Source organism: Mchenga conophoros, linkage group LG18 (genome assembly GCF_057382185.1).
Source record: "Mchenga conophoros isolate Kocher_MC1m ecotype Shallow Benthic linkage group LG18, M_conophoros_male_GT1.1, whole genome shotgun sequence".
Lineage (NCBI taxonomy): Eukaryota > Metazoa > Chordata > Actinopteri > Cichliformes > Cichlidae > Mchenga > Mchenga conophoros.
In genome coordinates this window covers 3,143,812-3,387,604 of record NC_140543.1, presented here as the reverse complement: position 1 = coordinate 3,387,604, position 243,793 = coordinate 3,143,812, and the positions used below count along the sequence as shown (strand labels likewise).

The 243,793-nt window shown below is 43.2% G+C and overlaps 6 protein-coding genes across 12 annotated transcripts in view; 2 read left to right on the top strand and 4 right to left on the bottom strand.

Moving 5' to 3' along the window:
* Nucleotides 1-15,013: 15,013 nt before the first annotated feature.
* On the bottom strand, nt 15,014-26,547 carry cavin4a (caveolae associated protein 4a). The gene is made up of 2 exons (XM_085254375.1): nt 25,901-26,547; nt 15,014-17,498 (listed from the first exon to the last, which is right to left on the bottom strand). The coding sequence occupies exons 1-2, from the start codon at nt 26,306-26,308 to the stop codon at nt 16,902-16,904; spliced, it is 1,005 nt and encodes a 334-aa protein (XP_085110501.1). The 5' UTR covers nt 26,309-26,547; the 3' UTR covers nt 15,014-16,901.
* Nucleotides 26,548-31,580: 5,033 nt separating this feature from the next.
* Nucleotides 31,581-139,761, bottom strand: tmeff1a (transmembrane protein with EGF-like and two follistatin-like domains 1a). The gene is made up of 10 exons (XM_085254353.1): nt 138,873-139,761; nt 93,461-93,570; nt 83,063-83,192; nt 64,464-64,493; nt 52,102-52,198; nt 51,110-51,258; nt 39,883-39,942; nt 36,201-36,327; nt 35,824-35,985; nt 31,581-34,663 (listed from the first exon to the last, which is right to left on the bottom strand). The coding sequence occupies exons 1-10, from the start codon at nt 139,018-139,020 to the stop codon at nt 34,579-34,581; spliced, it is 1,098 nt and encodes a 365-aa protein (XP_085110479.1). The 5' UTR covers nt 139,021-139,761; the 3' UTR covers nt 31,581-34,578.
* A 34,133-nt stretch (nt 139,762-173,894) lies between these two features.
* slc39a6 (solute carrier family 39 member 6) lies at nt 173,895-187,595 on the top strand. 2 transcript variants are annotated; one of them, XM_085254200.1, is made up of 13 exons: nt 173,895-174,061; nt 174,433-174,572; nt 176,529-176,722; nt 176,879-177,398; nt 177,544-177,700; nt 178,931-179,038; nt 180,073-180,242; nt 181,005-181,217; nt 182,206-182,290; nt 182,548-182,952; nt 184,007-184,087; nt 184,790-184,980; nt 185,486-187,595. In XM_085254200.1, the coding sequence occupies exons 3-13, from the start codon at nt 176,541-176,543 to the stop codon at nt 185,636-185,638; spliced, it is 2,265 nt and encodes a 754-aa protein (XP_085110326.1). In that variant the 5' UTR covers nt 173,895-174,061; nt 174,433-174,572; nt 176,529-176,540; the 3' UTR covers nt 185,639-187,595. The 2 variants fall into 2 exon arrangements, with proteins under 2 accessions (XP_085110326.1, XP_085110327.1); XM_085254201.1 differs by lacking the exons at nt 173,895-174,061; nt 174,433-174,572 and adding an exon at nt 174,706-175,002.
* Nucleotides 187,596-189,161: 1,566 nt separating this feature from the next.
* On the bottom strand, nt 189,162-211,785 carry LOC146552899 (uncharacterized). 5 transcript variants are annotated; one of them, XM_085254129.1, is made up of 4 exons: nt 211,632-211,785; nt 210,105-211,009; nt 208,034-208,146; nt 189,162-193,507 (listed from the first exon to the last, which is right to left on the bottom strand). In XM_085254129.1, the coding sequence occupies exons 3-4, from the start codon at nt 208,131-208,133 to the stop codon at nt 189,798-189,800; spliced, it is 3,810 nt and encodes a 1,269-aa protein (XP_085110255.1). In that variant the 5' UTR covers nt 208,134-208,146; nt 210,105-211,009; nt 211,632-211,785; the 3' UTR covers nt 189,162-189,797. The 5 variants fall into 5 exon arrangements, with proteins under 5 accessions (XP_085110255.1, XP_085110256.1, XP_085110258.1 ...); XM_085254130.1 differs by having other exon boundaries at nt 210,925-211,009; XM_085254132.1 differs by lacking the exon at nt 208,034-208,146 and having other exon boundaries at nt 210,925-211,009.
* Nucleotides 211,786-215,790: 4,005 nt separating this feature from the next.
* Nucleotides 215,791-222,494, top strand: LOC146552898 (uncharacterized). 2 transcript variants are annotated; one of them, XM_085254245.1, is made up of 5 exons: nt 215,791-216,118; nt 217,760-217,892; nt 218,513-218,597; nt 219,621-219,702; nt 220,070-222,494. In XM_085254245.1, exon 5 carries the CDS (start codon nt 220,201-220,203, stop codon nt 221,824-221,826), a length of 1,626 nt encoding a protein of 541 aa, XP_085110371.1. In that variant the 5' UTR covers nt 215,791-216,118; nt 217,760-217,892; nt 218,513-218,597; nt 219,621-219,702; nt 220,070-220,200; the 3' UTR covers nt 221,827-222,494. The 2 variants fall into 2 exon arrangements, with proteins under 2 accessions (XP_085110371.1, XP_085110372.1); XM_085254246.1 differs by having other exon boundaries at nt 218,513-219,702.
* Nucleotides 222,495-240,865: 18,371 nt separating this feature from the next.
* Nucleotides 240,866-243,793, bottom strand: part of LOC146552897 (uncharacterized) — an 11,881-nt gene continuing 8,953 nt past the window's right edge. The window contains exon 3 of the mRNA XM_085254134.1: nt 240,866-243,793. This exon is cut by the window's right edge and continues 1,523 nt beyond it. Within this exon, the coding sequence (XP_085110260.1) occupies nt 241,607-243,793 (2,187 nt within the window). The 3' untranslated portion in view covers nt 240,866-241,606.

Below are 243,793 nucleotides of genomic sequence, written 5' to 3'. Positions count from 1 at the left end.
TGCAACGATGGATAATTCCATCATTTCTGACACGATCTCCAACACCACTGACTCAAATGCAGCCCCACATCATGACTGTTGTGGCTCTCCTACTGTACTCACAGTGATTTCAACCAAAAATGTCAAATTTGTTTTTATTATTCTATTGCTGCAGATTTTCAGTCCGATTCTTGTGTAATTTGGCATCACTCAGACTGTTTTTCCTGTTTCCCTTCCTGAAGAATGGACCCTGAGAGTGTTTCTGATGAGGCTTCAGTGAACAGTAGATGGATCAGCTGAAGGGTCTTTGCTGGATTTATCACCGGTTTCTTCACAACATGACTTTCAAATAGTTGTCACCTGTTGTAGGTGCTTTGTAGGCCCGTCAGTTGAAGACACACTGCACACCTCGCTGAGATATGCAGGTTTTCAGCTAAAAGCTCTTTGAGTATCGCTTTGTCGGTAGGAAATACTATTTTATGTCTGTCAAACGGTGTATTCCATAAAATTTGTCATTGATTCAACTAAAGAAATGGGAACAAATGTGTTTTTATGACAGGCTGCTAGTAACAAAGTGTCTAAAGATACAACTTAAAATTGGTTCTTTGCCAGTTTGTCTGTTATAAGCGAAACAACACCAGTTCATCTTTGAGTTTGGAGCCGTTTTAATGCTCAAATGAAACATTCCTCTGAAAACGGTCAGGTGATAAATGAGTAAAGGGTTAAAGTGGCTCTGAATGATGTTTTGGCTCTTTCACTTAAAGAGAAATTAAATGTGAAAGTTCGCCTGTCCTTCCAGCTCAGAGCACACCTGCACATCCTTCCCCTCCTCATCCCTGACGTGCGTTCACGTGGGAGGACAACAATAAAGTTTTGGTTGTGGTACTTCAGCGTCTAGCTAACTCTGCTGAGAGCATAAATGAAGTAACTTTGCACACAATCAGTCTGCTAGCTGGAGCTACAGCTGCTGTTTAACAGAGAGAGAAAAGTTTGTGTGTGATAAGCTCACAGCAAGAGATAAAGAAATGAGAGGACAGGCGAGGACGACGGGAGATTTCTTTCAGAGATAAGCACTGATCTGCGAGCGGCCTCTGATAAACTGGAAGCTTGAAGATTACATGTAATGTCCTAATGCTCATTTCCTATTAAGAAATGTCTTTGATACCAAATTAAAATAAAATACCTTCGTGTCATTCAAGGTAATAGTGGACAGTTAGAGCGGGTTAAACTGAGCAGCTCACAGTGATGGACCTGTGCAGGGCAGCAGAGACATTATTACAGACAGAGATACTGAAATAAATCTAAACGGAGGATTTTACAGCAGCAAAGGTGGTGGGAGTCAAACCTCCAGAGAAAAAAGCTTTTAAAAGTTTATTTGTGGGCAAAGAGTCAAGAGATTTTTATCAGAGCTGACTGGATCGTCTGGACGTGTCGTTTTTATGCCCGTTGACCAATGAAATGAAAGTTAATTTAGATAAGGATTAAAAATAACAGCCAGTGTGTTTCAGGGTTGCTGCTGAACAACTGAAGGAAGAAATGTGCTGCTTGTAGAAGGACTTTGAATCTAACGATGTTCTTGGGGCTGCATGCACCCAGGGAAAGTCAACACCAACAACACAGCACGCAGTGTGACCGATGCCTTTGTGAACAACACAAATCTCTGCTGTCTGAAGAAGAAGTGTCACAAACAGCAGCTCGTGTGGAGGGCGAGAGCACCCAAAGTGCAGGACGCTGGAGGAAGCTTTGTCCAAAAATATAAAGTGCAAGAAATCTGAACGTTCAAAACAGCAACAGAAATAACGAACCGCAATCAAACACACAGAGACAAACGGTAACGACACACACAACAAAGGGAAAACTAGACATTTATACACAGTGAGACTAATCAGAGGGAGTGGAGCCACCTGCGTGCTGTAACAACTGTTATCATGGCACAGTAGGGGAGTGTCGTTCCACTATTGTGGGAGTGAGCATGCGCATAGCCATTACAGATGAGCATGCTGCTCTCTTCTCACCTGCTTATCAGAGAGACCTTACCCTTGTAACAGGCTGGCGTGGGCATCTACCTGCCCCCGACACATATGTGGGCAGATTGTGTAGAGCCGTGGAGACCTGGATTGTGTGGTCTTGTTACTGGTGATGCCAAATAAAGGCCTGCTGTCCTACCTACCCGACTAGCCTCCGAGTTGTCTGGTTGACTTCCACGCTGCGCTCCTGCTGGACCAAACTGCTGTTTGGTAGGAATAATGGAATCATGGGGACAAAGAACTACCAAAATAAAACAGGAAGTAACTAAAAATAGAGAATCCACCACTCTATAACCATGTTGACATGACAGCGTCACACAGCTGCTGCACACCTATGATGAGACACTCATCAGTTTGAGCAGCTGGAACCAGCCTGTGGTGTTTAACCGTGTGCTCCTCACCTTCATACCACCAGCAGCTGGAACCATCGATACAAGGCAGGATGGATCCATGCTTTCATGCTGTTCGCACCAAATTCTGACTCCACCATCTGAATGCAGCAGCAGAAATCGAGACTCATCAGAGCATGTTGCAGTATGCTGCTGGGTGGCTTAGGATCACTCACTATGTAAAATCCTGATCTGAGGGCTTAGATGTCCTGTGGAAGTGTTTGGATATTTGGTGTCTGGGAGACGGTGGGCTGTATTCACACTGTCAGTGTTTAAAACCTAAAGACATGATACACGTTAACAGTGCTGATAAAAAGCCGGAGAGGCTGAATAGTTTTTGTGTCACTGTAGCACATTAAAAAGACAAAAACATTGTTATATACTTGAACTGGAAGTCAGTACTTTAGCGTTTTACAAGCTTAGGTACTGACTTAAATCAAACAAGCACCAGGCTGCACGTTCATGTGATACCAATTTATACCACAAGATGGCGCAGTGAGCAAATGTAACATTTAGGAGATTCGTTAAGAACACGCTCTGACTGACAATGAAAGGCTGCAAAAGGAAAAACCCAAACAAATATAAAAATAAAAGGTCTTATGAGGATATAAATGTGGTTGGGCCAAGAAGAAGAATGCAAAAAAAAAAAAAAAAGGAGCAGAAACAAAAGTCTGAAAACATCTGCCCCCTGGTGGTGGTAAAGTTATTTTAAAGGAGGCAATCAATTAACTATCTTTAACACTACAGAGTTCAGCTGAGGATAACATGACTGATTTTGATCAATAAAAACATGACTTTATGTGTTACTAGTTCTTGTGACTAAAAGACATAAAAGTCACATGATTTTTGTCCAAAAAGCGGAAATAATCCTAAAAGAACTGAAAATGAATCTTGATTAAATGTGAAGGTAAACAAGTGAATGATTGTGCCATTGTACCAACATTTTAATATTTTAACTTTCACCTAAAAGTGCCATCTCAACCATCTCGTCAAGCAGAACGTGTCAGAATTCAACAGATAAGTAATAATAAATAATAGTAAAGCTTTTATCGGACCTTTCAAAAGTAAAAAAAAACACACAATAAAATGCAAACAAAATAAATGTAAAGAATGTCAAAATATTAAGAATATTAAAAATGAATTAGTTCACATAGTTTAAAAAAATGTAGACTTAAAATAAAATAGAACAGGATCAAATACAGTGTGTTTAACACTTAAAATTAAATAAAAATCATCTATAAATGCAGTTTAAAGAATAAAGTGAAGGTAAACTAATACATTTATAATAAGTGTATAATAATGACCTGCTAAATATGAGTGATTTATAAGATAAAGAATAAGCACAGATGTATAGTTTTTATTAACATGAAACAGCTGGAGGAGCTGCTGCATGCTGTAAAACTGATTGGTGGTTATGAGCTGTAGTTCAGACTGCTGGCTGACAGAGGTCAGCAAAGGTCAGAGATAACGGGGAAGCAGCAGGAGGCGGTGTGATGCTGGTAATTGCCTCTGCTGTGTGAGCAGATGTGAGGCTGACTCACAGCTATCCTCCGCCATCGAGGCGCCGCTCATTTGCCTAACGGGAGGTGTCACATCTGAAAAACGACAGATTCGTAAAGAAAACGCCGTCTTTCTCACAGCTGATGAGCCATCATGTTGACTGACAGGTAGAGCTGTTAGCTCACACACACACACACACACACACACACACACACACACACACACACACACACACACACACACACACACACACACACAGAGAGATCAAAACACTGACAGAATCCATGGATGGCAGGCTTTTGAGTGTCCTTGCAAAGAAAGGTGGCTATATTGGTCGCTGATTTGTTTTTGTTTTGTTTTTGAATGTCAGAAATGTATATTTGTGAATGTGGAGATGTTATATTGGTTTCACTGGTAAAAATAAATAATTGAAATGGGTATATATTTGTTTTTTGTTAAGTTGCCTAATAATTATGCACAGTAATAGTCACCTGCACACACAGATATCCCCCTAAAATAGCTGAAACTAAAAACAAACTAAAAACTACTTCCAAAAACATTCAGCTTTGATATTAATGAGTTTTTTGGGTTCATTGAGAACATGGTTGTTGTTCAATAATAAAATTATTCCTCAAAAATACAACTTGCCTAATAATTCTGCACTCCCTGTATGGAAGCCAAGTGATGCCAATATTAACCTGAGAAAGCTACAAATCTGATACATTACTGAATGTAACATAAATATAAAACTGAACAACAGAAATAGTCTGGTTATAATAATGATAAAAAAAATCTGTATGTATATATATTATTTTAAGTATGTCAACAAAAAGCATGTCCCCCCTGTTTTTTACGTTTTCTATTTTTAATATTTTATTAAATGTAAGGTTTTTCCAATTGATTATTTTTACTGATATTTAAACTGGTTTTAAAAAAGTAATATTTGATTTTGTTTTATGTATTAAACACTTTTTAATGCTTTTATAACTTAACTTGAAAAATGACACCCAGGAGGTTATCTTACTGTTTGCTTTTTTAAGAATGCTTAGGAGCATTTAACTAAATATTAGTGTGTTTATGCATATTTGATCCTGTATGTGACCTCGTGTGGATTAGAGAAAATCCAAAATAAGTTCAAACTTCATGTCTCATCACTGTCTTGGCCAACGCTAACTCCAACACTCAGGCCTCAGGCACAGAGGCACAGACACCTTCACTGAAATCTGGGAAATGGGTTCAGGAGGATCGTGTCAGTCGCTAGCAAGGTTATTATAGCCACCTTTATTATAGCAACTTTATTTGTAATGTCTCAAATCAATACTACAGTTGTCTCAAAGTGCTTTATATTGTAAGGTAAAGAATATAATAATAGAACTATAACTATAAATAATACGAAACTAAAACCTAAAACCTAAATGTGAAAAAAAACCTTTTAGTTAAATAAAATGAAAATAAAAAATAGACTTTTAAAAACAATGAAAACTGCCTGAAATAATCTGGAAAACAAACTAAAATAACATTAAAAATATAAAGGAAATGAATGTAGTTTTATTATCTGTTAGCTTAATAAGAATCACTCTGATGTTGACAAAACTGTGAGTCAGCTGTTTCCAAAAAGTTACTTGTTTCCCAAATCTTGCCTTTGATGTTTGCTCTCCATTTAAAACTAGTTAAAAAGACTAAAACTAATATTGGAACTAAGAAAAAGTCAAACTAACCACCCTCAGGCTCCTAGTATAAATCTAATAATGCAAGGGGACTTTCAAAGACTGACCTGATTCAAACTTTACTAGATGCAGCTGTGGTACGAATTTTAAAATCGTACGTCACCTAGTTCACGAGTTAGCGCGTTCACAAACTTGGCGGTTGCCATCCTGTCAGCCTTTCACAGCCGAGAGGTAAAAACTAAAGTGAAACGCTCTGGAGACAAACTGAAACTAAACCGAATCAAAAACAAAAAGTCAAACAAAAAAAAAATCAAACCTAATTAGAAAATACAAAACTGTAATAACTGGGGTGCAGCGTGACATCGAGCGCTCTCAGGCCGGTGTGACTGCGGCTTAAACAACCACAGGCTTCATTAATAACACCGGTTCTCTGAGGGAACTCGGAGCTCCGTTAACTCCAAACAGTCAAAGTGAAAAAGTAAACGTCAGCTCTGACATTTACTTTAATTTACTGAAGTTGTTTTAGATTTTCTTGTGCACTGAGGGATCGTCAGTGACATTTCGGATGCTCACCTTCGCACCATAAATGTATTTAAACAGTGTGGAAAAGCCGCCGGTGTGGACATAAGCACTCTGCAGTCATAATGCGACACTTTATAATTTCTCAGATATGGATCCAGACAGATTAAACACCTGCTGCTTCTGCGACGAGGCCAAATCGATGCTGTGAAAACAGAGCAGTTAATGTGGTTTTATCATCACTCTGAGGCTTAAATACTTCTCTCTTCCTCCTGTTCTGTCTCTATACGAGCTTTCTGTTGCAGACTTTCAGTGTATACTCGTAATTTATTAAAGACAGAACTGTTTTTTTCTGGCGCTGGTGTTTGCTGAAGGTGCAGAAAGTTTCCTTTCTTCACTGCCTTCGTCAGTCGGTTGCTCTTCATCTGTGGCCTTGTAGCTGTCACGGCGAACAAAGGGGAAACGTTAGCGACTGAACATTTCAAGTAAGACTTTACATCGTAGCCTGAGAGCTTTTCACCTGAAACATGAAGCGAAATAAAAGAGAGAAGGGAGCCTTAAATCCGGCGCAGCTCTTCAACTTCACCCCCGTCGTACAAAATGTAAATCCTACCTGTGAACGCATGTTACGGCGCCAAAAGAACACATTTGACAAGTCAATCTCAGAGAGTCCTCAGGAAAAACCAGTGCAGCCTATTCAAGAGTTTCTGGCTCAGAGGAGGAAGAAGAAGTGTTCGCACTCTGAAGGAGAAAATGAAAACATGTTAATGGAACTCCTCTTTTCCTTCCCTGCACTCCACCCGAGGCCGTTTCTCTTCAACAGATTGCTTGAAGAGCTCAATTGTGCTCAGCTAATGCATAACAAACAGATGGAGCCGAGCGCAATCGCTCCAGAGTGGCGTCTCCGTCTCTTTCTCTCCGAAGCGCTGAAATAAATCAAAATTATGGTTTTTGGCATCGGTGAAGCTGCGCGGGAGGAGAGACGGTGCAGAGAAACACACAGTCACACATCACTCGGATGACGAGCGTTTTAATTACCGCCGTTTTTGCTCCACTTCTCTCAAAACTTTGATGGGTACGGTTGCTGTGACAACCTGGTAGCAGGTGAAGCGTGGCCGAAGCGCGGGTTTCCGCAGGTGTGGGCTGATTTCTACGTGGAGGAGTCATCGCTTGCCAAGTTTGCCAAGGTTATGAAAAGCAGCAGCGCTGAAATTAGACAGAGCCGCTGCAGCTCATTTACACTGAGACTCACCCACTCAACACTGTAACGCAGCACTGGCAGCTAATCAAAGCTCCACCAGCTGTTACAACTCCAAACCATCACAGGTTAGATTTACAGTGTTTTGGTGACCTCTGTGTCGTTTCCTTGACGACAGATGTGATCATAGAAAAGGAACAAACGCAACAAATATAAACGGAAAGGTTGTGAAAGGGTGACTTGGCTAACAAAGTGATGATAAACAATGGGACTTAATTGTGGTTAATGACAGTAACAGAGCATTTATGATGAGTGAAATTTCATCGAGCCAGCTTTTTGATGGATGCAGGATATACGGGGTGTTCCTGATGTCCTTCTTCCCAGATGCATTCTTCCAGTTCTTCCTCGGGCATTTATAGGAGCTCCCAGTTCAGACGAGAGGCTGAGGCTTTGCAGAAACGTAACCACTAACTGTGTTACATTAACTTGGACGTGTGACAATACTGGTGCAGGATATGGTGAAAAAGGCCCCACACAGACCACTCAGCAGCCACTGGTGATGATGGAAACCAGGATTCCCCAACCAGCTGTGAGTCACTGCTGAACTTAGGCCTGCAGACTGGTCGGCTAATAGTTAGCAAGTATTAGCAGACAAACATGAGAAACCAAAAGTAACCGTGACAACCAAAGCAGTTAATCTTAAAATCTGATTTCACCCAATGAGAGAAGCCTCCAGGAACTACTGCCAACCAGCGGGAGAATACATGTGTTTCCATAGCAACCAGCGGTTGTTTCAACTTGCGAGCATGTGTGCATGACGTCACGTGAGAAACCTGAGTATCCGGTCGTTAAGTCTGACGTCACTAGCCGTGTCTGGGCCTAAACTCCGCTGCAGGTCCATATATCAAACGATCACTGTGGCATTACTGAGAGTTGAAAAACTGTCTAAAGTCTTTCATCTTTAATAAAATGATCAGCGTTCTGCTCTACCAGGTGTAACAATTGAGTTTAACATCCAGGCATCCATGAAAACGGAATTTATGACATTTAACGGAGTTAGAAGTTAGCAGGGAGTTAGCTCGCTAGCTTCTATCTAAATACAATATAGCATGTCCTGACTGCGGGGTTTTGGAAACAAATTCAAACGTACAGCTCTGCTATCACTTCCAGCATAAATGAAGACAGAAAACTAAACAGCAGTGACGTTTGTAGGGCTACTGAAGTTTGGCTAGCTGGTATATAATGATGTGCTACGTGACCGCTAGCGACACAGCTATGTTAGCATAATATAAACAAGCTAACTTTTTTTCCACTCGATAAAAGTTAACGTGAGTGTTGTCGGTGGTCAGGAACAAATGTAATCGCATGGCAGGATGCTGTAAAAGGACCAAACTTCAGCCAGGAGAACAACTGAGATAATCCATCCATAATACGAGGTTAGTCATTCATATACTGCTGCATGGGCTGGGCTGTAGTTACATCCTAAGGTTTTAAAAACTGAGCTTAAATAAATGATTAGTGGTAATAAAAGCCGAGGGAGGTCAACAGTGATCGCTGACTGTTTTAGGAGCTTTTTGAGATTAAATAGAAGAAAATACATAACATTAAACATGTTAACAACACAAAAGCCATATTAAACGCAGACTACTTTAGGCCCGGGGCCCTGTGCTTCGTACGTCGCTTACTACATCCAAGATCAAATGAAACATCCAAGACCAAACCATCGCGCTAACCGTGAGCGCGCTAATCCGGTTCCCCGAACACACCTGCTGTTGACGATTAGTACAGCTGGACGCAGTAATGTGACATCACTGGGTGTCGTAAAAGGGGCTACGCATCGATAGTAGAAACATTGATCGGCAACCCTCTGATTGGTCGGCGAAAATGTCGACGGAGCGCGCTCGGCTCGGTATTTTTCGGCAGCAGAGCAAGAACTCTTGAGTGAGGGATTTCAGGAGTTTCAGAGTTTAATCAGAACGCAAGGGAACACTGCAAAGGCTGCAAAAGCAAGGAGCGAGGGCTGGCAGGAAGTTGCTGACAAATTAAACTCGTAAGTAATTTAATAATAACAATAATAATGGAGTGGATTTATATAGCGCTTTTCAAGGCACCCAAAGCGCTTTACAATGCCACTATTCAGTCACTCTCACATTCACACACTGGTGGAGGCAGCTACAGTTGTAGCCACAGCTGCCCTGGGGCAGACTGACAGAAGCCAGGCTGCCATATCGCGCCATCGGCCCCTCTGGCCAACACCAGTAGGCGGTAGGGTAGATTTATTATATTACACTATATTATCCAATATTATATTACATTATATTATAATATGTTATATTTTATCCTCTTTCACATTAGAGCCACGACAGGACCCACTAGAACATGGGAACAGGTAAAAGTGAAATATAAGAATATTCTACAGAATGGTAATATTTATCACTTATATTGCTTTTAGTCTCTTGGAAAGAGACCCTGGAATAATCTGTTTGTTTAAAACAGCAACCAAGAAAAGGGCAGAGCAACAAAAGACAGGTGGTGGTCCTGCACCCCCTCGTCAACAAGTTGGTTAAGTAAATAATACCCTCACGGGAAAATCGATATCTCTCTATGAGCACACTGTCGCGCTGAGCTAAAGGATCCTGTCTGTCCCGCAATATACGCTGAATTCTGAAAACTCTCCTTATCAATCTTGCACCTTCCGCAATGGGTGGCTCGCGTATACGGACAGGACATGGCTGCGACAGGCTTCCCAAATCCACCTTCGCTTTTATAGCCGTGGTCTCCCATCTTGATTACACGAAGTAATTTACAATTACTACTCTGAAATATGAATTAAATCTGTAATAATCACATACATGTAATAGAATGTTAATAGTACATTTCCCTTTTTTAGGAAATGACCTGTGTATCTGTGTGAAATCAATAAATGGATCAGGTGCTGCATTGTCTTTAGTTACATTGATGTTATTTATTTATGGTGAAACAGTGGTAAAATATCGCTGTTGCTTTCGTATGAATGACGCGGGCATACCTGCGTGGCCGCGATCTAATCCTGTTTACATAAAGTAAACCTGCTCCCCAGCAGGTTTACGCTTACGGCTCTGTTGCTATGACAGCAAGTCCCGGATGGGCTTCGGGGAACCGAACGATCCAAGATCACGCGAAATCGTCAACAATCTCATCCAGCTAACTCACTTAGCGCGGTACGAAGAACAGGCCCCTGAAGTAGGATTCACTCACGTCATCACTTAACGACCGGATAATCTCTCCAGCAGGTAGTTGGACGTAGGTAGGAGGCGCACAGGAGAAATCCCAATAATGTGCCCGAACTGCCTCAGCTGACTCGGGGATTTGCCTCCGTGCTCCCTCCGGATGTCCGAGCTCATCGCTCTCTCTGAGGCGGAGCTGAGAAGACTCCTTTCGTCTGTTTGCATTTGTGACTGCCGGCGAGGGTCTCTGTGTAACTTCTAAAACTTCACCACTTATATCAGACTTTTTTGTTATGAAGATTTAAATCAGCAAAACTTTTTTGTATCAGGTTGTAAACGTTTTTCTTCGTGCTGTCGGACTGTGGGGACTGACCGGCTTTGCAAACGTTCTCCCTGATCCTGGAGTTTTCAGGTATCAGCTGCTGCCTGCAGGCTCACCGTTTGCCTCGGCCTCTAATTTTGTCTTTGTTCACAAATTGGTTTGTTCCAAGAGCCTCGAAGTTCCTCAGCTGAACAAAACATATTTCAGTCGGCGTGTGACAGATGAAATAACAATGTTTTCCTTTCAAAATAAAGCTCTGACCGGGATGCACTCTACAGATAATTGTATTATCCAGAGCCTCTTTGATCGTCCTTCATCTTTACAGGGTTTGTGTTGCAGCCGGTCAGTTTGATTGGACTCTTTTAGGAAATAAGAGCCCCGGGGTTTGTAATAAATGTAATAAATTCATACTTGACAAACTGCAGCGGTCTCTGGCCATGCAGAGACGAGTCGCACTGTAAATCCCCTCTGGAGCGAAGCGTGGTGATTGGCGTTTCATTTGGAGGCCGGCGGCGGCAGCCGAGGGGTGACTCGGCGGGACTCTGCTGACTCGGTTGAGCAATCTTGTTTTACCGGTGCTGACGTCCCGGCAGTAATTTAATTTGAGCCACAGACAGTTGCGATCAGAGAGGAGGGATGATCAGAGCTTCTGTTAAACAGATGTTACTGACAAAATCATACATCTGTAAAAATATGAGCGTCAAAGAGTGAAACCTGATGAAAGTCAGAAATCTAATTACAGCAATATGAATTGTAATCTGCCCACAGGGACCGATGGAGCTCAGCAGTGATTTTATCCATCTGAGCTGTCCTGCATTAACCTGATGAGTTAATGGAGTTCTGAATTGAGTTAACTGAATTGAGTTTAAGGGCGATCGTGGCTCAAGAGTTGGGAGTTCGCCTTGTAATCGGAAGGTTGCCGGTTCGAGCCCCGGCTTGGACAGTCTCGGTCGTTGTGTCCTTGGGCAAGACACTTCACCCGTTGCCTACTGGTGGTGGTCAGAGGGCCCGGTGGCGCCAGTGTCCGGCAGCCTCGCCTCTGTCAGTGCGCCCCAGGGCAGCTGTGGCTACAATGTAGCTGCCATCACCAGTGTGTGAATGTGTGTGTGAATGGGTGGATGACTGGATATGTAAAGCGCTTTGGGGTCCTTAGGGACTAGTAAAGCGCTATATAAATACAGGCCATTTACCATTTTTAATTAAAGAAAAATATCTCAAGCTTTCACATGAATACAAACAAGGAAGAGCCGGAGAAGTGTAAGGGCTCAAAATGTGGTCATAAATATTTTGTACTTGTAAAAAAGATTTGTATGTGTAAAAAAGATTTGTATGTGTAAAAAAGATTTGTGTGTGCGTAAAAAAGATTTGTATGTGTAAAAAGAATTTGTGTGTGCGTAAAAAAGATTTGTGTGTGGACTTAGAAAAAAAAAAAACCCAAGTTACAAGTACGGATTTTGACCCTATTTTTCTTCCTTTCATCTGATTGGTCAATGTCATGTCAATCACAAATGTAACAATCCAATCAGAGAACAGATGGGTTTAGCTGTCGGAGGGGCGCTTTTTTTGAACTGCAGGTCCTTGAAGGGTGATACAGTTTGAAGCTGGAGGATCGCTATATAAATATCCGATAGCAGCTAGGTCCCCTAACTTTCAGCAGCTGTTGAAAGGAAAAAGTTGTGGTATATCAGTGGTTAGAAATACCATTATTACTTTAGGATTAGTTTAACACAAAGTCAGGGCTGACCCGGGACCATTGCTGTGAGTCACAGTGCGCAGCATAAAAGTCCTTTCACATCGGACGCAGGATGTGCTGCTAATGCTAACTGCTAACTAAAAGCAAAGGATCCAGAATTTGTTACGCTGGCTGCTGGGCTCTGTGGGTTTTTGCAGCAGCTCTACCTGTACTAGATGCACCTGCTCCTTGTCGTTTCTATCTCTGACTTTATGTCCTCTACAAGAGGTTTTTTTGCTGGTTCTTCAAATGTTCAATAAAAACATGTATGCTAATTCATGACGAAGAAAGCTTTGTAATTAAGATTGTCATTTCCAAAACACTGCCCGCCCCCACCCCGCGGTCCGCAGCGCTGTTGAAAAGGCTGTGGAAGTCCCTGTATTAAACATGTAGACCTGTGACACAAAAATCACCAAACTCGGACGACCACAGACTGTTTTCCTTCGTGGTGATGAAGGAAAACGCTGGGTTGGCATGTAAAAGGGCATTTATTCCCTTCAAAGACCTGCAGTTCAAAAAAAGCGCCCCTCCGACAGCCAAACCCATCTGTTCTCTGATTGGATTGTTACATTTGTGATTGACATGACATTGACCAATCAGATGAAAGGAAGAAAAATAGGGTCAAAATACGTAAGTGTAACTTGCAGGGTTTTTTTTTCTAAGTCCACACACAAATCTTTTTTACACATACAAATCTTTTTTACGCACACACAAATCTTTTTTACACACACACAAATCTTTTTTACACATACAAATCTTTTTTACGCACACACAAATCTTTTTTACGCACACACAAATCTTTTTTACACATACAAATCTTTTTTACACACACAAATCTTTTTTACGCACACACAAATCTTTTTTACACATACAAATCTTTTTTACGCACACACAAATCTTTTTTACGCATACAAATCTTTTTTACACATACAAATCTTTTTTACAAGTACAAAATATTTATGACCACATTTTGAGCCCATAGAAGTGGACCCACCACATCGGGCTGAAAAATGAATCAACACTGCAGTTCCTCTAACGTCCACTAGAGGCTGCTTTTAAAGGTGAGTCACTGCCCATAGACTTCTATTTAAAAATGAGCAACTTTACAGCAGAAATTAACAATTAACAATGAACAAAATTAACATTCAACCCGATGCAAACAATATTTTTGGTCTTCTCTCCTCATATCAACAGTACAGAGGCCGTATTTGTTTACAACTCACCTACCTTTTAAGCTAGCGGAGGTGTAGCATCTCGGCTAAACAGAGTGGCTGAAGTGGACGTGTGCGCCATGTCTGTGCTGGAGGTGCAACAGAACTTTATCTCTTGATGTTCATTGCTGAACAGTGAACCCTGAATACGTCTGTGTGGCAGCTGATAAAAGTGAAAGTTCAGTTTATCAGGATCTCCATTAGCTATAGCGGTGCAGCAGCTGGTCTTCCCGGGATCCACGGAACAATCTATTGTCTCGCTGGCTCATACTGCTGGGAAATGATTAATGTTTATGTAAGGTTTTGTGTCTAAAATGCGCGCAGTTCTAACTGTAGAAATGAAAACTTTGATAAAACCCTGGCAGCACTAGTATGGAAGCCAGGAGAAACCTGATGGCTAAACTAACTAAACTTGAGCTGTGAGGTCTAGCACCATCATTCTGAAGCCAAAAATGTCGTAATGATTGTTGACACTGGTCGTCTTTTGTCTGTGACAGCCCAAAGTCACACAGCATTCCCAGTTTATGGATTTTAACACCGTAGAGGACGACCTGTTCTCCTGCTGGCCTGCATCTGTTTTATATGACTGTATTTAATCTGCTTAGAAGACTCGGGCAGACTAGAGTCCTTTATGCCCCCCCCCCCCCCCCAGTGGAGTTCATAAAACTTTATTATTGTTTCCTGACACTTTTTTCTTTTTTCACTCACTGATGTGTCCTTGTTGAGTTAATTACAAACTGTTTGCCTGATTATAAATGCTTTATGCTTCTCAGGGCGCTCTTGAAAAGATGTCTTCAGTCTCAACGAGATGACCTGATTAATAGATTGTTGAGAAGGAAGGGACCCAAAGTGGAGACAGAACAAATCACTCTGTTCAATCATTCTGTTACAGTGTCACATATTTAAATGTAGTGTTTTACCGTACAGCTGGCTGAATAGGGTACAGAGACATTGTAGAAACCCTGTAAATAAAAAAAGTGCAAAGTATCAGTCCTGACTTTAAGCCAAAATAAAAGCTAATTGGGTGAGTTAGACCTGTGCAGGTGTAAACAAACGTTTTCTGTATCAGGTTGGGAGTCAATGGGCCCGAGTCATTGCTGGAGACAGCTTCTAGTGGACATTAGAGGAACTGCAGCTGTAGTCAGGTTTCATTATTCAGCCCTGGATGTTGGTCTCTCGGTCATAATTAGAGCTCTGACTTGATCAAACTGTGTGTGGACGCTGTATGAATAAAGGTTTAATAACAAAGGAAAGAAAAAGCAACAAGGTTTCACAAGAACTTTATTTATAGAAAAATGAAATAAAGTGAACAAAGGCAGCTGTTTTTCATCGTGTGGCTGATTATTGTAAAAATGGAAGCTGAGCTGTAATCAAACGTGAAAAAAGAAAAGCAAGAAGTGAATCCAAATATAATCTACTGCATTAAACTCTCTCAGCAAGCATAAGTAGTAAGATACACAGGAAGTGTATTTTCAAAATAAGGCACAGCACTAATGTATCACGGCAGCCCTATGAAAGCAAAGCCTCTAAAGAGTATCTGATGACTGAAACGTGGAAAACTTTAAATCCTGTGATCCTGATGGAGGCGGCGACCTCAGTAATCACTGCAGGAGAATAAACTCAGCGTGCTCACTGAACTTCAAAAGAACCTATGAATATCAAGCAGCAAAAAATAAAACATTCATACGCCAAAATCTCTCACAAACCTTTGAAGCCACCAACACCAGAGCTCAGACCGCCTCAAATCCACCACATTCAATTTCAGACAGTAATTACAGTCTGGCTAATGTCACTGCTAGAAGGGGCTGCGCCGCTCTCGACTCCATGCAAACTTTTTATTAGTTTTAGCACCAGATCCTGCATCTGCTCCTCTATTAAACCTAAAGCTGCACCTAGAAAATATTTAATGAAACGCGTTTGACGGCTTTAATCAAACTTTATTTAAATTCTCTTGGACATCCCAAAGTTGTTTCAGGAGAAAAACAACCATAAAGATGTCCGTTTGGGGAGTTTGGGGGGGTTTCGTGGAATGATGCAGCCAAAGAAAACACGGGTTACTCGGTTTAAATATTTAACCTGCTGTAAACAAAGATGTAAAACAACATGTATCTTTAACCGGTTCACGCTGAGCAGCCTGGCGCAGATTTAACGGTATTTTCTGTAAAATATTTAATGAAAACTTTAACCACAAGGTGGCAGTGTTCCAGCTCTAAATACTGCGCCGATGTTACAGTTTCTCTCCATGTTTGACATTCTTAACACTTCCTGTGTTCTTCTGCATGTTAAGTTGACACTTTTACTAAATTTTAAACGGTTTTAAACCATCTTTAAATGATTTAAGCTCCTTTCTGAAAAATGTTTTATTAAATATGACTTCAAACAGAGCCCATAAAGTAATCTGGAAGTTTAGTGAGGTCACAAACCCCTGAAACTGAGGGCTTACTTATAGAGGAGGCGCCCCCTGCTGGTCAGAGAATCCAGGTTTATTCTGCATTGGCTTCAGGACAGCGTTGTCCATCCTTTATGTACAGTCTCTAGACAAATAGTTCCTAAAATTGGATATGTCACTTCCTGCTTGGCACCACGTCTCATAAACACTTTCAAAAACCTTCTCAGTGGCTTCTGTGAGGTCATTGGTTTATTTAAAGTTAAAGCGCTGGCTGATGTCGCCTCCAACTCTACAGGGTTACCTTTGCACACTGAAACCAGCCTGACATCGACTCTGTGTTGGTGTCTTTTCCCAACAGGCTTCTCAGAGACCAGCTGAGGCCAGTTTTACCTCTCCTGTGTAAATATATATATATGTATACTGTATATGAGCATCCTGATAAAAAAATCTCAAACTTTTGTTGTATTTCTCTAAGTTCTCATCAACATCTGACGTCTTTCGTTTCCGTTGTGCAATCAAACCTCGACCTCATCTGCACCTTTCACACTTTATGGACCTTTGATTTAAAGAAACCTGAATTTGTCTCCGTGCATCAGCTGATTTAAATATCTAGCGAACCTTTTAAATAACCAGTTGATATTCTGATGAATTTTCTGGTGTCAGTACCAACTTCTTCCTTTAAACAGTCAGACAAATAAAATGTCCTCCAATGATGTCGACCAATCACAGACCTTCTCTTTGATGTGTCCTACTTTGGGCCTTCTACTTCCTGTGATCTTCCTCTGCTATCCGGGTGGCACCAGCTTCCTCCACAGGCCCCTCCCTCTTGCTCTCCAGTGCGACCTTGGTGTAGGTGACCCCCTCTTCCGGCTTGCTCTCCTTCCCTTGGAGCTCGGCCTCGGCGCCCTCCTGGCCCTCGGCGCCCTCCTGGCCCTCGGCGACAACTCTCTCCTTCTTCAGCTTGATGCGGAAGGCCTCCTTGCTTGGAGCTTTCTTGGCGATGTTCTCTTTGAGCCGCTCGCCAGACTGCTTCAGCCGCTCGCCAGCCTGGTGCATCTTCTCCCTCCGCTCGGGTGGCATCACCTTCTCGCCCAGGTGGTGGAACTTGGTGCCCAGGTTATCTTTGGTTTTGCTCATATTCTCCTTTGAGAAGGCGGCCTTCAGTGTTTCCGTGCTCTTCATGACCGACTTCTTGAGTCGAGCAGCTCGCGAGGGGTCGGCTTCTTCCAGACTCAGGTACTCCTCGTCAGAGGAGAGGTCGGCGGGGACGTCGTAAGAGTCCGGCTCCATATCCAGCCCCTCCAGGCCGGGTCCTTTAGGGGACTTGGTGACGGCCACTGACGGGACCTCTGTCTCACCCTGCAGATTAAATGAAAGTTAATTAAATATTAGAGATTTATTATCGAATGTTTTTATTATTCCTGTTTTTAATGATTCTGTGTTACTGTCCCATCTGCTGAGTGTAAAAGAGATTTTAATCTCAATTAGAGATGCACAGAGTTCATTTCTTTTGTTTCCGCTTCCATGTTACAGACAGAAAACTTAGATTTTGGCTTCAGATTGAGACACGTTGGTGGTTACAGTTTTTAACAGAGCTTAAATGTGTTTGTTCAGCCCTGAAAACATCACATGGAAATAACTTATTTTCTTGAGACTGATTTTATGAGAAACAACCCAACAGGACCCGTAATGTTGATTTTCTGCTTTTGTTTCTAGTTTAGTTGAAGTCAGGCTAAAACACTTCTTATTTCTGTCCTGGATGAATAGAGGTGAAACACATATCCAGTTAAAGCATCTGAGTCTGTGGAGGACAGACATCCATCTCAAATGTGCTTTAAAGATCTGGAGTTTGATTTTTATCCGTCTAAAGTGCTCATTAATCTTAAATATGCTTGACTCCTTACACTTTTGCAGCAGAAGTCATCATTCATTAGCAAAGCGCCTCGTCTATCTCGGGATAAACACACGCAGTTGAAACTGATATCCATCTGTCTCTTCTATCCACTGAGGATAAATTACTCTGCTGCTCGTAAAGCTGAAGGGAGCTCGCACAGAAAACTCGATATTCCTCTGAGATACTCTGTGAGACTCAACCTACAAGCTCTGAAAACACCGGCAGCGTCATAAGATCCAGTTTTTCTATTTTTGCACATGGCGAGTAACCAAGGAAGCGGCTGGCAGGAACGACACCTGGAACACAGAAATACTAACTGCACCACCCGGTGAAGTCGGAATTCTGGTCCCTGTTGGACTGAACTGTTATCACAGCTGATTCGAACAACTTCTCATCTCATTCTGTCAGATTAGCATCTCGCATGTGAAACAGTGGCCGCAGTATACCGTCCACCAAGAGACAGTCGTGTTTTACAGCTCGTCCACGTCAGGAGACGAGGGGCGGTGGTGGCATACGCCCACGAGACACCGATCCCAGTCTGGACCTTTGAGTATTACGCTCTCTGTTCAACTTGATGATCACGGCAAAATGTGTAGCAGACATGTGGACATGCACGCAGAAGATGCACTACCAGCAGGGGGCGATAGTGTATTTAAAGCCCAGAAGTTGGTAGCAAAAAAAACTCATATGAAGTACACTGCAGGGTCCTTAATCGCCAAAGATTAAGCTAAGTGGCTAACATGTACATATAAGTTAATATGTTAATAATATGTGTTTAAACACTTTCCTGTGATTATTTTCATGGTGGCTTGAAATAAAATGTCCCTCTGCTGTTACTGCAGCGTCTGCATGATGCACCGACGTGTTCGTGTCACGCTTTGCCATCATATCAGGCTGATCTGTTACTTTAGCTTTCACTCACTGAAAGATTTGCTAAAAACTTCTCGCCTCAATTCAGGCGCTAAAAATATCTCAGCTAGTTTTAGGTGCCAAAAACTGCTTGGCTAGCTCTGGGCACAAAAACAGATTGTTTAAATTCAGGTGCTAAAAACCGTAAAGAGGCTTGATTTGTTACTAGTTTGCTAATGCTAACTAACTTATTGTATTTTCGGACAGTAGAAGGAGAATTTGGTGAGTAAAATAAATGAGAAAAGGAGGAATTAAATGTCTCACATTCAAAGTTTAGTGCCCTCCTTAGTGCATGATGGAAACCTGTGTCCATGTGCTCGGGTTTTACAGCGACCAAGAGTTTTAATTGTTTTCGCGTCTTTACTCTTTCGAATGGCCGACACAACGGAGCAGCCGCTGGAGGAAGCTCGTCGCAGGCCTGCTCCACCTGCTGCGCCCTACAGGTGACTTTGGATGTGAAAGCCAATTAATCCTAATTAAGCCGTGGCCACCTGAGACGATGACACTCATTAATCAGGGCGGAGTCGTCAGAGCGTATCCACACGCTGTGAATGACACAATAATTACACCGGCAGGGAATGTGGGTCGAAGTATGTATTAATAACCTCGCCAGTAAAGGAGGAAGAAGAAACGGAGAGAAACCATCAGAGCTTTTAATTATGTTAACACACTCAGCCACACTCGAATCCCAACCTTTATGCGTTTAAATCATGAACGGGGTCTACTGCGTGCAGCAGCAGGGGCCAGGGGTCAGCCTCTAGTGAGCGTTAAAAAGAAACACAAAGCCACTTCCAAGAATCACGCGAACAAATTAAAGAACGACAAGAAAATCTCAGCAGAGAGACGCAAAGGACAACAGAAACACGCAAAACAGGTAAAAAGAAACACGGAGAAGCACGAAGAGTCCAAAAGTGTCTGCAGAGAGGCACAAGGTGATTACAAGTGACCACAAAGAAACACAAAACAACCAAAAAGACACAAAAAACCCTCAAGGAGAAGCACAAAACAACTATAGACACATAATAAAAGAACACAATGACACCAACACAAACAAAGTAAAAGCACAAAATTACACAAAAACGTCTTAAAAGTCAAATTAAATTACTTCAACATGACGACTGGATGGAAAATAAACACAAAGAAACAAATAAATAAAATAAACAAAGTATTGATGATCACTATGAGGCCCGTCGTGGTTAACAAAGCTGCACAGTGAAGCTGTGAGTACGTGTTCAAATCTCAGCCGTATTTGTGGCGTTTGAAGAGCTTCCTGCTGCGGCGCCTCCTGTTAGCAGGGTGACCTCCTTTAATCGTGTTTGTTCACTCCTCATCGTCTCCCTGCAGAAACATCACAAACTAAAAGCCATCAGCTCCTCTAAAATTACACATTGTCCTCTGATGTCCGCCGCGCGCACCACAGCGGCCCTGAGAGTAAACCGGCGGCCATTTATCTTTTTCTTATTACTGCCCACCGTCCGCCCGTCATCATTCAGCCGCCGGCAGGCGACGAGCGTCTCTAACAAAGCGCTCGCTGCTTCCTGGTTAAACGGCCGCAGCCGAAGCTCTATATTAGGAGACGAAGGGAGGCCTCAGAATAATGACAGCACATCGGTCATGTGGAAACTCAACACTGCAACTGTCTGCAGAGGCACCGCCCGGGACCAGGCTGAGCTACAGCTGGGCTCGCTGTGAAGAAGGACAGCAGTATCTCATGTACTGTAGCTGGGAACACGCACAACACAGCAGATATGAATCATCGTCCATATGCGCACACGGCCTGGGGCGCGGTCATCGAGTGAAGAACTGCTGTATGATGTCATGTTGTTTTTTGGAGCCAGAAATGTAGTTAAGTGCTAAGTTAGCCGCTAATGTTAGCCAGCTTGGTTCAGTCTACATTCATAGACTGTATAAGTTCATCACACAGACACAGATAACTGCTAATTAACGCAAAGTAACAACATCAACACAGTTTTTACTGCAAAGCGCCCGCATTACCCCATATGGAAAAGAAATAGAAAAACTTATAAAAGACTTGTATGAGCTTTAGCTTGCTTCATATAGTGAATCATATCAGGCTTACATGATTTACTCATGAAAGTGGCCACTTTCTCATTACTTTCATATATTGTTTTTAGGAAGTGTCCAAAACATACAAGTTTAATTTATACAACTTTTCAAGGGATCTTATATGTGTTTTCACTCTTGTATGCTTTTCATACAAGTTTCACACAAGACAGATACAAACTTTATAAGATTTATATATATCTTTTCCATATGGGTCTGGTCAGAACACTGCATTAAAAATGCTCCAACAGCAAACCAGAGATTGAATAGAAAGTGAAAACAAGCAGACAGCTAGCAGCTACAGCAACCTGTAACTGCGTCTACTGACACAGTCGGTGGGAAAAGGTCAGTCAAAAAGACACCACCCCAAATAATCCATCCATTCACTTCTGCTTATCCTTTTTCAGGGTCGACCCCAAATAATGCAAATGTTAAGTCTCAATACAACTTAAATAGGTGTGGTACAAACTAAAAAACTAAAAACTAAAATCAGCCCCTCTGTAGTTTTTATAACAGAGGAAAAAAGCAAAAGAAATATATGCAAAAGGATACAAAATTAATTTTTAAAAATTACGGAAAAAATTACAAAATTAAAGCACATGACCGCAAAGACACGCAAAACAGTTATACATGCAAAACATACAAGACAAACTACTTTTAAAAAACCCACAAAACACACCAAAGTCATGCAAAGCTGCTTGAAAACATTAAAAAAACATAAAAGTATCTAAAAAGAAAGAGTTTAAATGATCACAGAAACATGCAAAATGTCCACCTATGTCACAAAAAGACCACAAAACTGCACAAAAATGTTAACAAAGATACAAAAAACTACATGAAAACGACTTCAAGCAGAGGTTAAACGAACAACTACAGACACAAACTGTTTTTTTTGTTATTTCCAGAGTAAAAGTTCTTCTGAAACGACCTCAAAGAGATAAAAAGGTCCAAATGTTTCCACAGATTAATCGTGCACAGCATTTTCTTAAATACTGTAACCATGGCAACCCAATGCTGCTCAGATTTGCAGCAGCGCAGAGATGTGACCTGGACACCTGGAGGACTCTGACTTTCTCGCTCTGCAAGACCGTAAACTGTGTCTGCTCACAAACTCCCGTCAAACACAAGCAGGCCGAAGACGCGTTCAGCGGTTCGAACTGTGAAATGTGACGGCGCAGGCGAGAAGAACAAAACCCACCAAACAAAGTTAAGTGGAGCCCATAACCCTCCGCCCTCCCGTCTCTTTTTTAATGCAGACTCATCTCACAGGATTTTTTATCTGCTGTTATCCTTCATCTCTTTGGCTGCTTTTTAGCAGCCGGTCAGGTTGATTGACGTCTCGTTTCTCGCCACATCCTGACCGCTGTGATAAGCTGACATATCAGAGCCTGACTCTGGCTGACAGCAGTTTATGGCCTGTCCCTGCCGGCAAAGAGGGAGAACGCTGTGATCCCAGAATAGGCCCCTCTGTCACGGATCCACAGCAGCTGTTAGCAGCACACACAGAGCTCCGGTTACTATTCTGAAGTCTGAAGACATTATTGAGGACAGCAGGACCTGCAACTCACTGCTCAACTTATCTCTGCAGAGCTGCATGGAAAAGAGAGCAGGGCAGCTCCCACAGCTTCCCACTGGAAATGTGTGAAGGCTGCTTTTTGATTACAGGCCCAAAATATTTTCTTTATCAGCGCTGTAATGGACTCATTTCACTGTGATCTGATGTCAGTCACGTCTATAACTCTGCAAAACTCATACAGTGAATCTGACAAGAAAATTAATCTAATAAAAATCTGTAGCACAGGCATAAAACACTAAAAAAGCACAAACACTCCAGTTTCAACCAGTGAGAACGAGCTCTGCAGCCAACTGTCTTTGAAGTCAACCCAGTTTAAGACTTTAACTGTCTTCAACAGTTAAATGCAGACTTTGGCTTTTAGTTGTCTTTGTACAGAAATAACCAGGCTAAAGGTTTCAAGTCTCTGTGCTAACCCAGGATAAACACGCCGTCACTACAGGCCGAATAAATAGGTCCAACTCTGAATGATCGATGACGCGCTGCGCTCTGACTGAAGTACTCTTAAAACAAACTAGAACATAGAAATACCAGCAGCGTTTGGAGGATCAGTGAGCCGGTTAGTTGACACACAGTGATGTGCTACCTGGAGCTATAGCTAGGCCAACGTGAACACAGTCAGTGGCTACATCCATGTTTGACACTATCTGTGTTTGGCACTTTAAATCTTATAGCTTATGATCCTGTTAAATGGACAGATGAGAGTAAATAGCACAAACTAAAGCTTTAAAATACACGACACGTACATTTGCATCCCAAATATAGTGGAGTAGAAGAAGAAAGCATCATGACACAGAAACACAATATTGTAAGATTAAAAGTACTGCAGTCTAATGTTATACATCTCAAGTTTTCAGGCCCCTCTTCAGGAGACAGACACTATCTCTATTTTAAGGCCTGCTGAGGCCTCAGTTTTAGGCTTCAAACTTTCCTTTTTGCTAAAGCATAGAGTTAGGGCTGGATCAGGTGACCCTGAATCCTCCCTTAGTTATGCTGCAACAGGCTGCTGGGGGATTCCCATGATGCACTGGGTGTTTCTTCTTCACCCACTATGTATTAACAAACCTCTGCATTGAATCATATCTGTTATTAATCTCTGTCTCTCTTCCACAGCATGTCTTTATCCTGTCTTCCTTCTCTCACCACAACCAGTCACAGCAGATGGCCCCGCCCCTCCCTGAGCCTGGTTCTGTTGGAGGTTTCTTCCTGTTAAAAGGGAGTTTTTCCTTCCCACTGTCGCCAAAGTGCTTGCTCATAGGGGGTCATATGATTGTTGGGTTTTTCTCTGTATGTATTATTGTAGGGTCTAGCTCACAATATAAAGCACCTTGAGGCGACTGTATAAATAAAGCTGAATCATCAGTAGGTGACGTGTACGAGTCTGTGATCTACATCTGTGATCCTTTTAACGAGGACTAAACACAAGACTGTAAGTTCATGCTGCTGATTGTTAGCACCATCACTAAACAAACAGTCGAGCACTCCAGTCTAAATGTTCCTGATTGAGATTTAAAATCCGACACAGCTGTCATCTGACAAAAGCTGAACTTATAAGGCCCGCAGCTACGAACACCGAGTCTTTGATCACCGTTATAAATCTTTCAGTTCACAGAAATGTTTTTTTATTTTCTGTCCATCATCCGACCAGCTCCTTCAGCAGAAAATCCCACCGCACTGCGGCTCCCAGCTGCCGTCTCTTCACGACTGTTTCACAGCATTCGGACTCACTCTGTGCCCTTAGAATATCATGTCTCCTTGGAAGTGACGCTCATAGTTTAGCTTTAATTTTCCAGCCGTTCAGGGAAGACTCGACAGGAGCTTTTATTCTTGTAAATGTTGCTGTGCTTTCTAAATTAAAGAGTTCAGTCGAGTGTTTCTTATTAAAACTTTGAAGTGAATCCACCTGATCTGATTAAGGTCGCCCACACTTTGGCTGAAAGTGCGCCCTCTCAACATAACGAGGATGCTTTTCTATTAATTGCCAATGTTTTGGAGTCGAGGGTTCTTATGAGTTTGAACTTAATCCGCCCTTCATTTCCTCACATCGACGCTTGCGCCTCTCACTGCGTCCACCGCTTAATGAACCGAGTCAGAGTTCATCCAGTTAAGATCTCGCTGCTTGGCACAGACTTGGTCTACTTCATTTCTGATGCTTAATCATTCTCTAGTTGCTCGTAAACAAAAATTTGGATGTAGCTCAGAGATCTTCTCTGGGGACTAAATTCAGATTTTATCTGCTTTTTTAACTCATTCCACTGTTTAACTAATGTTCTTTAGCAGCTCCGCAGCACCGAAGGACAAAAGAGTCATTTTACACCAAATTTAAGGGTTGAGCTTTGGCCTCTTTTTTCCACGTGGAATAATGAGATGCCGTCCTAATAAAGCACATTAGGTCTCAGTCATGCAGGTCTAGAGACCGTCAGCGAGTCCACTGTCAATCACTTGACACTGGAAAAGAAAAGGGGAATTCCCAGTTCCAGAGTTGTTGCTGTGGTGGTTATTCTGGTCTCTTTTGCTTTTTGTTGCTTAACTATCCTCTTAAAGTCTGATAAACCCTGAAATTACTCAATTCAGCAATTAGCCAGCCCGTGCCAGTTATTTGCTGGTCATTTGATTAAGCTTGCTCTAATAAGAAGAGAGTTAGTGGCTCCCAAACGTTCAAGATTTCTCTGCTTATTGCCTCTCAAGACGTGACATCATTCAGAAAATTCAACAACTTTTGTGAGAAATTCTAGAAAATAGACTCTTCTGATTTCCCGCGCTGAAAATTTATTTATTTTCCTTGATTAACTAAATCTGTTTAAGTCCTGATGAGGTCATCGTCAGAGAGACTTTGTGCTTCTGCACAACTATCTAACTGGTACTGGTACCAGTTAGATAGTTTTAGTACCAACATCTTCCAATCAGACGTTGTCAGGCTGAAATGTGACACTTAAAACTCCAAACATGATTGTTTCTACTTTTCTATTCAGCTTCTAATGTGAAAATTTAAAAATATTCTGATTGGCTGGGTCATGAATCCTCTTCTATAAATTAGTTTATTGGATTACTGAGTGAAGACTGTTGACTTTGCTGTTATTTAGCTGCAGTTGTTCAGCTTCCCTTTAATATATTTTTGGTTTCTTTTGGTTTTCATTGATTAATTGTGTCCATTTAAGTCTTCAAAGATGTCAGTGTGGCACAATAATAAGTCTTTCTAAGAGAGAATCTATCTAAACCCTGCAGTTAAGCCATTAACCCACAGGCTCACTGTGGTGTGTTCAATGGGAAGAATTCATAAAGTCAACGTTTAAACATCCGACCCTGAGAAACTCTGCTGACCTGGTAGATGACGACTCTGAACTTGTTGCGGGTGAGCAGCTCATCCTGCGTGGACTCCACCTTCTTGACTCGGACGTTTTGCTTCTCCACGCGTGTCCGGACCTCCTTGACGTTGGCGCTGACTTTGCGGGTTTTCTGCAGGAGCTTCTCCACAGTGCCGCTGGTGTCGGTGTGGTCCTTTGCCAGCTTCAGGACGTCCCCCTGGATGGTCTTGATGTTGTTCTCCAGATCCTGCTGACGCTCCTCCATGCGCTGCTGGGAGGACTGGACGTTATCGATGATGCTGGCCACGCGCTCCAGCAAAGACAGGATGGTCAGGGCGCTGATGGGGTTCCCGGCCTCATCCTCCATCCCGGCGATCTCCAGCTTCTCCTGGATGCCTGCGCTGTGGTACTTGAGCTGATCCATTATCAGGACTCCTGAGATTCAAACTTAAGTTGTAAGAAAAGTTGTGGTTGTGCAGAACAGAACCAGGATCGTTGGGGTTACCGTCAGGGAGACCAGGGCAGCAGCACCGAGCACTTTGACCCAAACTCCGGTCTGGGGACGGGAGAGAGGAGCAAACTCCACCTACTCCTTTTTAAAAAGGCTTCGGATCCAAAGGGAGCCTGATTCAGTCCTCATCGGGATGTGGGCCAGGTGATAAACTTAGAGGGGAGCAGCAGTGCTCACACGAAACCCCCCTGCAGCTAAAAATAAAAACTCTTTGTAAGGCGACACGCTGACATTTTGGGAAATGCAAAGCAGGAGATGATGGAAATTCCCATTCAAGTCCCACTTTTCGATGCCAGCCCCACACAAGACTGATTCATAATTTTCCGTCAGTTTCACACGTTACACGCCAGCAGCTGTGAAACATGTACATCAGCAGCAGCTTAGGAGTCACTCTGCAGGCCTGCAGGGGCAGATGCAGCGAAGTCCCAGTTGTCTGGTGTGATTACACAGCGCGGGAATGTTTAGGGGATTAAACACTGCAGCTCTGCCCTTTTTGCTTTCCCAGGACGACAGAGTCCAAACATTGACTGAGATTCAGATCTGAGGCTCTTTATAGAGATGACTGACAGTTCCAGAGCGTGAGGAGGAGTATCAGAGCGACACTATTTTAATACCTGGTCCTCTGAAGCGGCACCGCACAGAGGGGTTTATTTAGTCTGCACTGTTCAGTGTGCAGCACACGTGTGTTAATATGTTGTATTTAGTGCTCGTTGCTTCACAGTCTGACACCATGAAACCAAACGCGCAGGCTACACTTCATCCTTCAATGACGTGCTGAAAAATGGGTGTTATAAATTAATACACCTGCGCTTAAAGCTCCTTCATCATGTACCAGCAAACTGAAAACAGTCTCACAGCAGTCTGTGAAATACTCACAAAATGTAATCTATTGATTTGTGTTCCTGAACACCAATTTTACATTTTGTAGAAAAAAAACATGTTTGTTTGTTTGTTTTTTTTACAGTCCAGACTTTCTATTGATTCACATGTCAGAACAGGAAGTGGAATTTTTCCAGACGTAACCTCTGAGGTCTAACTCATTGTAGGTAATAACCCTCACCTAATACTATACTTTGGACAAAAGCAAAACTGACCTTTCGGAAATGAAATTTTTATATCAGGTAGAATTAATGTTATCCTCATTCCCAGATTGTCAAAATTTGGACAAATGAGGGCTTAACATTAAAAAAATCTGTATGTAGGAGCGTGATGTGACACTCATGCTTCTGCATAAAGTAGTAGGCATGTCCCCGCTCTGAAACTCTATACTGTAAGTTGACGGGCACCTCCCTAGAAATGTGACCGATGCAGCCCACAAAGACCACGATTGGCCCCTTCAGTACTAACAGTATTAACCCCCTGTGCATTTCCTGCTATCTCTTATTTTGCTGTTAGTTTTTTAAATGGAACGAAAGAGAATTTACGAACTCATGCTTTCATGTCAAGCTTGCACTTGACTCCTTTTATGAACCAAAACTACTTACTACAGACGTACACAGACATTAGCTAAATGCAGCCTGTCTGTGGGAAGGAAAAAACCAGCATGAGTAAAGACTGGACGTCTTATGAGTCGCTGTTAATTATGAATAGCTTTTCTCAGTCATTAGCACAAATTTAAAGAGGACATAAAAGGATTTTATAAATAATTACTATTGTTGGAATTTATTCTGTGAAAAACTGGGATTTAAATTGAGTACTTGTTAAATTATAATTGATTTTCGTGTAATAGAAACTTTCTGGCTCAGTGACCACATCACAGGCTTGGTTAGTTGGACAGCATTACCAGAAGAAGACGAGGCTGGCAGGCATTTCAACAACATACCGAGACTCCTTATATATACTTTCCAGTCGAGCAGGAGGAGAGAAAGAGTTAGCTCGGAGGAACTGGGTATTCAGAGGGGTTGGGCAGCATCACCTGGTGCAGGTGTGGACAGTGCACGGAAATGCCGATCAGCTGTCAGGGTACTGGTGTGGATCACATGCTTGTTTCCCCCATGACCGACATTTACCAGATGTTCTGCTGCTGATGTTGGAAATGGACATGCATCAGCAGCAGGTACGCTAACAATAACTAATGATAGCTTGTTAGCATCTAAAATGTGACAAAATGATGTCTGAAACATGAAACTTTATAATTTAAGTATGTCACTAATTCTGAGTTGCCACATACACTATCACTGTTTGGTTAATAAAACGTTCTTTGACCTGCTAGTTTGCTAACTAGCAGTAGTTCTGAGGTATGGCTGAGATATGGCACAAAAAGCATAAAATTATAGATGTTCTACAAAAACTAGCCTTGACTTATTTATGGCTTGTTTGACCCTGTGGTTAAACGAGGCTAACTGCACAGACAGTCTAACCTAAAGTGCTCCTACAAACCCTAGCATTGTGGCTAGCTATCACTTTTGTGCAGCTAGACAATAATGAGGAATCACTCGCTGCTTAAGTGGTAAAGAGAGCAGATGGACTGTGTCTCCTTGGTTTTTACCTCTATTAAATTAATTGCTGCAGCGATGACTATGGCCAAGTCCTGGAATATCGACATCTATATAGTTATCTGGATATTTGCTGAGATCTCTGCCCTGTAGCCTGCCACATCTGTCCCAGATGTGAAGTATACTTTAGCTTCAAATCAAAACTTTGTGTTATTTCCATTCAGTCACTGCTTTAAGTGATGTATACATCAAATGAAACCAGTAGAATTTGATCAGCACAGAATACCATATTATTACCTTTGTTGTCATCCTTGTGTCTGATTGGTACACAGTGTTAACCAGCAGTGTTTGACAAATTTTGCAGCAAATCTAATCTGATCATTTATCTGAAGCCCTGTCATAGCTGGCGAATGACTTCAGTGCTGCATTTGTCCTGAACTCACTGTTATACTGTACACAGGGTAAAGTAGGTTCATTTAATATTTATATGGATTTTGGTTTGTTTAGAAACAGCTCTCATATAAATCAGTTTAATTACACAACAACAAACATTTATAAAGTTACTGTTTTCTTTCTTCTAATTCGCTGTAAGTCCAGTTCAATAAAGACCAAACATATTAAATCAGCAGTTGCTCGCTCTGCCTTTATTTAAGCATTTCCTATGTTACATAACTACAGTCCATCCTTGTTTATGGAGAATAAACTACCTCTGGAGGCTGTTGAATGAGTGAAGGTTTGATCCTGGTAGGTTTTCTTTTCACTGGCTGATAGTTTGGAGCTGACTGACTGCTGAGTCTGGTCGACTGAAATCAGCAGCTGCTGCTGTCCCTGAATACCCCCCAACCCACCCAGCTCTGCTTCTGCACCCACCACCTCCAGTCTGCATCTCTATATTTACCCGGGGTGGCGTGCCTGAGGCCCCGCCACTGACAGAAATGTATGACACCTATAATGTGGCGGGTTTATTTTCATATGGCGAGCAGTGACCTCTGACATCTGCACACCAGGAGAATTCGGTTGGACAGTCGACGCTCCTGTGAGGGGGGGGTGCAGCGATAGTGGGAGCTGAAAGTACGACTTTCATATCCAACATCTGTGTTTGTTTTCAAACCACAAACTCCCACATCAGGGCTGATGCACGTAAACACTGTAACCACGCTCTGTCATTTGAACACTATTATACTGAGATACGCACGACTCTGGCAGCTCCACTTAATGACTAATTAAATCTGATAGGTGAGTACAAAATACCGTGAGCCAAGTTCATTTTCATGTGCTGCAGCCTGGTGGTTGTGCCAGATGATGCTGCACAGATATTAGAAAGTAAAGTCATCCCACAGTCCAGCTTTTACCGCCATTACTGTCTTTGTATCAGGAGAATATGAGGAAGATCCTGAAAAACTTTTTTGTAGACTCAGCTTCTTCACACCTGGCTCATGCCTTCATCTGTCTCCTGACCCTAATCATTTTGACATTTATCAAATTATGAATTTATTCTAAGGGCAGAGTTACCTATTTTTTCAAAGTATTAAAATACCCGTGTGTGTGTGTGTGTGGATAGGGCCAGAGAGTCTAATTATTAGTGAAAATAACATCAGCCTGTTACGGCAGATGGCCCCACCCCTCCCTGAGCCTGGTTCAATATACAGTACAATATATAGTACCTTGAGGCGACTGTTGCTGTGACTTGGCGCTGTATAATAGATGGATGGTGTTTCCAGGTCTTAAAGTTAAGTGCCTTAAACCTGCATTCTTTTTATGTGCCAGCAGGGGGCGACTCTTTTCATCCCTAAAAACAGGTGGTTGAACACAAGTCTGTAGGTACGGAACCCCGCAGGGGACATGGGAGAAAAAAAATTAAGACGGACTTCGAGTTTGTTTTAAACGCGTGCTGCGTTTAAAGCATGGAAGTACTGACCTTACTTTGAGTTTGATTCCATAAAAAGTCACAAAAACATTAGCGTCCGCTGTGCGTGGGAAGAAAACTTCTTTTTACAGTGAAAAAAAACCCTAAACTTCCAAGCAAGCACAGAGTGCGCTACGAAGTAATGTAAAATTCACAGAGAAACTCGCGGATTCTTCAACTGACAGCTGCGCACACCTGCACCAGGGTAAACCTCCGCCTACCGCAGTCCTGCTTTACAGGTGAAAATAGAGCAACAGGACTGCTAGTCTTTGATTTTATTTATTTTCTGCTGTGTTTTACTTGCATCTATTTGAAAGACTGAGTGTAAAAACAAAAAATATTTTATTTTATGTGCTGGAATGTGCAGAAAATAGGTTTAAATATTAAACTAATTTCTTCCAGTCAGAGAATGTTGCATATAATTTAATGTTTGCTTGATGCATAAAGTTAAAAGATTAAAACTAATAAGACAAGTTTTAAAAAGAGACTTTTCCATTTGATTACATTTTGTATGATGGATTATGTAGAAAAAGTAGAATTGAGCTTTATCACCTCTTCAGGTTGTAAATCGTGCTGATGAAGGGGCAGAGATGGTGTATAATGTGTAATTTTAGTGTTCAGTATGAAATGAGGACATCGTGTCTGTACAGGAAAAACAAAACTGTCTCTGGTCTCCAGCGACTGATGATGAAGGTCATCTCAACACTCAGTTTAAAAAACATCATTAATTCATCACAGGGCGTCGAGTGTGCCGTAACACGAGAGCATCAGTCACGAGAAGACGCAGAAATCGAAGAGAAAGCTCACAGGACACTCAATCAAATGACGCCACAGCACTCCGGTGTACATTAAAAAAACATTTTTTCTTTTTTTTATTTCGTCAGAGACCAAAAATAGCCTCGCCGAGTCTACATGCAGAATATAACATGTCAAACACATTCTAGTCACATTTAGAGAAGTCACGGCTGCGATGGTCGACAACAAGTAGAAACACGTTGCTCAGCAGAGGGGTGGGGGGAGGGGCTGACCTACAACCTGTAAATGTAGACTAAGACGGTACAGAAAACGTCAAATCAGAAACATACAGAGAAGAAAACAAACCTCCCTGGACCTGGGCACAGCCTCGGGGGCGTGGTCGTGAAATCTGGCGGCATCACCTGCTCATGTCTCACCTTTACCAGCAAATACAGTAAATTATTTACAGTTATTCAGTCGTTTTTGTGTATTAGCTGAACCAAAGGACTGTTTGGTCTCAGTGGATGATGTGAGTTCGCTGCTGGTGGATGGTTTCTGAATTAAATTTTAGAAGTAAATCAGCTGACACTTGTGTTTGCATTAAATACATGAGGATATTTTTCTTGTGTTGTATTCCCACAGACAAACTCTCTGACCAACTTCAACTTTAAATACAGCGTAAATGAGTCAGACCTTAAGAAAGTTGGCAACTTGGTGAAAAACAGATTTAAGGATTTTCTGACCTCTTGAATTATTACAACACGACTTAAAATGAGTGCTGTCGGCGTTAATCTCGTTAAAATGACGCTAACGCCATAAGGTGGCAAATCTCCATTTGCCACCTTAACGCGGGTCGCCCCGTGCGAGCGGGTCGCCCCGTGCGAGCAGGTCGCCCCGTGCGAGCGGGTCGCCCCGTGCGAGCGGCTGCACAGCGTCGATGCACAAGTTAGCTTGTTAATGCGTTAGCGCCGTGCAGCCCCTCGAATGGGGCGATCCGCGTTAACTCTCTAATGGAGATTTGCCACCTTATGGCGTTAACGTCATTTTAACGAGATTAACACTGACAGCACTACTTAAAATGAAATGTTGCACCTTCAGAAATGTGTTAAAGTTCACTTTCACTGAAGAATGACATCCTTCAAATTTAACACAATTTGAAATGAAATTTGGATGTTGTGACAAACAAAAACACAAAGCTGGACTCAGAGTCGCACAGGCTCGTGACGGTCAGGGACACGAGGAACGACACAGAACTCATTCACCAGATGACACAAAGATCCCACGGAAACGTCGGTGTGATTGCTGTCGGAGCAAACCTCAAATGTGTTTTCTTGTCGTACGTTGCATTCACACAAAAAATAACACCAAATTAGCTCCAACTGCTCTTTTCATGGTATCACCTCTTAAGCCTTGATTACAGTCTGTTGTGGACTCGGACAGCCGGAGACGGCACGGCCGACTCGTCAGTCCAGTCAGTTTTCTGCATTTCCACCAACTGGGGTGCAAACGTAGTTGGTGCATCGGAAACTCTCACAGAAACTTGCAGGCACGTCCACGAGATGACGTTTACGTCACTCAGACTCTAGCAGACGGGCAAAGCTTTAACATTAGCCGGCGTGCTGGCGACCTGCTCGGGGCTGTGGTTTTAGCCACGAGCACACTCTCAGAATCTAGACGATGCTGCCGCATGGAAGTCAAACAGGTGAAACGTCCATTACAAAAATAATCAAAACTTTACATCGAAACAGAACAAAAAGAGGAGGCTTGGATTATTTATTAGGATTACTAAATTACTCAGGATACTGATCAGATTTTTCCTCCTCCTCGCCGAAAGTACTTGACTGTGTTTGTGTGAATAACGTAAGGCCAAATGACGCTATGATTTCATCTAAAACCATGAGACACACATGTTCATACCAGAGAACAGAACGCTGCTATATTCTGTATTATTACTGTGTTATTTTTTCTCGTGGGATCGTCTGTGCTTGGAATGTTTTGCTGAGGGGAAAACACAAAACAGAAAACAAAATTATTCCCTCACATTCAGAGAAAATCCTTGATCGAAGCAACCAAGACTTCCGTGAAAATTACCGTCAGGACGTTGACGTCGATTTGAAGTCCAGCTCTTCCTTTACAATCTTGCATACAGCATTCCTGCCTTTGTGTTCATGGCTTTACTGGTTTTACTTTCCTTTCATCAACGACGGGCAGAAATGCTCGTTGTGTGTTTCCTTGTCTTGATAAAGCCAACATTTGATTTCCAGACAATGCACATTCCTTTTCAGGGAAAAACCCCCAAACCACCCCCCGACTAACGCCTTCGTCCTCCATTCGTCAGTCCAACTTTTAACCGTACCATCGAAGGAGGGGCGGAGGAGGCATCGAGGCCGACAACTTTTCCTTTTAAAAAGTTAAAACTACACCACAGTACACAGTTATCACAAGTCATGCTAATATACATAAACTACAATTTCGAAGAAAAGTTAACATAAAAACTTCCAGTAAAAGCTACTTTCAAGAAAAGAATTCTTCATGGTAAGAATAAATTATTAGCTTGTTTGAACACAGTGAAGTCTTTACATGGACCAAAGGATGAGTGTAAACATATCTATGGTACCAGCTGGCCCCTCTCACCTCTACAAAAAAGGACGGAAACAAAAAACACTGCATTTGGTAATCAGCTGCACGTTATTAGTAAAAAGCAGAAAAGAAAGGGGCAAAGAAATCAACTTTTCAATAAATAGCACATTCCAGAGGGGCAGATGTGACTCTGTTAGCCAGCTCGACAAAGATACCGCAAAGCATTCAACAAAACCTCGTAGCAGGAAAACTGAGACGGCGGACATGGCGGCGATGCAAAGTGACAGCGGGTTGTGTTGAATCGGCTCCTTGAACTATTTGCGGCATTGGAGGAAAAAACTAAAAAATAAATGCGCAAAGATGCCATCCAAAATTAAAAGGAGGGAAAATAAGGCCCCTGAAATAAATATTCTTCTTTTAACAGTTTCCTAGGAGAAAAAGAAAACTCACTACACCTACTGTTAAAAAATGGTATATTCCCGCGCCGTAAGAAAACAATTATCAAAAAAGACCTCCGGCAGACACGGCTATACCATCCTGTTGTTAGTGTCCGAGGAAAAGTGTCCGAGATTTTGTTTTTGCCGGCGACCCCTGTTGTTCTTCGGGCATTTCCTGAAGACAAAGAGAGCGAGAAAGTCGGTGTTACAATTTGTGTCCGTTACTAAAATCAGATTTATATGCTGTGATTGAGTCAATCTCCCAATTTGGTGCCTTTTCTTTTTTAGATTTTAGATCGGCCATTGTACAGTATTGTGCAAAAGTCTTTTTCTTTATATTTTCTTTCCAAGGAGTCAGACTCGTTAGTTAAAGTGGTCTTGGCCAAAACTTCTCCAGGTTTTCTCTGCCTGACCATTTTCAGACAGAGGACGTGTTTTTCTTTCTTTTTGTTTGTCGAGCATAAAAAGGGCACAGATCTCAAGCACTGAACCAGCGTTGTGTCTACAAATAACGGGCAATTTTGCAAAAAAACATTTTTAAATTGTATCTTCGAGGCAGCGTGTCACAAAACCTCATAATGTGTTCCAGTTTATTTAGTTCAGTCCACAAAAATGTCACTGGCAACACATTTTGACAGATATAAAAGAGTATTTTTACACCAACAATGTGATTCCCAGAGAGCTATTTGCTGAACACATATCTTGGCGTGGTGTGTTCTTAAGTGGAGGAATAAAAAGTGACCAGTGAAAAGGAATTATTATTATTATTATTATTCAAGACCTGGACTGAAAATCAGTGACCACAGGTCTCATGACGGGACGAATGTTCAGTTCAGGTTCGGTGAGGGGAGCCATCTGTAAAACATGGCGGAGGCTCTGTTGTGTTTGGAGCTGTACTTCATGCAGTCGTGTTGGAGATCGTCACAACTGATGGTGTATTAATGCAGAAAGTTACCACCAGGCTTTTCATTAGCATGTAATGATCCCAATGATCCACACTGCCACTGCAGGAAAACCAACCAGCTCAACATTGTACAAACTCTGTTTTTGCCTTATTTACTGTGACTTCATGTTTCAGTCAACTCGCTGCATCTATTTTTCTAGTAAAGTATAAAATAATTAACACAATACTACTGCTGTTACAGTGTTGAGGCTCCTGTGAAAGAAATGTCGCTCTTTTGATAAATACTGTAAGGACACAAAAGCTTTGTATCAAGCAGAAATGCTAAAGACTAAAATCAGTTAACACTTTGTAAGTATTTTAATGAGACGTAAAGACATAAATATTTGACAACTAAAACTTTAAACACTATTTTTTTCTTTGCACTTGAGTACCTTGTGATGCACATCACTACGGCAACAATGATGGCGATCTGCACGGCTCCGATGATGGCGGCGATCAGGACGTAGTGCAGCTTCTGTCCACTGGGGACCACGTAGAGGATGTTGAAGTCCTGAGGCTCGTCACACTGAGGACCTTTGTATCCTGCGTCACATCTGAGTCGGACACACAACAAGACTGTGTGATGTCACATGTTACATACTTTAGGATGGTGTAATAGTTTTGTGTTTGTTTCATGATTTAAACTTTGACATTTCACACTTTTACCACCACACTTCTGATGAGATCCATTAACTTGGACTCTAGTAAAAACAAACGCTTCATTTTTATGTATTTATTTGAAACATTTACAGCGGAGGCCGTTACAAACCTGCAGGTGGCCATGTTGTACTTGTTGATCTCACATTTCCCGTGAACGCAGAAGCCGGAGAAGCTGTCGGCACACGGGATGGACATTCCCGGGTAGAAACCTTCTCCGTGATCCACAATCCTGGTGTCTGAAAGGACGAAACGAGAAATCAGAGACACAAGGTGAGAACAATAAAGGGATTTTTATTATTGATTTACATTTTATTACATATTGATTTATAGTTTCTGTATCAAACACAAATCTTTACCACAATGCTGATGATGATTTGTTAGATTTTCCTTTGTAAGCTTTTCATTTTCGTTAGTTTCTTCCCTTTTTTCTATATTTAACGGAACAAATCTTCTTCCATAGTTTGTTTTGTGATGTTTATTTGATTGAACTAGGCTGTTTTTCACATTTGGCCTAATCTGATCTCACAGCAGTTTGTGAAACAGTCACAACCTGTAATCTGTTGATGTGTGTTTCTGGACAGCGACCTTGAACACGGCGTTTAATCTTACAGGTCTACAAGTGTGAATGATTTTCCATTTTAAAAGGTAAAAGCAGTTTGTAGTAGGAGCTCGGAGGGATGGTGGTAGAGACCCACGATCAGATTTTCACACATCATTTAAACACAACATAAAGAGGCTCATAACCAGCAGCCTGTCACCTGGTTTGGCTCAAGTGTTAAACGGTAATTGTTTGGGGTTTGAAAAAGTCACGTTTATTTTAAAGCTTCGTTTGAGCCTCCCCACGGTCTCAACCCCAGATTTGTGCGTCTGACATAAAACATATTTCATGCCAGCGAGGACAAATTTGTGATAAAGTGTTTCAATAGGAAATAAGTCCATTTGTGTGAAATAAAGAGGAGACAATAGATTCACTACATGATGATTTAAAGACCTGAGACTGGGCTGTAACAGTGATTTCCCATCTTTGGGATAAATAAAGCACATCTTACTTTATTTGATCTTATATCATAATTTTGTAAAGATATATTTGGTAATTTGAACACACAGACACGTTTCATTGAGTTTGACTGTGACGTCGCTCATCTTACATTCAATTAACGAACATTATTAATATAATAACAATATACTGTTGTTTTTTAATGTTAAAGCTAAATTTGGTAAAAGCAGATCTACATTTTATGCTCCTAATAATAATAATAAATGAAGTGCTGTGCCACAAACGGAGTCATCTGCTGTGCGCTGCAGCGCTGTGCGAGGGCATAAATCCTAATAAGTCACACAGATCTGTCTCTCCGTGCTATGATTCACTGCAGTCTTAGAGGAAAAGCTGACAAAGCAAACTGTGCTGCTCATTAAAGTGACTGAAACGTTATATACCAAATCCACATTAACATGAAGGAAGCTGTTAACAAGAAGCCGCCTGTGTGTGCGTGTCACCAATTTTAAATTCTGCTGTTCGCCATGTTTACGATGGCCGCGATGACATCTCAGAGATTCGCGAGCTTAAGACTGTCTGAGTGCTGCTGGATGAAATGTTTGAACGAGATTATAGGACAACCTGACTGACAGTGAGAGCAGCGCCCCCTGCTGGCTATGAGAAAGGACGCGTGACTTAAATCCGCGTTTTACATCCAGACTGAAGTAAAATCACATAAAGTAGAACAAATGTGCATTCTTTTTAGTGGCAAGCAGGGGGCGCTCTGTGTAGCAGCGAACCCTTCTGTTCCTGTTGGAAAAGGATCCTCTGCTCTGATCCTAGTGAACACTTTCCCGATGAGATAATGAACTTCTCTGCTTTGGCTCATTTTGGAAAAAACATCAAGCCCATCTTATAAATTTTATTCCCTCTCAGAGTCAGAAAAATCGATCTTTTAAGCCGCCTGTGGTAAAACGTTGTTTTAAAAGTTTTTTTTGTGAGTGAACTTCTTCACTCCCTTTTTGAGTTGAGCCTTTTTAACCTTTCACTGTCTTTGGGAGCCGTGAGTGATGAAAGCTTGTAGTGAAGGGCAAGTAGGGACACGCCGCGGTTTGATTCATTCGTCACTGAATGATTTACTTATTTGAAGGACAGGCGCCGATGTGGTGAAGGTCACCTGAACGCGGCACAGAAGGAGAAGCTCAGCCTTTCTCAGCTCTTTATCGGAGGCAGAAATGTGTTGCTGTGTCGTTCCCTGTTTGCGATGTAGACAATGCTGCAGTTTAATCCCGCGCTTCTTTTGTCCGAGTTAAAACTCGGAGCGAAGGAGCTGCGGAGGAATCGCTCCCCCTGAGACGTTGTAAATGCACGGCGAGCTCTGCAGATAATAAAACGCTTTCGATTTTGTTTCATCTCCTCTTTGATCTCCAGACTCAACACTTGCGTCGTGCAGCTGATGGTTAAGGCGCTGAAATGCCCTCATTCTGCTCCTCTAATCTGCATGTTGACTTATGAGAAATCACACAGTCGCACCGGGATCAGGCTTAAAAAACTGTGTACTTTCTTTCTTTCAGAGCTGTGCCTTTTGATTTCCTGCACTTTTTTTCTTGCCCCCCTCTGAGGACCTTATTGTGTATTAAGGAGATTTTCATTAGGTTTTATCCTGCTGCTGTTGCTCCTCAGCAGGTTCAGACGCAGGTTAACAGGCTGCCGAAAGGCCGCAGGAAGTTTTACCGCATTAGAGGTAGGAAAAGTGGATTTACAGTGTGGTTATATAATATGAGCAAATACAAACAGAGTCCCAGAGGTTGTTAATGCGCAGACTGCTAGCCATGCTAGCGGCTCAGCTCTGTGCATATCCATCACATAGTGACACAGACTGAATAACAAGTAGAAGCTCGTGTCTGGATGGACGGCGTCCTGTAATTCTTCATTTAATGCCATCGTTAGGTCAACACACCTGTGGTATGAATGCACCTGAGCTGCAAATCTGCACTGACAGGAAACTCTGTCGCTGCCAACAGTAATCTGATTCCTGAAAGTATCTTTTCAAGATTCAGTTTGACTTGTCTCTGTGTTCTCATATATGCATGATGCTAATGATGCTCAGGTTTGAACATAGGGAACAAAGACACTGACGTACAGGTAAAAGCTGTGCTGACACACTGCACAACATCTTCCTAATGGGGTCATTCTTGGCCACTGGAGGCTCCATCCCCACAGACTCTCGGGGGATGTGGGGATGGAGCCTCATGTTAAAATGTCCATAAAGAGTTCATCTTTTAAGGCTTTTCTAACAGCTGGCTGTAGCTGTTAGCGCTCTGCTAGCTGAACTGGACCTCTCATGCATGTTTGTGGTGTTGGAAGGAGTCTGCTCCACTTTTGAGGAGTCAAATTAAACGCTACATTTTTATGTGAATCAGTGCTAATTATCAGGTGCAGTTTACAGACGTATCTTGCAGTGTTAGCTGATAACTTGCTACACTATCCTCTCCTCTAAATCATTTTTTGCTTTGTGATCCATGCTGGAAGTCACACACAGTCAGAGCAGTTTACAGTACATTATTTTTCTTTTTCATTTTATTGACTATAAATACAAAATCAAGTGTTTGGAAAGCTGCATGGAGCTTTGAGGGTGTTGTGCTATTTTGTGTCTGAACCTCTACAACACAGCTGGAGAGGGCAGTGTTCGTATGACTCACAGGGGCAAAATAATAGGGAAAAAATCAGGTGGAAATAATCTACATTTTCCGTTAACTTGCAGAGTGCAGCAACCTGGCAAAAAAGGAACATGAGGCGTGTTGAGCTTCCTTACCCAGGACGTTTCCTTTGAAAGGGCTGCCGTCGTCTTTCTTGCCCTGTTTTTCTTTGTCAGCTGCAGAAGAAACAGAAGGATGGAGTCGGTTACATTCAGAAATCCTCTCTAAATAAGCTCCAACAGTTTATTTTTTCCCAACGTGATGGAAAACAAAGATTTCAGCGTTTCCATCCAGGCGACGGCTTGAGATCATTTCTATTTCCTCGGGTGAAACAGACACTGCCTGACCGCTTGACTTCCTCTTCGCTGTCTTGCATCGTGTCTTTTGTGATCTGTTTATTGACTCTGTGTGTGTGTCTGTGTGTTTACTCTTCAGGACAGACTAAAGGAAGTGAAAGATGTCGGGGGATGTTTACTCGCCATCTGAGTTTCGCTCTGTTAGAGTCGAGGTGGGTCAGTCTGATGGTCTGTGTGTGCTTTGTGTGGCCAACAGTGGTGGGTGCCAATAAACAAAGAAGCAGCAGGGTTTGGGTTCTTGTGTTGTTGTGGTTATTTTCCTGTTGACAGGCTTCATGTCTTCGTGCCGTCTGCAGGAGGATCTGCTGCGAATGTTAAACAGGGCATACACTCCGGTTTGTACGTCTATCATTGTGGGGACCCTGGTATACATATAGCCCTTATCCACTGGTACCTACTTAGCTCGGCTTGACTCGGTTTGTAGACTTTTCCTATAAGGTGGTAGAACCCGTTTGCTCAGCCCGCGTTAAAAATGGATCCAAAAATGTGGCGTCACCAGTGGCCAGCCAATGGCGTCACTCGACGAGTCATGAGACTGACTCCTTAACAAAAATTAAAATGCCATTTTTGAAACCTGGCAACGAAGGAAATGTGTCGCATACAAATGATGTTACGAGACTTTTGGCCGCATTGCTACAACAACCCCATGCGCACAGGAGGTACAAACAAACCAAACTGAGTAGAGTCGAGTAGATACTGGTGGAAGCGAGGCTGTGGTGGACTCCCAGGACAATGTTTAATCATAACCTTTCGAATCCAGATGTCAGGATCAGAGGTATAGTTTAGTGAGAAACCAAGAACACCGTCTACTCATTAGCTTAATTATGAACTATGTAACTCATTTCAAAGTCTTTACTGAGGTCAGAGAACAAGTTAACCCAGGGCTGTTCTCACAGGGCTTATTTTTTCATACTGTCAATTCATTATTTGATACTTTGGCCATGTTTGATATGATTCTCCACAAGTGGAACAGTGTACACATATAAATGAAAAAAAAAATCCAAGAAAGATTTTATTTCACAGGGAATAAATTATAACAGCACAGCTTTCGTTTGCCTTTACCGACTGATGAAACTTAAAATCTCTGTGTAAGTGATAACAGCGATTATCAGTGATCTCTTCTAAGTTGGGCTTTGTGCTTCAGGCTCTGTGCGTGCTCACATGTGGCAGTGTTTCCTGGGATATATGACTCTTCCACACAAAATGATCCCTATGAGTGTCACCTCCTCCACTCAGGAACATAGAGTGGACACAAAAAGTATAACAGTGAAATGCAACACTGTGCCAGTAGCATGAGAACTGGATACATTTAACCATGAACAGTTACTGTTCCACGGTTTAATACAGACGATGCTTTAGTTTGTCAGCAGATCAAAATGAAATCAGGTGTTCTCGATGCACGGTTCAGCAGTGTGAATAAACTCAGCAGCAGATTAGAATCAAGTATAAAAACATTTACACCGTAACCATGGTGATTTAGCCAGTTAAGATGGGAGACACTTTGAATTTTCTGTTTTATAAGGTCAATACAGTTCACTAAGACATCAGCCTGACTTTTAAGGTCAGGTCCTTATTTTGTCTGTTGATATTTGAAATCACACCCAAAGTGAGGATGTAAAAAACCCACATTCTACAAAGTTGTCCTCATAATGCACCAAAATGCACTTGGTCTCCACATAGACATGTGTACACGCACACGCACGCACACTCATCCATTTTTAATGCTCCATCATTCCTGAGGAAATATTGACAGAAATCTCTTTGTCTCCATCTTACCCTCCCCCTCCCTCCCTCCATCAGCATCTCCCCAAAGCCTCATTGTTTCCCATCTTTGCTCTTGCTCCGCTTTTTCTGTATTTGCAACCAAAAAATAAAAATCATAAAACAGTCTGCTGATGCAAGAAAAATATGAATGACAAACTGTTATAATAATTTTATGTGGTATAAGCATTAATATATGGACACCCTAGACCAGGGGTGTCCAACTCCAGTCCTCGTCTTCTTCACTTGTTCAGAGTCTTTAGTTATTTCTGGGTCCAAATGAGTCACAGATTATTATGTCAGGGTGATTTCATGCTGCAAGCTTGTAGCTTGTAGCTAGCTTGTAGAATCTCCTGGTCTCGACTCTGTGAGCTTTCTTGTGTAATTGAGTGTAAATATCATCGAATGGCTGAAAGGATCCATCCACATCGTCAGGTTAGTTATTAACATGTTAATGTGTGGTTTGCATCTCTCACTATGAAAAACTCGATTCTAACAAATCATGACTGGTGTTAATAAAAAGCTGGAGCTGTAGAGAATTACAGCTTTTGTAATCAGTTAACAAGCTTACATGAACCACAGGTCCACATTCGACCAATATTTGGCTCCGCCGCTGTGGAATAACAGGATCAATGTGTTCAAATCCTTTGAATTTGGTTTCTTGGCTGTGGTGCACTGAGTCACTGGCCTGCTGCCCTGAGGAAATAACAGATCAGAGAAGGTGGCAGGTGCTCTTCACCTCAGGGTGCAATACCACCCTCACCACCCACTCACCCTCACCTGCCACCTCACTGAGCCAATCAGATCACTGGCCACCTAAAAGCAATAACCACTGACAAGAAATCCATAACTCTTCCCAGGTTAGGGTCTCCTTAAAGTTCTATCTTATCTTATCTTATCTTACATTGTGATTCAAGGTGAGTCCATCAACATAAATCAGACCTGAGGCTCAGAGCTGTGCCGAGGCTGGAGGAGCTCTGGGTGTTGGCACAGACTGAAAAACATCACGCAGCAAACTGTGACTGCAAATGAGGTTTGCATCTAACACTTGCACCTCACCCTCGGCTCCTCTGAGAGGAAGAAACCTTCAGTGATGGTTCAGAGGAGCTGTGACTCATCGCAACGGTGTTTTCATCTCTGCCATAAAAAGATGCTCTGCATATTTGAGAATCAAACATGGGAATAAATTTATAAAACTGCGAGAAATCACTCAGAAAAAGAACTAACAGGCAGCCCAAAGCTGGAGGATGCTGATGAACCTTTGGACTCCTTTTTCATGTTTTTTGGCTGTAATTTACTCTCTTTTAAAGCTTCTGAGACAAGAAACCTACAACACTTTAAAGAAGAAAACCTTTAGTTACAAATGTCATTTAGAAGTGTGGAGCAGGGAAATTATTTTACTGCTATTGTTAAATAATTGTCATCATTACCATTGCATTAATAATATAATCTGGAGTTTATATTGCATTCAGGGGTTGAACAGTGTGTGTCTTTCAGAAAGGCTAAAAGTAACAGGACAGGAAACAGGCTTGGAGAGTTTTGCAGAAGTGGAAGTTATTTTGAGCAGCAGGCTAAGACGAGGCTTTAACAATGTAACAGATAGCTTTAAGAAGGCCTTAAGCAGTTATGACTATTTTATACACAATGCATATCTGTGCTTATTAAAGAGTTGGAGCTCGGTCAATTAATTGGGGGTCGGAAGCTTTGTTCGGCGCGATGTTCGGACAATCTATTGCGCAAGTGACTTGGAGCCATAGAAGGAATTGCAATACATGCTTACAAAACACTTATATATCAGATCATTTTATATTAAGCTTTTAAGTAGAAGTTCTTGGTTAAAACATTTATTTAGTAGAAGACATACACATAGTCTCAGTGAGCCTCTGGTCTGGTGAAAGGTCAGAAGTGCAACAGGTGAATTGAGAAAGAGCATGTGAGGTCGTGACACACACACATGAGTTAAATTTATTTAGAGGAGAGATTAGTCATGTCTGGTTGTAACTACAAAAGTGTCTCGGTAAAAGAGGAACCGTCCTTGTTGTCTCGGCAAGAAAGAGGAACAATTTACTTTAAGACAAGAACGGAAAGTACCAGCCATGAAAATAGAAGATGATCTTCTGGGTTAAAAGCCATTGTGGTGTTGATCTGATCTATGTATAAAATGTATCTGTGACGCATGAAGGGGCGTCAGTAAATCAAACCCTGATGCTATAAAATATCTGTTTATGCTTTGATTAAGTCGGAGATCACTTGCTGTCGGCGTACAGAGTGTTCTTCCCACACGTGTGTTCATTAAAATCATTGTTTGACCAAGACCTTCTGGACCATGGGTGGTTTGTATTCTCCTTCCTCAATTTTGAACCTTAACAGAAGCTAATCAACTTTAAGCTTGAAGTCCAAGTCAGAGTTTTGCAGTCACAAAATGACCAGCAGCTTAAAAAGGTTCAAAGTAGTCTCACTTTCACCAACAGTATTACTATTATGATGCACCACAGTGTTCCCCTTTAATGTACTTAAAGTAATGTCATTTTATTCAAGTTTTCCTCCATTTTATTCAAGAAGAAAGGAAAACCATGAATCCATGACTGTGCATGTGGACATGAACCTCCTTATGCTCAGTAGGGGGCGACTCCTCTTCTTTAAATGCACAGAAATCTGACAGACGAAGGTGACGTCAGCGCACATGTTCTTGGTGAGTTTATGCTGTCAGTCACTAATCTGACTGAATATAACAGGATGGTCCCTCAGTTTGTTCTATGAACTCTTAAGGTTAGGGTTACTAATAAGCAAGATTACAATAACAATGTCCATATATGGTAATGTTAGGGAGGAGTTTGGGGTCAGCGGATGGGTCATTTTGATGACTCATATTTCCTATAATGCTGATCATTCCAGTTCTTAAGAGAACTGCTGTTCATGTTAATCTTCTGTTACAATGAGTCATGCTGCATTTGCGCTCTTTATCTGCAGAGATTCGTGGAAACACTTTGACTGAAGCATCATCGAAACTTTACTAACCAAACGGTGATGTCACAGGGGCAGAATTCATCATAGCATGTTTGACATACCATGTCAGCACCCACCAGTTTGTAAAGCCCTGCTGTGACTCCCTTGAGATTAAATTTTTCCCACCCTGGTGTCTGAAACCAGATGTAATGAGTGAGTCATTACCCAGCGAGCATATCTGGATAATAAGCTTTTTTGACAAGTACAATTACCATAATTTATCAAAAGAACTCAGGGTTTTATTGACCTGAAAGTAGAGACTGAGACCCAAAACTCATCAACAGGAAAGTATTTACAGAGGTTCTTCTACAGGACGTGAAGCCTTTTGGCAACCGGAGGTAGTTTCACTGGTAGCTACCAGAAATAATTCAGGTTTCACTTTTCAGACCCACAAGTCACATCCATCTTTTATACTGTCTGTCTGGACTATGGGTATGCAGCTTACCCAGACATGCTTGTGCACAGTCCTCTAAAAGAGCAGTATGATGATGCTAGGCATCAGCTAAATACAAATGAAAAATTAATAATAAAAGATTAAAACAGCAGTATGAAAAGAACAAAGAAGAAACGGTCGAGTTTTCACTGTTTTCAAAATGAATTCAAATCAGGAGTTGATGATAATTAAGGCAGGCCTACAGATTAGCTAGAGGCCACATGGAACCACTGTTTGGAAGAAAAGTGAGTATCCCCGACCACTTCCTGTATGGCTGACGCTTGCTTATGAAATTGGTCACAAAGAGGTGTTGCACTGGAAAATTGGGATTTTTTTGGGTCTCTGGTAGGCTGCCGCAGTTGCCTTCAGTTTGTATGGAAGATGCCAACGTATCTGCAAACACAAACTACTCACTAAGTAGTTGAAAAGTCTGAATCAAGTACAAGTTTGCAAGTTGTTGTTTAATTAAGGCAGAATTTTTGTTTGGAAGGCAACGTCCTACATTTTCAGGTTTCACTACCTCTCAGTAGTTTGTGTTTGCAGACGAGTTGGTGGCTTCCATGCAAACTACAGGCGACCACAGCAACCTGCTAGTGACCGAGGCAGTTGTAAGGAGGGTTTTGGTTGCAGCACCATGTACCTCTTCTTTCTAATGTGATTTATTTCCCTCTCATTTAAACGACTTTTAAAATATTTGGCATGAACATCCCTACGGGTTATGCGATTCATATAAAGTCTATTATTTTGGTGGTGTTGTTGCAGACTTCCTGTTTGATTTTGCTGGAAGAAGCTGCAGGCAGCTGGGAACTCTTTCTCATAGTTTTCCGAGTTTTCTGGTAGCTTTGAAGTCTCCCTGCATTTCTGTTGTTTTGATTGTCTTATAGCTTTACCTGATAGTTTTACCCGAGTACTTCAAGGCAGAATGAATTCTGTTGGTTAAGCTAGGCTATAACAAACTATGGCCTTTTGAAATTTGAGAGTTGTTCTTTTAGCGATTGATAAAATGAAAATACTGCACTGGATTTAAATTCATAGGTTATGGCTCATATTACTCTGTAGGTGAAACTGATCTGAACTTGAAGTCTCTGCGTCTGTTCACTGTACTTAAAGTTGCAGTACAACAAACTAACTCTGTATTTCTGACTGATGTTATTTAAACCTGCTGTTGGTGCCAAGCAGGCCCTGCGTGTCAGATTATTTCAGGATGTTAACAAGGTGTGGATTAATTTCTTGCGGATTAAAACTGCGGCTCCTGCTCACTTGATTTGTTTCTTAATTGAAAACACCGGTGATTAGATGCATTAATTTGTCTGACACGGTTTCAATAACGAGGCTGATTTATGAAACGGTCACAGTCGTGCAGTCAGCAGTACTCAGCGAGCCCTGAACGCCATCAGTCCTGCATTTTACTACATCAGCAAGTCAATGTGAAGTAATGACCCACGTCTGCAGCCAGAGGAATAACGCTCAAGCTGGAAGATTTAAACAGCAGCAGTGACGGTCTTCAACTTAAACAAGTTTTTGAAAGTGAGCTGGAAAAACAAAGGAACGAAGAACAAGGTTTCAGTCAAATGAAGCAATAAGGACTAAACAGAAACAGAAGTGGACTCATATAAGAACGTAGAAGGAAAAAGTAAAGAAAGTAAAAAAAGATGGAAAAAGAAAGGAGTTAAAACTGAGGAAGAGAAATAAAAAGAGGAAAGCTTACATTTCTGAGAGAAAGATCAAAGACATCAGGAAAGAAGGAGAGAAAGGGCCGAAGACAAAAGAAGAACATGAAAGTGTGATTAATGGAAGGACGAAAAAACGAATCTGGGAAGAAAAGAAAAGTTCAGTGAGGAAAATAAAGAAGAGTCAAATACAAAGAAGTGAAATGAGTACTAAACTTCTTCGTTTCATCCATTTAGAGTGTTTTTCCTTTCAGGGCGGGTTATTGTTGAAGAACGAGCTTATTTCATAATCCACACAGCTGATGGCGACCGTTTTCTGAGATTCGGTGAGATTTTCCAATCTGGATCGGATCAAACAGCCGCGGAGGCGTCAGTGGGCGGATTTCTGTCTGAACACAGAGCGGCGAAGCCGAGAGCTGCTCTCGACTTGCTGCAGTCGAGGTCAAAGGTCGTCGGAGCGGCTCAGACTGTTTACAGATCATCATGGAAGCATCAGCAGAAGCTTCGCTGAGCCACGGGGGACGAGCAGCGAGGGTTTACTACAGGCTTCAGCTCCTCATCGAGACTTCATCTCACAACGTCTTTTGTACCAAAGCCACAAATGTTTGGTCCACGGAGTCACGAGGACGAGAGGCCAGCTGTTGACTAGAAGTTATTTAAACATGCTTTAAATGATGTGATTGTCTCATGTGTGCACCATGAATAAGATCACTTTATCAGGTTTTAGCTTTTCTTCACAGTAACCTGTGATAGTTATCCTTCTGACAGCTGCATTTAATGCACATTTATACTGTCAGACTTAATTATTGTAAGCAGATCAGTTGATCTCAGAACTCAGCTGAGAGAATTCAGACTCAGAAATGAAAATTGGCGTCAACAAGCTAACTTTATGTTCATCAAATGGTTCTGAGTAACAGGAAAAACCAACACAGCATTAAAATGTCTCTTCAAAGAAACCGAAACATGAGGAATCAATCAGTCTGTAAAGTCGGTGATGGTGCCTGATGAGGTTAATCCAGCTTTGCAAAGTGAACGATTCGTTTCCTGTGAATTTGTGACTTCAGACTCGGTAAACTGCAAATCTGTTTCTCTGACTATTTAAGCCTCCTCAGGTTTATTATGAAAAATGGATTCAACTTCCTCCTGTTTCTTATTCGATGCTTAAACAAGCCTCTGGGTATCGTCGAAACGCCTTCACATTCAACTTGAGTGTCTTTAAAAGGTCAGTCGGTGTTTGTTTTCTGAACATTGATCAGCTCTGTGGACACGTGGAGCACAAACCAGCGCTGTGTTTGCTGCAGGTCAGGTTATTAGGAAAAAAAAGGAAACTGAACCATAATTACTGCTTTGTGTGACACTGAATGCCTCATTTCTGTCACACAGGAGGGACGTCTGTTTATCAAAACCCTCCATTTTCTGTCACGATCGTCTCCAGAGATCCGCTCTCCTCACTGGCTGAAAAAGGTGTTGGCGTCACTTATTCACACAGCGCTTCCTGCCGGCCGCCACAAAGCTGCACGTGGAGCTTTGAATCCAGTCGCTCATGCACGTCAGGAAACAGCGTGATGACAGAGAGCTCAGAGAGCTGAACAGACTGTGGGTGGAGGCGTACGCCATCATGATGGAGGTAAATCAAAAGCTTAAAAAACAGACGCTCGGAGATGTTTTACATTTTCACGTGCAAACAAAACCAAAATCACAGCTTGGTATCTCATCGCTCTGTGTCACAGGGCACCACCACTGTCAGAAACAGCTGAAAACACGAGGCATTGACGGAGTCTTATCATGGAAACACACACACACTTAAATAACTCTCTCCTCATGCAGATAATCACACCAATTATTCAGGATTGTTTATGCAACTGAAAAAACCCAAGAAACTCAATATTTCTTCCTCATCTTAGGAGTCAGCAACCATTTTGCTTTTAGTCAGAACAAAACAGCTCTGCTGCAGCTTCTAACTCACCGTGCACCTGCACCAGTGGAATGACCAAAGTATGAGGCGCCATTTAAAAGTTCAAACACCTCACTGGATTCAAATTTGCATGCAAAACAGGAACACAGCCAAAGTGACGTCACCCACCCACATTTTTTAAACAAAATCTTCAGCTAGCACACTGAGAATATCGCTCTAATACCAGAATCTTTATTGTCAGTGTAGCATCGAAACACTGAACAATAAACTGAGGCCCAATTCTCAGTATGGACACTGGTGTAATCACGGCTCAAATAAGTGGATCGTATATCAGTAACAAGCCGCTCGGTTCAGTTCAGTGCTCTGTTTGCTGGTGGGAGAGCTTACGTAGCGTGACAGAAACTGAGAGCAGCTTTTATTTCGTCTTTCTCTGTCAGCTCCACATGTGCCAGAAGGTAAGTAGCAGCCAGGTGCTCCTAATCAATGCACCTGATTAACTGATCACGAGCAGGTTTGAGCGCCTCTATAAAAGTGACAGATTTGCTGGTCTGGAGATTCAGGTGTGTGTTAACAAAACACAATCTTCTCAGGAGTTCAAGATCACGCCATGCTGTTCTCAAAGAACGCGCACAAAATCCAAAGAGCTTCATTTTACCCTCTACAGGTCTCAGCATGTTAAAGGCAAAGTTCATGACAAGACAATTAGAAGATTGAACAAGAATCAGTTGTTTGGAAGCGTTTCCAGGAGGAAGGTGCGTCTAAAAAACATGGAACAAAAACATCTGGAGCGATGTTCTTTGGACGGAGGAAATAAAACACTAACACAGCCAAACAAGAACATTTTTAAGTTATCTAAGTGACTTATATATCATGCTTAACCTGAGTAGAGAAAGACTGCAGGGGTCTAAAAATGATGTGCCAGGAGTCCGCTGTTCTCGCCGGCTCTAGTGAGGCTTGAATCCCCGGCTAGCTCTTGAGCTGGTGGGTAACACACGAAAACGTCGGAGCACTTTTGCAAATACGTGATGTCCTGACAAACTGAGCAGATATTTGGAGTTTACACAGCTACATTCTAAAAGTTTATTTTGTGACCCAGAAAGATTAATAAGAGTAATATTTAAACTAATTAGCTGCCGCCATTGTTGGAAACTGGAACTGGCTGTCCTATGAATTCTGGGATAGTTTGGGCCATGAAGGATACACCCGACCCATCCTTTAAATCTGGGGAAATGAAGGAGGCATTTGTCTGCCACGTTTGGAGCAGCCTTCGTCGCCTGGCTGTGACGTAATTGGCTGACAAATGCGGTCTCCGAAAGATGCGGCCAAGGAATTGGGACATACCTATTGAGACTGCCAGCATGGTTGGGGAGGGGTGATGATTTGAGCAGTGAACCCCTCTGTACACCAAAGTATTGTAGAGTCAGGAGGCCGTGTGGCTGACAGCTAAACGCTGGCTAAAAGTAAGTCATGCAACGGTCCAATGATCCCAAGCTGAGCTGCAAATCTCCAAGAAAATGGCTGAAAAAGAAAATGCACCAAAGTCCTGACCTCAGCCTGATTGTAATGTGACACCTCAGGAGAGCTGTGCATAAACAAATGCTGCAAATACCAGTGAAGTGAAGTGACGCCGTAAAGAAGAGCGTGAAAGACTGATAACATCATGCAGAAGTTACTGCTGCTGAAGGAGGATCTACAAAGCACTGCATCGCGGGTGTAGTTCTTCACAGGACTGCAGACAGTCTGGGTTGGACGACGGGGTTCTCTGCAGTCTTAAACAGGCCTTAGAGGGGCTGAACTCTAAGCTGCAACAAGCCTGATAAAACTGCATCGTGTTACTGTATCACCACCTCTGCTTCAGCATGCAGTCATTTATAAACGAGTTACAGTTACAGCCTCATTCTGTGATTTAAGATGAGATTAGCTTCAACGCGTCAACCTGAGCGGCTTTAAACTGCCCACAGAGCTCGTGTAATGCAATCGTGTAATCTCGTTAGGTCTTATGGGGAGGGATAGCTCAGTAGGTAGAGTGGTGGCCCCATGATCGGAAGGTCGGGGGTTCGATTCCCCTGAACAGCTACCCTGAGGTACCCCTGAGCAAGGTACCGTCCCTACACACTGCTCCCCGGGCGCCCAATGGCTGCCCACTGCTTCACTGAGTGAATGGGTTAAATGCAGGACCAATAAAGTACACTTTCTTCTTACCGGGGCACCTGCCCAGGTGTTTGACATCGATCTGCTCCTGCTTCATGCACGAGGCCTCTCTGACCAGGCAGGGGTTGTTGTAGGAGTTTCCGTCAGTGGCGCACACCGGGTTTTCATTGTGACCGCTGCAGTCGATGTTACATATGCACCTGAAGGGAGGAGAGGAGTCGAGTTAGGAGAATAAATGTTGTGTCTTCAGTCTGAACGCGTCTCTGCCACACAATCATTAACTGAAGTGCGTTTAGAGGAACGAAGACGCTGCTCATTAGTCCTCCACAGACCGGCTGCAGATACAAAGAACTAATTTCAATCCCTTTCAAGAACTCCTTCACTCGTGATTAATGGTTTCAAATTTACTCCCAGAGTTCAATGGTGGGACCTAAAAAAAGAACTTTTTGACTCTTATTTCAGTCGATTTATAGTCTTGTTTCGCTACGCTTAATAAGTCAAGTCGAGTTCATTTATGTAGCCCAATATGCCTGGAAGGGGATTGCAATCGATACAGTATAAAAAGCCTGTTGTCCTTAATCAGATCAGAATATCTCCCTTAAAAAACAACTTATAGGTAAAAATATGGAGGAACGCTCACAGAGAGAAGCAAATATATTGCTCACATAGAAATCAGGACCTTTATTTACCTCAACTACAAAAGTCAAACGGCCTTGGAGACGGATCTTATTTGTAAATCTCTCTCTGTGTAAGTCTGTAAAAGCCTCACTTCAGTTTATTTAAGTGGATTTTTCCAGTGTCATATATTTTATTCCTAGAGCAGCTTTGCATGATTGACAGCCCCAAATAATCCTTCTTTATCTCATACCGGGCCTCAGTTTATCCTGTCTGAAACAAGCTGTAAGCTAACTCTATATGATTGGCTGCCGCACACAAACAGAACAGGAGACAAAAAGTGAAGCTTTGGTGTTGTTGGTGTCAGTTTGTATTTACACAAACCTCGGGGGTGAGCTTCGTATGAATGTTACGAGTCGAACACTCACCAGACGTCCTCCGAGTCTTCGTCACACTCTGCTCCGTATTTGCATGTGCTGCACTTGGTGAACTTCTTCCCGACGTCTGAGCCCGAGCCCTCGTCGTCTGAAAGACACAAAGAAGAAAAACTTTAAGTATGAGTGTGCCTTTAAACAATAATGATTATTAATCAGTGTCTTTTCACTTTTTGTAAATCGCTTTGGACCAAAAGACGGTGCAGTGAGCAGTGAGATATACCAAAATGTACCAGTATTATTCACGGAGGCATTAGCTCAATTTTCTACAAAAATCACACACTGGTATCATGTAGCTATATGGAGCATTTTTTTAAAGGAACACACACATTAGATTCCTTAGGGGTCATTTTGAGACAGGACCCCCTTTCAATAAACAGTCGCTACGGGAAAATGTTGTTTCCCAACCAGTAGGTGACTATCTGGAAACCACTGGGTGGAACCTACGGGTTGCTGGCAGTCGCTAATGGGAAGCCAACTGTTGCACCAAAAACTTTGTTGTGATTGCAACTTCTCCTTTGACGGAAGTGTGTGTTACCACTGAAAGCACATTTCAAGAAATGCGGCTTTTACTTTGAAGGTGAGCACTCCCCATTTCTGGTCACATTTCTCGAGCGTCGCTGCAGCTCAGAAAGGAAATGAGCAACTGCAGGAATCTGCCAGCAAAAAAGCAATCGCACTCTCAATAGAAACCAATCATCAACTAGTGGGGGAAGACACAATTTTCCCTTGCAACTAGTGATTACCAGATGGTTGCTGACCAGTGTTTTTATGTGGGACCAAACCTTAGGCCAGCAGTGTCCAACTCCAGGCCTCGAGGGCCGGAGTCCTGCAGGTTTTAGGTGTATCCTTGATCCAACACCTGGTGGTGAAAGTTTTCAGTAAAACAAAAGCTCAGGTCACAGTGATTCACTCTGATCCAAAAGTTCAAGGCCTGAACTACGATACATGCAGGGTTTGTTTCTACTCTTAACTCTGTATGAGGTCAAAGAGGGGAGATTTCCCTAATATGGTCATGTCAGGCACAGGAAGTCCCACCACCTTCTGTTTATCTGGTGCCTTAAAGAGAGCTAAAACAGCTTGTTTCATGCTGCAGGTGAAGCAGAATAGGCCCTCTGTGCCACACTGAGTACTGGTGAACCAGACCTTGACCTGTTTGCTCTTCCAACACATGAACCCAGAACCTGTGACTGTTTAAACACAGTTATAACGTCTGAATAAATTCAGCTTCACTTAAAAGTAAAGACGGGTTGTAAAGGAGGAGCCATGGTGTTGTTGTTGTACACTGTTACTGAGGAGCAGAGATGAGAACTTGTACTGTGAAAAGTGTGCCGTTATTCACCTGTGACACTCTGCTTGTTGTTTCTCCAAAAAACTCGTTTTAATTTCAGCGCACCGTCTGTTTTGCTCTGCTGGCTGTGAAACTCTTTATTCATCACTTTCCCCTCATACTTAGCTTTTATTATTATTATTTGTGCACATCTTTCCAGAACAGAAACCTGATTTCATTTCAAAAACAACCTCCAGCTCACATCAGCTTCTGTTCCGGTGAGCGCCGCCGTGCCCTTAACGCCGCAGGCGCCGTTTTCCACCATCAACACGCGACACGGCTCACGCGCTTTTCTATCAGACACAGCTGAACGTGTGAAGAGGCTCCCGAAGCTTATTGGCCAAATGGAAACAGAGACAACGCGTTATCATCTTATGATATTATTATTATTACCATTACAGGGGGATGCGTTTAATACCATCTCGCATGACGGCGTCTATTTTCCAGCAGGGAGCGAGTTCAGAGCAGATGAGGCGGTAACAACCCACAGCATCAAATATCAAAGAGCCGTGGGGATTATCCCAACCCGCCTTTCATCAAGGGAGCAGTTTTCATGATTCATCAAGTGTAATTTTGTCATGTAATAGAGGAAAAGCTCAGAGCCATCAAGGGGACGGAGAATAATCCGCAGGAAATGTAATGAGCATCCTCAAAGCTGCGCCCGGAGCCATTAAAACATCTATTCAACCTTAAAATCCAAAGAAAGGTGAGATCAGAGCTGCAGCTCCACTGCAAACAAGCAGCACCCTCAAAAACACTGGAAATAAAACACGAGTACACGTATAAGCAAGAGAGCCTTTACTCCAAAATCACAGTGTTGGACAAAATCACCAACACTCGTCTTTAAACCTTCAGTCTACTCTGATTAATACACAAGCAGGAGATTTAAATTTACTATGATCCAAAATCAGGATTTAAAATAAAAAAATCAGAAAAGGAAGAATCATGTAAAGATTCCAAGGAAGCTTTAAATTGTAAGTGAAAAAAGTCCTTCAGCACTAGAAGTTGCTTTTGAAACTGACCCCAGAGGATTTTATTTTGAAGGGTTTTCATGTAGGATGACATCAGATGATAATCCGTTTAATCTAATTCTGCACCTGCATCAGATTCATCCTCACTGATAACCTCGTATCCAAGTTTGAAAGATCATATGTTCCTTTCTACTTCTAATTTTAAAATCTTATGAGAATTACTAGATTTTTCTATTGTTGTCAGTGTTTATTGTAATGACTTCATGCAGCCCATTTGCAGTACCTTCATGGGAATCACTGATTTTGTTAATTTGATTTGGTCCAAATGTAGCTCGACGTTTTATTACTTGTTTAAAAAGATGCTGAAAAAGTGACTTCGACTTATCACAGACTTTTAGGTTTGGCTGAAAGGTGAATGATGAAGTCGCCTTTTTAGGATGCGGGAAGATCTCCGTATGCATACAAAGCCTCTGAGCAATTTTCTACTCTGATGGTTCCTGAATGATGTGAAAGGCCAAGCTGTGCTTTAGTGGTCGCGGCTGCTTAGAATGCTGCCCCGCAGAGCCACACCTGATGGATGGTGGGTGGGTCCAACCACATGCTAAATAACTGCATTCAGTTTGGTGCAAAACGCTAACTAGTCAGTCTCAATCAAACACAGCTTTGAACAAAAACACGACTGTAACAGGAGCATAAACACAGCAGTGTCTCGAGCACTCACCAACACTTTTATTGTCTCAACAGACTTTAAAACCACAGCAAACACTGCAGTGGAGACATATACGGTACAGCGCTCATATTGTCATACTGCTTTCCTTTAAATGACTGTTCGCTGATGATACAAGACTAAATTTATCCTTAACCCTTAAATCTAAGCAAATGAGAGGTTGTGAGTGAATCAGTCCAGATCATCATCGTTCAGTTCAACGATGCAAAGACATCTGCTTTGTCTGTCTGTGAAACGTTACACAAAACAGCTCCACTGTTCACTTTCAAGGAAGCGAGCATCTGTCCGCACATGTCGCACATCTGCAACCGTTACTGTGAAATGTTGGTTTCACTTAACGGGAGCTGGTCAGCTGACACGTCCACCATCTTGGCATTATTATGAAGGAGGACTGTGGCAATATCTGAGTTTTAGTAAGCAAGTCTAGTTTATTTATGAAGTGTTTTTCACAGACATGCACAACAAAGTACAAAAAAACTGTAAAAACTATAAAATCAAAACCAAAAGAATAGAAATATTCACAGACTGAAAGGTTTCGTCCTCCGTGTTCTTCAGTCTCTGAAGAGATGAACAAATTCTGAGCCTGCGATTGAAGACTGCGAGCTGCAGTGTGTTTAAGAGAGGCTGGGATTAAAAGATTGTGGCTCAGGAGGCAGCGCAGGAAAGGTTGGTGGTTCAATCCCAGGCTGCTCTAGTCTGCCAAAGTATCTTTAGGCAAGATACTGAACCATCTGAGAGTGATGTTAGATAGAAAGCATGCAGACGTAAGGTATGCTGTACAGAGCATGATATAAGAACCAGTCCGTCCTAAAATCTCTCTTGAACTCACTCAGTAGTCGGTAGTCTGGCTGCGACGCTGGAAACACGATTTCTCTAAACAGGGCGTTCCAGTGTTCGTATCGCTCGTTACAGACACATTTATAGAAGCTTTAAATAAAAAAGTATAATTAAAATTCCTGTTTGTTTAAAAAACAAACAATTACAGTGTTATTTAAAGTATTATCCTCTGTGGTTTATTAACACAGCCAGACGCTGCTGTTTTATTATTAATGTGTGGCAGCCAGATAACAGCTGGCCACTCATTAAAAAAAGGTGATGCCTCTCTGACAGCCTGTAGCATGTTCACATTATTATGTCCACCTCGAGACACACAGAGCTGCATTATGAGTAAGGATGGAGAGGTCGCGCTCTTATTATTTCTCACTTATTGCAAGATTTCGACAGCAAAAGCATGATTAAAATGACTGGTGAAGACAGACGCTGCAGTGTGTGTGTGTGTGTGTGTGTGTGTGTGTGTGTGTGTGTGTGTGTGTGTGGGCCTGCTGGCTGACAGATTGGCCTGCTGTGTGTGGATGTATTGAACACGGAGAGCTCAGCTGGGGCTCGGAGGCTGCCGATCGATTGACGGGGATCTGCAGCAGAGAGGCTCCTTTGTTTCTGTTCAACTCTGCTGACAGCAGGACGCTGCTGCTCCAAGCCGTCTCCACCCACAGCCAGAAACACAGCGACTGCACCAACAGCTAAAGCCTCCTCATATCCACACAGTGTCACATCTGGACTTTCGTGTTTCATCATTGAACGGGTGTAGAAGTGGTGCTCTCTCTGTGTATGAGACTTTGTGTCTGCATGCATGCACATACTTTATGTAAAGACAAATTCATACACGGCGCAGGTACCAGGCTGTGTACAGAACCACTCTTAACAGTGAAGGAACTACACATCCCATAATGCACTGCAAATGCAAGCTTCTAACGCAAATGACTTCCAGTATTCTTATGCAAAGTGATTCAGTATCATAGTGTTTAGTATAGTTTTAGTCTGGTGTGTGTCTGTACCTGTTTATATATCTTTGTGGGGACCAAAAGTTGGAATGTTACTATAGTTGTGGGGACCAACAGTCACAGCCCAAAGTGTCTGTCCTCACGAGTTTGAAGGCATTCTTGAGACTCAAAATGTGGTTTTAGTGTCAAGGTTACAATTAGGTTATTGTTAGGTTTAGGCTGAGGGTTAGGGATTTACTTTTGATATTTAGGGTAAGCGGCTAGGGAAAACATCATGTAAATTACATGTCCTCACTAAGATATCAAAACGAGAATGTGTGTGTGTATACTGAAGTAAAGTACACATGCTCCGATGTGTAAACCGTGTTTTGTTCCCGAGTTCAATCACCGCTCTAATTGTTTCTCAAATTTCATGCTTGCCACTGGGTTTAAACATTGCCATGGTAACAGCCACCTCCATTAATCAGACAAGTCAGTGTTTCAACTTAGAATTGTGGGTAGAGTAGTTCTTTTCCCTGACATCACAAATAAAACGTTGATATCTTCGAGACTTGTGTTTTCTACAGGAGCATCTACAGCCGTTTCACTGTTGTGACTGTAAATAAGTCTAGTTTAGATGGTTACAGCTCATAATTATGACATAGTGGGCGTCTCGCTTTTTTTTTTTTTTAGAATTTTGTCATTCAGATATTATAAAGTTCAGGATACTCTATGTGTCATGTCTCCTTTCATAGAGGATTTCATAGATGTTAGCGAGGTTAGCCACGGTTGAATTACGTCACAGCTAAATCTCACATCTTTTGGATCCATCCTCATGTAGAAATCAGTCCACGTGCTTCATCCTATCCTCTGGCTAATGTTAGCTAACAGTAGCCAAACACACCCGTAACACAGAAAGAAAAAGCTAGCTATCCAACATAGCTAACCATAACTTTGTTGCTAACATCATCAGGATGTTATCAGCTGGTTATTTTTGCCCTCATGAGAAGTTATGTGTGGATGCTGCTCGCTGTTGACAAGAGGTTTTGAGGTAAAACACATGGGAGCAGCTTTAAACATCCCATTGGTTTGGATTTCTGTGGAAAACCCATCTTTGTGGAGTCTTTCATTTAGAAATCAGTCCTCAAGCTTTCCAAGGCAACTGAGAGTCAAGGAAGGCGCCATTTCTTTAAGCTGCGCTACAATCGATTCACACTTTAGCATTAATAAAAATAATTTAACACACGAAAAATATGAAATAGTAAAAGATCCACTGAATCTGATTTTCTGATCATCCAAACCTTAAACCGGTTTTGTGTCCAGAAGTGGACAGAGATCAGGTCTTCATCCTCCCCCTCATCATCACATCGCTGACATCTGTTCAGTTTCAGACCAGGAGGCATCGAGGTTCAACACACACACACACACACACACACACACACACACACACACACACACACACACACTACAGAGGCAGGAGAAGGCTAATTAGACGTCGACAGAAAAGGTTAAAGTATCAAACTGACAGCTCAGGGTGGAGGCCGAAAGCAGCAGGTCGCCACCCGTGAATCATCCACAGCATCATGTGTTTAATCCAGCGTCTGTTATCATGAAACTAATACGTTTAGCATGACTGCAGATCAGGACAGATGTGACAGTCAAAGACAAAGGAAGGAAACAATAAGCTTTAAATGATTAATGTGACACAGAATTAAAAACTATAAATTATATTCCAGCTACTGTGCGATCAGCGCTGACGCTTAGTGCCAAAAATGCCTCTGAGAAGTTAATGGGTTTGTTGAAATGAAACCGTGTGCGTGACTCGAGCGGCGGAGGTATTTCTGTTCTAACGCAGACGTTATTTATTGGATGAATTTTTCACGCCTTGTACAGCTGATTTGTTTGTTGTTGTTTGTGAATGTCAGGCTTCGTTTTATCAGTCCCGAGCAGATGCACTCGCTCCTCCTGTGAAATGGTGTGAAAAACTGCAGTGACCTGCTGTTACGGAGCCTTTTCATTCAGCCGTGTATTTGTGAGCTGAGGTGACTCACAGGTTCTGTATTTTCCAGCTTATTAACTAAAAACTTTCATTAAAACGTTTTTTTAAGGCTGCAAATTAGATGTAGATTACAGGATACAGGTATATTCTTGCTTGTTGCATTTAAGCTGTTTAAAAGCTTAAATAAACATGAAGTTAGTATGGATTTCCTTCCAGTCACTATAGATCGAGTTGGCTTTGTTTTAGTTAAAGATTTGTCTCACTGACCTGTAAATAATGTGACTTTATTAGGTGATTCTCAGCTGTTTATGGTTTATGTTTGTAATGCACGAACCTTATATTTCTTTCCTTATCTAACATTAAATGTTAAAGCTATTTTCTCAAAAGCTCATATATAATAAATGTATATTTAATGACTTAACCAAGAAGCAGAAACTTCTTTGGAAACCCATTTAGCTGCAATTTAGAGCTAAATCACAGCTGCTATTTAGTTGCTATTACAGCTGCAATTTACTGCTAAAAAAGGTCATGCACTGAAATGATAGATTTTTCCTTTCCTTTGCAGATTACCTGGAAAATACTGAAATAAAATTTCAAACTGCTAAGAATGGAGGGGAAAATAAATCTCATCGCGTATGCTCATATATGAACGAACCCACGGCCTGACACAGGGTTAAATCTGGCTTTGCAGATGCAGAAGCGTCGTGTTAAGACTGGTTAGTGGACAGTTTAAGGTTTCTAAGTTATTGGGGCGATCGTGGCTCAAGAGTTGGGAGTTCGTCTTGTAATCGGAAGGTTGCCGGTTCGAGCCCCGGCTCGGACAGTCTCGGTCGTTGTGTCCTTGGGCAAGACACTTCACCCGTTGCCTACTGGTGGTGGTCAGAGGGCCCGGTGGCGCCAGTGTCCGGCAGCCTCGCCTCTGTCAGTGCGCCCCAGGGCAGCTGTGGCTACAATGTAGCTGCCATCACCAGTGTGTGAATGGGTGGATGACTGGATATGCAAAGCGCTTTGGGGTCCTTAGGGACTAGTAAAGCGCTATATAAATACAGGCCATTTACCATCTGGACAGTCATTCCCAGAATGAAGAATGCTGGAGCACAATTTTATGGACGTTTTGGATCTTCTAGTGCAGGAGTGTCCACCTCGAGGGCCGGAGTCCTGCAGGTTTTAGATGTGTCCTTCATTCATCACAGCTGATTTAAATGGTTAAATGACCTCCTCAACATGTCTTGAAGTTCTCCAGAGGCCTGCTAATGAACTAATCACTTGATTCAGGTGTGTTGACCCACAGTGAAATCTAAAACCTGCAGGACACCGGCCATCGAGGCTGCAGTTGGACACCGTTCTAGTGAGTCTTTTGGCGAGTGTGATCTTTCATCAGCAGCTTTCATTTTGTCTCACCACGGCCATCGCTCCATTTAAAACTGTGTGGTGCCACTGCTGTACCCCAAATCATGACCCTCTTGATTGGGAGTCGTCTGAAGGCCGTGTCCTCTGCTGTCATCACCAGTAATCTTGGAGTTGTGTTTGATTAGTCCCTGACACCAATCTAAAGCAGAGCTCTACACGCCTGTTTTTACAATCTCAGAATTTTTAGTTGATTGCGTTTCTAAAGAGGAGCTTGCTCATGCACTAATGTAAATGTATGTAATCCTGTATCCACTTTGGTAATTTGAATCTTTCTCACTCAGTAAATCTGCCCTGGATTTCTCACAGACAACTTCAGCCAGCAGGTCAAACACACGGTGTCGTATCACCGCAGTACTAACGCTCCTGCCACAACTTCACAGCTACTGTCACTGTTTACAATTAGAGTTTCTCACCTACGGAGCATGTCACTGTCAGGATCACAGCTGTGTGGTTTCTCAAGTTCTTCGACTTTAAGACGAATGTTTGTTCCACGGCCCATCGATACGGGGTGATGACGTTTCCAATGGCCCTCAAACACTGCCGGTAAACTTGCTGTCGTCTCCTGACAGTCAGTGGCGGCTGGACGATCCACATTCACCCAGCATGGACTGGAATTGATTTACATTTGTGCAGAGATTTTGCAAATAATCGCACCACGAGAAAACCGCTCTGGCTTGGTCAGACACACAGTAATAATGTCTCTGCTTAAACAATCTGACCCACTCTGGATGAATTTTTACAAACTGCCCATCGTTTATAAGGACAAAGCTTTTCAAGCTGGTTTACAAGAGCAACAATTGCTGCTTTTTCTAACATCTACAGATGGGTTTGTTCTCGTTGAGTCACTCTGTGCTGCACTATTGTCAGTAGGGCAGCACAGCAGTGAAAATACATTTTAACGGCCAATGAACAAAATATTTAAACAGCTGAGTGCAAGTAAAAAATATGTTGAATGGTTAAATTCGAACGCAAGTCTGCTTCTTTGTGTTTGAATCCAAAGCTTTGTGCAGACACATTTGTCAGTCAGCCTTTACCAAAGAGAAAACCAAGCCTTTAAACTTGAGCTGTAACAATTTGACCCTCAAAAAATGAACATGAAAGCAGCAAAGCCCAAAGAAAATTACAAATTACAGTGGAGAAGAAGGACTTGGCATCATCATGTCTCCCAATCAAGTCGAAATTATTCACACGGATGATCTGTGAGGAAGGAAAATCACCACATCTCCACGTAATCATTCAAATCACTCTTCATAAAGAACTTATCAGCCCTGAAGGGAACCTTTCAGATTTTAAAGGACAGACATTACACATGAATAGGGTAAAATCTTTTACCTAACAGATCTCATTAGAAAACTCTGCCAGTTGGTTGACCTACTTTAAGGGCACATTTTCTTACCTACTTTCTCTGATTTATTTAGTAGAGATTGCATCCTTCTGAATTCAGCAAGCATCAGTCTCCAGCTCACACCGGAGCAGTTTTCCATCATGGAAAAAGGTGGACTGCCATCTCAGGATGGAGAGGAGCTGCTGCCTCAAGTTAAGGAGTTCAAGTATCTCAGGGTTCATACGTAGGGGAGGAGTGGAGCAGGATATTGGTGGACAGATTGTCTACTGTGGTAAAGAGAGCTGTGAAGGCAGAGTTGCTGGTTTATTGGTTGATCTATGATCCTATCCTCCTCTGTGCCCACGAGCTTTAGGCACTGACTAAGATAAACAACAGAATAGAATCTGCTTTGGATTTCATTAAAAAGTTCTCCAGACTGTTTCACATCTGTCATATGTGCTCAGGGTGAATCTGCTCTCACTCATTCACAGCACAGGGCGCCAGTGGTGGATCTGCCAGTTCTGGTATTCTATGGCACAACTAGAGGAGTGATTCTCAAACTGTGGTACATGTACCACTTGTGGTACTTGGGCTCTCTCTGGTGGTAGGCGGGAAATCTCCAATGTTTTTAAAGATTAAATAATGTACCATTGTGGAGGTATGCAAAGATGACACAAGAGTTTCCGAAGCTCTTCTGGCAGCCTGAGTCGACCAAAAATGTCTCCCCGAGCGTGAGTCCTCTATGAAGAGCAGCCTTTCCTTATCGCCAAAGGTTGCGGCTGTTACAAAGCGCTGGGTCTTAAAGTTTCCCTGGGTCTTAAAACTGCAAAGGCGGCACAGCGTTGTCACGCTGATGCTTAAAACACTGCCCTTTTCCGCGGTGCCACCGCGCTGCGATCCCAGCCACCATCGATGAGTTGAAGGCCCCCGGGAGAATCGGTGGTGGTGCAGTAGATGCTGTCGGTGAGTCGGGAACTATCGCCTGGATGCCGAAGCACCTGGTTGCCAGGAGAATCTGATCCGCTTCTGCGAGTGAGCGGTAATCCTTCGCGGCCAGCAGCGGGGAGTTGGCAAGGCCAGCTCGCACCGGCACCTGTCAGAGGAAGACGTGAGTGAAGAGGAATCCGCCGTCATCCTAGCAAGGACAGCGTACTCTCCGTGGGCTCGAGAGCGGTACCATCACCCAAGCCCAAGAGAGAGAGGAGTTTCTCAGCCGTTCTGCATCGGAGAGGGAATAGCGCAGCACCAGCAGAGCCTTGAGAGCGGTGTATCATCACACGGCGGGTGGACAGCGGATCCAGCAAGGCCACCGCAGGATGGTATTTCGTGTCATTGGCTGAAACGCCACGAAGACCAAACTGAGCTTCGACATGCACAAACCAGGAAGGCCTGGAAGGCTGCCACAGCAAAAATTAAAACGTGCAGCTCTGCTATCACTTCCAACATAAATGAAGACAGAAAAATAAACAGCAGCGACGCTTGTAGGGTTACTGAAGTCGGGCTAGCTGGTATACAATGAGGTGCTGCGTGGTGGCTAGCTACACAGCTATGGCTAGCATAAACACAGTGAAGCTGGAGGATGAACGCTAACTTTTTTCAATTAAATGACAGTCTTAATAAAGCAGAGTAGTTTGGACAGACAGCGGTCCTGCTGATGGGTTGAGGGCCTTCTACGGTCCTGCCCAGCTCTCCTAGAGTAACTGCCTGTCTCCTGGAGAGACAGATATTGATGTACCATCCTGGAGGAGCAAACTCTGTAGGGCCCAGGTATCACTTCATGATACCATTAGTGACACTGACGGCCAAACTAGTGAAAAAACAGCGAAAAACGATGAGGAGGGAAAACGTGTCAGCGCTCTCTACGTCTAAAAACTGCTCCTGTTTTTGGGGTTGTCTCATTGTTGCCTTTCTTGTGCACCTGTTATAAATTTCATTAACACTAAAGCAGCTGGAAGTGATTAACAACCCCCTGTGATACTTACCTGACCAGATCAATACAACAGACGTTTGATTGAAATGATGAAGTTGAGGTTCCTCAGTCGATGACTTACATAAAGGCTTAGTTTGTAATGTATAAAATTGTATGTTTGAATATAAACGAGGTATTCTCATCATAAATGCACACAGATTTGTGCACATGTACAGTTAACAAAGTGAAATAAAGAACTAAATGTGTGTTTTAGTCAATTTTATTCTGCATGTCACATGCAGCCATGATTTACTGTTAGGAAACAAGTTAACAGGTGTGAACATGTTTAAAGAGCTGCCGTTAGTTTTCCTAACCTTTTCTAATCCTCCATGGATCAGCTCTTCCATCTCCTGCTGCTCAGAGGCCCCGCCCACATGCAGATGGCAGCGGATGGTGGAGGTACTGCCTCTCGAGCAGCCGCCTCCAATTAAAACCCCTCCAGCAGCCAAATTAAACAACAAACACTGTGGTCCGTGCTCACAGATGGTTGCAAAATGTCTCTGTTGCCAAATTTGGCAACAGCGAGGCTTTAAGCTCGACTCCCACAGGACAGACAACACCATTGTGTTCTTCAGGGAGGACTTAATGAAACCTTTATTAGAGGAGTTAACATTCAGGGCTGCAGAGGCACAGAAGGACTCACAGAGGCAGAATAAACGGTTCTGCGTGGAGGGGTTGTTCAGCCACGTTTTGACCTCAGTGATTAGTTTCTTCATATCACAGACGGCTCACAATACAAGCAGTTAATGTTTGTGCAGGGCAGATAACGACTCTGCTGTAATTGATTTGTGTTTGACTTTCACCCGCAGCAGAAGTGAAGCAGGAAATGAAATCTTTAAATAGCCCAGTGAAAGACAGACACTCACCGTCTCCGTCTCCTGAACCAGAACCGGGATCTGCGAAGACACAAGAGACACAAACCATCAGATTTCTGCTTGTTATTAAACCCTTAAACCAACCGTCTCCTGGACGGGAAGCCATGCAGCTTTTTAGTTCCTTTAGTGGTTTATTATATAAAGATCTTTTATTTAAGATATGTGCTTTTACAAACTTCATGTATAAAGTTGTTATTTATTGTAAACCCGACTAGAATTTGCAGCCCTGAACATCCAAGGGAAGATTTCAGATATATGCAAATGCCCTCCATGTTACGGATTCATAAGACTGTATGACTTTTGGGCTTTTTAAAAAGAAATCAATTCCATTACTGACTGATGATGAATTTTCGGTGTGGGCTTGAGCAGGTTTGCAGCATTAAAGCCACTGTTACTGCGATTATCAGGGACTTTGAACATTATTGAAAGAGGTGTGCATGTAAAAATTGTCACTACCATACAGTAAGTGAAAATAAACCTTGGAGATGTTCCAGGGAGTACGCGTACCACTTGTGGTACTTGGGCTCTCTCTGGTGGTAGGCGGGAAATCTCCAATGTTTTTAAAGATTAAATAATATACCATTGTGGAGGTATGCAAAGACGACACAAAAGTTTCCGAAGCTCTTCTGGGAGCCTGAGTCAACCAAAAAATGTCTCCCCGAGCGCGAGTCCTCTATGAAGAGCAGCCTTTCCTTATCGCCAGAGGTCGCGGCTGTTACAAAGCACTGGCGGGCTGGTTTCCCTGGGTCTTAAAACTGCAAAGCCAATTAGTCCAATCCAGTTTCAGTGGATTGGACTAATTGGTACTGGTATAAACAAGAACCAGACCCATTTATATAGCATCAGTACACAGTCACCTACGAGCAAAAACCTGGAGATGGTCGAAAGGAAGAACTCCCGTTCAACAGGAAGTGACCTCCAGCAGAACCGAGCTCATAGACTCTACTTGGATAGACCACCCAAGTGACTAATTTTAGCATTTTTTTTTATATTTTCAGTGATAATCATGCAAATCATGATCTATTGTTTTGTGTGAATAGCCTCAATGGTTCTGCTTTGATTTACTCAAACCAAGTACTAAATCAAACCCCATAGTTAGTAAAAATAACGCTATTTCACTCAGGGGGACTACAAACTTAAATATTGTTCCATCTATGAGATTTATCAATGGGTTGTGCCTAAAGGCATCAGGTGAGCCATCGGGTTAAAAAGAGCTACAAACCAAGAGCTTATAATTTCCAAATTTGAACAGAAATGAACCAAAATATACTTCAAGCATAATTCAAATGTTTAAACCGGCACAAACATATAAAGGCTGACACATGAAGCTGCAAACATTTGTACTGAACCCCAAAATCAGGGCTATTGATCTTGTACTCATTGATCAACTTTCATTCATTCATCCATTAACAGAGCAAATACATGTCAATCATGGTACAGCAGGTACAGGTATGTGGATGTAAGGGTGTATTCCTCTCTGGCAGCAGGTTTAAATAAACAGGATTATGTTTGCGGCGCCTCGTTGGCTCAGACCTGCGGCTCCATCAGGAAATTGACTGACAGCATAAAACTTGGCACATCTGCCTCGAATTAAGAAATGGACGCCGCGTTTGGAGTTTCTGGCACGCAGCTGCTGCTGCATTAAGATATGGACACCGGCTGCTTTGTTCAATTAAATTTCACCTTTAGCTGCTTCACTTCTTTACAAAGTCATGATGAGATTGTTTTTCATGGGAAAGCAGGAAGAAATGGTCCAAGAGTGGGTACAGATATTAATGGTTCTGTCAGTATGGTATTGATTAAACGTTAAGAGTTTGGTTGCAAACTGTAGGTGGGACTCTGCTTCAACCTCTTAAAAGCAAAAAAACAAAAAAAACAAAACATCAGTGGGTGAGGGAGATGTTAATTTAGTAAAGAGAAAATTATTTAATGTTCAAGGTGAAGGGTTTAAATCTTTTTCCAAAATCAGTGAGCAGTGGGGCTTGTTCTTTGATGCACTATTTTATGACCAGTATTCAGTGTTTGTAGTCATGTGACTGCTAATGACATGACATTAAGTGTAAAGAGAGCATAAAGAGACGTTGTAGACCGATCTGCAACCACAGGCCAAAAAGGGAACGTTCCCAGTTTCTGTTTGGTGTCCAAGTTTTTCAGGTCAACTAATAGTTTTTGGCTAGCTAGCCAAATAACATCTCTAATCACATAATATATTTTCATAATAATAACCATAGGTAGCAAAACACAGTTAGTCAGCTAGCTAGAATTAAATTGATAAAGTAACTCACAGTAAAGTATACTCTATTCCAGGAGTTGAATTAGCCAACCACATCTATATTAACATAGTTTGCTAAATAAGAAATCTTAAAGCATGTTTGTGTCAGTTGATAGCCACCTTCATGTGTCCACTTGCTGATATTACAAGGAGAGAATCCAGATAATGAAAAGATCCCGGGTGTGGTGAAGTTGCTTCTTTGTACAGGACTCAGAAAATCATCTTAGGATCAGAAGGTGCTTGATCCCTTACGTAGCACCTAGCTAGCTAACTTTAGCTAAACTTGCTAACATTGTTATTAGCAAAATGCTATCTGAAGCTACAGCAGTGGGTTTTTTTTGTAGTTATGTGGGGTTTGTGAGCTGAGAGACAGCCTTTTATTGACATTTGTTTGACATTTAACCATCTGTAAGCTAATATCATATATTTTAGCATCAAAACTGAACTGAGTTCTTAAAATCAGTCCACAGCCTGTCAGAGAAGTCAAATGTTACAGTTACAATCTGTTCTAACACTGAAAAAAAAAAAGAACTTGTGAAAACAAGTTACCCAACATACATTTTATGAAATAATGCATTTATAACCACACTTCTGTGTCCTTCATGGTTTAGTTTGATTTCCTACAATCTAATCAAAACCTATAAAACAAGAGCTTGAAACAGACGTTTGTTGGAAACGGGTCTATCAGGGATTTAATTAGATAAACGAAACATTACAACGCTGTATTGATTTGCTGGGGGGAAGATTTAGTTATACATGAGCGCAGAGCACACTTTAGAAACTGATAACAAGTAATGATTAGAATTGCACTAGATGAGACAAAGAAAGATAAATCACGGAAATATATGCACCGTGGGTAACGAGAGGAGTCAGTTGGTACAGATTGGAAAATAATAAGGAACACGAGTGAAAGTCATACTTTTTTTTCTAAAATCAATTTGGCCTAACTTGAAATAAGAATATAAAACAGAAGCTAATGATCCCTGCTGGGAAATGCAAGGAAATCAGCTGTCAGTCAGACCCCACTGCGCTCACTGACCTGCCGCCATATTTAGCCTATATATGAAAGAGCGATGGGTAACAAACTAACAAGGAATGAAAGTAATTACAGGTGGGAGAAATATACTGAACTCTAAACCTGTTTTTACTGTTTAATTCATACATGATGTGACAAAAGAACAAATAATCCATAGTCCACTGTCATTCCCACACAGCAAATTCAAAAGTGTTAAATGTTTTGGTGTTAGTAGTCTTCTTGCAAAAGTAGAGTTTATTTTACTCTAAGTAGAGTCACATTCTTTTAATGTAACTCTGAGGTGTAAAATGATAGTAGTTAAAATCGAGTGTTAAAAATGAGTGTTTCTATTTCAAATCTGGAGGTGTTACAATGGAAACATTAACTCTTGAACTCTTGAACTCCAACAGGGGCTATGACACCAATAGAGTAAATTCACAGACTCCGCCCCCAGCACCATAGGCTCCAAACGAAGCTGGAGTGAAGCCGTTTCAGAACATTTTGCTCTACATATTTGAGTTGTTTGCCATGCTTGGTAAATCATTTTTTCAAAGATTGTTTCAATTATTATTATTATCTTTTACTTCTGTGGCTCTTTGGAGTTGAGACAAAGCTGTGTGAAAGGCATTAGCCATGTTGCTCGGTGATAGCATAATATTCTGTTTTAGCTAGCTGAAAGGTATTGTTTGCGGGCAAATACCACAGCCTTGAAAAACAGCTTGCATGTGAATTTTCAGTCAAACTTTTGGTCAAATACACCTAAAACAATGTCTAGATAGTGAAATGTTGGTATAATGGTGCCCACATCAAACATTACTGTGTCTGATGTGGGCTTATCTGATCATTACTGTGTTTTCTTTGAAAGTAAAATCTCAGCCCACACAAATATATCAACAGCAGTGATCACAAAACGGTGTATAACTGAAGACAGTAGTGAGATCTTTAACCAGGTCTTCCCATTAACACCTGACCTGTCCAAAGGTTCAGTCAATGAGCTCGTCAATAGCTTTAATGCAAAAATGTTAAATGTAATGGATACTATTGCCCCCATTAAGGTGAAGGTTATCTCTGGAAGGAAAAAGTCTCCATGGAGAAACTCCACACTAGTGAAAAATGAAAAAAGAGAGTGTAGGAAAGCTGAGCGCAGATGGAGAAAAACAAACCTCCAGGTTCATTATGACATCTATAAAGAGAAACTTCACAATTATAATTTACAACTGAGGAGTGCAAGAAGGTCCTACTTCTCTGACATCATCACTAAAAACAGCCATAATGCTCGGGTCTTATTTTCTACAGTTGACAGGCTAACAAACCCTCCTGTGCCAGTGGCAGCTGAACTTCATTCAACCATGGCCTGCAATGACTTTGCCAAATTCTTCACAGACAAAATCAAAAAGATTAGACAAGCAGTTGGTACATCAACAGCAGATCCAGGATATGTACTGTGTCCACCGAAAAACTGTTTAAACACCATCAAACAGTTTGACCCTATTAACAGCAAAGACCTGGAGGACATCTTAGGTCAACTGAACTCCTCCTCTTGCTGTTTAGATGTCCTGCCAACAAGTTTTTTCAAAAAGGTCTCAAAGACTTTGGAGTCAGACCTGTTACAGATCGTCAACTTTTCCTTAATGTCAGGTGTGTTTCCAGAACCACTAAAAACTGCTGTAATCAAACCTATACTGAAAAAGGACAATCTTGACAAGACACAAATGAAAAACTACAGGCCGATCTCAAATCTCCCATTTTTAAGTAAGATCATTGAAAAAGCAGTTTCTCAACAGCTCAATTACTTCTTAAAACAGAATAACTGCTACGATGCCTTCCAGTCAGGTTTTAGACAGAACCACAGCACTGAAACCGCTCTGACCAAAGTGTTCAATGACATATGTCTGAACACAGACAGTGGAAAAATGTCAGTCCTAGTTTTACTGGATCTCAGTGCAGCATTTGATACAGTTGACCACAACATATTACTCAAACGACTGGAGAACTGGGCAGGTCTTTCAGGAACTGTACTAAACTGGTTCAAAACATACTTAGAAAACAGGAAATACTTTGTATCAATAGGTAACTTCACATCTGAGCAGACAAGTATCACATGTGGAGTTCCCCAAGGTTCCATCTTGGGACCCCCTCTGTTTAACATTTACATGCTCCCACTGGCACAGATTATAAAGAACAACAAAATAAACTGTCGTAGCTATGCAGATGACACACAAATATATATCACAATGTCACCAGGAGACCGAGGCCCTGTACAGGCTCTTGGTAAATGCATTGAGGAAATCAATGACCGGTTGTGCCACAATTTTCTCCAGCTAAACAAAAACAAAACTGAAGTAATAGTCTTTGGCGCCAAAGAAAAACGATTACAGGTCACCAGAGAACTTCAATCTATACATCTAAAAACCACAAACCAGGCGAGAAATTTGGGTGTAGTGATGGATGCAGACCTAAACTTAGAAAAACACATTAAGACAATAACAAAATCAGCTTACTATCACCTCAAGAATATTTCAAGGATAAAAGATCTGATGTCTCAACAGGACCTGGAAAAACTAGTCCATGCATTCATTTTTAGTAGGCTTGATTACTGTAACAGCATCTTTACAGGTCTACCTAAAAAATCAGTCACACAACTACAGCTCATTCAGAACTCTGCTGCTCGAGTCCTCACTAAGACCAAAAAAGTGGACCACATCAGTCCAGCTCTGAGGTCTTTACACTGGCTGCCTGTCCGTCAGAGGATAGACTTTAAAGTTCTGATGCTGGTCTATAAAGCTCTGAATGGTTTAGGACCAAAATACATCAGTGACCTCCTGACCCAGTATGAACCTTCCAGATCCCTCAGGTCATCTGGATCCGGTCTTTTATCAGTTCCCAGAGTCAGAACCAGACACGGAGAAGCTGCATTCAGCTTTTATGCTCCTTATATCTGGAACAAACTCCCAGAAAGCCTCAGATCAGCTGAAACACTCAGTTTATTTAAATCCAGGTTGAAGACTCACCTGTTCTCAGCTGCATTTGAATAAAGCACCAAATCCACACTTTTAAGCTTAAATTTCAAAACTTACACTAACTACTGATCTTATCTATTTCTGATTTTATCTGTTTTGATTTTATATACTGTTTTGTTTGTTTGTTAAGCTTAAATTTCAAAACTTACATTAACTACTGATTTTATCTACTGTTCTGATTTTATCTGTTTTGATTTTATATACTGTTTTGTTTGTTTGTTTGTTTGTTTGTTTGTTTGTTTGTTTGTTTGTTTGTTTGTTTGTTTGTTTGTTAAGTGGGTTTAGAGCTCTGGGTAGCTCCCCAGCTGGGTCTAGACTGGGTCTAGAGAGTATTTTAAATTCAGGGAATTTAAAATAGAAAGTAGCTCGTCCACAGAAGGACTGGTAGCTCCCCTTACGATAAGGGTTCAGATCGCGCAAACAGGTGTGAAATGTGTGTGTTTAGTTAGTTAGTTTGTTTGCTTGTTTTAATCAATTTTAAATCATGCTTTTTATTTGTTTTTGTTTCTAATGTCTCTGTAAAGCACTTTGAATCACCTTGTTGTTGAATTGTGCTATACAAATAAATTTGCCTTGCCTTGCCTTGCCTTGCCTACTTGAAGCCTGAAAATGATCTCCCATAAAAAAAAACAAAAACGAGCAAACAGCAGTAGCAGACGTCCTGACTGGATTCTACGTTAGCATAGATCCCTCCAGAGTTTTGTGCACATGGTTTAGGTAAAAATGAAAAAGGTTGAGGTTTTACATTTAGTTCAGTATTACCTGTTGCCTGTGTCTTTGTCTTTTGGGAAAATACTTTATACAAGTAATGGCTCAAAAAGGATTCCTTTTTTTTTTTAACTGTGCTGCAATTGATTACTGGATTATTTGTGTCATTAATTAGTGTCAACTAATTTTTATTCAATCTCCACACAGGATATGCTTGTGAAGATGGAATATGGGGGAGAGCAGAAGTGCGTTGCAGTTCCACAAAGTGATGAATGAAGGACATGCATATTGTATTTTGTATTTATTGAAATAAGTGATGAGAATGCTGTTATTTGCATTTACCAGCTCACCTATGTCAGACCTTTTGATAAACAAAATTCTAATGAAAGTGAGAACATGTATACTGTTACATCTTTCAGAAAATGTTTTGAAATTGTGGTGCACAGTTCAGAATAAATGTTTTTCAAAAACCATTGCATCTTTTTAGTAAATGTTTATTTCCAAAAGAAATTTCTAGAAGTTCAGAACAGTAAAATTCCTGCTTTTTAGAATGAATTAGAAGATAACTCTTACGTAGTTAAACTAAAATACTCTTTGAGAGTTAATATATAAACTCTTAACACCTAGTTAGCATTAGTAAGTGTTAAATTATCAACTCCAGACAGATTTGGTGTTTAACACTAAATCAGAGTTAACGTACCAACTCTCCAAAAAGAGTTAAATTAACACTCTCTGGTGTGGACCCATATAGACACTTTAATAGTGTTGAAATCTTTTTTTTTTTTGTTGAAATCAAATCTGACAGTGTTAATTTGGACATGCTGGATTTGCTGTGCAGGACATCTAATACTTGACTGAGTTTGTCAAAGTCATTGATTTTCACAGACGCAGACACGTGGTGTTCCTGAAACGATTTTGTTGCCTTTTCTGACTTTGGGTAAATTTTATTCCTCAATTAAATTGAAATGGTCGGGTCATATTAAGATTCGCCATGCACTGTTATTAACTTAAGAGACATAAAACTACAGTAAACGTAGTTTCTCTGTAAACTTGAATATTTAAACATTGGACTCTCAGCTTTGAACAAACCTCAAGTGGCCATTGGAGGGACTGCAGTTTATGGTGTTTCACTGCTCGGTTGGCATAGACTGAAGTGAATGTTTATAAATGTGTGAATGTGATATTTTTGTGTCAATAAGACTAGAAAACTGCTAAATAAAAATCAATCCACTTACAATTTACTGTTCTGATGAAATGCAGATATCCAGCTGTTAAAGATGACTGCCGTCAGTATACCGACTCACAGTATTTATAGAAAGCACTTATTTAGATAAGCTGGCATGTGGACAGTATACATAGTTTTAATTTGGCTCTGTCCCATCCTTGGCTTATTTCTCAGCCCAGGAAATTCCTGCTTGGTCCGACCACAGCCTCGGACAGAGGTCTGGGATTTTGAACAGTTTTTTCTTCAGAGTCCTGAGTTTGGATCTTCCTCCTTCGAGATATTCAGAAAACTGAACTAAAGTGCAGTAAAACAAACAGTAAAGCACAAAATGGTCATACTGGACCAGAACCACGGTATCCTTGCTCCAGCACCCTCCCTCCAGCTTGCAGCAGTTTAAAACAGGATTAAATGTCTGTCTGAGCAGTGATGTGTTTGAGACGTGAGATGTCACCAACATCTGAAAATGACTGTTTACCCTGCAGGATGAGAACACACAGGGCAGGATGGAGGCAGTTTTCTGCAAAAAACCTTTGAAACAAGTTGTTTCTTTATCAAAAACTGAAGAAAAGCTCAAATTTGAAGTTTACAGTTGTGATTTGATCAAACCTGAAAAAGCAGGGATGCAGGCAGACAGGAAGACGGAAGAAGATGAAAGAATGCGAGATTGAATCAGACTGAGAAGCTTTAGGTTTTAGATCCAGCTGATAAAAAGAATCTGTAACTGCGTTGGACACTGGATCGCAGACACCAACTCTTTCTGATCAATAAACTTCAAAGAACCTCGGATTTAAAAAAAAACAACTTTCATCCTGAGTAGAGAAAAAAGAGCATCTTTCATTTAATCTGTGAAAACACCTTCAGCTGCGTCGCTGCTTTTCTAACACCTTTGTCAGCCACCTACAGACGGTGGAGGATCATTATAATTATAAGGATACGTAACTGTTCATTAACCGCGTGGACACGTTCACTCCTACAGAGTTAAACTCCTACAGAAGAATCGGACGCTGCAGCCGCACCGAGTCAATAAAATGAAACATGGCTGACCCTGTGGTTAATGAAGCAGGCCGAGGCTTTTACCGCAGCTCGCTGCTTCCTCTGCTGCCGTCCACATCTGTAAATCAATCTGCTTCCGAACGCTAAATATCATTAAAAGGTGTTCCTAATGTGCAAAATAATGAAAAGCAAATGAGGCCTGACAGGACGAATGATGAGCTGAAACCCACCTCCTCAAACATCCTGACAGATGTGGAGAGATGTAGGTGCGATAATTTAATTCACATTAAATTTAAACACAAGCTGCTGTTTTTAACCCAAAGCTACACGAACTTTACTGTTCACGTCATGACCAGCCTGCTGTCATCCTGACAGTAAGTCTGCTGTCCTGTGGCGCCCTGATGCATTCGGTTATGACGCTGCAAACGCATTGTTTATTAATGAGCAGGGTTACTGTCGTTGATGAGCGTCTTATAACCCAAAATTCTTTTTCTAACCAAACCAGTAAGGTTTTAAAGCTAAAACCAAACCGAGAGGACTCTGCTGCCTAATCTAAGCTTCTTTTCAGTGCTGAAACCTTACCGAGTAGTTTCTAGTGTCTAATCGTGACTGAGTGCTTATTTACACTTTAAACCAGTAAAAATATCATTTAAAAAAGAGCTGATACACCAACACCTGCAACCTTAAGACGCTACCATCATTCCATCCTACTAATAAGGACTTTCTTTGCCTCAGACAGTGCAGTTATCTCTCAATTCAGTTCAGTTCAATTCAATTTATATAGCACCAAATCACAACAGCAGTTACCTGAAGGTGGTTATTATTGCAAGTTAAAAACCCGTCTTTGGCCTTTCAGTGGCCACAATTGCTTCACCCATCAGAGCCATGATGCCAAAAATACTCCTTGAATGTCACAAGAGATGCAGAAGGTATCTGATGACAGAGGATTATGTCACCAAACCCAGGTCTGGTCTACACATTTAGAGCCTCGGTCACGTCACGCCGGACCTGTTACTGGACTTCGCTTCAATATTGGTGTCTGCAAAGTCTTTTCCTTTGTCCTTACAGTTGTCGATGTTTGTAGTGTAATGAAATAAGTCAGAGACAGAAATCTGAGACGATTTACAAGTTTATGAAAAAGGAGAAAAATGCAGTTTGCTGGTGTCAAACTAATAAACCTTTGTGTTATTTTAAATTAAGCGCTTTTTCAAATGCATTTTTTTTTCGCTTGAATTTTTTACTTTAAACAAGAAATTTTAATATCACCGCTACAACCATTAGGCTAGTGCATTGATTTATAATGCATGTGGAATATTTTGGGTCTTTGTTTGAGGATGTGTTGTGTAACTGGACCTTCTTAAATATTATTACATTTAAAAATGTCATGTAAAAGAGCAGGAAGTTAACCAAACCCTTCTCGACAGCCTGGCTCCCCGGTGACCTGCTGAGTGTTAAATACACCTGTAATCTGTTCAGTAGGTGTGAAGAGAAGAACCTACAAAATCAAGAGGATCCATCCTCTGGAGACTAACAATCCCGGCAAATATGTTAAGATGAACCACTTAAAGACAGAAAAAGGACCAAAAGCAGGTTGATTTCTTTTTATTAACTATGAAGTCCGTAAAACTACAACCAGCTGAACACTGGACAATTTCTACAAATGATCTGGTACTGTGACAGGTCAGAAATATCTGATGTTGTAACTCAGACCTCAGTGAGTTTTAATAATCACCCAGAAAAAGGGTTTTACGTTAGAACATCCTGCACACTCCAGCTCCTAATTAAAGGGGAAGTATGTTTCATCTGCAGGGCGAGTGCTCTGACACATAATGAAGTGCACAAAGAGCTCGTCTTTGTATTGATCAAACAACTGATTTACAAACTAATTGGGCCAAGAACAGGATCTGAGATTAATAAAGATTCCCACCTCATCCAGAGCGCCTCCACACCTCGAAACGCTCGCTGCCTAAAGGACACAAGTCTCCCTGCATTAGCACTAAATGTTGGCTTCAGATATAGACTGGTGTGGGACTGGGCGTAATTCCTGGGGACGCTGGCCTGGCCATCGATAAGCTCATTCCGGCTCCAGCGGGGCCCTGTTTGTATCTCAGGTTCACATAAACATGAAGGAAAATCGATGACATTGATGTTTGTACCAGAGCTGCTCACTGCATCTGCATACTAAACAGCACATGCTATCGATAGCCAGGTCCAGTTTTGCTTTTAAAGTGGACCTCTTGTGCTCATTTCCACCTCTGTAGTTTTTACTATTGGACTCCACTAGAACAGCTTTGCATGACTCACAGTTCAAAATAATCCTTATTTATCTTACGAACCTCGGTAGAGCCATTCGATTCAACTGAACCAAGCTGCTTTAGCTCATTTTCTTTGAGGCCAACCTCCCTTTAGGCCAATCAGAGCCGATCTAAGAAAGTCATTCTGCTTCCACTTAATCAGACTATAAAGACATCAGGTTCCATCCAGGCAGGGAAATGATTCAACACCCATAACCAGCTGCTTCTGCTACACATGATCTGTTGGAGTTACTGGTTGGAAACAGCAACATCGAGGGTCCTGCTGTAAACTCTGAACAGACCAGTCTGCGTGTATTTGTGTAACAGTCTTTTATGGACAGCGTCCTTGTAAAATAATAATAAATAAAGACAATAACTGATATTTTTTTTCAGATTCTGACTTATTCGTGAGGACAATCTCATGAGTGGCCCCCATGAAACCAAAAGAGCGCAGACAGTGAGAACTGTCTTGATTTTATTACAATTTTAATATTTCATAGAATTTTTCTTATTTGGTCACATTTTGACATATTTGGCTACAGTGGTGCCGTCTTTAAATTACAGTCTTAATGTTTATACCCCTCCACACCTGACTGGTGCTGGAGGCTCATGGGTATTGTTGTTTTTGATTAGTTATTTACATTTTTTTCAATTTAATTCTACTATTTTACACACAGTCAAGTAATAAAAAAGTGTTCAGGCTTTCACTTCTTTAAACTAGAGCAGCTCTGCTTGATTCGGTTACAATTTATCTTCATTTATCTTAGAAACTTATAAACTTTTGCCCTCCCCACACCCCAACTGGCCCCTCCCTGAGCCTGGCTCTGCAGGAGGTTTCTTCCTGTTTAAGGGAGTTTTTCTTTGCCACTGTCACCACGTGCTCGCTCATAGGGTTGGTCTGATTTTTGGAGTTTTCTCTGTATTATTTTAGCATTTTATCTTACAATATAAAGTGCTTTGTTGCGATTTAGAGCCATATAAATAAAACTGAATTGAATTAAAGGATCAATAAGCTCATTCCAGAATTGCTACTCCTACAGTAGTGGTCCAAATTTAATCAAACTAGCACAAACTAATGAGTTTTTACCCAAACTGCAATCAAGGTAAAGGTCAGATATGTTGTTTCACTGGCAACGACCTGAACTGTGATGGATCATGAGCTCGCTGATTATTCAGAGTACTCTGCTTTAGCTGCAGGAGTGCATCAATAATTTAGTCGTTTGTAATTAATGAACATCTTTACTGGTCTTTATCTTACAATATAAAGCGCCTGGGCCTTGGTCCATCCCCTCAGTTAGTTCTCTGTCTGAAACTACACGATTTAGCCCCTCCCCCTTTGAGCCTTCCCTCTGATTGGCTGCACAGCACAAAAAAGGGTTCACTGCTACAGCTGTGTGCCTCAGATGACTTATGAGGGCTATCCCCTCTCTATGACATCATGCAGATCCAAGACTAGAAAAAAACCTCAGGCAGCCATCCGTCAGCCTCCTAGCAGACACACCTGTGCTGCCATAGTTGACAGTGACCTAACGTTGAGGTCGAGGTCACTGAGATTTAAACTTTTAGTAAATCCACTCATGGTAAAACTTTGAGGCTCCTATATCGCCTCAATCACAAGCTTAGTTGTCCACACCGCCCGCCCGGTGACGACGTTACCGCATCAGCCGTTTATGGCTGTGGGGTAAAGACTGTGTGAGTGTTTAGAGCAGGCTGAAGCCTGAGAGAATATCCACATTTGCTGGCATCATTATTTGATACTTTTGGTATAATTTAATATGAACACCCACTGGAGCAGTATATATACGGCAGAAAGCAGAAGAAGTTCCCTTGAAAAGTTTGCTGTCTGAACTTCAAAGGTCTGTAATGTCACATCATCTTCTTCCAGCTGTGAAATCTGCTCTGCTCTCTGCTCTCCTCAGCCAATGGAGCCAGAAAGCCAACAACGAGCGTTTTAAAGAGTAATAAGTCTGACCTGAGGCTAATGTGGAGTCTCAGCCTCTCAGCTGGGCAGCTACACCCACCACTGACCTGTGATCAGATCCCAGCGAGGAGTCTCAGCCGTCCCAGCTCCTGTAACCTCCCACACTGCTCTCTAAGAAAAAAAGGGACCCAAATCGCTGCATTTCCTCCATCTCCTGTCCTGCTCGGGGAAATAAAATCAGCCGAGCTTTCGTGCGGTTGCCTCGGCTCAAAGCCGTCGAACGCTCCAATTACAGGAAGCATAAATCTCAGGGAGAGGAAATTGCAGAAGGCCAGGAGGGAGGCAAGGAAAGTGGAGGGCACAAACTCTCCAGTGTAGTGGGTAATAAGAGCAGAGCACCAGCCGATGCCTCCTGGGAAATCAGGCCACTGCCCCTGCAGATGGAGTTGACCACCACCACCAACGTAGCCACTGTGGCGTTGCTATAAGTTTCCACAACTCATTTCTCAGGAGAGGAGACATAAAATCTGTCTGGCCTGCAGAGACATCCGAGTCCAGGGAATCTGCGGGGTGTTTGATGGGGAAAATGCTAACCTGTTAGTGCTTTAGCGTAGCTCTGATGGATGGCTGGTGAGCATCCAGCTGTGGAAGACCAGCAGCCTTTGGGAAATGAAACCTGATTCATTCCTCACACACGGCTCTGTAGATACGCAGCATATGGCCAAAGGTTTGTGTAAATACAGTCTCATCCTGTTTTTATGGTTTGCTACTTTTAATTATGTAATTAAAGTCAAATATTTTTGCACATTTAAGTGTAACAGTACATCTGCTCACATAGGCAGAACCTCAAAGCAATGGTTTTTCCAGTGAGGCGTTGGAAAGCCAAATCACCAACTGTTAGCACCAGCAGCAGCTCACTAATGGGAGCAGTGGGTTCAGCATCTGGAGGAAAGGCTGACTAAAGGTTACAGCAGCACAGTAATGATCATGGCTTCAGGATGGCTGTGGTGTGACGTGCTAATGTGGTATTAATTGTCCTGATGCAGTAAAACTCCATCTGTTAGATCTTAAGCTTTAAGTGGTCAGGATCTTCGTAAGTAATCAGGATACTGTCGGCCTTGTGCTGTAATCTGACTTCTTAAAGATAATGAGTGGTTTTAATGATCTACACAGGCTTTCAGAGTAAAACAGGCCTGGGAGGGGACAAGATGCCACAAAATATATAACAGAACCAAAGTGTCTGTCAGAACAGAGCCCAACATGGAGCGACCATTAAATGACCCACGCTAAATCAGATGCTATGGCTAAACTTCGGGCATCTTCTTTTTTTAAATGATCCAAAGCTGAGAGGTTTTCAGGTTTGTAAACAGAAATTAATATAATTGACTTACTAGACGACCACGAACACAGAAATCAGACTGAAAACAAGGACCACCGAGGTTTAGAGCAGTTAGACGTTAGCAGGAAGTTAGCTCGCTAGTTTCCTTCTAAAGATGATAAACTGTGTTCTGATTGAAGTAATTCTAAAAAACTAAACTGCACGGCATTATCACAAGCGTGGGAATAAGTGAATACTAAACAGCAGCAGTGTTTGGAGCTGTAACTAATCTAATTTAATATTAAAATAAAGACGTTAGCATAGGGACGATGGAGGATGAGGGTTAAATGTGTGAGGGGCAAACTTCAGCCAAGAGAACATCTCAGACGATTACTCAATAAAAACACCCGGCGCTGAGCTGGACGTCCACACTGAAGTCTTATTTGGACCAAGAGTGACTCTTTAATGAAGGGTTAAAATATCTGGAGTGGCGGCGCCCCTGGGCTGCAGTTTCACTGTGAGGTTTTAAGCAGTTAAAGATGTGCTGCACATGAATAACGCCAATAAAAAGGCAGAGGAGAGCGAGGACTATAGTTTTTGGAGGCTTGTTTCATTTCTCAAAAATAAGAGCCAGAACTGCAGCACATTAAAAAGACGAGAGGCTCGGGCATAGCAGGAAACCCTCGGACTAGAAAGTCAGTCGATACGTCATCAGAGAACAAGAGAAATTCAACAAACAAATAACCAACCTCCGTTTTTAAATGGCTAAGCCACAAATAAGGGGCGAACAGAGCTCAGATCAAAGACACGACGAACAACTGGAAAGATTTTATTTCATGACTCAGGAAGATTATTTGCACTGAACTTCAGACATTCCTAAAAACGATGCGAGAACAGGAACAATAGTCCAGACTGAACTATTCTCCAGTAGTTACTGTTGTGATGTGCTCGGAAATAACTTTGAAGACTATAAGTGATGTCAGCATCTTAACGACCCAACGGTCAGAAAAACAAAGAAAGCGGAGGCTCTGTTGATTTAAATCGATATAACGTCAGAAGCTCTCACCGCCTGCATTCTTCCCGCTCGCTGTGAGCGGTTAAACTGGCTGCCCTTTGTTTTGAACATGCGCGTTGGGCGTTGAAAATCAAGATTCAATCTTCTGTTCCAGGTTGTGTTGTTGCTGTTCGTCTGTGTGGGTGTTGGTTCTGATGCAGGAGGTCCACTTTAATAACTGATCAATGGATGTGACGGTGAGTCGGACTCCAACACATCCCTGAGGTTTACAGAGCTTGTCAAAGGTCATCAGAGCTGCAGCTATTTTATTTGATTTATTCAGCATGAACTGATTTTAACCACACATATAGATCCTTTCAATGTCAACAACATGAAGAGACGTTTCATTTCCCTGAAAATAAGATAACACAGCAGACCTGAGCTGTTAGAAAAGACAAGCTTTTAACTAGAAACTGTATAATATGAAGTATTTCAGGTGTTTCTCTGCACAAACATAGAACTCATCATATTTCAAACTCTGGCTTTTATAATGTGAATAAGTGCCTCACTTATACTTTTAATTACGCTCCAGCAGTCGGCCTTGCTGCCGTGTTTTCATGCCTTCCGAGTTCACTGTCATTATGTTTTTAATTGACTGAACATCAAACGCTGAGAGCTCGTCCTCGGCTTTTCCTCTGAACTCTGCACAACATCATCAGTCACATTGATTTCAGAGAACGAGCCAGTTAATCAGCCGCAGATCAATTTTAATTACGAGTCGCTGAACGAGTCAGTAAAATCCTCCCAAACCTGGAGGGTTATGAAAGTCCAGGGTCAGAGACCGAGCAGTTACACTCAGCAGAGGCTCAAATGTGATCTATCAAATCTGTCAGCAACAAAGGTGATTTTTCCGCTGGGGTTACTTGTGTAGTAGCATTCCAACAGCGCCCTGTTTTCACCCACCGTCTAGTTCCAGTAGCCCAGCTCTCATCAGGGTGTCCTGGTTGCTCAACACCTGATGCGGTCCTTGTTAATCTGGGCAGCGCACGTGTCTGAGGTAGGCTTGGTTAGCGGGGGGGGGGGGGGGGGCAGCTTAGGACCTTTACTGGATACTGACGCTCTGGTCGGGAAACGAGAATTGTGTGTATATATATATAAAAAAAAACGTATAATTATCTGCTGCTAACTGTGGCTGTCAAAAATATTCTAAATAAACAAAGCGGCACTACCAGTGTCTTTGTCTCTCGTAAAAAGCAGTAAAATGTACCTTTAATGGTTTTAGCTTGTATCTAATAAAAAGGTCTATAAAAAATTTGAAAGTTATTCGATACTTTTTAAAAAATCCCTTTGTGTTAGAAAATGTCGGCTTTTTAAAAACTTCCTCTCGTAATGACGGTCACAGCAGACTAATTACAGCTTAAAAGTAGTTTTTCTACAAACTTGAATATAAATATTCTGTTGGAGAGGATGTCACGAGTACGTGACTGCAGCGACATCTCTCTCTATTTAAGCCTCAAAGTTTAGTTTCAAACTGCTCTGGAATCTAAAATCGGGCAGTTTTCTGCTTCTTCTTCTTTCAGCTGCTAAGATCTTCCTCTTTTCCTCCAGCCTGGCAGCTCCATCTTCATCATCTTTCGTCTAATATATCCACCTTTCCTCCTCTGCACACATCCACATCATCTCCACCTCTGTCTCTTGAGTGAATCCAGTCCTTCCTGCTCACTCCCAGTGAAAGTCTTACTCTTAGCTCGGCCGCCTGTCTTTGTCAGTGCTACTGTCTCCAAATCACACATCACAGCAGAATGATGCACACTACCAGCTTTAAACCTTCCCGTCCACTCTGCTGCTGTGCTTCTATCACAAATCACCGCTGACACCTGCCTCCACCCACTCCACCCTGACTGTCCGTTGCTTTGGTGTCCAAATGTTTAAACTCTCTACCTTCATTATGTCGGCTCCTCTCAGCTTCACTGCTGCAGTTTTTTTCTACTCTTGGATTTATATGATGTCACAGAGAGGGGATATCCCTAATATGGTCATTACAGGCACAGAAGCCCCTCCTGCTGTTTAAAATCTTTTGAGCGAGGCAGCCAATCAGAAGATTGTTAGCATAATGGGAGTGGGAGGAGCTAAAACAGAGAGCATCTACTGGTGGACAGCATTAAGGCCCAAGATAAGATAAATAAGGATTATTGTGAACTGTAAATCACACAAAGCTCCTTTAGTAGAGTCCAAGAATAGAACAGGCCCACAACAAATGGAAACTTAGCAAATTTCTCATATTTTTTCTTGAAAAAGAATCTGTGCAAACTGAAATGTGAAATTAGGTTTTAGTGTCAGAGCAGCAGAAGACTTGTTACTTGAACTGCTTTTTGCACTCACCTGCATCACTCGCAGCATTGATTGATTATATCAGGCGCTGAGTATATATATATTTAAAAGTTGGATGCTTTAAGACGGTGTGTATATCATGAGGTTGTATATGAGGTTGTTTCTCGACAGTTTCTCTTCGTAATTCCCTCTGTGCTGTTTTAAAAAAGCCATTACATCATGAGTGATGGAACAGAATGAAGACGAATGAAGGCGATGTTCAAATGAAGACGCCACGACTCTTAATATGAGGCGGCAGCTGAATGATTCCCTCAGATGACGCCTTAAACGGCGGAAGCCCTCATAGCCTGACTGATGTCCTCGCAGCTCGATATCAGTAAATGAGCCGTTATAATTCACTTTTCTGACGAACCCTCACTCTCAATCGGTCAGTCACCCGGACAGCGTTAATTCCCGTTTCCATTGCGTCAACACTGTGTACTTCCTGGCACACACTCACCGGTGGAGCAGGGCCCGTCGGACACCCGGGAGATGAGTCTCTGCTGCTTGCAGGACGCCTGTCGCCTGTAGCACTCGTTCTGGTAGGTGTCTCCGTTTGAGCCGCACACAGGGACGTAGTTTTTGTGACACTGGAAATCAAACACAATCAGATGTTAATTAAGCTTCAGTGTGACAACGGAGACGAACCATGGAGAGAGGGGGTCGCTTCACTCAGGGGGAGGAGTCAAAAACATGTAGATTGACTCTATCACAACTATACAAAACTATTGATTACATCAGCTATATACATTACAGGAATTATTGTTGGTTACAATAATAATGATGATCAATAAGGTCTAGTTTTACATTTTGGTTTTATTTTGCTCGTTTGAGTCAAGCTTTTATTGTTAAAACATGTTTAGATGCTTTAAGTTTCATCAGCGTTTATCAGTTTGAATGTTAGCTTTAGATTTTACTCGTTGTCATATGGACGACATTTCTCAGATTGTAAGTCACAAAGTTTAGAACAGAAATACAATAAAAACACTTAACACATGAGTTTCATAGGAGTCACGTGTGTGAGCACATTATAAGAGCAGAAGCTGTGGAAGTTTGCTGGTGTGGAACATTCAGGTGTGTTAACACAATTTTCCCAGAGAATTCACCCCAATCTCACACCGTCCAATGCTCAGAGAAACTGCAAAACCCCCGAGAGTTTTGTGACAGCATGTTACAAAGCACGGAGGTGGAGAAGTGATGATTCGGGCACCGTACAGTTGACCTTGAACTCCTCTGCATATCGAAAGATTTTTGACTCAAATGTGAGGCCATCTGTCCCACAGCTAAAGCTTGGACCAAACTGGGTCATGCACCATGAAATGACCCAAAGCACAGCAACAAATCTACAACACGAGGGCTGAAACAGAAAAGAAAATGAGATCCTACAAGCAGTTTTTCACAGAAACACACACAGTCCTGAATAAAACCCTTCAGATACAGAGTATTTTATTTATTTGTGTTACATCAGAGTCAGAGAAACGTTACTATGTTATCAAATGTAATTCGCTATATTATTCTGCAACACTGTTGCAATGTGGTTCTAGTTTTCTTCTTAACTGAGCGGCTCTCAGCATGTTTTCTTTGAAGGTCCTGAGCCTGAGCATCACCTCCTTTGGATGTTTGCACAGAAATGAGTTCACGACTTGAAATGAGTCCATGCAGTGCACGTTTAAAGGTAGAGAGGAGAAAGATGGTGTTATCAAGCCTGTGCTGTACATGTGTGATCAATATGGGTCAAATATGATGCAAGCTGTCAGGCACTTACAGAGTTTCATTCGCTCTCCATGGAGGTTATATAAACCCACTCTGCTCACACTGTCAGCTATAAGCTACAGCTGCCAAGGACACATATCAGTGTTCAGCAATCCATATTCTATTAACTCTCACACATCAATCATTTAGCAGGAATCCCCTGCAGGTTTGACCTCCGTGACCTCCAACACACTGCAGAAGCAGTCCAGGTTCATATCCAACAGGAAGAGAGTCCGATGGAGTCGGCAGCTGAAATCCATGAAAGACAAAACAACCGATGAGCAGCATCCAACCTCCAGCTGAGAGGAGAACATTTTTCTGTCCTGTCAGGAGTCTTCCTGGTTTGCTCCGTCAGCATTTTGTGGTTTTGTTCTGCTGAAGTAAATTTGTTGTAACGTGTTTTTTTCTTTCCATCAGACTTTCAGCTAGAGCTCATTATCAGCACTCATCAGCATGTTTGGCTTTCTTTGTTCAGTTTTAGTGACTGAAGCTCTTTTTCTGTTCAGAGAAGCAAACTCAGAAGTTTTAATGATCGGGAATTAGTCGGATCCCTGCTGGTTAGAGGAGAACAGAAGGCTTATTTCGGTGAAAATAGAACAGATTAGTCCTTTAAATGAAGGCACGTGTGATGAGTTTCATTGGAGGTGAATGTTTGATTTTTTTGACTGCATGGCCCTGCCTGCAGGCAGGCGGGTGGAGCAGCTCCTATCAGACAGTGAAATAGCTTTAATGAGGATCTCTGTCATCTCACTAAAGCGTAACACACGTAAAAATGTGTGTCTTGGACTGATTTACATTCACACATACGCAAACCTGCACAGAAACCATAAAGTTTTAATGGTTTCGAGCTATTTCAAGGCTCCACGGGAGATAAATCCGCTGAAAACTGCTGACTCGCAGTGCAGAGTTAGATTTATTTATCTGCATTAAAGGGCCACTTCAGCTCTCAGACACTTTTTACTTTCACAGAGCCGATAATGCTGCGAGGTGAAGCACAGCCATTGTCAGAAACTATATTTGAAAAGGGAAAATTTAAATAGTGCCAGTTCTGCTCATCTCCAGCTCCATATTTTTACTCTTTTAGAGTAGCTTTGCATGACTAACAGCTAAAAATAATCCTTCTTTATCTCACAATGGTCCTCGGTGCAGAGCCTCAGTTCCCCCTCTGTCTGAAACAAGCCCCTCCCCTTTAGGCCAGCTTTGTACTGACTGGCTGACTGTCACAAACAGAAGGTTTGAAGAGCAGGTGGGTGGGGTTTCCAATCTATGACATCACCAAGATCCAAAAGTAGACGCAAAAGTGTTTTGAGCAGTCTGCAGCCTGAGCTTTAGGCACACGAGGAAGTTTAATATGAACATCCACTGCTGGAAGAGGATATGTATGACAGGAAATGACTTGCCTCCAAATAAAACTCACTTTGCAAACATCTGGATCATGCTCCCAGTTGACTTTGGGGAAGTTCTCGTCCATGAATATTCTTTGTGAAGATGCAGACGTAGAGAACTGAACACAGAGACGGGCACCTCCGCCTGCCCACAAATAAAACTCACTGAAGCTTGAACCACTTTTCACATGGTTTGCTTCGGTGCTTTGTTTTCATATAAATTTTCAGATATAGAAATCTGAATCAACTGGGCCTCGATCCCCGCTGTTTGATCCCATTATAAAACCCCCAGAAGCGCCTCTTCCCCTACACTACATCTGCTCTTCCCTGCAGACACGAGAACACAGTGTGATGTTTTTTTGCACCATCAATAAGCAACCTTCAGGCTGTCCTTGAGGCCTTTTGTGGAGACAAAACAGAAGATGACAGTCAGGTCGTTCTCAAAAGGATCCAGCGTGCTTGACCTTTCAAAGCCTTCCAATTACAATTACTGTTCATCTTGTTAGCAAGTCTAGTGGCAGAAAAATGAAAACAGAACGATTTAGCTGTGTGAGGTTTGTGGAGCAGCCAGAAAGGCTCTGCTTCTGCTAATAAGCGATTTTAGTGTTTATTTATTAATAAGCTTGCACTGTTTAATATTAAATGCAGATCCAAAGCTGCAGCAGGAAGTAGTAGACTTCTGCATGTTTGAACTACCTGTAACGGCTCTTTATTCTTCTTTTGTTTTGCCACGATACACATTTGGACACTAGGGGGCAGTCACCTTTTAAATGACTGCATTTATAAAGGAAGGCTTGACATGATGATAACTATTTACAACAAATTAAAGGGTCATTCCATGAAAAATCACCCTGCTTGTACCATAACTTGTTTAACTCTGTTGTTTTGAGCCCTTGGAACTTCATCCATGCAGGAGATTTCCACGTGAAGTTCGCAGGGCTGAAAGACACCAAATAAATGTTACTGCGACTCCATCTGTGTCCTGATCTGAAGACAAAATCAAATCTCTGTTCAGCCTTATTTATACCTCTACTTTGAGCGTCACTATCATGGATACACGTCTGTGATGTGCAGCAACAGAAACAAGCTTCGGTACTCGGATGTTTGATCTTTTTTTCTCATCATTCGCCAGAGAAAAACTTCAAAAAGTGCGTTTTGGATAAACTTTAAAGGATCGGAACGTCGTGTGGGATCAGTTGCTGCTACAGCACATGCAGGATCTTATTGTACCTGTGTTTGCACACCAGGCTCATCTCCTAGTTTTATAATATAATCATATTTTAACACTTGTGAACATGACGAATGGCGGTGAGATGGAGAAACGGCACTGGTGGTCTCACACAGCATCACACTGATCAAATAACTTCAGGTCCTGAAGAAGCGTTCTGGGTGATGTCGGGGCTGCGGTGTGGACTTACACGAGTCTCATTCTGCAAGTTGTACTTGACTGTATTGCGTGCTTCAGGGCATGAACTGCATCATACTTTGCAGGTGGTCAGGGTGGGCGGTGGGTTTACATCATGCAGTCAGTGTGGACTGGAAGGCTTTCAGGCTCTTCCTCCTGTTACAATCAGAGTTATAATTCAGGCTGTCGGTGCTTCTGTGTGCAGCTGAAGACTCCTCAGAGCCGCCGTCTCGCTCGGACAGCTGTGAAACTCCTCTGATCACGTCGAACGGCTGCGCTCGCTTCGCTCTGTCCTCTTTGTGTGCACATGAATGTGGGTTCTGCTTTCAGCTCATGGAGCGTGACGGCCAGCTTCAAACAGCCGCCGTGTGTCTTGTTATTGCGGTGAAGCTGCGGCTCTGTGGTGAATTCTGCTTCCAGGAGCTGCCCTTCACGCTGCCGCTGCTTTTATTTTGCAGCCGTTCGACTAAATATGCAGCGAATACAACAGGCTGACGGGAGAGTAATTATATTTTGTTTCATATCAGAGGAACACGCTGCAGGCGGGTCATGCTTCTTTATGTGTCAGAAAGAACTTCACGGTGTTTTTCCTCATTTTAGCTCCTAAAACTTTTTTTTTTTTTTTTTTTGCCTGTCCCGTTTGGCTCTTTTGCCATCAGAATTGTTGTCTAAAGGCAAAGAAAGATGCCCAACGGATTTACTTTACCAAACTGACCATCCCAGCCTTGCCGTAATGGTCCATTTGATTCACCTTTTATTGTTTATTTTATTTTCACTTACTGAATACGGGACAGACTTGACTGGGGTCACTTACTGAACACGCTGCAGGCGGGTCATGCTTCTTTATGTGTCAGAAAGAACTTCACGGTGTTTTTCCTCATTTTAGCTCCTAAAACTAACAAGAATTAACTGAGAAGAGACCGCAGACAGGCCGGCTGCTCGCAGGATTTTATTATTCACACACTGCTGCTGTGACTGCTCCATTTTCATATTAAAGAGGGAGGTGAACATGACATGCCTGTCTCATTTTCAGAGGTAGGGCGCCTGAGCTGCCAATGAGAGATAGTGCTTCCTTGTGCACTGATCAAAGTTAGCATTCTGGCTACCACCATGTTAGCTTTTTCAGAGCTAGAAGTGACCGGCGTGTGGACAAGAGGGTGGAATTATCAGCTAATGCTACCTAGAATAGAATAGAATAGAATAGAATAGAATTCAACTTTATTGTCATTGCACATGCACAGGTACAGGGCAACGAAATGCAGTTTGCATCCATCCAGAAGTGCTTTAGTGATATAGATATATTACAATATATATTAGCAATAATATAGATATGTGAGTATATTACAGAAATGGGTCTATTATGGTATGTTATAATGTACACGGTATGAAGTATGTTGTAAATATTCTATAACTATAAGTATGTACAGGCTGTAGTGAGTACAAGCTATGTACAGGATATGAATATAAATATGAAAAACTATACAGAATATGAAATAAATAACTTTACAGAATCTGGGATATACAGCTATACAGAAATGGGAACTATGCAAGTTGTAAACAGTTGTAGGATTAAAAATTATCGAATGTACAGAATGATTATTTACACAGAGCTATACAGTAGTGCAGTTAAGATAAGTGAGGGTGTAGATAGTTCCTACAGAGGCTATATAAAGTGCTAGTGGTTGTGAGTGGTGGTTCAGTCCATGTTATTATTGTGTGTTTGAGGGTACAGTTGTCCATTGTGGGTGTGTGTATGTTCAGTCCATGAGTTTAACGTGGGTCAGATGTCAGGAGGCAGAGTTCAGGAGTCTGACAGCTGTGGGGAAGAAGCTGTTCCGGTACCTGGTGGTCTTAGTCCGGAGGCTCCTGTGGCGCCTCCCAGAGGGCAGGAGGGTGAAGAGTCCATGTGATGGGTGACTGGGGTCTTTGATGATTTTCCCAGCCCTTTTCAGACACCGCTTCCTGTAGATGTCTTTTATGGCAGGAAGTGGTGCTCCGGCGATGCGCTGGGCAGTTTTCACGACCCTCTGCAACGCCTTCCGGTCCGAGGCAGAGCAGTTCCCGTACCAGACTGTTATACAGTTGGTCAGGATGCTCTCGATGGTGCAGCGATAGAAGTTCACCAGGATGTCTGAGGACAGGTGGTTCTTCCTCAGAGTCCTCAAGAAGAAGAGGCGCTGGTGAGCCTTCTTGACCAGCTTGGAGCAGTTGGTCGTCCAGGTGAGATCCCCGGAGATGTGGACTCCCAGGAACTTGAAGCTGCTCACACGCTCCACAGCCGTCCCCTTAATGTGGATGGGTGGATGTGGGTCAGCATTCCTCCTGTAGTCCATGATGAGCTCCTTGGTCTTCTCGGTGTTAAGCAGCAGGTTGTTTCTGTCGCACCACTCAGCCAGACGATCCACCTCCTCCCTGTAGGCGGCCTCATCGTTGTCACTGATGAGGCCAATCACCGTGGTGTCATCTGCAAACTTAATGATGGTGTTGGAACCATCAGCAGGTCTGCAGTCGTGGGTGAAGAGGGAGTAGAGGAAAGGGCTCATCACACAGCCTTGTGGTACACCGGTGTTCATTGTGATGGTAGATGAGCAGCGGTTATCCAGCTGGACATGTTGGGGGCGGTTGGTCAGGAAGTCCAGTAACCATTTGCAGATGAGGGAACTGATACCCAGGTCTGTCAGTTTCCTGATGAGTTGTGAGGGGTGGATTGTATTGAATGCTGAACTGAAGTCTATAAACAGCATTCTGGCGTAGGTGTTGTTGTTGTCCAGGTGTGAGAGGACAGAGTGCATTGCGATGGAGACTGCATCCTCTGTGCTCCTGTTCCGGCGGTATGCGAATTGGTGGGGGTCCAGGGTGGGGGGGAGACAGGATTTGAAGTGTGCTAGGACCAGTCGCTCTAAGCACTTAGTGATGATGGGGGTGAGTGCTACTGGGCGGTAATCATTGAGGCAAGATGGGTTGGAGTTTTTGGGTATCGGGACGATGGAGGTGGATTTGAAGCAGGCCGGTACCACAGCGTGGGCCAAGGACAGATTGAATATGTCTGTGAGCACTCCTGCAAGCTCCCCAGAACACGCTCTGAGAACACGCCCGGGGATGCCATCAGGGCCTGCAGCCTTGTGGACATTGATCCTGCTCAGCACCGCTCCTACATCGGTGGGGGAGAGAGTCAGAGGTTGGTGGTCTGGCGTCATGTCTGCTTTGGTTGTGGTTGTGGGGTTCCCTCGCTCAAAACGAGCATAAAAGTTGTTGAGCTTGTTGAGGAAGGAGACATCAGAGGATGCGGGGGAGGGTTTGGTGGTCCTGTAGTCTGTGATGGTCTGGAGTCCTTGCCACATGCGTCGGGGGTTGGAGTTGGAGAAGTGTTCTTCTACCTTCTTTTTGTAATGGTGTTTGGCTTTTTTGATGCCCTTCTTTAGATTAGCCCTGGCTGTACTGTAGGCGTGTGCATCTCCTGACCTAAAGGCAGTGTTGCGGGCCTTCAGGAGGAGACGAACATCCCGGTTCATCCAAGGCTTCTGGTTGGGGTACATGGTGATCCGTTTCTGGGTGGTGACACTGTCTGTGGTTTTGGAGATGTAATCCAGTACAGATGAGGCGTACTGGTCCAGGTCTGTGTGGGTGAACATATTCCAGTCTGTGTTTTTAAATCTGTCCTGGAGCACTGCGTCTGTCCCCTCTGGCCACACTTTAATTGTTGCACAGCAGGTTTCACACGTTGGATGAGTGGTGAATACCGAGGTGTGAGGAACAGGGAGAGATGGTCCGATTGTCCAATGTGGGGGAGGGGTGTGGCTTTGTAGGCTCCAGCCAGGTTGGAATACACATGGTCTAAAGTCTTGTCTCCTCTGGTGTGGCAGGAGACATGTTGGTGGAATCTGGGGAGGACTGTCTTTAAGTTGGTGTGGTTGAAGTCGCCAGCAACAATAAAAGCAGCCTCGGGGTGTTTATTCTGGTGTACCTAGCTTTGTTAGCGAATTTATTTCATAAATGGGGTGCAAAATATAGACGCACATAAGTGTTACTAAAGCATGGAGTGTGCATTCCTGTCACACAGTGTTTACACCCCTCACCCCCAACTAATAGCTGCCCCTCCCTGAGCCTGGATTTGGTGGAGGATTAAAAGGGAGTTTTTCCTCCCCGTTTTCAATTCAATTCAATTTTATTTATATAGCGCCAAATCACAACATAAGTCGCCTCAAGGCGCTTCATAGATACAGAGAAAAACCCAACAATCATATGACCCCCTATGAGCAAGCACTTTGGCAACAGTGGGAAGGAAAAACTCCCTTTTAACAGGAAGAAACCTCCGGCAGAACCAGGCTCAGGGAGGGGCGGGGCCATCTGCTGCGACCGGTTGGGGTGAGAGAAGGAAGACAGGATAAAGACATGCTGTGGAAGAGAGACAGAGGTTAATAACAGATATGATTCAATGCAGAGAGGTCTATTAATACATAGTGAGTGAGAAAGGTGACTGGAAAGGAAAAACTCAATGCATCATGGGAATCCCCCGGCAGCCTATGTCTATTGCAGCATAACTAAGGGAGGATTCAGGGTCACCTGGTCCAGCCCTAACTATATGCTTTAGCAAAAAGGAAAGTTTTAAGCCTAATCTTGAAAGTAGAGATAGTGTCTGTCTCCTGAATCCAAACTGGAAGCTGGTTCCACAGAAGAGGGGCCTGAAAACTGAAGGCTCTGCCTCCCATTCTACTTTTAAATACTCTAGGAACAACAAGTAGGCCTGCAGAGCGAGAGCGAAGTGCTCTAATAGGGTGATATGGTACTACAAGGTCATTAAGATAAGATGGGGCCTGATTATTTAAGACCTTGTATGTGAGGAGCAGGATTTTGAATTCTGGATTTAACAGGAAGCCAATGAATGTTGTCCCCAAAGCGCTTGCTCATAGGGGGTCATATGATCGTTGTGGTCTCTCTGTATTATACTGCATAGGGTCTTTATTTTACAAAACCCTGACACAGGAGCTGAGACGTGCATCTGGACATTCATCCCATCCACCTACTGTTAGACTACTTAAATGACAAGAAATGTTCAGCCTGTGTTAAGGAATAAAGGTGGTCACACCAAACATCAACGTTCAGGCTTGTTAGAATTGCACAAACTCTGTTTTTGCCTCATAAGCTGTATTTCTGTGCATGTTTGCATGTTTCAGTAAACTGCTGCAAACACTTCCTGTTTTCATGGCAACCTATAAAGACATGCGGGGTGGCAAGACTTTTGCACACAGCTTTCCAAATATTTACTAGAATACCGTATTTTTGCACCGTAAGGCACATTAAGCAAAACAAAACAGTCAGATAAGTCAAACTTTCCCATGTTGTTGCAGTATATTAATGACTAATCTCGTATTGTGGATGGATTATCTCAGTTGTTCTCCTGACTGAAGTTTGGTCTGTTTACAGCATCCTGCCATGCGATTGCATTTGTCCCTAACCATCGGGAACCCTCACGTTAACTTTTATGGAGTGGAAAAAAGTTAGCGTTCATCCTCCAGCTTCACTGTTTATGCTAACATAGCCGTGTCGCTAGCGACCACGTAGCACATCATTATATACCAGCTAGTCCAACTTCAGTAACCCTACAAAAGTCACTGTTGTTTAGTTTCATGTCTTCACATTTTAATTTTTTCAGAAATCTCTCAGTCAGAACATGCTATATCATGTTTAGGTGGAAACTAGCGAGCTAACTCCATGCTAACTTCAAACTCCATTAAACTTAATAAATTCTGTTTTCATGGATGCCTGGATGTTAAACTTAATTGTTGCACCTTATTACAACGCTGATCATCTTATTAAAGATGAAAGAATTTAGACAGTTTCTAACTCTCAGTGATGCCGCAGTGTTCGTTTGTTTTTGGGACCTGAAGTGGACGGAGTTTAGGACCCAGATTACTCCGCGAGGCTCCTGACGATAGCTGTAATGCTCCGACAATCCATCAGGCGGTGCGGCTTCGTAGCTTACCAAAGTCGTACAAAAACATTTTCTAACAGATTTTTGAGCGCCGTGTACCACATAAAATGGGTTTGAGGTCAGTAAGCACATCAGAATTCATACATAAGGCGCACCGGATTATAAGGCGCACGGTCGATTCTTGAGAAAATGAAAGGATTTAAAGTGCGCCTTATAGTGCGGAAAATACAGTAATACACTTTATAGATAATATCAGCGAATGTTTCTGGAACCTTGTTAACATCAACTAATGGAACACAACTCTAACTTAAACATGTCATTGATGAACAGGTAAACGTTTTATATCCAGTAAGATTAAAAAAAAAGCAAAATGATGTCATCTACCTGGAACTGGCAGACACACTTGAGCTGAGCACCGTCCTCTCTGCAGGTGCCCCCGAATCGGCAGGTAGAGTCATCACAGACCCTCAGGTCGCTCTTCTTCTCTGACAGATCTAACGGCAGAGACACAAACAAAGGCAGCGCGTTAAATACGGAGACAGACAACAGGCAGGCGGATCAATAAGGTGAGTCACACCTGCGGCACCTCCACGAGTGCTGCTGCTAAATCCCGACATCCCGGCTCTGATCACACGCTCCGTCCAGACAAGTTTATGAGTTTATGAACAATGAGAGCAGACGGCGAGCTGAGCTGCAGGAAAAATACGGACACGACAGAGATGATTGTTTATCAGCCCGAGCAGACACCTGGACTACAGGTGAGTGTTTACACCGGGGAAATAACAGATGGACTCGCAGAGCTGAGAAATCTGCTCTCCTCAGAGGGAAGAAAACTGGTGGGTGGTATCATCATTAATGCACAAAGCAGAAGTCACTTCTCATCTTCACCTGCCTGAGGAGCTGCTCACAATTACAGGAGTCTGACTGTACTCTGACTCACAGAGACGGTTCAGGTGGAAAAAAGCTCTCTCCCGGGGAATCGCTGGCTTCTTCGCTGTGATTTTTCCTCTTCAATCTAACGCGCTCGGTTGAATCGGTTACTGTGGATTGGTGCTAAATAAATCAAGCTGAATTGGTGGTGTAACCTAACCATGAAAACCCTGCTGTATCCCAGTAAACCAGCCTGATACTATCGGTAGATCCAAGATAAACGGAATAATCCGGGATCAACCTATCCTGACAGTGTTTACATGGATAAACATGTAAACACTATGGCTCAGTTTCACAGGGATGGACAACAGTCGGTCTCGTCTTAGACCACAAACTGTTTTTAATAAAGATCCTTTCAGTTCGGTGCTAGGCTAATCCGAACCTGGTAAACTGGCTCATGGAATTAGAACTCCAAGAGGTGCTACTGTATGACTTCAAAGGATAAAATAATAATAACAACAATAATAATAATAACAATAATAATAATAATAATACTAATAATAATAATAATAAGCCCCCAGCTTTGCATGGTGCACAGTCAAAATAAGCCTAAGAAGGATTGTTAGCAGGTGGGAGGGACTTCTGTGAGGCAACAGCTAATTTGGGGGATTCTGGTGTAACCAGCACATATCTGAACCAAACTTTGGCCTAACAGCCAATAAAAAGGTACGATAGTTTACAATGAAATAAACAAGGAGCCTAAAAATACATAAATTATAATGAGTCAATAAAATCCTCATCAGGAAGCTTGTTAGTTTTATTTTATTTATTGAATGTTTAGTTACATTAAAAAGAAATTCAAAATAAAAATCTTTATAAGTTAATGCACGACATGGTTTTTATTCTCGGACTCTGACTCGTTTTATCCTCTCGGTTCATCCGTCTGAAACAAGCCCTTCTACCTCCATCTATTCAACTTGTTATTTGCCTCCCCTCTCACACAAAAGGTTTTAATATCAGAAGCCCCGCCCCTCTTAGTAGTAGAAAACACACCTATATGATACTGAGTGTTGAAACTTGTTGAAACATCAGAGCGCCGCTCTCAGGCTGAATGCTGTGGGGACAAACTCGCAGCTGATCCTGAATCAGTTTGGCTCTTTAAACTTTCACTCACGATCAGTTCATGAAATGTCACAAGGCGACTTATTTATGGGCATTTTTATCTGCGAGACTTCTAGAGCCGACACACACACACACACACACACACACACACACACACACACACACACACACACACACAGATAATAACAGGCCTACACGGCTCAGAAATGTGCTGTGAACTTGAATAATCCACATTTCCTTTGAGATTCCTGCAGCAGATTCCCGCCTCGGTGCCGGCACGAGCGCTGCCGAGTGGCTTTGAGGAGCCGTGTAATGGCCTGTAATTACTGTTTGCAAACCTCCCCGAGTCCCAAAAATGGCCGCCGCTGGCCGCAGTAACAGCCAACCCTGGAGCTCAGCAGCGTCTCAGAGACGGGCAATGTGAGCCTCCAGCTGAGAAAATAACACTCAGACTCAACGAGCAAGAAAACAAAAGAGTAACAGGCGAGTTTGGAAGAAGTCGTTCAAGGTAACAACAGCCGAGTTTTAAAATGAATGTTATGGTGTCTGATGTGAAAATCCTCTTACGTGTTTCAGCCAAGGCCCACGCGCAAACAGATGCTGTTTAAGAAATATCACAAACATTCACCGATGCTGAACGTGTGAAGCTTACACATGTGATCAGTTACTGATCAATAATTTCAGTTTTCCTCACCGTGAACCTCACACTGAGCCAAACAGCTGAGGAGTCTCACCTGTTTGATCTGAGAGTTAATCATCAGGATGCTGATTAGTGAACGTGAACGTCACATCATCAGAGACGAGCAAACAAAACATCAGATTTCACTTTCAGGGGTGAATTTGTGACAGAGAAAGAAAAATAAACTGCGGTTAAAGTTAAAAAGGTTAAAAAGAGCCAAATGGGACAGGCAAAAAAGAAGAAGAAAAAAAAAAGTTAAAAAGGTTAGTAAAAATCCAAAAATGTGGTAAAAGTAATGAGAAGTAAAAACATGAGAGGAAACAATACAAATAACAAACACAGAGAGCTTCAAAGATTTTTAACAAGTCAAAATCTTTTAAAAATAAAGTCAGAAAAATTGTGCAAAAAAAAATTTCAATATGAGAAAATCTTAAATCTGAGATTAAAAGTATTAATCTCATATTAAAATTACTGGAAAAGAAAAAATGTCAAAAAAACTAGAACAATATAAAATATGAATATAACACAATGAGCCAAAAATAACATTAGAAACAGAATCTCAAATATGAGAGAAGTTATTCAAAAATTCAAAAAAGTTAATACAGGAAAAAATGAAATAGCAAATGAAACACGTGAGACATAAAAAAAAAATACAGAAAATGTGAGATATGAAGTTTAAATTCTGACAGTAAACGTTCAGAGCTGCAGAGCCAACCATCGTTAAACATCCCAGAGTCGCATCATCGTTTGTCCTAATGCCATCCGATCGTCCGGCTGCTCCAGTTTCCTCCACTTATTGATCTCATTTCTCAAATCTCAGGTGTCACCTTCTCGATTTTGACGTCTCTGTGAGAAATAATGGACAAACCCAGGAGAATCAGAGCAAATGAGCCGGTTCAGCAGCCTCGTGTAGGTCTGCAGGGCAGTCGTGGCTAATTAAGTCCAAGCAGCAGCCACATCCATCAGCCTGGAGACCGACTGCTGATCAGCTGTGTGTGTGTGTGTGTGTGTGTGTGTGTGTGCGCGCTGCTTCCTGTTTGCAGGTTTAATACCCAGACAATTTGGGATTATGCTGAACGACAAGCCGAAGTCTTTAAACCTCCAGCTGGAGACAGACACACATGCAGATGAAGGCGCCTCGTTCACAAACCAGTGTTGGCGCTGTTTGTGTGTTGGCGCTGTTTGTGTGTCCGCGCCGTGTTATCTGCCTCCGCTGCTGATGTTTTTCTGTTTGTAGTCGACCCCGGCCGTGTTGTGTTCGGGTTCCTCGGCCTCATACATTTTACAACAGAAACAGGGATTTGAAATGCACATAATTCCCTCCTTTGGATCGGAGCAGAACTAAAGAAGCTGACGGAGCGTGGCAGCAGCCGCCTGGAGGCACATCCACCTCCCAAATCCCTCGAGCCCGGCCCGGTCGTCATGGCCACCCCGCCTCTCCTCCGGCTCGTTATCTCACCCCCCTACCCCCCCTCCCCTGCAGCCCTGACTCCAGGAGATGGACGTCAATACTTCATCTTCTGTCTGCTGCTCCGAGTCCTTCGACATCCTTTTAACCCTTTCCCTGCAGAGACACAGATATGTGACTCCAACACACCGGAGCAGACACAGCCCGTCTGAAAGGTGGTTAGAACTGCTTTTCTCTGGATTTACAGGCAAATCTGGGAAAGACTACTTTTTTTTTCTCCTATTAAACCCTCTACAGGACCCAGATGAGCTACCTCAGCCCTAAATGTTACCATCGTGTTCTTCTTTCACCTTTACTTCATTTAAGATGAGACCCAGGCTGTATGAAGACTGACCTACCTGCAGTTTATTCCACATCTGGACTGCATTTCTTCACGTTATCTTTTTGGCCACAACGATGTTGCTTTTAACACTTTTACCAGCTCAAACACGGCCATGAGACCCAGTTCAGGGACGTCACGCCTTGAATTCCTCCACCCAGTTTCATGAGTCAGATCTATAATAAAATATTCCTGCTACAGCTGTTATGCTGGAATCAGATATCGTGTGACTCTGTGGGGACAGACTCAGTCTTTAAGCCAGCCTCGAGTGGACATTAGAGGAACTGCAGACTCTGGCTCTGTAGTGTTGGTTTAAGCTTTGTAGCTCTGGAGTTTAGCAGTTCAGATTACTCATCGAAACTCAGCATCGCCTTACTTAACGATAATGTAATCCTTGTAAAATCAAATTAGTAAAGTAGCCCTAATTAGGCCCAAATGTGTCTGCCATCTGAAACATATTTGAAAATTTTACATAACAGAAAACCACGGCCTCCTGGTGGGCAACGGCGGTACTGCACGTAAGCAGCAAATTCAACTTCTTTTATTTAACTGAAAATCTTCTTATTTTCTTCTTCTTCTTTTTTTAAAGAAACAGATGCACAACCTTAAAAATCAGATGGTTTAACGTTTATATGACTCACGCCTGACTCAGAACATGTAGGATGTATTAATTCAATTCAACTCAACTTTATTTATACGGCACCAAATCACAGTCACCTCAAGGCGCTTTACATTGTAAGGTAGACCTTACAATAATACATACAGAGAAAAACAATCATATGACCCCCTATGAGCAAGCACTGTGGCGACATTGGGAAGGAAAAACTCCCTTTTAACAGGAAGAAACCTCTGGCTCAGGGAGGGGCGGGGCCATCTGCTGCGACCGGTTGGGGTGAGAGAAGGAAGACAGGACGAAAGACATAATCTTTAATAATCCTCTATTTCTGATCCTGAGAAATTAAACTGGAGAGTAAATCACCACAAAATCAAAACAAATAAATAATATCACAAAACTTTTTTTGTGCAGTTTTGTGTGATTTTCTGCTCTATGATGATCACAGCAGTCATTAAAAGGTTTGGGTTTGCTGCAGAAGATTTAGAAGTGGGCCTCTACAGTCTGGAATTTGGCCGGCTGCTTTAGAGCGATGCCAAAGATATTAGCAGCAGATTCTCTATAGCTCACAGTCAGCTGCCTCCCAAATGGCCCTCGGTACGGGGAGCACCAACGACAGCTTCACGATACGAGGTTTAGTCCCGACACCTTTCAATCTCCATCACATCCAACACCCTCACCATTCACGTACGCCCAACATATCCAGACCTCGACATCTATGCTATCAGGATAAGCCGTGTTATTCGCCTCCTAATGTTCTGGCTCATCGAGGATTCAGAGTTTGAAAAGGACATCGGAGAAAATTAGAGCGTCCTTAACAGCGTCATCAGTGAAACTTTCATCGCACTCCGTTCTTCTCCAGACAAAAGATCGTTTTCAAAGGCAACAGGAAGTTCAACATCCTCTGAAAAGTTCTGATAAAAACCATTCACACACACACACACACACACACACACACACACACACACACACACACACACACACACACACACACACACACACACACACACACACACACACACACACAGGCTGATATCTCCAGAGTGAGGTTCATTTCATAGAGAAGTGGAACCTTCTCAAGGACTGCTGTGGCGTATTGATTTGGTTTGCTAAAAGCAGAGAATTTATCCTCGGCAGAGACGAGAAACAGGAGAGGGAGGCGGCGTGACATTCATGTAAAGTACAAACATCAGTGATGCATGATGGGACTTCACCCCCCCTCTCAAAAACCCAAATGTTCCACTTCTTTGTGCCGTTACAGGCACAATGGACCCACTGCATAACAAAACTATCGGTTTGTGATCGTTCACTTTGTGCCTAAAACCCATCGTGAATGCTGATGTGTGAAGCTGCACATCCAGTATATTCAGATTTACCAAAGCCACGAGGAAACATGTCAGAGCGCCTTCAAAATAAAGTCAGAGCACAAAGGAAATGGCTGTGAAACAGAAGAATCTCATTCAGTCTTAACGTCCCCGGTGATTTACAGCTACACAATTACCTCATTACGAAACCTGGAGATGATCCCAGAGTTTAACAACGTAAAATACAATAAACTAACACAGATGACAAAAGCTGCAGTTCCCCTAACGACCATTTGAGTCCCATGTTTAAATGTTGAAATGCCCTCAGCCGTGTGTTTTGTGTGAATTAGGAAAAAACGGTATGGCTTCCTCTGAGGCAAGAAAACAGACTTTCTGGGAATCTTCATCCGAGGATGAAACGGTCACCTCACCAACACCCACATCTACCAGTTTTCAAGCTACTACCACCTTTCAGTGTTATATACACACAGCACCAAATCACAACAACAGCTGCCTAAAGCACCTTGTGTTTCTGCAGCCATCAGTGATGATACTTAAAAAGACAGTTAAAGGCTGAATAAGCTGCACAGGTGCAATGACCTCATCCAGGTATCTGCTAATTAGCGCTCAGTGAAAGAGTTTCTCACCAAACCTGAAGCAGAAACTTGTCGGATGTTCTGACCATCACGGTGAAATTTTAACACACCAGCAGTTCCAGTACAGCCCACTGGTCCTGCTCAGTGATTCCAGTTAGCTGAGGTGAAGCTAAGCAGACAGCTAGCAGGGACACTTCAGTTCAAGTAGTAACTTCTCTGTTAGGCCTTAAAATGGCTCAACTGAGTAACAGGCTTAAAGTTGTCCTTTAAGGCTGTAAACATGTTTATTTCCTTTGGACATTAGAAACACTGGAGTCTGTGTGACGGACTCACTGCTGGAGCCTCTAGTGGCCTTTGAAGAAACTGCAGCTGTTAGTGTTTAGCTTCATTTTGAACCCTGAGCTGACACGATGATGTTGATGACTCAGTGCACGAGAAAGAAACCAGAAAGGCCGTTTCTGTCGCAGCGAGTCTTCACTCAGTCCTCGATTTGACTTTGACTTGTCTCAGTAAAGTTGAGTGACGCTGCCTCTGTGCAGATGTTCCTCTGAAAATCATGAATTCTGATTAATTACTACAATAACTGTTTCGCTCAAGTTTTATATTATCGTAGTTTTAGTAGTAAAAATAATGCGCTTTAAAAACAGCTACATCTTTATGAGGCGGGATCGTCTGCCAGGTTTCACTGCACCTGTTTCCTGTCTGGGATTTATTCTCTGATTTATTGATACTCCACAAAAAACTGCACGCTTTTTGGAAACAGGCTGTGAGAGTTGTTCATAAATGTGTCTTCGCTATCAAACGTGGATGTGAAGGAGAGCGCAGAGTGGGGCTGATGATGGATCTGAGCTCTGCTGACTGATGAAGAGTAAACGCTGCGAGCTGCTCGGCTCCTGTTTCTTCCTCGATCTTGGTGAAACCTTCTGACCGCAGCAGCTGGATGAAGAGCTTTTGTCTGTTCTTCTTCTGCTGCTTGAATAAAACATGAAAGCCCGACAGCCCCTTCCTCCTCCTCCTCAGCTTTATCGCTGCGAGCGATGCGAGCATGATGTCTTTAACTTTAACACTTTTAAATAAAGTGTTTGTTATTTTTTTTAAACTACAGCTGCCTCCCTGGCCTTCAGTTAGCGTCTCAGAAGACACGTTTAACAAAGACAATCTACAGACACTGAGTTTTCAATCTGCAGGGTCGAAGAGAGAAAAAAACTTCCTGCAATAAAACAGAAACTCAGAAGTGAACTGAAATATTCTGGGAACGTTAACGTTAACGTCCCTGTGATGTCTCGGTCTCACAGACTGGACACGCTGCTTGTTAACCAAGCTAGTTAGCAAATACAGTGACCTCTGGCTCCAAAGAAACAACATGGCGGTGGTAATCGTGGCATGAGTAGGAAAATGCAAATTCAAAGCAAATACAAATACATATCAGTGCAATTTAAAAGTCTTTAAATTAAAAAATCCACTTGATGCTGAGTCCCAAACACTCGTCGGTTTTATAAACTGGATTCTCGGCGATGGAGGAAAAGCTCCCTGATGCTGTCTGAGAGCAGCTACGTGACTTATCGTGTCCTACAAACAGAGAAAGTCACTGGGCTGAAAATAAAACTGATCCCTAATCCCAGCTGTTGGTTATACTTTGGAAGGAAGTGATTCTCCCACTGGCGTCAGAACTGAATATTTATTATGGGATTTGAAATGGACCCAAAATCCTCTGAACTTCATATCTGGTCTAAAAACATGGTTACGATAAAATTCCTCCTGAGCGCGCTCGCCCTTTCTTCCTCGCTCTGCTGGGCTCTGAACGGTGTTTTTTCCTGAAACGATCCGACGTGTGAAAACAAAAGTGCAAATGAGGCCAAAGCAGCAGCACACAGCACAGAAACATGAGGCGGCGATTACATTTCAGGGATTTGAACCCCCGACCTCGTCTGAATCTCAGCAGATGCTGCCGAAGGACCTGCTGTTCAATCACAGCTCCTCCTCCTCTTTGTAACTGCAACTAATTTGTCCAGGTTCGAGTTTTTATTTCCTCCAGGGCGTCTGAGCGCGGGAGGCCTGGAGGGCCGGCAGACGCTCGGCTCGTTTGGCTTCATCAGCCGCGGCTGCTGCAGACTAATCTTCACCTGGGAAGCAGCGAGTGCAGCGCAGAGATAACAGCTTTGATGTTTTATTCATGTCGAGCAGATCAGAACGACACCAAAACTCCTTTTAGCTTCTTTCTGGAGTCTGACGCAGAGACAGAGCAGGAAGTAATTGACCTCCGGGGAAGTCTCTCCAACAAGTCGGGTCGCAGTTTGCCGTCAGCAGATTGGCTCGTTAGTAACAATCAAGCCTGAGAAGGAGTTTTCACAGAGACATCGTCTCAGATTTTCCAGCATTCTGGAAAATCTGGAATTCTCTGTGCAGTAGTGTCAGAGCAGGGTTCTTTCCTTGGACTCTGGATATATTTGGATTTCATTAATTCAGCAAAGCGTTAATTCAGACAGGGCGCAGAGTCAAGCTCCACCGTGATCCTGGCAGATCAGCTGATCTCAACGCCAACCAAGATCAGCTGATGGCTCAGCAGATACCCGTCTACACAGCTAGCTGGCAAAGCTCACAGAGGGAGCATTGTTTAGCATCTGATATCTGAACCAGCTTAGGCTGTGCTTTAGCCACACGCTCAACATGAACATGATGAGAAACTGGAAGATGTCCCACACACGTCCACATCTTGAATCTTCACTCTCAACAGTTACAGAAAATGAGTGTTTCCTTCAACACAAACCTCACAGGCTGTTGGCTATAAACAGCTAATGCTACCCAGTCCTGTGTTTAGGCTAAGGTGTGACCCACCTGCCACAGGCTTCAGTACAAGAGCAGCAACTTCAGGTCAGAGCGACGGCACAAAGTAACCAGCTTGAATTCACGTTTCTATAAATCTGCAACTGTTCTGTTGTGAACACGCTGCCAGATCTCTGACTGATCTGCACTAATTTCAGCTGTGAAACCAGCAGCTAAACTCCTGCCTTTTACAGCCCGTCCTTCAGGTGTCTCGCCATCACTAAAGTTTTTAAAGTCGTCCCCTGACCTGTCCGCGTATCGTCACGGCGAGCTGCAGAGGTGTGAAACAGCCGCTGAGCTGTGACACGCTTCAGACCGAGGCGTTAAACGAGCCGCCGGACCGACTCATTATCCAGCCCGGTGCGTCCGTGAAATAAAACTCACTGAAGTGCGATTTATTTATCCCGCGGGCCAGAGCCCCGCCTCCAGGTGGCAGCAGCGGCGCTCACCTGCCACCTTAGCGCTCGGCGGCTTCCCGCCATCTCGGCCCGACGAGGCTTTAATTGTGTTTGTAGTGTTTATGAGAAGCTTCTCTGAGGCTGGTTTATTCATGGACCTAATGATGCCGGTCATCACAGCCGCTGACGCTGAGCCACACATCAGGGTTCATTTAATCACACCAACAACAACCCGCTCCTGTCCTGTTCTTTAATTACACATTTCAGCACATATTTCACTCACAGAGGCACCGAGAGAATCAAACGGCTGCTTTTCACTTTACTTTCATTCAAGACATTCTCCAAAAATCCATTTAGTAATTTTAGAGCTTCATTTAAAAAACCTCACTTGGAAAAACTGCAGAGAGAAATGAAGAGAGATGTCCTTAAAGCTACCCGACGCTGCAGCTGACGCTCCTCGCTGATTCACTGCTCTCAATATTTTTGTTGTTACAGTTAATGGAAAACCTATTTGCAGATGGAAAGTACTTTCAGCCATAATTCAGGCTGTATTTTATTTCTGTTTTGCCTGACATACAGTGCCATTATACAGGCGCACATTATGTGCAGTAAAAGCTGCGCGACGGGGAGCACTTTTCAGCCAATTTGACTTCGCCCCACAAAGAGCTGACAGCAGGACATGCAGGCTAACATTTGGCTGAAAAGTGAAGGTTTTAAAGCTATTATGTGCTCCTTTTACATGAGATGGCAACCATCAATTGTACCGCAGCAGCACGCTGACGCTGAGGTGGAAAATTATTTTTGGAAACACACAAGAGCGACAACAAAGTAAGATTGTGATTTCCTCAGATCAAAAGTGTGTCGCTGTATTTGGATATTTCACATTTATTTGTTATATTTGCACATTTAAAATGTTTATATCATGCGTATCAAAGCTCTGCTGTTACTAATGTTATTAAAAATATACAAATATCAGCATTTTTCAATGGAAGCTCATCTCTGGGATCAACACGGATTACCAAGTGTTGATCCCAGTTTTCTGTTCGTACTGCATCAGCTTTATTATTATTTACCAAAAGGACAATCTTCAAAGCTAAATGCTCTTTCAACCCCACACAGAGCCAGTAAGAGTCTGCGACGTATCATCGCTCAGTTTGGATGCAGCTCATCCTCGAGTCAGTCGCCACAGACTCCTCCTCCTTCACAACGACCGTACGGCGAGTGACTATTTTTTGGATTTTGTTATGGTTAAAAGTTAGGGGCGTGGCCTCTGCTGGAAGGTGACACACTCGACTGCTAGGCTTACCTCTAATGAAGTCCTCACCTGGAGCTCTGATGCCTCTTTGACGTATCCAATAAATAAACATCTACTGGATGCACTGGGTTTGCTGCCAAAGTGTGAAACTAAGCACTAATTATATATGCATGTTGCACGTGCTTATAGATGCAGCTTTATAAACTAGTTACCATTAGCTTGACACAGAGCACACACCTGCTTATCGAAACATGACTGGCTCCAAAACAAATGCAGAGTCCAGAAACCAATGGGTGGATGTGTCCATCTATTATATCCAGTCTGTGACAGACGGATGAAGTCCATACTAGAAGATAAGGAGGGTGGTGCACGGTGGAGTAGCTCAAACTTTGATGTGAGACGAGACATGGGTTCACGTCAAGTGTTTGGATAAATATTTCTGGATGAAGTCGTCTTATTTTTCATGCATTTCATTTTTACTTTAGCTTCAGTCACTGTTTGGTTTGATTTCTGAACCCAAACTACTTTGTTACGCTTATGCGGAGATCACCTCGGGGCGCCCAAGTGATCTCAGCAGAAAAACTCAAACAGTGGTTGCATTTTTTAAAGAGAGATTAAAAGGATTGATGTTTCCAGGCTAGCTCTTCCACTAGAGTCAATCATTTAAAATCTCCACCCTTCGGTGAAGGTCGGTGATGTCGTCAACCAGGAGAACAAAGGAGGAGCTTGTTCTTTTCTGTGGAGTCGGCACATGAGTGGTTGGGTCACTTCACTAATTTCTATGAGAGCAGGCACGCATGAAAAGAAAGTACAGGCCAGGAAGTCTGGCCGGATTATCACAATAAAAGATTTAAAGGTCGGTAAAGTATTTCACTGCATTTCTGGAGCTCTAATGCTTCGATATGCTTCTTCATTTATATAAATGAGGGGATTGCATTTCCTCCCACTGAGCTCTAATGTGGTCCTTGTCTGCTTACATAATTAAAATTAAGGACAGTCAGAGAAGATGAAGAAACAAGAAAATGATTTTAGTTCCTGAAGGCCGAGTCAGAGCTGAGCTTCAGAGAAAGAAAAGAGGAGAGCGAGGCAGAAAGCAAAGACAGCTCCTAAATATCCAGCAGACAGTCGGAGGAGGAGGAGGAGGAAGACGAACAGAGAGCTGACGACAGGATGAAAGACTTTAAGTGCTGAAAGAAGTCAGAGGCTGGCTCACCTCAGGCTCTTAGTCTGGAAGATATATGCAGTGTGTGTGTGTGTGTGTGTGTGTGTGTGTGTGTGTGTGTGTGTGTGTGTGTGTGTGTGTGTGTGTGACAGAGAGAGTGGGAGAATCCTATTATCTAAACTGTAATCAGGCTGACATTTGAGAATCATTAGAAAGAAAGCCAGTGTGTGTGTGTGTGTGTGTGTGTGTGTGTGTGTGTGTGTGTGTGTGTGTGTGTGTGTGTGTGTGTGTGTGTGTGTGTGTGCATATCCTTGTATTCCTTATACTGTGAGGACTTCGTTTTTGGACTAAAAACATGTCTCTCTAAGACAAATTAGGAAATATAACTGGTTTAAACCAGTTAATCAGATGATCCAATCAATTATTTGCAATTTTTAAAAAAAACCCCAATAAAATATAATAAATCTTCAACTTTCAGAAAAGATTTGCTGCTTTTCTTTTTGCAACTTCCACGTAACAACCTTGAGGACAGTGAATGATAAAAGTCTGGCTTTGTTCTTATTTTCCTTCTCAATGTTTATGCTACAGCAAACAGTGTAAAAATGTTAGCCTAGCTAACAAAACTGCTTCTATCAAGCCTGATTTCCTTGTCTCTTTATTGGCTAATCATGAGAATCAGATAGATTGGGAGCTATTTTGTGTTCATGTCAGCATTAAAAAAAAGATAATAGCTATATATAGCAAAAACTATAACTGCTAAGAGAAAATTAAAGTGGATCTGTCCTTCTCCGTCTTAGCTTCTGTCATATAAACTTTAGCCATGTTTAGCATCCACCACTGTAATAGTCGTGGATGCTAAAGATGGCTAAAGTTTCCAAGTAATCTTTGTAAGCTAAAAGCTAATGCTTCAGACTGCTCTGCAGACTCGAGTTTCAGGCATTTTTTTCTACCCTATCTAAACGATGACAGAATATCCCTAATATGGCCATTTTTGCCTCCAAAAACAAGGTCAGAGGACAGAAATCATTCATGTCAATATTCCTTTAGTTTAAACGCTCATATTCATTTAATGGTGGTGTGTGAAAGAAAGAATTCAAGTTTATTAAAGCAACATTCACCTTCACTTTTCTGATGATGCTTTCCTGCAGGCGCTACGAGATTCTCTAATTATTACAAGGACGAATCTAATTGTTTTTAGGTTCACTAATTTGCAATAACAGAGTATTTCTGGGTAAAAAAATATGAAAATATTTCAGTTCCTGGCTAAGGCATTAACAGAAGTGTAACCCTGGTGCAAGCTCGAGGCAGTAGCTCAAGGTAATTCTCCTCCCGTTCACCTTTGGCTGCGACCCTGACAGTAATCTGTTTTCTACTCGTCCATCAGTCCACTGAAACCTCTGCTCTGCTGCTCTCCTCACTGTTCGAGCCGCTGCAGAGGATCTCCACACAAACCTCCTCCCCTCCCCCAAACTCTCAGCCTGCCACAGGAGACCGAAGCACTCAGGTCGACAACACAAAACGCGCACGAAAAGAGACGAGGCCAAGGCCAGTCGAGAGGAGGAACCGCGGGCGCTTTCATTCTGCGTGTTTGTTGGCAGCTTTTATCCGTCTGTCCATGTTGTTCTCTCTTGTCAAGCTTAAAGGTGGTTTCACCGAGGACAGAAATCCAAACAGGCCAGAAACTCCTGCAGCTGCTTCCACCACCACCGCAGCCAAACGGACATTTAGGAAAGAGCAGCGCTCCAAAAAGACTAACAGTCAGATACTCGAGGAGCTAAAAGGCCCCGTTAATCACATTTAATAGCCTCACTGGCATTACGGGATGCCCTGCAACAGTTTTAGGATGGTGTCCTAGAAAAATGTGCAATAACCGTCCATGCGTCTGAATCGTAAAGAGCACCACTACCATTCAATCACTGCGCTCAGAAGGATGTCATACGATCCACTGACTGCTCCTGAAATCAGACTTTCAAATGTATTATTTTGGTTTCGTTGACTGAATGTTGGAACCTTCGTGACTTAATAAATATAACATCTTTATTTCACTGATTTTGTTCACCTTAGTTTCACGGCGCACAAGCACAAAATGTCTGAAGGCTTTAAAGGCTAAACAACAATCAAAGACCGACACTCGACTCTGACACCTGATGGCTACGACGGGACCCCGTCGAGTGAGCCGGCTGGAGGGGAAACACAAGAAGGGCTGAAGCTAGTTAGCAGTGACTGAACTTTCAAAATAAGAGCGCAGATGACGGTCCATTAATTACAAATGATGCTGTGTTTAAAAATGACTACGATGAGATGGAAAACGCACCTGGACAGCTAAAGATACACCTGAGAGGCTCAAGTACAGTCAGTGTGTGAGACGCAGTCTAACGGGTGAAAGAGGCCGTCCTTCAGCAGAAGCTAGTAAAAATATGACAGTCATCGGGTGACTTATCCAGTGACAGGAGCAGATTTTGGGGCTCATGGTGGATCTAAGACATCTGACGGTGATGCTGGAACAGAATATGTGCCTGTGTGTTGAGACCTGACTGACTTTTGGCACAAACAGCAGAAATCTGGCGACGACGGTTTTACAGCAGCTTACCCAACAGGGCAGAAAAAGCCCAATCTGGCACTGCTGGCAGGTTAAATAAAGCAGAAACACTGGAGCCGCTTTCCACAGCTTGAAGCTTTGAAAATAAAACTATCTGCTGTTATTATGTTGAGGCGACTCTTTGAATTAAAGTTGACATATGGGAAACAATAAATAGCTTCTATTCATTTGAAAAACTGAAAGCTGAAAAGTCCTGGGAGCGCGTTTGTGTTGGGGGCTGTTTGAGTGCAGAACAGTCTGCATGTGCGGCTTTGCTGAGTTTCAGCAGGAGTGAGTCTCAATAACCTGCAGCAGACTTCACTGACATTATTGTGATATCTCAGTTTGTGTCACTTTTTTGGCAAATAATCCAAAAATGAGCTGTGCTGCAAAGCTCCACAGGTAAGAAGATGATTTTGAATTTGAAATTAGACAGAATTTAAATCAGGCAGGTCCCAGCCCTCACAATCAGCTATTTTTGTACACAACCTTTGACCTTCCTGCTGTGAGAAAAGGATCTCCACAAAGGGAAAATGTCCTTTTTCTTTTCTTAATGTTGAGCTCGGAGAACGTCATCAGCAAAAAAGATCCAAATAAATCCATCAGGGCAGGAAAACACTTTTAAGCTCTGTTAAAAACTGCAAACAAATGATTGTTGTGCTGCAGCCTGAAGCCAAATTCTGTTTTTCTTCTTTTTAAATTCAGCACGATTTGTTGATAGCCAAATTGAGCGTGAGTGTCATGGGACAGATCACAGCTTAGTGATATGAGCTCCGTATCAATATGTGGGCAGAAATTAGTTTAGAGCCAACCCCACATGGTGATGTGACCCTCGAAAGTTCACCCAAAATGCATTTTTGTAAAGTTTTATCTGATAAATCACCTGCTCGTCCCTCTGCGTCACATCAGACCGCTGCAGTTTCATGAAACTGTAACATTAAAGTAAAGAGGAAGAGCTCACACAAAGGAAAGACAGGAGACAGAGAAGGGCATGATGGGAAACACAAGAACCACTAACGAATGAGGACAAACTCAGGACCAGAACCTGGTACCACGACAGGATTTAGTCAGGGCCGCTTCTTCTCTGCACATGAGCATTGTTGCGTTAACGAAACGTATTCCTCATTATCCTTTAAATTTCAGTCCTTTGGTGATTTCTCTGTCTCTCTTTCACTGCTTTCCTGCGGCTGTCTCACCTCCTCCACCAGATGTTTCCATCCCGGTGGTGCAGCTGCATCCAAACCCTCGAAGCAAACCGCTTCCTCACAGTCGCCATCATCCTCCTCATCACCTCGCCACCGGCTGTGAATTAGCTTGTGTGTCAGCCTCTTCAACTTCCTCCACCCCCGCGAACCGCTGTGTAATTTGCATAATTACCGCCCTATAACTTCATACAGTGTAATTTGTCTCAATACGATGTCGGCCGGTGAATTAACACTGCAGCGAGCTCAGCTTTACTGTATGTTGGTGGGTTTTTCTTAGACTGTGGCTTTTTATGGCAGGAAGGATGTAAAGAGCTACTTTGTCTCAAACCAACTGAGCCTTACTCACAGCTCTCAGAAAAATGTTACACTTCCCAATCTGCAGCAAAGTGTTTTATATATTTTCGACTCAGCCGATGTCGGATCTATTCTGTCCCATCTGCTCTCACCTGCAGAGGATCTGACATTCAGACTAATGTGAGAAGGCAGATTTTTGGTCTCATTTATGTCACTTATCTCGCCTTCAAAGACATTAATGACTGCAGGGACGGGGGTTCAGCACACGTCAGTTAAATGTAGCTCCGCCCACTCTCTGTAACAGGACTCGGTATTTCTGCAGTGGCACCAACGGAGGATAGGAACAGTGGATTTTTATTTCGCTTCTTTTTTTCAGTTCTGAATTGGTGTCCATGCAGATGTGTTCTGGGGTGCAGCGGTTAGAACATCTGCCTCACGTGTGACAGCGCTGGTTAAAGACAGAGAGCAGACACAAACATGCACTTTCATCCCCTTTGGGAAATAAGTGAGCAGCTGGGTGGAAGCAGTGCCTTCTTCTACATGCATGATGTGAGTCAACAGGTAAACCTGCAGGTCTCGATGTTCACCTGGTTGTTTAACGCGGTTTCATCCTCTCTGTGGGTTCTGCAGCATTTTTATGTGCACAACACTGAAAGAGGTAACAGCCTGATAAGAAACAACAATGCTTGTAACTGTTGTGTCAAACAAAACATGTGACATCACACGATTTCTCCTCATAAGCTTCTATAGATGAACGATGAAGTCGGGGCTCGATCGCGGTCACAAGCTCAACAAAGGCTTTTTTTCCTATTAATGAGTCGATTCAGTTTTATTTATACAGCTCCAAATCGCAACAGTCACATCAAGGTGCTTTATATTGTACAGTAGATTCTACTATAATACATACAGAGAAAAGCCCAACAATCATATGACCCCTATGAGCAGCACTTTGGCGACAGTGGGAAGGAAAAACTCCCTTTTAACAGGAAGAAACCTCCAGCAGAACCAGGCTCAGGGAGGGGCGGGGCCATCTGCTGCGACCGGTTGGGGTGAGAGAAGGAAGAAATTCAATGAAATTCAATATTAGCATTAGATTAGATTCATATTTACTTCACCTTTACTGGGATCTCTGCATATAAAAAACACACACTTGTGACTCGACCACAGCTTCGTGCATCTCTGCCATCTTTGGATCTGCTTCACTGAGCCCTGATGTCAAAACCAGACAGACTGGCTTCATTTTAAATGAGAGATTTGTTTCTCTCCATGTTTGCAGAGGCTCGTTTATGTCCTCCTTAACTTTTTGTTTCAGCAGGTGTGTAAGAAAGAGTGGAGGTGAGACAGGTGAGGCATTTCACACACTGCCTGAGAACGATGAGGACAAACGTTATAAATCGAGGCTCGCGCTGCTATAAACTCCCCGTGAGTGTTTCTGTCTCACCAGCTCTCATGAGTGTGCTGTTGTGTTATTTTTAGTCTGTATTACTGAGGGTGGAGAGCGCTGACCTGCACTGGTCTCGGTCATGGAGCCCACACAGCACGACGATGTTGGACTGAAGAGTCTCGTTTATGAGACTAAACTTGTGATCCAGCGATGTTCTCCCCTTTGTTTGCCACATCACAACCAGGCGTGCAAGAAACGATCTTACAAAGAGTTCAAATTGAATAAAATCTGTATTTGTGTCTTAATTATTGTGTTTCCTTGAGCGAGACCTTTGAGCTCTGCTGCTGGTGTCCAGTTCTGCTGCGTCTGTGTGATTTCCCGGCTATAAAAGTGCTGCTTTCACTGTGGAAACCTCTTCAGAGCGTCTGCGAGCAGCGCCAAGCAGAGCCTGAGAGGCCCCTTTGTCCTCCTCGCGGCCGTTCTCACAGACTGTTTACGGCCTCTCTGCATGTTAGGACTGTTTATGAACCTCGCAGACGCCCCTGTCAGCTCGCCACGACCTCGCAACCGACCCAAAATCTGTCACAATCTTCCCCCGCGTCCCGAGGAGCGGACAAAGAGCCGGCGAACCTCACGACAGCAGCAACGACACATTTAGAAACCTTAATGATTAAACTGGATTGTTTAAAGCCGCTGTCACAAAGCAAACAGACGACCGTCTTGGTTTTCTGCCTCGCCTCACATTTGCATTTTCAATTTCAAGCTCTCACGTTGGTTTTATCCTTTGTTTTATTTCCCCTCCTTAACCGTCTGTCAGGATCTGTCTTCCTTTCTGCCTCGCGGTGTCTAACCTCACCCTCACCTAACCCAACCAATCACATAAATCTCACATCTGGCGTGTTAACGGCGCAGCGGAGATGGAAAATTTCTCACCCTGGTATTGATTCAGAAGCAACGTGATGAGCGCCTTAGTTCGAGACATCGCTTTGTCTCCTCTGGAAGACAAAAGAGAGATTTTAGCGGCGAGATGCTGGAGACAGAAACGGCCTCCGGCTGCAGTCGGAGTACTGCGAGACAAAAACCTCAGAAGAAGAAGCAGAGCTACTGAGATAAACAAGCGGCGAGACGCGAACTGCAAACAGGTGGAAGTCTGGCGAAAGCAGCCGGCCCCACACAGAGCGAGGGGGCTCATCAAGCTCGGCCGACATTTTCAGCGCCATCAATCAGAGTCAGACAGGAAGAGCGTTTAATTTAGCCGAACGCAGCTCAGCGTGGAGGTTCCTCCTCAAACGCAGGCAAGTTAAAAGAAAACACCAGAAATAATCCTGCATTTCATTATTTCTCAGTCTCAAGCACACTTGTTAGCTTCATTCCCAGACTTTAAAAAAAATACAGCATTTTAATAACTCCGGTCAGAACTAGAGGATAAAACAGACGCGTGGCTGGGTGTGGGCGCTCCACGGCTCCTGTCGCATCCTTTACCGGTGTTGCGCCAAAACATGATTGCTCGTATTTAAACTGCAATAATAACTTGTTGGTCTATAATATGTGAAACATATGTCAAATGCATCCCTCATGAATGTCATCAAGTCCTCCTGAGCCACAAACAACATTCCTGTAACAAGGTAGAAGCTGTATCCTTATGTGTCCTTTATTTATGCAGTTAAAAAAAAACCTTGTTGACATTAAAAATGTCTTTTGTAAGAGGAATCAGCAGACCTGGCAACAAATATATCAATAGTTCTGCAAACATACTTTAAGTGGACAAAAAGAACCGGATTGGTTATAATGTAACTACAATAACACAGAGTTATGAAGATATTTCAAAAGCAGGTAATATTTAAATGTTATATAAAACCCTTTGTAAACCCTGTTCACCAACATACAAAAATATATTAGACACAAAAAACACACGGAAACATTGGAAATCAGTTTTTGGCACAACGCCTCTCAGTCTATAATCTGTATAATCTGTAATCTTTACAGATGGTTTTTTCAGGACACACTCAGCCTGCTCTCAGGTGTTAGTCTGTGATCGTCGCAGCTCTTTGTGCTCCAGGTTCTCCACATGTGCCTGCCCACCTTCCACCAGCGCTTCCTTTATCACACAGTCTCTGCATTATTTCAACTGTCAATTAAAGCCTTTGGACCTTGTTGTCTGGTGTCTGCGTTTGGGTCTGCCAGGTCTCTGAGCCGTCACCTGAAGATCAGTTGTTGTTTTAGGTTTTGCAATTTTGAAGCTTTGGCTTCATCATGCATGCATCGTCATCCTCACCTCCCGTAAGCATCGGCTGACGGAGGTCGCTCTGCTTCAGGCTGAACCGCGCTGCAGCATGTTCTTCTGTTGAGTCGGTACCACAAACTAAAATGTTCACACACAACCAACCACAAACTCTGAATGTGATGAATTCACCGCTCACTGCACGACACTGATGACTCTGAATCTGCTCTTAAAGTTCAGCTGCTACAGGTCGCCAACGACACGAAGCACAACAGAGGTGCATCCATTTCAACAGCACATGGCAGCTGCAGCTCCTGCTCACAGGACTGAAACCTGAATGATGGAAGGTGTTAAATGACAAATTGATGAAATGAGATCCAGCAGCAGCCATACAAACGTGAGTCATACGTCTGAATGATTCAGATTAGGATCTGAGATGTTGCTCTACTGTTAGTGCCCCTGTTAGAAATTACAGGGACGTTAGATCAGTCTGCAGATGCTTTATTCGTGGCTTTGCTTTCATGTGACGACTCTGATGTTTGTAATTCATCAGAGTAAAACAGGTCCAACCGCTGCGCCTCAGATCCAGACCAAAGGAAAGCAGCTTTGGTTACAGTTCTTGGAAACATGGTGGTTTCAGGTCAAAGTGAAGGAACATTTTCTGTCCAATCATCGTTTTATGTGCAGAGAAACATCACACAAGTGCGTACACGAATATAGATTTACTGCATGTTATTTATTAGTAAATCAATCGATGCAAACACAACGACGATAAATAACAATCCACTCACACAGCTGAGTCCAAACTGTGCGCGCGTTGTTCTGTGACGCGTCAGTGAAGCACGTGTTTGTGCTTATTTACAGGATGTTACACGGATTAATTTATGTCATTATAATTAAGAATAAAATAATCGTGATTTTCTTGACAGATACTGTTTATTGACCCGACAGCGAAGCACAGAGCCGAGTGCACTGCGGGGGTTTGTCTGTGAATCACTGATGCACGCCGTGTTTCCAGCTGCTGGGTTACTAACAGAACAACATAGAACTGAGCAGCATAGACTGACCCAACATCACAGAGCCAGGATCATATGCTAAACTATCCAGGTAGTAACTCGTCTCATAAGCTAACAAACATATAGATGTAAGAGATTTTAAAACATTTTCCTTTAAATTACATTTTAAAAAGTGTATTTTCTTCTTTTTTCACCCTCCAATTCAATTTAAAGTTACGACGGAGCTAAAAGTGACATTTTTGTTGCATCTTTACAGATTCAACAACATCCTTGTCAGTGAATATTTGTTTTTTAAGGCTGTTATTATAACAAACAGGAAGTAAAAAGCTGTACCTCTACCCGACGATGACACAGGTACACATTTTTCCCATAATTTCAGCCGTTTTTAGCGGTTGTTAAATTTACATGCGTTTACATTTGACAGAAAAGCCTGGTCTCCAGGAGGAACGACAAACACACTGAAAACTCTCAAACACAAAAACACGACGATTATAATGTTTCTCCCAGAGAAACAAAACGGCAGCCTTCGAGATCAGGCCTGATCATCTCAATCATGTGCGCCCCAAACACTGAGCCGGAGCCCTGACAGATTTATATGTGAAGCACTTTTTCAGCCCCTTCCCCCTATCCTCCTCCTCCTCCCCCCCTCGCTTCGCAGAATGGATTTGCCCAAAGAGTCGGTGATGCGAGACTAATCAGGCCCAATTCCAATTCCGGGCACAGCGGAGGACACCAGACCCCTTGTCCCCGAGCTCAAACAGTAAACCAGCAGGTGATTTGCACTTGATGCATTTTAATTGGAGCACAAAGAGCTCCAGAGCTGTGTGTGTTTTGGGCTGTGAAATACATCTCTGCCCCTCCGCCCTCCCCCTCTGCAGCGCCTGACTCTGAGGAAAACAGGAGCCTTCAGACGTTGCTCTGGGTTTAGAGATGCCTGGCTGGAGCTGGAGGCTCCTTCGATCAATGGTGCGGGTGGGGGGAGCTAACCCCGAGCGCTGCAGCGGCTAATGGCTTCACAACAAATCCTGCAGAGAATATGAGCTCCTGAGGCTTGTGGTGACAAAGGCCGAGGAGGATGAAGGAAGGGCCGCATAGCTGTGCACACGCATACCAACAAACCACAGTGAGAGTGATGTACGAGGGCTGCAGAATTAAAAGCGAGGGCTTCACTGAATTATTACTCACCTCTGGCATGGAAATACTGGTCCAATCAATTCCCTCAGAATAAATAAATGTATGAACGGCCTCCGCGGGTGATTTTTGGATGGTGGAATTTATCACCATCAGCAAGAAGCTGCTCTGTATCCTCCAGCTAATAACGAGACATGAAGACAGTGTTCAGTCTCCCAGGCTCGCAGCTCACCTACAGACTGTTTACCAACGGCAGCGTTTCCCACAGATTTAAACTGTGTTTGTGGAGATACTGAGTCAGAGAGGGTGGATGCAACAATAAGAAAAAGCTGAGCATTTACACTTCGTAGGTTTCTCCTTCTGTGGATGGACAGTCCAGGACAGCTCTCTGCTCTTGGACTGTAGATGCTAGTGGTAGCTCCAGTGGGACTCAGTGGTGCCAGTTTTCCTGTGGACCGATGGAAACCCTTTGTTGTGTTCTGCAGCTCTGAAGCTGCACAAGTGCAGAAAACTTACGTTTGATTCATCGACAAAGAAGCACCGAAAAACGAGGTTGCTCGATGAACTTTCACATACACGTGTAACATTTGTCTTACTCATTTAAGTTAAGGGAGATAATTTGAACTTTCCGTACTAAAATTTTTATGCCTTTGGAGATCTGGATGTTTTACTCCCTTCTTGGCTTCAGGATCTTGAAAATGAAGAATAAATAAAAAAAAATGAAAGTTGGAAAAGTTTATTTTTTATGGAAAATGAACTTTTTTTTTTCAGAGCGCAACTGCTCAAATGTGTAGCTTCATTAATGTTTTATGCTGAACAGGCTTCACAAGGCATGAAGTTGTTTTTCCGGCCTTGTTGAAGAAGTTTCAGGGGATTAAAACACAGTTTGGCCGACAGAATCCATTAAGGCTCTTTCAAGGTAAAAATGGCAAGGCAAGTTTTTAATTTCATTACATACTGTAATCTAATTGGTTTCGCCTGTGGTTAAATGGATTTCAGGGAGAAAAACACAATAAAACTGACCTAAATTAAACCTTTGCTGATTCTGAGCCTGAATTAATGATCATCGGTTTGAAGATACAAATGTGTTTTATGGGTTTTTAGGAGGAAAATTCAGGGCTTGACTCACCGCTGAACTGAACCTTCATTAAACAACAAAACTCCTCGGAGGTCCACCTGCTTTGTTCTGGAGATTTTTGGACTAGTTGAACAGATTAATTAATGGATTATATAACAGCAGGGTATCCTAAATCGGCTTGTCGTGGGGTCGATTTGGTTTTGGATACTAGTGAAACTTTAACAACTAGCAAAGTTTTTTTGGAGGCACGTCTTCGGCGTCGTAGGTTGCAGACAGAAAAATGAACAGATTAGAACATTTGAAGGAATCCTAATGGATTTTCCGACCACACTGATGTTTTTGTGTCAGGACAGAAGAAGAGAGGATCCCATTTAAAAGTGGCCAAAAACAAAGCCGCTGCTGAATGTGAGCCATAATTAGAATCGAGGCGAGTTTGGCTTTAATGTTATTTGGCAGAATTTAATGGGATTTTCTCCTGAAAAAAGGCACGAAGCCAAACCAAAATCTGTCAGCATATACAAAATAATCTAATTATTCAACTAGACATGTGTAATAAGCTGTTATTATCAGTTTTTTCTTGACAATGCTGTTTTCTTCATATGTTTGACGTCTCTTTCAGGCCCAGTAAACTGACATTAAGATGCTGGTCCATTTCTCAGGCACAGTTTAGAGCCCGAGTCTTTGTCTGTAGGCGACAGAAAGCCCTTTTCACAGCTTGATTTGGGAGGAGAGACTTTCCATAAAAGAAAAAGGAAATGTGCAGAGCTGGAGTGGAGACGGCATGGCTAAAGCAGGCAGAATGTGGCTATCTGGATGTGCAGCCACGGTTTTGAGAGGTGGGGAGGCTGAAAAACAAAGAAGACAACACTGTGGAAATGAGGCTGGTGAAGCATCGGGAGTCCTCTGTTGCCATGGTGTTTCTCACAATACTGAGCTTGAAATGAGGGACGTGGTGTCAGCGGAGGCTGAGTGCCTGAATAAATGAATCCCCACAGAACGCCGTATGTACGTTTAAAGCTGCCTTAATCAATAATTTATACGTAGCATGCAGGGTGCTGAATGTTGTGACAAAGCCACAGAAAGTTTCAGTGTTTCTGCAGCTCTGCTGAGACTTTTAGCCTCTTTTAGGTCCTCGTTTTGGTTTTGCAGAACATTTCCTTCTCAATATTCTGGCAGGCTGTTAACCTCCATTGTAATCAGCTATGAATCCGTAATCAGAGTGAGGAAGAACATAAAGTCTCCCCAGCAAATAGCCCACTGTCATAGGCAGAGGACCAGGCTACTATTGCAGGCCTACATTTGTGCTTTACATTACAAAACCAGGAAGTAGGAAATTCAGGGTTTCAGATCCCAAACCAAATCTAACCAAACTGCTTTCATTACAAACTCAGTTAAAGCCTCCAAAGCAGGTTGTAGACGAGGACCTGCTGCCAATCATTGCTGGGTTTTATTATGGATTTCTGGCACCTTCAGCAGAAAAAGGAACATCTGTGATTTCACAGCACCGAAAGTGACGTCTACAGATCAATGTACCATATTTTCGATGATTATTTTTGCTGTCGCCATGTTGGTGTTTTGGAATTGGACCGGATGAGTGAGGAGCTGGTCTGACTGGGAAACTGAGCAACACTGATTGCTCATTGGCTACCAAGTTGTGATTGTTAAGTCGTAAGCCAATGAGCGTAACCTAGGCAACCCTCCTGTTTGACTCTATTAAACACCATCAATTACAAAATGAACATGATGTTGTTCAGTCAATAAGGCATCAGCTGAGGACAAATTTTCTGTAGACTTCTTTGGAAGTGGAAGTCTTCCTGTTGGTCATTAAGAAGCTTTGAGGAAATTCCCTTCAGATCCAGATCTGAGGCTACGTCCACACTAGCCCGGATAGATCTGAAAACAGCGTTTTCCGCGTCCACACTAGCGTTTTCATTCGTTTTCACAGAGTTGTGCATCCACGTTGAAACGGCCCAAAACGCTTCCGTTCCAGTCCTGCGCAAAAGCGAGTGAGAGTTTGAAGAAAAGCTACCTGGAGCATGCACAGACTGATATTCATCTTTTTAGGGCTGTCAAAATTGAGAGCAAACAAAACAACTGCTGTATTATGCACTTCGCTATCTTTGTTTAATTGGTCACATGACTGCATCACATGACTGAAATGCATCATCGTTTTAGAAAGTCTGCGTTTTCGAGCACCCACACTGGGACAGGACAGCTCCGTTTTGAAATGTATGCGTTTTCGAGAGCATTTTCAAAACGCTGCATTTGTCCTTGAGGAAAGCGCCGTCTCAGTGTGGAGGGGAGGCCAAAACGAAACAAAAGGTGTGGCTGTAGCCTGAATGTCTCTCTGTGTTAGCTCTGCGACAGACAGACGACCTGTCCGGGACCCCGCCCCTCGCTCTATGACAGCTGGGATAGGCTTCAGCCGCACCACAGCTCTGAATTGGATAAGCTTAAGAAAATGGATGGATGGTCCCCCTAAGAATCAGCAAAGGAGGATTAAGTAGCACACGCTCATTTGCTAATGACTCCAATCAGTCATGAAGCTCATCACACTGACAAAAACACTTTTTTATAACCGCTTATCCATTCCTAATTTCAAAATCAATTACACCTAAATTAAACCTTAGACCAGGGGTTCCCAAAGTGGGGGGCACGCCCCTAGGGGGGTGGAGGGTGCGTAGATTTTCTTGTAAAACAAAGGGGGGCTACCAAAAACTACCTTAGACTTACCAGCCATTCTAACAGTAATGTTAGCAATGCTAGCACCGGCAGCCTTCCTTCTCTGTAGGTTAACACAACTGATCATTTCTTTATCAAAACACTGCCTGATTTTATTAAAGTCATCCATCCTATAATCCACCTGACTCGGCCATAGCTCCCATTACTGGATACAGTCAGAGATGAAATTAGTAATTGGTTTAATAAGCTAGCATTTCTGATGTTGAGCGCTAAAGGTTCAGAGCTAAAATAACTTCTGTGTTAGCCTTATTTTTTAACAAACAAACACCCACATAAAATATTGTGATAGTTTAAGGATATGAAAACATAAACCATGGGACAGATAATAACTGGCACCCATTGAGTGGGCTGGTAACATTCAGAATAGGAGAGCTTTATTGTCTCCTGTGTGCCGTCTGCCACTGGATGCAATGAAGTGTCACAATGTGCAGAAGAAAACTATCAAGCGAGTTCTGCCATAAAAACATCATATTTTCTGTTTCTTTGGGATGAGTGTCACACTGAAACAAAAACAACAAAACATATCAGTGCGTTCACATTTTACAGACTTATTTTTGGCATAAATATCAGAAATCTGGCCCCAACAGTTTTACAGTAGCTGACCCAAATGGGCAGAAAAAGCCCAATCTGGCATCACCGGCAGCTTAAATAAAGCAAAAATCCCTGGTATTGCTTTCCAAACCCCGAAGCTACAGAAGCTGCTATCAGGTTATCGACTGCATCCACCAGTGAAAGGCAAACACAAGAGAAATTCCCACACACGAAGAACTGTGTGTAAATAAAGCAGGCACAGCTGCTTTCTGCAGTAAATATTCAGAGCTGTAAACTTCCTCCGGGGATTTGGAGGCCTGAGAATAAACAGAGCATCACATCAGCTCGTCGGATGATAAAACATCATCTCCTCCTCCACGTGCTTCTATCTGCCCAGAATGAAAACTTCACAGTTCTAGAATCCATTAATCAAACATTTCCAGGCTCCTCGTGCTCCTCCAGCAGGGTACAAGCTGACCAGCTAACATTTGCTAATGCAGATGTACAACATCTGTCTAATGTGTATTTTAAACAAGCCTCAACAGGTTTGAATGTAAAATTTGGAGCTGCTGAATCATCCATAATTGGTCCAGTTTAGCTCATCAAACTTCCTGTTTTAGTTTCTGCAGATATTTGACAGAACTTTCATGATGCTCTCCTCCACAGAGCGAGGAGCATTCAAGCATCAGCAGCTAAGTAGCAAAACTCTTCATAATGATTTACTAGGTGCTGAATCACAACAACAGTTGCCTCAGGGCACTTTCCACTGCAAGGTAAACCCCTACGATAATACAGACAAACCCCAGCGAGTCAGACGGCACACACTTGGCGACAGTGGGAAGGAAAAGGCCTCTTTTTACCACAGTCTACGTGGGGACACCTACATATTCATTCAGGAAAACCTGCACGGCAACAGCAAGGATGTGGCCGTGTGATGACGCAGTGGCGGCTCTTAAGCCGTCTCGTTTTGTCCTCTTCTTCTTTTATCACACTTTGTCACACTTTAGCCATTTTTCCCACAGTGCATTGCTGGTGTATTGTTTGATGACTGTTTGGGCCTCAGTGCCAGCCGAGACAAACGACTGCACCGTCTCTGAGATAGAAAGTGCTTGTGGCTCCTCACAGCTTGGAAACACCCTGATATTCCAACCAAAGCTAAATCCCAACCTTTGTATTTGAATCATGTTTGCGAGCCCTTTTTTCTACAATCAGAAGCGAATCCGACAGAGAGAGGCAGAGTTTGCTGTAAGAGAGCAGCGGGCAGGCCGAGCCGCTCTAAATCTGACAAATGAGGCCTCTGCAGTCCCACTGGCTTCATAAACCTGCCGTTCACGCCTAATCTACCAAACCATTGACGCATGCTGTATCACCTCACATAATTGGCAGCCCACGCATTAAGCCAATGTCACCGAGAAATCATTTTCATTCTTTCAGCCAGGACGGAGGAGGCTGTCATCAAGTCTTAATTGTTCCTTTGGTTTGACGCCCAAACATCAAAAAAGATCAAGACGTGTTCGCAGGTTGTGTGAGTCAGACGCTTAGTTAAGAGACGCTGCGGGCGCCTCAGTCTGCAGTTCTTCCAGGAATTTGACATATTTAGTCTCATTTATCAGCAGCTCCATCCAGGAGGCGCCTGATCCTCCCGGAGCAGAACAACAAAGCCAAAAGCTCCAGCCAGAGTCATTAGAAACCTTCATCGAGCAGAAGATCAACAGATGGTCCGAACCCCCACAAAGGCTTGATATCAACATCATGGAGTCAGTTTGGTCTCACAGGAGGAGACAGAAGACACTGAGGCAGCTTGAATCTATGTTCTTCACAGTGAACATGCAAGGAACCTTGAAAAACTGTTTGCAGGATGACCTCATGCATCAGTTTGTGGACTGCACCATGTTGGAGTGACGAGAGGGTGGAGACTGTACGGTGCATCACACGGACAGCCGCTAATTAGAGCTTATTAACAATAAAATCCTGAAGTTTCACTCAGTGAAACATTAGCTTAGACTTCTTGGACAGTGGCAGTACAGACAAGCACACAGCAGCTGTATTATTCTTCTGATAACAGCAATAGAAATACAAACACAGCCCAGAGGTCCAGTTCAGTGACTCCAATTAGCTGCTGAGATTAGCTCTCTGATGGGTGAGCTATAAAAGAAATAAAGCAATCATCAAGGAGGAATGAGGGAACCATCCGTATAGGCCACACTGCTGCAAGCCAATGGCTGTGATGGATTCATAACAACAAACAAAACCAAACATATCAGAAACAACACTTCTTTTGTTTTGTGCGAGTGTTCTTCTCTTTTTCTTTTGGTCTATGTGCTTCCACACCCGTCTCCATCTGGCCTGATCCAGAGCGCCTCCCGGCGTTCCTTGATCTGATCCAGCCATCGCCTCGTTGACCTTCCTCGAGGCCTTTTCCCTTTCAAGCTCACGTTTTGAATCACACGTCCACACCATCAAACTCTGGATCTCGCCTACCACCATTCGCTGTCGCACAGCCTCGGTCTGAGTGAGGCTTCGGCACAATTTACAAACGGTTACTCGTAGCAGCTAATGTTGGGCTCTCAAAATAACTGAAGCGGATAGCAGACGTCGCCGTGACTCTTCTATTAAAGCTGCTTCAGGCAAATGTTTTTGTGATTTGATGCTTTAAAAATAAAACTGAATTTAACTGAGTCGAATTACAATCACTTTATAGACACAAACACTGAGTCAGGTTCAGTTCAGCTCAACTTTCAGCAATGAAACTGCAAATCTTCCAATGATGAAGTCAACAGAGTCTTAAAATTAAAAGAGATCATCTACAAAAATATGTCCAGGACTGTTTGTAGTGTTTATATTTGAAGGTATTTTCCTGCAATGACATAAAATAAAGTGGTCATCAAAGCAAAGTGATGCTCCAACCCACGACCTTTGCCCTCCATCCTGATAAAGGAGGAGGCGATAAGGAAGGAAAAACCACAGGAAGCGAGGGCTCGTGTTCGTGCAGCCTGAAAATAACTTGAGCTAATGAGTGTGAGATCAAAGAGGTGGATCGATCAAACGCTGGCCCCTTCAAACGTCCACACCTGCAGTCAGACGCTGTTAAGATTTACATTTTGGGAGTGAACGTCATCTGAGGCTTCAGCTGAGTCACGCCAGCCCTCGTTTGAAGTGCAAACATCGGTATTTCACGCTGCAGCGATACAGAGAGACGTGATGTCAGCTCACCTGAAGGCCTGCAGGCTACAGCACACCTGCAGATCTGCAGGATCACGTTACCGGGAGCTGCTGCAGCTCATGAAACACGTGTAGAGGCTGATGGATGTCTTGCATTTTCAATGTTTCAGACATGTGAGCGCTGTGGTTTGTGGTACTCACAGGTTTCCACAGAAAAGCTGTGCATTTCCACTTGACACGAAGATATCTAGATTTGTTTATTTTATTTGTTTACTTTTGCACATCTCTCCACAGAAACAGCAGCACTGACAAACAACGGTGACGCCAAGGAACAAGATCCTTCTCAAATCCTCCACCACATGCCAAAATGATGGGTTCAAAAAGCTGTTTTATCCTGAAAAACAGACAAAAGAATCCCAGACTGCTGAAGTGCTTTTTAACCGCATTACTGCCGAACCTGCAGGGACAGCAGTGGACGTCCTCTGCTCCAGACTGCAGCTCAGCAACTGTTTGATGGGTTTCTATGAAATTTTGCAGAGATATATTTATTGTCCCCCAGATTGAAGAGAGAAGGAGAGATTGCATGAACTGTGAAGAATTTATGTCTATTAACCTGATTACCTACCACAGAACAAATCCACCAGAGCTCATCTTTACATTTTTAAATGCTGCATTTTTGGAGCATTACCCCTATTTACACATCGATACAACCTTTATATCCCAAAATTTAACAATATCGATGTAATACGTCCACAGTAAATAAATATATTGCAAAAAAAGTGCAATAAAACAAAGAAATTGACTGTGTTCATAAATTCATTTTTGAGACACCCAGTTTTAGAAGTTGTTGCAAAAGGTTGTTACTGTGCACAAGTAACATGATGACGGATACTCCAAAGTAGGATGTGCTGAACAGCTGATCAGACTGAAAACGGATCACAGTGTTGTTGCTGTTTTGTGTCCTTTTCACTTGATTTCAGCAAAACCCATTGGTGGAAGGAAACCATGCTGTGGGACGCGCTCGTGCACGATATGTAAGAGTAACTCCTGCTGTTTTATATGAAAAATAATTACTGTGCTAACTTATAGTTAAATGTCTGCCGGCATTTAAAAACAGAGCGCAGGCACTCTTCTTTATAATAAACAGTTAAGGGATGCTAACTGGCGTGGTCATTAGCGCCTTGAGGCGACTGTTGTTGTGATTTAGCGCTATAGAAATAAAATTGAATCGAACTGAAAAATTAGCTTATGTAGCAAAGCTCTTCTGTTCGCTACGCGTGCTGCTTTCGCCCAAAACATATATACATAAAACCCCTTTGTGAAACATTTGCAGCATTAATTAGCTACTACTATTGTGCTAGTGTGCATGACAAGCTTAACTTGACCACTAGAGGGCGTTTAATTTCAAAACATATGATGTCATAACAGCTTGTTGTTGGGAGACGATCATGTGACCGCCAGCCTGTTCAGAGGCGTAACAACTCTGTGAAAGGCCCCAGGGCAGATATCGCTTTACCACCACATCACACTGCAGCAAACACAACTACAAGTGCAAAAATATTAGCAAATAACAAGCACACCCATTTATAGAATTCCTCATTCAACACTCATTCCCAGTAGACTAGCTTCTACATACGTCACACAACATATTACAGTACGAGTGCGGATTTTCGGCATATAAGTGGCAGCAATGTTTCAGACATTTACAAAAACACAAACAGAACTTCATCGTTCGGGGCTCTTGCTCTGCAAAGTCACTGATAACGCTGCTAAAGTCCAAAGTCGAGGCGATGTGCTCATCCTGCTCTCGTCTCTTCGTCCTCGTTTGAGCGCCACTTTTTCTCTTTGCTTGTTAAACATGACTTAAAATGCAGCTGTGCTGACAAACTGCTCGAAAGACACTCGCTGAAAATGGACTGCTGCGTTGTTGACATCGAGGGGTTTACAGGCATTCTGCACAAATGACAGCAGGCAAGGTCAGTAGGTACAGGTAATATCTTTACCAGCACGTTTTAACTAAAGGAATCCAAAATTATTAAATATTTATATTTGAAATTCAAGTCATGTGTCCATTTTTATCCAGAATATACTCCATGTAACGTGTAAGGGCCCATTAGGTAGTCATGTTTACTGGACTCTTGTTTTCTGGGCTTTAGGGCTTTGTCCTGGCTGCCCTGCAGGATATTATGTCTTTGAGCATGCTAACACGCTAATGTTAGCATTCAGGTCAACCCATAGCCTCACAGAGGCTGCAGACACTTAGGCTAGTACATGTGAAATTTATCATTAAGCTGATCACAAGCTGCAGTTGTGGGCCAACACAAGCCCACTTCCTGTGTCCACAATGAGACTACTGGTCTGGAGTTTCTAACTCCAACAGAGCTGCAAGCAAGGCTCCAGATGACTCGCTGAAGATTAGACGGTAATAAATGTGAAATTTATGTCACTGTCGTCACAAGAACTCTCTCATATGACAGTGGTTCCCAATCTTAAGGTTAATGGGAGAAGCTGCACAAAGTGGTCCTTATTTTTCCAGACGTTCCTCTAATTCCCTTTTCTGCTTCTTGTAAATCAATGTCAACTCCTGCTTTTTCTGCAACATTTAAAATATAAAGAGTCTCCAGAACAAAATAGTCCTCGTAGCATTGGTCAATGCATGTAAACACGAACAGAGACAGCACGAGGGGTTTGTTTCTTTCTGTTCACAGCACGACTCGATTAGAATAACACTTCCAATCTCTGCTAGATAACTTCTACATTTAAGAATTTACTGAGACTGAAATATTAGATATCGTAGTGTTACTGTCATGTTTTAGAGAAATGATTTGAATCTGAGTCAACTTGTGAATCTTGAGTTTAATAAAAACAACTGCAGACACTGTGTGACGTCCGCAGACCTCCTGACAGACAACCGAGCCTTCCTCCAAAGAGCACCGTGACTTTATGGCTCGATTTATCCTCCAGGCTTAATTAAACTCCAAGAGCCACAACAGATTTAGAAAGTCCACATCCAGCCAGTTGACAAACACCCTTTATTGCCTCGTGGAAGACAATTAAAAGTGTCTGTCACCCTGTAGCGCTGCAGATAATTGGTTTGCCCTAAACTCAGCCCGCAAACCTGATCGGCGGATAATTCCTCCTCAGCTGGAGAGGAGCGACGCCGGGAGAAAGTGAATCGACATCAGTGAAAACACCACGCGGGTTGATCCGATCTGTCCTTCACAAATATAATCTGTCGAGCACACTCTGTGCTGGCATTTCAGTTTTGGGTTGCACTGACTCAGAGTGAAGCAGGTGGTCTCCGTGATTCTGCAAGTAAAAGGTCAGCATGACTTCAGGCTCCATTTTTATTTGTGAGACTCGAATAAACTCCAAAAGAAAAGGAAGGTGATGCAATCCAAAATTCATCGCTCCCACTTTAACCCACAAACTCTTGTTTTTGGCATTTTAAAAGAACAAACCCAGACCTCTGAGGCGGTCCGATCACCCTGACCCACAAACTCCAACAGCTCAACCTGAAGTTCCTGAAATCTTCAATCCTTTTACTGATAAAGTGCTCAGTTTGACTTTCATTATGAATCCAGCTCTTTTCTTTACAGCGCTGCACTTTTACTCGTCCACAGACGCACAGATTTACTTCCTCTATAGTTTGACTCGAGTTAAGATGACTGAAAGAGAGCCTTTGTTTAACAAGAACAACCTACAGGATATAAAAACGTGGTGGTGTCTGCAGACGCCTGCTTTTCCCCCACAGAGGGTCTTGTGTCCACCTTCAGTCGTGTTGGTTGGTTCTCACGGGTTAATTCATTTTTAGGTGACTTATTTTTTAGGTGTGAAGAAATTCACTGTCAGAGACTCTTCAGATCAATACATGCACAGTGTTTGTAAAGTTAACAGCCCCAAGTAACTGTGTCAAATAATCGAGATCTCAATTTTGACTAAATCAATTGCAATTAGTGGTTCCTGCAACACTGGAGCAGCCCAACCACCGAGGACACAGGATTCACCTTCTGGGAAGACTACGATGACGAGGGAGACGGTGGAGCAGAGGTGAGCGCCGTTTCCTGCTGAGTTCAAATCCACCGAGGGGCTCACAGGTCCGAGTCATCACTGGAGACAATCCTCTAACCTTACTCGGACCATTTTCCCTGAAAACATCCACCAGGTCAGCGATGATGTGGGGACAGGAACTTCAACAGCAGACACAGATTCCTGACGACGGGCCTTCAACCTAAAAAAACCTACCAAATGAGACGTGCAGAGCTGCTGTGGTGACTGCTCGTGAATTTACAGCATAATGTCAAAATAAATGCACGAGACTTCATGTGAAAGGTAACACCGTCTAGTCTAAGACAATCTCTCTACTCTCCGTCTCTCAGTCCTGTAAAGACGGCTGTTAAGACATGAATACTTTAAACGTCGTATAAAATGACATTTAAAGCTGAAGAATGAGGATCTTAATGCTTCTGAAATTAGAAAACAAGCTCAGCACAAAGACGACATCCAGCCAGCCACAGCTAATGCGACCTGACAGCAGATCTACGACAAATGAAGGTCTGATTCACGGCTCCCTCCGGACTCCGTTATGTAACAGACGTAAAAGCCCTGAATCAAAGTGTGAACCGGACTTCATACTTTTCTGCAGACCTTCTGGAAAGTGGCAGGTCTTTGGAGGCTTTAAAAAGCATTCGCTGTGTTGTTGTCTAACGTTGGCGGTCAAAGCAAACAGAACATTCAGTTCTCACACCTTAGAGGCTCCGGTGACGAGGACAGAGGGGAGGGTGACGTCCGTTCCTCTGCCAGCAGGCTTCACCAAACCACAAATATTTTATTCATTACAAGGAAGATTATTTTGTCACAGTGTCCCAGAACCCATAATGAGATTTTTGAATCTCTTGTTTTGTCCCAAAAGCTCTTCAGTTTTCTGTGATGCAGAACAGAAAACTGCTCAACAGCACATCATCAGTGGTGCAATAACAGTATAAATACTGAGGTAATCGAGTTAGTTCTGCTCGCAAACAAGCTCTGAAAACAGACGCGCTCCGTCGCTGTCTTGCTCTGACTTTGGTGAAGTTTGGCGAGGTCAGCTTCACATTAGAATAGAATAGAATTCAACTTTATTGTCATTGCACATGCACAGGTACAGGGCAACGAAATGCAGTTTGCATCCATCCAGAAGTGCTTTAGTGATATAGATATATTACAATATATACCATTCATCCACCGGCTGCAGGTTTTGAGATGTTCTTCATCTCTGGTGCAGTCAGAGCTCATCAAGCTCAAACTTCTGTCGGGGTTGTTTCTGCTACGTGCAGATTATTAAAAACAAAAATCTTAATCTAAACAAGCCTAAAATTCTGACAGAGGATATTTCAGTTCAAGAGTTTTCAAATAAATGACTAAATCTGTATTAAGGGGCTCATTAAAACGTTGAAGTGATTTCTTCAGCGTTGCTTCGCATTCAGACTTGTTCCCATCCTGCTAAAGAGTGTTATCTCACTTCTAATTCATATTTAATACTCGAGCTTTCAGCTCTTTGAGCTCTTAAAAGACAAAAGACATGAATTCAGATGACAACTTGTCAGCTCTCCAACTGCTGCTGTCATGATAATTTGGGATCCTAAAAATTGGGCTGTGATACAGAAAAGGCTGAGAAAATGACTGTTCTGACATTTATTTTGTACAAAAAGACAAAACTGCCGTCAAATTAAGTGCAGAAATGTTCCCACCAACTCCTGAGCTATTATTTTCTCAAAGAGTAGAAAAATCAATTTTCAATTTTCTCCATTTGACTCCAGCGACCGGTCCTGCTCCTTTCTTCTCCGTGTCTCAGGAGAAGAGAAAATTCTCTGGGAAGTTTTCGGGCTCGTCGTACCTAAACTCGTTAATTATTCAAATTAGGAGACAAAAAGCAAAGTTTAACTCAAATATCTGGAGTTTATTCAGGATGCGATCGTCCAGGAGACGATAAAGACCTTCTGACATGAAAAACGGAGTCACAGAAACAACAAGTCCTGAGTGTAATCATCTCAGAAACTCCCAGCGCTGCCTGTGCTCGTGTTTATGAAACAACAGACGTGTCATCAATCAGGAGCATCTGCATGGAAACACTTAAAACTGCCTGATATGTACAATCCTGGAGGAGGTATTGTGTCTGTGCCAGAAATATGATTAATGTTGTTTCTGCTGCTATCTGCTGTGCTGTGAAAAAAAAGATATTTTGGTTGTTTTTTCCTCACAAGGGGACCGAAGCAGAAGGAACATCTTGTCATTTATCATCTGTTTGTTTCTGCTTCATTACGAGGAATAAAACGCTTGTTAAACAGCCAAAACACACACACGCCATCACCCAAAATGCAGCTTTGTGTTTGCGTCGCTCCTCATCGTCAGCTTCAAACTGATACTTCTGCAAAGACTTTAAGGAGAAATAAAAAATGTGGACACCCTGTGCTTAAAGCCAAAAGTGAATCCTTAGATGTTTGTGCATTTCCAGATTTTAATCCCAGGGTTTTTATTTCTGCAAGAAAATATTTGTGGGAATAAAAAAGGACTAAAGCTTCCAGCGCAGACTCGTTAAACCAAAACCCTCCTGTGATTGCTTTGGTTTGGTTTCTGCCGACTACCCACCTGTCTGCAAACACTCACCAACTACTTGCTGAGACTCAGAGAAGTGTAGCACAAACAGGAAGTGGACGACATTTGACTTTCCCCTGTTTCATACATATTCCGTGAGTATTTGGATCCATGCAAACTTCCCTACAAATGTGGGAATTTAATGAAATAATTGCAAGTAGGGATTCAGTGCAGGCCTGTATGCATAGATCATGGTCGGGGAGGTCCAGTGTTTGACGTAGTCAGATCTGGCCGCCTCAAAGTATTGATCATTCCCGGGACGTAAGAAGGCAGCCTTCAGTCTCGACCGCTTCGTCTTCCCTGGCGCCGCAGTATTCTGCTCCAGATGGGACATCGACATGTACAAACCACCACCTACTGATCAGTTCTCTGGAAAACAGCGTCACCATTCCTGGAAGCTCCCTCAGAGCTCAGGCTGCAGATAGTAAGAGAGAGTCTTTTGCTTTTAAAGACTGAAGTCTTTCCCAGTCGAGCATCATTAAGAAATCCAGATTCTTAGGGGCTTTTTTTATTGTGGCTGCAAGTTTACAGTGATTTTATTATCCTATCAGCCTTTAAAAAGTGATATGATCCTAAAACAGGGAACCTAAGACCGGTTTTCTTGTTGAACTTGCATTAAATTGAGACTACTCACTGGATTAAATCCTGTTTATGGGTTCTTCACTTCCTCTCAGACTCTGAAAGGCTGCCGGAGTTCCAGCTGAAAGGACGTAACTCTTGCTGCAGGAATAACCTGATTTAAGCAGCAAATCAATGTCCCTGAAAACGCAGTTATCATCAGATCTTCCTGAAGCTTAACGACGGGACAGTGATGCTGATAAGTGTGCTACAGCGCTGCTCTGACCACTCAAAGCACTTAAAACACACATGTTCATACAGCTCTTTATAAAACCACGCGCGCTGTAAAGCTTTCAGAGTCTCACTCCGCTGCTTTGTGTTTGTAGTTTAAGCTTTATTTCAGAAACGTGCTGCTCTGCCTCTTTTCTGGAAACTCACTCATACCTCACATTGATAAACCTGAGATGATCGAGCTGCAGAACCACCTTCATGTGACTGATGTTAGTTCGAGGGAGGCAGGATTCAGTTAGAGCCGGGCCTATAATCAAAGGCCTGGTGGCCTGGGAACAGTGAGTCAGCTGTGCAAGCTGATTGGTTGGCTGTTGGCCCATTTGAAGGAGTCATGGTGTTTCTACCAACTGATTCACCCGAGATGCAAACCGTTGTTTTTCTTGCTGTCACTGTTCAAAGTTTAAAATCGTTGTGATTTTAAATTTAGACAAAAGTTTTTAGTGGCTCCCGTCCGCCCCGACTCGTTTCACACAGCGACGGGATGCTGAATAAAGAAGACGCTAAAAGGGGAGCTGTGTGTGCAGACTCGACAGACAGGCTTGTTTTGTTTGCCTCCATCTTTAAATTTAATCAGATTTCTGGTAAACTTGGCCGCAGGCTGTCAGCAGCCGTCCTCCCTCTTTCTAGCTGGGACACCTGCAGCATGCTGGCAGAGTCTAAAGAGGGGAAAGCATGTCCTCCACTACTTTTATATTATAGTTTTAGGTGCCGTATATACAGATATCGATTTATTGTGCATTAATCATTTAAGCTGTTATAGATTTGTTGTATAGAATATTAGCCTACGAGTATTTGAAGTAACTACAGCTTTGTGGAGCAGTAAGTCGGACCTGCCTGCACGGTGAGGTGAAAATGTTACAACTGCTGAGAGCAGGTAAATCCATCACTGACTATTTTTGGGAGAATTCTTATTTTATTTTGCAAATTTCTGAATAAGATCACAGGATAGCGCCTCCCTCCTTATTTATATTGAGCCAGAGTGGAAGCTGCACACAGACACTGACGTGTGTTTGGCAAAGAAACCTAAAGAGATGCAAAGCACACAGACTTTACTTCCATGAGCTGCGCAGCCATATACTGCGACTCACTTTTGCATTTTTTTATTTTTATCTGTGGTTAAACCGACAGGAAGTGCGCTGGATATCATGTTACCAGCAGCTGCTCTTTCAAAATAAGAGCGAGGGGATTGTTTAAATCAGCTGTGGATGGCATTGTTATTTCAGATGGATTAAAAACTAAAAGCTGACAACCCAAACATATTTACATGTATTCATTATAGTGTGTGTGTGCGAGAAACGCTGTCCTGTCAGTTCTTGATTTCAAATGCAAATTATTCATGTCGTCTCATTATCATGTTGAAAAACAGGTCACCAAAGATTAATCTGCCTCATCGCTGATGACATTACCACAGCGACACCTGAACCACAGCCCTCTACCTGCTCGTCACTATTCTCCTCCACCCCTCCAGCTTGGCAGGAAGATTACTGAGGGGTGTATGTCCTTCTCATCATCAGCTGCTCGGCTAAACGGCCTCCGAGTGTAAACAGTAAACAGCATCGACAGAACATCAATATTCATCCGCAGCTCTGTTCATGTCGGAGCCGCTGCTGAAAATTTAATCGCGCCCGTTACACTTTCCCCAAGTAAATTTGTCGTGTTTGCGCTGCCTGGCACACACGTACGAGCCTCTGAGCGTGCTCCGTGGGGCGAGGCGGAGGACTTTGAAAGGATCTCCCAGGAGGCGAGCGTTTAAAAGCCTCGCGCAGGGCCAAATTATACAATATGATTTCATTTATCTTGGCGAGGGTGAGTGAGCTCCGTCCCGGCTGTCAGGGAACATAACCCGACTCAGCCCGAGCGAAGCGCCCGACAAAATAAAAGCAGATCGTGACTAAGTGCTCCTCGTCCTGTCGGGAAACAGCCGACTGCTATTAATTACAGCCCATCTCTGCTGACATTTCCCCAGTTTTCAGGTGACATTTGGGCGAAAATAACTGTAGAGTTTGATTTCTTTCACTTCTTTGCTCCACCTGCCCGTCCAGGCACTCGTCCAAGTCCTGCCATTTTACTGTATGAGATTTATTACTCATACTGCAGCTGTGTAAGTAAGAAGTAGAGCAGGGAGCTGGAGAAAGCCACAGGAATTAACTTGTTTTGACCAAGAAATAAAATACTTGTTGTGTGCCACGGGTTTCAAACTTAAAGCTTGAACGACCACAGTCACAGCGAGACTACAAACAGCCGACACAAGAAGGACAGATTTACAACTGACGTCTCATTTCCTCTGAGTTTGATCAAAATCTTAATCTATAGGTGGAGCTAAATCTCCACCTGCTTCCATTAAACCAATGCAGATGAAGAAAAGGCGAACGAGCAAATATTAATAAAGTAGAGAATAAAATAGGCAACATGACAAGGATTTCTAATGGGTACAAATTCTACCTGAACTCAGAAGAGCTGAATTTTTACAAAGGTTTTCGATTCCATTTATTTAAAATTATATCATTAAAACTCCAGTTCCAGACTTTCAGCATTTAACCATTTTCATGCCACCGATCTTGGATCCAGTCATAGGCTGTTTACTGGACGATGGGGCAACATTCAGTTTCAGGATTTTCCTGATAGAGTCGGTCATGACCAGAGGTTCCACTTCCCTCCACACGTTACTGAACCTGGATGCAAAAATTGTGAAATTTTCAAAAAGGCAAATACAAAGCTCAGAGTTATTCAGGTAAAGATGCTTGTTTATTTGAAAAGGAAGTGAATCTATTTTCAATGATGAAAGATGAAAAAAATGATGGTTCCCACCAAAGATAATCACCAAGTCTAACATCTGCTTCATCAGATTAACTCGATGACATCACTCAGATCCAGGAGCAGAAAAAAACTGCTTCAAACTGAGTGTCAGGACGATCAGAGACCTTCATACTGACCTCGTTTTCCAAACTTTGACCGTGTTAAATATGAACATCCACGACTGGAACAGGAGATATATGACAGGAAACAGAGAAATAAGGAGAAACAGAATAGGCCCTTTTAAGCATTTAATTGGCTGAAAAACAGCTCTAAACCACATCCTCGGATACAGCGAGGGGAGTCTGCTGAACATATGTACCCTCCAGAAAAATAAGCATCCCAAATGAAATGGTTGGTAGGCCACAAAATTACACAGTACAAACATATGGAGGACAGAGCTGACGTGCAAGCAGCCGACTTCAAAGTCTGAGCTTCAGACTCGCCGATCTTACTTGTTCTCGCAGTAATCTGCCGATTATGGCAGAACGTTTCACCTGCGGACGACTTTATGTCCAAACACCTCACCTGAACAAACAAACAAGACGAGAACCCTGAAAAGTCGGCGTCTCCGTGGGCCACGCTACATTTACTGTCTTCAGACAGAGTCGCGGCATCGCTGCACAGCTCGAGCTCCCTGCTGCTTTTCAAACCTTCACAGCTGCATCAGCATAAATCACATCTCTAAAAAGTGAAAAACTGGGCACTTCAGGGTTCTCCGCATCAGCTCTAGAGAGGGTGCAAACGTTCTCTACCACAGTCTGGGAGCACCGTTGAAAATAAATATATTTGAAATATGAAGACAAACTGCTGGCCAGTATTTCCCCGCTTCAGCACAAAGCCTTGACTATTGTTTGTGATGATTCTCCCCCAGCAGCTCCCACTTTCACACGTGAAGGTTCATAAATCTATTTAAGGTTTTTGGCATTTTTTCCTGTGGAGCTCTTTGTAATTATTTATGGTTGGTGTGTTTTTCATTCATGGAATTGCAGACCTTGTATATTTAACTTTTTTATTTATGAAATCTTCCAATGTCAACAAAAACAGCAACAATGCAAACTAACAAAAGAAATCCCCTGGGTTTGGGTAAAAACCTGGATGAGTGGATTAATGCATCACTGAGTCGTGGTGTTCTCCAGCAGATACAGATTTCTTTACCGAATCTTGGTTTGAATCAGTCGACTTGCAGCTGTCGTGTTCCTCTGAGGGCTTGTTGGGTTGCGGTTGTGCCGTCTTGTCCTGCTCTAACTGCCATCTTGGACTACAAACAGAAGTCCTGCTCCAGCTCTGGACATCCACCCGGAGCTGGTGGAGAGCTGCTTGTTTGCTTCTACACCAAGGTCATCGAGCTGAATGAGGACGACCGTCACCAGAAGCCAGACAGAGTTCATCCACAGAAGATGAATTTCTGATGTCACAAGTTGTTAATGATATTAATTAACAGAAGAACACCTGAGTGTGTCTTCGTTGGCGCGCCACAAGTGCAGTCCAATTCAGCTCACAGACAGGAAACACATGGATGTGTGATACAGGTCCTGATACACTTCATACAGGCTGAAGAGCTGCCCGGTAAACAGCTCACGCATCCATCCCGTCCACGTTCTTTGCCCAAATTTGCTCTAACTTAAAGTAACTGGAAACGACGGCAGCAAATGGAAACCAAACTCCAAGCTTCACGTCGCCCCTCAGCAGCAGATGGCTGGTGCCACAAATGCTTTTCCACATCTTATATTTTACACTTCAGTACCAGAGAATATTGGTTCGCTATGAATGCTCGATGTTTCTCCAGGGCTGCATTTTCCCTTCAAACCCTGCGGCACGCTGCTTCCAACAAAGTGCCAAAACCCATTTTGTTCCGTCTCTCTCGAGACGGCAGAAGCTCGTCGTTTATTCTGTTTTTCAGACGAACACCAGTTCTGAAAGAAGCGCCGTCAATTATTATCTGGTATCAAGACTCAGTCCTGTGCCACGCGCTTATTGTTATGCATGGAGCGCTGACTGTGTGAATTAGGCTTTCCGTGCTAAAAATCAAGGTATTTGGTTTGTTTAGTGACTCGGAACATTTTCATTTGCCTCTGCAGAACGTGGCATTATGTTCTGATGAGGATCGCGGCGCTCGTCTGCGAGGAAAACGCTCCATTTCTTAATGCAAACACCGCGAGTGGCCCGAGCAGAAACAATTCAGAGGTTCATTAATAAAACATGAGCGAGGCGGGTTATTCCAGAGTGACAGCTAACACTCATTTACATGGCTGCTGCTCCTTTCCTTTAAATATTTCATAAAAGAAGAAGAACAGAGTAACGGTGCAATGAATGCATGAATATTAGATATTGATGCAGCAGGATGCAAACACGATCGCAAATAGCATCGACTAAAATCCCTGTCAGAGTGCATTACGCTAAGAGTAAGTGATAGGCTTATAGAAGCTCGGTGCTCGCTCACCGCAGAGGTCACGATGAGGGTGTTTCAGGGATGCTGGACGTGAGCGGCAGCTCATTGTTTTATTATATGAAAGAGCTGTGGTGCTTCTAAAGGGAAAATACCAATATTTTCACTTTCCTCATAAATGTGATAGTATCCAATAGTGCATTCAAACTAGATTTACATAAACAGTTTTAGTCTATATATAATCAACAGTTAATTAGTTGTAACAGCTAATTCATTTCCATGATGAAAACAATCTGGAGGCAGAGGCTCAGTCATTAGCAGCACATTTAAAGCTTTAATATTTAAATTTTCTCGACTATAAAACATTTCACGCCTGGTTCAGGCTCCTTGTAAAAACAGAAGCTTCCAGTCAACTTGTTCTCAATAGTATTGTTTTCATAAATGACTCTTTTTACTTGAAAAACATCCACGGATACTCGGCACACCAACAGAAGACCCCAGAAAGCCGATCCTCACAGTTTGAACCTGGATAAAAACGATCCCAACAGTAACACAGTCACGAGTCAGTATTCTGCTGCTAGTCTGCTGTTAGCTGGTTTGCACAGCTTGTTCTCACACTCCATGTGCAAACAACCACCGGCCAAAACAGCGATACATAAATGAGACTGTCCAGGGTTCCTACAGGCACCAGAGAGTTCAGAGTTTTTAAGGTGTTTTTCAAAAGATCTGCATGAACTTTAAGTCCAACAAACCAGGAGACATCAGCCTCCTGGTTCTAGTGCTCTGTGCCGAGTGTATTAAAGCGTTAAACGTTTCCTCATCTGCATCCACAAAGGGAAACGTGTGGGAGCTGCCTCATAGTACCATCTCAAACACTTCCTGCACAAAGTAATTTCACAGAATTCACATGTCCGCTTGTCTTTGACAGTCAGACAACTTGGCTTTAAAAATTATGCATGTTGTTTCCTCTGTTAGCTCGTGTGATATTCATGCTCATCAGTAAATTATTGAAAAAAATCTGTAAGTGCTTGTTTTCAGAAAAAACGATGAATAAAATCGACTCTCTTGACGCCTGAAACACTGACCGAAGACTTTTAAATACCAACTATTTCCATATTTTCAGATGAATTAATTTAATACATTTCAAGACTCTTTAAGGACCTGCAGGAACGCTGCTAATCGTTTACTGTCAGTCATGTAAGCTGTGCAGCGTCTGAGGGACCGGCGTGGATTCTCTACATCTTAGTAGTTTAGTGTGATGCTGAGGTACGTTTGCTAACATGCCCTGTGCTCCTGCTGGCAACTCGGCAAGAATGAAGAAGCCATGATGAAAGAGAAAGAGGAGGAGGAAGAGTCGGATACATGAGTGTGAGATGCTGTTCTTCCAGTTTATAGATGTTGTTGCAAACTGATGTTCGTGTCAGCTTTCAGTAATTTTCTTTAGAGATGAAAACAAGTCTGAATGTCCTTCTTGCTTTCAGACAACCTAATTCACTTTTTTGAGATATACTGTCGAGACTTATAAAACAGATGCATGTGTGACGTGTTTGAAATTTGCAGAACGTTTGGAAGATGAGCAGAAGTCTTCCTCAGAGCTTCGATCACTTTGGAGGAGTTTAGTTTCGTCTTGTTAGTGTTTCGTGATTTCTTCGTGCTTCTCTTTCCTCTCGGCTGCGTCTCCCTGGCCTGAATCTGATGGAGGTTTCTTCCTTCCCACTGTCACCGAGCACTGCAGAGGGACTCAGATATTTGGAGCCATCTCTGATATTTATCTTGCAATATGAAGCTGTATATTAAATGTGTCCGATGCATTAAAACTGAACTGAGTGGGCTCACATCAGTCAGAGCTGGTACCCGACTGCCGTCCCAGGCAAACAGAAGAGGACAGAAGAGTAAATCATGTGTATGTGTGAGTCAGCAGGGATTGTATTAAATGAGAAAAGCAGAGATTAATTATTTGAATGTGACACAGGCCGTCTGAGAGCCTCGCTGTGTTTTCCTCCCATACATAAAGACTGAATATAAGAAATGAAGTGTGTGACACCGTGGGGGGTTCCACTCAGAGTGTCCCTCCACCCAACTGCTCCCCTGAAACCTGCACGCCTCTGCTGGTGTTCCTGTAAATGCAGTTTTAAAGCTGCATTTTCACCTAATAAGCAACTTTAAAATCATGAATCCAAAACTGGAGAAGTTCATTAAAATCAAACAAGTTACTGCTTTTCTCCCTGAGAAAAAATAGAAATGCAGCTTTTGCTGTTTTCAAGACATTAGAGAAGCAAACTGTACCAAAAATTTCAAGGTGCTCTTAAAACATTTTATTTTGCATTTGATTCTTGTTTTTATGTCAATAACTGAACCTGCTTCTGTGGAGAACAGATCAGCTGCTCGGTTTCTTCATTAACGTCGGTCTTTAGTCTGGTTTCTTTCAGAATTTCTTTCTCTTTGTTTTACAGGTTTGTGTATGTTAGTTTGTCCATGTTTGAATATTTTGTTTTTTCCCCATTTTTAATGTTTTCGTGTCTGTGAAGCCCTCTGAAACTTTACATGTGCAAATAAAAGCGACTCAACATTCCTGCTTCAGAAAGCAGACGGACTGTGAAACAGGAGGAAAGAGCTTCAGCCAACAGTTTGGCCAAATTTATCAAAAGAACAGCAGGAAAGTTTGAGACAGAGACGCCTTAAAATAAAAAGGTTAAATCTAAACTCTGAGTTAAATTAAATGAAAAATAAAATTATAAGTACAAAACAACAACAACCCACAAAGTGACTGCAGGCCACACGGATCCAATCATGACAACATGGACCAGATATACAACTCGGATCAGCTGTGATATTGTAAACAGCTCTTTAGGAATAAATGCGTGGATACTCCAGCAGATTAAATTCACAGCTCACAGACTAAACTGACTCGCAGCAGCAGGAACATTAACCCGACTCTTCATATTTCAGCTCGAAGCTCAAACAGGCCAACAGACACGGACATGCAGGACAATGAGGATTCAGTGAGATTCAAAGGTCACCACAGCAGCAGCGGCTCCAACAAGTCCCCGAATCACAGAAGACGTGCCCACGGGAATATCACACATACAGACCCGCGCGCACATCTCGGCATCAGATTAGGATTATTCAAAGCACAGAGGCTGATTTACAGCAGGAGGGGTGGAGGAGGTGGAGGTCTTACCTGTGCAGTCCTTTCCTTTGCCTTTGCACTCGCCGCTCTGAGGATAAGACCCCCGAGCCTCCAGCAGCAGAGACAGCAGGCAGGCGGACACCAGGCACCGGACGACCCCGCCGGGACGCCCGCGATGCCTCGCAGGGCCTGACAACATCGCGAAGAAGCCGATCAGACCTGCAGACGCCAGCGGGACGCAGCGCTCGGATGTCGGTTCAGGTGGAAAGCACAGCTTAATCCCGGGTGCAGCAGGCGGAGGCTGGCTCACACTGTGCCCCACTGACGGAGAGCGCAGAGGGGGGAAGGTGGAGGAATGTGCGGGTAACGCTCGCCGGATCCGCGTTCAGGAAGTCTGGGAGGCGGTCCAGTTCGTCCGGGCAGGGAGCATCCTCCCCCTGCGTCCGCGCCTCTATCTTCAGGCAGACCGAGCTGCACCGGCTGGATCCGGCTGTCTGTCTCGCGCCGCACACGAAACGATCCCGCGCGTCGTGGATCCGTCACGGAGCTCAGCGGGGCGCTCCGGCTCACAGACGCGCTGCAACCACAACAAAGAGATCCGGACCGAGAGCAGGGAGGACGGGCGGGCTGGTCACGTGAGAGGACGCAACGCTCCCCTCCACCTCCACGCCCCTGACGCACGCGCGCGCGCACGCACACCTTGAGCTGCAGAAGGCTGCAGTGAAAGAAGCTCCGGCAGGTCGCGGACCTGAACCCGTCAGCCCACATCCACGGCCGGCAGCACGTGCGACACCGAACGTGACCGTTTTGTTCAGTATCGTTAACGATGCAAGAAGGAGCACGTGACACTTTAGAAGGAAGCGTGTCCACTCAGGACGTGAAATCGTTCCGGTGGAGGCTGCTGTTCCACCAGCAGCTGCTCGGAATCCGCTTCAGACAGTTTTCACATTTTTCTATTAAGAAGTCCCGGGAGAGAGGCGGGAACGATCTCACGGGAACGATCTCACGGGAACACGCTGCTGAACTCTCCTGAAAATAAAAAGTCACGTGATTAATAATCAGCACGAGTCACGATGAATTGATTAACAGATTAGATCGATTGATGAAGAGTTTGTGCATCAAATGAAGACTCTGTGACTCTGTTATTGCACCTGCGTGATCATCAGTCCTTCGTGGACACTTGAAACTGTTTTAGAGTTACTGCTGAACTTTCTGTTTCCCTCTGATCTCTTAAAAACATCACTTTTATGTCACTGAGACTTTCTAGCTGGATAAATAAAGGATGGTCACTTTGCCAGAAACTGATCACAGCTTCTACCTCGTGACAAAAACGTTCTCTGTGGCTCGACATGACTTCATGTCATTGATGGGAGAAATGTTTGACACCTGTTTCACAGATTATAGGCCAACAAGTCATTTACAACGGTTTAAATATGGGCAAGGTTCAAATCTGGCTGGCCCACTGATCAATAAGAAATCATTTCATACAGGATGATGTATTTTTGAAAAGTATTTGTTTTAAACGCTCCTCAAACGTTGATGCTGTTCATCTGGAGGTTCCCTCACTCATCAAAGTGACTTCAAATGACTTTGGGCTTTTTAGGCTTTCCAGGATCTTTTCCTGGATCTTTTAAAGTGCTTTCAAACTAAGGGTCAGTTTCACACTGCACAAAGTCCAAAGACTGTTTTACTCAAAAATCATCACGTTGGTGCTGAAACTGGAAAACAGTTTAGTTCCACAGACAGGCTGGTTCTAAAAACCAGTCGGTCCCCACAGTGACTGGGTCACTATCTTCGCTGTGACTTGAACACAGCACTGCCTGGTTTCCTTCACCTGAACTGAGTCACCAAAGCCTAAACCCCAGTCGGGAATCACCACCGTGGTTATCAGCACTCACCGCTTTAGACTCTGAGCACGCTCATTAAAAAGGGGCGTTTCATGCCTCATATGACTCCAATCAGAAATGTTATCAGATGATGATGATTCATTAGAGTTAACTGTTTAACACTGAGCAGGTTTCACATTAGAGCTCTGAAACTTTACACCTGAAAGGTTTCTGTCCCACAGTCTGACGAAGCAGACGGAGATCACTTCAGTTTGTCTGCAGGTCAAAGTGCAGTGATCTGTGTTCTAGTTTCCAGTGGAGTGAAACAGACTCAGCAGCAGATTAGAAAATAAAAACATGCATCATCAGGTTAAACCAGGCATCCTCCAGTGAGTCTGTATCTCTGCCTTCGTTTCATGCTTTTAGTAGCCTCAACAACTTTAGCTGAAATTCAAATATTTTATCAGTCACTCAGTTCTAATTAACAGGAAGTCTGTTTATGCTAACCAGGACAGCGGTCATTAACTTAGCCGTCCACCTCTCGTCTCACTGCAGCCTCTAAACACCAACGCAGCAAAAACATTAACGCTGAGCTTAAAAACAAAGCAGTGAGCGATGGAGGCGACATCTGTCCATCTTCACATCTGTTTTCATGGTTTTATTGTTTTATTTTATACTGTATGTGCGCTTTTATTGTTTGGAAACAACAAATTGGAGGTGACAGAGTGGAACATGTTGAGAGATTCATTTGGAGCGATCAGAATAAATGAAACATCAGAGGTGGAGCTCAGGTGGAGCTGTTTGGAGACAGAGTTAGAGAGGCAGGTGACATGGTTTGAGCAGAGGAGGGATCGTGGATATACTGGATGACGGATGTTGAAAATGGAGCTGCCAGGCGAGAGGAAGCTCACAGAGGAGATTCATGGATTGGTGCTGGTGTGACAGAGGTGGATGTAAAGGACGGGGTGAGGTGGAGGCAGAGGATCTGCTGTGGCGACCCCTAAAGGAAGCAGCTGAAAAGAGAAGGGTTTTGATTGTTTCCTGTGACTCAGGAGATCCAGGCTTCCCTGTTTCAGTTAACAAAGGTAAACATCAGCACGAGGTTGTCTGACTGTGTTCAGTGCTTTCAGTTTTCTGCAGCTGCGTTTTCTTTTACCCGTTGTGGGTTTTGTTTTTACGGTGTGGCGTCAGTATTTCAGAAAGGATCTGAATGCTTCCTGAAGTGTGCGCAGCAGAAACCACACGTTCTCTCAGGAGACGTGAGCCAGCATCACGAGTCCCTGTCCTCTGCACACGTGATGATGATGATGATGCGGCGTCTGATGTTAGGCTTGAATGTCAGTGTAGCAAACAGCAGATGTGACATTTTGAACCAGATCTGTCCTGTTGTTCTGATGACCGACTTTCCTCCTGATCGGAGCTGTGCGGTCACTCCAAACTGAATGACAGATTTTTGTGTCCATCTTTAAAGCATCTAAACAACATCTGACTGATACTTCCTCTTAATGGCGTTGTGTAGCAAGGTTCCAGCCCCGCTCACACATTTCATCACCTCTGTGTCACCACGTGAGCGAAACCTGAGCTGGTTGTATAAACGGGCCCAAACACGAGTCATTAAACCCTCCTCGCTGACTGGATTAATATTTACACTGCACATATTGGCCCACGGCTTCATTTTGGCCTCCGCTGGCGCTCCACCAAGGTGGACCTATTTGGCACGCTGCCTTTCATCCTGCTGCTGTCGGTTTGTCGTCTCTCCATCACGTGCACATTTTTCTGACGTGGAGGCAGCAGCAGCAGCAGAGGAGTCTTCAGCAGCGCCGTTGGACATGGTCGGTTCCACGCCAGCAGCTGTAACAGCTCTCCCGGGTGCTATCACCGCCTGCCAGATGGCAGAGTGGAACGAGCCTGTTCTAAATCACTCACAGCTCTGCTGATTAGTTTCCCGGACGAGGTTAAAGACTTTTCAGAAGATGTGGAAGGAGAGACCAGAGCTGAGATAAAGAAGTCTTCCCTGATTTATTTCACGTCACGCTGACACTGAGCCAACGCTGGCAGAAGCTGACACCCGGACTAATGTCCGCCTGCTCAAAGTCCCATACAGACCTCGACTCATATTAATGACTCCTGAGCAAGGCACTTAACCTCGGTGGCCCAGCAGGTGAATGTAGAGCAGTGAAGGTTTACTGCCAGAGCTGCTCCAAGGTTTAGAGAAAAACAAGGAAAATTGTTGTTGCATCTCTTTGTAGGGACCAAAATCCAGGTCCCTACAAGTTTGAAGACATTCTTCAGACTCAAAATGTTGTTTTAGTCGGGGTGGGTTTTTATAATCGATTTATCGATTAAAATCGATTCTGGCTTGGATAACGTGAAATCGATTCATTAAAATCCTGAATCGATTTTTTTATATAAATTTATTTTGCCCGAAATGCCAGAATCTCAGGTGAAACCTCAAAACTTCAACAACCAGTGAATGAGAGCAGGAACACGGCTTCTGCACAAAGACGTAAACACAAAGCTCTGACCGCGGATCAGAATCAGTGACATGTGACTTTCTCACATGTCACAGCTGAAAGCTGACAGCTCGCTGATTCTGATCTGTCGGCGCTTTGTGTTCACGCCCTTTTTGCGCTGATTCTAAAGCTGTTAGTTTGATGTCTCTCCAAACAACATTGACCGAACCAGCAGCAAAAGAAGATCCAAACTACGCTTCACATCAACATCGTCATGAACTCACTCTGACTTTTGCTGTTTTGCTTCCACCACCATGCACAGCTCTCTCTCTCCCCCTCTCTCTGTCTCTCCCTGTCTGTCTGTTTTCTGCATTATTCGCTTGCTTGTTACGCACAAGTCTACCGTTGTTTACAGGCTGTCAGCCGCTGTTTTTGTTTGTTTTACATCTGAAAAGAAAACCTAATTTCTGCCGTTCAATACTGAACAAATTTAAACTTTTTAAAATTATGCAAAATGCAAAATGCTCAGCCGTGTCTCTAATAAAACCGCTGTAACTTCAGATTACAATCATGTGTTGATTAATGGTTTTCTTTCGTTTTTGATCTACTGCAGAATATTTTTATAAAATCCCAGAACAGGAAAATCTCCTTCATGTTTTTCTGTGTTTTATCTTCAGCTACTTTGACACAAAGGCCTCTGCTGTGACGCTCACACCTTGGATAAAGTCTTGCATGTGTCAGCTTCCTTTTCATAGATACAAAAATATGTAAATGTACTGATCTGAATTATAATATTTCTGACTGTCAAAATTTCCCAGATTCAAATCGAATCGAATTAAATCGAATCGTGGATCGAATCGATTCGGGACCTTGTGAATCGGAATTGAATCGATTCTAGAAATCAGTGACGATACCCAGCTGTAGTTAAAAGCATTATGTCGATTAGGTGTCCCCACAACATATCAATTACTAACGTGTTTGTGTGTGTGTGTGTGTGTGTGTGGTTTACACTGTTGTCTTAACACTTCCATGTTTCAGGGGCCACTTCACAGCAGCATCTGTCTCCTGGTGTTTTGTATCAGCTCATTAAGTGATGATGCTCAGCCTCGGGTCCAAGTGTTTGTGGCTTTAGATGAGTCACAGCGCTTTTAACAGATGCATGACCCCCAACATTTTTAAAGCCCTCAGTCTCCCACTAAACGCACCTGTGGCATCAATTTGAAAAGCTCAGGTGCCTTCTTGAGTTATTGCATTTACAAGATTTTCAGAAAATGTGACCTCTGACCTTGAACTTATTTGATACTTTTAGGATGTGTTTTATCTCCAGTTGACGTGGAAACCAAAATATCAAGACTTTCATCCTGATGATAACATGTACGAGCCCATCCTTGTTCCTGCTGTTCCTTTATAAGAAATAAATAAAGAGGACAAACAGAACAAAACCCTGACGACACGTTCAAACGTCTGCACAGTTTCACTCACGGCTGCACACGCTGCAGAGGAGGCGTTGCACAAATCTGCTCGTTTAACAGGAGCTTCACAAACAGCTTCAGAGGGAAACGTTCACAAGCTTGTGAGCTTCCTTAGTGTGGTTTGTGCGTTTGTTCCTAAAAAACAGATTCCTGCTTCTGCTTTCCATTGTTGGATTTCGACTTTATTCAGGCTGATGGTTTGAAGACATCTGCCATGTGTTAAAAATAAAACTTCAGCTAACAGACTGTGTAAAACAAACAGGTGGCTCGGTAATTAGAAAGATGCTCTGCTCTGTATTCTAGAGACAGTAGGTGAAAAACTAATGGAAGTGCTGTTTTGTGACTCGCTCTCTGAAGGTTTTGTCTTAATTTCTCTCTAAGCTTCTTCAGCTTTGGTCGCCTGTTTGGGGTTTAAACTGAAGCTTGGCCGTCGTCAGATTATTCCTCCCACCATATGCTCCCATCCCACCGCAGAGATTTACAGCCTACCTGGTGCTGACGACATATTCGGCTGATTTTACAGCTTGGAAACTGCAGAGAAAAACAGTAACTCGCCAAGTAAACATACTCAAGCAGAAATAACGTTTTGAATATAAAATGAAGAGAAACAATTTTAAATAACTAAAAACAGATATTTACATGTAAGTAGAGAATTTCTTAATCTAGAGACAAAATCTTGGTTTCCATTTGTGGTGAAGTTTTGTCTGGCATCGTTTCTCACTTCAGGATCCAAATGTTCCTCCAGTCCCTGAAATCAAACAGCTGAGACTTAAAGATGGTCCAAACTCCTTCAGCTCTAATAAAACGATCAGTGTCTGTCCATCCAGCTGTTACAATTAACCCTGCACATTAACGGAGAAAGAAAACTAAACAGCAGCCAAGTTTAGAGAGTTACTGAAGTCGAGTTAGCTGACTTATAATAATGTGTGACTGGGTTTATCTAAACACACCAGCAGGGAAGCTGGTGCTGATGGGGAGACAAACAGCGAGGAAGACGATGCCGTAAACGTACCAAACTTCAGTCTGAGGTTGGTCACTAACATGTTGCTGCATTCATTAGATGATGTGAAAACGTCCTGATCCTGAGCTTAACGTCCACGCAGAAAGTGATTCTCCTGAAGTGTTTAGTGTCCGTGTGCTGCAGTGATTAAAAAAAAGCTCCGTCTCACCTTTAAAACACGAGAAACTCAACCAGCAAAGGAAACACCTGGAAACACAGTCGATGCACCAGCGCTGCTCGCACAAGTGGACGGTCACTTTGGGCAGGTTGATACCAGAACAAAGCTCATGCGACAAGCAAACAAAAGATTTCTTCAACAAAAATGCATTGGCAGAGGACTCTGTTATCCCCCGACAGAGATTTAGCTAAAAAAATCGAGGTCCATTCATAAACAGTGACCGAGGAAGTCTTGAAACAGACATTCAGGCTGAGGAGACGAGTCAGGGGTATTCCAGCATCAGTAAAACACATCTGTAGTTAAGATGTATCCACGCTGGTCCTTAATTACGCTCTCAAAGAATATTTGCTGATAAAAAATAAAGTAGTGATTTCAAAAATCACATTTTAAAGGACTTAAACGTTACATTTTAGGCACTAAAACAACTTTCTTTGGGCTCTGCTGCTTCATAACGATTAAACTTACTCTGAAAAATGCTGACTTTGGATAAACACTCCGAATCTGCTGCCAAAAGACAACTTCTGTAAAATAAAAATGCATAAAATCGTGTTCACTGTGGTGCATATATAAAATTGAACTGTTACCACAAACACGGCTGAAAGTGGTTCCAGAGAAAACGTGAGCAAAGTGATGAAAGGCTTTTATTTCTTCTGTTCCAACCTGATGCTCAATAAACAAATTCAGAACATTAAAAAGAGAAAAATCATACTTGGGACGTGAATTCAGTGCAGTGAATAACTCTGTCACCGCACTGATGTGGAAGCTTTACATCATGTTGACCTTTTGTGTGCAAAAAGGTCAAAATCCCGAGAAGAAGAAGAAGAAGCCATTTCTGCCAGTTTCATGTGGACGTTTTCCAGCCCCTGCCATCGTTTCCAACTCGGCTCCTCTCCCACTGTTCCCGTTCGACTGTTCTTGCTGTGGTAACAGACAAAATCCTCACAGCACCCCTTCAGAAACATGTGCTGTTTGCTGAAGTCACAGTCTGCGAGATTTTCAGCTTCAGAACGAAGACAAAAAACATGAATAAGTGCAGGAAGTGGGGAAACAAAGACTCTGAGGAGAAAGAGGTGGATTTGTGTGATTTGTGTCATCTTACATATGCAAACAGACATTTAACAAACTGACATTTTGCTGAATTTGATGCCAAGTTAAGCACATTTTTCATGCATTTGAAGGACGTCACGGCTGAAATATGTGCACAATCTTTGCTGAAATATCCTGAAGTATTTCTGCTGATAAAAAGTCTCTTCTGCACATTTTTAAACTTTAATTTCTTGGCTCGGTTGGTGGGCCGCCTGCCTGCCGCCTGCCTGCTGTAACAGAGTGTAAACGGGAGGGGCGGATGGGATGGGTCATGTGGATTGTGGAATGGAAAGAGAAGGATGGCAAATGAGCAATGCTAATTCGATTAAGTTCCACGATAGTTATCTCTAATTGGCTTACTGCGTTTGTTGTGGATTGGCAGACACTCGGAGTCTGTTGTCTCGCTGTAATCGATGCCTGCTTGTAAGATAACATTAAAGCAGAAAACGCTCGGATCTGGAAAATTAGCAATGCAACAAGTTCTGCAATTAAAAATTTCACTGCGAGAAACATCAACCTGTGGAAGAATGAAAAGTTTACAGAGAGCTGACCCCCCCTGGATGATTAGAAACCTGCACCTGAGGGGAACCCGGCTGTTTTGGGGGTTTTAGCTCTGATCCTGATCATAGCGTGCAGACTCTAATTTCCTCCGCCATCTGTAGCTCCAGCTCGGCTACAGGGGAGGCGCGACCCCCTCTGCTGCCGATAACGGGGAGGGGGAGATAATCCAAACCATCCTGCAGGGCCGGAGAGGGGAGGGTGGGGTCGGGGTATAGAGTTTAACCCTTTGCTAATCACCACACAACCCTTCGAGTGCAGGAGTCTCAACGAGCCATTTAATCTCAGCCACCGTCTGACGCGCTGTTTCTGCTCCTGGATTAGATAAGCAGGAAACAAAATAGTTTATTACTTCTGATTTTAGAGCATCAGAAGAGCAGAGACAGAGATGCCAGTGTTTTTTTTACCTTGCATACCCAGTAATTGAATAAAGTACAAACAATTACACTCAGCTGTAAGTATAATGACAATCTCATTAGTGCACTGATTTGTGAAATTATTGCAAAAGAGGCATTAAAAGGATGACTGAGTTGTTCCAACGATTGTGTTGACGTCAGCTGGACTTTTGTTCAGGTTCATGAAGACAGTCGTGGCTCGTTGGAGCCGCTTCTCCTGATATAAGAGCTAATGGGGGGGTTGCAGGTATTTAACCTCTAATCTTCACGGAGGTCTTCCTGAGAGTCGCTGACCCAGGCAGAAGAGCTCTGTCATTCCTTATGTGGCAGGATTGTTGGAGAAACTTTCTCCATGCACAACTTCCCGTTGCACCTGAGACCCAGCATCACCGTCAGACCTAAACAGGCTCATCCCAAAGGTCATGTGAGCGCCCTGCAGACTCATGGCCCAGCAGCTCATCAGGCAGGAAACTCATGAGAAGACAAACGTTTGAGGAGCTTGTTTATGTCCACCTCTAATAACCATCTTTGAAGAGGTGGGGGCTCAGATGAGTGAACAGAAAGTCACACTTTGACCCACGGCAGCCTGAATAACCCACAGGACTGCAGGATCATCTCAGGCCCACCTCCAATGTGAAGACCCCACCCGAGGGTAAATACCCGTGACTCCTCGTCAGCTTTTAGAACTAAAGACGCCTCAGAGATGAGAGATGAAATAATACAATGGCAGTTATATTGTATATTTTAATTTAATGATGACATATTCTAAGTGTCGTGTCTCCTGAAAACATCACGAATGCAAACGTGTTCGTATGTGAAGAGCTCACAGCAGCTGCACAGATTTGTAACGGGACACCCGCTGAGCTGTCCTCCTCCTCGCATTGAGCTTCAGAGGAGGAAAGTAACCGAAGATTCATCTTCCTGCGCAGCGGTGCCTGATTTTACATAATTAATGACTGCCATAACGTTTTAATAAGCTGACCCTGTCCTCTCCTCAAAGACTCTATACAAAGCCCATAAACGGGCTAAGTTCATAAAATCTAATCGTCTTAAAGCCACGACTGACACATTATATATCAGCTTTATGTGGCAGTCGTGTCATTTTTTAAAAATAAGTCATTAGACGAAGTGATTTACGAGGCTTTGGGAAAGGGAGTTCATTGAAAAGAGATGAAACTGTTGAAGTTTTTCTCTCGCCACATTTCTCCCGGTAACAGTTTTTCTTCCATTAATCTGACGTCTGCAGGTGCTTTATAAATTCAGATTGCACTTTGGACGAGATTAATCGTAACGAGGCGGCGTCCGCTAAATGTCCATCATTCACAGCACAAGGTAAGAGGCCTTCATGTCAAACTTCATTTTGTTTGATTCGCTGCGTTTATTTACAACCTGCGTGTCATAAAAATGTTTGGAGACAAAGTTGGAGAGATGCTTACATAAAGTGGACAAAGGATGATGAAGATGGAGCTGCAGTTCAGGAGGAGACCTCTGAGGATGTAGTGAAGGAGGACTTGCAGAGGGCTGGTGTGACAGAGGCGGATGCTGGGATGAGGTGAGATGGAGGCAGATGATCAGATGACACCTGAAAGGAGGAGCCAAAAGAAGGAGACGTCATAAAAAAGCCAAACACAGAAGTTATTTGGGGGAAACTGAGCAGAGCGCCTCGTTTCTCTGACGTTATGTTCTCAGATGCTCGACAGCTGTTTCAGGATACATCGAAGTAAACCATGACCTGTCTCTATGCTCCTTCCCCTCACCCTCTGACCAGTCACAGCACAGAGCTGCCTCGTGATCCACCACGTGATATAAATTATAACTCTTAAAAGGAATATTTAATTAATCTTTTAATTGTCAGAAGGTTTAATAAACACACAAATCTATGATTTTCTGGTGATTATTTCCTGGTTCAGACTGTAAAGCCTTAAACCTGCCAGGTTCCTTTGTGTCACCGCAGAGATGACTTATTTATTTTTCCTTGTGGTCCCCATGGAGGACTTGAAGATGTAAAGCAGAGATGAGCTCCTCTGTAAATCTTTGAGTAAAAACCCGACCACCCCCCCAACAGGAACGTCAGAGCGAACCGAGCCCGCCCCGGGACTTTGATTCAGACAATTCTACATCAGGTCGGAATCGCTCGCCCTGGGCCTCGCTCCTCTCTTCCTCTCTTCAGAGCTTGAAAAGGAAATGACTTTCCCCTCCATCTGTCACAGTGCTGCTGCGCTAATTGAAAGCGGAAAGTGTGAATCCATTCAAAAGGAGCTACATTTTCATTTTCACAAAACCTGTCCGATCACAGCGGCGGATGAACCTCGCTGCAAAAATTAAATCAGGATGAGTCACAGAGGACGTTCGGTGCGGGAAGCTCGTTTGTAACTTTGTGTCATCTATAATTAAAGGGTGAGATGATGTACAAATTAAACTTCTCTGTAAGATTCGGACTTTAATAACGCTGATTACTCCTCAGCTCCTGGTGGATTGCGGGAAACTGAAGAAAATGAGTGAACCAGCCAGATGATTGATTCATTCAAACTGAACAGAAAATCTCTGTGGAGTTAAATTTGACACTGAGGATACAGGTGAAACGATGCTGATGATGCTGCTTCCTCAGCTCAGTCATCACATGATGTAACGTGTTCATGTTCCAGCCCTAAAGTGAACATTTACTGGCTCACGTCTGTACATTTTTTAAATTGCAGCTAATTATTTTATTGCAGGGTGTAATGTCTCAATAGGGTTAACTAAAGTCTGGCTTTCTGCTAACTTTAAATCCATACGATGTTCTGCAAAAACTGCTGAACTACAGTGGTCCCTCTGCACCCTGCCACCTTTTTAGACTTCAACAACAAATATGTAGCATCATAATACAGTATGCATCAGGTAACCGATCAACAAACAAACAATCAGCCTGTCAGCCTTTGAGCAAACTCTAAATTTCATGTTGGCGAGCTGTTTAAGCTGCTTTAGCCTGCCTGCTGTTGCTAATGCAAGCCACTTTGCAGCCCACCTTCATCCCAGCTTCTCTTCTTCGTGCTGTCTGACATGATAAATATCTGTCGTTCTGTAAGTTGCTGCTGCTAACATTTAAAGTACTGCAGCTTTTACACAAGCTGGCTGGTCCATGGGCAGAAGAAAACTCAAATTATAAAAAATACTTTTTGCACAAACATGTCTTTAGAAGCGGTTAAATGTATTGATGCACTGATTGCAGTTTTCTTGGCCAGTTCTGATTTCCGTCTGTGACGTGCCGATACCAGTTTATGACGATTCCAGTTTTCTTTCTCAGAACTACGACTGACAGCATATACAAAAAAAAACCTAAACCAGAAAGCAGAGCAAAATATTAACCTTCACAGTTTCCCCCAAAGTGCAGCAAATCACAGGATCTAAAACTCTTTGCTACTGAAAAAAGGCACAAACAACAAAAGAAAGTGAGCTGCTGTACGCCCAGCGTGACCTGATGTATTTGACCTTACTGAACAAAAGCAGGTGCAACAGATTTAAATAGCAACACAAATAAACCGTCATTGACCCTTTTTTCTTTTTCATCATAATCTTCCACTGCTTTGCTCCGTTGCTCATACCGAGGCTGCTCTGGAAAGCTTTGCCTCCACAGTGAGGAGCTTCTACACTAATGACATTTATCACATAAGCATGCCAGACCAGCTTCTAATTGGTGATATGTGAGACTGACCGAGAACGCTGGAAACCAGCGATGTTGCTCCTGGCTGGTCGATCACTACATGTCTTCTAAAAAGAATGAAACAGACCAGCAGCTATGGCAGCAGCAATCTGGAGCTCGACTGTGACTCTTAGCAAGAAAATCCAGACTTTCATTAACACTTGTCTGTGCTAGACATCATCTTCAAACTGAGGCAGAACCAACCAGCAGAGAGGGGGAAACACTCTTCAGGAGCTGGATACATTTATTCCAGACCGAGACGAGGACGACACGCCCAGAAACACGCGGTGATTAAGAAAATGACATTTAAAAGCTGAATATAGCACAATCACAGGACTCTATGGAGTGAAATAAGTTAATTAGATAAAACTATGAAGCAAAAAAAGTGCACTTCCTTTTGTTAACCTTTCTTTTACTGAGAGGTTAATATCTGAAGGCCATATTATGGGCTGTGTTTGCTCTCGTTGTCTCTCTGCTGCTCATTATAAACTGTTTGTGTTTGCACCAAAAGACCACTAATTTCAGCTTCTGTGGCCTTTATAATTAGTGCCTCATTAGAAGCATTTTACCAGAAGTGTTCTGAATATTTCCATGAACTTATTGGTGAATCTGTGTTTGTTTTTTATTTTTCTGACAGCCGCTTTCCCATCAGCCCCTGCTCCCCTCGCTTGGTGTGCAGAGCTTTACTTTGATCATCACCCGCCTCTCTGAGTCGATCTGTTAATGAAGTGGACCTACCGGAGACCCGCAGCTTTAATCCTTCGATACAGCTGGAAGCTTATCGATACTCTGGCACCGTGCTGGGTTTTTCAGGTTTTCATATCACCCTCCACCTCCACCTGCAGCAGCTCCCTCTGAATCCCCCTCTTGGTGACAATCGATTTAGACGGATCAGAGAGAAGGCTTACCCCGGCAGCGCTATTGATTTCACCCCCCACCCCAAGCAGGTTATGAAGTCAATTCAGTTTTGACCTATGAGAAACAAATCGCCCACAGAGTAATCACGGATCGGAGAAATAGATAAAGGAGGTAATGACATGGTTGGAGCGCTGCAGCTCGGTGATAAGGAGTCCTGAGAATACACAACAAAGCTGCTTCGAGCAGGAACCCGACCACAGGTTTAGAAAAGTGAGTCAGGAGAACATTTTATGTATCTGATGTTTCTCTCGTCTGATTTAAGAACTGACCGACGACATTGTTTATGAACTCGCCATGTTTTAGGTGAGATGTACAGACCACAGAGCTGGTTCACCCTCTGCTCCTGATGTGATGGTAGCAGGGTGATGTGGACGTGGAGGGGTCTGGGCTAGGTGGGGGAGGAAGGCCAGGTCACGATTTCAAAGCTGATCCTCTAATTAAACCCCTCCCTCCTTTGGGCCTGGGGACTGCTTCGTTGTGCAGTGGGCCGGCTCCCTCTTGTCTGGGGGGAACTCAAAGCCACAGATACCAGCTCAAAAACCCGGAAAGAAAATCAATCTTTGTGTGTAAAACTAGACAAAAAGCAAAAATAGGGATGAGCTGAATGACCTTGAGCTTCAGAGGAGGCTTTTTTCCATCCCCTCCTGAATGGACCCTTTAAAATGATCAGTTCTGTGTTTATGTTTAGATTTTTGTTCGTCTTGTGCCTCCTTTGAAAATGCCGTGCGCATCCACACCGCACTCATCTCCGTGTTTTTATTATTTCCTACGTGTTCATCTCCCGCGTCTTGTCCTGAGTCCGAACAACAGTTCAGAGGTTTTCAGTGCTGTGGGCTGTTTTTGGTCATTAAAGCATCCTTCAGTGGATGTTTCTCACACTGTGGTGTTACCACTGTTTTGGAGAAAGATTTTAAATGACTGCAAACAGCAACCCTACCGCTCCAGGTAAGTTGCTACCTCGAACGGAGGATTTTCAAAGAGAGACAGCTGACCTCGAAGGAGAAGATTTGTTGGTTCATCTTCACTGTTTCCCTCATCGACAGCTGCGAGTAGTGCCTGGAAGTTTATCCTTCGTGCTCTTTGAGCTCAGTCCTTCACTTGCTCACTCCAAGTCGAGATGACATGGTTGTCCCAGACTCCCGAGGAGGACCCAGGATGTGAGGGAGGGGTTTTATCTTCTGGCTGGCTTGAAGGGCAGCTACATGTGGACATGTGCAGACAGGTGCCTCCTCCAAAATGAGTTTAAACAACTACTTTTTAACCCATCCAGCTCTTGTGACATCAGACATCACTGAGGTAAAGATGTGTGAGGTCACTCCTGGGTCTCAGACTTATTTTCACCTTCTGAGCAGAGCCCAGATGTTGTCACTGACGTGAGGACAGAGGTAACAGAAGCAGGAGCCGTGCCAGTGGCTTCGTGTCACTTTCCATCATGTCAGCGTCGAAGGGCTGCGGGATGAAGATGAGTCATGGAAGTGTGTGATTAAGGCTCAGACTCGCCCTGATTAAATAAACATACAGGAAACAGTCACTCAGCGGCGGACTCTCATCAGGCTGCCGAGCAGAGCGGCTGATGAGAATCTGTTCACTTTGATCTGCGTCAGGCTCAATGATGTCGACAGCTGCTGTGTCAATGCTCACGAGGGCCTCAAGGACTTTGCTGTGTGACCGCCGGCCCCATGTTTGCATAGTCCTACAGGAAAGCAGGTCAGAGCTCCACCGCTGCTCCACAAATGTTCATATACTTCCTGCAACGACAGGAAGTCATCAGTCCACCAACAGTTCGCTGAAAAGCTGGGAATTAGACAGAGCAGTGTAATGTTTCTGGCATCAAACGTGGAGTACAAACACGTTCTTACTGATACTTAAAGGGAACGAACTCTTTAGGGAACAACAAGGCATCTCCATGGTAACCAAAGCAGATAAAGCCTGAGTCATGTTGAACAGGGGAAGAAATCTTTTTGAGTTTGGGTCGCTGTTTTTAATTTTCCTGCATTTTATATAATTTGTGCCTCCTTGTCTCCTCCTGTGACCTGAAAGTCAGTCTTAATATGTATCAAGTCCTAAACTCCACGCGGAGGACAGCGGACTGAGGAGGCCCGCCACAGCAGCTGCACAGATGTGCTGTTAGCGGATGTGTTGGCACACCGCTGCGTGGACTCGTCCTTTGTATTCAGACGTTTTCTGAATAGTGTCTGTTCACTTAAAAGAAAAGAGGTTGCATCTTGTCACGTGCTGCTCCAGGTCGAACTGTTATAAACACGTCATAATCTCTGTGACATCTGAGATCATAAAAAGCAGCCATAACAAAACAGTTTATGAGGCTCCGAAGGGACGACGTCTCACTGTTTCTCTCCTCGTGGATCTGCTGGTGGGACAAAACTGTGAAGGAGAGGATGCAAGGAAAGGAACTAAGGATGTACAGACTGAAACGTGACAAAGAGAAGATCGGCCCTGTCCTCGTTCAGGCTGCGGTCAGTCTCTGGTCTGCATCACTGCAACGTGTAGTCACACTTGCAGGAGCTGCGTGTGCTTACGGCGTGCACATTTAACACGGAAGAATAAATGCCCGTCAGTTTAATCTGTGCCCGTCAGTTTCATCTGTGCCCGTCAGCTCCGTTTGCCCTCGTCCTCATGATGTCATCACGCTGCCTTTGCCTCGTTTTTGGTTTCCTGCTCACTCATCATCCGCCTTCGTGGATGTTATTTCTCTGTGTCAGCTGTTAATGACTCGTTTTGCTGTTTATTAATCCGTCTCACTGCCTTCTGTAGAGCCTCTGTTCGTGTATTTAAATGCAGGCGTTGTATTTTTGTGAAAACTTGTTTTTTACTTGTGTTGTTCTTCATATTTTTTATGTTTTTAATCTCTTGTTATTGCACAGTCGGTCAGCGCCTGCTGTTTGTAAGTGAGCGCATAAATAAACTGACATGACTTAAACTAGTTGCTGTAAATGATCTGAGTTTATTATAAAAACAGCCGCAGTGATGACAACATTGATAAACACTCGCTGTCTTGTTGTACAGCAGAAAACAAAAACACGACTCGTGATAAGAAATGAGTGAAATGTGTTTTTGTGAGCATGAGGCCAGTTCTGAAAGTTAAGTTCTTGCTGATGAACTTTATATCCTAGGATAGAAAACAATAAATGAAACTGTTTCATTTCATTGAATTAATACTATTTAACACAGATAATTACTGAGGTTACTTGTACTAAGGCTGAGTTTCCTGTCAGTGATCAGCAGGCTGTTGCACATCCTTCAGTGATTTTGTCGATCAGGTGTTTCTAGCTGCTCCTCCTGTTTGTTAGTTTGTTGTCAGCTCTCCTCTCCTCATGCTCTGAAATACAAAAGAAAATCTTTCATTCTTGCATTATTGGCAGCTTTGCTTCAAAACCTGCAATAAACCTCGTCCAGTGTTTGAGTTCATATCTGTTCCAAGCTTGTCAAAATGTTATGAATGTCATGTTTATTGAGTTTAACAGAGTTCCAGGTGAGTGCAACGCTGAGTCAGAGCAAATAAAACAAAGAGCAAAAAGAAAAACATTTATTAAAAAGTAATAAAGTGGATGAAAGATTAAAGTATTTAGTCAGCCACCGATTGTGCAAGTTCCCCCACCTAAAATGATGACAGAGGTCAGTAATTTGCACCAGAGGTACACTTCAACTGTGAGAGACAGAATGTGAAAAAAAAATCCATGAATCCACATGGTAGGATTTGTAAAGAATTTATTGGTAAATCAGGGTGGAAAATAAGTATTTGGTCAATAACAAAAATACAACTCAATACTTTGTAACATAACCTTTGTTGGCAATAACAGAGGTCAAACGTTTACTATAGGTCTTTACCAGGTTTGCACACACAGTAGCTGGTATTTTGGCCCATTCCTCCATGCAGATCTTCTCGAGAGCAGTGATGTTTTGGGGCTGTCGCCGAGCAACACGGACTTTCAACTCCCGCCACAGATTTTCTATGGGGTTGAGGTCTGGAGACTGGCTAGGCCACTCCAGGACTTTCAAATGCTTCTTACGGAGCCACTCCTTTGTTGCCCGGGCGGTGTGTTTTGGATCATTGTCATGTTGGAAGACCCAGCCTAGTTTCATCTTCAAAGTTCTCACTGATGGAAGGAGGTTTTGGCTCAAAATCTCACGATACATGGCCCCATTCATTCTGTCCTTAACACGGATCAGTCGTCCTGTCCCCTTGGCAGAAAAACAGCCCCATAGCATGATGTTTCCACCCCCATGCTTCACAGTAGGTATGGTGTTCTTGGGATGCAACTCAGTATTCTTCTTCCTCCAAACACGACGAGTTGAGTTTATACCAAAAAGTTCTACTTTGGTTTCATCTGACCACATGACATTCTCCCAATCCTCTGCTGTATCATCCATGTGCTCTCTGGCAAACTTCAGACGGGCCTGGACATGCACTGGCTTCAGCAGCGGAACACGTCTGGCACTGCGGGATTTGATTCCCTGCCGTTGTAGTGTGTTACTGATGGTGACCTTTGTTACTTTGGTCCCAGCTCTCTGCAGGTCATTCACCAGGTCCCCCCGTGTGGTTCTGGGATCTTTGCTCACCGTTCTCATGATCATTTTGACCCCACGGGATGAGATCTTGCGTGGAGCCCCAGATCGAGGGAGATTATCAGTGGTCTTGTATGTCTTCCATTTTCTGATGATTGCTCCCACAGTTGATTTTTTCACACCAAGCTGCTTGCCTATTGTAGATTCACTCTTCCCAGTCTGGTGCAGGTCTACAATACTTTTCCTGGTGTCCTTCGAAAGCTCTTTGGTCTTGGCCATGGCGGAGTTTGGAGTCTGACTGTTTGAGGCTGTGGACAGGTGTCTTTTATACAGATGATGAGTTCAAACAGGTGCCATTCATACAGGTAACGAGTGGGGGACAGAAAAGCTTCTTACAGAAGACGTTACAGGTCTGTGAGAGCCAGAGATTTTCCTTGTTTGAGGTGACCAAATACTTATTTTCCACCCTGATTTACCAATAAATTCTTTACAAATCCTACCATGTGGATTCATGGATTTTTTTTTCACATTCTGTCTCTCACAGTTGAAGTGTACCTCTGGTGCAAATTACTGACCTCTGTCATCATTTTAGGTGGGGGAACTTGCACAATCGGTGGCTGACTAAATACTTTTTTGCCCCACTGTATAACCAGGACATCAGCGATGAGTGCGTGCTGTCGCTGTCACCTTCAGTATTTTATCATCAAGGTAGCATTTACGTAGCCTTTAATCCCTTTCTAGTAACACATCACTGCCTCAGCTGCCTCCTTCCTGCTGCTCGAAACACACAAGGATGTTTTTAAGGAACCTTTGCTGCTTGTGGTGTGAAACATCAAAACTGAAACAAGCCTTAGCTGCTGTGGACGTCCACACCTGATGGAGGCTCCAGAACTCCTCAGTTTGTCTAAAATCTGAATCTCTCTGGTAAAAACAAACAAAAAGAGAAATGTGTGTAACTTATATTTGTCCATCTCTCAGCGCTGGACTAAAGCAGCATCTCTCTGCAGTAACCACCAGTGTGACCTGTGATTCCCGTGCTGATGGATTTTATGGTGTCACTGTGGGAAGTTCCACCAGGATAAGACAGAAAACATTAAATATATCTATCAGTCAGGAAAACAAACATTTTCTGGTGTGTATAATGACTGTAAAGCAATAAAAATGAGAGTAACTGAAACGTATGTGACTTTGATTGTTGCTGTGTTTGCAGAATAATAGGAAACCAATCACATCCAGGTATGTTTCCCAATTAGCTGCCCTCACTAAACAATTAAAATCAGCAGCAGTTTTAACACTTTGAAATAAAACCTCAAACCACTGCTCAGAAGCAGCACACGGGCCTGAATCTGGCACTTAATGGCACGACGTTTCACAGCACACGTCTGAATCACCGAGTCGAATAATTGTTTGAGTGTCACACTCGTTTACATATTGAGTGCATTTCCTGGGAACATGCCAGGAAAAACTATCAAAAACAACACGCGTGGGCGGACAATTTCAGCTAAAAGCCATTGTGCCGTCTCTCACACGAATAATAAGTGCTGCTCCTTTTAAAGCCTGAACAAATACCGGCGGTGTAAGCTCACGCAGCTGGCACAGGAAGCTGAATATGTGAATAATAATGAGTGAGCGACGCTGCGGCAGCTCCGAAGAGGAGCTCACCTGAACATCAGAGCAGTCTGTGGAATAAATAAGAGCCGAGGCCGGGTGAAACCGAAACAGCAGCGCCTTCAAATTAACTGTTTTCTGAGCTGATTTTGGTCAGTACTGCTCAGCCGGGCGGGAAAACATCTTATTGAACAGTTTCTGCCAGTGTGTGTCGGTTTGTTTGTTGGGGAGTGCAGGGAGCTGACAAGAGGCTCGTGTTCAGTTAAGTCTGTCCCACTGAACACCTGAGCACCCTCTCACTCCAATGTAAAGTATTACAGCATTAGAGGGAAAAGCCAACAATCAGACAATCCTATGAGCAGCACTCGGTGACAGCAGGGAGAAAGAACTCCATTTTAACAGGAAGAGACCTCCAACAGAGCCAGGCTCAGGGAGGGGCGGGGCCATCTGCAGTAAGTATGTGGGGGAGTAAGGGGACGAGAAGGGGGACGAGAAGGGGGAAAAGAGAGTATAGAGATGAGGACTAACACAAACTGTGGGACAGAAAACACTGAATTATATTGACTCAGTGGATCATGGGAGATCCTCCAGCAGTCTGATCCTTTAGCAGCACAACTAAGGGACTGCTCAGGATCAGCTGATCCAGCAGTAGTTTGAACCCTAACCTTCAAAGTAGAGAGGGTGTTTTTGTCTCCTGAAGCCAAACTGGGAGCTGGTTCCACAGCTGAGGGCTGAAGGCTCTGCCTCCCATTCTACTTTCAGAACCACAAGAGTTCTGCAGAGAACCTTTGTAGAGCCTATGATGTAGCTTGCACAGTGACCAGTGTCGTTGCCCACATTTATGCGTTTGTGGTGCATTATGTCTTCATTACGGCGTGGCTGTCCTGACGTCTCACACGCAGCGACAGCTTTTTTTCTCTTTCTTCATGATTATTCTGATAGTTTCAACAATCTGCTGACATTTTGATTATGATCATTTATGGTTTATACACAGGTGATGATTGTTTTTGTGTAACTGTTAAATTCAAAAACTGTGTCAAAAAAGTTGCGGAAATGCAGATGAAGAATCGATGAAGCTGAACAGGCCACAGGTTGCATTTCTCTGGAGCTGCACATCAGGTTATGATGTAGATTTCCCAGTGAGGCTCCACTATGCTATCCAAAAGCCCAGACTGTATTCTGCTGTTGGAATAAAAAATGATTTCAAATGTGAGTCAGTGTGAAAGTGGACATTAGAGGAACTACCAGTGTTTGCTGCTCTCTGGGCGTCCACACATCAGAGGGTCAGATCCACATCAGATCCAGCTACCTACAACCACCACACAGCTTCATCCATGTTGGCCAGCTCGCCCTCATCCATCGGCTAAACCCTAAATATTCATACAAAGAGTTTATTAGTTATACTTTGTTTTCCACTCAAAGTCTCTTTCACGCTCTCAGAGATCAGCTGACAGCAGGATCATAGATGATTTTATACAAGGCACTCAAACACGTGACCTAAATTTAGCATCTGTATGGTTTTAATAGAAAGGAAAAAGTGGCCATTTTTTCTATCGACCGTGCTGAAAAGCTGTATACTTTCATACACCCTGTAGCCATACAGCTTCTTGCTGTGAAACTGTCACTACAGACAGAATGTGGACAAATCACCAAAAGCTGCAAATGGAGTGGAGCTTTTGAACAAAACTAATTCCCAGGATGTAAAAAACAGCCGAAGGCATCGTGAAGGACGGCGGTGCAGAAACACAGGAACTAAGATGTGCTACTTATGTTAAGAGCTGAGCCCCGCTGAGAGGAAACAGCTGAAATAAATAACAGAAGGTGGATTTCTTCTGAGTCTACTTAAGGAAATCTCCGTCGTGTAAGCCATTTATTTTCACTGCACCCCACCCACCCACACCCCAGCAAAGAGCACACTCCAATCAGACAAAGGAAATGTCCCGCAGAACCATTTCTTCTTCTGTTGTCAGAATTTAAACTGATGCGTTGTTTCTCTCTGAAACTCAACAATAAGTGCTCCCTTACAGTCATTACGCATCAATGATGTTATCAGGACAAAAATGAAGAAATGCTTCAGGTTACGGGCTGTTTTTGGACTTAAGCAGTCCACCTGAAACATATAAGGAGCATTGTCATAATTATATCCATGTGACCTTTAACCAGCGGGGTCTCGATGCCACTCGGGTGAATTTGGGGGACTCAAAGGAGCTTGTTAAACTAACTCAGCCTGTTAGAAATACGACCGTGCTTCCAGTTTCCAGCAGAAAATTACTTACTAAGTATGCAGGACACACAAGAGGCAGAGAGAATAAAATCTGAATCTTTTATCCAGTCAGAGGTCACGCGCAGGTAATCAGGCGGCGTGGCAAACAGGCGGGTGGAGAGCGCGCAAAAGAGCAGGAACATGAAACAACTCAAAGGACGAAGAGAGGACGGCCGAGCAGCTCGAGAGGAAAGAACAGTACAGTGTGAGGCAGGTGAACAACAGGGTGACTGGTTAATTCAGCACAGGTGATGCTAATGACGGCAGGTCAGACCATCCAGACTGCACGCCTGAGACTCCTCGAGTCTTCACCCGACGAGGCAACGCATCTTTAACTTAATGACACATCTACGCTTTAAAAACAGCCTCGTTTAGAAAGTGATGCCAATTAAATTTAAAGTTTCACCAAGTGCATCATAAATTCTTCTGTTCATGTTTTATATTTAAGGCTTTAGCTCAAAATCACATCAACCAGAGAGATAGGATCCATTTTTAGTCACATGCACCGAAAGAACTTGTTTGTATGTTCCAGCTGTGCGAAGCATACACCTGTGCATGCTCGATTACAGCACCTCCCACAGCCTCCTCTCCCCTCATGATGCATTTCAGGAACTGAGACGCACTCGAGAGCGTGTACTGAGAACACCGGCAGGAGGACGGAGCATGGAAGAGACGAGGAAACACAAATAGATGAAAAAAACCCCGAACAAAGAATGGAAGTAAAGCCCACGACAGTGTGAAAGCACTGAGGATTACAGGAAACAAACAAACAAGAAATGAGCCAAAAAAATAAATGAAAACCACAAAATATGGCAGACGTGATCATTTTAGGCCTGATTGTAATTTAAAATATTAAACAACAAATTCATTTTTTAGTGTTAGAAGAATCTGTTGTGGGCTGTGTTGCCTCCTGCAGTGGTGTACTGTAAAAAGAAGCTCAGGCAGGATTGTTCAAGTTTGTGTTTCAGGCTGTGAAACGTCAGTTTCTATTCCAGAAAGTCAGCGAGCTGCGAGGCGAAGGCTCCATATCCTGAAATGTTCGTGTTTAAGATCAATAAACGGATCCTTGTCCCCCGACAGTACAACCGATCATCAGTGACTGTTAAAAATAAATCAGAAGGACGTATCCTGATATTTTTGTTTTTATAAATGTTGGAAGACAAAATCATTGTGAAACTGGCTCTGCTGACAGGTCGGTGCTCATCCAAATCTGATCACTTCTAGATACAAATGAACAAAAAACTGAGGCTTCAATGTGTCAAAACAAAGCAAACAACAAAACAGAGGGTGATGTCACGTGGCTGCGTCCATCTTTTATGTACAGTCTGTGGTTTAAACCCAGCTCGAAGCTATGTGCATGCGCTCCTGCAGAGGCGCGCCCTCAAAATGAATCCGATGTGCTTGCGTGTATTAATGTTCCTTTGTCCAAAGTCTGTTTCACCCCCTGTGGTCTGTTCCTGTGCACTCTAACTCTCGCTGAGCGACTCTTTCTAAAGTTGTGTGGGCGAGCTGTTCCAGAGCGTCCCCTCGGGCGAAAACTGAATTTGCATTTCTGGCATGGGAACGGGCGTTTTTGGCTTAGAGCTGAGTTAGAGATTGAATTTGAGAAGCAGAACTCGGAGCAGATGAATAAGAAACCACCGAGTCAATGGCTTCGATTGAAGCGGGCATTGTCCATAAATATATTATGGTCATCGGATCTGCTGAGGGTCATAAAAAATCCCGTTTCTGATCTCTTTGATCAGCCCAGAAGTAACGAGGGCGATCTTTTGATGTCCTGCGAGGGTGTAAATTATTCACATAAGGCGGCGATGAGTCTAACGAGACCTGTGAAACACAAAGGCGCGTACAGTGCGCTCAGCTGTCACGTTAAACTCCCAAACTCAGGCGAGCATTTCCTGCACACAGGAAAACAGTGAAATAAACGCGTGGAGCGTAACATGGTTTCATCACATCCTGTCATATAAATTTCATCACATCCATCATATTAAAGAAAGCCTTAAAAGAAAGTTGATGAAACTCTCCGACACACTGTAAGAGCTTTCCCTGCGAGAGCACGCTGCCAGTGGCGTCGGCTGGATTTGAACCGTAACTGGGTCATTCTGCCTCAAAAATGAAACAACTTCAAGTCTGTGGTAGAAATTTAAAGTTAATAACTTGCAAAGTTTGTCTTATTCCATTAAAATTCCCTCTTTCTGATGCCGTCCCTCTGCAGACTGTCGGGGAGCAGAAGAAAGAAATTAATTACACACTGAGAGTTTTGATTGAAGACTTTAAAAACTGCCGACAGCTTTAAATTTAAATCATTACGGTTTATTTTAGAGGACTGCATCTCCATTAACGCGCTCTCACAGCTCTCTGTGCGGCGGCAGTGAAACGGTCTCTGGGTGTCACCTGGTCTTAATTGCTGATTGTCTGCGCCTGACAAGGTGTGTTCGCGCGCTCTCCTGGCGATCATTATCCAAGACTGCTTATATATTCAAAAAGTATGATAAAGCAAACCCAGCAGGCCGAGCCATCACTTTCAATTCTCACGTTCATCTACAACAGTTTTACTCTTTTATGTTTTATTGTTTGTAATTACTGGCGAGGGTTGAAAAATAGCCACATGGCTCTTTCACTTTGCTGAAATCACTTTAAATAATCATACTAATAATATTAAAAATCATCTACATGCTGTGCCAGGTGGTTTGGGTTAAACTAAGGCGGTAAATACATTTTCCATGACTAAATTCTCAATGAAACTTTTAATCAGTGTTGTGTTTGTTTGTGTGGTTTGAATATGCACATTTAACAGTACTGGCATTACTGATTACTAACGGCATGAAATCATTTTTATTTTAAAGGTTATGGCAAAACAATATTGTGCATATATGTGATTACTGGAGACCTAAACACGCTTGTGTTCATGTTTCTCTCAGGGGGGATAATATGAGGACTGAGCTTTAATTCAAGGATGGTGCTGAAAACAGATCATTAAACATCCAGCCCCGAGATTAACAAAGTGAGAAGAAGATAATTTAACATAGTTTGAAAAGTGTTTAGTGAAATGAATGAAGAGCAGAGGACAGAGCACATTTGTGTCATTCACAGAGGTGGTTTTCTTGTAGGAGGTCGCCCCCTGGTGGAGGTTTACTTCACTGTGCAGTATTATTGCAGCTCACTCCCATCATTAAAAACAAATATTGCACATGTCAACTGTGAGCTTGTATTTATAACTTTCTAATCTCACCCAACACTCGAAGCACACTAGATTACAAGTTTAACTACAGCACTTTATTCTTTACACATGAAACACTTTATCTTCTTCATCCTCAGCCAGTCAACCTTACACATGTCTTTGGGCTGAGAGAGAAAGCCTGAGTTCCTGGAATCACCACCTGCACTCACTGAGAGGCTCGAACCAGGATCCTTCTTCCTGTGAGGTGACGGTGCTAACCACTGCACAACCACACCACCTAAATGCAGCTTTGGGAGCAGAGAGCAGGGATGAAGTGAACCCTGTCATAAATACAAACACAGGGATGGGTGATGATTGGCTAATAATGAGACTAAAAGCAGCCTTCAGGTGCGTTTACACCCGCTGAACTGATGCGGACCATGATGCAACAGCTCTGCACTCTTGCTCTTTAATGACACAGATATTTTCTCCAGCTTCAGCCGCAGACTGTGACTCTGTGTAACAAGAGTGCAGTGAAAGTTCATTTCTGTCCATCTAATTACTAATCACTGAACTTCACAGTAACTGCACGAACATGTTTGAAGTGAGTAAAAGGTTCATATTTAAAGTGTTGCTTGATGCAGGACTAGACATGCTGTGTTTGGCCAAACAGGTAAAATGCAAGTTTTACACTTTGAATTTTAAGGTTTTATTGTTCAGTGAAGTTAAATGGAACCAAAAGACATTCTGAAAATAATCAACAGAAAACCAAACGCACAAATTCCTGAAAGTTACCGACACAAGTTGTTTGGTTTGATTTAAACAGCTGTGCCTCGATGCCATCGTTATGGCACCGAGTGAAGCAGCAAACAGACGGTGCCTCGTCTACGTTCGCGCCCCAGGTTTCAGCCCTCATGGTTTGGTAGCCAAATTTCATTAAGTCTGTAGGTCTCCATGTTATTGCTGACTAGCAGACAGTGCAGCGCAGCCGCTCTGAGATCCAGGAAACGAATTATGCAAAATGCACTATATGAACCTTTTAATGATTTTGAAGGATTCATTGAAAACATTTTAATGCCACCTGAGGCCATGCTGCAGGATGAGCTATTCCTGTGCATTTCTGCTGCGGTTCATTCCAAACACCAACACTTCTGGAGTTGTTGTTCTTCCTCCCACTGTCCACACATGCATGTTAGCTTAACTGGTGATGCTCTGTAGATGTAGGTGCAGATGTGAGATTTTTGAAATTTTGATGGGTCAGTAAAAGAACTTATAGCTACAGTGAGAAGCTTCTTTTCAGAGTTTGTTTCCACCTGAAAATGTGAAATCGGGCAGAAGTGAACGTAAAACAGGTTTAACAGGACTGGGAGGTATTTTTAAATGTTTTTCTTCAGCTGGAGTCACATCCTCACTTCCATTCTGAGGTTTTTTTGGTTTGACAGAAGTTCAAATGCCAACTGAAAGTGAGCTAAAGCTGCTCACAGACCTCCTGCAGAGGCTGAAGGTGAAGCTCACGCTCGAGTCTGTGTGCGGTGGAAAAAGGTGGAAGTGTCTCTGCTGCCGAACGCCTCGTCCCCCGTCTCACAACCCTGCAGCTACACATTAATAGTTAATGAAGGCGCTGGCCGCCTTGTGGCTGACCTCACCGCGACCTTTCCAGCAGCGCCGGGCAGAGGCACAACTGTTCATTTATGGAAATGACTCTGCGCTCTGTCATCTACCAAAGCCCCCAAGGCTTCATTTCAGCTCGAACACGTGGAGGTGAAGCGCTGAGAGGAAACCTGGGGCTGAGGTAAACTTCCTGCTGGTGAAGTGAGTCACAGCGAGATCAACACGCATACGCAGTGTTTCTCCTTTTATGGGCACTCTCTAATTTTAGATGGATGCTTCTGAGTACATATTTAAATTCAGTACTTAATAATAGAAGCTGGTGAGACAGATGTCTTCCTGTTTATCTTTGCTTTAAAGAAACATTTGGAAGATTCATATCTGTTACATATTGTTTCCTCAGACTGTTTGTCCTCAGTAGTTTTTCATGTTTTGGGGTTTCGGTTTGTAACTTTTGTTTTTGAAGAGCTCCAGCTCTTCCTCGGAGAGTTCAGGCTGAAGGATAAAGGTGGTCGTACCAAATATTGACTTTCAAGCTCATTAGAAACATAAAAAACTCAGTTTTTACCTGATAAACTGTATTTGATATGAAACAAAAACTTCAGCTTGCTTTGTGACTGTAGCTGTATTTTCATTCATTTCATTAAATATCATGTGGTGTTTGTTAATTATTTATTGAAATGCATGGACTGACTATCAGCAGGTCTGAGATATTTTGAGAATCAGGCGGCACTGGGCTTGTTCCCCTTTGTGCGGGAAGATAACTCGTTTTGCAGTAAGAGCTTCATTTCCAGCTGTCTGATAACACAAACACGCCCACCCAACAGCCTCAGCTGAGCCCAACACTAATATTGTTCTTGTGGGCTGGGTGAGAGGAGCTCTGTGTGAACATGAGAGGCAGATGAAGAGCATCACATGTTGACCTCTGTACAGCGAGTCTTCAGTTTACTCAGCCCTGCCTGTCTGCTATGAACCACCACACAGACGCGATGAGTCCTTACAGATGAAACATCCACTCAGCTGTCATCAGTGTTCATGGCTGTGATTCGGGTCATCTTCATGAATGTGTGCGTAAAAGGAGAACACAATGCACATGAAACAGAAGACTGTCAGAATAAAACAGGAAGTACAAACACTGAAAGCAAGACTAAGACACATGGGATGGTCAGGGACCGACGAGAAAACAGACAGACGTGTGCACGACTGCGAAGGCTGAAAGACACAGAGCTGGAACGACTGAGCTCAAGAGACACGGACATCGAACTAGAACCGTAACAAACACAAAAATGGGTCAGAGACCCAGGACTGTGACTTCCTGCACACAGTCAGGACGTGCCTTCCACAGTTTACTCAAGTAGTTTTTATTTTACTGTACTCATGTGTAAAAATATCCCTCAGACACAGGAGCAAAGTGTGCAGGTCTAATCTTAACAGATGTACCTGTTAGTCATAATTACTTCAAAGACCTCGAGAACTGCAAACATACATGTTACTAAAGCGAAAAAGGTGCATATTTGTATTATTTCTTCTGGATTCAAGCCCCTAAAACACAGAAGACACAGGACATAAGGACGGTGCAGGAGCTGGCAGGGAGGACGAGGAGCACTGCTGATGAAAAATGTTGCATTCAGCCATAACTTCAACTGTCATAGATCAGCAACTGCAGATGACATCTTTACTCTGTGGTCACAAAATAAACAGACCACAAAGATTCGCCGTGTAGTTTCAGATGTGACGTTATTACAACCTCAGTTCCAAAGATTTGAGATGCTGATTCATCTTTATCGTGTTTTTCATGATGAACGTTTCAGTAGATGAAGAGTCTGGACTGCACCAGGCCGGTTCAACACTTGGACTCTTCTTTTATGACGCCATGCTGTTACAATAGACGCAGTATACAGGTTCATATCATCTTGCTCGAACATTCATGGCAATCCAGATGTTATGTGGATTGGAGCATGTGTTGTGTATACCTTTCAGCACTGATGGTACCTTTCCAGATGTCCCAGATGGTTCCTGGGTGGATGTGGCATTCATGTTTTCCAGAATATTTCAACCCTCTTCCCCTCAGTGCATTTGAAATGAGCTTTGGACCAGAGAAGTATTTCTTGATGGTGCTCACATACAGCTTTTCATCATATGACAGAGCTTTAACCTGCGTCTGTGGATGGACGGTGAACTCTGGTCACACTGATTTCTGGAGGTGTTCCTGAGCCCCTGCAGCGCTTTGAAAGCATCGTATCTGTTTGTAAAGCAGTGCCACCCGAGGGCCTGAAGATCACAGGCATGAATATTGAGTTTCAGCTTTTTCCAGTAATTTTACACTGTGGAAAATTATTCTGCAAACGTAGACACGTTTTTTTCTTCCTTTTCTTTTTGCAGATTGGTGAACGAATGCAAATCTTTACTCATGAGAAACTCTGCCTCTCTAAACTGCTTTTTCATACCCAATCATGTTACTGGACTGTTGCCAGCTGACCTAATAAGATGCAAAATGTTCCTCCAGTTGTTCTAAAAAGGTTTTTTCTTTAGTATCAGTAATATTGTTACTTATCCAGCTTTTTGTTTCCCAGTCCCAAACTTTTGTAGATGACACTTTTCATTACAGTCAGCATGACTTTGAAATGAAGCAATGCTTGTGCCTGTCGCATGTAGGTGAGAGGTGATTGAACAGAAACCCCCAGAACCAGGTTGTTTTTGATGCCCAGTGATAACTGGGTAGTTTGTAATATCTTGTTATTATCAGTACTATTTGTTGACTAAATTTGTTTTTTGGTGTCTGAACCAGTAAAACGTACTGAGCAAACACAAAAGAAGTCAGATAAAGTACTGACGTTTCAGCATTTCTTTCAAGTCAATGAAACTCCTCCTCCATCCTGGTGGGTTCTCTCCAGAAGGAACTGGCTGAGGTGCACATGTGAGAAGGGGAAAGCTGTGAGTGGTTAGCAAGCCTTAAAGTCCTTAAAAGAAAAGTCAGTGCATTTCCAAATGACTGAAAAATAAACATTTGTAAAAGGAAAGTTTAATGAGAACCTTTGAGAGTACTGCCATTGTGCCCCTAAAGCTAGAATGAGGTGCAATCATTTCTGAGGATGTACTAACAAGCCTGATAAACTGTTTCTGCTTCGTATCACAAAGCTCCACTGAGGTCCAAAAATAAAACTCATCAGCACATTCCTGTGAACGCACACAATGCATTTTATTTTCACTCAGCGCCATCATGCTGCCCCAAATAATCAGCAGAGCAGGAAATGTGAATTAGCTGCTGCTGAAGACGAGCTCACGGCAAAAACGGAGCAGTTTTACAGTAAAAAGCTGGAAACACATTCAAGTTTTAAAAAAGTCCACGCAAAACTGCTAAACCTGACAAAAAATGATCATCATAAGCGATGATCCCAAACTCCTGTGAGAAATCCTGTGATTTACACCAGCTCAGCCGTCATTACTGCATTTTTTATGCAAAGTAGGAGAAACATGCAAGTCATCTGACATCAACAGAAAGACCAGTGGAAACTTTAGAGCTTTGCATTCTGCACTGTGGACCAATTCACTGAGAAAAGGTGGAATAGTCATGAAAAAGAAATATGTTGGTTTCTTTTGTTACACTCAGCACAACTTTCAGACTGATAGATTTCAATAGAAAGTACTTTTGCTTCCACTCATGTGGATGTTTTCAATAATCTTCTATGGGGATCAAATGTGGCAACATCCCAAATCATAAGCTCTGCATTACAAGTCTAACATGTTACTGCCTACACTGGACAGTGTTTTAGTTTTCATTGCCTAAATCTAACTGAAGAACAAAGCTTCAATTTTAGTAAAAGTAAGATGACAGTCAAATGGTTACATTGTAACTTTGGTTCTTTGAGCGAGAGACTCTCTTCACTCTGTCGACGCCCACATATGGAAAACGCAGCAGACAGTCGCGATGCTGCAGAGAACAGCAAAGTGAAATGCCGCCACCAGTTCCTTTTGCTTCCAAATATAAAATTTTATTTCATCTTTTAAAATAAAAGCTTCATTTTTCAAATGAAAAATGATGTGCATGTAAATAGAAACAGGGAAATTAATGAACAGGTGAAAAACACACTCTGAAATTTGAAATATATATATACACACACACACACACACACACACACACACACACACACACACGATATAATAAAATGAAACTATATAGTTGTTCCTTTTCCTTTGTTGTCACTAATAAATAAAAGAAGACAAAAACGGTTCTTTTCAGTCATTTTCGTTTCTTCTTCTACAGTCTGAGTTTACAGACCCTCTTAATCAAATATCGTTGATCCTTCAGGAGCCAAAAACATGTTTGTCTGTTGGTTTATAATCACAAAACACGAGCTGCATTCAGTTCATCTGTTAACACCGACACAAAGATCAGGTGTGGACAGAATACTCAAACCGCTGTTTGTGCTGAGGGAGGGTTGGGAGACAGATTTGGGCGACAGGTGATTGTTTGGATCCATCTGGGCTCAGCGTTCAGCTCAGCGGGGAGTTATCTCCTCTGAGACCGAGCCGTCCCCAGCTGATCTTCTGTTATCTTTGTGCACAACGTGAGACTCTGAACTGCAAACATTTCACACTGAAGCGAAACCTGAACAGTAGCGCTGTGGTAAGAGTATTCAGCACACTGCACACATGTATGATGTTAAAAGACCTTTTCTGTGGTCACAGGAAAACAGGTCACAGCTGCAGGATTTTTCCAGTCAGGAATAGATAAGCAAAGTTCAGTGACAGGTGTGTTTGTTTCAGCACAAGCTGCACGAGTATTACCGAATCACCAACTGTGCAGGAAGGTTAAAGAGGCGGTTAACGTAAAAACAACAACAAGGAGCTGCAAAAGAATTAGAGACACAAAGATGGTAAGAAACGAGGCGAATCAATAACAACTGACCACAGGGAGATCCACAACAAGAGAACTGTGATTAACTAAAATGAGCACAAAAAATACAAAAAGGCACAAAATAGACACATGACGAACATAAAGAGACAAACATGTAAAAAAAGAGACGCAAAATGACAGCAGAGGCCTGCAGACAAGACAAAAAGAAGCAAATCAATGAGAGATATAAGCCGAGTCCAAACAGACACAGAAAGACACATAAAAATTAAAAATAACCCCCAAAACACAGAAACCAACAAAAAGACACAAAGGGGCAACAGACTGGTGCAAAATCACTGCAGAGAAACTCAAACGTTCTGCACATGCGCATCAAAATGATACGAAAAAGCACAAAGTGACTGAAAAGAATCGCAGACAGAGTTTTCCTTCTGCGTCGAGTCTGCAGCGTCATCGCACATCAGAAGAATTTTATTTTTAACTGAAGATAGAAATAATTCATTCACATTCTCACTGGTGTTTATTATCATGTTTACCAACTGCAGATGACCAATCATCTTCCTTCCCGCCCTCTAACCGTGACTCTAATCCTCTGAGAAACCAAAGTGATGCTGACTCTTCCCTCATTCATCCTCCTCTTCCTCCTTCAAACAGACCTGGACAGGACTGCGCTGTCACGTGATCCAGCGCTCAGTCACATGTTGCGCACTACTGGCCTCCTTAAGAATTCTGCAGTTCCCCTATGATGCATTCAAGTGCTGCTGGGATTTTCTGACTTATTGGGATCGATTAATTTTATTCTGCAAATGTAACAAAGATAATAAAACCCCCAGGGAGAAAACTTTAAAGTTTGATTCTTTAAATATGAAAAACAGACCTGAAACATTTAGCTAACAAGCTAACCACGCACAGGGCTGCATGCCACAATCTGCGCTAACGTTAATGCGGTTATGGCGTTCATGTCATTTCAACGAGATTAACGCTGACAGCACTAGCTGATACAATGAACTACTGGTAACTGCAATCTCATAAATCTGAGTATAAATAACTTTTTTTTTTTTTTTGCCACAGGCAGCTTTAGTGTATTTCACCTGTTTTCAGTTTAATTATGAGCACAAAAAAATGCAAGCAGGCTTTGTCTAAAGTGCTGTACCAGTATGACAGCAGCCGGAAACCTCAAACTCTCAGGAGAGACATTTAGAGGTCATTTCTAGCTGCAGTTAACGATACAGCTGATCAAACAGCAGCATTGATGCTGGACTCAGGACTAAACATTTTGGTGTTAGTGTAGCAGATTTCAAATGGAAGACTACGTTTTGAGGACAGACACAGACTGGCTGGAAACTGGATTTATTTTCTAAAAGACAAAGTGCAGCAGCAAAATCAGTGTCACGCAGCAACAGCAGGCCTCTCCTCGTCCCTGTTTAGCACAAGTAAGGAACACATAGACGGATGGTGTAACAGATAAAAGGCAGTTCGTATTATTATTTTCCTCGTTCAAAGTAATCAAAAACACTTTGGCCATAAGAACTAATACTTAGTAAAGAAAACACATAATAGTACAGCGAGAGGAGCTACAGAAAGTGTGCCTTACCAGTGGGGAGTCCATGCAGCTCGACCGGGAACCCCCACACAGCATGTTTACAAATGGTGTCACACTGATTAATGCCCCACTTCAACAGTGACATGTGGAACTAGAGGTGGGAATCACCATACATCCCACGATACGATATTATCACAATACTTAACGCACGATACGATATTATTGCAATTTTTTAAAAATATTTTGCGATATTCAGATTCTGTACATAAAGGTAAACTTTATCAATATTCATTTTATCTAATATCAAAGTCTCGCACTCAGTCTTTCTCTCATTTCAGTCATTTTTATTGTTGACAAACTGAACGGTTTGTATTACAGTCTAGTCCAACTTAACTGAATGCAACCATCTGGTACAATTATAGCTATTCTGAACTATGTAATTTATGAAAACTATGCAGCCCCTTCAGCAACTGAAGAATTTGAAAGTAAACGAAAACACAATAAAATTTTACATTAAATAAAAAAGTTTTAAACTTAATTAAAATAAAACATGTCTTAAATTAAAATAAGTAAACTGTCATGTTTATTGCTGCCAAAAAAAAAGTTAAACACATTTGGACAGTGAAGGAATGTCAGGATTCTTGCTCAGAAAAAGGACCAACATGCTCTGAAGTCAGAGCACAAAAACCTTTTTTGTAACAAAATATCGATTTCTGCCGTCCCTGTATCGATACATTATTAGCAAACAAAATATCACGATACTACACAGTATCGATTTTTTCCCCACCCCTATGTGGAACCTTAGTTTTACAAAAATTAACTTTACATAATAACAAAAATATACTATATACAATACAGTTTTGAGAATGTTCACACTCAGTATATTACATCTCAGCTACATTAGCATCTGCGCTAACGATTACTGCTGAAATTCAACAAATGTAAGAGAGCCACGTGCAGGTTTATGACCCTCAGCTAAAAGAGCTAAACTGTTATAATACAACAATAAATCAAATTCACTGTGGTTTAAAGGCAAAGAGGAAGTGTTTTAATCAATTATTAAATCATAGAAATATCAAAGGTGCATTAGTACATCTGGTAATGACGCACAACAGATCAGCTGCTGCAGGCGAGTGACGATCTGTGAGGAGCAGACACAACCTGGCCCTCCAGTTAATGAAACCTATTTAAGAAATATTAGTCGAATAATAGAACTGGTCAAAAGGGATAAAATTATAAAAAAATTATGATTAAAACAAAGAAATGTCCGTTAAAATGAAATGCACGATGAAGGCATTAAGCCAGAGCTCCTCTCAGACAGTGTGGTGCTGAACTGTGGAAGGCCTCATGAAGAATTTATAATTCAGCGTGAACGTTAAACAGCAAACAGTGAAAGAATTCAAACCAGGCGAACTTGTTTCAGTCGACATCCGAGCAGCAGAACTCTGATTTAACCGTTTTGTTCTTCAGGAAGACGATAGTTACAGTAACTGAGGTGCCAAAAATCACTGTGAGCTTTCTATTCCTGCTTCTTGGCTCAAAGTGAGTCCCTGTAAACTATGAATCACTCTGCCATGTTATGTAGGAAGGCTCATGCTTAGAATTTGCATTTTGCCTGTAAACATATTTTATACACTGCACATATTTTGATTGAGCTCCGTAAGTCTGCTGAAATCGAGCCTTTTTATCTACATCGGTCAGTCTTTTCCTGCAAGGTGTCAGGAAATAAAGCACAGAAAAGATTCAGCTGTGAAAATTTACATTTTCATTGATAAATTGGAGTTTGTCATCGAAGCTGGCCTGTGCCATCAAAGTTTACTAATGAACGGTGAAACTGCAGTTCCTGGAATGGCCACTGGAGGCTGCCTACATGTTTAGTTAATCCTTTCATGTTTACAGCAGCTGCTACGGATAGTTCCCCCACAGTTTTTACACTTGGTTAAGGCTTAAAGTAAGGGAGCATGGCTGCTTATACTGACAGGTGTTATGGCAAACTTATCCATGTCTGTGCGTTGCATCTGTACTGTTTTCTCCTGCAGCTCATTAGGATTAGTTGGTAAATTTGCTCTCCACCATCTGGCTCTAAATAAAACACCAGGACAGTGGCCAAAAACGTGAGTCCAGAAACCTGCAGGATCCTGTTAATTTGTGCTATATCTTGTATATAATATCCATTGTGATAATATATTTCAAGTTATTGTTTTGTAAAGCAATATGTAGCTTGTTTTGTATATTTCTGTTTCTTCAACTTCTTTTTTGTAGCTGATTTAAAAAAAAAATGACTATACAACTCATCGATGTATTGATGGCTCCATTTATCAGACTAGTGATCCTATCTATATTTTTGGTAAAATTATGTGCAGAGCCTTTTTTTTGTAAAACATTCAATCTAAATTGAAACATAGAGGTCAGATCTATTTTGTGACGGTAGCGTGCTCAGTTTGTCGTTATGCTAATCACCTTTCGTTTCCCTCCTTCTGCCCAGTCCTTTGTATGCTCAGATTTCCGACAGCCAGTGAAGGTAACGCATCCATCAGCCGTGGTTACCGGACCGAAGGGGACAGAGCGGCACCGTGAAGCGTTCATTCATCCCCGCAGAGGATAAAAGCAGCACAAGCTCTCATTGTAAGTGGTTTCGGTCATTGAAAAGGCTCGCTTAAAACCTCTCTGCGGCCGCCGGGAGCCCCAGCACGGCCGGTCCAGTCCGCTCCGCGCGGTGGCGGCAGGAGCTGGTGCTGATTTCCGGGTTGTCGTCTTTGTGCACACGGCACACGGCTGGTGCGGAGCGCACAAACCCAACGTGTTACTGTTTACCTCCAGTGCGAGTTTGTGTTTCGGGTCAAATGCAGCCACGCGTGGCTGCTCGTACTACCGGGGATGTATTTTGTATGTTTTATTAGCCCTGTTTGAGCGGCCGAGCCTCGGCAGCACAAGGCCCAAGCCTGGCCCGGGTCATCTGGCAGATATCGTCTTTGAGCATCCTCCGAGAAATTTAAGAACTAACCAGGGGTAGCAGCGTAGCTAGCCGGCTAAACCACCGTTTAAAGGGGAGGAGGTGAGCGTCTGTGTGAGCGATATCGTCACTCATCGTTAAAATTGAACACCGCACACTCGTATTCATTAATACGAATACGATCGGTTTCTTATTTTAAGCTAACTTCCTAATGATCTAAACCAGCATCCGCTAACTTGGACGAACGGCACACCAAGATCCATTCAGAAAACGTCTAATTTTAACATTTCTCCTCGTGTCAAAGGACGCGTACTTCAAGTTTATTGTGATAAAATTCTTTATAAGCTGCTGCTTAGATCGGCTTAAATAAAACCTTTTTTCTGCACAGTGATCTCATCTGCTGTGCAGTTTCCATCTGTCACGGTGGGCTGCCGGTGTTTCTATTGTGTCATTTATTCACTGTAACTGTGGCGCGCATCTGTTCCATCTGTAGTTACTTACTGGGTGAGTCTCGACTGCAAGTTCTTGCAATACTTGAAGTTGAGGACATTTAAGCAGTAATGTTGTAGTGAGCACTAAAATCCCCTTTGACTCAGTGAACTGTTTTCACTTCCTTAGAAAAGCAGAGTCTCAGTCTGTTTCTTTGGTTTCTTATTTAGAGGGTGAAATGGTGAATCCTTTAAATAGAAACACAGACAGACATGAGTGAGTAAGCTGGGGAATTTCTGTGATTTCTGTTTATACGGCTATACTTGAGAATGGCGTCACCTATAGGCTGTGGGGAAATTACCACGCATTCGTGATTATGGATCCTTCATTAGTATCCTGTGATGAGTGCTGGAGCTTACTATTTTAATATTAGGTTTTAAGAGTAGATATTACATATAAATAGGTGATATAAATATGTAATAAGGGTTGTTTTTGATCAGTTACCCGTGGAGGGGGGGAATCTAAAACTGCGCCCTAGTTAAACCTAGCTAAAGCAAACGTAGTCTCAGAAGATAAATGTTACTTCAGATAATGAGTGCATTGGAAATCTGTTCAGATAATATGAGATAGACTCTATTTGTCTCAGAGATGGGAAATTCGCAGCAAAGTGGACGAAGCAGCATGCCTAAGAACAACAATACTGTGCAACAATCGAAGAGAATATACACTATATAAGGGAGAAGAAATGTATATCTATATACACAGTAGTGCAGTACACTGGTAGCAGAATATTACAGTTTCAATGTTGGAGTTTATTTTTCGTCTATGATCACTGTTAATTAGTTAATGTCCCCAAATGATGCCCCATGCTTCATTGCTCTGTCTATAGAATAAATCAAACATCTTTTGGGAAATTTCATCAATAATCAATAATTAAAAAGTTTCAGTTTCATCTACTGCTCAGCTCTCTGGTGTACGAGGGGCAGCCAATCAGAAGAATTTTGGCTTCAGGTGGGAGGGGCTAATAACAGTTTGTAGAAGAGGATAAATTGAGGACCCAGGAAGGCCCAGGATAAGATGCCCACCGATTACACAAGGACTGTAATAGAGTCCAAGAATAAAACAAATGTAATCGTTTCACTCTCAGTGTTGCCTCTTCCTGACGTGTCAACATGTCTACCGTCTGTTTTTGTCCACAGGAAGAAGAGGAGATGAGTGCAGTTCTGGTTCTGATGTTTCTCTTCGCCGTGAGTGGCGACTCATTAGGCGCCGTTACAGACTGCAGCGGGTCCACGATGGAAACCAACAGCGCGGTTCGTTTACTGTCCTCTGTCGTCGACGCCCAGAGAGCCGAGCAGAGCCGGAGGGAACACCTGGAGGCTCTGTTCAACAGGTGAGCTCCTGGCAGTGAGACAGGTGGAGCTGGTCCAGCAGCTGGTTTGTTAGTCAGCAGCTGAAGTCATCGATCGTCAGTCTGTGTGTTAGCTGCACAGGTGGCTGCAGGCCTCACATATATGCGCCATGTTTAATCGTTCTGTTCCATTGACAGATATGGAGAAAACGGCACCATCTCTCTGGCCGGGTTAAAGCGCCTCCTTCAGAGCGTGGGGCTGGGTCGCATGAGGACTGTTATGGTGCAGCATCACGAGCAACCCGGACACCATCCCCACCACCACCACCACCACCACAAAGGCCACCACCATCACCACCATCCCCATGAAAGCAATTCTGATCACCTAAAACAACTTTCACAGCCCCCGAAGTTTCCAGACACCCCCGACAACCACGACGGTGCTGTGGGAAAGAAAAGCGAGGATCCAGATAGTCGTCTAAACCTCTATGACAAGAAAACCACAGTGGCGGCGGTGGCTCAGGAGGTCGGCACCACGGTGACATACAGAGCTCAGCACGTGGTGAAACAGCAAGATGGAAGCCAGGGGCGACCGTCAGGGGAACAAACGACCAGGATCGCCGTCACTGAGAGCCAGACACAAGTAACCGCAAGCGGCGACAGCGAGCATGACCGCGATCAGGATCGTCCCCACGGCCGCAGCCAGAACGGTTCAGAGGTACGATACTGGTTTCTGGCTCAGTCGCAGTCAGCAAATCAGCTGATGTCAGCCGAGATGTTTGTACTCGTACACGTGATAAATCAAGTCTCTTATCAGGTGTTTTCTTTACTCAATGTTGTTGTTTTAATTTTTCCCCCTCTAGTGTCTGAACGCCTCCTTCATCCTCTCCTCACACGGGATGTCTCAGGAGGCCGGCGTCACGCTCAGAGACTTCAGCTTTCTTTGCCCCGCCCTCCTCAACCAGATCGATGGAGGAGCGTGCGTGCTGCACGGAGACGCCTCGGCACACGGGGCGAGAGGTAGGACCAAAACTCCTCATCGGTATCTCCAGGAAAATGTGTGCAGCTGCTGACTGATCATCACTTCGGTGTTTCATACCAGAGAAATAATAAGAAAGCAGAACAAGAAAAACAAGCATTTTATTTTTTGTTGAGTCGAGATTTTCTTGCCTCTGCTGTAAAATCGAATGACTGACGTCTTCTTTAAGCAGACTCTAGCTGCTCTTTGTTTGAAGCTGTTGGGCTGAACGGTGAACCTGGCTCAGCGTTTGCGGCACTTTGTTTGATCTTCTGGTAAAATCACATTCCTGTTGCATGACTCGCTCGCTGCAGCCTGAACAACATATTCCGAGTGTGACAGTGAACACGTCTGTTTGACTCCGGAGAGCGCTGACTCTGTCCTGGAATCAACAGGCTGCTCAGTCACGTCACCAATCAGAATCATTTTGGTAACTCGATTATTTTACACAGTTATTCTTTAAGAAACGTGCTGTTACTGAACTTCAACATGGGACCATTTACAGGCAGTTTCTTTAACCGTCACTATAATTCAAATGAAACCAAACAAAAACGAGGTGGAGGAGGAGGAGGACAGGTTCATCTGGTCAGGCGTTGGGCCTCTATTGTGACTCCAAAGGTAAAGGGTAGTGATGAGTTAACTCGAAATAATAACTAAATGTGAAGTGAACGGCTGGCAGGAAGGAAAGAAAAGAAGGAACATTGAATGCAGCACGGTCTTTGTTTTATCACCAAACATTTGGATTCAAATTAAAATAGTTTTGCTCCCAGTGCAGCTCCGTCTGTCTCCAGGCCTTCGAACATCTGAGGAAAGTTCCCACCAGGATTAAACCCCTCAGGCAGGACTGCAGCTGATTACTGCTGTCAGACTCTGACTTTGTGGTCTGATTGCTGTGATCTGGATATTTTGATCCTGATATTTGATTCGATGGCTGGAAAAAACAGATCCGAGTGTTTGGGAAATGTTGCCACCGACTGGGAATCAGGAGCATTTTGTATTTTATGATGAACTGTTTGCTCATCATCATCATCATCATCATCATCATCATCATCATCATCATCAGTGTGTTTGTGTTGAGTGTAAGCCTGTGGTGTTTAATCTGGTGAACCAGTTTAAACCAGTTACACTCTGTCACAGTGTCCCGTCCTCTGACCTCAGCCTTACGGCTCTTTGAATTTGTAAGAATGAAGTAATAACTTCTGAATTTCATCTTTCCTTCTTCCTGTTTTTAGAGCATAAGCATCACAAGCATGCTCACGGTCACCATGGAGACCACAACCACTCAGACCACGACCACAGTGAGCACATGGGCGGGGAGAACAGCAGAAACATCACCACGGGTACGTTTAATGTGAGCCGTCTGCACCACCTAATCCTCCTCAGTGTGGGAGGAAAGTTAATATGAAATGTAAACACGGTATTTGTATCACACTTTTTAAAATGCAGTCATAAAGTTTGGATATGAACATAAAGAACTGGACATATTCTAAAATGCAAACACAATCAAGCACATGTATAAACTAAACTGTATATGTCGATACAAAGTCGGTCTGAGGAGACTGAGGCATGTTTTTAAGTTATCAGCTGACAGTAAAAGAAACAAGACTGGGTGTCAAATCTGAACCCTGGTGAAAAACAACTCTGGAGGTTCTTAGCAGGAGGTTTGATGCTGCTGCGAGGAGGCCGTGTAATGACCGAGCTCACTGTACAAACACTGAGACTGAGCTTGAACATTAAAACATCCAGTTAGTGGAAGTTGTGAAGCGTTCACTGAGGTCAGAGAAGCTGCTGATGTATTCAGGAAGCCACAGCTGTGTGTCAACAGCGTAGTAATCGTAAGAAGGATGGATGACGACATGTAGTCTGTAAATGTAATTGTGAAATGTCCGATAGTGTGATGAAAATGATCTGACAGCGCTGGTGTCAGACGCTGCAGATGAATCAAACTAAAACTGATTATTCATCGAGCAGCTCCGTTTGCAGACTCGTGTCAGGTGAGAGCATCTTTGAAGTGAAATTTGTGGTCCTGTGAACGTGTCCGTCCAGCGGTCTGCAGTTACTGTTTGCACAGCAACAGAAAGCTGAGCTGCTGGACGTGGACGACCTGTAGAGTTCATCAGGGAAAGAACGAATAAATGATCAAAGATAACACAAATACAGTGAGGACACTTCAGACTGCGACTGCTCGAGGCCTCTGTGCTGCTGCAGCAGAGTGAAACCAGTCTGAGGACATGACTCAGGGATCGCTCTGGGTCGGCACTGAGTTTGTGCCTGAAGTTGAAGAATCACAGCGTCGTGTGCTGGAAGCAGAGACGGTGCGGTGTTTTCTGTCAGCAGCGTTTTGATGTTCCTGAAGCTTGTGTTTGTGTTGCAGCGTGGGTCGGCGGGTTCCTCTCCATCACCATCATCAGCCTGCTGTCTCTGCTCGGCGTCGTCCTCATCCCGCTCATGAACAAAGTTTTCTTCAAGTTCCTCCTCAGCTTCCTGGTGGCGCTGGCCGTGGGCACGCTGAGCGGCGACGCCTTCCTGCACCTCATCCCCCACGTGAGTCCCTGCAGAGTGCGACCACCTGACTTACAGGAAGTCTTACAACACGTGACGTTCATGCTCTCAAGTTAAAGTGATCAATGACTTCAGCTGTTGAACGCAGCGGCGAGCGAGCCAGCAGACAGAGGCTGCTTAGCTGCACGTTTGTAAATCTACTGCAGCCGTGAGGTGAAGCGAGTGTTCGAATCCCTTTTTTATCAAATTTGACTCTTTGTCGAGCTCTAAAACCAAACCTGATCTATCAGGTAGATCACGTCTCTGATTCTAATCAGCAGCCGGCTGATTGATCAGCCTCTAATTATTCTATTATTTTATCATAGTCTTGATTTTTCCAGTGAAAACTCACTGAGACTGTAAACGTCTTGTTCAAGAGCGATGTGGACAAAAGGGAAGCGGTCATTGCAACGTGTTTACACATTCATAGACACACGCAGACTCCACACATTATAAATGAGGATCATATGTCACGTGTGTCTGTGTCATGTGTGTGTGACATCATACGCATTCAAAGATCACAACAAGCACAACTTTAAATTATTTTTTTAAGAACAGTCAGATAAAGAACATTTTGTAACCGTTTACAGAGATTTGTGACAGTTTTTCTGTTTGCTTTTGTTCTGATAATAAAGACCTTCATCATCATCATCATCATCATCAGTCGATGTGTAAACATACATGAGATACTTTCAGCCTAATTATTTAGTTCTTGCTGCTCCCCCTGTGTCACATATTTATGCTAAGCTAACGCTGTGTGATCAGTCTCAGGGAGGCCACCATCACCACCACGAAGATGCAGCGATGACGGGACACCATCACCACGAAGATGCAGCGATGACGGGACACCACCACGAGCATGAGGAGAACCTGGACGCGGTGTGGAAGGGCCTGACGGCTCTGAGTGGCGTCTACTTCATGTTTCTCATCGAGCACTTCCTGACGCTCGGAAAGATGTACAAGGACAAGAAACAGAAGGTCAGAGACGGCGAGTTTCTCTAACAGTCAGAATGATGTTTAAGACTCCTGCTTCCTGGTGTTCGTGCAGACAAACTGTTAAACTGACCGTTTAACACACTGAGACCTGAGTCACATCATGCAGCCCGCTCTTACTTAGAATTTAGTTACTTAAAAGCCCTCAGTTAATAACCAAAGGTCAGAACAGAGCATCGTACAGTCACAGTCTTACAGGCAGACGGCCTGTTTGTCAAACGTCAGCTGCAGAATCCAAACATCCTGATGTCAAAGTTCAGGATCTTTCTTTGGGGCTTTGCACAGATCTTTGAGACAGCTTCACAGACGTGTGGGAGATTTCATTAAAAAAGCTCTTTGATCACATAGTTTACATGCAGTGTGCGGCGCAGCCTTCTGCCATGAAATTGGATGAACACAAACGCCTCAAAATTTCAGTTTTTCACAAAAATCCCCGACTCAGCTCAAACACTTTGAGGTTTGGCTCTGAGGAACATATTTTGCTGTCGTCGCCTTTTTTCAGCTGAGGGAGTTTCTGAAGTCCGCCTCCCCTGCGTGGCTGCAGATCGCCGCCGGCGTTTGGTTTCAACATGACTTTGCAGTTTTGTATTTTTTGAAACGTCATGAAAAATCGATGCATCCTCTGTTTACGCTTTGCAACGATACAGTCGGACACGAACGGTCTGATTTAGCATCAGCTTTCCTTCTCTGTGCAGATAGAGTTAATTGGGACACTTTGCACACAGCAGCTACAAAGTTGAACAATAAGTCTTTGTAACATGTTGATTTTCTGTTCTGATTGTTCACTCTTAAAGGAACTATTTATTTCTCATCTCATGGGTTTTTTTGTTGAGAAGTTGGTGTCTGACTTGGAGGTAAAATGAAGGCGTTTAAGCGTTCATGGTAATTGTAACAAACCTTCGTGCTGCTGTCAGAAAACTGTAAACTGGTCCTTTCATGTTGATGTTGATGAGTTTGTACGAACTCCACGCAGATCCAGAAGAAGTGTGATCAGAACGAGAACGCGGATCCAGAGAAACAGCCGGCGCTGGAGGAGAACAGCGTGAAGCCGAGTGAAGGTGAATTATTTCGTGTTTTGTTCAACAACTCAAAGTGAAGCCGAGCATCACTCGAGCCGAGAGCTGAGATGTGTTTCTGTATGGAGGCTTGTGTCAGCTTGGTGCATGTTAACAACTGTGATGTCACGTTTGGCGTGAAGGCTTTAAGAGCTGCAGGTCGCTCCACCATAGAGAACAGAGCTCTGACCTCTGAAACGGCGCAGGCGGAGGTCGACCTCCCGGCCTAACCTGACCAGATCTCCATATTGTGTCTCCAGATGTGGAGACTAACGGCGCCAGCACGTTTGGCGACCACTCGAGCAGCCTGCACGGCAGCAACGTGGCGGAGGAGGAGCAGGTGATGCTGGCGCCGCAGGTGTCCGTCGTTTCGCCGCAGGCTTACGGCCGAGCGTCGGGGAGCGCCGCTAACTACACCGACGAGGACTGCGAGAACAAATGCCACTCACACTTCCATGACACGGTTGGCCAGACGGACAGCAGGCACCACCACCACCACGACTACCATCACATCCTTCACCACCACCACTCTCAGAACCACCACCCGCACAGCCACTCCCACTCCTACTCGGAGCAGCACTTCCAGGAGGCCGGAGTGGCCACGCTGGCCTGGATGGTCATCATGGGAGATGGACTGCACAACTTCAGCGACGGCCTCGCTATCGGTGAGTAGAAGGGTCACAACCCGTGATGTCACTTCCTCTTTAGCTTCAGTTTTTTGTCTTGAACTCGTTTAACAGCAAACACACCAGTTTCTAACCAATCAGAGCCCAGCAGGGTTGGTTTGACGTGAATAAACATGGTGCTGAGAGTTTGTCATGTCACCACAGGAAGTGACCATTCAACAAGTCATCAGTTGGATATTTGTCTGCAGGAGAGAGATGAAGTTATATTTGTGAGGGTGTTAAAAACTAAATATGTGGTTTTGTTGTCACTGATGGGGATGAAATTCTTGAGCCTCAGCTTAAGGAACCAGTCAGTGTCTGATTACACCTGAGGCAGGTGTGAGTGGGCGTGGTCTGCAGTGATAGGCAATACAATATGGACCCAAACAGGGCGGGGCCTAAAATGGATCCCTGTGGAACGCCGCAGACCGAAGAAGCTGTTTCAGAAAGCTGATGGAAAACAAGCTGTTAGTCAGATATGAGCTGAACATACTCAGTGTGTTACCACGGATACCAAAAGACAGGAAATCAACGTTTCACGATTCACAAGTCGTACAATGAATGACTCACATCAGCAATACTCTAAAGATGCAGAGCTGTGATGTCATTTCAAACCAGACTGAAGAATCTCAACAAAGATTAAGAACTTCGGATGAAAGATTGTGGCGTTGGTCCAAAAGTCTCTGAAGACTCTGGAGGGACAGATGTCGTAATTAGTGGGTTTAAACTTCTCAACAGTTTGAAGTCTGGAAGCGAGACTGTTTGAAACTGATGGGAGTGGAAAAGTAGAAACATGAGAGAGTTACGGGATGAAGCGTCAGTTCGGTGCACAGAAATCATCTTCACAGAGTAGGTTAGAAAGTTGGTGCACAGCATATTTAACATACTTGACCACTGACGGCAGAATTAGTAATGTTAGAACAAACTGGTGATTAAAGTTAAACGTCAGGAGGATTCACCCTCAGCCACGGTAAACAGTGACATGAAGGTGTGCATTTTCATGCTGATGTTTGCCTCTTGCTGCTGCTGGTTTCTAATGTTTATCTGTTTGCAGGCGCTGCGTTCAGTGAGGGTCTGTCCAGCGGTCTCAGCACGTCTGTGGCTGTTTTCTGCCACGAGCTGCCTCATGAGCTGGGTGAGACTTTTTCATCTTATCTCAGTGGAACATTTTCTCTGTAAGCCTCAGTCTTACCTACATAAAGTCCTTTATTGTTGCAGTGGAATAAAGAGATATTGGCTTTGAAAGAGTGAAGAAACCCTTCTTTCAGACTTTTAAACATCTGTTCATTTAAATATGGAAACCTTTCACTGGGAGGTCACAGCGTGTTTATTTTGTTATGAAATCAAAATCAAAAATCAGGCACTCCTTAATTCGCAGCCTGCATGTGTTGGTCGCAGCTGATTCCTGCGTTGTGCAGTCGTTTTGAAGCAGTAACATCACAGTAAGAGACAGACAAGGTTTAAATGTGTGGAACAGCAGAAGCTGAAGAGCTCGTTCCTTTCTGCAAAAGCAACGCAGCTCATTTACTCAACCACCTGAAAATACACCACAAACTGCACGATCTTTAATGCATGAAGGCAAAGAGAAACAGTGCAGTGGCTGCAAGGCTGAACCAACCAACACCAGCTCAGAGTGAGCTGTGCAGCACGTCTGTCTTTGTGCACAGTCCTGCTCTTGATTCTTTTCACGTGTTTCTCTGATGTTACTTTGATTTATTAGTTATCCTGTCCTTGGACACGGTCTGATCCTTAATTTAGTTCACGGTCAGAGGTTTTATCCACATCCATCATGCGGGTGCAGCAGTCGTAGTGAGTAACAGTCTTCTCCGATTCTCAGGTGACTTTGCGGTGCTCCTGAAGGCCGGCATGACGGTGCGTCAGGCCATTCTTTACAACGTGCTGTCGGCCATGATGGCCTACCTGGGCATGATCACCGGGATTTTGATTGGACACTACGCCGAGAACATCTCCACGTGGATATTCGCCCTCACAGCCGGGCTCTTCATGTACGTGGCCCTGGTGGACATGGTAAGTGAGCATTACCCTCCAGCCAATCAAAAGGGAGCATCCACTCTCACATCCTGATCCATAGAGCGAGAGGTTCACTTTTAATGCTGTGAAATTTAAATGAATATTCGACATAAAAAATGTTCCTTTTGCTTGACACTAAATGCAGAGTTCAGCCTGAGATGAAGACACTGCCATCATTTTATTGGCATCTCATAAATCGTAAAAATCCCGTCATATAAATGTCTGTACGTCTGAAAAACAGCTGCAGGAGGGTTTAGTGCTGGAAAACACAGCAGAGCTTCTTTCTCCTGAACAAAGGCGCCCTCTCGTGGCTGTCGCCCTGCTCTACACTCTAGAAAAGCTTATTCGAATTTTTTTTACCTCCTAGTGGTGTAACTGGGTACTGCAGCAGATGTGCGGTGCATTGTCCGTTCATTTAAACTAACGTCTCCTCCTCCTTCATGGGAAAAGTTCCTGTTTTCTGCAGAGGGTCTGTGAGCCTGAGACAGTTTTCTTCTTTCAGGTCCCCGAGATGCTGCACAATGACGCCGGCGACCACGGCTTCAGCCACTGGGGCTTCTTCCTCCTCCAGAACGCCGGCATCCTGCTGGGCTTCTGCATAATGCTGCTAATCGCCATTTTTGAGCACAAAATCCAGCTGGACCTGGGATACTGAGAGGCAGTCCTGAGCTTCACGGGCATTCCAGTACCGCCATCAGAGTTGTAGTGTTTTTTTTAATTGTTGTTGATAGACGCCTTGAGTTAGTTTTTACTTGTGAAGCAGGAAAGCAGCAGCTGAACTGAGCCCGTCTGCCGCTGAGGCGCCGACCTCGGCCGGCTGGAGGTCAGCTGTTTTAAAAAGGGTTCAGAAATATTTTTTTTTTAAGTTTTTTCTTTGTGTTAAACTTGTAGCTGTTTTTGTCTTTGTCAACAAACACGCACGACCATCACAAGTGGGAAACACCTGGAGTCCTTCCAGGATCGCCTGTCACCAGTTATCGTTTCATATTTATGAAGAATTCATGAAGGAGAAACTGTTGCTTTCAGCCGCCCGGAGCTCTTCTGAGGAACCTGTTTTATTCTGCTTTTGCTGCTTTTGTGTCTGTTTTTCTTCTTCTGCAGCTGAGTGAGCCCGATCAGTGTTACAGTGTTATCCTCTAACTGTTTTTCCGTTTCTCTGCAACGCTCTGGACAGATTTCTTCGTCACAGGCTGAAAGTGAGAGTGAATTTCACGTTGCTTCAGTGTCTTCCTCTCACTCAGGTCATCAGCCAGTGTCTGAAGCCGCAGTTTGAAATCTGTCAGTTAATTTTAAATCCTGTGGGTTTAATTAATCTTTAAATTTAAATATTTGCCAACAAGTAACCGTTACACTGAGTTTTAAAGGTGTTTGCAGCCAGCTGAGTTGTGCTGGTTGTGAACACCTTTGTTTAGCTGAAGTTAAACTCTGGAACTCATGTAAGGAAGTTGAACTTTCCGTTTCCTGTCACCAGCTGGATGTCCGTCCAGTTAATGAGAAATCTGCGACATGTTACCTGAGCTCTCTACAGGATGAAATCACAGACAGGCTTCAGATCTGATATAGAAATTAGTGAGTATAAAATAAATCTTCTGTTAATCTACTAAAATTTCTGACGTGTAAACGATCCGCTCGTTCCTGTGGAGCCTGTTTTTAAAGAAAAGCAGTTTTTGTTCCTGTCGTCGAAACAGTCGGTTCATGAAAAACTGAAAGGTGATGATTACAATCAAAAAGGGGAAACTGAGCAGTCTGCTTTTTTTCATTTAAAGTTCTGCTTTTTACATTTATTTGATTGTCAAGAGTTAATGTGGCAGCTCAACGTAAAACAAATATTTCTAACAAGTCTCTGTTACGGCCTCGTGCTCCGGCTGAACGTGGACTCGTTTCGAAGCATCTTGTTTTAAAGGTTCACGGTTCGTTTTTCAGACGCTGCTCTGAGGTTTAGGTCAAATCACGTTCTCCTCTTAAAAGAAGAAAAATCACCTCAAAGAAAAAGTTCAGACTCTCACTGTGCTCGTTACATGTGGACCATTATGTGTGTAGTACTTCAAAAGTATGCAGTTCATTTGACTTCCTGTGATGTTGATTGTGAAGATCGAGGATCATACAAGACGTGTTTAAAAATAAAAAAGAAGTGGTTTTAAATTTGTGGGGAAAAGTACGGAAACCAAAAAAGCAGCGACTTCATGTTTGTGTGTTTAATGCTTCTGTTCATGAAAGGTGGATAAAATCAAACAGAAAGGACAAACAGCTCTGCGGTGACGGTTTCGTTCAGATTTTATGCTCTTCCATGTTTGGCCTGTGAAATCATCATTTTTACTTGTCTTCTGTATTTTATTTAAACAAAAAGTTTTTTTTTTTTCTGTTGTCGTTTCTGTATCACTGAGAAACAACCAGCTCACACCTCAAAACCTCCTGGAGCTCGTCTGCACTCTGTATCCTCAGTTACCGGTGATTAAACAGATGTATATTTATGGTTCTGCAGAGCTGTTTCAAACTGTTTCTGTTATTTTGTCCACCCCTGTCGCCGACCGCAGAGCCCTTCAGGCATCTTTGATGTCGACTCGCTGTGCTCTGACATTCCTGAACACCAATAAACTTCACACCACCTGCTGCTCTGTGCGTTTGCTTTGGATTGATTTTAGTTGTTAATCTTTCGATTGAGGTCACATTTGAACGTTATAAAAGTCACGTTCGTTTTTGAACTGATATGGAATAAATAACTGTTTTTTTAAGTTATAACATTTACAACTATTAGCGCTGTCAGCGTTAATCTTGTTAAATCTTGTTAAAATGAAGTTAACGCCGTAACTGTTTTAACGCGCCAAATCTCTGTCAGCGAGTTAGCGTGGATCGCCCTGCGCGTGGGGCTGGACGGCGTTGATGCGCATCAATGCGGTTATGCCGTTAACGTCATTTTAACGAGATTAATGCTGACAGCACTAATAACTATAAAATAACATGAAACATTTTGGTCCCTAGTAAAGATGGGAACTGATAAGAATTTAGTGGCTGATTTGATTATGAATAACACATAAATTTAATTTCTCATTGATTCTCTTATCAATTTTCATTGGCTTCTTATCGGCGCTGCTTTGAGAGTCACTGCCATTGCTAAGCAGACATTAATTCAAAGACATGACATTCAGTCTAGTTTATTTCCTCTGGGAATACAGAACACTTGGCTAGCTTTATGTTAGCATGCTGTCTGCGCAGGTCCTTACAAATAGCCGAAGTTGTGTTAGCAGGATGTGCAATAAAAAGTAAGTAAGGTCCATATTCCTGCTGCACATTACTGTTGTGTCTCTGCACACAAACTGAAATCAGCTGATTGTAGCAGGTGGAACCAATAAGAGGAATCAGTAGGCAATAAATGATTCCACTAGCAATTCCAAGGAAATTAATTACTGGAAAAGATTCTCATCCCAGTCATTTTGAAGACATGCACTTTCTCTGTGTGTGGGTGAAGATTACAGATGGTCTGTATTATAACAATATATTGTATAACAATATTAACACAGTTAAAACAGTAAACATCTAAAACTATTAGCACCTTCACATAAAGAATTCATTCTTTAAAAACGATTTTTTTAAAAACTGGAATTTAACCAGTTTTAACTAAAACCAGCAGACACACTTTCAGATGCACCTCAATTATCAGAAAATAGCTCAGTTATTTTCCAGAGTCTGTGTGAAACTGATGTGTAATAAACTTCACCTGAACAGAATTTAATGACAACATTTTATTTATTTTTCTACACAATCTATGCAGGTGTGTTTGGTTTCTTTAAACTTGTTACAGAGACTCAGGTAGCATCTCTTCCTTATTCCAGCATTGGTTTACATCACTATTGGAGGAATAAAGCTCACGTAGAGCTGCAAGAGCAGCTGGTTTAATAATCAGGCATTTTCTATGGCAGCTACGTCATAATCAGCTCTGTCAATGCTCGCGCAGTTTCAAAACAAAGACTTTGTGTGGATGTTTTGTTCCAGTTATGTACTGATAATCATTGTTAAAGTATGTCATGGTCTACATTAGATCTAATAATAATAAAAATAATGATAAATATGCAAAGAAAAGTACTTCATCTTCAATGACAGTCACATCACCTACAGTTCATTAATTCAGTCCAAGTGAAGCTAAAACAGAGAAATTAATAAAGAGCTTGAAACAGAAAGAATCCAGGATAATCATTTAATGTCACATCTCAGACATCCTAACATTCAAATGTAAATGTGATTTTTTAACGAGCATTTCTAGACACGTTTTTCCAAATCACATTGGAACAAAAAACAAAAGGAATGAATCACAAGAAAAACCATGCTGTAGTGTCAACAGGCTGAGAGTTACAGACACTGCATTAAACTACAACTGTTAAATGATGGACTATTAACAGCTGTTATTTCGACATCTGTTACCATGGTGATCTTAAATACATCAAGCTACCAAAACAGGAATGACCTGTAATTAAGACAAAAAGTTATTCTACTGTTTTTTTTTAATAATAAAAATAAAAAACATCTGACAGCAGTGGTCCAGCTGTCAGAGATCATTAAACATGTTAAAAAGAAAATTTTCCACATAGACAAGAAACAATCTGCTAATAGATTCTGGTTTAATTTAATAATTGTTGGGAGATTACAATGAAACAGATAACAACTTGAAGAGAAAGTTTATTCAGCATTGTAAACTATAGTTTTAGCATCAACTATAGCTTGGCCTCTTTTTATTTTACATGCTTAGCACGTTTTATAAAGCTGCTTTAAATTGTTTAATCCTCATAACACCTCCAACATATCTGTAGACCTTCGTAATATTAACCTGACAATCCAATGTGATTTAGAAATTTCTTAAAGAAGCCTTTCTTTTCCTTCTTCTCCTTTCTTTCCTCGGATAATTCCTCCTCCGTTTTTGCAAGTTTGTCTCGTCGCGTTACCTTGGAGATAAGATTTGCCCTCTCCTTCATTGCCTCCAAAGATTTGATTCGAGCCTGGTAACCCTCTTTGGCCTCTGATCTTTCTCCCTCAATCATCATGTCAATGTACTCTGGGGTGGTCAGAGGGTTTGGCCTCAGGCTGATCTCTTGCAGTCGAGTTATACACTGAGCTGACTGATCCATGAGGGACACCATCGTGTCCTGAAGGTGAACAATCTCTTCTTCCTGCCTCTCAATCAGTTCCTGAACAGTCATCTTTTCTTTATTAGCTGTTTCATACCTGCTTTTCAGCTCTTGCACTGTCTGCTTCTCTTTCACTTGAACATACTCCCAGCTGTATGTCTGATTGAAATGCACACTCCAAATGCATTTTCCAGGACAGACAGTGCACATCCCGTTCTTATTCATTGATGCACAGCCACGTTTCTCACTATCTTGTGCTATTGCACATGGGTAGTGACATGTTATTGAACATTTCTGGCAGTTGGTGATGAATGCTCCTTTCTCTGTGATTGGTTTTTGGACTGGTTTAATAACATCCACCTCAATCTCAAAGTTTTCATTTGAAGTTATGACTGCTTCATACTCTTTGATCTTTTCTTTGGTTGTCTTAATTTCTTCAAGCTTTGCTAATCCAGTTCTAACTTGTGGCTGCAAACCTTCAATGGCTGTTTCAAGCTGTTTGCGCTCCTTTAAGACTTCTTTGGTCATTAGTAAGCTTTTGGTTTCCATTTTACCCAAAGCAGTGAAGAACTTCTCCATACTTTTGGCTCCCATCTTCCAAAACATTTCATCAAAGCTGGCATCATCTTCATCAAAATCCTCTTCACAGTCTCTGTTGCATCTGTTGTCTGCAAATAATGCTGAGTTATTGAACTTGAAGTGAACCGGAAGCCCTAACTCATTTTTTGGACACGGGACTGCAGAAACGCTTATTGCCTCAAGAACTGGTGGTTCTTTGCCATCAGCAAAAGTCACCAGCATTTCAATGTTCTCTGCCACATCTTTGCCAAAAATGGAGAGCACCGAGTCAAACACATATCTCTGTGTTGCTGTTAGTCGTGCAAGAGAGGCCTGAGTAACAAAACACACTGCATCAATCTCACTGACTCCATTAGGAGAGGTGAAAAGCCTGCGGATTTGCTCTGTGATCTCCTTGTCTCTTGCTACTCCTCTTGTATCTCCAAAACCTGGAGTGTCAACAATGGTCATGGAGAACGGGATTTTAAAGCCTTCCTGGTGGTGGATTTCATACACAGTGACTTCAGATGTCTGACTGTGAGCTTGTGAACTGGTTGGATCCTCATCAACTAACTTAAATCTGAAACCGTCGTTCCACTCTACACCAACAATGTAGTTGATCATTCCATTGATGAGAGTAGACTTTCCTGATCCTGTTGCTCCAAGAAGCATTATTGTGCGATTCTGCCTCATGCTTTCTTTGCCAAAGATATACCTCCGACATCCATCAATGTCCATATCTTCTTCTTCCAGGGGCAGTTTGTAAACTGAGAGCAGCTTTGAGTTTCTTTTCTTGCTGATATGTTTTAGGTACTCAGCCAGACGTGCAAATTCACGCTTTGTTGTGCAGACATTAACAATGATGCTTTCCTTGCTTCTTCCATCTACACCACAGTCACATCTGACCCTGACTGCATATTGTGTCTCTGACTGAAGCCCTGAAATGATGGCCTTCTCACCTCCTGAAATTGCTTGATTCCACTCGAGGTCATTTATTGTTGAGCTGCTATCTGCTTTTGCGTATTCCACTATGTAACTCAATATCTGGACATCCTCTCCAAGCTCAACAGGCTTCTCCCAGCTAACTGATATCTCACTTGAATATGGCTGAGCTTGAGGATTTCCAGGAGGGCTGCAGGGTAAAGTTTTAATGGCATCACTGATTACATTAGCTGGTCCGACACCTGCTGAGGTCACTGCTCTGCATCTGAACACATACTCTGTGTTTGGCTTCAGATCTCTCACTGTGACTTCTTCAGCCTTTGCTTCTGTCTTCTGCTGCCATCCATCCTCTCCACTGACACAGTACTCAACAGAGTAGGAGGTGATGTTCTCTGCTCCAAATCTGGGTGGAGAAATCTTCAGTGTCACACTGTTGTGGTTTATGTCAGCTGCAGTCACAGTTTCAGGCTTTGAAGGAGGCTCAAAGTTCTCACTGACAGTAAATCCACCTTCATAAAGGTAGATGCTGGAACTTTTCTGAGTTTCATTAGTTAACCCCACTGTCAGGAACTTAATGTTCTTGTTTTCCTTGTTGGCCTCTGCAAAATCACTGAAGAGTTTTGCTTTCTTCCTCATATCATCTGCTACTTCTTTTGAAAGGTACCATTGTTCCTTCTCTACATTGTAAGTATGATAAACGTGAACGTCTGTTTTGGTTGTTTCTCTCAGGTAGTTTGATAAAGCTGAGAGGTATGGTTCATCCTTCCCCAGTGAGGTGAAAACAAAACACAGGCCATGCTCTACACTGAGAAGTTCCTCATGTAGATTATTCTGAGATGGGACAGTCTTGGTGTTTTTCATCATGTTGGTGAAAGACTTTAAGATACTGATTTCTCTCTCTTTACAGTCCATCCACTCAGTCAGGTTTTTGCTGTTGAAAGGTGAAGAATGTCTCTTCTTCAGGATCTCAGCGAGTTCAGCCTCCTCTTCTCCTCCTCCTCTGATTGATGGTAGTCTCTTCGCTAACATTCGCTGAAATCCCAGTTTGAACTCTGAACACATTTCTTTAAAACTTTTCAGTTTTTTGCTAATCTGTGGGAACTGTTGGACAGTGGAAGTTCTCAGTGCATCGTTACACCTCGTTTCCAGTTCACTGAAGTCCTCCAGGACGCTCTGTGATTCCTGAACTAGTCTTATACTTATCTGACGGACGAGTTTAGCAGCACAAGAATCTAAACTGGTCAAAGGTAACAGCCAGACCTTCATTGGTACAGCCTTTTCGCCATTGGTTCCTAGTAATGTTGGAAGGCTTTTGTAGACTTCTACAGCTTCCTGAAATGTTGTTGGAGGTTTCTGAAGGCAAAAGTCTCCATAGAATCTGCAGGAGAATTTCTCAACACTGTTTTTGTCCTTATCTTCCATTTTCAGGGAACCTTCACCCTCTATGGAAAGCAAGGGGATCTTCTTGATCATCACCTTCAAGCTGCCCTGGATGTCTTGATGAGTTTCCCCTTTAGAAACCTCACGGTCAAACACAAAGAAAGCTTGAGCCCCATAAAGGATACCTGTGACCACATGTGTTGCTATTCCTTGCTCAAAAACATAGGGATGTTTTACGTTGCCTCTTCCAAGGTGATTCATTGACAGTTCCTGGAACTTTGTTGTAGTTTTGTAGTTCAGTGTCACTCTGGCCTGGTATTTGGATGTTTTGTGATCATTGAGATATTTGGCTGATCCTCCAACCTCAACCAGTCCTCCCAAGAAACTTGCCTTCAGGGATGCTTCAACATTTAATGCTGAAGATTTGTCCTCAATTGATTCAGATGCAACTATTTCAGATTCAGTGTTAGGTTGTTCTTGTTCTCGTCTATCTTTTTCCAGGTCATTACAGTCCCACAGTGTCATTCCTGTAAAATATGTTACCATTTATTTTTGGCGAAAATAGATAGAAACAAAAATACAAGTAACAACTGCCTGTCTAAAAAGTCCTCTGCGTTTTATAGTGAAAGCATTATCAGTTAAATTAGTTAAAGACTTCCACAACATCCCATAAGTGTATGTTTCTAACTCAGAGCCCACTGACAATTTGAATCCAGCCCATAAATTACATTCATTGTCAAAAAGAAATTTAAGTCTGTACATTACATTTAAACTATGATGTTTTACTTTTACATTTCAAAAAATTTTCACCCCCCCCCCCCCCTTGACCTAATTAAAAAAAAAAAAAAAAAAAAAAGAGTCAGTACATTTGTACTGAATAACTGCTTTTGTCTTTACTAACACCAGGAATTCTGGCAACTTATATATATACTTTCTATACTTTGGCGGAAAGATAGTGGCGTGCACAGCTGCAGTGGCTCCAGGCTCCCCACTTGGGTGCTCTTCTTTTTCTTTTTCTTTTCTTTTCATTATTGCATAGCAAAACATCAGATATAACAGCCAGATCCCTGTTACTAGTGATTATCAGCGGATCAACAGCATCTCCCTGGAGAACATTGGGTGCTCCGTGGATTGTTATCGGCTCTGCCAAGCAAAGGAACCGGTGGAAGGAACGCAAACAAAAGCAGGGCTGCCGGTCAGGCCTGCTAGCCAGGCTAAAGAAGCAGCCTTTTACACCACTGCTTCTCAGCATCTTCTTGACCAACCATGGTCGGTCGTCAACAAAATAGACGAACTGAACCTTCTTCTCGCTGCACAGCCACTCGTCCACAACTGTTGTTTCTTGGTCGTCACAGAGACATGAAACTAGCAGGCTGCACAATGCACCTCAGCGACTGAATGGCTACAGCAGGGAAAAGCAGAGTTTGTGCAAAAGCATTTACACAGATAACAACTGGTGCACAAACACTAAGATCATCATCATAGTCTGTTCCCCGGACATAGAGGCAATGGCTGTCATGTGCAGACCTTTCTATTTCCCCAGAGAACTTCCCGCAGTGCTAATAACAGCAGTCTATATACCACCAGATGCAAATGTTAGCTCAGCTTTTGCCTACCTGCATGACTTGATCTCTGAACAGCAACGGACATATCCAGAAGGAGTACACATAATCGTAGGGGACTTCAACAAAGCATGCTTAAGAACTGTGACTGTGCTACCTAAATTTGTTCAACATGTGGGTCCGGGCCTACCCCAACTGTAAACCCTGGATGACAAGTAAGGTTCAGGCATTGTAAAAGACAAGTCTGCAACTGTGCACACAAATCTCAGATAACAACCCTAAAAAGGTATGGGAGGGCCAGAAACACATCACCAACTCCGCAGGTAACAGGACAAATACAGATAACATGGACATGTCATTGGCAGAGGAATTTAACCACTTCTTCGCCTGCTTTGGGAGAACTGTAGACACCCCTACGATGCACACTACCCTGCCCATAGCCTCCTCTGAGCACAGCCCACACACATTTACTCTCCAAGAACACCGGGTTTGCAATGTGTTTAGAGCAGTTAATATGAGAGAGAAGCCACAGGCCCTACAGGGAATACCTGGGAGCGTGCTCAAAGCCTGCTCCCGACCAGCTGGCTCCTGTGTTCACCAGGCTATTCAACCTCTCACTGTTACATGCCACTGTCCCTCACTGAAATGAGCAGCAATAGTCCCAGTCCCCAAGTCCACCACCATCAGTGGCCTCAATGATTACAGACCCATTGCACTGACTCCAGTGGTTGCTAAGTGCTTTGAGAAGCAGCTTCCTATAGCACATAAAGGACTGCCACCCACCCAGCTTTGACCCCCACCAGTTTGCCTATAAGGCAGGATGCAATTTCCACTGCCCTCCACTCTGCTCTGCATCACCTGGAGAATCCTGGGACTTCAGTAAGGATGCTCTTCATTGATTTCAGCTTGTCTTTTAAAACCATCGTCCCAGACATCCTTATAGCCAAGCTGGTAAACCTGGACTTCTTTCCCCGCTACATGTGGATGGATCAAAAACTTTCTTACAGACCGATCATAATCTGTCAAGGTTGGCAACCGGAGATCATCCTCCCTGTCACTGAGCACTGGCTCACCGCAGGCATGTGTGCTGAGTTCTCTCTTATGCTGCATCTACACCAGCGACTGCACCCCCACGCATCATCAGATTTGCAGACAGCACTCATCACCAACGATGATGACACCGCTTACATAGATGATATCCAATGTCTGACAGAATGGTGTGACCACAATAACCTGACCCTCAACACCAGGAAAACCAAGGAAGTGGTCATAGACTTGCACAAGACAAAAACTGATCCCTCTCCCCCCTCTATATAAGGCAACTTTGTGGAGCGGGTGTCCTCCTTTAAGTTCCTCTGTACCCACATTTCTGAGGACCTATCCTGAAGTACAAACACATCAGCCTTGGTGACGAAATCCCAGCAGAGCCTCCATTTCTTTAGGGTTCTAAGATAGAACAGGCTGCAGACTGACCTACTAGTGTCCTTCTATCAAGCAACAATTAAGAGTGTGCTGGTGCACACCATCCCCGTGTGGTACGCTGGTTGCACAACAGCTGATAAGAGGAGACTCTAGAGAGTCATCAGAACTGCAGAGAAGGTGATTGGCTGTCCACTCTCCTCCCTGGACTCCATTGCCAGCTCTAGATGCCTCTCTAGAGTCAGGGCAAATATAAAAGACCACCTCCATCCAAGCCACCATCTATTCAACATCCTGCCCTCTGGAAAAAGGTTCAGTTCCATCAGGTGTGAAACCAATAGACTAAAGAACAGCTTCTATCCGTGGGATATCAGAACCATAAATGCAAGTTAAGAGTGGGAGCAGATCTCTCCCATACAATCATTCTGACCCTGCTATTTGCCATTTATTATGTTGCTGACATTTTTTTTCTCCATGCAATATTTTGTTCTTGTGCAATATTTCAGCAGATGTGCAATTTCCATCCCTATCCTTAACCACCATAGCCCTTCCACCCTTATTTTTTATTTACTATATTTTATTACGATGCCCTTGTACACCCCCCCCCCCCCCCAAAAAAATGTTTCCTGTAACCCAAACATCGTGTATATAGTGTTCTTATAATGTTTTTTTTTTCCTTTTCTTATATATTGTTTTCTTTACTTTCGCACCTTTGTGGTGTTGCTACCCTAATTTCACTGTGCAAGCAACTGTACAATGAAAATAAAAGTTCTAAGTTCCATAATATTCCTCTGAAATTCTACCTTTAATGAAATGTACTTACAGATGGATCTGCTTTTTTGATTTGGTTCAATTTTTTTGTCAAATTTTTTGTCAAATTGTTTTGGTTCAATTTGTTTTTGTCCTTCCTCACAGAGCCCCTCCAGCCCCCGATTACCAACTTTTCAACAGTATGTCAGTTGTACCACCAGAGCACTACACCTGCCATAAGCAAATTTATACAGTGCCACTGCCCTCACCCCAACCGATTTGTAAATCTGATCATCAACTAGATCTACTGACATCAAAGTATGCTTGTCTTGTTAAGCAACAACCTGTATCTACAGTCATTAGGAGACACAAGAGGTTGTGGTGATACTATAGGACAGGGATGGGCAACTCCAGGCCTTAAAGGCCAGTGTCCTGCAGGTTTTAGATATCACCCTGGGTCAACACACCCGAATCAAATGATTAGTTCATTACCTGGCTTCTGGAGAACTACAAGACATGTTGAGGATGCAATTTAGCCATTTGAATCAGCTGTGATGGATCAAGGACACCTCTAAAATCTGCAGGACACCGGCTCTCGAGGCCTGGAGTTGCCCACTCCTGCTCTAGGACTACTTTTTTAGTAGTTTAGTAAAAAACGCCGGTACCGAGGACAGTGACGTCATCAGCGAGAGACCGGTGACCAGCATCGCGGAGCATGACGTCCGAGCGGCACTGAGGAGAGTGAACACAAGGAAAGCGGCGGGGCCAGATGGCATCACCGGCCGTCTGCTGCGCTGCTGTGCTGACCAGCTAGCAGGTGTGTTCACTTACATCTTCAACGAGTCCCTGGCGAAGTCTGTGGTCCCCACATGCTTCAAAAGATCCACCATCATCCCTGTGCCCAAGAACAGCAAACCCTCATCCCTGAACGATTACCGGCCAGTTGCACTGACCTCGGTAGTAATGAAGGTGTTTGAGAGGCTGCTGAAGAACATCATCTCCTCCTCCATCCCAGACACCACAGATCCGCTGCAGTTCGCCTACCGATCCAACAGATCCACAGAGGATGCCATCGCCCACGTCCTACACACCACTCTCAGCCACGTGGACAAGAAACAGGGTAACTATGTGCAAATGCTGTTTGTTGATTACAGTTCAGCGTTTAACACAATAGTGCCCTGCAGACTGTTCACAAAGCTCAGGGATCTGGGACTTAACAGCCGTCTGTGTGCATGGGTGTTGGACTTCCTCACTGGCAGAACTCAGGTGGTGAGGGTGGGCAGGTGCTTCTCCAACAGCATCACCATCAACACAGGAGCACCTCAGGGATGTGTCCTCTCGCCACTGCTCTACTCCCTCTACACTTCAGACTGTGTGGCCACCCATGGCTCCTACACCATTGTGAAGTTTGCTGACGACACAGTGGTGTTGGGTGCCATCTCCAACAACGATGAGGCGGCCTACATGGATGAAGTGAAGAATCTGGCATCGTGGTGCCAGGACAACCACCTCCAGCTCAACGTCAGCCAGACCAAGGAGCTGGTGGTGGACTTCAGAAGGGGTCAGCACAGAGACTACAAGCCCATTATCATCAATGGAGCTCCAGTGGAGAGGGTGCAGTCCTTCAAGTATCTTGGTGTCCACATCTCCTCAGACCTGACATGGGCTGCCCATATTCAGGTCCAGACCAAAAAGGCTAGGCAGCGCCTGTATCACCTTCGACAACTGAGGAAGTTCAGGGTCTCTCCAAAGATCCTCAGGATTTTCTATACAGGCGCTGTGGAGAGCATCCTCACACAGAACATGACATCGTGGTTTGGGAACAGCTGTGTGAAGGACCAAAAAGCTCTCCAGAGAGTGATCCGTACAGCAGAACGCTGCTGCAGGATTGCTCTCCCCCCGCTTCAGGACACCTACACCAGGAGATGCTGGACTAGAGCAGCGCAGATACTGAAGGACCCGTCCCATCCTGGCAACAAACTGTTCCAACTTCTGCAATCTGGTAGAAGGTTCCGCATCTTCCGGGCAAGGACAGAGAGACTCAAGAGGAGCTTCTATCCCCAAGCCATCCGTGCCCTAAACACACACACCCGCCCTCTCACATCATCTATAATTGACTGAGACAGGACTCTCTTCCAGACACTAAACCAAGGCACAATGTACATTCCAAATTCCTTTAATTTTAAATATGTTTATATTGTCTATCCTGTAAAATAGTCAGATGTCTATTCATATTAATGTACAGAATTCACCTGCTTGCTGCTACTACTGCACATTCACCCAGTGTATATACTATATATATATATTTATAATGTTCTTCCTCTACAACCCCCCAAATTTTTGCACATGTCGAGGAGCGTGTCAGGCCACATTTCACTGTGTGTTATACTTGTATAACTATGCATGTGACAAATAAAGAACCTTGAACCTTGAACCTTTGAAACTGAAATGTAGTGTGAGATTATTATACTATCTTATGCCATGTTATACCTCTAATTAAAGATTGTGAAATCATTATGTAGTTTTAGGTTGCATTATACTCCTGACTTAGAAGAAGGTGACAACTATTAGTTGTCACAGTCTAATGATTTGTATTACATTAGACTGCTGATTTATTGTGAATGAATTACATTGTTTATGATGCATTATACTGCTGATTCATAAGAAATACTGTTTGCAGAGAATCATGGCCTTATTTGTCTGATTAGAAAGAACAGAACATACTGCACAGGACGCCAAGGTCATAACTTAGGCTCACTGAGAGAGAGAAAGAATGTGGATGTTTAGGTTTTATGACTGTGGAAGGGGGGCCAAAGCTATAAGAATGTGAGAAACGGTCAAACACTTTGATATCTGGCGGACACCCTCCTGTCCACATCTCCCATCTAGTTGTATGGAATAATGAGAATTGTATGGAATAAAGAGATTGTTGATGGAGCATTTATACACCGAGCGTTGTTCTTCCTTCAGCCCAAAGATCAAAGAACTGGGATATTTAACAGTAGTTTGTGAACCACACGGAGGGGCCAGAGCAGGCAACATTGAAAGAACCTGAAACTACTGGCTAAGGATAAATGTAGATTTGGTGAAATCACAATTCACATTGGCAGTAATGAAACCTATTTGGCTTAATTGAAGGTCACCAAAATTAATATTGAGTCAGTCTGTAACTGCCAAAAAATGTCTGACTGTAGTTTTATTTGTTTAAGATTTGCCAAGCCTTGAACATCCCACGGAGCACTGTTCAAGCGATCATTTATAAATAGAAGGAGTATGGCACAACCGTAAACCTACCAAGACAAGGCCGTCCACCTAAACTCACAGGCCGAACAAGGAGAGCGCTGATCAGAAATGCAGCCACGAGGCCCATGGTGACTCTGGACAAGCTGCAGAGATCTACAGCTCAGGTGGGGGAATCTGTCCACAGGACAACTATTAGTCGTGCACTGCACAAAGTTGGCCTTTATGGAAGAGTGGCAAGAAGAAAGCCATTGTTAACAGAAAACCATAAGAAGTCCCGTTTGCAGTTTGCCACAAGCCATGTGGGGGACACAGCAAACATGTGAAGAAGCTGCTCTGGTCAGATGAGACCAAAATGCAAAACGCTGTGTGTGGAAAACTAACACTGCACATCACTCTGAACACACCATCCCCACTGTCAGATATGGTGGTGGCAGCATCATGCTCTGGGGGTGCTTCTCTTCAGCAGGGACAGGGAAGCTGGTCAGAGTTGATGGGAAGATGGATGGAGCCAAATACAGGGCAACCTTGGAAGAAAACCTCTTGGAGTCTGCAAAAGACTTGAGACTGGGGCGGAGCTTCAGCTTCCAGCAGGACAACGACCCTAAACATAAAGCCAGGGCAACAATGGAACGGTTTAAAACAAAACATATCCATGTGTTAGAATGGCCAAGACAAAGTCCAGATCTAAATCCAATCGAGAATCTGCGGCAAGATCTGAAAACTAGCAGGACAAGCACAGAGATGAGTCCACTGTCAGAGGCCATAAGAAGATCATTTGTAACCTTCACTAAAGCTGTTTCTGTGCTGTGATGAGCTCTGAAACCTGACTGAAACTCTTCAAATAAACCATTCCTCTGCAGATGATCTGTTAGCTGTTTGACAACTACTCTTTCAAGGATTTTTGATATGAAAGGAAGGTTGGAGATTGGCCTATAATTAGCTAAGACTGCTGGGTCTAGAGATGCTTTTTGAGTAAAGGTTTAACTACAGCCAGCTTGAAGGCCTGTGGTACATAGCTGATTATTAGAGATAGGTTGATCATATTTAAGATCGAAGAATTAATTAATGGCAGGACTTCTTTGAGCAGTTTTGTAGGAATGGGGTCTAAAAGACACGTTGATGGTTTGGAGGAAGTAATTATTGAAGTTAACTCAGAAAGATCAATTAGAGAAAAAGAGTCTAACTTAACATCAATGGTACTAAGAGTAGCTGTAGATAATATTACATCTGTGGGATGATTATTGGTAATTTTTTCTCTAATGATAAAAATTTTATTTGAAGAAGTTCATGAAGTCATTACTAGTTAATGTTAAAGGGATGGTTGGCTCAAAAGAGCTCTGACTTTTTGTCAGCCTGGCTACAGTGCTGAAGAGAAACCTGGGGTTGTTCTTATTTTCTTCAATCAGTGATGAATAGTAAGATGTTCTGGCTTTGCGGAGGGCTTTCTTATAAAGCAGCAAACTATTTCTCCAGGCTAAATGATGATCCTCTAGATTTGTGACACGCCATTTCCTCTCCAGATTACGAGTCATCTGCTTTAGGGTACGTGTTTGAGAATTATACCACAGAGTCAGGTACTTCTGATTAGAGACCTTAGTTTTCACAGGAGCTACAGTATCCAGAGTCGTACGTAGTGAGGAGGTGAAATTATTAACAAGATAATCGACCTCTGTTGGGGTAGCGTTCAGATAGCTGCTCTGCTCTATGTTGGTACAGGGCATTGAAGATGATAACAGTGGGTGGATTATATTCTTAAACTTAGTTACAGCGCTTTCAGAAAGACATCTACTTTGATAAAGTCTACTCTCCACTGCTGTGTAATCAATTATTGTAAATGTAAATGTTATCAGGAAATGATCAGACAGGAGAGGGTTTTCAGGAAACACTGTTAAATGTTCAGTTTCTATGCCATATGTTAAAACAAGATCTAGAGTGTGATTAAAGTGGTGGGTGGATTCTTTTACATTTTGAGAGAAACCAATTGAGTCTAATAACAGATTAAATGCCATGTTGAGGCTGTCATTTTTAGCATCTACATGGATGTTAAAATCACCCACAATAATTATTTTATCTGAGCTCAGAACTAAATTAGATATAAAGTCTGAGAAATCAGACAGAAACTCTGTGTAAGGCCCAGGTGGACGATAGATGATAACAAGTAAGACTGGTTTCTGAGTTTCACAGCTGGGGTGGACAATGTTAAGCATCAGGCTTTCAAATGAATTAAAAGTCTGTCTTAGTCTTTCATTAAGTAATAGGCTGGTGTGAAAAATTGCTGCCACACCGCCCACTCGGCCTGTGCTTCGAGATTTCTGGTAGTTAGAATGACTCGGGGGTGTTGATTCATTTAAACTAACATAATCATCCTGCTGCAACCAGGTTTATGTAAGGCAGAGTAAATCAATTTGTTGATCAATTATTAAGTCATGTACTAACAGAGACTTGGAGGAGAGAGACCTAATATTTAATAATCCACATTTCACTGTTTTACTCTTTGGTTCAGATGTGGATACTGTATTGTTCTTTCTTTGTAATTGTTTATGTTTAAGTTGTTTGTTGCTGGTTTTTAGTTTGTTTTTTGTCTGTTTGGAAGCTGACACAGTCTCTGTGGAGATGGGTTTTTGGGGGGGTAGCAGGAGGAGAGAAGCTGCAGAGAGGCGTGTAAGACTGCAACTCTGCTTCCTGGTCCCAACTCTGGATAGTCATATTATGGGGGTTTAATAAATTTGTCCATATTTCTAGAAATGAGAGCTGCTCCATCCAAAGTGGGATGGATGCCGTCTCTCTTAACAAGACCAGGTTTCCTCCAGAAGGTTTGCCAATTATCTATGAAGCCCACATCGTTTCTGGGACACCACTCAGACAGCCAGCAATTTAAGGAGAACATGCGGCTAAACATGTCACTCCTGGTCTGATTGGGGAGGGGACCAGAGAAAACTACAGAGTCCGACATTGTTTTAGCAAAGTTGCACACGATTCAATATTGATTTTAGTGACCTCCGATTGGCGTAACCGGGTGTCATTACTGCCGACGTGAATTATGATTTTACTGAATTTACGTTTACCCTTAGCCAGCAGTTTTAAATTTCCTTCAATGTCGCCTGCTCTGGCCCCTGGAAGACAATTGACTATGGTTGCCGGTGTCTCTAGCTTCACATGTCTGAGAACAGAATCGCCAATTACCAGAGTTTGACACCTGGCGGGTGTGTCGCCGAGTGGGGAAAAATGGTTAGACACATGAACGGGTTGGTGGTGTACCTGGGGCTTCTGTTTAGGACTATGCTTCCTCCTCACCGTGACCCAGCCCCCCTCTTTCTCCAGCTGCTTGGGGTCTGCCGGGGAACAGCTAGCAGGGCCTACGCTATCTTCGGCTGCACCAGCTACAGGGGCCTGGCTAGCTACGGGTGAATGAAGGGTGCGAAGCCGAGTCTCCAATTCAGTAATCCTGGCCTCCAGCGCTGCAAATATGCTACATTTGTTACAGATATCATTACTGCTAAAGGAGGCCGAGGAGTAACTAAACATCTGACACAATGAGCAAGAAAGTGCAGGAGGGACAGGTGAAGTAGCCATGGTGCTAACGAGTTGGCTACGAGCTAAGCTAAGCTAGCGAGACAGTACAGAGACAGTGAGTGAATACTTTGGCTATAAATTAGGTAGTGAGTACACAGAAAGTGTGCTTCGGATGAAGCACGTGAAGATTATACTATGAAAGAAGAATGTATTTAAAAGTTGTTAATTAAATTGCTAAGCAAATAAGCTACTCAGAAACACCACTGTGTTTGAGCAGGAACAGGAAGTGATACTCTACCGCAGAGCGAGCGAACACCAAGTGACAGCGCCACCCATAATGACTCCTACATCAGGGTACTCTTTGTTGACTACAGCGCCACCTTCAACACAGTCATCCTTCACAAACTGTCTACACCTGGCCTGCACCCCACCCTTTGTGACTGGCTACAGAACTTTTTGACTGGCAGGCTTCAGTCTGTCAGGATTAGTGTTACAGCCCTAGCTGGGCCTCCTGAAACTACCCTTGTGTGGGTGTGGTGTTCTCTCTCCACCTCCTCCTCTCTTGCTCCACCCTCTCTTTCTCACTCTTTTCTCTCCCCAGGACACAGCTGTTGTTCATTGTCCTCATTCTCGTTTACCACCTGGGCCCAGTCAGCAATCATCTCTGAGGTCATATAAGCTGGGGATGAACTAGATGAGAGAGGGTGGTTTACTCTGGTGTCTCTGCTTTGTGTTCTAGGTGTGTGAGTGTCCTGCCTGTGGTGTGGAGGTGTAGAGTTGTGGATGCAGTGTAGCTTCACGTGAGTAGTGTGGGCCTCAACACAGTAAAGCTAGCTTCTGCTAGTGACAGGGTGAGACAGTCCCTCCTCGTGGTGTGTTGTGTTCTTTGTTGTTGTAACCTTTTTCTTATTCTAGTTTTATTGGAAAAACCGCGTTGCTGGCTCTTTATGCTTTGAGTGGGCTTCAAACAGTTAGCAACGAGGTGGCCAGGTTTGTGGCAGAAGAAACACAGCTTTGCTTTGGATCTTGAAACCACAACTGCATTAGCCTTGTTAGCTGGCCCACTCGTACCTCTCCAAGAGGTACTATGGCGCAGAGGGATATCATGTCCTACAGCATTTGCTTTATGAGTCAGAGTAAACTCATCTGCCATGTTGGCAGTTTGCTGTAAAGTGGAAACCCTCTGTTCACTTAAACAAACAGAGCAATACACTCAGGCACTGCGTTCTTGAAGTCCTCTACCAGCACAAGCTCACGTAATGACCCCAAATCATTAACCTGGCTTGCAGAGCACCACCTATCAAAAAGGTGATAGCAAAGTCAAGGTAGGACTGACCCTGTGCCAACTCCAAACCTTGAAAATGCTGCCTAAAGGCTTCAGATAAAAGTTCGTAGGCTTGCAGCACTTTTAATCTTTTCATAAGCTAGGAAGTTGTCCCTAGACGGACTGAAACAAGCTTCCTGGGCCTTACCTGTCAATTTACACAGCAATGTCACCCCCACACGTCTTGAGGCCACTGTAATGCAGTTGCTATGCTTTCAAACACACTGAAGAAGCTATGAACACTGGACTCACAGATAACTGGAACCAGGTGGATGTTATTGCTCACAAATGAGCCTCTAGACACCTGTGCGCTAATAGCTGTATCATCCATTTTAGGGGCCGGAGAAGGGTTAGAAATAACACCCTAATTAAGACACAACCACACCCCTCTGCCAACTCACTCAGAGACTACCCAGTAATTAACGGATTAATGGTGGTGGACCCAACTTTGACATTAAGGGAGGAGACTGGCCTTGTCCCAACAGCTCTTGCGGCAACATGAATTTTGCCCAGCGGCAGGAGTGTAACAAGTGTGGTGCACCCAAACCAGGATATGGAGGTGACAGAGGCGGTGGCTTTAGAGGGCGTGGAAGTTTCTGCGGGGATGACCGTGGAGGAGGAAATAGTGGCAGCTCCTATGGACGACAGAATTATGGTGGCTATGGACAGCAAGAAAATTATGGCCAGTCTCAGCAACTGAGCTATAACTATCGACAAGAGTCCTCTGGGTATGGTGACAAGCCCTCCTACGGACAGCAAGGCTCCTACAGTGGTCAGGGGCAAGGTGGAGACAGTTATGGACAGGGACAGGGCGGTGGTGGTAGTAGCGGATACAGTGGCCAGGGTGGTGGCAGCGGTGAATATGGAGGAGAAGGTAGTAGTGGTGGTGGTGGATATGGACGATGGAATGAAGGTGGTGATCAGGGTGGGAGGTTTGGGCGTGACTATGGAGACCGTTCAGAAGGAGGGGGCTGCAGAGGTGGCGGTGGGTATGACCGTGGTGGGTATGACCACAGTGATGGAAACAATCGTGGTGGAAGAGGCGGACCTCCTGGTATGGGAGGTGGTGACCGTGGTAGCTACAAAAATTACGGTGGATCTCGAGACTACGGCTCAAGGGATGAACCAGCTGGAGGGCAGGACAATCACACACCTAGAACACAAAGCGGAGACACCAGAGAAAACCACCCTCTCTCATCCAGTTCATCCCCAGCTTATATGACCTCAGAGAGGTGATTGCTGACTGGGCCCAGGTGGTGAATGAGACCAATGAACAGCAGCTGTGTCCTGGGGAGAGAAAAGAGTGAGAAAGAGAGGAGGATGCGGAGAGAGAAAATCACACCCACACAAGGGTAGTTTCAGGAGGCCCAGCAAGGGCTGTAACAATTAGCAACAGGACTTCAGTCAGCATTACCACAAACACTGGCGTTCCACAGAAACAAAGGAAGAATTTCATTGCACAGAGAAATGCTACTAAATTTCTACTGTACACATGACAATAAACACTTTGAATCTTGAATCTTTGTCATTAATTAGTCCATGCATTCATCCACTTGTTTTCCATGGCCCTAATCGGTCTGTCAATCTTGTACCTAGTGATGGCCAAATGAAGCTTTCTGAAGCATTGAAGCTTGTAGTGAAAAACGGTTCATTACTCGGAGCTTTTCGACACAGTCCTCTCTGGTGACATCTGGTGGCCAAAAATATGAAGAGCAGCTTGAATCCACAAAAGAAAACCAACTGCTTCGTAATGATTGCCCACTCTGAGTGGAATTCTGTCTGATATTGGGCCACTGTTGTGTTGCTTTAAACATGTATTTTTTGGGGTGACAAAAATGTTGTTTATTACTTTAATAAATAATTTTGACCAGTAAGCTTTCCTTCTTTAAACATGCACCATGGTGTGGTCTTTCTTTGCTTGTGACTTATTGATGTTGGTAAATACAGTAATTGAAAAATACCACATTACATATAATAATGTACAACACATTATGGGGTATGCTTCTGGTGTGAGGTCCCGCCTCCATGTACTTATGCAGTTAATCACTAGATATAAATAATATTACATTAGGGAAATTTGCCTATACATATTTTTGACCTGGGAGTAGAACTGATTGTGAACTGGAAAGGGAAAATGCTTATGAACTTGCAAATTAAAAACATGATGCATTTAAGGTATACCCTTTTCCATTTTTATTTAAAAAGAGAATTTGTTCTAGTGTGCAATGGCCGAAACTGTTCCTTTTCGTGGAGATAATTTCTCCTGCCTTAAGGAAAATCCCTTCACATGGAACAGAGGAGGCTGGAGTGCAGAGAAACTGGTAGAGATGCAGTTATAGAGTCTACCTGGGCCCCACCAACTATCAGCTGAAGATAATAAATAAATTAAATTCCTGCACATTTTGCAGACTAAGTGTTTAAAATTATTTAAAACATAAAATATATATTTTCATAACATTAAATGTAAAGAGTCAAATAGAAGTCTTTCTAAAGTTATTTAATGATATTTATATTATGAAAAGCAGATTTTTGACATTTGAAGTTTTTCCCGTTGTCAGATAAAATAAACACGCACAAAACAAAAGCAAACAACAAGAACACAAAGCTGGAAAACCCACCCGATTGACCAAAATCAACTAAAAATACTCCCACACAACAGAACCTCCTCTATTCCTCGCTGGCTCCAAATCTCTCAATAGAAATATCAGTGGTTTGCTATCTGTAACCATCAAAACACTCCACAAATCCCGCGAATGGTTCACCTGCTTATAAACCATTGAATCAGATACCGAAGCAGTTAGGTTCTAAATGAAGCTTCGGACGTCACTGATCACGTGACTCTGGCCAAACGAATCAAGCTTCGACACAGTCTGAAGCAGTGTGTTGATTTTTTTGACACACGCACCGGAGCTTCAGCTTCAAGCGGACCATCACTACTCGTATCCCTCTTCCCTCACTCCTGAACAAAAATGTTTTGAAAGAAGGTCGACGGACCATTAAAAAAATATATATATATTTGAAAAGCAGTTGATAGATGAAGCTTAAATTTCGTACGACTCATATATATTCAAACTTTGTGCCAATGTTCGAGCAGAAAATGGTCTAAAAATTGGCTGATTTCAGACTGAATGAGCCAGAATAAATATTTGATTTATCCAAAGGGGGAAGTTGCTTATTTAGAGAGGTGATGTAAATGTGGCTTATGGTTCAGTTAAATTTAGTTAATACTTGTGAATCCTTACCAGGTATGACTACATCCTGGCGGCAGTCATACAGCATCCCAAGGCTGAATGGGCGGCCAAGCACCGCAATTTCCATCATTCTGCTGGCTTCAGTGTCCATCTCTTTGTCTAGACTAGACAACAGAGACACTCTGGGTTAGTTTGATAATAGTTCAGTTTTTATTCTCCTGCTGTTCAAAATGTTAAGCGTGGCATGTATACATCCCAGCCACTCAGAATAGGCCCTTGGTATATTACAGCAGGAAAAACAGAAGTACAGTTATTTATAGACTGGTTCTGTGTGACAGTATCCAAAATACCAGGGCTGTCATGGAGCAATAATTAGTATTAATCACACTTTCATATTTGTATTTTTTTTCTGATCTTGTCTTTAAATTTCCTATGAAGGTATTTGGCCTCATTCTGGATTTACGGACTTAATAATTCATCTCGAATAAATAAGATGGAGTAACTTTTGAATATTTCACATTGCCAAATTCTATTATTACAAAACAAAAACAGATTTGGTTCGTGAATTACATTTTACAAGTTACACATGTAAGAGATAAAATGTAAGATAGACCAAAGGTAAGCTCCATTCTTTGTACATATACATACAAATACATTCCATGTCTTTTTTTCTATGTAACACAGACCTTCATGAAAGCCATTTCATGAAGGTCTGTGTTATCAGTTTCAGCAGCTCAGTGGGTAAAAGACAGAAGCCCCTGAACTGACACACAAAAACCTCAGCAAGAGTCAAAATGTAGGGTCCATCGTTTCCAAGAGATTACTAGAGATTTAACCTTTAAGTTACACACAGCATTCACTATTGGCTAATTTAAGAAACAAAATAAAACAAAAAACATTTAAAGTATATCCAAAATCTTTGTCTAAATAATAACAAAAAGAAAAAGAAAATACAGGTAAATAACAGCCACCTACATAAATCTAATTATTTATCCAAGACAAACAATAATGCATGCAGGAGAATATCAAAACAATATTGCTGTACTTACAGCTGATATATATATGAACTTCTGAGGGAGTGCTATTGTTTCAGACATTATATACTCTGTGAGAAAGACCCGCCCCTTTAGCTTTACTTGGGAGGCACCACAGAGGAAGATCAAGCTGAGTTCACAGAAATCACATGATCTGCATAAGGACAAAAATACTACTTCTGTCTATAATATAATGCATTTAAAGTTATTTGGCATTTTCCACAAGCCAAAGATGTGCAAGATATATTTATTGAAAATTAATGGGGTTCAGGTTAAGACTGCAACTTTAAATCCATTACTTTGATGTAAAGATTTATTTTACTGAACATTTTTGCTGAAAACATTTATGCATAGGGTCAACATGAACTCTGATACGTGTGTAAAAGAACGTTGGTCTTTATGGTCGCTATAAACATCACTGTTCAAATATAAGCTATTGTTTCACTTTCAGATTTAGGTTTAATGATGCAAAGGTCAGGTCAGTTGATACGTGTTTATTTTAGGGACAAAAGCAGAACTAGACTGACTAAGCAAGAAACGTATCTTTCATATTTTTATATATACAGTTGCTGTTGCAAATGACGTAGACTGTACAATATAAAGTCCTTTAAAATCTCAGTTTCTGGTTTTGATTATATAGAAACTCTATGGCCTGGTCTCCTCAGAAGTGTAGCCTTTATTGCATGCCATCAGAGCACAGGTGCTACACCTTAAATATGATGCATTGAGAGAAGAAAATCAGGTTTAAAAAAACAAACAAAAAAGAAAAAAAGGGGGGAAAAAGAGAAGAAAAACTGGATTTCATACTGTTACCAGAGTGCACTGGAGACACTTCACTTTTTAAAAAATAAAACATTCAAAGTAAAAGTTTTTTGAAAAGTCATTGTCACTTGAAGTGTATTTCATGGAAAGATTCAATTAAAGACAAAATGGATGGTAGAAGCCAAAGGGAGAATGAAACTACATGAAAATCACACTGTGCACAATGCTGAGATGTTTTAATGTGCTCTATGGTAAAATGTGACAAAAAAACTAAACTAAAACACAGTTCAGTTCCTCTTGGATTTACCAAAATGAAAGGGACTTACCTCTGAACATGCAGGAAAAGACTCAAGCAAGAGTTCAAGGACAAAGCCAAAATTTAGCACTATACTCATTTGTCCACGGTTCTTTTCCTGAGAAAACACTATTGATAGCACTGTCTTGCAACCCTGATACAAAACCCTGTTACTATACATCTCAATTTTCGGAATGGTGATCCAAGAGGGACAGAGAGCCTTCTAGTTTGTAACGCAAATAGAAACAATAATAAGTGTTGTGACACTTCTAAATCCCTGACTATGCCGAAAGCCCTGTTGTTGAGTGAGGTCATACACTGAGGTCAAGACACACATAAATCTGCCTGCACACATACATAGTAGACTTGTTTTGCTTGTAAAGGGCATGCTCATGTTCTGTTCTGAAGCCCAGAGAGTAGAATAACAGGAAGCATCTGGCGGGTGGTACAGGAAGTAACTGTTCTTTTTTAGAATAGCTCCTATCTAGAGTTACTGGAACATGCATGTTGTTTGTTTGTTGTTTTTCATCTGCGGTGACGCATATTACTTGTCATCATATGTATAAATATCACACCCCATCTTTTGTTCTGGGGAGATCGAGGCTGATGTTTTGTGGAGCCCATCTTCACCACATATATGTGTTTTAATAAAATCATTGTTTTGACACACTATGGACCTTCAGTCGTATGTCTCACCTCAAATAAGAATCAGGACAAGAGGTAATAATAGTAGTGTCTTAAATTTGCAGCTGTCATTTCACACATCAGAGTTTATACATAACAAATATTACATTGTCATGACGCTACATTTTTTGTTAAGGCTTTAAAGATAGAAATTAATTAAAACCCACCTCTTACGCTGTTAGGCTCCTTGCCATTAGCCACAGAGTTGATATGATTTGTTGGCTTACATTCAGATCAGTCTTTTAAAAACTCCTAAAATACAAAAAGAAAAGGGCCAACAAAAAACTACATGAAACATATATTATGTTTATGATGAAACAACTCTTCTAAACTGCTTTAATATGGCTGAACTAACTTTGTAAGAATAATTAATACATTACAAAAAAATCCCTTTAAAATTAAGCTGTCAATAGACTCCTGGTAGGATGGGGTAAGAAGAATCAAATTTGGTCAGTCAAAATATCTTGTTTGAATTTATTTCATAGCTGTGTGTGTGTGATGCAGCCAGCAGTAAGTCAACATACTTTTCAATCGGAGAAGCAAATCAAAACTGCAAACAATCATAATAGTATTCTCTATCTTGCAGAACTAAAAGCTGCTATTCCTTTCCAACTTCATGCTTGGAGTTTAATTTATTTAACTCTAAAAGTGTGATGGGTTAAACACAGAATGTATACACTCTAATATTTTCTTTCATCTGTGTTTGTGTAGATTTAACATTTAGTCCTGCAACATAGAAACACTAATAAATGTCAACATCTTTTTGATTTCAGGAATATTACAAATGAGTTTAACCAGAAACTAGGAAAGCTTAGTTCCACTGAAAGCAACAGATGAATACGATGAAAAAACAGTTCAGTATTTAACTACTTACGGCAACTTCTCTGATCAGAAAGACAGCGCAAGTTCTGCTCTACTGTACGCTGTGGTTCCTTTTATCTGTCACGTCCTCACTCCCCATTTTTATCTGCTCTGATGTTACTTTTTTTCCTCCTTACTCGTGTCATCTTCAAAACGAAAGCAGAAGAAAAATTCATGGCACATGGGTGGAACTAAGAGATACAGATGTAATATGTAAGCTTGAAAGTGAAACAATTTTCTACAGTCACATTTAGTGCTATCATTAACCCTGTAAGACCCAACCCATCAAAAAATAAACAGAAAATTCTGAATTTTTGGAACTGAGATGGTGATCCAAGAGGGACAGAGAGCCTTCTAGTTTTTAACGCAAATAGAAACAATAAAAAGTGTTGTGACACTTCTAAATCCCTGACTATGCCGAAAGCCCTGCCGCAATGACACCTTTCTTTCAAACTAATGGTTTATTGTTTTTAATTCCCAGGAACAGGAAAGCTCCGCAGGCGCAAAGGTTAATTGTTGAGAACGCAGTTACAGCAGCACCCCTCTATTGTGTAAACCTAGCAAGCAGTGCTGCGGTGCCCTTCTTTATTTTGCCCCCCTATGTAGACGGCATCATTTGTCTCAACCAAAGGCTTTATTCTTTGAAATAACCCAGGAATGGAAAAGTTCATTGTTGAGAGTGTAACCATCGCAGTACACCTTTATTGTTTGAACTAGCCACTATCGTTGTGACACTCTTCTTTATTTGTCCCCGACTAGATAGCATCATGTCTTTCAACTGCTGGTTTATATGTTTTAAATTCCCTCGATCACAAAAGTTCCCAGGTGCACAAGTTATTTGTTGTTGCGCCCTTCTTTTTTGTCTCAACTAGTCAGTATTCTTGTTATGCCCCCTTTTTTCAGGAGCACAAAAGGCTGCAGGTGCATAATTGTATGTGCCCCAACTAGCCAGCAACGGAAAAGCCCTCGGGCGCACGATTTAACCGTTGCGCAGACGGACACGGAGAACGTGTTTTGCAGGGAAAAGGTGTGTGTTGTTTATCTCTTTTAAAATATACTGACAGGCAACCTCTGACACAAAATAGTATCGTAGTACTGCGTGTGTAATGTTAGAGAAATCATCCCTGTATTTTATTTCATATAGTAACTTAGTGCGTACCTTTATATGTACAGTAGATTGCACAATAATAGATACAGAGAAAAACCCAGCAATCATATGACCCCCTATGAGCAGCACTTTGGTGACAGTGGGAAGAAAAAACTCCCTTTTAACAGGAAGAAACCTCCGGCAGAACCAGGCTCAGGGAGGGGGGGGGGGGGGCATCTGCTGTGATTGGTTGGGGTGAGAGAAGGAAAACAGGATAAAGACATGCTGTGGAAGAGAGACAGAGGTTAATAACAGATATGATTAAATGCAGAGAGGTCTGTTAACACACAGTGAGTGAGAAAGGTGACTGGAAAGGAAAAACTCAATGCATCATGGGAATCCCCCGGCAGCCTACATCTATTGCAGCATAACTAAGGGAGGATTTAGGGTCACCTGGTCCAGCCCTAACTATATGCTTTAGCAAAAAGGAAAGTTTGAAGCCTAATCTTAAAAGTAGAGATAGTGTCTGTCTCCTGAATCCAAACTGGAAGCTGGTTCCACAGAAGAGGGGCCTGAAAACTGAAGGCTCTGCCTCCCATTCTACTTTTAAATACTCTAGGAACAACAAGTAGGCCTGCAGAGCGAGAGCGAAGTGCTCTAATAGGGTGATATGTAGGGATGGGTATCGAAAACCGGTTCTTGTTGAGAACCGGTTCCCACTGTTTCAATTCCTTGGAATCGTTTGCCATTTTTGCAAATGATTCCCTTATCGATTCCAGTCGCCCCGAATGACGTCACCACGTTGCGGAGCGTCATTTACCTGGCAGGAAACACGGCGCCTAAGCGGCTCAAACGCTCAAAAGTTTGATTATACTTTATGAGAACCGATGACAACAGGGCAACTTGCAAAGTAGATATTTCATTTAAGGGAGGAAACACTATGAATATGCAAAAGCATTTGCTCACAAAACACGCGATGACACGTGTTTTTAATTCCGCTCCGGACTCGTGACTCTCAACCCAGCAGCAGCGCTAACGTTTGCACGTCCTCTCCCGTTAATGCGGCAGGTAAATAATCAACTAACAGTGCATATTATGTTAGCGCGATCTGCCTTATTACAAGACCTGCCATTACTGTACATGTAGGTGACCATGATGAGAGAGACAGACAGAGTCTGGCTGGCGCTCGCTGGTAGTTCTCGCTGCAGTCTACCGGTAGCGTCTCCTTTCAGGCCAGGATAGACGAATGTCACCGAGCAGTGACTAAGTTTGTGGTCAAAGGCTTGCACCCATTTGCCACAGCAGATGATTTTCGGTAAGTGAATGTGTTTAATTGTAGGCAGGGACATTACTGGATATTCTTGTGTAATTGCTACAGAATCATTTATGTTACCCTTTGTTATTGCTACAGAAGAATATTTATTTTATTATTTTACATTTACAATTTTTTTTCCTGGGGACCCTGTGACACCCCATTGAAGAGCCGTAGGCTGGATCTCTTAAGATCTCACTGTTGGGTTTGTAAGGCCATGTTACTCCTAAATTTCTATCTTGTTCAAAGAGAAGATATAAAACAAAGTTCTAAGCTAATCGACCTTAGTGTTCTCCTTTTTTAAAAAAAAAAAAAGAATCGATAAGAGAATCGATAAAGAATCGAATCGTTAAACAGAATCGAAAATGGAATCGGAATCGTTAAAATCTTATCAATACCCATCCCTAGTGATATGGTACTACAAGGTCATTAAGATAAGATGGGGCCTGATTATTTAAGACCTTGTATGTGAGGAGCAGGATTTTGAATTCTGGATTTAACAGGAAGCCAATGAAGGGAAGCCAAAACAGGAGAAATCTGCTCTCTCTTTCTAGTCCCTGTCAGGACTCTTGCTGCAGCATTTTGGATTAGCTGAAGGCTTTTCAGGGAGTTTTTAGGACTTCCTGATAATAATGAATTACAGTCGTCCAGCCTGGAAGTAATAAATGCATGAACTAGTTTTTCAGCGTCACTCTGAGCCAGGATATTTCTAACTTTAGAGATGTTGCACAAATGGAAGAAAGCAGTCTTACATATTTGTTTAATATGTGCGTTGAAGGACATGTCCTGGTCAAAAATGACTCCAAGGTTCCTCACAGCGTTACTGGAGGCCAAGGTAATGCCATCCAGAGTAAGAATCTGCTTAGATACCATATATCTAAGATTTTCAGGGCCGAGTACAATAACCTCAGTTTGATCTGAATTAAGAAGCAGAAAGTTAGCGGCCATCCAGGTCTTTGTCTTTAAGACATTCCTGCAGTTTAACTCATTGGTGTGTGTCATCTGGCTTCATGGACAGATAGAGCTGGGTGTCATCAGCATAGCAGTGAAAATGTATGCTATGTCTTCTAATGATACTGCCTAAGGGAAGCATGTATAATGTAAACAGAATTGGTCCTAGCACTGAACCCTGTGGAACTCCATAATTAACCTCAGTGTGTGAAGAGGACTCTCCATTTACATGCACAAACTGGAGTCTATTAGATAGATATGATACAAACCACTGCAGTGCAGTACCTGTAATACCTACAGCATGTTCTAATCGCTCTAATAGGATATTATGGTCGACAGTATCGAACGCTGCACTAAGGTCTAGCAGGACAAGCACAGAGATGAGTCCACTGTCAGAGGCCATAAGAAGATCATTTGTAACCTTCACTAAAGCTGTTTCTGTGCTGTGATGAGCTCTGAAACCTGACTGAAACTCTTCAAATAAACCATTCCTCTGCAGATGATCTGTTAGTTGTTTGACAACTACTCTTTAAAAGCCCTCGGGCGCATGGTTTAACCGATTGTGCAAGTTCCCCCACCTAAAATGATGACAGAGGTCAGTAATATGCACCAGAGGTACACTTCAACTGTGAGAGACAGAATGTGAAAAAAAAATCCATGAATTCACATGGTAGGATTTGTAAAAAATGCCTTTATCCTGTTTTCCGTCTCTCACCGCAACCAATCACAGCAGATGCCCCCCTCCCTGAGCCTGGTTCTCCCGGAGGTTTCTTCCTGTTAAAAGGGAGTTTTTCCCTTCGGAGGTGGGGTGCCCCCGGCCTCTCGGCCTGGGGCTCAGTCACTCAGGCACAGCTGGCTGCCGGCGGAGCTCACGGGCGCGTCACTGCAACCCCCCCTGGCTTCTGCTCCGCGGCTGCTAAGTGAACCCTCATCTCCTCAGCTCCTCAGCTCTTACTGGGACAGTGGCGCGGCTGCCCCTCTGTTGGTCTTCCATGGTCTCTTGTGTTCTGGGGGCCTCTGGATGTCTGGAGTTTTGATCTCCTCCATACCTGCTTCATACCCTGGAGGACGGGGCTGTGGCCCCCCCACACTCCCTAGCAGATCGTTACATGGAGAAACCTTTGGAATACAAGCGTGCTGATCCACACAGGTATGCACACGGGTGTTCACTGCTCGTAGACTTAAATTACACCTTTCTTGGCTACTACTTCGAAGCACATCTGTCCTGCGTGCTGCACAATAACATTGAATATTTAGTATTTACTGCTGTTTACACTTAGCTAGATTAATGCGATGGTGTTGTGTTTAGTATGTTGCTTTGTTTTTTTTGTTTTTTTGCTTGTTTTCTATTCTTCTCTCAACAGGTGATCCAGGAGATTTTTATTTTTTTTCTCCCCCCTTTCTCACTGTCCCTCTCCCCTTCTGTTTTTCCTTTCCTTCCTCTTTCTTTCTCCCTTTCCTATCCCTCACTCATGTCTGTCCCGTCTGTAACATCTGAAAATAAAATATAATAAATAATAAAAACAAAGATCGACCAAATGGACCAATACGGCAATGCCACGATGATCCATTTGGCAAAGTAAATCCATTGGGTATCCTTGTTGGTCTTCAGACAACAATTCTGATGGCTAAAGAACCAAATGGGACAGGCAAAAAAAAAAAAAAAAAAAAGGGAGTTTTTTCTTCCCACTGTCACCAAAGTGCTGCTCATAGGGGGTCATATGATTGCTGGGTTTTTCTCTGTATCTATTATTGTGCAATCTACTGTACATATAAAGGTACGCACTAAGTTACTATATGAAATAAAATACAGGGATGATTTCTCTAACATTACACACGCAGTACTACGATACTATTTTGTGTCAGAGGTTGCCTGTCAGTATATTTTAAAAGAGATAAACAACACACACCTTTTCCCTGCAAAACACGTTCTCCGTGTCCGTCTGCGCAACGGTTAAATCGTGCGCCCGAGGGCTTTTCCGTTGCTGGCTAGTTGGGGCACATACAATTATGCACCTGCAGCCTTTTGTGCTCCTGAAAAAAGGGGGCATAACAAGAATACTGACTAGTTGAGACAAAAAAGAAGGGCGCAACAACAAATAACTTGTGCACCTGGGAACTTTTGTGATCGAGGGAATTTAAAACATATAAACCAGCAGTTGAAAGACATGATGCTATCTAGTCGGGGACAAATAAAGAAGAGTGTCACAACGATAGTGGCTAGTTCAAACAATAAAGGTGTACTGCGATGGTTACACTCTCAACAATGAACTTTTCCATTCCTGGGTTATTTCAAAGAATAAAGCCTTTGGTTGAGACAAATGATGCCGTCTACATAGGGGGGCAAAATAAAGAAGGGCACCGCAGCACTGCTTGCTAGGTTTACACAATAGAGGGGTGCTGCTGTAACTGCGTTCTCAACAATTAACCTTTGCGCCTGCGGAGCTTTCCTGTTCCTGGGAATTAAAAACAATAAACCATTAGTTTGAAAGAAAGGTGTCATTGCGGCAGGGCTTTCGGCATAGTCAGGGATTTAGAAGTGTCACAACACTTTTTATTGTTTCTATTTGCGTTAAAAACTAGAAGGCTCTCTGTCCCTCTTGGATCACCATCTCAGTTCCAAAAATTCAGAATTTTCTGTTTATTTTTTGATGGGTTGGGTCTTACAGGGTTAATGATAGCACTAAATGTGACTGTAGAAAATTGTTTCACTTTCAAGCTTACATATTACATCTGTATCTCTTAGTTCCACCCATGTGCCATGAATTTTTCTTCTGCTTTCGTTTTGAAGATGACACGAGTAAGGAGGAAAAAAAGTAACATCAGAGCAGATAAAAATGGGGAGTGAGGACGTGACAGATAAAAGGAACCACAGCGTACAGTAGAGCAGAACTTGCGCTGTCTTTCTGATCAGAGAAGTTGCCGTAAGTAGTTAAATACTGAACTGTTTTTTCATCGTATTCATCTGTTGCTTTCAGTGGAACTAAGCTTTCCTAGTTTCTGGTTAAACTCATTTGTAATATTCCTGAAATCAAAAAGATGTTGACATTTATTAGTGTTTCTATGTTGCAGGACTAAATGTTAAATCTACACAAACACAGATGAAAGAAAATATTAGTGTATACATTCTGTGTTTAACCCATCACACTTTTAGAGTTAAATAAATTAAACTCCAAGCATGAAGTTGGAAAGGAATAGCAGCTTTTAGTTCTGCAAGATAGAGAATGCTATTATGATTGTTTGCAGTTTTGATTTGCTTCTCCGATTGAAAAGTATGTTGACTTACTGCTGGCTGCATCACACACACACAGCTATGAAATAAATTCAAACAAGATATTTTGACTGACCAAATTTGATTCTTCTTACCCCATCCTACCAGGAGTCTATTGACAGCTTAATTTTAAAGGGATTTTTTTGTAATGTATTAATTATTCTTACAAAGTTAGTTCAGCCATATTAAAGCAGTTTAGAAGAGTTGTTTCATCATAAACATAATATATGTTTCATGTAGTTTTTTGTTGGCCCTTTTCTTTTTGTATTTTAGGAGTTTTTAAAAGACTGATCTGAATGTAAGCCAACAAATCATATCAACTCTGTGGCTAATGGCAAGGAGCCTAACAGCGTAAGAGGTGGGTTTTAATTAATTTCTATCTTTAAAGCCTTAACAAAAAATGTAGCGTCATGACAATGTAATATTTGTTATGTATAAACTCTGATGTGTGAAATGACAGCTGCAAATTTAAGACACTACTATTATTACCTCTTGTCCTGATTCTTATTTGAGGTGAGACATACGACTGAAGGTCCATAGTGTGTCAAAACAATGATTTTATTAAAACACATATATGTGGTGAAGATGGGCTCCACAAAACATCAGCCTCGATCTCCCCAGAACAAAAGATGGGGTGTGATATTTATACATATGATGACAAGTAATATGCGTCACCGCAGATGAAAAACAACAAACAAACAACATGCATGTTCCAGTAACTCTAGATAGGAGCTATTCTAAAAAAGAACAGTTACTTCCTGTACCACCCGCCAGATGCTTCCTGTTATTCTACTCTCTGGGCTTCAGAACAGAACATGAGCATGCCCTTTACAAGCAAAACAAGTCTACTATGTATGTGTGCAGGCAGATTTATGTGTGTCTTGACCTCAGTGTATGACCTCACTCAACAAACAAAGACATTTTAGAAGTATGCTTCCTGACTCCGTTTGAATCATCTGTTACCAGGTAAACTCCAATGCAGCCGGCTGCTGAATGCACACAGGCCTATACAACATGTATAATATGTTTTAAATTGTACTGTAAACATGTAGGCAACCTTTCAATAGCTGTACTTTGCTCCATAGATCGGTCGAACTCGCGTCGGCCGTAGCTTCAAACCATTAATTAACTTGGCTGAGCTTCAACTCTTTAATTAGCAATATGTGTATAACATGATTACAGTTGCACCTGCAATGAAAGATTATTATGTGCTTATACTAACACCTGAAATACAGACTGTAATGTAACATCAACAGTTTCAATAAATGTGTCAATGAAATGATAATGATAAATCATAAATGATGCAACAGTAATAATAATGATTATGAATAGTAACAGTAAAATAATATTTCATCCCGACACTCTGTTTTTTGTATTTTAGGAGGGGTTATGGTTAAAGACCAGTTTGAATCCAAACCAATAAATCTCAGCACTTAGGTCTAAAGGCACGTGACTGAGAACAGGTAAGGAGGCTTTTTAGATGATCATCTCTCAAGTTTTATTTCAAAAGTAAAAGATTTATTAATACAATGTTTTTAATGGTTAAAGTATAAAAATAAGACTTGTAAATGTGAAGAAAAACAATCAGTGGCCACCGGCTTGGTTTACGTTTTCTTGTTTCAGGGCCATCAGCTCATTGGTTGTTTCTGAAACATGAACTGGTTTTTAATTACTTGTTTTCATATTGCTTTTTGTGCTACAGTGCAGCTAAACTCAGCTGGTTTTCTGTTTATATGTCTGTTTAACGTACAAACTAGATGATGCTTTTCTAGTTAAAAATAGAGTTGAATTCTGTGTATTTTAATTTTTGAATACATATTTCATCTGCAGATCAGGAGCTGAAAGAACATCTTTACAACACAAGACCCTGACTGCGCAGAAGCCACTATATTTGTTCCTGAAAGAAGAAAAATTTAGATCTTTGTAGTAAATTTAATAACTGACGTACAACAAAAAAGAAAATGTTTAATGTGTTCAAACGAGAAGAGCCCAAAAAGCTTTCAGATACTATAAAAAAAAAATGCAAACAATCAAAAACACATACAGGGCCTCTCCCTGTTTATATAATTCCCCTAAAAAATGATAAATTCAATGTCGATGGATGCAAGAGTTTTAGTTTTGGAGAAGAGTCCAGTAAAACTAATCGCACCATAATGCTTATGGGCGCAACCGGTGCTGGGAAGACAACTCTCATCAACGGGATGATCAATTACATTTTAGGTGTTAAATGGGAGGATCCATATCGCTTTAACTTGGTGAATGAAACTCAGTCAACATCACAAGCTCACAGTCAGACCTCTGAAGTCACTGTGTACAAAATCAACCACCAGGAGGGATTTCAAATCCCGTTCTCTCTGACCATTGTGGACACTCCAGGCTTTGGCGATACAAGAGGCATAGAAAGAGACAGAGAGATCGTAGAGCAGCTACGTAATCTCTTCACTTCCTCACATGGTGTCACTGAAATCGATGCTGTGTGTTTTGTAGCTCAGGCTGCTTTAGCACGACTCACACCAACACAGAAATATGTGTTTGATTCAGTGCTCTCAATCTTTGGCAAAGATGTGGCAGAAAACATCAGGATCCTGGTGACATTTGCAGACGGTCAGCGACCTCCAGTTCTCGAGGCGATCAATGCTGCAGGAGTCCCATGTCCTAAAACAAAAGACGGGCTGCCGGTTCACTTCAAATTCAATAACTCAGCGCTGTTTGCAAATAACAAATCAGCTGAAGGAGACAGAATGAGTGATGACAATGAAGAAGAAGGTGGCTTTGATCAGATGTTTTGGGAGATGGGGACAAAAAGCATGAAAAGGTTTTTTGTTGCTCTGAATAAAATAGAAACCAAAAGCTTGACAATGACAGAGGAAGTCCTCAGAGAAAGAAAGCAGCTCGAGATTTCAGTTGAGAGTCTGCAGGAGCAGGTGAAACTTGGGTTAGCCAAGCTTGAGGAGATAAAAGAGACGAGTGAAAAAATTAAAGAATATGAAGCAGAGATCAGCAGAAATGAGAACTTTGAATTTGAAGTTACTGTCAAAAAGCCTGTTCAGGAGGACATTTCTGGCTCTGGAAACTACATCACCAACTGTCAGCAGTGTCATGTCACCTGTCACTACCCTTGTGCCATACCAAATGATGCAGATAAAAGGGGCTGTGCAGCAATGGGGCCAGATGGATATTGTAGAGTGTGCAAAGAGAAATGTATTTGGAATGTACACTTTAACCAGAAGTACAGATGGGGCTATGAAGATGTTAAAGAAAAAGTAACAAAAAAAGATCTGCAAGAAAAATATCTGAAAGCCACAGGAGAGAAGATGACTGTTCAAGCACTGGTTGACAAACTGAATGCTGAGTATGAACATTTGCAGGCTGACGTAGTGAAACTGATGGAGAGATCTTCCAAGTGTCTGAACAGACTTAAAGAGATAGCACTGAAGCCAAACCCTCTGTCCACTCCAGAGTACATCGACATGCTTATTGAAGGAGAGAAATCTGAGGGCAAACCAGGCTGGAAGGAACGAGTTCAGTCTCTGAGGTCCATGAAGGAAAAAGCAGAGCTCATGGCTCACCTGGAGAAATTTAATTAAACATTCTTGATGCTACATCTTTGACAATTCACAAATAAAATAAGATAAATAAAGACAGAAGTAGCATCAAATATTTAGAGGCATTAAGAGCAGAGACAATGGCTAAAATAGAGCAAGGCAAGAAACTCCTGCGTCATCAAGAATCACTTGATGTCAATCGTTAGCCAAATCCATGAAACAGCACATAGTCACAGGCAGTCAGATAATGATAGAGGGTAAAATCACAGCCAGCTGCAGCAACCTCTGAGTGATTTTAAAGTTTCACCACTTTTTGTATTTATGATTCTGAAAGTTTAGAAAGAATATGTACTTGACCTACTACAAGCAACTTCAAAGTTAAATAAAACATAATAAAATTCATTGTTTTTTTAATTTCCTGATCAACTGTGTTTTCTTTTCTACTGGTTGACACGTCATTCTCATCTTCATGCTCATTTTAAAATTTATATGTTTTCTTTTTATTTATCTAAGGTTGAATCATTTAATTTGTATAGTATTTTTTTCTCTCTTATTTTCTTTTCTAAATGTACTTGCATATTGTTCACATATTGAAATAAATTACCAATCATCATAAAAAAAATTTAATCAAAAACAATTAATCATGTCCTTTCTAACCTTAACTCTTCAATGAATTTTCTGATTCTAAGATAAATAAAGTATCTAATATGCTTTGGGTTATGAGTACTACTTATTAAAAGATTTAAGCGAATGCATATATTTGAGCCTGTACAAAATCCAAAATAAATTAATTGTGATTCAATTTCTTCTTCTTCTTTTTAAAAAAATAATATTTGGTAAAGTGTTTTGTAAACTTATGAGTGGCTATTATATTGTTGGAGTGAATGCTTTTATTTTGAAAGTCACAGAGCGACAAGGTGCCGTAAATCAAGTGGCGTAAACCATATGGCAGAAGCGCGCGTTTTAATGCACAGAGAGAAGGTGTTGTCTATGGTTAATGGACGGGAATGGGAAAAAGAACGGCTATTAAGGTGCAACACTGAGTTGAAAGCAGTTTCTTAGCACCTGGTTGATGAGGGAACAAGGTTTGTACCAAAGTTTGTCCTGTAGATATGTATTTTGTTGTTTTACGGAGCGCATAGCTGCTGACCGCTACTAAGCATAAAGGCTAAGTTTTCACCCACTAGAGGGCGCTAACATACCTCGTCATGTTTAGGCAGCGATGCAACGATTTCACTTATATGCAATAATTTACAAGTTTTAGTGTTATTTGTTATGTAAGGTAAGGAGAATTCATTTGTGATTAATGAATAAGTCAAAAGGTTAAAGGTAACACACTGTTTGATTTACTAATAGTCTTTTATTCTGTATGTTGTAGCTCTTACGGTGTGTTCACATACACGGCTGTTTAATAAAAGGATTGTGAACCATCAGTTTGAGAGACCATCTTTTCAACCGGGGATGCTACAACATGGCCTTACAAACCCAACAGTGAGATCTTAAGAGATCCAGCCTACGTCTCTTCAATGTGGTGTCACAGGGTCCCCAGGAAAATAAATTGTAAATGTAAAATAATAAAATAAATATTCTTCTGTAGCAATAACAAAGTATAACATAAATGATTCTGTAGCAATTACACAAGAATATCCAGTAATGTCCCTGCCTACAATTAAACACATTCACTTACCGAAAATCATCTGCTGTGGCAAATGGGTGCAAGCCTTTGACCACAAACTTAGTCTCTGCTCGGTGACATTCGTCTATCCTGGCCTGAAAGGAGACGCTACCGGTAGACTGCAGCGAGAACTACCAGCATCTGAGCCAGACTCTGTCTTTCTCATCATGGTCACCTAAATGCACAGTAATGGCAGGTTTTGTAATAAGGCAGATCGCGCTAACATAATATGCACTGTTAGCTGATTATTTACCTGCCGCATTAACGGGAGAGGACGTGCAAACGTTACCGCTGCTGCTGGGTTGAGAGTCACGAGTCCGGAGCGGAATTAAAAACACGACATTCATGTAAGGTCATTGCGTGTTTTGTGAGCAAATGCTTTTGCATATTCGTAGTGTTTCCTCCCTTAAATGAAATATCTACTTTGCAAGTATTGCAAGTTGCCCTGTTGTCATCCGTTCTCATAAAGTATAATCAAACTTTTGAGCATTTGAGCCGCCATGTTTCCTGCCAGGTAAATGATGCTCCGCAATGTGGTGACGTCATTCGGGGCGACTGGAATCGATAAGGGAATCTTTTGCAAAAATGGCAAACAATTCCAAGGAATTGAAACAGTGGGAACCGGTTCTCAACAAGAACCGGTTTTCGATACCCATCCCTAATCCCACACCACTAATACTCATACACCCTCTAGGAGACTCCCACAACTACTACAATAAGATAAGATAAGATAAGATAAGATAAGATAAGATGACCTTTATTAGTCCCACAGGTGGGAAATTTGTTTTGTTACAGCAAAAGTGCAAAGTTATGCAGCAGAAATTAGAAGACACTGGAATGGAATAAAATAGAATAATATATACAATAGAATAAAATAGAATACAAATGCTATATACAACTGAGTAAGAAAATACAAAAGTACAACTTCGCCAGAAAAAGAATTGCACATATAGCAGTCTTATTGCACATGTGTGTGTTTGATCAGTTGAAGTCTTTGTTGTGGAGTCTGACAGCTGTGGGGAGGAAAGACCTGTGAAATCTCTCCGTCCCACATCGTGGGTGCCGCAGCCCCTGAAGCAGCTGCTCAGTGCTGTCACAGTCTGCTGCATGGGGTGGGAGATGTTGTCCAACAGGGATGACAGCTTAGCCACCATTCTCCTGTCACTCACCACCTCCACTGGGTCCAGAGGGCATCCTAGAACAGAGCTGGCCCTTCGGATCAGCCTGTTCAGTCTCTTCCTGTCCCCAGCAGAGATGCTGCCGCCCCAGCAGACCACACCATAAAAGATGGCTGAGGCCACTACAGAGTCATAGAAGGTCTTGAGGAGTGGGCCCTCCACTCCAAACGACCTGAGTCGCCGCAGCAGGTACAGCCTGCTCTGCCCTTTCCTGTAGAGGGCGTCTGAACTATGAGTCCAGTCCGTTGTTCAGATGAACACCAAGGTACCTGCAGCTGTCCACAGCCTCGATGTCCATACCTTGAATGTCCAGTGGTTGCAGTGGAGGATGTTTGTGCCTAGGGCAACCCCCCTAGTGGTGCTATAACACAATAAGGGCTGTTACAATACTCACAGGAGTTTCTTCTGGATCTTCGGTGGAACGGCCCGTCTCTGGATTCTTTTCACCCTCCAGTGTTTTCCAGCTCTGGATTATCCGGTAACCACAGGGGCACTTTTGTTTTTAACAGAGTCAAAGCAAGGAAGCAGGGTATGAAGGGAGGTCTACATCAGCGATTGAGGAAGCAAATACGATACAATCGTATTCCTTTACCATCAATAATCCTGGCTAATGTGCAGTCTCTGAGGAGTAAATCGGATGAACTGCATTTGAATGTTGCACATTTACGTGACTACAGGGATGCATGTCTAATGGCATTCACAGAGACTTGGCTTGGGGATTCGGACCCTGATTCTTCTCTGGAACTAAATGGCTTCGAGTTTCCAATACGTTTGGATCAAGACCCGGAGCTACCCAGAAATCTCACGGAGGAGGAGTGTGCTTGTATATTAATCAGAAATGGTGTAAAAACGTTACCGTCTGTAAAAAGGTGTGTCTGCCTGACATTGACCTCCTCTCTGTGTCTTTGAGGCCATTTTATCTGCCGAGGGAATTCCCACAGATTAACGTCACCGTCATTTACATCCATCTTAAAGCGAATCCAAAGAATGCGACTGACACCATCTCCAACATCATCCACTCACTACAATCCTTCTCTCCTGAGGCCCCTAATATTGTTCTGGGAGACTTTAATCGCTGTGACTTGAAGGAAACATTGGGCAGTTTTTATCAGTATGTGTCACGGCTGCCGAGGCGAGCCGTGTGGAGTTAGAAGAAGGACCCAAGATGCAGGCAGTGGATGAGATGCCGGTGAGTTTATTTACACAGTGGTGAGAAGGCAAAACAGGCAAGAGGGAAGACAAAACTAAAGACCTGAACTGGGAAAGCTAAATGACAAACCTGAGATGAAACAAAAAAGGGAAGAGAGGCAGAGAGACGAGCAGGCCACCGAGGAACACAGACTGACGCGGAGTTACACAGACGAACCGGCAACAGGCAGGAGAACACACAGGGCTTAAATACACACACCAGTAATCAGGGGATGAGAGACAGGAGGGCAACACAGCTGGGAGGAATCTGGGCTGACGGGACAGGGGAAACGTAAACTGATCACACTCACATACGACACGGACCTTCACAATAAAACAGGAAACTCAGATACATGGAACCAGACAAGACATTGAACTAAACAGACAGATTCACAAACAGATGGGGAGACACCATAGACAGACAGATACAGACGCAGACTCAGAGGCAGATCGAAAATAACACAGAACTTAAACAATCATCATCTAGAAAATGATAACAAACTAAAAGCGCTGGGTCACCGACCCAGGACCATGACAGTATGTGAATTGTCCCACTCGCTTCAATAAGACTCTGGATTTATGTTATGGCTCCATAAAAGGTGCGTATACATCTGTGGCAGGCCCCGCCCTCGGATCCTCGGACCACAACACGGTGCATCTTCTGCCAGTTTATAAAACTGTGCTGGGGAGAGAGAAGGTGAGGAAACACCGCATCAAGGTTTGGAGTGACGACGCCTCTTTAGCCCTGCAGGGCTGCTTTGACTGTACAGACTGGTCGGTGTTTACAGAATCATGCAGAGACATTAATGAACTGATGGACGAGAACTGTCTGCAGCTATATCTCCTTTTGCAGAGATATGATTATTCCTTTAAAAGTTGTGCATTTTTTCCCTAATAAAAAACCATGGTCTTCAAAAGCTCTTATGAGGCTGATTCATTAAAGGAAAAAAGCTTTTATTGAAGGGAATATCTTGAAAGTTAGAGAAATTAGGAAGTAAATCAGATCAGAAATTAAAAAAGCCAAAATAAAATACAAGGATAAGGTAGAGGCAAAGATGGGTAGAAATAACATTAAATGATTTTAGGCCTGTCGCTTTAACATCTTTAGTGATGAAGCCCTTTGAAAAACTTATCAGGAAGGAGATCCTGCAGCAAATAGAAAAGCTAATCGACCCACTACAATTTGAATACAGGCTTTGTAGAGGTGTTGATGATGCAGTGGTCACTCTGTTGAATTTCCTGTATTGCCATCTTGATGGCGCCAAAGCTCATGCTCGGCTCTTATTTATTGATTTCTCTTCAGCTTTTAATACTATCCAGCCACATCTTTTAGCTGATAAACTTCTTCTCGTAGGTTGGATTTTAGACTTTTTAACTGACAGATCTCTGAGTGTGAGAGTAAACGTGTCATGAGGACTCAGTGTTTTGTGTTTCCTTATGCTTTTGTTCATTCCGAGTGTGTATTCTGTTGTGATTTTGCCATTTGTTAGGTTTCTGTTCTTTGCCTGCCTGCTCCCACTTCTCTGTGTTCCCTCTGTCTGTCCATGGTGTTATTGTGTCTGCTCATGAGTCTGCCTGTCAAGTTCAGTGTCCTGTCTGGTTCTCTGTGTCTGTTAGTTTCCCGTTTTATTCTGAAAGTTCATGTCTCATGCCAGTGTGTTCAGTTTTACCTCTCCCCTGTCTCGTTAGCCTAATTGCTCCCAGCTGTGTCGCCCTCCTGTGGCCCATTCCCTGATTACTCCCCGTGTATTTAAACCCTGTGTTTTCCTGTGCTCTCTGTCGCGTCGTCTGTTTAACTCCATGTCCGTCTGCATCATTCTGTGTAACCCGGTGTTCAGTTTGCGTCTCTCCGCCATCTTTCATTGTGTATTTTGTTCCTCCTCCCGTGCGTGTTTGGTTTAAGTTGAGTTCTTTAGTTTTCCCCTGTTTAGGTTGGTTTACTCCCCGCTCTGCTCCTCCTGTTTTTGTCACCTTATCACCTCAGCAAATAAACATTCACTCGCACCCCAGTCAGTGCCTGCATCTTGGATCCTTTTCTCAATTCACCGCACGACTGCTGTGCAGCCGTGACAAAACGGCTGTTTTTCCAAACAGCTGAACTCTTCTACTGGCTCACCACAAGGTTGTTGTCTCTCTCTTCTACTGTATATTTTGTACACTAATGACTGTCGCAGTACACAGCCCAACAGGCATTTAATTAAATATACAGATGACAGTCATTGTAAGCCTCCATCATGGTGAAGAGGATTCCATGGGCCTGTTGTGGATGAGTTTGTTTCATGGTGTGATCAGTCTTTCTTAATGATCAACACCATGAAAACCAAGGACATGGTTATTGACAGACACAAGGAGCAACTGGGGTCAAAAGCCACCTCAGAACGGACAAAACACAGAAGAAGATGCAGGTTTCACCTGCAGCGAGCATGGAGACTGGAGAAAGGACTGCCCCAATTGGGGCAAGAACCAGGATGGACAGAAATTTGAGCAGCTGCAGCAATGGTCGCAAACAGTGTGAAGGAGGAGAGCAGGACCCCAGGGCACGCTTCAGGCTGTGGTTTATCCAAGACACCAGAACAGGAAAGTGATGAACACACACACACACACACACATCTACACACACACTGACTCAGCATGACGTAATATACACATTTTCTATGATTGAGATTTAATTCCTGGAGGAACAAAATTCTAAAACAATATTGTTCCCTGAGGAAGAATGAAAATTTTCCTGTGAGTTTTCTGTTTATTTTTCTTAGCACTAGGTTTATTTTATCAGTGAGGTTTGGGTTGTTTTCTTTCTCTAAGAGAGAGAGAGACGGTTTTATGTTTGGACATATTCTGGAACTGGCCCTAGTAGTTGTTATTTTATTATCTTATTGTTTACTTTTGTTTTGCTTTTTTTTACAGTGGACTGAGATAAGAAATCTTAGAGGTGTGATCCACCGGTGGTGATATTTTCACGAGTTCATGATTTAAGAATCAGTTCTCGTTTATCCAGGCCTGGAGGATTGAAATTTAATGTGCTATGAACTATTCTTACTGGAAACAGTCACAAAGTGTGCTTCTCCACAATTGTAATGGTCTTTGGAGAAATTCACTTATATGATGGGACACTGACCACATGAGATGGTAAGTCCTGAGTCTAAAAGGATTGCAGCAAGTCAATCCAGTCCAAAATCATAAAGAATTGTTTTCCTTTTAAAAATCTGACGTGATCTTGCTGTTGAGGGAGACTGGAATAGGCTGCACGTGGGACTCCATTATCAGCAATATCTGGTATGGATGTGTGTGAATGAATGCGTGTGACTGGACTGTGATGCACTGACCACGTAGACTAAAGTTTTGACTGACTTGATACTGAGACGAAGACTGCACCAACTTTAGGATTAGTAAATGTTGACAAACAGCCGGTAAGAAAAGGGTGGATGCTTTGCTTTGTTCTGGTTTTTTTGCAGGAGCAGGAGGACAAGAGAGACTGGAGGGGGAGACTGTAGCTTCACACGAGAGTGTGGAACTGCAGACTTAACCCTTTGACTGCTAATTTTGAGTTACTGATTGTTGCATGAAGAAAACTGTGTTTTATTGGCTGTGTTTTGATTAGAGTATCACATTGCATGGTTGGGAAATGCAAAGGAGGGGACTGCCACTCTCAGTGTGGAGTTTTCTAAAAAATACGAAAGTGTAAATGTCGTAGTTTTTCTGAAAAAGGAGGGAGACTGGACAAGATGGAAAATGGACAAGAAAATCAGCGGAAAATCAAAATCAGCATACTTATACAGCCGCATATCACCTATGGCACTTAAGTAATCAACATGGCTGAAGGAATGACATTATGGAAACATCAACAACATGACTGCAAAAGAAGCTGTTATGGACATCAGATTGACATCAGATCTATAAACTGAGCCACTGGTACATCCAGATCTTGAGAAAGCTTGCTATGGTTAATTAGAGCCTTGAAGGAAACATCATACAATCTGCCTTAGCTCAGGTGGCAGAAATTTTGTCTCTCACCAAAGGCAATACAACTTTCAGGAGGAGGAAGGAGTAAAACATCTGTACAGACTCAGCAGACCTGACAAATGAATGCGCTAACAGAGGAGTCATCACCATCATTTGACAAAAGATGACATTAAAACAAAGAGGCAGGAGCCTACAAGATCAGTGAGCGGATGGAGAAACAAACAACACAGAATAGTGGACGTACATGGTGAGAGATCAAGTTGCCCCAACAAAACTTGGTCAACTATTGTTAAAACCACCACATGGTCCTTCACATGAGAGCAGAAACAGACTCGGAAAAACATGGAAGGCCTATAAGTGACACCCACACATGGAAGAGATGGTGGAAAACTGTGTGAGGGAACGCAACACCTGTAATGAATATGACCCAAAGCAGCTGTACCAGTGTTTAAACAGGGAAGTTTACAACACTGGAGGCTCCTTTGGGGACATGAAAATGGATTCTACAGACATGAGGAGCTGACAAAAAGACACCAAAGAACATGGAAATCTTCTTGTGATGGTGGACAGATTCACCAACTACGAAGAAGCAACACCCTGGAAAGAAAAGACGCAAACCCAGTCATAAAATGGCTGTGAAATGAACTGATACCAAGACATGAAGTACCGAGAACCGTTAAAAATCAGACAAGAGATTCCACTGTAACAACGAACATCTGAAAGAATTGGAGAACAAGTTTTGACGTGATTAATCACTGGAACATCTTACCATTCAGCATCGCAGGCCATTGTAAAAGGCCAATTAAATATTTTACAGGAAAATCGCCAAAACCAAAACAATAACAAAGGGTATGGTATGATTTGTCACGTCCAAAATAGAGCTGTGTAATGATAAACCCTGGTCCTATGGCACGCACTTGGCCACACCACCAGTTTTTCGCGACCAAAGGAGGGTAATTACAAATGTTCGAGGGAGGAATATCACCGAAAAGTGGGAAAGGTAAGCCCTGATGGGTGTGATAACACCATAAATGTCACTTATGGTCAAATTCTTAAACTGTGACACCAAGCATAAAATTTAGAGACAGAGAGAGAGAGTTCTTGATAAACATAATTTAGCTAACCCCGTAGGGATTGAGGGTGAGAATCTATACTATTTTGAAATAACACTAAATATAATGTTGACCATGTTGATTATGTTTATTCCGTTGTGCAGAGATTGGCTAATGTGACCAGGGAATGTAATACACAGGACTGTCAGAACGTACGGTTCTGACAGTCCTTGGTCAGATGAACCTTGGTTCTCTTAGTGAGAGACTCTCTCCACACCGTTACATATTCCATATGTAAGGGGTACGACCCCCCTTGGTCGTGGCGTGTGGATATTTCTTTAAGACACTCCGGCACACCCAGCTACGCCCCACAGCATACGTATAAAACAGCTGTGCAGACGTGACACCGGTGATCGTTTGATCGGAACGCGTCTCCGAGTGGCCTCACGGTGGAGAGATAGTCTCTCACTAAGAGAACCAAGGTTACACCGTAACCGTACGTTCTCTAGCATATCGAGACTATCTCTCCACACCGTTACATATTCCATATGTACGGGGTAACTCTGTAAGACACCCCGCGAGGAGACAGTGCAACCGAACCGCTGAGAGTGAAGACCAAAGAACCATATACAAGACACAGATGTACACACCACCCCGGTCAGGGCCAAGCCAGACGCAAAGGCCGAGCCAGGGGGTGGAGGCAGCAGTCTGCAGATGCTAGACTGGCCTGAACCGGTCCTACAGGACGCAGGACCGCAAGTGATCGGCCGCTCAAGGGCAGCCCGGGAACCGTGAGGTACTGTAGATAGCCAGGGAACGCAGCACACCAAGCCGCCAAGTAACAGCCCGCTGGTCGCATAGGGCTACGACATGCGGGCAATGCCAGACAGAGAGTCAGCACTACAGCTGGAGAACTCTCACTCGCCACAATGAGGTCCGACTGGCGTGTACGCCGGCAAAGTTGGCACCCACAGGTGAAGCTTGGAATGTGACTCGTCCATTCTCAAAGCTGAAGCCACCCCGAGCTGTTGACAGGCAGGGAGGGGGGGCTGGCAGCCTAGCCTGCGTAAGTGGAGGGCTGAGCAAGGCAACGATCCAACGGTCCACCCGTCACCACGTACATGTCCGCAGACAGTGGAGCCTCAAGAGTGAACTCTCAAGAGACACTCGAGGTCAGACACAAAGTCCCAGCCACTGGGCTGGCCGTGCTGGCCATGTAAGTCCGTGACACACAGGCAAAGCACCAACCAGGAGTCAGCAGCGCAGGCTGGGGACCTCTCACTCACTGGCCAAAACGTCAGACACAGCAAGGTCTAACAAGCTCAATCCGCGGCACGCGGTCGGAGCGACAAAAGGCCAGAAGCATGGGCAGTCGGCTAGGACGAGCCCGCGCATACGCTCCCCAAGGATCCCCAGCTGGAGCCTTCGAAGCCCAGGGCCCGAACCTGGAATCCCAGGAGCAGGAAGAGGAGAGGAAGCGTAGCTCATCGAGCCGCTGAGAGGAGACCCTACCGGATGCCTGCAGGAAGCGGGCAACTCCAGACAGGGAGCCAGCGCTGCAGGCTGGGGAACACTCACCCACTGGCTGAGGCATCAGACACAGCGAGGACTGACTGGCTTTCAGGCAAGTCGGCGAATGTGGCAACGCGCCAGGGGAACACAGCCCACAGCCGCAGCAGCCTATATGCCAGACAGAGACTGGCTAAGGAGGCTGGAGAACACACATGCGCTGGCTGATGTATCAGACACAGTGAGGACTGACTGGCGGGCAAGCCAGCGAATGTGGGCAACACACCAGAGAACACAGCCGGCAGCTGCAGTGCAGCCGCTGGAGAGGAGGGCCAAGCTAGGGACCCGACCTGCAGGTCGCCCCAGAGCCAAGTGGCTGCCGAGCGTTGTCCATAGACAGGGGAGCCACAAGAGTGAACTCGAGGATGAGACACTCGAGTACAGCCAGCACCGCAGGCTGAAACACAACACACTCGCTGGCTGGCTTATCAGACACAGCGAGGCTAGGCTAACGTGTAACAGGTGAACTGCCTGCAGAGAGCCTGGCGCTGGAGGCTGTAGAACACTCACTCGCTGGCTGAGCATCAGACACAGCGAGGTCCAGCTGGCGCGTAAACCGGCGAAGCGCTGGCAATATGTCAGGCAACACAGCCTGCAGTTGCAGCAGCAGCAGCGGCCGCGGCTTAACCTGCGGTCAGAGCTAAGAAGCCATCGCAATTGAGGAACGACAGGAGCCCTGCTGGCCGCGTGAACCGTGCACTGCGGGCAACACGCCAGACAGGACAGGCTACACTAGGCTGGAGAAGGCACTTACCGGAGCGAGGTGCGACGGGCGTGAAAGTCACCGAACACGGTCAAAACGCCAGGGCAACACAGCCTACCAAGCCACTCACGCCCAGCAGCTGACTATCGCTATGACAGAAGCCCGCGATATGCGGATGACGCCCCAGAAGGGAAGGCGGAGCCGCCAGCTGGAGAAGTCAAGTCACAACAGATCCCCGCCTGGCACTAGGCAGTGATACACAGCCAAGGAGAGAGAGAGAGCCTGTCGCAGCAGCTCGGCCACTCAGAGGATGGCCGAGGTAGGATGAGGCCCAGGGCCTGTCCCAGGAGTAGAGCAGCTGACCTGGACCATCCACGACAGGGGAGGTGCTGGTGGCTCAGGCCACTGAGGGCCCAAGTGGCACCCCAAGGTTCATCACTAGGGCACAGCAACCACTCCGCGGTGTCTATAGACAGGGGGCCAGCAGAGTGGGCCTGATGAGACACTAACGGGTAGACGGGAGGTGTCAGCTCACTGAGCACCGGCTCTGGCCAGGTGACCCGCGATACAGGGGCAACCCACTAGACAGAGAGCCAGCGCTGCGCGCAGGAGAACACCCACTCACCGGCTGACTTATCAGACACAGCGAGGTCCGACTGGCGTGCGAACCGCGGGCTACACGCCAGAGGAACACAGCAGCAGCACAGCTGCAAAGACGCAGGGCCAAGGCAGGGAAGCAACCTGTAGGGTCCGTCCAACCACGGAGCCGCCCAGCCATCCGCAGATGGGGAGGCTGGCGTTCTAGCCCACTGAAAGCCAAGTGGGGACTCAACCCGAAGGTCCGCCCCAGGGCAGAGCGGTTGCTAGCGCTGTCCGCAGACAAAGGAGCAGCAAGAGTGGACTCCGAAAACGAGACACCCATGCACAGCGTCGCAGGCCGGAGAACACCCACTCGCCGGCCAAATAATCAGACACAGTGAGGCCCGGCTGGCGTGTAAACTGGCGAAGCGCAGGCAACACGCCAAGGGAACACAGCCAGGAGCTGCAGCAGCTGACATGCCAGAGAGAATCCGGCCAAAATAGGCAGGAGAACGCACACTCGCCGCCGTGAGGTCCAACTGACGTGTAAGCCGGCGAATGCAGGCAACATGCCAGGGGAAGACTGCCCAGAGCTGCAGTGCAGCCAGGGACGTGACTCATCGGGGGTGTCAGCTCACTGAGCGGGCCCTGCCGGCCACGTAACCCGCAACATTTGGGCAATGTGCCAGACAGAGAGCCAGCGCCGCAGGCTGGAGAACTGTCAACTGCTGGCCGAGCTGTCTGACGCAGTGAGGTCCGACTGCCGTATGAACCGGCGAAGCGCGTGCAAGAGGAGCTGGCCACTAGGCCCAACTCAAAGGATATCAGGAGGGAGGAGAGCGGCTGGAGGACAGCTGAGCCTAGGCTCCAAGTCCTCCCCACCTCAACCGAACACGGCGGTCTCTGCACGCCTGCAGAGGCCCCTCAGCTTCTTTAAAGCGAGGTGGCTGCAGGCCAGACAGACAGTCCCATCAGGCAACCCTAGTCGTCTGACCGGAGCCAAGCGTCATAAACATCAACCTCCTGACCATCAACCTCCACCAGCCCAGGCCTCAAGGAGGCGGGGCCACGGGAGGGAATGCCGTGGGAGGGCCCCAGAACTAGGGAACCCAGACACCCGTCGGGACCCTACCCCAGTGGCAGCCAGAGGGGATTGAAGCTTCCTCAACACTTCACGATAATCAACCTCTACCGACTCAGGCCTCGCAGAGGCGGGGCCCTGGGAGGGAACGCTGCAGCCATCATCCTCATTTAGCCTGAGAGGCACAGGATTGGGGTGGGCTCTCCATGCCCAGGGACGCTGTGGGAGGGGCCAGCAGTAAATCAGCAACAGGTGTTGGAGGGGACCCAGCCCATGGCCTGCCTAACTGGAGTCACAGCAGTGGCAGCCATGTTCCCCATAGTAGCCCGCTCTCTCATTTTTGGAGGCAGGAGAAGGGGGAGGGGCAGGCCAGTTAATGCTTTCAAACCCAGCACGGTCTGCCTAGACTGCCCTGGCAACAAAGCAGTGCACGCAAGCAGCAGCCACGTCAGCCAGCACAGCATGCTCTAGGCTGCTTTCACATTAGTCAGATATGTGCCCTTTTTCACCCAGGCACAGCTATACTGCTCGTGCCTACCATAAAAGGCAAAAATACCATACACAGACATGTTTGGGACATGCGGGCTGCCATACTTCTGCTACCAAGCAAGGGGGCGGGGTCACACGCTAACCAGGAAGTGCTAACAGGTAGCCGGCGCTAGCCGCAACCTGAACTCCCCTTCCACTGTTTATTAGCTCCTGTGTCACACAGTGTTGCCAACTTAGCGACTTTGTCGCTATACTTAGCGAGTTTTCAGACCCCTTAGCAACTTTAAGAAAAAAAGTCGCTAAAAAAAGATGTGAAAGTGCGTATCGCTTTTACTCTCAACAAGCAGCGGGTGCTGTAACGCAGTCAGTTCTTCTTTTACTCTTATGCTTTTTTGTGGATCACAAGGTTTAAAACTACTTATAAACACACACACACAAAGTAACTCCACCAGAGTGCCTATTTTGGGTCACTTTTGCCGGTCCAAGCCCGGGTAAAGGAGCAGGGTTGGAATTGTGACATTAAAAAAAAAGCAATAATTGCTATAAGAAATTTAATTTGTAGTTCTAAATAAACTCTAAATGCATTTAGGACGTTTTTTACTCACTTTATGTCTCTTCCACGATGTCATTTCTCTCTCCAACAACATAGGTTACAATTAGATTAGCATGACCAATTATGCAAATTAGGCGATGACGTCATTTAGCTACTTCTAGCGACTTTTAGGACAACCAATAGCGATTTTCCTTACTGAGGAGTTGGCAACACTGGTGTCACAGTGCTGACAGGTAAAAGCATATGCTTGGAACTCTGACACATTTCCCCAATGTAGCCGAGCTACGAGCGGAGCCCTGCTGGCGGCGTTAACCCGCGAGCTGCGGGCAACACGCCAGACAGGCTAGCCGTCTGGAATGCTACTCGCAGGCCGGCTAACGATAGCCGACATGAACCGTAGCCTAATTCCCCACTGTTTATTCCCACAGTGTTAAGCAGGCCAACAGCGAACGTTTGGAACGCTGAAGCCGTATCCCCTCTGTGTTAACACACGTAGCAGCCGAGCTGCACAATGCCAAGGCGACAGCGTAAGCTTGAACGCTGAAGCCGTGTCCCTGCCGTGTTTCCACACTGTAGCCGAGCTACTCGCTAGCTGGCAGCATAAGCCTGTTTTTTTTCGAGGCGATATACCGGGGAAGGGGGACCAACCAAGGGGAAGCAAGGGCCAGCTAGGGGGAACCAAGCTAAGGGATATCAGGGGAATACCGGGGCTACCACGGGACCTAGAAGGGAGAAATACATCGCCCACGGAGGATGCTGAAGCACACTCCAATAGACGCACACACACAGTACTCTCAAGGTAAGCACTCTTTCGCACACACACAACATGTGGAGATCAACGATCAAATCAAATCAAATCACTTTTATTGTCACATCACATGTGCAGGCACACTGGCACAGCACATGCGAGTGAAATTCTTATGTGCGAGCCCCACAAGCAACAGAGATGTGCAAAACACAACAACACAAACGAGCAAAATACAAGAATGGCCAACCTGAAACTAATAAATATATGTACAATATATAATAGTGTATACATTTCTGGATGTGTATACTAAATGTTTTTCTACGTGTGTGTGTGTGTGTACACATATTTTACAAATTAAATAGAGTAAACAATAATAAATATATAAAAATATACAGAGTTGAGACATGTGCAAAACAGTGGCATTACTGTACAGTGTGTAGTGCATAATGTTGAAGTTCCAGTAGTGAAGCTGAGGTGTCTATGACGTGTTCAGCAGTCTGATGGCCTGATGGAAGAAGCTGTCTCTCAGTCTGCTGGTACGGGACCGGATGCTGCAGAACCTCCTTCCTGATGGAAGCAGTCTGAACAGTTTATGGCTGGGGTGACTGGAGCCCTTGATGATCCTCCCCGCTTTCCTCAGGCAGCGCTTCCTGTAGATGTCTTGGAGGGAGGGAAGCTCACCTCCAATTATCCGTTCAGAGCACCGCACTACTCGCTGGAGAGCTTTGCAGTTGTAGGCGGTGCTGTTGCCATACCAGGTGGTGATGCATCCAGTGAGGATGCTCTCAATGGCACAGTGATAGAAGGTCCTGAGGATGCGGGGGCTCATGCCGAATCTTTTCAGTCTCCTGAGAAAGAAGAGGCGCTGCTGCGCCTTCTTCACTGTTTTGTTTATGTGTACTGACCACGTAAGATCCTCAGCCAGATGTACCCCAAGGAACCGGAAGCTGCTCACTCTCTCCACAGCAGCGCCGTTGATGGTGATGGGGGTGTGTACTTCTCTGCACCTCTGGAAGTCCACTATCAACTCCTTTGTCTTTGCGACGTTGAGGGTGAGATGGTTGTCTTGACACCAGTGGGTCAGGGCGCTGACCTCCTCCCTGTAAGCCATCTCATCACCTTTGGTGATAAGACCCACCACTGTAGTGTCATCCGCAAACTTCACAATGATGTTGGAGTTGTTAGTGGCTGTGCAGTCGTAGGTGTAGAGTGAGTACAGGAGAGGGCTCAGTACACACCCCTGTGGAGCACCAGTGTTCAGTGTGATGGGGGATGAGGTGATGCTGCCCAGTCTGACCACTTGGCGTCTGTCAGACAGGAAGCTAAGGATCCAGCTGCAGAGGGAGCTGCTCAGTCCTAGATCCTGCAGTTTCCTGTCCAGCTTCGAGGGAACGATGGTATTGAATGCTGAGCTGTAATCTACAAACAGCATTCTCACATACGTGTCTCTCTTCTCCAGGTGTGACAGGGCAGTATGTAGTGTCAGGGCTATGGCATCATCAGTGGACCTGTTGTGGCGGTATGCAAACTGTAGAGGGTCCAGTGAGTCGGGTAGTGCAGAGCGGATGAAGTCCCTGACCAGCTTCTCGAAGCATTTGCTCACGATGGGGGTCAGGGCTACAGGTCGCCAGTCGTTCAATGAGGAGATGGTGGAGGATTTGGGTACAGGGACGATGGTGGCCATTTTGAAGCAGGCTGGGACTACAGACAGAGAGAGGGAAAGGTTGAAGATGTGCGTGAACACTCCAGCCAGCTGAGCCGCGCATGACCTGAGGACGCGGCCGGGAATCCCGTCCGGACCAGTAGCTTTGCGCGCGTTCACCTTCCTGAAGCACTTCCGCACATCCTCCTCAGACACAGTGTGCGCACTGACGTCATCCGCGGTGCGCACACTGTCCGGTCTCATGGTGTTCGCTGTGTCGAATCTAGCGTAGAATACGTTTAGATCCTCACACAGAGAGGCCGTGGTCTGCGGTGTGCTGGTTTTCCCTCTAAAGTCTGTGATCGTGTTTAGTCCCTGCCACATACTCCGAGGGTTGTCAAACTGTTGCTCCACCCTGTCCCTGTACTCACGTTTGGCTGCTTTGATCGTCTTCCGGAGTTGGTAATGTGCGTGTTTGTAGTCCGATGTGTTCGCGGAGGCAAAGGCGGTGTTCCGTGCCGCGCGAACATCTCCGTTAATCCAGGGTTTTTGATTTGGGAAGGATTTAACTGTTCTGGATGGGACGACATCTTCCACGCATTTCCTGATAAATCCACAGACTGAGTCTGTGTACTCATCAATGTCCCTAGCGGCTACGTGAAACATTTCCCAGTCCACGTGATCAAAACAGTCCTGCAGCGCAGACTCCGATTGGTCCGTCCAACAGTGCACCTCCCTCCGGGTTGGAGCTTCCTGTTTCAGCTTCTGCCTGTAGGCGGGCAGGAGCAGGATGGAGCAGTGATCTGATTGGCCGAATGGGGCGCGGGGGAGGGCTTTGTACGCATCCCGGAAAGAGGTGTAGCAGTGGTCGAGTAGCCGTTCTCCACGAGTGTTAAAATGGATGTGTTGATGGAGTTTGGGTGAGACTTTCTTCAGGTTTCCCTTATTAAAGTCTCCGGCTGTGATAAACGCTGCCTCTGGGTGTGCGGTTTCCTCACTGCTGATCGCGCTGTACAGTTCCCTGAGTGCACGGTCAGTGTCGGCTTGTGGGGGAATGTAAACAGCCGTAATAATCACTGCTGTAAATTCCCTCGGTAGCCAGAATGGCCGGCACTTAATCATCAGGTACTCCAGGTCCGGTGAGCAGAAGGATTTGACCGGGTGCACGTTCGCTTAATCACACCAGCTGTTGTTGATCATGAAACATACACCACCGCCTCTGCTTTTCCCAGTAAGATTCTGTGACCTGTCCGCGCGGTGCACAGAGAACCCCGGTAGTTGTGTTGCGGAGTCCGGTACCTTGTCCGATAGCCAGGTTTCTGTGAGGCAGATCACGCAGCAGTCCCGCATCTCTCGCTGGAATGAGATCCGTGCCCGAAGCTCGCACAGCTTGTTCTCCAGAGACTGCACATTAGCCAGTAATAAACTGGGTAATGGCGGTCTGTTAGTGCGCCGTCTCAGTCGAACCAGAACGCCAGATCTTCTCCCTCTGCGTCGGCGTTTGCGGCCTCCAGGGACAGAGAACAAAGGCATCTCAGGTGAGATGAATGGGGGGTCTGCAAACGGAGCGTCCGTGTTGCAGAAGTTGAACTCCGGAAAGTTATAAGAAAGACCGTCTTTTATGTCCAGTAAGGTTTGTCGGTCGTACACAAGGAGACAAGTGCTGCTCGTGAAAAAATAATGGAAAAGTAAAATAAATAAAGGAAAAGTAAAATCACCGGTGTCACGTCTGCACAGCTGTTTTATACGTATGCTGTGGGGTGTAGCCGGGCGTGCCGGAGTGTCTTAAAGAAATATCCACACGCCACGACCAAAGGGGGTCGTACCCCGTACATATGGAATATGTAACGGTGTGGAGAGAGAGTCTCGATATGCTAGAGAACAGTCGGCGTTAAAGTCACCTTTCACAGTCCAGACTAGGATGGCGTTGGACATCCTCAGGATTGAAAAGGGTTGGTGTGATCAAGGTGTGGTTTGGCTAGTTGTATGTATATTTCAAAATCATACAGCTCTGGATGGGCCAGTTACCAGGGCATGGAAGGATGACAGACATTATCAAATGAGGAGAAGGAATTTTCTAGGATTGAAGATCCTCTGGATGAGTGGTTGACTGATGCAAGCAGAAAATAAAAGCTATTATTTTATCATTGACTGGTAACTGAGAATTGGCCATATTCACAGCTGTACTGACTTGTTGTGGACGCAGTCCGTTTCATGTTAAATTAATCTACGTGTATTTGTTGATGAGTAGTGATGGGTCAGTCGTGAACGAAATGGCTCTTAGAGCCGGGTCTTTGACGTGAACGACGCGAGCCGGCTCCTTATTGCCAGCCGTGGGGTTTTTTTCTTTCTCTCACCCTCTCTCTTGCACGTTTTTTCCGCTTCACGCTGGGAAGAGGGGGGAGTATGGGCTCAAAATGTGGTCATAAATATTTTGTACTTGTAAATCAGGATTTGTATGTGTAAAAAGAATTTGTGTGTGTGTAAAAAAGATTTGTGTGTGTGCAAAAAAGATTTGTGCGTGGACTTAGCCAAAAAAAAAAAAACCCTGCAACCCTATTTTTCTTCCTTTAATGTGATTGGTCAATGTCATGTCAATCACAAATGTAACAATCCAATCAGAGAACAGATGCGTTTGGCTGTCGAAGGGGCGCTTTTTTGAACTGTAATGTAGAAATGTAATATACAGATATAAAAGATTAGAAATTAAAAACAACTTGAGACAAAATACAGCAGCACATATCCAAAAGGATCATTTATTATCACATCTTAATCATAACATTTGAGCTCACCCGTTTTAATAATCAAATTTAAATGGGATTTTAATTCAGCATTTGTAGAAATATTTCTGATTCACATTGAACATATAAATCACAAAAAATCTGTTATAATTTAAAAAGTGACAACATATTTCACGAGTAAATTCTGCTTCAATCCAAACTACCAAATGATGTAAAATTAAGAACAAATCATCCTAATGACAAGAAACTGCCAAATCCCTAATTCAAATTTATTTATCTTTTCGTGTATGTGATTCTAAAGATTCAGTGTGTTAAGTACTATAAGTTTTATTACTACAAGGAGCAGGAAATGTTACTTAGGTTCAGCCTTTAAGGATCTGTCTAGAACCAATGCTACACCTGTCAGAGACTACTAAATCTTTTAGATATGACATGGCATTCACATTAGTTTGGCTTTTGATCTATTAAGTAGCTGTGGAAAAATTACAATGAAAGTCTTTTCACACCCTGAAAATGGAATTTTAAGTCCTGACATCATGATAACTTTAGTTTGACTTGGAAAAAGGTTCAATTGTAACATATTTATTTAATCCAGGAGTTTTCTTTTAAATCATTTAATGTCCTCTTAATGCTGCTGACATATCTGTAGACCTTCGTAATATTAACCTGAATATCCAAAGAAATTTAGAACTTTCTTAACAAAGCCTTTCTTTTCCTTCTTCTCCTTTCTTTCCTCGGATAATTCCTCCTCCGTTTTTGAAAGTTTGTCTCGTCGCGTTACCTTGGAGATAAGATTTGCCCTCTCCTTCATTGCCTCCAAAGATTTGATTCGAGCCTGGTAACCCTCTTTGGCCTCTGATCTTTCTCCCTCAATCATCATGTCAATGTACTCTGGGGTGGTCAGAGGGTTTGGCCTCAGGCTGATCTCTTGCAGTCGAGTTATACAGTGAGCTGACTGATCCATGAGGGACACCATCATGTCCTGAAGGTGAACAATCTCTTCTTCCTGCCTCTCAATCAGTTCCTGAACAGTCATCTTTTCTTTATTAGCTGTTTCATACTTGCTTTTCAGCTCTTGCACTGTCTGCTTCTCTTTCACTTGAACATACTCCCAGCTGTATGTCTGATTGAAATGCACACTCCAAATGCATTTTCCAGGACAGACAGTGCACATCCCGTTCTTATCCATTGATGCACAGCCACGTTTCTCACTATCCTGTGCTATTGCACATGGGTAGTGACATGTTATTGAACATTTCTGGCAGTTGGTGATGAATGCTCCTTTCTCTGTGATTGGTTTTTGGACTGGTTTAATAACATCCACCTCAATCTCAAAGTTTTCATTTGAAGTTATGACTGCTTCATACTCTTTGATCTTTTCTTTGGTTGTCTTAATTTCTTCAAGCTTTGCTAATCCAGTTCTAACTTGTGGCTGCAAACCTTCGATGGCTGTTTCAAGCTGTTTGCGCTCCTTTAAGACTTCTTTGGTCATTAGCAAGCTTTTGGTTTCCATTTTACCCAAAGCAGTGAAGAACTTCTCCATACTCTTGGCTCCCATCTTCCAAAACATTTCATCAAAGCTGGCATCATCTTCATCAAAATCCACTTCACAGTCTCTGTTGCATCTGTTGTCTGCAAATAATGCTGAGTTATTGAACTTGAAGTGAACCGGAAGCCCTAACTCATTTTTTGGACACGGGACTGCAGAAACGGTTATTGCCTCAAGAACTGGTGGTTCTTTGCCATCAGCAAAAGTCACCAGCATTTCAATGTTCTCTGCAACATCTTTGCCAAAAATGGAGAGCACCGAGTCAAACACATATCTCTGTGTTGCTGTTAGTCGTGCAAGAGAGGCCTGAGTAACAAAACACACTGCATCAATCTCACTGACTCCATTAGGAGAGGTGAAAAGCCTGCGGATTTGCTCTGTGATCTCCTTGTCTCTTGCTACTCCTCTTGTATCTCCAAAACCTGGAGTGTCAACAATGGTCATGGAGAACGGGATTTTAAAGCCTTCCTGGTGGTGGATTTCATACACAGTGACTTCAGATGTCTGACTGTGAGCTTGTGAACTGGTTGGATCCTCATCAACTAACTTAAATCTGAAACCGTCGTTCCACTCTACACCAACAATGTAGTTGATCATTCCATTGATGAGAGTAGACTTTCCTGATCCTGTTGCTCCAAGAAGCATTATTGTGCGATTCTGCCTCATGCTTTCTTTGCCAAAGATATACCTCCGACATCCATCTATGTCCATATCTTCTTCTTCCAGGGGCAGTTTGTAAACTGGGGGCAGCTTTGAGTTTGTTTTCTTGCTGATATGTTTTAGGTACTCAGCAAGACGTGCAAATTCACGCTTTGTTGTGCAGACATTAACAATGATGCTTTCCTTGCTTCTTCCATCTACACCACAGTCACATCTGACCCTGACTGCATATTGTGTCTCTGACTGAAGCCCTGAAATGATGGCCTTCTCACCTCCTGAAATTGCTTGATTCCACTCGAGGTCATTTATTGTTGAGCTGCTATCTGTTTTTGCGTATTCCACTATGTAACTCAGTATCTGGACATCCTCTCCAAGCTCAGCAGGTTTCTCCCAGCTAACTGATATCTCACTTGAATATGGCTGAGCTTGAGGATTTCCAGGAGGGCTGCAGGGTAAAGTTTTAATGGCATCACTGATTACATTAGCTGGTCCGACACCTGCTGAGGTCACTGCTCTGCATCTGAACACATACTCTGTGTTTGGCTTCAGATCTCTCACTGTGACTTCTTCAGCCTTTGCTTCTGTCTTTTGCTGCCATCCATCCTCTCCACTGACACAGTACTCAACAGAGTAGGAGGT

What these genes read in the sequence shown, in the direction of transcription:
- cavin4a (XM_085254375.1), bottom strand. Translation starts at nt 26,308, where the DNA reads ATGGATCAGCTCAAGTACCACAGCGCAGGCATCCAGGAGAAGCTGGAG. An exon ending in TCAGAGTCGTCATCTACCAG is followed by an intron (nt 17,499 to 25,900) that starts GTCAGCAGAGTT and finishes TTTAATCTGCAG; the next exon opens with GGTGAGACAGAGGTCCCGTC.
- LOC146552898 (XM_085254245.1), top strand. Translation starts at nt 220,201, where the DNA reads ATGTTTAATGTGTTCAAACGAGAAGAGCCCAAAAAGCTTTCAGATACT.
- LOC146552899 (XM_085254129.1), bottom strand. Translation starts at nt 208,133, where the DNA reads ATGGACACTGAAGCCAGCAGAATGATGGAAATTGCGGTGCTTGGCCGC. An exon ending in CCAGGATGTAGTCATACCTG is followed by an intron (nt 193,508 to 208,033) that starts GTAAGGATTCAC and finishes CATATTTTACAG; the next exon opens with GAATGACACTGTGGGACTGT.
- tmeff1a (XM_085254353.1), bottom strand. Translation starts at nt 139,020, where the DNA reads ATGTTGTCAGGCCCTGCGAGGCATCGCGGGCGTCCCGGCGGGGTCGTC. An exon ending in ACACCTGGGCAGGTGCCCCG is followed by an intron (nt 39,943 to 51,109) that starts GTAAGAAGAAAG and finishes TTTCTTCTGCAG; the next exon opens with CTGACAAAGAAAAACAGGGC. An exon ending in TTTCAAAGGAAACGTCCTGG is followed by an intron (nt 36,328 to 39,882) that starts GTAAGGAAGCTC and finishes TCGTCCTTTCAG; the next exon opens with ACACCAGGATTGTGGATCAC.
- slc39a6 (XM_085254200.1), top strand. Translation starts at nt 176,541, where the DNA reads ATGAGTGCAGTTCTGGTTCTGATGTTTCTCTTCGCCGTGAGTGGCGAC. An exon ending in GCAGCCAGAACGGTTCAGAG is followed by an intron (nt 177,399 to 177,543) that starts GTACGATACTGG and finishes TTCCCCCTCTAG; the next exon opens with TGTCTGAACGCCTCCTTCAT. An exon ending in CAGCGACGGCCTCGCTATCG is followed by an intron (nt 182,953 to 184,006) that starts GTGAGTAGAAGG and finishes ATCTGTTTGCAG; the next exon opens with GCGCTGCGTTCAGTGAGGGT.